The sequence below is a fragment of the Oncorhynchus nerka genome, linkage group LG2, assembly GCF_034236695.1.
Source record: "Oncorhynchus nerka isolate Pitt River linkage group LG2, Oner_Uvic_2.0, whole genome shotgun sequence".
Classification (NCBI taxonomy): domain Eukaryota; kingdom Metazoa; phylum Chordata; class Actinopteri; order Salmoniformes; family Salmonidae; genus Oncorhynchus; species Oncorhynchus nerka.
This window is the reverse complement of record NC_088397.1, coordinates 22,690,455-22,973,190: the sequence shown is the minus strand read 5'-3', so window position 1 is coordinate 22,973,190 and position 282,736 is coordinate 22,690,455. Positions and strand designations below refer to the sequence as shown.

The following is a 282,736-nucleotide window of genomic DNA, read 5'->3' as shown; positions in this document are numbered from 1 at the left end:
TTCTCACATGAATCATATACGTTGCACACGAACCGCCGCCCGTTTGGAATAAGGAATCATGAATGTATTTACGTGTGAAATGCCTTTGTTCGGTCACAACCAGGCCTTCTTAGGATGTGGGTTGGCCTTTCAGCAGCACGCTGGTAAGGCTCTGGTTGTCTGAAAGGGTCCGGATCCGTCTCTTCTACTGTTGTTCACTCTGGAAGATAGCCAGCCATGTCGACGGTTCCCATTGGTGACGAGCGTAGTAGGATAGTCTCACTTAGATGAGTTTATCTCGTTATCTGACTTAGGACAGCTAATCAACTGTGCCAGTGATTGTCTGAGGTGAGCTTCTCGCCTCTTCCTCCTTGTGTTGATAGTCAGGATTTAAACCACTTTAGACGTGGGCTGCAATTCCTCGTCTTTCCTGGTCTAATGTTCATTTCGTTGGCTTTTTATGCACTCTCATCGAAAGGGCATTGTTCTATCAGTCTGACACGCTCTCCGACCTCATTCGGGCGTGGTTACTTACTATGCACAGTTTATAGGAGATAGATTCTCTCATACCTCCTAAAATCACATTCATATCTTAGCAAAAATACTTTCAGAATTGTTCATATTACATGCACAACGTTAAGGATGGAGACTTCATACCTGTAGTGTAAATACTTTTCAAGTTACAGTATTTCTTTTATACCAGTTTTAATGACATCACAGAATAAAAAACAATATGACATTAGTTTTCTTTTGCTCCCCACTGACCCTACATTCTTATGTTAGAAATATTGATCCAATATATACTTTTGACCGTGTTAGAGTTTAAGAGGGAAAACTGTCTGTGAAACAAAGACATTCCTTTGGTTGATACTAAAGGGGGAGGAAGATCCCCCCCCCTTCTCCTGTAATTTACAACAGGGTGTGAACTGTCAACCCGGCCCAGTACCCTCCTCCCCTGGTGAGAGAAGGTCTGGTTATTGTCAATCATTGCCAAGCTGATCTGACCCATTGTGATCCTCACAGGACAGTAATGACAACACACACACACACACTGAATTATACACACACACACACACACACAGAGATATACACACACACTGAGATATACACACACAAACACACATTCTGAGACAGAAACAACGTTGGGCTCTACCTGTGATAACGCTGTGTGTCTATAGAGAGGGAGTCCAGTGGGAAGCCATAGACTGGATGGATAACGCTGAGTGTCTGGACCTCATAGAGAAGGTAAGAGACCACAGTTGTAGGATCTCTCAGATGTAGGATCTTAATTTGAGCCAGTGGATTATTAATATGTGAATTATTATGTGGGAAAATCAAGTTTGATGAAATTTCAAAGTGTAATTACAAACTTCAGAAGCCTTTTTAAATCTCAAATACACTACAAGTTTCACATGTCCTGTATTGCAAGAAAGTTATCCTGCTACAGGGAGATATATAGGGAGATATGTATTCCCTATTGAGTCCATTACTTGGGCCCATGGGGTTCTGGCCAAAAAGAGTGCACTATATAGGGAATAGGGTGCTATTTAGGATTCAGCCCAACACTGGGGCTGATGTAATGTTAATGGGAAGTAGATTTAATCTGATGTTTTGGTTGTGTCTCTCTGCCAGAAACTTGGGATGCTAGCGTTGGTCAACGAGGAGAGTCGCTTCCCCAAAGGGACAGACTTCACACTGCTGGAGAAACTACACAGCAGGCACTCTGTGAGTCATACAGTACACACACACACAGACCCACACAAACAACCCCGCCCCGCCCCACCCAACATAACGCACACACACACACACACACACCACAGGTGGCTGGTGACACCTTCATTGGGGAGGATTGGCTCATAGTCATGGCTGGAACAGAGTGTACTTAATGGTATAAAACTCATCAAACACCTAGTTTATGTGCCGCCCTCCCCTCACCAGCCTCCTGTGACACACATACACATGCAACGATGTGACATTCATTAATATGGTGGGATATAACTTGTCTCCTCCTCCCTCTGCAGACAAACCCTTACTATGTGAAGCCTCGACTGGCTGACCATCAGTTTGGCATCAGGCACTATGCTGGAGAGGTTCTGTATGATGTCACCGGGGTTCTGGAGAAGAACAGAGATACATTCAGAGACGACATCCTGAACATGCTGAAGGAGAGCAAACTGGACTTCATCTATGATCTGTTTGAGAGAGTGGGCAGCAGGAACAGTGAGGAGACTCTGAAGATGGGAACAGCCAGACGCAAGCCTACCGTCAGCTCACAGTTTAGGGTGAGAGAAGTTGTGTGTGTGTGTGTGTGTGTGTGTGTGTGTGTGTGTGTGTGTGTGTGTGTGTGTGTGTGTGTGTGTGTGTGTGTGTGTGTGTGTGTACTGATTCTCTGTGTCTCTCTCAGGACTCTCTCCATTCCCTCATGGGCACTCTGAGCGTGTCCAACCCTTTTTTTGTGCGCTGCATCAAACCCAACAACGAGAAGGTTAGTATCATCTATTACATATCTATGTCTTTCACACTACATATCTATATTAACCCCAAAAGTCCTACCTGTCACTTTACATAAACTACATGACCAAAGGTATGTGGACACCTGCTCGTCGAACTTCTCATTCAAAAAATCATGGGCGTTAATAGGAAGTTGGTCCCTTCTTTTCTGCTATAACAGCCTCCACTAGATGTTGGAACATTACTGCGGGAACTGGCTTCCATTCAGCCACATTCATCCCAAAGGTGTTTGATGGGGTTGAGGTCAGGGCTCTGTGTGGGCCAGTCAAGTTCTTCCACACAGATCTTGACAAACCATTTCTATATGGACCTTGCTTTGTGCACGGGGGCATTGTCATGCTGAAACAGGAAAGGGCCTTCCCCAAACAAAGTTGGAAGCACAGAATCGTCTACAATGTCATTGTATGCTGGAGCGTTAAGATTTCCACAGCCCCAGTCCATTATTCCTCCTCTACCTAACTTTACAGTTGGCACTATGCATTCAGGCAGGTAGCATTCTCCTGGCCAAACCCAGATTTGTCCGTTGGACTGCTAGATGGTGAAGCGTGATTCATCACTCCAGAGAACGCGTTTCCACTGCTCCTGAGTCCAATGGCAGAGAGCTTTACACCACTCCAGCCGATGCTTGGCATTGTGCATGGTGATCTTAGGCTTGTGTGCGGCTGCTTGGCCATCGAAGCCCATTTCATGAAGCTCCTGACGACCAGTTATTGTGCTGATGTTGCTTCCAGAGGCAGTTTGGAACTTAGTAGTTGGTGTTGCAACCAAGGACAGACGATTTTTACGCGCTTCAGCGGTCCCGTTCTGTGAGCTTGTGTGGCCTACCACTTTGCGACTGAGCCGTTGTTGCTCCTAGACATTTCCACATCACAATAACAGCATTTACAGTTGAACAGGGCAGCTCTAGCAGGGCAGAAATTTGAAATTTGTTGAAAAGGTGGCATCCTATGATGGTGCCACGTTGAAAGTCACTGAGCTCTTCAGTAAGGCCATTCTAGTGTCAAGGTTTGTCTATGGAGATTGCATGGCTGTGTGCTCGATTTTATACACCTGTTAGCAACAGGAGTGGCTTGAACTAGCTGAATCCACTTATTTGAAGGTGTGTCCACATACTTTTGTATACACTACCGGTCAAAAGTTTTAGAACACCTACTCATTCAAGGGTTTTTCTTTATTTTGACTATTTTCTACATTGTAGAATAATAGTGAAGACATCAAAACTACGAAATAGCACATATGGAATCATGTAGTAACCAAAGAAAATCTAAATATATTTTATATTTGAGATTCTTCAAATAGCCACCCTTAGCCTTGATGACAGCTTTTTACACTCTTCACATTCTGTCAACCAGATTCATGAGGTAGTCACCTGGAATGCATTTCAATCAACATTTGTGCCTTTTAAAAAGTTAATTTGTGGAATCTATTTCCTTCTTAATGCATTTGAGCCAATCAGTGTTGTGACAAGGTAAGGGGGTATTCAGAAGCCCTATTTGGTAAAATACCATATTATGGCAAGAACAGCTCAAATAAGCAAAGACAAACGACAGTCCATCATTACTTTATGACATGAAGGTCAGTCAATACGGAACATTTCTTCAAGTGCAGTCGCAAAAACCATCAAGCGCTATGATGAAACTGTCTCTCATGAGGACCACCACAGGAAAGGAAGACCTAGAGTTACGTCTGCTGCAGAGGATATGTTCATTAGAGTTACCAGCCTCAGAAATTGCAGCCCAAATAAATGCTTCACAGAGTTCAAGTAACAGATACATCTCAACATCAACTGTTCAGAGGAGACTGCGCGAATCAGGCCTTCATGGTCGAATTGCTGCAAAGAAACCACTACTAAAAGACACCAATAAGAAGAAGAGACTTGCTTGGGCCAAGAAACACGAGCAATGGACATTAGATCGGTGGAAATTTGTCCTTTGGTCTGGAGTCCAAATTGGACATCTTTGGTCTCAACCGCCGTGTCTTTGTGGGACGCGGTGTGGGTAAACGGATGATCTCTGCATGTGTATTTCCCACCGTGAAGCATGGAGGAGGAGGTGTTATGGTGTGTGAGTGCTTTGCTGGTGGCACTGTTTGTGATTTATTTAGAATTCAAGGCACACTTAACCAGCATGGCTACCACAGCATTCTGCAGCGATCCGCCATCCCATCTGGTTTGGGACAATCCCCCGACCTCAACCAAATTGAGATGGTTTGGGATGAGTCTGACCGCAGAGTGAAGGAAAAGCAGCCAACAAGTGCTCAGCATATGTAGGAACTCCTTCAAGACTGTTGTAAAAGCATTCCAGGTGAAGCTGGTTGAGAGAATGCCAAGAGTGTGCAAAGCTGTCATCAAGGCAAAGGGTGAATATTTGAAGAATCTCAAATATAAAATCTTTTGATTTGTTTAACACTTTTTTGGTTACTACAAGATTCCATATGTGTTATTTCATAGTTTTGATGTCTTCACTATTATTCTACAATGTAGAAAATAGTAAAAATTAAGAAAAACCCTTGAATAAGGTGGTGTTAGGTGTTCTAAAACTTTTAACCAGTAGTGTATATGGTATACCTTTGTAAGACACTCTTTACCAGACATCAAGCTCCTTGAACATAGGGTGACACAAATGTATATCAGAACAACTTAATGTAACCAAACACCTCTGACCTGTGACCCGTGTAGAACCCTAGCGTGTTTGACCCGGAAGTGGTTCTGAACCAGCTGAGGTATTCTGGAATGTTAGAAACAGTTAAGATCCGCCGGGCCGGCTTCCCTGTCCGCAGAACCTTCAAAGACTTCATCAGCCGGTCAGTATGTGTGTGTGCGTGCGTGCGTCTGTCTGTCTGTCTGTCTGTGTGCGTGCCTGTCTGTCTGTCTGTCTGTCTGTGTGCGTGCGTGCGTGCCTGTCTGTCTATGTGTCAGTGTGTCTGTCTGTGTCAGTGTGTCTGTCTGTCAGTGTCTGTCTGTCTGTCTGTCTGTCTGTCTGTCTGTCTGTCTGTCTGTCTGTCTGTCTGTCTGTCTGTCTGTCTGTGTCAGTTTGTGTCAGTGTCTGTCTGTCTGTCTGTCTGTCTGTCTGTCTGTCTGTCTGTCTGTCTGTGTCAGTGTGTCTGTCTGTCTGTGTCAGTGTGTCTGTCTGTCTCTGTCTGTCTGTCTGTCTGTCTGTCTGTCTGTCTGTCTGTCTGTCTGTCTGTCTGTCTGTCTGTCTGTCTGTCTGTCTGTGTCAGTTTGTGTCTGTCTGTTTGTGTCAGTGTCTGTCTGTCTGTATGTCTGTCTGTCTGTCTGTCTGTCTGTCTGTCTGTCTGTCTGTCTGTCTGTCTGTCTGTCTGTCTGTCTGTTTGTGTCAGTGTGTGTCTGTCTGTCTCTTCCCCCTGCACCTCTTTTTGTAATTCTCTCTCTCTGGGCTAGTGTATGTAAATAAACTTATTTTGTTTTAACTTTGTTACTCTTTCACTTCCTCTTTCTCCACCCCTGTCTTCCTCTCTCTCAGGTATCAGATCATTCTGCAAGAGAAGGGGGGTGGAGCGGGGGATGATAAGAAGAGGAGTACAGACCTGCTGACCAAATACGACCGTGCCAAGAAGGAGTGGCAGCTGGGAAAGACCAAGGTAAGACTGCAGCAGAACTTTAGTGGACTTAACACCAGTGGATGCCAACAGATGTTGAAGTGACATTTCACCCTGCCCACCTGACCCCTCAACCTCTCACCCCTGACATCACACCTCCGACCTCTAGGTGTTTATGAAGGAGTCTCTGGAACAGCATCTGGAGAAAGAGAGAGACGAGGTTCGCCGTAAAGCAGGCATGGTCATCAGAGCCCACATCCTCACCTACACCGCCAGGAAGCACTTTAAGCGTGTGAAGGGGAGCGTCATCACCCTCCAGGGGTACCTTCGTACCCACATACAACGGAAATGGTTTCTACGGCGATGCTTGGCGACGCGGGTACTCCAAAAACACAGACGAGGACAGGTGGCCCGCGCAAGCTGCCGTAAACTCAGAGAGGAGAGGAGGAAGAGAGAGGAGGAGGAGAGGAAGAAGAGAGAACAGGAGGAGGGAGGCGTAGAGGCCGCTCAGGGTTCTGAGGTCAGCTTTCTCTTCTCTACTCTTTTCTCTGCTCACCCCTCTTTTAGAAAATGGTCTGGTCCTGAGGCCAATGACTATCATAGGAATGGGCTCATCCATGTCATCAGAGATGACATGAGATGACACCTGACCTCACCTTTCTCTCCCTCTCCACTCCATTGTGTCTCTCTCCCTTTCCTCCCTCCTCCCTCCTCCCTCTCTCCCTTTCCTCCCTCCTCCCTCCTCCCTCTCTCCCTTTCCTCCCTCCGCCTCCTCCCTCTCTCCCTTTCCAGAAGAAGGAAGGAAAGACGGAAGAAGAGGCCCGTCAGATGGAGGAGATCTTGCGTATAGAGTTGGAGATCGAGCGCCTACAGAAACAGAGGGAGGATGGGGTCTCCCAGCTCTGTGAGTCCTCCAGGCAGGAGCTCCGGCTACGCCGGGACGCAGAGATCAAGAGGCTGAAGAAGGAGGCCTCTCGTAAGGCCACAGAACTAATCGACCTCCTGGACTTTGGAGGTCTGGATCCTAGTTTAGCCACCGCGGCTAGCGCTAGTACAGAGGTTGGTGTTCCATATTTCCTGAAGAGTGTTGAGGTTGTTCTAATTGCGTCCCTCTCCTGTGTTAAGTTGGATATGCTTAAAACATACCTGGCCTTATCAGCCCTGATCCTAACCCGTTGTCTCCCTGCCCTCCAGCGGCTCCAGGAGGAGCCAGGCATGGCCACAGCCGGAACCCAGGAGGAGGAGGTGGACGAGGGCTTCCATGCCGAGGAGGAGTGTACTGTCCCTCTCCTCCCAGACTTCCCTCCTCCACCTGAGGCTGACGCTGCCGTGGACCAGGATATGTTCGCTCACCTGCCGCCCCCTCCACCCGCCTTCGCTGAGGGCTCTACTGCTACACCACCTCCCCCTCTCCTCGATTCATCCTCACCCACTCCCGTCCCTCCCCCGCCTCCCCCCTTACCAGCTGGGGATGGCTCTGACACCCCTCTCCCACCTCCCCCCCCACCACTGCCTCCTGAAGAGGGGGAGGGAAAAGGAAAAGAGGGGGAGAAAAAAGAGGGTGATGGAGGGAGGACGAGTATCTTGAGCCTCGGAGAAGGGGAGGAGCCGATCTACAGCATGCCGGTCGACAGCGGCGAATCAGATTACGACGAGGAGGAGGGCTCTGTCACCGCGGGAGACGATGGTTCCGCATCCGGGCAGAATAGCAACAGAGGCAGCGCGTCCATGACAGAGGAAGAAGCTCTGAGGAAGTCCACGTGCACCAATGCCAGCATAGAGTCATACAGGGGCAGCTCTGACTCAGTTAGTACACACACACATATTCACACATACACACACACAAACACACACATTCACACATTATTGCTGTGTATATTTATGAGGCATATTGGACGTACGTGTAATTGCCAAAATAAAGGAAACACCAACATAAAGTGTCTTAATAGGGTGTTGGGGCACCACGAGACAGAACAGCTTCAACCCACCTTGGCATAGATTTGACAAGTGTCTGGAACTCTATTAGAGGAATGCGACACCATTCTTCCACAAGAAATTCCATAATTTGGTGTTTTGTTGATGGTGGTAGACAACTCTGTTTCAGGCGCCACATCAGATTCTCCCATAATCTCCCAATTTGGTTGAGATCTGGTGACTGAGACGGACATGGTATGTCGTGAAACATCAGCAATTTGAGCAGTCTTTGTCACTGAAGCTCCTGCCAAACGTGCTCCAACAGTCACCTCTCTGTCAAAGTCACTGAGATCTCTTCTACTAGCCATGGTCACCAAAATAATGGGTCTGCCAACCATTTTTATACATAACCATAAGCATGATGGGATGTTAATTCCACACCTGTGTGGAAGCACCTGCTTTCAGTACACTTTGAATCCCTTATTTACTAAGGTGTTTCCTTTATTTTGGCAGTATATATATATATATATATATATATACAGTTGAAGTCAGAAGTTTACATACACCTTAGCCAAATACATTTAAACTCAGTTTTTCACAATTCCTGACGTTTAATCTTGGTAAAAAAAAAATCCCTGTTTTAGGTCAGTTAGGATCACCACTTTATTTTAAGAATGTGAAATGTCAGAATAATAGTAGAGAGAATTATTCATTTCAGCTTTTATTTCTTTCATCACATTCCCAGTGGGTCAGAAGTTTACATACACTCAGTTAGTATTTTGTAGCATTGCCTTTAAATTGTTTAACTTGGGTCAAACGTTTTGGGTAGGCTTCCACAAGCTTCCCACAATAAGTCGAGTGAATTTTGGCTCATTCCTCCTGACAGAGCTGGTGTAGCTGAGTCAGGTTTGTAGGCCTCCTTGCTCGCACACGCTTTTTCAGTTCTGCCCACAAATGTTATATAGGATTGATGTCAGTGCTTTGTGATGGCCACTCCAAAATGTTGAAGTTGTTGTCCTTGAGCCATTTTGTCACAAGTTTGGAAGTATGCTTGGGGTCATTGTCCATTTGGAAGACCCATTTGCAACCAAGCTTTAATTTCCTGACTGATGTCTTGAGATGTTGCTTCAATATATCCACATAATTTCCTCCTTCATGATGCCATCTATTTTGTGAAGTGCACCAGTCCCTTTTGCAGCAAAGCACCCCAACAACATGATGTTGCCACCCCCGTGCTTCACGGTTGGGATGGTGTTCTTCAGCTTGCAAGCCTCCCCCTTTTTCCTCCAAACATAACGATGGTCATTATGGCCAAACAGTTATATTTTTGTTTCATCAGACCAGAGGACATTTCTACAAAAGTATGATCTTTGTCCCCATGTGCAGTTGCAAACCGTAGTCTGGCTTTTTTATGGCAGTTTTGGAGCAGTGGCTTCTTCCTTGCTGAGCGGCCTTTCAGGTTATGTCGATATAGGACTCATTTTACTGTGGATATAGATACTTTTGTACCTGTTTCCTCCAGCATCTTCACAAGGGCCTTTGCTGCTGTTCTGGGATTGATTTGCGCTTTTCACACCAAAGTACATTCATCTATAGGAGACAGAACGCGTCTCCTTCCTGAGCGGTATGACGGCTGCGTGGTCCCATGGTGTTTATACTTGCGTATTATTGTTTGTACAGATGAACACGGTACCTTCAGGCATTTGGAAATTGCTCCCAAAGATAAACCAGACTTGTGGAGGTCTACAATTTGTTTCTGAGGTCTTGTCTGATTTCTTTTGATTTTCCCATGATGTCAAGCAAAGAGGCACTGAGTTTGAAGGTAGGCCTTGAAATACATCCACAGGTACACCTCCAATTGACTCAAATGATGTAAATTAGCAGAAGCTTCTGAAGCCATGACATCATTTTCTGGACTTTCCAAGCTGTTTAAAGGCACAGTCAACTTAGTGTATGTAAACTTCTGAACACTGGAATTGTCATACAGTGAATTATAAGTAAAATAATAGACAGACACACACGGACGGACGGACGGACGGACGGACGGACAGATAGATAGATAGATAGATAGATAGATAGATAGATAGATAGATAGATAGATAGATAGATAGATAGATAGATAGATAGATATTGAGGTATATATCTGTGTTATCCAGTACATAGAGAGTGATGATGAGCATGATGGGCTGTTGGACACAGATGAGGAGGTACACAACGGCAGGGTCACTCTTCTCAACGGGAACGGACCTCCGTACTTCCATAGCTACCTCTACATGAAGGGTGAGTACAAACACACACACACCTACAGACACTCAAACACACACACGCATACACAACACTTACACACAGCCCATGTTTCTCTCCCATCCCATTAACTGGTTGTAGTGGCATAATGAACGTGTGTGTGTCTCCCTCTCAGCTGGTCTGATGATTCCATGGCGCAGGCGGTGGTGTGTGTTGAAGGATGAGACCTTCATGTGGTTCCGCTCCAAACAGGAGTCCCTCAAGTCTGGCTGGCTCCATAAGAAGGGAGGAGGACTGTCCACTCTGTCCCGCAGGTTGGGGTGTGTGTCTGTTTGTTTAGAGGGGTATTAGAGGAGAGTGTTTGTCTTATGTGTATGTGTGCGTGTGCACGCGCGCGTGTGTGTGTGTGTGTGTGTGTGTGTGTGTGTGTGTGTTAACCCCTACACCCTACCTCCCCCTGCAGGAACTGGAAGATGCGTTGGTTTGTTCTGAGGGAACACAAACTGATGTATTTTGACAACGACAGCGAGGAGAAACTGAAGGGAACCATCGACATCCGCGCCGCCAAGTAAGACTCTTAATACCCACAATGCAATGCTCTAGTCTTAAGCCCTACCCATAATGCAACTCATTGACAAAGCAAAACGTATTTCCTTTTCTCTCTGTTCCTCACAGAGAGATCGTGAACAACCATGAGAAGGAGAATGCGTTGAACATCGTGACAGATGAGAGGACGTACCAGGTATTTGCTGAGTCGCCAGAAGACGCCAGGTATGGAGACACCAAAGTGTTCTAATATCCAACCTCTTAGAACCATAGGATTCAGATCCACCTGTGGTGTTCCTCACAGAGACATGATGCCAATGACTAGAACGGTAATATCAATTTTCATCTGAAATTGTTCTCTCTCCTGTCTCTCTTTCTCCCCTCTCTCTTTCTACCCTCCTCTCTCTCTCCCCTCTCTCCCCCTCTCTCTTTCTACCCTCCTCTCTCTCCCCCTCTCTCTCCCGCTCTCTCTCTCCCCCTCTCTCTTTCTACCCTCCTCTCTCTCCCCCTCTCTCCCGCTCTCTCTTTCTACCCTCCTCTCTCTCTCTCCCCCTCTCTCTTTCTACCCTCCTCTCTCTCTCTCTCCCGCTCTGTCTTTCTACCCTCGTCTCTCTCCCCCTCTCTCTCCCCTCTCTCTTTCTACCCTCCTCTCTCTACCACTCTCTCTTTCTACCCTCCTCTCTCTCTCCCCTCTCTCTTTCTATCCTCCTCTCTCTCTCCCCCTCTCTCTCCCCCTCTCTCTTTCTACCCTCCTCTCTCTCTCCCTCTCTCCCGTTCTCTCTTTCTACCCTCCTCTCTCTCTCCCCTCTCTCCCGCTCTCTCTTTCTACCCTCCTCTCTCTCTCCCTCTCTCCCGCTCTCTCTTTCTACCCTCCTCTCTCTCTCCCCTCTCTCCCGCTACCCTCCACTCTCTCTCCCCTCTCTCTTTCTACCCTCTCTCTCTCTCTCCCCTCTCTCCCGCTCTCTCTTTCTACCCTCCTCTCTCTCTCCCCCTCTCTTTCCCTCCTCTCTCTCCCTCTCTCCCGCTCTCTCTTTCTACCCTCCTCTCTCTCTCCCTCTCTCTTTCTACCCTCCTCTCTCTCTCCCCCTCTCTCTTTCTACCCTCCTCTCTCTCTCCCCTCTCTCCCGCTCTCTCTTTCTACCCTCCACTCTCTCTCCCCCTCTCTCTTTCTACCCTCCTCTCTCTCTCCCCTCTCTCCCGCTCTCTCTTTCTACCCTCCTCTCTCTCTCCCCCTCTCTCTTTCTACCCTCCTCTCTCTCTCCCCTCTCTCCCGCTCTCTCTTTCTACCCTCCTCTCTCTCCCCTCTCTCCCGCTCTCTCTTTCTACCCTCCTCTCTCTCTCCCCTCTCTCCCGCTCTCTCTTTCTACCCTCCCTCTCTCTCCCCTCTCTCTTTCTACCCTCCTCTCTCTCTCCCCTCTCTCCCGCTCTCTCTTTCTACCCTCCTCTCTCTCTCCCCCTCTATCTTTCTACCCTCCTCTCTCTCTCCCCTCTCTCCCGCTCTCTCTTTCTACCCTCCACTCTCTCCCCCTCTCTCTTTCTACCCTCCTCTCTCTCTCCCCCTCTCTCCCGCTCTCTCTTTCTACCCTCCACTCTCTCTCCCCTCTCTCTTTCTACCCTCCTGTCTCTCTCCCCTCTCTCCCGCTCTCTCTTTCTACCCTCCTCTCTCTCTCTCCCTCTCTCTTTCTACCCTCCTCTCTCTCTCCCCTCTCTCCCGCTCTCTCTTTCTACCCTCCACTCTCTCTCCCCCTCTCTCTTTCTACCCTCCTCTCTCTCTCCCCTCTCTCCCGCTCTCTCTTTCTACCCTCCTCTCTCTCTCCCCTCTCTCTTTCTACCCTCCTCTCTCTCTCCCCTCTCTCCCGCTCTCTCTTTCTACACTCCACTCTCTCTCCCCCTCTCTCTTTCTACCCTCCTCTCTCTCTCCCCCTCTCTCCCGCTCTCTCTTTCTACCCTCCACTCTCTCTCCCCTCTCTCTTTCTACCCTCCTCTCTCTCTCCCTCTCTCCCGCTCTCTCTTTCTACCCTCCTCTCTCTCTCCCCTCTCTCCGCTCTCTCTTTCCACCCTCCTCTCTCTCCCCTCTCTATCCCCCCCCCTCTCTCTCTCTAGTGCGTGGTATAACGTCCTCAGTAAGGTCCATGTGTATACTCCCGAGCAGCTGATGGACATGTCTCATGAACAGGCCAACCCCAAGAACGCTGTGGTCAGAGTCTGCACAGCTTCTAACCATGTTATACACATGTTATAATTACCCACATGTTATACACACACTGTGCCATAATAACAGAGTGCGTCATGTCATGTTATAGGGAACTCTGGACGTGGGGCTGATTGACTCAGTCTGTGCCTCTGACAACCCAGACAGGTATGAACTAGTTACTGTGGTTGACATGGTTTGGGATAGTAAATTAGATGTGTGTTATGTATCGGTACCTAACCTTTGTGTGTGTGTGTGTGTGTGTGTGTGTGTGTGTGTGTGTGTGTGTGTGTGTGTGTGTGTGTGTGTGTGTGTGTGTGTGTGAGCGTGTGTGTGTGTGTGTGTGTGTGAGCGTGTGCGTGCGTGCGTGTGTGTGTGTGTGTGCGCGTGCGTGTGTCCAGGCCCAACTCCTTTGTGATCATCACAGCGAACCGTGTGATCCACTGTAACACTGACACTCCAGAGGAGATGCACCACTGGATCAGCCTGCTGCAGAAACCTAAAGGAGACGCCAAGATAGACGGACAGGAGTTCCTGGTTAGGGGTGGGTAACACACACACACACATAGAGACACACACAGAGACACACATAGAGACACACATAGAGACACACATAGAGACACACATGGAGACACACACAGAGACACACATAGAGACACACACAGAGACACACACATAGAGACACACACATAGAGACACACATAGAGACACACACAGAGACACACATAGAGACACACACATAGAGACACACACAGAGACACACATAGAGACACACATAGAGACACACACATAGAGACACACATAGAGAAACACATAGAGACACACATAGAGACACACATAGAGAGAAACACATAGAGACACACATAGAGACACACACATAGAGAAACACATAGAGACACACATAGAGACACACATAGAGACACACACATAGAGAAACACATAGAGACACACACAGAGACACACACAGAGACACACACAGAGACACACACAGAGACACACACAGAGACACACATAGAGACACACATAGAGACACACACAGAGACACACATAGAGACACACACATAGAGACACACACATAGAGAAACACATAGAGATACACACAGAGACACACACAGAGACACACACAGAGAAACACATAGAGACACACATAGAGAAACACATAGAGACACACACAGAGACACACACAGAGAAACACATAGAGACACACACAGAGACACACATAGAGAAACACATAGAGAAACACATAGAGACACACACAGAGACACACATAGAGAAACACACAGAGACACACATAGAGAAACACACACACAGAGACACACACAGAGACACACACAGAGACACACACAGAGACACACACAGAGACACACACAAAGACACAAACAGAGACACACACAGAGACACACACGTGTGTGTCTGACTGAGTTGGAACATAGGTCTGTGCAACGTGTTAGTCTTCAGGAAATGTTACTCATTACACACCCACAACTCAACCACACAGCTATTGTCTCTCCCTCCCTCTCTCCTCTCTCTCTCTCTCTCTCTCTCTCCTATCTCCCCCTTTCTCTATCTCTCTCTGTCTCTCTCCCTCTCTCTCCCCTCTCTCTCCCTCTATCTCTCTCTCCTATCTCCCTCTCTCCCTCTCTCTCTCTCCTATCTCCCCCTTTCTCTATCTCTCTCTGTCTCTCTCCCTCTCTCTCCCCTCTCTCTCCCTCTATCTCTCTCTCCTATCTCCCTCTCTCCCTCTCTCTCGCTCTCTCTCTCGCTCTCTCTCTCCCTCTCTATCGCTCTCTCTCTCTATCTTCTCTCTCTCTCTCTCCTCTCTCTCCTCTCCCTCTCTCTGTATCATTCTCCTTTCTCTCTCTCTCTCTCTCTCTCTCTCTCTCTCCCTCTCTCTGTATCATTCTCCTTTCTCTCTCTCTCCCTCTCTCTGTATCATTCTCCTTTCTCTCTCTCTCTCTCTCCTCTCTCTCTCCCTCCTACCCCAAGGTTGGCTCCAGAAGGAGATGAAGACAGGAACTAAGAGTAATGTTCTGAAGCTGAAGAAGCGCTGGTTCGTGTTAACCCATAACTCCCTGGATTACTACAAGAGCTCTGAGCGAAACTCCTCCAAGATGGGAACCCTCGTCCTCAACTCCCTCTGCTCTGTCTTTCAACCTGAGGAACGAGTGCACAGAGAGACAGGTGAGCGAGGGAAGGAGTGAAAGGAGAGGACGAGAAGGGAGGAGCGAGTCAGAGGGAAGAAATGGAGGATGTAGGGGATCTATATAGGGTCTATACTGATGCCCTTGTTGTCTTTTGTAGGGTACTGGAACATCGTAGTGCACGGTAGGAAGCACTCGTATCGCCTCTACACCAAGATGCTGAATGAAGCTCTGAGATGGATAGCAGCCATACAGGCAGTGATAGACAGCAAGACACCCATAGAAACACCGACACTACAGCTCATCAGAGATATCAAGGACAGCAGTCTGAACCCTGAGGCAGTGGAGCAGACCTACAGGAGGAATCCCATCCTCAGATACACTCAGCACCCTCTACACTCCCCCCTACTGCCACTACCCTACGGAGAAGTCAGTAAGTAGAGTGGACCGTCACAATACAGCCTGCATCATAAACCTGGTACTGTCACTTCCTGGTAATCCTCCTGATACTGTCACTGATGTGAACATGAATGGATTTGATGAGAACTTTTCTTTCCTTCTCTCCCCCTCCTCCCCCCTTTCCTCTCCACCATCTCCCCCTCCATCTCTTCCTCTCCTCCCCCTCCCTCCCCTCTCCCACCCCCCCCCCTCCCCACCCCTCCTCTCCCTTCCAGTCCAGAGACAGCAGGGCTATGCCAGTCTTCAGGATGAAGCTATCCGAGTGTTTAACTCTCTTCAGGAGATGGAGACTCTGGCAGACCCTGTTCCTATCATTCGGGGGGTACTGCAGACCTGTCAGGACCTGAGACCTCTCCGAGACGAGGTACACACACATGGGCACATACACTCTTAGAAAAAAAGGTGCTATCTAGAACCTAAAAAGAGTTCTTCAGGTGTCCCCATAATAGAACCCTTTGAAGAACCCTTTTTGGTTCCAGGTAGAACCCTTTCCACATGGAACCCAAAATGGTTCTACCTGGAACCAAAAAGGGTTATCTTATGGGGACAGCTGAAGAACGCTTTTGGGACCCTCTTTTCTAAGAGTGTATACGGGTGCACATACAGCCACACACACACACACACACACACACACACACACACACACACACACACACACACGCGCGGTTACACATACACTGTCTTTCCGCTCTCTCCAGGTATACTGTCAGGTGATCAAGCAGACCAATCACGTGCCTCAGCCCAATCAGCCCAATCAGCGGGCTCATTGGCACCTCCTCACCTGTATGAGCTGTACCTTCCTCCCAAGCCGGACCATCCTCAGATACCTGCGCTTCCACCTCAAAAGGTGTGTGTGTGTTGTGTGTGTGTGTGTGTTGTGTGTGGGTGGGTGTGTGTGTGTTGTGTGTGTGTTTTGTGTGTGGTCTGTGGGTGTGTGTGTGTTGTGTGTGTATGTGTTGTGCTTGGGTGGGTGTGTGTGTGTGTTGTGCGTGGGTGGGTGTGTGTGTTGTGGGTGTGTGTGTGTGTGTGTGTGTGTGTGTGTGTGTTGTGCGTGGGTGGGTGTGTGTGTGTGTTGTGCGTGGGTGGGTGTGTGTGTGTCCCCCAGGTGTTAGTTTTAACTGGGTTTATTTAGAACCTAACAGACGACTTGGAAAAGCTCAAACCAAGTTTATTCACCTAATGGGTCAAACAGCTGAACAGACAAAGACATGTTCTCACCAGCACAAGTATATATACCCCACTTTAGGTGAAGTCTCCTCCTCTTCTCTAAACATGACTTCTTTGTTGCTTGGCAGGAAGTTAGGTGATGTGGGTAATAAACTGTTCCTTCTCCCTAAAATGTGACCTGATCTGACCTCAGCCCACATTCCTCCCTAATCCACAGCTATCCACCCTTACAGTGACCGCAGCTGTGTGATTGCATTTTCCCTTACTTAGTAACATTCCAAGCCCTTGGCTCATATCCAACCTTTCACTGACCCCACCGTTCACTTCCGGTGTATCGAGTCTTTCAAATTACAACCCAACAACTGAAACTGTGGCCCTTCTCCTTTCCATAGGATACCTGATGTCTAACAATAACATGTTCTGACAGAAAACATTCTGCATTCTCCCTCAGTACCATGAACAAGGATATTTCAACTTTAGAAGTCAGAACCCATCACAGGTGTAGAGATTTTTATTAGTGTGTGTGTGTTATGTGTGTGTGTATCATGACTGTCTCTGTGTGTGTTCTCCCAGGGTGCGAGAGCATTTCCCCAACACAGAGATTGAGCGTTATTCTGCTTTTATCAATGAGTCTCTGAAGAAGACCAAGACCAGGGACTTTATTCCGTCTCAGGAGGAGATCGTGGCCCTACTGGTGAGGCAGGAGATGACAACTACAGTCTACTGCCATGGAGGAGGCTCCTGCAAGATCTCCATCAATTCACACACCACCGCTGGAGAGGTACACACACACACACACACACACACACACACACACACACACACATATACTGCCAGACATACACTGACTGTACAAAACATTAAGAACACCTGCTCTTTCCTTGACATTGACTGACCAGGTGAATCAAGGTGAAAGCTATGATCCCTTATTGATGTCACTTGTTAAATCCACTTCAGTCAGTGTAGATGAAGGGGAGGAGACATGTTAAGGAAGGATTTTTAAGCCTTAAGACAATTGAGACATGGATTGTGTATGAGTGCCATTCAGAGGGTGAATGGGCAAGACATGCCTTTGAACAGGGTATGGTAGTAGGTGCCAGGCACAGCGGTTTGTGTCAAGAACTGCAACGCTGCTGGGCTTTTTCACACTGTGTGTGTGTGTGTGTGTGTGTAGGTGGTGGAGAAGTTGATCCGCGGCCTGGCCATGGAGGACAGTAGGAATCTGTTCTCTCTGTTTGAGCACAACAAGGTGACGGACCGAGCTCTGGAGAGCAGGGTCATAGTGGCTGACGTCCTCGCCAAGTTTGAGAGGTACGTAACGTGTGTGTGTGTGTGTGCGTGCGTGCGTGTGTGTGTGTGTGTGAGTGTGTGTGTGTGAGCGTGTGTGTGTGTGTGTGAGCGTGTGTGTATGTGAGCGTGTGTGTGTGTGAGCGTGTGTGTGTGTGTGTGTGTGAGCGTGTGCGTGTGTGTGTGTGTGCGTGTGTGTGTGTGTGTGTGAGCGCGTGTGTGTGTGCGTGTGCGTGTGTGTGTGTGTGTGTGAGCGCGTGTGTGTGTGTGTATTGCTAACCCTATCTGTGTGTATTCCAGGCTGTCAGGGACTGAGGAGGTTGAGGAGGAAGGACAGTGGAGACTCTATTTTAAACTTTACTGTTTCCTCGACATGGAGAGCATGCCTAAGGAGGGGGTGGAATTTGCCTTCATGTTTGAGCAGGTGAGTACACACAGACACACACACAAACACACACACACACACATACACACACACTCCTTGTCCTACTCCGTCTCACTCAATTTCAATAAATGTCTCTCCCTCTCTCCCCCCTTTCGACACCCCCTCTTCCCTTCAGGCCCATGAGTCTCTGATCAGTGGTCACTTCCCGGCCCCAGAGGAAACTTTGCAGCAGCTAGCCGCTTTACGGCTACAGTATCTCCATGGAGACGGGGCCAGCCGCGCTGGGTGGAGCCTCGGTAGTGTTTACCCAATGGGGCGCCTCCGCACGCGCATCTTCCACTCCACCAAACAGGGAGGCGCGGCAGGAGGAGAGGGAGGAGGAGGGCAGGTGGGAAGTGTCAAGGGGGACGGGCAGGATAGAAGGAGAACCCCCAGCTTCCTGGATGGAAGTCTGAGGCGCAGCTTCAAGACGGGCTCGCTGAAGAAACAGAAGGTGGCGATGGGCACACACACAAACACACAATGCATTTGCATAAAACATACACACATGCATATGCTGATATCACCATTGCTATATTTTTAAACAATGCTACTTAATATAATGTTTACATACCCTACATTACTCATCTCATATGTATATACTGTACTCTATATCATTTAATGCATCTTGCCATCTTTATGTAATACATGTATCACTAGCCACTTTAAACTATGCCACTTTATATAATGTTTACATACCCTACATTACTCATCTCATATGTATATACTGTACTCGATACCATCTACTGCATCTTGTCTATGCCGTTCTGTACCATCACTCATTCATATATCTTTATGTACATATTATTTATCCCTTTACACTTGTGTGTATAAGGTAGTAGTTTTGGAATTGTTAGGTTAGATTACTCGTTGGTTATTACTGCATTGTCGGAACTAGAAGCACAAGCATTTCGCTACACTCGCATTAACATCTGCTAACCATGTGTATGTGACAAATACATTTGATTTGATTTGATTTGATTTTTCTTAGCTGTAGTTGTCAATATGTCCTAGAGATGGCGTCTCTCGTAAATCACACATTATCCTCTATTGACTGGGGCATCGCATATTCCAGACAGTGATATCTTACCCTGTCGCCTCTGATTGGGTTTAGGATTGATTGATTTGTTGGTTAATTCATTGATTGAATAATTCATTGATTGATTGATAAATATATTTGTAATCCTGTCCAGGAGGAAGAGGGGCAGCAGGTAGAGATGTGGGTGAAGGAGGAGACATCGGCCACCAGAGCCCATGTTCTGGATAAATGGACCAAGTTACAGGGACTCCCCCAGCACCAGGCTCTGCTCAAATACATGTCCATCGTCAAAGAGTGGCCCGGATATGGCTCTACACTGTTCGACGTGGAGGTGTGTGTGTGTTTGTGTGTGTTTTGTGTGTGGACCTTTGTGTTTTACTTCTATCTCATCCTCCCCTCCCTCTCCTCCTCTGTCCGCTTCTCCTCCCTCTCTCTCCCCTGCAGTGTAAGGAAGGAGGTTTTCCCCATGACCTGTGGCTGGGTGTGAGTGCTGACAACCTGTCTGTGTATAAGAGAGGGGAACCCAAACCTCTGCAGACGTTCCAGTATGAGCAGATCACCTTCTTTGGAGCTCCACAACCCTGCACCTACCAGATCACTGTCGACAGCAACGACTTGTTCTTCCACACTCCATTGGTAAACACACACACACACTTACACACATACACACACGCATGTATCAGACAGTCACAACAAAAACAACCGTACACAATGGAAGAATAAATCAGGAATATACTGCACACTGCACAAACACAAACACTGATGTAATCTAACTCTCTCTCCCTCTCTCCCTCCCTCCCTCTCGCTCTCTCTCTCTCTCCCTCTGTCTCCATCCCTCTCCCTCCCCCTCTCTCTCTTTCTCTCTCCTCTCTCTCTCTCTCTCAGGTGATGGAGATTGCTAAGATCATGAAAGCCTACATCAACATGATGGTGAAGAAACGCTGCAGCATCATGTCTGTCTCCAGCGTCGCCAGCGCCTTCGTCAGGTGATCAACCAGCAGCCAATCAGGGCCCTCTATTCAACAGCACAGGCCTATCAGAGTGAGGCAGGAAGTGGATACAATCCACGGATTGGTCGGACAGTTGTTTTTTTGGTGGAGTCAGCTGATCTTGGAGAGGGGAAACCACAAAACAGCGGACAGCGAGGGATCTAAAATGACATCCGATTTCACAAAGCGAAAAGGGGATGGACACTGCAGATAACTATTCTAGACATGGGAATTGGGTGGATTGGGTTAAATATCTGTTCGTTAACAATGAGCAATGAAAATGACCCATTTTGGGGAGGACAACTCCAGCACCACCAACCCCCAGTTACCCTGCATGTCACTGTCTTACAGACAGCAGGTCCAGCACATTCTAACTCAACCTTACTTCATCTAAATATCTCTTATTACTCCTTTTATATCAATCTCTAATCTCTCTCTCTCTCTCCTGTCATCCCTCTCTCTCTGTTCTCTCTGGACCAAACCCATACCAACGACAAGCACAATAGCCCAGTCAAACCATACCACCCGCAAAGCTCCGTCGCCCCCTTCTCCACCCCGATAACACACGCCCCGTCGCAGTCCCAACACACTGCCAGCTAGGAGAGATCAAATGAAGCCTGTTACTATTTCTATCTTCCTTCCTCTGTCTCTTACCCTCTCTCCCCCATTTGATGAAACTCTCTTTTTCTCTGTCTGTGTCCCATTTCGCCTCTCTTTACAGTTACGTGTTAATTTATTCTCTGTTGCTTGCTTGCTTCCTTTCCTCTCTCTTTCTCTCACTCACTCTCTCGTTCATCTGCTGTCGTCCGTGGTGACTGAGATAAAGGACTCACTGTGTTTTGTATTTTCATCTCGGGGTCAAATGGAAAATCAGGTTCCTTCTTCATCAGACTGCACAGTACTTACTTCCTGTGTCAAAGGAAGTGACATGACATATGGTCAAAGGAAGTGACCTCACACAAACCCCCTCAAGAGAACCAGGACTGGAGGCCCACCCAGGGCCTTCTCCCCGGGATCATCCTGACTCAGAGGCTCTTTCAATACAGGTACTGTAGGATTACAGTCGCTCGTGAAAGACTACGCACCTCTTGCACAGTCTTCACATTTTTGCTGCCTTAAAATGTCATCTGAAAAAGAGATTACATTAAAACATTCCCCGACTGATCTACACAACCTGCTCCACATTTTCAAAGTTAAAGAACATTTTCTAAATGACTAAGAAATACAAAATGAGGATCCATTGATTGTCTATGTCTTCACCCCCCCAGAGTTTGTGCTGGGAGGAAGCACCCTTTGGCAGACATTATAGCCGTGAGTCATTTTGAGGATTCTACCAACTTTGCACAACTCTTGGGGTAACATATATCCATTGTTTTTGTCAAAATTGCTCAAGCTCAGAAATTCTGTTTGGAAACAATGGATGTACGTTACCCTAGGAGTTGTGTAGAGTTGGTGGAATCTTCGGGGTGTTTCACAGCTATGGTGTCTGCCAAGGGGTGCTTCCTCCCAGTCCAATTTGTAAGTCGCTCTGGATAAGAGCGTCTGCTAAATGACTTAAATGTAAATGTAAAATAAACTCTGGGGGGGGGTGAAGACATAGACAATTGTATTTTTAATTAATTTGAAGTTCTAACTTTCTTTTACTTTGTAGATCTGTAAAAAAAATTTTTTATAATAATTATAAATAATAAAATATTTCATTTTAAGGCAGCGAAATGTGAAGGCTGTGCAATGTTTTTGTGGACTTTCACTAGTCACTGTATATACTGTCTATAATACACACGGACCACATCCTATAGCACAGAGCATACAGGTAGGATTGTACACTATCAGGGTTGGGGTTCAGTCGATTCAGAACGTAAACCAAATTCCAACTCCAGTTTTCAAATTTTCCTAATTGAAAAGCATTTGGAGTTTGAATTTCACCGTAGCTTTCTTTTTTTTTTTTTTTTTTTAAATAGACCATTTGGTTTTCTTACATCTCTTTAAGGAATACCTAGGATAGGATAAAGTAATCCTTCTCACCCCCCTTAAAAGATTTAGATGCACTATTGTAAAGTGGCTGTTCCACTGGATGTCATAAGGTGAATGCACCAATTTGTAAGTCGCTCTGGATAAGAGCGTCTGCTAAATGACTTAAATGTAAATGTAAATGGGTAGCTGTTTGGCTCAGTCTGGGGGGAGGCTCCGTGGGTGTGGAGAGGTCTGGAGGAGAGAATGATGCTAAAGAGTGACAAAAGTCGACTACAAGATCAACCAAGGGAGATTGAGAGAGCTGTCTCCTGTAATATGTCTACTCTGAACATCACATATATAACATATTCATGTCCAACCTACACATACACACATACACTAATCAAACACTTAGCGTTCTTGTATATCGCACCTCATAGGAACCCTACATAGATTTTGGTGGTCACTGTACTGTATGTATATAAATATCATTATAAATGCCATTTGATTCATTTATTGTATGTGTAAACTAAATGCGAAGGAACAGAGATATTTACTGCTGTATGTCTAATATGCCAACGCACCCTTATTCACTAGCAGTGCCATCTGACTAAATCACAGATATATAGAGGGGTTTCACTTCTTGATGTAGAATGGGTAGAGTTCAGTCGCGGCGGCCATATTGGTAGGGCGGTTTGGGATGGTTGCCTGCATGCGTTTCTCTGTGCTCTAGTGAAATGTAGCCTCCGTATCATCCGTCTGGCTCACGTTTCCATATCGGTGGGTACTTTTTTTTAAAACACGAAGAATCTAGTCTTGTCTTCTCTACCCATTCTGCTTCTACGCTATGTGACCGTTCTCCAGTTCATGTGTGAATAGAACCGGTTTTAAGTCATGTGACTCGTGTACTGTGCGTTCCCAGTGTCTCCCCTCCTGCAGTGCTGTGTTTGGAATGCTAACTTGAGCGTGTGTATCTGTGTCATAATGCAAGTGACTGACTAACTACCCCACCGGGGGGAAGAAGAGAACCATATGAAGAAAAGAAAGAAAGTGTGTTGTTGACAAATAACAGTATTATGTATCTGGGTAACCTTTATAAGAGAATGGTGTTGTGATTGTGATTTTAAATGGGGAAGAGTTTGGGAATGGAGGAAGGGAGGGAGAGGGTGGAGGATGGGGTATTTATTTGTTAGAATTATTGCAGAGGGAGGGAGGGGATATGGTTACAGTATGGAATTATGTTAAAGAAGAGAAGTTCACACATTGAGGAGGTCTGCATCTTGGAAATAGGAATAGTTGGAATATGAGAATTCTGGGAACATGGGAATTGTGTTTGTGTTTGTTTCTGACTGTGTGTCGTCACTGCTTGTGGGCCTAAGCCCACTGGAGAACCAGTCTATAGAATCAGAATTACTGGAAAGGACATTCCAACTCAGAACAACATTACATCCTGTGTTCCACTGGACCATTTGGAATGACTGAAAAACCCTGTTTTTGCGGGCCAGTGTAGCCTACATGAATACATGTTTTTGGCAGACAGGTTGGAATGTCAATTATCATCAAATCCAATCAAATTCGGGAACTGTGTCCTATCTAGGTATTCTCTTTCTATGGCCCTGCCTCTCACACTGCTAGTACACAGAGTAAGACGAAGTTGCCTCTTGACACTGATCTAAGGCAGTGGAAGCTGCTGAGGGGAAGAAAGCTCATAATAATGGCTGGAACTGAGCAAAAGGAATGGCATCAAACACATGGAAACCATGTCTTTGATGTATTTGATACCATTCCATTGATTTTGCTCCATTACCACATGCCCGTCCTCCCCAATTAAGGTGCCACCAACCTCCTGTGATCTAAGGTCAGTTTTGCATTTCACACCCAAATGGTAAGGGTAAGCTGATCCTAGATCTGTGTCTATGAGCAACCTCTATACCGGGGTCCTTTTCCAGCCGCAGGCGGCCAGAGCAGGCCCTGCCTGTAATCTGTCATGGTTTATATGAATTAGTATCATTATATATTGAAACATTGTGATTGTTTTGAGAGAAAATCGAGAAAGAGATAGAAAATAGTTGTTGTTCTTTTTTTATTTGTAACTGGCTTTACAAACTTATGCTTTAATAAATTATCGGAAATTGTCCAGTATTTTCTTCTATACACGCACGCACGCGCACACTGCTGACCTGATTGTTATATTTCCGCTTGGGTGACCACATAATGGTCCATATTTAAAATACACAAATGCGGGACAACGGAATGTTTTTGCGGGCCAGTGCAGCCTACATGAATACATGTTTCTGGCAGACAGTTCGAAATGTCAGTTATCATCAAATGAATAGGAAGTCTGACTGAAATACGCAACAAATCTAACTTTGTTGGTAAATGAGTGGTGTTTTAATTTGTTGGTAAAATACGGGACATCAGACAAACGGACAACATTGGGGACTGTCCAGCAATCTGGGACACGTGGTCGCCCTAATTCCACCTGTCATTGGTTGGGCGCGCTCAGGGAGGAAGGAGGACAGACCTTTTTGCCTCAACAGCACTTCAAGGGTTTCTTTTCTTCAAACGGGTTGGCTCAATTTCTCCCTGTTGTTACTGAAATAAGACAACTTTTTCAACTCAAGAGTAGCACCATACACGACGGGATATTTTACTGTCAGCGTTTGGATTTTAAAGTTTCAATAAATGATGGATTTAAGGAGTTTGGTAGGCCTACCTGCTGTTCTGCTACTCCTCGGTGTAAGTGCTGTGTTCGCGCAAACTGCCGCACCTAAGATAGGTGAGTCAGTGACACTTCTTTTGTTGTTTTTGTTAACCATTGATTTATTGTCGTTTATAGATTATTTTGATGTATATGACAACATATTATAGTTGATTATGTTTGCTCTAGTTAGTCTATGACATTAATCACCGAAAATACAGCTGGTAGTGGAGTACCCTCAAACCAGAATTTCACGTTGTAGCATATTTCACAGTGACTTTGCCTTTAGGTAAAACACAAAATGACAATGCTTGTTTTCAGTTCCTTTTATAATGATGTAATTTATACTTTCATCAACCTTAACATGTAGATTATTATATTCAGATAATGGCTCATTAATTTCAAGTGGCTTGGTACATATTGGTAACATATTTGGCCTATTCACTGTTAGGGAGTTGGCTCTTGCTTTCTGCTAAATGCTTGTGTAACTGAAACCTTTTAGCAGGAACGTTGGAGTGTTTTCAGTTCCTTCTCAGACACATTTCAGTAGCTATAATCGTGACTGGCTGGCCCTTTTAACTGTTAAGTGTTTGGGTGAAACCAGTCAAAGTGTCTAAAGAGACACCTGTTCCCTGTCTTGGAAGAATCCTTCAGCCTTTTAGCCCCATAGAAACCAGACTACCAGGCTTCCACTTCTTATCTGGAGCCATAGAACTAACAGAATGTACACAAACAATTATGTGGAGTCATACAGTCAAACAACAAATGGAAATATCTACAGTAGGCCGGGTCTTGCTGCAGATGAGAAGGCTTTATTACTGCCTCTAACTGCAGTTGTTTTGTGTGTTATGAACTACTGATCTAATGTATTTTTTCCCTCAATCAACATGTTTTCCCTCCCTCCCTCTCTCAGTGTGTGAGACTAAGAATGGAACAAGCTGTGAGGAATGTCTAAAGATTGTGACGGTGAGTCTGGGATTAGTCTGGCACATGAGTCAGGCACACTTTCGGTTTCCTGGTCCTGATTCCATCACTATACCTCCTGCTCATTGGTCTAACAGGGTCACATGTGTTCTGGTCCAGTTTACTTCGCTATACCTCTTGCTCATGGGAATAACAGGGTCACAAATGTTTTCTGTTGCACATGAATCAGCATATCAGCTCCACCCTCCACACCTGTCAGACAGGTTGGGGGACAAAGTGAATTACACACCTCTCTGCCCTCATTTTTCTCTCTGCATCCCTCCATCCTTGGCATTGTGAACTCTATCCCTGCCAATCCTGAAACCCCTACCCACCCCTACTCATTCATAGTCCACATATATTTGCGTTAAGTTTGACCTGTGTGTGTTTGTGTCACAGTGCCTGTGGTGTCAGAAAACTAAGATGTGTATCACGTACCCAGTCAAAACCATCCTCCCCCCGCACGCCCTCTGCCCCCTCAACGATGCACGCTGGGGACGCTGCTGGGGTAAGAAACACACACACACACACTTCTGCTGGAGTAGGAACTAATGTTGATTGTGTGTGTGTCAGTGAACTTCCAGTCATTGATCATCGCCATGGCAGTGGTGGGTGGAGTCATTATCATCGCCTTCCTGGTCTGCCTCTTCTGCTGCTGCAAGTGTGAACACATCGGGTATAGTGCTTATAACACACACACTCACACGTCGTTGATTTGTGTCGTCTGTTTCCAAAACACATCTCGGTTTGGGATGATATATATTTTTTATTTTTATCATTGACTTGCTTGAGTGTATTTATATCCAGGTTCAGCTAAATCTACTGGCACCCATGCACTTTTCTTAGATAAGTCACTATTTCTTATTTGTTTATTCAGATCCCCATTAGCTTTTGCCAAAGCAGAAGCGTTTCTTCCTGAGGTCCACAAAACATGACAAGTAACGAAACAGTGATAGACAAAAACAGTAACACAAATTTTAAATAGAAAGATATACAAACAATACAACAACAAAATAATAAACAATACAACTAAAACATGATGTATGTGTGTGTGTCCCCTTCTAAAATAAGTAACAAATAAAAACATCTGGTCTTCACACCTTATTAGATTTTCAACATTGCAGAACCGATTGTATTTTTGTAAACTTTAATTTAGAAAATGAAGGCAAATGGCATGGACTAAATGATTGGCACTCCGGAGCTCTAATACTTGGTTGCACAGCCTTTGTCCAAGGTAACTGCAGACAAACACGTCTGGTAGCCATCAATGATGTAACCCACTGTTCAGCAGCAAACTGCTCTAAATCTTCTATGTTTGAGGGTTACCCCCCCTCAACTGATGTTTTCAGATCTCTCCGTAGGTTTTGGATGTGATTCAAATCTGGACTCTTGGCTGGCCACTCCGGAACATTCCAGCATCTCTTCTTGAACCATTCCTGGGTGTTTTTTCATGTTTGGGATTGTTGTCCTGCTGGAAGATACACAACATTCAGTGTAGACCCAGTTTTTGGACACTGGGTTGAACAAAACACCTGATAATCTGCTGATTTCATGATGCCTTGCACACGTTCAAGGCCACCGGGACCAGACGCAGCAAAGCAACCCCACAGCATGATCAAATCTCCCACATGTCAGACAAGAGTCCAGAACTGAATCACATCCAAAACCAATGGCGAGATTAGTAGTTGGAGGGAACCCCCTCAAACATTTAAGTATTGGAACAATTTGCTGCTGAAAAGTGGGCCAAATGCCAGTAGAAAGTTACAGCAAACTCATTGATTGCTTCAAGAAGCGTTTGTCTGCAGTTATCTTGGCCAAAGGCTGTCCAACCATGTACTAGCTCCAGGGAGCCAATTTAGGAGCTGCCATTTGTCTTTATTTTCTTAATAAAAATTCTCAACTTAGGTTTACAAAAATTAAATTGTCTCTGCAATGTCGAAAATCCAATATCAATGTTTTTTAAATTTCTATTTATTTTAAATGAAATAGGGAACAATTTAGTGCAAGGGTGCCTATATATTTGGCCTCAACTGTGTAGCTTGTGTTTGCTTTGCCGTGGTCAACTAAAGTGTGTAATTCTTCACACACACACACATACACGCACTGACCTACCCCATGGAATGACCTCCAGGCACATGTATAAGTACTTATCCGCCCTAATGTGTGTGTGTGTGTGTGTGTGTCAGGTCTACGAGGTTCGATGCCAAGATGGAGAGACGGACCAATAAGATGAAGGGAAAACAGGAAGAGAGGTAAGATTTCATCATGGCACACGAACACCTGCGTATTGTCTATGTATGTGAAGAAATGTACAATTAAAGAAAGTGTTTTGTTATTCTAAGTGTCAGTATTTACATGTGTGTGTGTGTGTGTTCAGCTGGCCTACAACAAATTCCTCAGGGAGATATGGTAAACGTTACCCAGCCAGGCCCTGTGTGTGCTGTATTTGACCTTAGTGTGTCTCTGACAATGTGACTGCGATCAGAACAATGCCCCAAGTTTCTTTTGTTAGTTTCATATCAGTTACAGCCAGAGTGACACAAAAGCATTACTGGAACAAACCTTTACATACGTCACAGCTAAGCTAACCGCCCAAACCGGTTTGTGCTCTACTCATGACTTTTTACCTACCTGGCTGGTCTGAAAGGTTGTGCAGTGCTCTTAAAATACGAAGTGTGTGTCTAACCAGCTGGTTGTCTTTGTGTTAACAGAAAGGCAGAGATGAAGATGAGGCATGAGGAAATCAGAACGAAATATGGTACGACTTGAGATACACGCACACAAACACCACTCCTGTCATGTTTCCCCATTCCTGTCTGTGGAAAAGCACCATCACTACTCTGATGGAATTTAAAATGAAAGATGATCTCGAACTCCTGCTATCTCGTTCTCTCGCTCTCTTTCTTCCAGGTCTCAGTGGGTCCAACCCGTACTCCAAATTCTCCTGAGCTGATATTTGGACACTACTATCAACTGCCTTCCTTCTCTTTACTTCTGACCCCCCCCCCGGACTGTTAACCTTATTGCCTGTTCTATGCTCAGCCCCCCCCCAAAGCATTAATCATAAAAGTCTTAGAGGCGTTTTTAAAGGATTTGTATCATTTCAGACCGTAGTTTTGAAAGTAGCGCTCACAAGTCAAAACGAGTCACCAAAAATTGTGCTTAGTTTTCACTTATTTCGTATGTTATGTCCTGCAAAAAATATATATATTTCCTGCAATTCGTATGATGTAACGAATTCCAATTTGTACAATATGTTACGATTTTGTAAGTTCTTAAAATCCCGTTCAATATCTTTAACCGTTTTGAGGGGAATACATGAAACTGGCCTTAGATCAAAGTTTTGGGACAGCCTGATATACAACATTATCTTCCCATGTAACACAGGTCATTAAACATTGTGTTGAATGTAATGAACAAAGTCTTCTCCGAATACTTAGCTAGAACAAGTTCTGCGCTGCTTGGTGAGTGGTGCAGTGCAGAACATGTCTTGCAGTGCAGACTATGTGAGGGCAGTGCACAGGTGTAGTAGCCTTAAATGTACCTTATATACCTTCTGTGACTACTACTGTATTATAAACTCATAATGATGATGGTACTTGAGGGTTACTACTTGGTTGTAGGAGATCTTGCCTATGCTCTACTTGAATGAGAAGATGCACTCCAGGAAAGTTGACCTTATCTATGTTGACCTTTTTCTATGTATATTTATCTGATGGTGAACTATCAGAAATGTGTCCAGTGCACGCACACCTGTACTCCATCAAACAATAAACTTGTATAGATGTATTGTTTTTCTCATTTTAACCAGAATTGTACTTAATGAAGCACTATGCAGAAATCCTTCCGGCATTTCCTGCTTGCTAAAATATTAATAGTTCACCTTATTTCAGTTTGCGACAAAACAAGCAAGAGAGTCATTGTACCATCTAAACAGCTGTGAAATATATTTTCCATACGGTAAGCATAGATCTGCTTCTTAAACTTGCTTTCAAAGAGTCACAGATCTATAACTCACATTTCTATGTGAATTTGGTCAGGTCGCCCAAAAAGTTACATATTGCAGCTTTAAATAGGAGGCTATTCAGAAGAGTTGAATGCTCAGAATTGCAGATAGAAATGTACCCTACCATATAGAATGTACACACCTTGTAAAATGACAAATGTCAGATCTAAGTAATATTTTTCTACCGGTGACAGCTTTCTCATTAGACACCAGCTACTTCAGTTAGAATATTGTCAGGACAAATGAATCAACGTTTTATTAATGTCTAGTTGTGTAATAAACTACCCTTTGTCTGTTGATTGAACAAATCTATTTTTACTCAAATAAAACTTTCCACTATGTATGACTTGTCTCTGGATCTTATCAACTCCTAGCTCCTACAATAACCTCTACCTCATAGTGAGAAACCTACAACAACCATATCAGACCAGTGATCGTAACCTCAACAATAGTAGAGATGTGAATAAACAGGAATTCCTGCAGTTCTGACTCAAACCTTAATTCTTAATCTCAATATACTATTTTTTATCAAGGATACGTATACTCTTTATTCAAGCATTTTCTATGACCAGAGCCACAGAGAGAATATTTTTCTGGAATGTAAACCCAGGCCTCGATCCCTACCCAGTCCAATCCTTCCCTTTCTCCCTTAAGAGAGAAATTACATGTTGAGTTGGAGCGCCCCCGACTGGTCATCAAAAGCCATAACCCCCCACTCTCAGTTTGCTTCTGTAATGAATACACCCCATTTCTCTATCCATTGTGATGAAGATGGAAGATTTGGCTTGATATAATTTGTATTTTACAACATTATTCTGGTACTCCCTGTACATAGCCATGTTAAAAAATGGTCAGAGACTCCAGTCACCCAAGTCATGTTTTCTCTGATACCGCACGGCAAGCTGTACCAGAACGCCAAGTGTAGGACTAAAAGTAACAGCTTCTACCTCCAAGCCGCAAGACTGCTGAACAATTAATCAAATGGCCACCGGACTATTTACATTGACACTCCCTCCCTCCATTTGTTTTTACCCTGCTGCTACTCGCTGTTTATTATCTATGCATAGTCACTTCACCCCTACCAACATGTACAAATGACCTCGACTAACCTGTACCCCCGCACGTTGACTCGGTACCGCCCTGTATATAGCCCAGTTATTGTTCTTTTTTGTGTTACTTTTAATTTGTTTACTTTAGTTTATTAGGTAAATATTTTCTTAATTCTTATTGAACTGCACTGTTGGTTAAGGACTTGTAAGTATGGTAGTCTACACCTGTTGTTTACGAAGCATGTGACAAATACAATTTGATCTGAGTGTAATGTGTGTATTTATTTGAGCTTAACCAAGGGCCACACTCGGCCCTGCCTTTGGCGGGTTCTTAATGTCGCGTGGCCGAGTATTTGGCTGAATTACGCATCCCCGTCCCCGAGAGAATATGTCACGTGTTTTCACGAAAGCCAATCAGTGTCTGCGGAACGGGAGACCAAAGCGCGTTCCCGTGTTTGCGGAGGAGAAGAGCATATAGCTTAAAGAGGTGCAAACGAAAACACAGCCAAAATTGCATTTTAACCAGCAAATCCTTTAAAGAAAACCCATCAAAATGTCGGAGGAGAAACCAAAGGTAAGGCTAGTCGGCTATCAGCATGTGGTGGGTATATAAGGTGATTAGAACAGTCTAATGTCAAATAGCGCCTGAAATATGCAATAAAAAATGGCCCGGTTTGCACGTTTGTCTGAATCGGCGCACTGTTTGTTTCGTAGTTAAATGAATGGAGTGCTACCTCCGGATACGATATTTAAGTTTATCAGATATAAAAACTATTAGAGATGTTATACGAAATATTTCGACCAGATAATAGAATTGTTGTAACAACTAACACTTACATTTCGAAGTTGAATACACCGATACCGTTTGCGGGTTTTTCTTTGTGGAAGCCATACCACGCTAGCAGCTAGCTAGCTAAACGCCGCAAGGCAAGCGGCACAAAATGTGACACCATTTGGAAGCCGTATTCGAGTGATTTAGATGCATTCGTCGGCATCCACTTATTGAAATGGCTAAATAACCTAGTTATTGTACTGTTTATCTTTTAGGCCAGTAAACACGCATGGCGTTGGCCAGGCGCCGGTAAGACCAGGTAAAGCTAGCTAGATCATAAGTGGTCTGTACGAAATGGTTCCTAACCACTGATTGATAGTGTTTGGATATAATTTGTTTTCGATTTGAGGCACTAGGACAAGCTGAACGTGGATTTTGCTGTGGATAACGCCTGGGTCTATAGCTGGCTGCCTCAGTCACAGCCTACAGGTTCCGCGCATTCCCCAGACCCAGTACCACCCACAAGCAACCCTAATTCACTGGGCAAGAACACTACCTACCCCATGTCCAGATCTTACCAGAGACGTATGAGGAGGCCTAACAGTGGTTGTACAACTCTTCAATTGTTTGGGTCTCCAAAACCAAAGCATTGAAGACTGAAAAACTACATTGTTAATCCTTTCATTGCTGTTTGGTTGTGTTTCAGGAGGGCGTGAAGACTGAGAACGACCACATTAACTTAAAGGTAGCCGGTCAGGACGGCTCTGTGGTTCAGTTCAAAATCAAGAGGCACACTCCGCTCAGCAAACTGATGAAGGCCTACTGCGAACGTCAGGTCAGCACAGTCGCCAATCAGACACCTTGCCCTCCTACCTGCCGCCTCAATGGCGAAGACTGGAGCAGGGGCACACTGAACATTGCTCATAGAAATATTGTCAATAGAGCTGACCTGATTCCTAATACTATAGGAATATCTGTCCCATGTATTTCTAATGTGTCCTCTCTCTCCTGCAGGGGCTCTCGATAAGGCAGATCAGGTTCAGGTTTGACGGACAGCCAATCAACGAGACGGACACACCTTCACAGGTACACTGCACAGACAACTGGCAGCTCTCTCTAAACACCCTCTACTCACTCTATTCTCTTATCTCATTCTTAATCACTCTAAAGCACAGCTTCTCTGATGCCATTATCTTGTCTCAACTAAAGCACACCTGCTCTCAATTAACTTGATTACTTTCTCACAGAACTTCCCACTCACAGAATCTCCCCCCTCATGGAATCACTCTTTACTAGATCCCTCTCTCCTACCATCTCACACATGTTAATTCTCTCTCTTTAGCTGGAGATGGAGGATGAAGACACCATAGATGTTTTCCAACAGCAGACAGGCGGCCTCTGCTAATCCCCTCCCGTTACAGTTATTGACATATCCAAACCACGCCCACTGCTCCTCTTCAGCTTCTGTGTTCCATTGTTGTTTTTTAAATATGTCTGTCTCGGTTTTGTCCTGAGGGGAGTGGGATGAACTTGCCCCCTAAACACTGATTTAAGGTCAGTTATTAGTTTACCCCATATTGGATGAGGTTAAGTTTAGGACGCAATGAGCTGATCCTAGATCTGTGGTAAGGGGCAACTTCTACTTTGAGGCTTCCCCATCGTCTGTTTCCTTGTTCTTATTTTAAAAGATGTCTGGCGCAGTTTTGGGTGGGGGTGCTCCCCTCAAATGTCTGTCTTAGTCAACATTGATCTCTTCAACAGTCTTGGACAGCTTCTGGGTCTTTCCAATGCTAAGAATCATGGGTTTTGATCTAGAAACAACTCCCTACACCTAAGCCACTTGTGTAGTGTTTTGTATTTATCCAACACCTCAAATCTACAAAAGGCCTAGGGGTTAGGGGTGGCTTCTGGACCCTCCCAATCGATTGACATGGGGGGCGCCCAAGTTTTTTTTCGAGGGTGAAAACCAAGGGTACATCTCAAGTCTTGTGTTGCCTCCTTCATTTGGCACCGATGTGAACATTCAGGCTAAGGTGGATGCTGACCATGGAATAAGCTTTCACCTGTCCAGTTCTTTACCACTTTGTCAGTTTTACAAGAATGAAGGAGAGGAGACCCATTGTCACAAGGAAGCTACTTGTACTGTTGAGATGCAACCCCTAGTTTTTTATAGGGCAGTCAAAAGGGAATATTCCCTGATTCCATATGGGATTTTTTTTTTTTTTTCAGTGGTCAGTTCTTATAGCAACCCTGTCAGTGACTCTGCTTTTGGTTTTTGGGTGGGGGTTTAAGTGGGAAGGAGAAGTCATCCTTAAACACTGATACAGGGTCAGATAATTTGCATCCCCGGAATGGTTAATGTTTTGGGGGTTCCGGTTTTCTGATCCTAGATCTGTGGTTAGGGGCTACGTCTACTAGGGGCATAGGGGGGGGGGGGGCAGTTAAGTTCTTTACCCACATGTTTTGTCATATGGTATTAGTTAGTTTTGGTTTCTCTACTGATTTGTACATTGTTTGGCGTCTTTTACTACTGTAAACAATAAATATAGTTTGGTACTCAGGCTCCCTGTCCCGCTCCTCCTTTAAATGTGTGTCAGATGGAAAACGGGCTTATTCAGTAGACTACCAATTACACATGTGAATCATGAATTGTATCTTCAATGTATTGTCTATAGTCGTATGTTCTACCTATTGTGTATATGTTAGACCCTATCCAGCAGTATTTCACAGTACGGTCACAAATGTTTTCTTAGCTGCATAAAGCAACCGGCGGGGGTGCTACTGTTTATTGTAAATCTCCTCTGCCGAAATCCACTACACTCCCTTGAATAAGCTGCTGTGTTCTCGGAGGACTAGATGAACACATTTAAAAACGATATACATTCAAATTCATTTTTACCACTTTGAACTTGTATTTTGGGATTCCTCTGTAAACGTCATCATTGCGGAGGTGAATAAATGTATTTGCGTTTGTTTCTTCTCGATAACCTTTGACCTTTTTCAAAAGGAGAGGACCGAGGAGTTAGCAAAACCAATTAAATTACACCTGTGCCTGCGGTCAGCCATCTGTCAGGATGTTAGATCACTCTGTGATTGGCTGATGCAGTCAGATTAAGCACAGTCGATTGATAGCCTGATGGGATAGAGATACAAGAAGGGAGAAGGTTATATCATGATCCTGTAGCCTTTAATATAAATGGCTAGGAGAAACACACTAGACTAGTCTCTATAGGACACAGTCCTCCACCAAAGCACACAAACCTGCTCTTGAAGAAAAGGCAAAACAGCAGTAAAAGGTGTAGAACAGAGAGTGAACACCCTCTTCTCTCCCTGATCTGTATCAGAATAGCTATTTGAAGCCTGGGCATGGCTGAAATACACACGTACATGCACATTAGTCCACCCTCCTGGGTCTGCACCTGGGAGTTGTACCTAATTCCACTCTACAATTTTTATTACATTTTCTCAATGAAATATTAGCAAATCTGTTATGAAAGCATGTGTCTTGCTTAAATAAACTCACCAAAAGAACACAATGCACAGTCATCCACTCAGCTACTACAATAATAAAGGTCCTAATAACAGGGATCTTGGTTAATATGGTAATAGCTTAGCTGGTATCAAGCACTATTGGGTGGAGCAGAGATCACCGGTGGTATGCATGTTTTCAAATGTATTTATTTTCCTTTAAAAATTACTTATTCGACTCTTTATGGTGTTTATCTAATGCAAAGGTTTTTGTAGTACAGCTTATTTCTGTATCTAAACCCATACAACTCCACCTTGGGTATTCATCTTGCTCTCTCTTTCTCACACACTCTCAGAAGAGTATGTGAGAGACACAGCTGGCTTCCGTTCTACTCTGTGAAATGATTGACAGACTGGTTAGTGATTTGCATAGGCCTGGAAAATAAGAGAAGGGGCTGGACCAGACAGAACTAACTCATTAGGAGCCTGCCTATCTGCCTAGGGTGAAGTCAGATGATGTAGAGTAGTTTAGATCCAGGCTTCACTTTGTCATCTGGACTCTGTTGGAATATTATGTTTTCTACAGATCCTCTCTAAGGATCATCTCTAGACACACCTCACACACAAACGTACATGCTACCCCACACATACTCACACACACACACACACACGTGTTGGAGATGAGCATCAATTGGTGTTCGGATCAGTCACAGTGCTTGCGATTGGCTGGAGCAAGCTGTTATGTCATCTCTGATGCTGCTGTTGCCTCTGCTGCTGTTCCTCAGGTTAAGGGTCATCAACTCAGCTGCAGAGACATAGAGACCATGCAGAGGTACATTCTATTCTATTAAATGCGCTATGAAAATATCTGCGTGTGTGTGGGTGTTGTAACCTATCCAGGGACACATTTGATTGTGACACATAACACTGTACTTCCAGTCAGATAGCGGCTCTCTCAGGTTATACTGTAGAGTGGCATTAAACACACCACTATCTCTTTCTTTCTCTTGTTTGCATGCAGGAGGGATGCTAGTTCAAATAGTAACTCCTTACATTTTCCCTGACACCCAAAAGTACTGAATGCTTAGCAGTACAGGAAAATGGTCCAATTCACACACTTATCAAGAGAACACGTGGTCATCCCTACTGCCTCTGATCTGACAGACTCACTAAACACAAATGCATCTTTTGTAAATTATGTCTGTGTTGGAGTGTGCCCCTGTTTTTCCGTACATTTTAAAAACAAGAAAATGGTGGTGTCTGCTTCCCTTAATATAAGAAATGTGATACTTATGTATATTTTAGCAGTTACATTTAGAACCAAATACTTTTACTCAAGTATTATTTTACTGGGTGACTTACTTTTACTTGAGTCACTTTCTATGAATGTATCTACTTTTACTGAAGTACGACAACTGAGTAATTTTTCCACCACTGTGAGTTTGTGTATGTGTGTGTAAGACAAATAGCGGTCGTGTGTGTGAGAGTGTTTGGCGTGTTTAACTTGATTTTCCAAAACTTTGAGATGCAAATCACTCATGCACAGATAACTCTTCTACACATAGATAATTCTTCTACACGTATGTACAGATCATGCCAATAGCCTACCAGACATTACCCAGCCATCCAGTAAACTCTGACTACTCAAGAAACTACAACACACGATCTTGCTGCTCTCACCACCTAAAGCAGTTTCCCACTATTTAGGAAATGCTAACTCTCTCTCACTCCCCCTCCCTTTCTTCCTCACTCTCTTTTTTTCTTGCTTTCTCTGTTTCTTTCTCTCTCTCCGTAGACCTGCTCCCCCTAGACTTTCTGTCCCGTGTTCTCCCCAGGGCAGGGGTGAGGGGGTTAACGAGGGGGAGTGCATCTGATCCAGTCTGGGGGTGTGAGGGATGTCCGTCTGTCCCGTTCTCACCCTTCCCTGGACTTCCCGTTCACCCAGCACCTCGTCAACTGTCACCTCTTCCCCAGAAAGTTCTCCATCGTCACCACCCTGAAGGTCAGCCTCGTCACCCCTAAGGTAAGGGCCAGTGGTTGAAACACCTGCGGCAGCATTACAGCAGGAAGTGACATCATCGATGACGTGGGAAAGGTTCAGTTAATTTTGTTATATTGCCTCTTTCCACTGTTTGATGGTTACTGTTACGCACGCCTCTATGAAGAGGGAACGCGACACCCTGCTACAACTAAACTCTCCATGAAGTGAAAAAGGTATGGACTGTAGGTGCGAGTAAGGATGACAACAGACAGAATGTGGTACCGTTTACAAGGACTTTATTCCTTCACACGGTAATATAGGGAAAAGGGGCTGGACGGAACCAAAGCAAAGAAAGTAAATCTCAAAACCTCCCCCTCTCCTATCTTACCTGCCTACCCACTACTTACCTAATTTAGCACCACCTGGTGCCCTAACCAAAATACAGGGGGTGGTCCACCCAGGTCTTACCTAGTGTGCCTAGACAGCGAATATGCTACGGGTATATGTATGCCCGCGGGCCTCTTGCCTAAGCACTCCCAAGGTGCCTTCCCCTTCTCCCCCTGGGAACAAATGAAACAGAATATTAAACAATTTTCAAACAAACGACATCAAATAAGCTCTGAGCAACAAACTCACAAAATATACAAACTCTCAGCAAAATCAACCTCTAGCAAAATCTCTCAGAAAATCTCTCTACAAAAAAGATCTCCCTCCTGAACAGAACACTGGCATTTATATATCTTCAGATGGAATGGGTAATTGGAGACAGCTGTCTTGACGAGGGGGCGGAGTCAGCTCTCCAATTAGCCCTGGAGTCGACCAATCAGCTGCTTGAGGGCTTACCGGAAGCCATTTCCTGAAATAAACACATGCACAAACACAAACTACAACACATAAACTGGGGAACGTAACAGTTACCACATTTCATTTACTCCATTCCAGACATTATTGTGAGCCGTCCTCCACTTAGCAGCCTCCTGTGATGAGTTGCAATACTAGTAACTGGGGCGGCAGGGTAGCCTGGTGGTTAGAGCGTTGAACTAGTAACCGAAAGGTTGCAAGTTCATATCCCCGAGCTGTATACAAATCTGTTGTTCTATCCCTGAACAGGCAGTTAACCCACTGTTCCTAGGCCGTCATTGAAAATAAGAATTTGTTCTTAACTGACTTGCCTAGTTAAATAAAGGTAAAAAAATAACTCAGTTGCAATTATCTCTTCCTCTCCCTGCCCCCTCCCTTCCTCTAGGTAATACCAACCACACCATAGACAGTGTGGTCTACAAGTGGGACCGTGGTACGCAGCTATTTGAACCACACCAGTACAGTATATAACTTAGTCATGTTGCCTATCATTTTGTGAAAATTATTTATTGAGGTAATAGAAATGTATAGAAGTGTAAAAAAAAATACATTGTTTCATTTGTGTCTTACTGCTAATTCTACTGCTTATGTAAGAATATTGTTTCAGAATGATTTTATGAAATCTATATTTTATAGGGTCCCATACTAGGGGAGCAGTGAATGTAAACTGTAGAGTTCCACGGCTTTTGCCCAATCTGCATTTTCTGTAAAAGCTGTTCACCACTTGAACCAACTTCCAGAAACCTTAAAGAGATACTTCAGGATTTTGGCCATTTTTACATTTAGTTAATCTTTATTTAACTAGACCTTTATCTACTTCCCCAGAGTCAGATGAACTCGTGGAGACCATTGTTATGTCCCTGCGTGCAGTTTGAAGGAAGTTGCTAGTGTTTGCGCAATTGCTAACTAGCGTTAGCGCAATGCCTGGTAGTCTATGGTAACTGCTAGCAAACTAATTCTAACTTCCACCTACTGGATGCAGAGTGAAAGAGAGTGATCTGGCCAAGAGTTAACACACAGGAACTTTAAACACACTGAGGAAGATGAACATTGGGATGAAAAGTGGGAAGGGTAGTGGAATGGTAATAGTTATTTTGAAGGAAATGAAAGGCAATGAATATACTGTACATACGATAACACAAGAGCATAATAACAGTAATAAAGGTGTGTATAAATGGCATATAATCCCTGAACATGTTTATAGGTTACAAGCTATACATAATGCAACAACAACAACTAACTATTAAGAACAATATATACATGTCACACCACTCACTTTGGGAACACACACACCATCCCACAAGTCCAGAGATATGAGTGAGTCCAGTTGTTGATCGGCAGAGACAGATGTTGCTCTCTGCCGCTGCTTGAGGGAGACAGCAAGTATTGTGTGACCTGCAGCGTCAAGAGGATGGGTAGATGTCCTGCCCCCTAGTAACCTCCCTAGCAACCTATCAAGGCACAGGTCAGAGTTTTAGAGGCAGGTTTATGGTTCCCCCTAGACTCTCTGGCTCTGGTTGTGGTGGATGGGGAGGGGAGTTTGCTCAGGGTTGTGAGGTGCTAACAGCCACCGACAGGGAATTCTTAACACAGAGACAAAAATGCTATCCACGAGTTCATCTGACCCTGGGGAAGTAGACAAATGGCTTCATTGCCAAAATCCCAAAGTATACCTTTAAAATGTGTGGCTTGTGTCAGTGCTTTTACACAACAACTGAACAGGTGGTTAAAAGACCAGCAGGTTTGTAGCCACATATGAACCTTCTTTAAGATTACCAGCAGAAAATGCATCACATTTCAGTTCAGATTTATCTGTTGTATGTGTTTGAGACATCCACCGGATGAAAGACAAGCCATGTTATAAAAACTACAAGAGGCTTGATGCTCTTGCAAAATCGAAGAGGAGACTTGGTGGACATGTAGTTTATTCAGCCGAGGTGCCAACCTGTGATTTCAAAACGACACTACAACTACCACAATGCCCCACTCTACCCTTTGGACATTATGGCTGCGCACTGTTCATCAATGGTGTTTTTATTTACGTTTTTTCGTGTTTTCTCTTATTTAAAACAGAGGAATGTAGACAGAGTTTGGTTTCGAGTATAACTTTCCAAAAAAGCATCAGGATATTTCTGGAGTTAAAGCTCTATTTGCGTCAGGAACGCTGAAACACGTTTTGCTTGATAGCTAACGAGTCAGATAGCCAGGTAGGTCTGTCACCGGTCCGAATTTAGCTGTTGTAAACTCGGTTCACACTAAATTAACTCGTGTTGTAAAGGCAATGATTGTATAGCTTGTTTGTTAACCACTACAATAATTGCTTTTACTCAAGCACAATACGGGAACACACTATTTTTCTATTCATAGCTATGTTTACCCCTGTAAAGTCGTCTTATTTCAGAGTCAGTCCCACTACTATCAACAGAGAGCTAGGCAAGACCAAGATGAGATAGCAAGAGGAGTCATTGGTTAGCTAGCTACGCGATCGTGAACACAATTAGACATTCAATTCAGTCCCCAGAAGGTGCGTTTCACAGGAAAGAGAAACACAAGACGCATGCCCAGCCATGTTTGGGAGTCTTTTCGAGGAAGAGGGGGAGGGATATTCTCTGGCTCCCTCCGGAGGTAGAGTTGTAAAGGGGGAAGGGGAGCCACCTCCACCCCGGGGAAGAGTGAACCTCAGTGGGATTAAAAACCAGGGAGGGACGTGCTACCTCAACTCCCTGCTCCAGACCCTGTTCTTCACCCCGGAGTTCAGAGGTGAGAGGTCAAGTCAGGTCACTTGGTGTTCTGTCTTTGGTTCATACTGTATTTGAAATACTGTGTGTGTGTGTGTGTGTGTGTGTGTGTGTGTGTGTGTGTGTGTGTGTGTGTGTGTAGAGGAGCTGTTCAGTCTGGGTCCAAAGGAATTGGGCTGCCTGGAGGACAAAGACAAACCAGAGGCCAAGGTAAAGAACCAACCATGGGAGTGTGTGTGTTCCTCACTGTGTGCATGTCTTTATTTGTATTGGTGTGTTTGAGTAGTACATTAACTCTGTCCCTCAGGTCAGGGTTATTCCATTGGAGCTCCAGAGGCTGTTTGCTCGTCTACTCTTGGTGGACCAACAGAGTGCCTCTACTACTGATCTCACTGACAGCTTCGGATGGAACAACAGCGAGGTAGTGTGTGTGTGAACACGAGCATGTGAACGAGCGTGTGTATGAATGGCGGTGTGTGTGACGCAGGGACTAAACTAGAGAATGAGGCTTGCTTTATATAATGCTACATCGCTTTCTCCTACAGTTTTTGCTTACCACTCTCTCTCATCTCTCTCCCGTAGGAGAGCAGGCAACATGATGTGCAGGAGTTGAACAGGATTCTGTTCAGTGCCCTAGAGCACTCCCTAGTGGACACCAGCGGCAGTGCGTTCATCCAGCGCCTCTACCATGGCACCACTGTCAACAGCATTCTCTGCAAAGAGTGTGGCAACATCAGCCAGAGACAGGTTTTTATTTATTTAACCTTTATTGAACTAGGCAAGTCAGTTAAGGACAAATTATTATTCATAATGATGGCCTACCAAAAGGCAAAAAAAAGGTCTCCTGCGGGGACGGGGGATTATAAATATAGGACAAAACACACATCACGACAAGAGAGACAACACTACATAAAGAGAGCCCTAAGACAACAACAGCATGGCAGCAGCACATGACAACACGGCATGGTAGCAACACATGCCAACAACATGATAGCAACACAACATGGCAGCAGCACGACGTGGTAGCAACACAAAACAGGGTACAAACATTATTGGGCACAGACAACAACACAAAGGGCAAGAAGGTAGAGACAACAATACATCACACAAAGCAGCCACAACTATCAGTAAGAGTGTCCATGATTGAGTCATTGAATGAAGAGATTGAGATAACACGGGTACATGTGTTTATCTGTACCTGCGCGTATCTTTGTGTTGCTTACACCTCATTCTCTTGGCTCTCTCTTTCCCTCTCAGGAGGACTTCCTGGACTTGACGGTGTGTGTACGTGGTGTGTGTGGCCTGGAAGGGGCGCTCTGGGACATGTTTGTGGAAGAGGAGATGTTTGAAGGCAGTAACCTCTACCGCTGTGGCCAGTGTGACCAACTAGTCACTGCTGCTAAGGTTAGTAGGAGTATTGGCATGGATTTAAATTGTACTTGTTTATTCTAGAATTGGTACTGATTCCAGGACTCTCTCCCTTGCTCCCTCTTTCCCTCCCTCTCCTCTGTTCTCTCTCTCTCCCCCTCTCCCTCTGCAGTCTGCCAAGCTGAGGAAGCTCCCTCCCTTCCTGACAGTGTCTCTGTTGAGGTTTAACTTTGACTTTGCCAGGTGCGAGCGTTACAAGGAGACTGGTCGCTACACCTTCCCTCTCACCATCAACCTCAGGCCCTTCTGTGAACAGGTACTGGACAACCACACACATGGATCTGCATTGCTTCACTGCCACTTACTCTTGTTTTAACTAAGTCATGTAGAGTACATATAATGTCAAACCATTTAAGAACATGTTATGTCGCATTATAATGACTATGTTATGTCACCCTCTCTCCCAGACTGAAGACGAGGACTCGGAGTACTCCTATGAACTCTTCTCTGTCATCATCCATAAGGGAGGCTGTTATGGCGGCCATTACCACGTCTACATCAAAGACATGGACCACCTCGGCTTGTGGGAACCGCCGGTGAGAGAGCGCGGGAGGGAGGAGGAGAGAACAATTGCATATCAGACAATCGAGGCTTAGAGTATGTCACTAAATATGCTAATAGCGAATTGTGTGTTTGTGTGTGTCTTTTGTATTTTCGCGCATGCGTTTGTATCAGGAGGAGGATACCAAACCCAAGGTTCAGAAGAAGGAGGTGAGAGCGTATACTGAGCCGGAGAAAGACGACCCTCTATCTGTACTCTCCTCCATAATAGCCCAGGTAACGCAAAGCATGCTGGTTTAACCCGATGGAACGAGAGCACCACGGGCCACATCATCAGTAGGTCCAGTGACTGTATCTGATCTTAATGTGGTGTTGTTCCCCTCCTGGCCTGTAGGAGGAGAGCAGGAGCGTGCTGCTGGACCAGCTGGGTCAGAGACTGATGGACAAGATCGGTTCTTCCTGGAGCAAGAAGTACAGGAAACTCCACGGCCCCATAGGCAAGGTAGGACAGTAGGACATGACTGATGGGCGTCCCCAAGAGCTCCACAACGCCACATAAACACTTCGCTTTCCTTATCTCCTCTACATCGTTCTACATGTTATCCTTCCACTCATCCCCCTCTCCCTCTCGCCTCCTCTCTCCCTCTGCAGTTCCTCCAGAACCACAGTGATGTGTTTGTGTTGGTCAATAATGGCACTTGGGTGGCCCTGAAAGCCAACCCCCCTAGCCCGGTGACCCAGCCCTCCAGCCCAGCCCACCCAACCCCTGGCTCTAGCTCTACCCCAGACCCAGTCCACAACAACACAGCCAACCACCTACCAGAACTGGAGACAGAACCGAAGACGGCACCAGAACCACAGGTACACTAGTTAGACCTCTCATGGTTCTGCTTTAATGATGGTGTGTCTGCTATGTTGATGCTGCAATTGGTTATGTTTAAATCTTTTTTCTCTCTCTCGCTCTGAATCTCCATTTATCCATGCATCTTTCTTCCTCTCTCCATCTCTCCACAGGGCAGCCACTGGTTTGATCTGAATGACTCCACAGTGACGTCGATCCATGAGAGAGACGTAGAGAAAATGTACCAGGGAAAGGAGAGTGCCTACATGCTGTTCTATAGGAAGACACTGCTACGCAGGCCTTCTGGAGGTACGTGGGTGTTTGTGTGTGGGTGTGTGTTTGTGTTTGTGTGTGGGAGAGAGGCGTAAGAAGGAAAGGGAGGGAGAGAGTGAGTGAGTGAGCGCAAGGAAAGGAGAGCCACATCCAAACTTGATGTGAGTGGGAGAGGAAGAGAGATGGTGAAGGAGAGACATGAAAACGTACACAGTCTTTCAAATGAGATTTTCCCCCTGGCAGCCCTGAGGAATCCTGGGTATCAGGTTCCCCCTCACCTCTTAGAGATGGCTGAAGAGGAGAACAGAAGACTACAACAGAGACGGTACTCACGTGTACACACACACACACATAAACGAAGACTGTATTTTGCAATGTTTTGCGGCTATCTGTGTGTGTGTGTGTACTCTGCTATAGGGAGGAGTTTGAGGCCAGCAATAACAGTGTTGAGCTGCGTCTCCACCTAGCGCCACACTATAGGTTGGAAAACGGAGCTCTTAAGCCAATCAGCATAGAGCAGAAAGAGGCCACCAACCTCACCTTCGACCGCTGCAGGACCGTAGGAGACCTGCGAATGATCATCTACCAGGTGACGTCTTCCCTCCGACTCATTAACGCACTTCCTTAATGCCGCCATGGCACTGAGCAAAAAGATCAAACCTGTGTGTGTGTGTGTATTCAGAAGCAGGATCTCTGGGAGGGGGATATGGCTCTGACTGTGGCCAGAAGTCTGCCAGCCGGCCTTCACCTCTACAACACTCTCACAGGTGAGACATGCACACACACACTTAAACACACACACTTAAACACGCACACATTTGCAGCATGTCCATTCAGTGAGAGTTGATTCTGAACTTTAGTACGTGTGTGTTTCAGATGACGAGGTGTCTCTTTACAGTGCAGGCATCTTGTCCGGCACTGATCTGTTTGTGTGGAACGGCAGAGAGGTGAGGAGACACTCGAATCAACACAATCCACCGTTGTACATACTGCTACTGGACGTCCTAGAACCAAAACTGCTGTCGGGTCATATCATATCCCCTTTATTTCCTCAGGTTTGTGGGGCGACTGTCCAAACAGGAGCCGAGTGGGAACCAGTGTTGCTGACCGTGGTTCGCCCCTCTCTGGGAGAAGAAGAAGAGGAGGGGGAGGGAGGAGGAGTGGGAGAGGAAGGAGGCTCGGGGCTGACGAAGCAGTCGAGGGGTTTTGCTGGGAGGGTGACTCTAGGAGAGGTGAGGGAGGCATTAGGGGAGCCACAGGAGAGCCTCCTGTGTCAGGAGAAGAGGGGAGGGGAGGGAGGGGGGGCCAGCGGGTGGAGGGTATTCCCTCCTGGAGACATGCAGAGGACCCTGAAGGAGCTGGCCTTGAAGGATGGAGACGCACTGCTGGTGCTGGAGCCACAGACACAGGACAGCAGGTAGGCAGCGTGGTGTGTGTGCGCGGCATTGTGTCAGTCTGTGTAAGTGACTGACAGATATGAGGTGTGGTTGGTGTGTTTGCTATGGCTGTGTGTGTAATGTCTCTCTCTCCCAGTGTGTTCAGTGTGAGTGGTGATATGGTAACCGTGACAACACCATCAGACTGTCGCTGGCTTCTGGTGGAATACCGACCAGAGAGAAGAAGAAGAGGAGGGGGGGAGGAAGAGGAGGAGAGGATGAGGGCAAAGGTCCCTGCCTCTGGAAACATGGTGAGCTAGCAAGTGTGTGGGTGCGTGTGGCGGTGGTATGTGTGTTCAGTATGTTAATGTGTGTGTTCAGTATGTTAATGTGTGTGTTCAGTATGTTAATGTGTGTGTTTAGTATGTTAATGTGTGTGTGTTCTTTTCTAGCTCCTATGTGAGGTGAAACAGAGGGCCATAGCGGAGCTGCAGCTACAGGAGCATCTAGCAGGTCAAATACTGTTACTGTTACCACTCCTACTAGCAGCAGCTATAGGTCAGATACTGATACCACTCCTACTAGCAGCAGCTATAGGTCAGATACTGTTACCACTCCTACTAGCAGCAGCTATAGGTCAGATACTGATACCACTCCTACTAGCAGCAGCTATAGGTCAGATACTGTTACCACTCCTAATAGCAACAGCTATAGGTCAGATACTGTTACCACTCCTACTAGCAGCAGCTATAGGTCAGATACTGATACCACTCCTACTAGCAGCAGCTATAGGTCAGATACTGATACCACTCCTAATAGCAGCAGCTATAGGTCAGATACTGTTACCACTCCTACTAGCAGCAGCTATAGGTCAGATACTGATACCACTCCTAATAGCAGCAGCTATAGGTCAGATACTGTTACCACTCCTACTAGCAGCAGCTATAGGTCAGATACTGATACCACTCCTAATAGCAGCAGCTATAGGTCAGATACTGTTACCACTCCCTACCATTACCATTACTGGTTCACCAACTTCTTCTCTGATAGAGTTCAGTGTGTCAAATCGGAGGGCCTGTTGTCCGGGTCTCTGGCAGTCTCTATGGGGGTGCCACAGGGTTCAATTCTTGGGCCGACTCTCTTCTCTGTATACATCAATGATGTCGCTCTTGCTGCTGGTGAGTCTCTGATCCACCTCTACGTAGACGACACCATTCTGTATACTTCTTGCCCTTCTTTGGACACGTGTTAACAACCTTCCAGACGAGCTTCAATGCCATACAACTCTCCTTCAGTGGCCTCCAACTGCTCTTAAATACAAGTAAAACTAAATGCATGCTATTCAACCGATCGCTGCCAGCACCTGCCCGCCCGTCCAACATCACTACTCTGGACGGTTCTGATGTAGAATATGTGGACAACTACAAATACCTAGGTGTCTGGTTAGACTGTAAACTCTCCTTCCAGACTCATATCAAACATCTCCAATCCAAAGTTAAATCTAGAATTGGCTTCCTATTTCGCAACAAAGCCTCCTTCACTCATGCTGCCAAACATACCGTTGTAAAACTGACCATCCTACCGATCCTCAACTTCGGTGATGTCATCTATAAAATAGCCTCCAACACTACTCAACAAATTTGATGCAGTCTATCACAGTGCCATCCATTTTGTCACCAAAGCCCCATATACTACCCACCACTGCGACCTGTACTCTCTCGTTGCCTGGCCCTCGCTTCATACTCGTCGCCAAACCCACTGGTTCCAGGTCATCTACAAGACCCTGCTAGGTAAAGTTCCCCCTTATCTCAGCTCGCTGGTCACCATAGCAGCACCCACCTGTAGCACGTGCTCCAGTAGGTATATCTCTCTGGTCACCCCCAAAACCAATTCCTCCTATTCCTCCTCTCCTTCGAGTTCTCTGCTGCCAATGACTGGAACGAACTACAAAAATCTCTGAAACTGGAAACACTTATCTCCCTCACTAGCTTTAAGCACCAGCTGTCAGTGCAGTTTACAGATTCCTGCACCTGTACTTAGCCCAAACAACTACCTCTCCCCCTACTGTATTTATTTATTTAGCTCCTTTGCACCCCATTATTTCTATTTCTACTTTGCACATTCTTACACTGCAAATCAACCATTCCAGTGTTTAACTTGCTATATTGTATTTACTTCGCCACCATGGCCTTTTTTGCCTTTACCTCCCTTATCTCACCTCATTTGCTCACATTGTATATAGACTTATTTTTCGACTGTATTATTGACTGTATGTTTGTTTTACACCATGTGTAACTCTGTGTTGTTGTATGTGTCGAACTGCTTTGCTTTATCTTGGCCAGGTCGCAATTGTAAATGAGAACTTGTTCTCAACTTGCCTACCTGTTTAAATAAAGGTGAAATAAAAAATACTGTTACTATTACCACTCCTAATAGCAGCAGCTATAGTTAAGGTACTGTTACTGTTACCACTCCTAATATCAGCAGCTTTCGTTAAGGTACTGTTACTGTTACCACTCCTAACATCATCAGCTATAGGTCAGATACTGTTACCACTCCTAATATCATCAGCTATAGGTCAGATACTGTTACCACTCCTAATATCATCAGCTATAGTTAAGGTACTGTTACCACTCCTAACATCATCAGCTATAGGTCAGATACTGTTACCACTCCTAATATCATCAGCTATAGGTCAGATACTGTTACCACTCCTAATATCATCAGCTATAGTTAAGGTACTGTTACCACTCGTAATATCATCAGCTATAGGTCAGGTACTGTTACTGTTACCACTCCTAATATCATCAGCTATAGTTAAGGTACTGTTACCACTCCTAGCATCATCAGCTATAGGTCAGGTACTGTTACCACTCCTAGCATCATCAGCTATAGGTCAGGTACTGTTACCACTCCTAGTATCATCAGCTATAGGTCAGGTACTGTTACCACTCCTAATATCATCAGCTATAGTTAAGTTACTGTTACCACTCCTAATATCATCAGCTATAGGTCAGGTACTGTTACTGTTACCACTCCTAATATCATCAGCTATAGTTCTGTTACTGTTACCACTCCTAATATCATCAACTATAAGTCAGGTACTGTTACCACTCCTAATATCATCAGCTATAGGTCAGGTACTGTTACTGTTACCACTCCTAATATCATCAGCTATAGTTAAGGTACTGTTACTGTTACCACTCCTAATATCATCAGCTATAGGTCAGATACTGTTACCACTCCTAATATCATCAGCTATAGGTCAGGTACTGTTACTGTTACCACTCCTAATATCATCAGCTATAGTTAAGGTACTGTTACCACTCGTAATATCATCAGCTATAGGTCAGGTACTGTTACTGTTACCACTCCTAATATCATCAGCTATAGTTAAGGTACTGTTACCACTCCTAGCATCATCAGCTATAGGTCAGGTACTGTTACCACTCCTAGCATCATCAGCTATAGGTCAGGTACTGTTACCACTCCTAGTATCATCAGCTATAGGTCAGGTACTGTTACCACTCCTAATATCATCAGCTATAGTTAAGTTACTGTTACCACTCCTAATATCATCAGCTATAGGTCAGGTACTGTTACTGTTACCACTCCTAATATCATCAGCTATAGTTCTGTTACTGTTACCACTCCTAATATCATCAACTATAAGTCAGGTACTGTTACCACTCCTAATATCATCAGCTATAGGTCAGGTACTGTTACTGTTACCACTCCTAATATCATCAGCTATAGTTAAGGTACTGTTACTGTTACCACTCCTAATATCATCAGCTATAGGTCAGATACTGTTACCACTCCTAATATCATCAGCTATAGGTCAGGTACTGTTACTGTTACCACTCCTAATATCATCAGCTATAGTTAAGGTACTGTTACCACTCCTAATATCATCAGTTATAGGTCAGGTACTGTTACCACTCCTAGTATCATCAGCTATAGGTCAGGTACTGTTACCACTCCTAATATCATCAGCTATAGTTAAGTTACTGTTACCACTCCTAATATCATCAGCTATAGGTCAGGTACTGTTACCACTCCTAATATCATCAGTTATAGGTCAGGTACTGTTACCACTCCTAGTATCATCAGCTATAGGTCAGGTACTGTTACCACTCCTAATATCATCAGCTATAGTTAAGTTACTGTTACCACTCCTAATATCATCAGCTATAGTTAAGGTACTGTTACCACTCCTAGCATCATCAGCTATAGGTCAGGTACTGTTACCACTCCTAGTATCATCAGCTATAGGTCAGGTACTGTTACCACTCCTAATATCATCAGCTATAGTTAAGTTACTGTTACCACTCCTAATATCATCAGCTATAGGTCAGGTACTGTTACTCTTACCACTCCTAATATCATCAGCTATAGTTCTGTTACTGTTACCACTCCTAATATCATCAACTATAAGTCAGGTACTGTTACCACTCCTAATATCATCAGCTATAGGTCAGGTACTGTTACTGTTACCACTCCTAATATCATCAGCTATAGTTAAGGTACTGTTACTGTTACCACTCCTAATATCATCAGCTATAGGTCAGATACTGTTACCACTCCTAATATCATCAGCTATAGGTCAGGTACTGTTACTGTTACCACTCCTAATATCATCAGCTATAGTTAAGGTACTGTTACTGTTACCACTCCTAATATCATCAGCTATAGGTCAGATACTGTTACCACTCCTAATATCATCAGCTATAGGTCAGGTACTGTTACTGTTACCACTCCTAATATCATCAGCTATAGTTAAGGTACTGTTACTGTTACCACTCCTAATATCATCAGCTATAGGTCAGATACTGTTACCACTCCTAATATCATCAGCTATAGGTCAGGTACTGTTACTGTTACCACTCCTAATATCATCAGCTATAGGTCAGGTACTGTTACTGTTACCACTCCTAATATCATCAGCTATAGGTCAGATACTGTTACCACTCCTAATATCATCAGCTATAGGTCAGATACTGTTACTGTTACCACTCATAATATCATCAGCTATAGTTAAGGTACTGTTACTGTTACCACTCCTAATATCATCAGCTATAGTTAAGGTACTGTTACTGTTACCACTCCTAATATCATCAGCTATAGGTCAGGTACTGTTACCACTCCTAATATCATCAGCTATAGGTCAGGTACTGTTACTGTTACCACTCCTAATATCATCAGCTATAAGTCAGGTACTGTTACCACTCCTAATATCATCAGCTATAGGTCAGGTACTGTTACTGTTACCACTCCTAATATCATCAGCTATAGTTAAGGTACTGTTACCACTCCTAATATCATCAGCTATAGGTCAGATACTGTTACCACTCCTAATATCATCAGCTATAGGTCAGGTACTGTTACTGTTACCACTCCTAATATCATCAGCTATAGTTAAGGTACTGTTACCACTCCTAATATCATCAGTTATAGGTCAGGTACTGTTACCACTCCTAATATCATCAGCTATAGGTCAGGTACTGTTACTGTTACCACTCCTAATATCATCAGCTATAAGTCAGGTACTGTTACCACTCCTAATATCATCAGCTATAGGTCAGGTACTGTTACTGTTACCACTCCTAATATCATCAGCTATAGTTAGTTAAGGTACTGTTACCACTCCTAATATCATAATATCATCAGCTATAGGTCAGATACTGTTACCACTCCTAATATCATCAGCTATAGGTCAGGTACTGTTACTGTTACCACTCCTAATATCATCAGCTATAGGTCAGATACTGTTACCACTCCTAATATCATCAGCTATAGTTAAGGTACTGTTACCACTCCTAATATCATCAGCTATAGTTAAGGTACTGTTACTATTACCACTCCTAATATCATCAGCTATGGGTCAGGTACTGTTACTGTTACCACTCCTAACATCATCAGCTATAGGTCAGGTACTGTTACCACTCCTAATATCATCAGCTATAGGTCAGGTACTGTTACTGTTACTACTCCTAATATCATCAGCTATAGGTCAGGTACTGTTACTGTTACCACTCCTAATATCATCAGCTATAGTTAAGGTACTGTTACCACTCCTAACATCATCAGATATAGGTCAGGTACTGTTACTGTTACCACTCCTAATATCATCAGCTATAGTTCTGTTACTGTTACCACTCCTAATATCATCAACTATAAGTCAGGTACTGTTACCACTCCTAATATGATCAGCTATAGGTCAGGTACTGTTACTGTTACCACTCCTAATATCATCAGCTATAGTTAAGGTACTGTTACCACTCCTAATATCATCAGCTATAGGTCAGATACTGTTACCACTCCTAATATCATCAGCTATAGGTCAGGTACTGTTACTGTTACCACTCCTAATATCATCAGCTATAGTTAAGGTACTGTTACCACTCCTAATATCATCAGTTATAGGTCAGGTACTGTTACCACTCCTAATATCATCAGCTATAGGTCAGGTACTGTTACTGTTACCACTCCTAATATAATCAGCTATAGGTCAGATACTGTTACCACTCCTAATATCATCAGCTATAGTTAAGGTACTGTTACCACTCCTAATATCATCAGCTATAGGTCAGGTACTGTTACTGTTACCACTCCTAATATCATCAGCTATAGTTAAGGTACTGTTACCACTCCTAATATCATCAGCTATAGGTCAGATACTGTTACCACTCCTAATATCATCAGCTATAGGTCAGGTACTGTTACTGTTACCACTCCTAATATCATCAGCTATAGTTAAGGTACTGTTACCACTCCTAATATCATCAGTTATAGGTCAGGTACTGTTACCACTCCTAATATCATCAGCTATAGGTCAGGTACTGTTACTGTTACCACTCCTAATATCATCAGCTATAGGTCAGGTACTGTTACTGTTACCACTCCTAATATAATCAGCTATAGGTCAGATTCTGTTACCACTCCTAATATCATCAGCTATAGTTAAGGTACTGTTACCACTCCTAATATCATCAGCTATAGGTCAGGTACTGTTACTGTTACCACTCCTAATATCATCAGCTATAGTCAGGTACTGTTACCACTCCTAATATCATCAGCTATAGGTCAGGTACTGTTACCACTCCTAATATCATCAGCTATAGGTCAGGTACTGTTACTGTTACCACTCCTAATATCATCAGCTATAGTTAAGGTTACTGTTACCACTCCTAATATCATCAGCTATAGTTAAGGTACTGTTACCACTCCTAATATCATCAGCTATAGGTCAGGTACTGTTACTGTTACCACTCCTAATATCATCAGCTATAGGTCAGGTACTGTTACTGTTACCACTCCTAATATCATCAGCTATAAGTCAGGTACTGTTACCACTCCTAATATCATCAGCTATAGGTCAGGTACTGTTACTGTTACCACTCCTAATATCATCAGCTATAGTTAAGGTACTGTTACCACTCCTAATATCATCAGCTATAGGTCAGATACTGTTACCACTCCTAATATCATCAGCTATAGGTCAGGTACTGTTACTGTTACCACTCCTAATATCATCAGCTATAAGTCAGGTACTGTTACCACTCCTAATATCATCAGCTATAGGTCAGGTACTGTTACTGTTACCACTCCTAATATCATCAGCTATAGTTAAGGTACTGTTACCACTCCTAATATCATCAGCTATAGGTCAGATACTGTTACCACTCCTAATATCATCAGCTATAAGTCAGATACTGTTACCACTCCTAATATCATCAGCTATAGTTAAGGTACTGTTACCACTCCTAATATCATCAGCTATAGGTCAGGTACTGTTACCACTCCTAATATCATCAGCTATAGGTCAGGTACTGTTACCACTCCTAATATCATCAGCTATAGTTAAGGTACTGTTACCACTCCTAATATCATCAGCTATAGTTAAGGTACTGTTACCACTCCTAATATCATCAGCTATAGGTCAGGTACTGTTACTGTTACCACTCCTAATATCATCAGCTATAGGTCAGGTACTGTTACTGTTACCACTCCTAATATCATCAGCTATAGGTCAGGTACTGTTACTGTTACCACTCCTAATATCATCAGCTATAGGTCAGATACTGTTACCACTCCTAATATCATCAGCTATAGGTCAGATACTGTTACTGTTACCACTCATAATATCATCAGCTATAGTTAAGGTACTGTTACTGTTACCACTCCTAATATCATCAGCTATAGTTAAGGTACTGTTACTGTTACCACTCCTAATATCATCAGCTATAGGTCAGATACTGTTACCACTCCTAATATCATCAGCTATAGGTCAGGTACTGTTACTGTTACCACTCCTAATATCATCAGCTATAGTTAAGGTACTGTTACCACTCCTAATATCATCAGTTATAGGTCAGGTACTGTTACCACTCCTAATATCATCAGCTATAGGTCAGGTACTGTTACTGTTACCACTCCTAATATCATCAGCTATAGGTCAGGTACTGTTACTGTTACCACTCCTAATATCATCAGCTATAAGTCAGGTACTGTTACCACTCCTAATATCATCAGCTATAGGTCAGGTACTGTTACTGTTACCACTCCTAATATCATCAGCTATAGTTAAGGTACTGTTACCACTCCTAATATCATCAGCTATAGTCAGATACTGTTACCACTCCTAATATCATCAGCTATAGGTCAGGTACTGTTACTGTTACCACTCCTAATATCATCAGCTATAGTTAAGGTACTGTTACCACTCCTAATATCATCAGTTATAGGTCAGGTACTGTTACCACTCCTAATATCATCAGCTATAGGTCAGGTACTGTTACTGTTACCACTCCTAATATCATCAGCTATAAGTCAGGTACTGTTACCACTCCTAATATCATCAGCTATAGGTCAGGTACTGTTACTGTTACCACTCCTAATATCATCAGCTATAGTTAAGGTACTGTTACCACTCCTAATATCATCAGCTATAGGTCAGGTACTGTTACTGTTACCACTCCTAATATCATCAGCTATAGTTAAGGTACTGTTACCACTCCTAATATCATCAGCTATAGGTCAGATACTGTTACCACTCCTAATATCATCAGCTATAGGTCAGGTACTGTTACTGTTACCACTCCTAATATCATCAGCTATAGTTAAGGTACTGTTACCACTCCTAATATCATCAGTTATAGGTCAGGTACTGTTACCACTCCTAATATCATCAGCTATAGGTCAGGTACTGTTACTGTTACCACTCCTAATATCATCAGCTATAGGTCAGGTACTGTTACCACTCCTAATATCATCAGCTATAGGTCAGGTACTGTTACTGTTACCACTCCTAATATCATCAGCTATAGTTAAGGTACTGTTACCACTCCTAATATCATCAGCTATAGGTCAGGTACTGTTACTGTTACCACTCCTAATATCATCAGCTATAGTTAAGGTACTGTTACCACTCCTAACATCATCAGCTATAGGTCAGGTACTGTTACTGTTACCACTCCTAATATCATCAGCTATAGTTCTGTTACTGTTACCACTCCTAATATCATCAACTATAAGTCAGGTACTGTTACCACTCCTAATATCATCAGCTATAGGTCAGGTACTGTTACTGTTACCACTCCTAATATCATCAGCTATAGTTAAGGTACTGTTACCACTCCTAATATCATCAGCTATAGGTCAGATACTGTTACCACTCCTAATATCATCAGCTATAGGTCAGGTACTGTTACTGTTACCACTCCTAATATCATCAGCTATAGTTAAGGTACTGTTACCACTCCTAATATCATCAGTTATAGGTCAGGTACTGTTACCACTCCTAATATCATCAGCTATAGGTCAGGTACTGTTACTGTTACCACTCCTAATATAATCAGCTATAGGTCAGATACTGTTACCACTCCTAATATCATCAGCTAGTTAGGTCTAATATCATCAGCTAGGTTACTGTTACTGTTACCACTCCTAATATCATCAGCTATAGTTAGGTCAGGTACTGTTACCACTCCTAATATCATCAGCTATAGTTCAGGTACTGTTACCACTCCTAATATCATCAGCTATAGGTCAGATACTGTTTACCACTCCTAATACTGCTATAGGTCAGATACTGTTACCACTCCTAATATCATCAGCTATAGTTAAGGTACTGTTACCACTCCTAATATCATCAGCTATAGGTCAGGTACTGTTACTGTTACCACTCCTAATATCATCAGCTATAGGTCAGGTACTGTTACCACTCCTAATATCATCAGCTATAGGTCAGGTACTGTTACCACTCCTAATATCATCAGCTATAGTTAAGTTACTGTTACCACTCCTAATATCATCAGCTATAGGTCAGGTACTGTTACTGTTACCACTCCTAATATCATCAGCTATAGTTCTGTTACTGTTACCACTCCTAATATCATCAACTATAAGTCAGGTACTGTTACCACTCCTAATATCATCAGCTATAGGTCAGGTACTGTTACTGTTACCACTCCTAATATCATCAGCTATAGTTAAGGTACTGTTACTGTTACCACTCCTAATATCATCAGCTATAGGTCAGATACTGTTACCACTCCTAATATCATCAGCTATAGGTCAGGTACTGTTACTGTTACCACTCCTAATATCATCAGCTATAGTTAAGGTACTGTTACCACTCCTAATATCATCAGCTATAGTTAAGGTACTGTTACCACTCGTAATATCATCAGCTATAGGTCAGGTACTGTTACTGTTACCACTCCTAATATCATCAGCTATAGTTAAGGTACTGTTACCACTCCTAATATCATCAGCTATAGGTCAGGTACTGTTACCACTCCTAATATCATCAGCTATAGGTCGGTACTGTTACTGTTACCACTCCTAATATCATCAGCTATAGTTAAGGTACTGTTACCACTCCTAATATCATCAGCTATAGGTCAGGTACTGTTACTGTTACCACTCCTAATATCATCAGCTATAGTTCTGTTACTGTTACCACTCCTAATATCATCAACTATAAGTCAGGTACTGTTACCACTCCTAATATCATCAGCTATAGGTCAGGTACTGTTACTGTTACCACTCCTAATATCATCAGCTATAGTTAAGGTACTGTTACTGTTACCACTCCTAATATCATCAGCTATAGGTCAGATACTGTTACCACTCCTAATATCATCAGCTATAGGTCAGGTACTGTTACTGTTACCACTCCTAATATCATCAGCTATAGTTAAGGTACTGTTACCACTCCTAATATCATCAGTTATAGGTCAGGTACTGTTACCACTCTAATATCATCAGCTATAGGTCAGGTACTGTTACTCCTAATATCATCAGCTATAGTTAAGTTACTGTTACCACTCCTAATATCATCAGCTATAGGTCAGGTACTGTTACCACTCCTAATATCATCAGCTATAGGTCAGGTACTGTTACTGTTACCACTCCTAATATCATCAGCTATAGTTAAGGTACTGTTACCACTCCTAATATCATCAGCTATAGGTCAGGTACTGTTACCACTCCTAATATCATCAGCTATAGGTCAGGTACTGTTACTGTTACCACTCCTAATATCATCAGCTATAGTTAAGGTACTGTTACCACTCCTAATATCATCAGCTATAGGTCAGGTACTGTTACTGTTACCACTCCTAATATCATCAGCTATAGTTCTGTTACTGTTACCACTCCTAATATCATCAACTATAAGTCAGGTACTGTTACCACTCCTAATATCATCAGCTATAGGTCAGGTACTGTTACTGTTACCACTCCTAATATCATCAGCTATAGTTAAGGTACTGTTACTGTTACCACTCCTAATATCATCAGCTATAGGTCAGATACTGTTACCACTCCTAATATCATCAGCTATAGGTCAGGTACTGTTACTGTTACCACTCCTAATATCATCAGCTATAGTTAAGGTACTGTTACTGTTACCACTCTAATATCATCAGCTATAGGTCAGATACTGTTACCACTCCTAATATCATCAGCTATAGGTCAGGTACTGTTACTGTTACCACTCCTAATATCATCAGCTATAGTTAAGGTACTGTTACTGTTACCACTCCTAATATCATCAGCTATAGGTCAGGTACCACTCCTAATATCATCAGCTCAGGTACTGTTACTGTTACCACTCCTAATATCATCAGCTATAGGTCAGGTACTGTTACTGTTACCACTCCTAATATCATCAGCTATAGGTCAGATACTGTTACCACTCCTAATATCATCAGCTATAGGTTACTGTTACTGTTACCACTCCTAATATCATCAGCTATAGTTCAGGTACTGTTACTGTTACCACTCCTAATATCATCAGCTATAGTTAAGTACTGTTACCACTCCTAATATCATCAGCTATAGGTCAGATACTGTTACCACTCCTAATATCATCAGCTATAGGTCAGGTACTGTTACTGTTACCACTCCTAATATCATCAGCTATATAGGTCAGTTATAGGTCAGGTACTGTTACCACTCCTAATATCATCAGCTATAGGTCAGGTACTGTTACTGTTACCACTCCTAATATCATCAGCTATAGGTCAGGTACTGTTACTGTTACCACTCCTAATATCATCAGCTATAAGTCAGGTACTGTTACCACTCCTAATATCATCAGCTATAGGTCAGGTACTGTTACTGTTACCACTCCTAATATCATCAGCTATAGTTAAGGTACTGTTACCACTCCTAATATCATCAGCTATAGGTCAGATACTGTTACCACTCCTAATATCATCAGCTATAGGTCAGGTACTGTTACTGTTACCACTCCTAATATCATCAGCTATAGTTAAGGTACTGTTACCACTCCTAATATCATCAGTTATAGGTCAGGTACAGGTACTGTTGTTACCACTCCTAATATCATCAGCTATAGGTCAGGTACTGTTACTGTTACCACTCCTAATATCATCAGCTATAGTTAAGGTACTGTTACCACTCCTAATATCATCAGCTATAGGTCAGGTACTGTTACTGTTACCACTCCTAATATCATCAGCTATAGTTAAGGTACTGTTACCACTCCTAATATCATCAGCTATAGGTCAGATACTGTTACCACTCCTAATATCATCAGCTATAGGTCAGGTACTGTTACTGTTACCACTCCTAATATCATCAGCTATAGGTCAGATACTGTTACCACTCCTAATATCATCAGCTATAGTTAAGGTACTGTTACCACTCCTAATATCATCAGCTATAGTTAAGGTACTGTTACTATTACCACTCCTAATATCATCAGCTATGGGTCAGGTACTGTTACTGTTACCACTCCTAACATCATCAGCTATAGGTCAGGTACTGTTACCACTCCTAATATCATCAGCTATAGGTCAGGTACTGTTACTGTTACCACTCCTAATATCATCAGCTATAGGTCAGGTACTGTTACTGTTACTACTCCTAATATCATCAGCTATAGGTCAGGTACTGTTACCACTCCTAATATCATCAGCTATAGGTCAGGTACTGTTACTGTTACCACTCCTAATATCATCAGCTATAGGTCAGGTACTGTTACTGTTACCACTCCTAATATCATCAGCTATAGGTCAGGTACTGTTACTGTTACCACTCCTAATATCATCAGCTATAGTTCAGGTACTGTTACCACTCCTAATATCATCAGCTATAGGTCAGGTACTGTTACTGTTACCACTCCTAATATCATCAGCTATAGGTCAGGTACTGTTTTACTGTTACCACTCCTAATATCATCAGCTATAAGTCAGTTACTGTTACCACTCCTAATATCATCAGCTATAGTTAAGGTACTGTTACCACTCCTAATATCATCAGCTATAGGTCAGATACTGTTACCACTCCTAATATCATCAGCTATAGGTCAGGTACTGTTACTGTTACCACTCCTAATATCATCAGCTATAGTTAAGGTACTGTTACTGTTACCACTCCTAATATCATCAGCTATAGGTCAGGTACTGTTACCACTCCTAATATCATCAGCTATAGGTCAGGTACTGTTACTGTTACCACTCCTAATATCATCAGCTATAGTCAGGTACTGTTACTATTACCACTCCTAATATCATCAGCTATATACTGTTACCACTCCTAATATCATCAGCTATAGGTCAGGTACTGTTACTGTTACCACTCCTAATATCATCAGCTATAGTTAAGGTACTGTTACCACTCCTAATATCATCAGCTATAGTTAAGGTACTGTTACCACTCCTAATATCATCAGCTATAGGTCAGGTACTGTTACCACTCCTAATATCATCAGCTATAGGTCAGGTACTGTTACTGTTACCACTCTAATATCATCAGCTATAGGTCAGGTACTGTTACTGTTACCACTCTAATATCATCAGCTATATCAGGTCAGCTATATCAGCTATAGGTCAGGTACTGTTACTGTTACCACTCCTAATATCATCAGCTATAGTTAAGGTTACTGTTACCACTCCTAATATCATCAGCTAGTTAGGTCAGATACTGTTACCACTCCTAATATCATCAGCTATAGGTCAGGTACTGTTACTGTTACCACTCCTAATATCATCAGCTATAGTCAGGTACTGTTACCACTCCTAATATCATCAGCTATAGTTCAGGTACTGTTACTGTTACCACTCCTAATATCATCAGCTATAGTTAAGGTACTGTTACCACTCTAATATCATCAGCTATAGGTCAGATACTGTTACCACTCCTAATATCATCAGCTATAGGTCAGATACTGTTACCACTCCTAATATCATCAGCTATAGTTAAGGTACTGTTACCACTCCTAATATCATCAGCTATAGGTCAGGTACTGTTACTGTTACCACTCCTAATATCATCAGCTATAGTTAAGGTACTGTTACCACTCCTAATATCATCAGCTATAGTTAAGGTACTGTTACCACTCCTAATATCATCAGCTATAGGTCAGGTACTGTTACTGTTACCACTCCTAATATCATCAGCTATAGGTCAGGTACTGTTACTGTTACCACTCCTAATATCATCAGCTATAGGTCAGGTACCACTCCTAATATCATCAGCTATAGGTTACTGTTACCACTCCTAATATCATCAGCTATAGGTCAGGTACTGTTACTGTTACCACTCCTAATATCATCAGCTATAGTCAGGTACTGTTACTGTTACCACTCCCTAATATCATCAGCTATAGTTAAGGTACTGTTACTGTTACCACTCCTAATATCATCAGCTATAGTCAGGTACTGTTACCACTCCTAATATCATCAGCTATAGGTCAGGTACTGTTACTGTTACCACTCCTAATATCATCAGCTATAGTTAAGGTACTGTTACCACTCCTAATATCATCAGCTATAGGTCAGGTACTGTTACCACTCCTAATATCATCAGCTATAGGTCAGGTACTGTTACTGTTACCACTCCTAATATCATCAGCTATAGTCAGGTACTGTTACTGTTACCACTCCTAATATCATCAGCTATAGGTCAGGTACTGTTACCACTCCTAATATCATCAGCTATAGGTCAGGTACTGTTACTGTTACCACTCCTAATATCATCAGCTATAGGTCAGGTACTGTTACCACTCCTTACTGTTACCACTCCTAATATCATCAGCTATAGTTCAGGTACTGTTACCACTCCTAATATCATCAGCTATAGGTCAGGTACTGTTACCACTCCTAATATCATCAGCTATAGGTCAGGTACTGTTACTGTTACCACTCCTAATATCATCAGCTATAGTTAAGGTACTGTTACCACTCCTAATATCATCAGTTATAGGTCAGGTACTGTTACCACTCCTAATATCATCAGCTATAGGTCAGGTACTGTTACTGTTACCACTCCTAATATCATCAGCTATAGGTCAGGTACTGTTACTGTTACCACTCCTAATATCATCAGCTATAGGTCAGGTACTGTTACTGTTACCACTCCTAATATCATCAGCTATAGGTCAGGTACTGTTACTGTTACCACTCCTAATATCATCAGCTATAGGTCAGGTACTGTTACCACTCCTAATATCATCAGCTATAGGTCAGGTACTGTTACTGTTACCACTCCTAATATCATCAGCTATAGTTAAGGTACTGTTACCACTCCTAATATCATCAGCTATAGGTCAGGTACTGTTACCACTCCTAATATCATCAGCTATAGGTCAGGTACTGTTACTGTTACCACTCCTAATATCATCAGCTATAGTCAGGTACTGTTACTGTTACCACTCCTAATATCATCAGCTATAGGTAAGGTACTGTTACCACTCCTAATATCATCAGCTATAGGTCAGGTACTGTTACTGTTACCACTCCTAATATCATCAGCTATAGTTAAGGTACTGTTACTATTACCACTCCTAATATCATCAGCTATAGGTCAGGTACTGTTACTGTTACCACTCCTAATATCATCAGCTATAGTTAAGGTACTGTTACCACTCCTAATATCATCAGCTATAGGTCAGGTACTGTTACTGTTACCACTCCTAATATCATCAGCTATAGTTAAGGTACTGTTACCACTCCTAATATCATCAGCTATAGGTCAGGTACTGTTACTGTTACCACTCCTAATATCATCAGCTATAGTTAAGGTACTGTTACCACTCCTAATATCATCAGCTATAGTTCTCCTAATATCATCAGCTATAGGTCAGGTACTGTTACTGTTACCACTCCTAATATCATCAGCTATAGTTAAGGTACTACCACTCTAATATCATCAGCTTAGTTAAGGTACTGTTACCACTCCTAATATCATCAGCTATAGTTAAGGTACTGTTACTATTACCACTCCTAATATCATCAGCTAGTTAAGGTTACCACTCCTAATATCATCAGGTACTGTTACTGTTACCACTCCTAATATCATCAGCTATAGTTCAGGTACTGTTACCACTCCTAATATCATCAGCTATAGTTCAGGTACTGTTACTATTACTCCTAATATCATCTAATCATCACTGTTACCACTCCTAATATCATAGCTAAGGTACTGTTACTGTTACCACTCCTAATATCATCAGCTATAGTTAAGGTACTGTTACCACTCCTAATATCATCAGCTATAGTTAAGGTACTGTTACCACTCCTAATATCATCAGCTATAGTTAAGGTACTGTTACCACTCCTAATATCATCAGCTATAGGTCAGGTACTGTTACTGTTACCACTCCTAATATCATCAGCTATAGTTAAGGTACTGTTACTAATTACAGTTATAGGTCACTCCTAATATCATCAGCTATAGGTCAGGTACTGTTAGTGTTACCACTCCTAATATCATCAGCTATAGGTCAGATACTGTTACCACTCCTAATATCATCAGCTATAGTTAAGGTACTGTTACCACTCCTAATATCATCAGCTATAGGTCAGGTACTGTTACTGTTACCACTCCTAATATCATCAGCTATAGGTCAGGTACTGTTACCACTCCCTAATATCATAGCTATAGTTAAGGTTACTGTTACTGTTACCACTCCTAATATCATCAGCTATAGGTCAGGTACTGTTACTGTTACCACTCCTAATATCATCAGCTATAGTTAAGGTACTGTTACCACTCCTAATATCATCAGCTATAGGTCAGGTACTGTTACTGTTACCACTCTAATATCATCAGCTATAGGTCAGATACTGTTAATACATGCTTAGTTAAGGTACTGTTACCACTCCTAATATCATCAGCTATAGGTCAGGTACTGTTACTGTTACCACTCCTAATATCATCAGCTATAGTTAAGGTACTGTTACCACTCCTAATATCATCAGCTATAGGTCAGGTACTGTTACCACTCCTAATATCATCAGCTATAGTTAAGGTACTGTTACCACTCCTAATATCATCAGCTATAGTTAAGGTACTGTTACCACTCCTAATATCATCAGCTATAGGTCAGGTACTGTTACCACTCCTAATATCATCAGCTATAGTTAAGGTACTGTTACTATTACCACTCCTAATATCATCAGCTATAGGTCAGGTACTGTTACTGTTACCACTCCTAATATCATCAGCTATAGTTAAGGTACTGTTACTGTTACTCCTAATATCATCAGCTATAGTTAAGGTACTGTTACTGTTACCACTCCTAATATCATCAGCTATAGTTAAGGTACTGTTACCACTCTAATATCATGCTATAGGTCAGGTACTGTTACTGTTACCACTCCTAATATCATCAGCTATAGTTAAGGTACTGTTACTGTTACCACTCCTAATATCATCAGCTATAGTTAAGGTACTGTTACTATTACCACTCCTAATATCATCAGCTATAGTTAAGGTACTGTTACCACTCCTAATATCATCAGCTATAGTTAAGGTACTGTTACCACTCCTAATATCATCAGCTATAGTTACCACTCCTAATATCATACTAGTTACTGTTACTATTACCACTCCAAATATCATCAGCTATAGTTAAGGTACTGTTACCACTCCTAATATCATCAGCTATAGTTAAGGTACTGTTACCACTCCTAATATCATCAGCTATAGTTAAGGTACTGTTACCACTCCTAATATCATCAGCTATAGTTAAGTTACTGTTACCACTCCTAATATCATCAGCTATAGGTCAGGTACTGTTACTGTTACCACTCCTAATATCATCAGCTATAGGTCAGGTACTGTTACTGTTACCACTCCTAATATCATCAGCTATAGTTAAGGTACTGTTACTATTACCACTCCTAATATCATCAGCTATAGTTAGGTCAGCTATAGTTCCAGGTACTGTTACTTACCACTCTAATATCATCAGCTATAGTTAAGGTACTGTTACTGTTACCACTCCTAATATCATCAGCTATAGTTAAGGTACTGTTACTGTTACCACTCCTAATATCATCAGCTATAGTTAAGGTACTGTTACTGTTACCACTCCTAATATCATCAGCTATAGTTAAGGTACTGTTACTGTTACCACTCCTAATATCATCAGCTATAGGTCAGGTACTGTTACTGTTACCACTCCTAATATCATCAGTTATAGGTCAGGTACTGTTACCACTCCTAATATCATCAGCTATAGTTAAGGTACTGTTACCACTCCTAATATCATCAGCTATAGTTAAGGTACTGTTACTGTTACCACTCCTAATATCATCAGCTATAGTTAAGGTACTGTTACTGTTACCACTCCTAATATCATCAGCTATAGGTCAGGTACTGTTACTGTTACCACTCCTCATCATATCATATCATCAGCTATAGTTAAGGTACTGTTACTGTTACCACTCCTAACATCATCAGCTATAGTTAAGGTACTGTTACTGTTACCACTCCTAATATCATCAGCTATAGTTAAGGTACTGTTACTGTTACCACTCCTAATATCATCAGCTATAGTTAAGGTACTGTTACTGTTACCACTCCTAATATCATCAGCTATAGTTAAGGTACTGTTACTGTTACCACTCCTAATATCATCAGCTATAGTTAAGGTACTGTTACTGTTACCTGTTACTGCTAATATCACTCCTAATATCATCAGCTATAGTTAAGGTACTGTTACTGTTACCACTCCTAATATCATCAGCTATAGTTAAGGTACTGTTACTGTTACCACTCCTAATATCATCAGCTATAGGTCAGATACTGTTACCACTCCTAATATCATCAGCTATAGTTAAGGTACTGTTACTGTTACCACTCCTAATATCACCAGCTATAGTTAAGGTACTGTTACTGTTACCACTCCTAATATCATCAGCTATAGTTAAGGTACTGTTACTGTTACCACTCCTAATATCATCAGCTATAGGTCAGGTACTGTTACCACTCCTAATATCATCAGCTATAGTTAAGGTACTGTTACTGTTACCACTCCTAATATCATCAGCTATAGTTAAGGTACTGTTACTGTTACCACTCCTAATATCATCAGCTATAGTTAAGGTACTGTTACTGTTACCACTCCTAATATCACCAGCTATAGTTAAGGTACTGTTACTGTTACCACTCCTAATATCACCAGCTATAGTTAAGGTACTGTTACTGTTACCACTCCTAATATCATCAGCTATAGTTAAGGTACTGTTACTGTTACCACTCCTAATACAGCCAGTATTATTACGGTAGATATGTGTTTGTTGTCTCTTCACTGGTGTGTGTATCTCTGTCCAGGTGTGGCATGCTGTCTGAGGCAGGTGGACCGTACAGGGAAACTCCTGCCCCCAGGTACTGTAACACCCAATGACGCTCACACATAAACACATCTAACTCTTACTTCGTCCTAATTGTATGTATGTATTGATGCAGGGCTGGACATCCAGGGCTGCCTGCTGGCCCGGGTAGGTTTTGGAAGCCCTCCAGGCCAGTCAAACCTCCAGGTCAATGGCCCCCCCCAAAATAATATTGTAATAATTCTATTTTCAATCTAGGTTATATGTATAATTGTTGAAAGAAACGACAAAATTCCCAAAGCTGTTAGTTCTTTATGTAGATTATCACACGCTCACTGACTAGTTCATCTGTCGGGCAGCAAGAGTGAGCAGCTCGCCACTGGTTGTTGTGTGGAGCTGCACACAGAAGAAGGACAGTAGTAGGGTATGAAGGAAATATGTTTCAACTTAGCATTTACTGGTAGATATTATAAGGCAACAATGGGAATGAAACACAGGTATTTAAGATGTTTGGCCAAAGTCTTGGTTAAATCTTTGCAATGCACAGTTTTGTCATCATGCTCTGTTTGAATGAAAGTTTCTCAAGGCTTTCCATAACCTTCCCAGTTAAATGTTGACTACACAGGAGGCCTACCTGGCACAATTATTTCGGGAAGATTTGTATAAATAGGGTGGGCATTTGTTTTGCAAACTCTGCCATCACATGTATATTGTAGGCTCCATGGTACAGTAGCTCTACACCGCTAGACAAACACAATGGTCTCTTGCAAGGTGAGCAATTTAATTTAAAAAAAACATTTGGGATTTTTCCCAGATCTTAAAAGTGGTCTACCGATGTGGTTTAAGCATTGTTGAGGACTTAAAATATTCAATTTTGGTTGTTTTTCTATAAATAAATAAGAGTGATTTTGATAGTGAAAACCTGAGAACTCGGAAACTGGGAAAAATGTGGCTAAAGATAAAACAGATTTTATTGGCCCTACAACGGTAGCCTGCTGACTGTTCAAAATCGCAACAATAACAACACCCTTTTTGAGATTGCGAGATGTTTTATTTTTCCATCCAATCAATTTAAATGTGATATTGTCAAGTAAATTGTAATTATTTGTGTATGGAGGGTAGGTTATTATGGGCTAGCTTGCTCAGCCCGCAAACTAAAGATAAAATCACCTGATATAGATTTTTTTTTGGGGGGCAGTAGCTTTCAGTTGGAAATGGCCCGGTGTGCCACTGGCAATTTACCTGAATGTATTTACCTGAACGTCAAGCTGTGTGTGTGTGTTGCCTCCCACAGTGTGTGAGGAGCTGAATGTTCGTGACGCTGGGGTTAGGCTGATGACCTCCCTGTCCCTCTGTCCTGGAACGGCCCCCAAAGACACACAACTGTTCCTGTACTTCAGTGTGGGGACAGCACCCTCCTCTGGCTTGGAGGGGGAAATCATTGTAGAGCGCTCCAGCACAGTTAAACAGGTGGGGAATGACTGCTGGTCTGCTGGTCGGTCTATCTGGCTGCCTGCCTGTGTCTGTCTCTCTGTCAGACAGTGTATCTGCTTCTCTGCTAATGAGTGCTAATCATATCTATACATTCTATTGTAGTGTCTCATGAAAATGTTGGAGTCAGCAAGACTTGAAGGTAAAACTATTGGATTATAAGAGTGTGTCCCTTCTCCCTTGTGTGTGCTTTTGTGTTAATGGTGTCGTGTTAATGGTGTCGGGGTAGTGTTTTAGGGGTAATGGTGTAGGGGTAGTGGTGTAGGGGTAATGGTGTAGGGGTAATGGTGTAGGGGTAGCGGTGTAGGGGTAGCGGTGTAGGGGTAGCGGTGTAGGGGTAGCGGTGTAGGGGTAGCGGTGTAGGGGTAGCGGTGTATGGGTAATGGTGTATGGGTAATGGTGTATGGGTAGCGGTGTAGGGGTAATGGTGTAGGGGTAATGGTGTATGGGTAGCGGTGTAGGGGTAGCGGTGTAGGGGTAATGGTGTATGGGTAATGGTGTATGGGTAGCGGTGTATGGGTAATGGTGTAGGGGTAGTGGTGTAATGGTATGTGTGTTGTGTGTACAGGGGACGGGTGGCATCTAAGGAGGCTGGACTGGTGTGAGGAGGTGGGAGAGGCTTTGATGGATGAGGTGAGTAACCAGAATTATAAAACTGGTTGTTTGGATGCTGATTGGTTGATACAGGGAGTTATTCACGGCAATCCCCCAGGTAATGCCTGTTAACAGTTTAATTTGAATTAGCAATGCTCCTTCAGCGTCCCAAAGCCCAGCCAGGCAATTAATAAGCTTGATCTCCCTGGGGAAAAAATGTGTCTCAACAGTTGAGGTTTGCCTAAAACATATATATTTTTTATGAAAACAGGTTGTTCATCTTTTCTATATGCCGGCAATTGTTTTGTTAAAGCAATAAGGGCCCTCGAACCCAGGATTATCAGTGAATAACACCCTCCTAAGGGCTCTTTCCTCTGACCTCTGCTTCGCGTCAGGCTTAAGAACAGGCCATAGTCGGGTGTTATTCTCACGATTATCCCTGGGTCCTAATAAATGATTGCTTCAGCGAAATCAGGAAGCGGGATACATTTTCCGCACTCTTTTTCACTAACTGCCACAATCTCTCTCGTTTCTTTCCCAGGAGGCGTCTCTCTCAGAGCTGAAGATGAGTCATGGAGACGCTCTGGTGATTACTGAGGGACGACTTCCTCCCAAGGTACACTCAACTTCCTGTTCTCTTTCAACCCCATTTACTCTCTACAGACATGTATTCCCTCTCTCACGTCCCCCTTCTCTCTCTCAGGGTTTTCTGAAGCTGTCAGTCTGGCTGTATGTGGAGCCGAGCTCTGTTGTCTCCATGGAAACAGAGGTCAACGGCATGGCCGCGGGGTCCACGGAGGGTCAGAGGTTGGAGGATATGACTACAGGTGAGACACACACACACACACACACAGTATGAAACTAAGTCCACTGGTTAAAATGTGTGTGTGTTTAGTGGGCGGGGCCATGGTGGAGCTGAGGACTGTGGGACAGGTGGAGATCTCAGAGGAGGCTACACTGGAAGAGCTGAAGACTCAGGTAGTGTGTGTGTTGATACTTCTCCTTCCAGTCTGTGTCTGTCCATGCTGTGTGTGTTAATACTCTGTGTGTTAGGTGCTGACCCTGCCGGAGCTGCAGTATGTTTGTGTGCCCACTCCTGCGTTTCTGCGTGTGTGGCAGCTGGAGGGACAGAGACTGACACGTATCCTCAGAGGACAACAACACACACTCAGGTACACACACACTCCTCCCTCTCACTTCTATCCATCTCCTCTCGTCCCTTTCTTTTTCTCAACAAGTATCTGTTCACAGGAAGTTGAAGTTGTGCAGTGGGGTGGAGTTTTGTGTGCAGCAGCTACTGAGAGAAGAGGATCTTGGGTAAGCCTGGGGTTATTCTACTCTGATTGATCAGTTAAGCAGATACCGGAAGCATGATTTCTGGATCTGTTGTTATCCCTCCCTCCCTCCCTCGCTCTTTTCTTCCTCTCCCTCCATCTTATTGCCCCATTCCTCCCTCCCCCAGTCCCAAGGAGGTGTTGCTGCGTGTCCAGATGGGGGTGCCAGGGGAGCGGGGTTACTACCCTCCAGAGGACCTGGTCTGGGATGCTTCTCGAGACCCTTCCCCCAGATCGCTACGCTCTGCCTTGGCCTCAACATACGGCCTCTCTCCTGACTCCCTGCTACTGGCCAAGCACCAGCCACACACACACACCTGGGAGACTTTCTCCAACTGGGTAAGAGATGTGGAGGGAGGAAGGGAGGGAGCCTCATGTTTTGTTGTCACTCTCCTGTGGTTTATTTTATGACTCTTCCTGGTGATTGTTATTGATGCGTGCACACAGAGCCAGCAGGTGTCCAAACGGAAGAAGAAGAAAAAGGCGGAGTCTCTGCTTGGAGCGCCTTTCCACCTTAAAGACGGTGACATCATCGGTGTCAAGGTAACAAATGCACCTCTGTGGTTCATCGTATTGGTTGCTTTCCAGCCTGCTCTGCTTTAATTGGACAGAACTTGCTTATTGAATGTGACATGGTTTTCTGATTTAGATAATACGTCGACAGTAACATGGTGTTTTTCTGATTGGACAGAACCTGTTGATTGACAATAACCGGGACTTTAGCACCCAACAGGATGAGCAGAGGTTGAGGGAAGAGAAGGAGCAACGCAGGAAAGGGTGGGGCTTCTTAAAATATCCAATGAGACTCAGGTCACAGTGTTGGCACTGCTTTTCGTGTATGACATTAGCTTTAGAAGAAAGTGTATTTATAGTTAAAGTTAATGTAAATACAAAAGTAAATGTCTACAGTTTACTTTGATACTATTTCCTCTTTACTCCTGTAGAGGGCAGGGTGTGGGGGCTGAAGTTGAGACCAACCGAGGAGTGGGACCAGAGAAGAAGATGGGGCCAATCAAGACCAGGAAGACAGAGGTGGCCCTGTCAATCAACGTGGGGGTGTTCCGATAGCCTCGCCTTACACACACAAACACATGCGCACATACAGACTTTCTCACCGTGGCATCGCTCAACATAATGAAAAATCTTCGGGACGTGTTTGTGTGCCAAACATTTTTTATAATGTGTTCACACAGCATGACCCCCCCATACATCTGCTATCTACTGCTAGTGTAGGTCTGGTGGTGGGATGACTTACTGGTTCGCTATACAGACCTCTGTCGACTCAGTGTCACAAGCTGCAGTCTCTGACTCTCCTTCCATCTCTCTGTCACTACACCTGGATCCCTTCTCCCCTTTCCATGAGATCCAATAGGAACCAGTATATCTACATGAGATCCAATAGGAACCAGTATTTCCACTCATAGTACTGGGTGTATTACATATATATTGGTATGTATTTACAGTATCTGCTGACTAGTTTGCAATGGTACACACCACAGAGGTATAGATATGTACCAGTAGATTATAGATAATATATACACCTATATTTCTAATAAGAGTTAGTGGATTTATATCCATGCCTTAACATGGACGAGCCACAATTCAGCTCAGTCCAGAATAGTCCTCCCTACCTCATTTCTCTACCTCTCTGTTGCGCCCTCTCTCTCTCTCTCTCTCTCTACCTTTCTTTCCCTCCTAACTTCATCTTCGCTTCGTGGTCTCACCCTCTCGCCATATTCTTTTCTCTGTATCCCATCATGCCTCTGTACCAGAGTTGATCACGTTAATCATACGATAATTATGTTTGTTTTATGTGCATGCGGTGGGTGTGTGTGGTCGGACTTCAGGGAGTTAAAATAATGAATGGATCATTTGACTAATACGTCATACATAACTTTTAGAATTTACGGTTGGACAATGAATACGAGCGACTTTGTTTTGGATTATGAGATTATTTGGTTTCCTAACTAATCTGATGTTTTTATTTTTTCATTTGCTGTAATAACTTAAGTTAGTTTTGAGTACAGTTTGACTTCTACTTGTGGTGAGGGTCATTGCCAAGAGGCAAGGTTTGACAGATGTGTTTTGGATTAAATACAGAATAAAACCGATCAAGATGCATGTTTGCAAATCTTGTTTTATTTCTTTTGAAGTCATGATGCATGTTTACAGACCTTTATCATTTGCATATTCTCTGTAGCAGCCACGAATCATACAATCACACATGTGAATTTACAACTTGTTGCCAGTACCAAGAAGCAAATTCTCCATAAAACCATCATATTTGGCCAAAACAATGCTTATCAAACATGCTGAACAATTAATCAAATGGCCATCTGGACTATTTACATTGACTGACCCTCTTTCTTGAGCTACATTGTTGGTTAAGAGCTTGTAAGTAAGCATTTCACAGTAAGGTCTACAACTGTTGTATTCGGCGCTTGTGATAAATACGATTTGATTTGACATAAATGATGTGGGTGTGTGTGAAACGGACCTGTCCTGGGTTAGGTGGTGACAGGGCCGTGGGAGACATTGCTTTCAGCATCATGTTGTGCATTCTGCATCAACATCAGCTCCACCATGTCTAACACACACATACATGAAAATGAACATTATGCACACACACAAGTAGCTGCATTTGGCATTTGTGTGTGTGTGTTTACCTTTGATGCTCCCAGACCGTGGTGCATGGTTTGGCTGAGGAGGGGGCATCTGTTGTATGAGGGGCTGTTGCTGTGGTAACTGCTGTATGAAGGTAGTAGGCTGCTGGGGCAACTACAGACCAAGAGAGAAATGGCATCAGCTGTCTGTGTAAGAGAGAAATGGCATCAGCTGTCTGTGTAAGAGAGAAATAGCATCAGCTGTCTGTCTAAGAGAGAAATGGCATCAGCTGTCTGTCTAAGAGAGAAATAGCATCAGCTGTCTGTCTAAGAGAGAAATAGCATCAGCTGTCTAAGAGAGAAATAGCATCAGCTGTCTAAGAGAGAAATTGCATCAGCTGTCTGTGTAAGAGAGAAATTGCATCAGCTGTCTGTGTAAGAGAGAAATAGCATCAGCTGTCTGTGTAAGAGAGAAATAGCATCAGCTGTCTGTGTAAGAGAGAAATAGCATCAGCTGTCTGTGTAAGAGAGAAATAGCATCAGCTGTCTGTGTAAGAGAGAAATAGCATCAGCTGTCTGTGTAAGAGAGAAATAGCATCAGCTGTCTGTCTAAGAGAGAAATAGTATCAGCTGTCTGTCTAAGAGAGAAATAGTATCAGCTGTCTGAGAGAAATAGCATCAGCTGTCTAAGAGAGAAATCGCATCAGCTGTCTAAGAGAGAAATAGCATCAGCTGTCTGTGTAAGAGAGAAATAGCATCAGCTGTCTGTCTAAGAGAGAAATTAGCATCAGCTGTCTAAGAGAGAAATCACATCAGCTGTCTAAGAGAGAAATCGCATCGGCTGTCTACGAGAGAAATCGCATCAGCTGTCTAAGAGAGAAATAGCATCAGCTGTCTAAGAGAGAAATAGCATCAGCTGTCTGTGTAAGAGAGAAATAGCATCAGCTGTCTGTCTAAGAGAGAAATTAGCATCAGCTGTCTAAGAGAGAAATCACATCAGCTGTCTAAGAGAGAAATCGCATCAGCTGTCTACGAGAGAAATAGCATCAGCTGTCTACGAGAGAAATAGCATCAGCTGTCTAAGAGAGAAATAGCATCAGCTGTCTAAGAGAGAAATCGCATCAGCTGTCTAAGAGAGAAATCGCATCAGCTGTCTGAGAGAGAAATAGCATCAGCTGTCTGAGAGAAATAGCATCAGCTGTCTAAGAGAAAAATCGCATCAGCTGTCTAAGAGAGAAATCGCATCAGCTGTCTAAGAGAGAAATAGCATCAGCTGTCTAAGAGAGAAATCGCATCAGCTGTCTAAGAGAGAAATAGCATCAGCTGTCTAAGAGAGAAATAGCATCAGCTGTCTAAGAGAGAAATCGCATCAGCTGTCTAAGAGAGAAATAGCATCAGCTGTCTGTGTAAGAGAGAAATAGCATCAGCTGTCTGTGTAAGAGAGAAATAGCATCAGCTGTCTGTGTAAGAGAGAATCAGAATTAGGAGTAACATCAGAAAACACAGTCACACAGAAAGGAACAATCAGGGTTTTCTTGTACTTCAACGCTTCATTACAATATTTATTTTACTGGTGGACAGGGCAGACTCTGCTCTGCTGTCCCTCTCGTTCTCCAGTCGCTGTGGACATGAAGACAAGCAGGAGGGGAGTAGTCAGCAGTCAACAAGAGGCCATGTGCAGCCAGAACTCACAACATCAGAAAATATTGCCTCTTTTACTACTTTTTGTTTCACTCACAAGTTAAAAACATGGCATTTTTGTCGATCAAAGTAAATGATCAGATGATTATTTGATATCCAAAACTTTAAAAACTCAATCAAATAATCAATGACCTTCTCCAGCAGCCTGAGTTTGAGTCAGGTCATCTGGTCAAGCATGAGATTAGTCATTCGGAGAGTACTGTATTCTCCACACTGTGAAGTTGTCCACACACACACACACACAATAAGTGACTGAGGGTCACCGCTGTACACACCCCCACTCCCCCGTCCCCAATTTACCTGTAGCTCTTTAGTCGTACGTCACACACCTTTCGATCAGCTTTCAGTCTCTACGCCAAACTGAGACCACTTACCTGGTTACTAAGGGACACAACTGTTTATGTCAACCAAGCCACGCCTACTGCTTGGTTACCTTTCCTGGTTTTGGTCTTGATCCTAGGTGATTGTTTACCATCTGAGCCTACACAAGCAGTCTATTTCTCTTGAACAACAACCCAGTCAGGTCATTAAAGAAATGTAAAAGCAAGGGTCAGTGAAATTGTTTGGGATAAGAATAGAAAGTCATATATGCAATCAACATACAGACTGGTAGAAATTGGTATAAACTTGGGTGGTTATTTAATCATACCAGATTGGCACCCAAATAGGGTCTGGAATGAGAAGCTCTGGGCTGAAAATGTATAAATTGAGTCTTTATTTTGGAGAGATTGGAGGCCTTCTCCTGTCCAAAAAGTTGGACCTGGACCCAGCGACAAACTTAATCATTTGGAGGCCCCACCCCTCCTCGTTTAAAAAAAAGATTTATAGTAAAGACATCATTTAACTGTAAAAATATATGACCTTTTAACCCCCTCGAGTCTATGGGCCCGGGGCTAGGTTTCTACTGAGCTAACATATGGAATTGTTTTAAGATGGTCATACCAGGGATCTTTTAGCTATTTACTTTAGATTATTAGGACCCATGTAGGTATCAAAAATATATTTGAAAAAAATGATTTGATGGAACATTGAATTTGGCCTTACTGCTGTTTTTGTATTATTTATTTATGCCTCAAGCAGAGATTTTTATTTCTCTTTAATGGTAAGTCCGCCGGTGCCCGGACCTGAAAACAATCAGACCCATACCCGAATGGACCCGAGGACAACCCGAGCAAGACACGACCCATACCTGAATGGACCCGAGGACAACCCAAGCTAGACACGACCCATACCCGAATGGACCCGAGGACAACCCGAGCAAGACACGACCCATACCCGAATGGACCCGAGGACAACCCGAGCAAGACACGACCCATACCTGAATGGACCCGAGGACGACCCTAGCTAGACACGACCCATACCCGAATGGACCCGAGGACAACCCTAGCTAGACACGACCCATACCCGAATGGACCCGAGGACAACCCGAGCAAGACACGACCCATACCCGAATGGACCCGAGGACAACCCGAGCAAGACACGACCCATACCCGAATGGACCCGAGGACAACCCGAGCAAGACACGACCCATACCCGAATGGACCCGAGGACAACCCGAGCAAGACACGACCCATACCTGAATGGACCTGAGGACAACCCGAGCTAGACACGACCCATACCTGAATGGACCCGAGGACAACCCGAGCTAGACACGACCCACACCCTAACATACCAGAGTGACAAAAAAAATGATCAGCCAAGTTGCTCTTCTTCTTTCAGTCAATACATTCACCTTAATAGCTTAAAATAAATATGCTATAGGTCAGGGGTATTCAACTCTTACCTTATGAGGTCTGGAGCCTACTGATTTTCCGTTCTACCTGATAGTTAAATACACCCGTCTGGTGTCCCAGGTCTAAATCAGGCCCTGATTGGAGGGGAACAAAAAAAAAGTAGTGGAACGGGTTTTGAAGTCCAGCGTTGAGTTTGAAGGCTATAGCTTATATAGAGCCATGATCGTGTCCATTCGGGCCCACTCTGGTCTATCGGCTGTAGTTACATAGACCCAAGACCAGATGACAATCAAAGGCTGTGTTCACACAGGCAGCCCAATTCTGATCAAAATTTACTGGGTGAGAGGGGCTGGTTTCGGTGCCAATGCACCACACAACCAATAAACAAAGCATACTGACTTTGTGTACTTCAATGTCATGGTTTGCATTTTCAACACCACAATAAATAGACTAGTCCCCAAGTCCAGAACAGAGGCTGGGAAATGCACAATATTAAATAGAGCCATGACTACATGGAACTCTGCCACAACAGGTAACAAGTTTAAAAAAACAGATAAAAGAACACCTTACTGCACAAAGGGGACTGAGAAGAGACACAGACATGTTATATATGCACTTTGTATTAGTCCTAGATATTGTGTGTATGTACTGATATGTAAACTATGTGTGACATTTTAAATGTATTTCGGTCCTTGACTAATAATGTTCTGTACTATGTCATGTTTATGTGGACCCCAGGAAGAGTAGCTGATGCTTTTGCAGTGGCTAATGGGGATCCTAATAAATACCAAGTGTCAATCTGGACAAACAGAAAATACATTCCTCCCTACCTTGTAGGCTTACTCAATATAGAATGTAGGACTTGACTTTTTGGTGTTTTGTAACAGATGTCTCTTTCCATTCATCAATTTGGCTGCTGCACAGTTTGGATTGGTTGATTTTATTTGTCAGTAAAAAAAATCTGATATTGTGGTCCCTATTTAAAAAAAACATTAATACATAGACACAGAGAGAGTCATGAAAAAATGCTCATCCAGATAGGTATGAGGGGGGAGTTTAAGTTCAATTCTTACAAGCTTGTTTGGCTGGTAGCTTATTCATTAGATGTTTGGGGCTGCTGGTGAACCGTGATGCACAGGCATATTCAGTGACACTGGACTTGCACATTAGCTAGGTTTCCATCCAATTAGAAACAGATTTTTATGCGAATATTCAAAAATCTGAATAAAACAATATGCCTAGGGCCTCCCAAGTGGCGCAGCAGTCTAGGGAGATGTCACTACAGTCCTGGTTCGAGCTGGCTGTGGCTGGGAGACTCATGAGGCAGCACACAATTGGCCCAGGGTCTTCCAGATTGGGGGGGGGGGTTTGGCTCTCCCTGGGATTTCCTTATTCCATCACGCTCTAGTGAGTCCTCGTGGAGAGCTTGCAAGCTGACTTCATTCACCAGTTGGCCAGTGTTTCATCTGACATATTTGTGTGGCTGGCTTGCGGGTCAAATTAAATTAGCAGTGCGGGTTTGGTGCTTGACAACATTAAAATTGTAACAAATATTTATAGCCTCTAGAAAAGAGAGAAGCTTAGGCACAACCCGAGAGAGAGGTAGAGAAATGCCAGTGGCATGCTACGACACCAACATGCATTTATTTATGTCAGATGGCTGCTGCGTCTGCTATACAGATATACATACCAAATATTTAGATTTAAAAAATAAAATAAAGATAAGTATTATATTGTTAGATTACAGGAGTAACTCTCGTAGGCCTGAAACAGTCTTCCCTCCCCTCAAGTTCACCTGTAGGAGTCAGTTGGAGATATGGGGCGCAGTGCCGTCATATCATAGGCCTGCAGTGGTTAAAGCTTAATAATAGCCACACCATACCAAACCTTCACAAAGATTTCTAAACTTTATTAGCGTAATATCAAAAGTAAGTTCAACCATTATTTATAGGGAAAGTATGAGCAGAAGAGCAAATGTAAACGAGGGGAGAAACGCACTACCCTCCCATGTGCTCAATAAAAAAATAACACCCCCCAAAGCAAAAAAAATTATAGTTTGACAACCCTCCCTATTTGGCCCACCCCTCCCCCAGTACATTTCGATGTGTCTATTTTGACCAATCAGATCAGCTCAGAAAAAGACCTCACTTGAAAAGAATAGAGGGAAAAAACATCAGAATTGTGCTGCGTGAATGCAACTAAACCGGAACCAACCCGCATAAGTTTGAAATTTGGACCCGGACCTGGTCTCGGGTATTCGTGTCCGGGTGGACCCATGAAGAGCTCTAATATGTAGTTAGTGGACAAAATCCATAGTCAAGATACCTCAGTTGATAGTTGAACTTGTGAAAGGCAACGCTATGCTGTTACTGGTTAACTCATTTCCCCCGGGCATTTAGTGCGCCGTTTGCATAGGTGGAGTAGTTGGTTTAAAAAGCTTCATGATCCAATCAAAAACAGGCACACATTTTTAAAATAGAGGTGTATGGGTGGACTATTTCTGTGACTCTCTACATGTATTGGCTAATTCCCTTTTCAATCAAAGTTTAGCTTCACCATTCAGTCCTCTGATTGGTTTGTAAACTTGTCAGTCAGGGACCTGTAGAATGTGGGAGGGAGTTTTTTCAGTGCATGTAAACAGAAAGAGAGCATGAATGCTATTGGCTGGGAAATTCGCTCCGAGTGTGTTGATTGGCCATATTAGCGGAGGAAACTTGATAAGGGCGGTGCTAAAACGACATGGCGGCCATATTGAATTTCATATTGACAGTTGTTCCGAAGATTTTCCATCCGCGGTACAAGAAAGTAAAAGGTTTTAGTGGAATAATCGGCGATTTCAGGACATTTGTCCGTAACCTTTAATGGTTGTGTTTCAACCAAGACATGGACGAAGATGAACGACAGAGGAAAATAGAAGCTGGAAGAGCAAAGGTTTGTAACGATTTATGGGTAATGCATCAAAGTAGCTATCTAGCTAACAAGCTAACCTAGCTAAACGTATCAGTATCAGCAACATTGTCGTACAATAAAGTAATAGGTTGCAGTTGCTTGATAGAGGGCTTTGAGTAAGTTAAAGTTTTAGTTACAAATTGAATCGCTAACAAAGCTATAACTAACTACATTACATGTAACTAAGGTTAGCCGAGTCTAAACTAGCTACAGTATAGTTAATAGCTAAACACTTTACTATTCATGAATTATAATGCCCCACTTTGTGGCTTGCTAAACAAATGTTGGTATTGTTCTATTGTTGACTCACCAACCCAGCTGACGTTATACTGCCCATTTTAACTACCCTATTGTCTCATCTACTATTTTAATAACTTACTTTGATAAATGACTTCACTAAATGCACCCAGATTACTACTGTTTATTAACTTAGTTAGTATTTGGCTTGTTGCTGTAGAAACGGATTCCTATTCAGTTTGCTACCCGGCCCAAATAAATTCCCCTTCTGTTTACTGACTAGTGTGGGCCGTTTACTGGGAGAGTATCATCCCTGTTTATCAAGTCGATGCAGGTGATGATGGCAGGAGAATTTGGATAGTCTGTAACGTTATGTGGTTGCGTTTAAGATACACATTCTCTGCGCATATGATCCAATATTTGCAATGCATGGAGAGGTGTGAAACACTACCACTGAGGTTTAAAATCTCAGGACCAGGCAGGCCAAAGTAATATAACGACCCTATAATCCGCGCAGATTTTGGCGGAAATGGCTTGACCTGTCACCTGAGCATCAATTCTTGCAATTCAATCCTACCGTTCCCCACAACGGTGTCTATATCGCTTCAGGTATGGCCTCTGCTTGGGGAGGCATTCTCCCAGCAGTTGTTGTTAATTTAGATAAGCATGTGCTATAGATTATGAGGCGGTCCGGATGCATGACCTACCTGTTTTTGGCACACCTCAAACCTGGGCGATTCTCACAGCTGAGTTGGTATGACTTCCTTCACAATAACTTAATTGATAAACCATTGTTATACCTTATGACAGAAATCCACCAACACGCAGCGCAGTCAGTTGGTAAGTGGTGTGAGATACAGGCTATTGGGTTGTGGTGATTCTGTCTATTGATCTAGAACAGGGGTGGCCAACCTTCATCCAGGAGAGATACTGAGTATTATTCAGGCTTTTGCACCAGCCCTGCTACAACACATCTGATTCAGCCAATCAAGGTCCTGGTGAGCAGCTGATTAGCAGCAAAAAGCCTGTGGTAGCTCTGCATGCGGAGGGTTGGCCACCCCCTGGTCTGTCTATGGGCTCTATTAATCTGTTTTGGGATGTTGACTAGTCACTGTCTTTCATCGCTGTCTTGCGTCTCTATCTCTTTTTCAATTGGATTCTGTTTTGTGGATGGGACACATTTATAAAACTTTGCAGATAGAAATGCACCACTCAGAGACTTCTGTTCATTTATTTCCACATGATTGGACTTGTCTCCCTAGACACTGATCCCACCAGCAGTCTTCAGTTGTCCCCCTAGACACTGATCCACCAGCAGTCTTCAGTTGTCCCCCTAGACACTGATCCACCAGCAGTCTTCAGTTGTCCCCCTAGACACTGATCCCACCAGCAGTCTTCAGTTGTCCCCCTAGACACTGATCCACCAGCAGTCTTCAGTTGTCCCCCTAATGGTTGAATTAGTGGAGGGCTCTCTGGTATCATAGCAGATGTGTCATTGAGAACACACACCATCAGATGGTGCCATGACACTGGTCCTCGAGGACTCCCAACAGTACACATTTTTATTGTAACCCTGGACAAGCACACCTGATTCAACTTGTCAATTAATCATCAAGCCCTCAATGAGGTGTGTTTGAGGGCTACAATGAAACTGTACTGTTTTTCAGGGTACTTGAGAAACAGGGTTGGGAAACATTGGTCTAAAATAGTATAGAAAAAAGGGTGCAGTTTCAGACATAATCGAACACATTGGATCCCAGTAGGCCTTCTTGCAGTTAGCATCCCAACCCTGACATGGCACTTCTGAAGGAGCTAGTATGCCCTCAAATATAGCAACAGTATTAGAAAAGTTGAAAACTAATCAACAAATGGGCATGACATAGGCTGCAGTAGGCTTTTTCATGCTTGTCTGAATTGTGAAATCGTCAGTTGGCCACTTATGGCAGCTGTTGCTATGGTGACATGCCACGTCTGCGTCAGTTTTCTATTGCTTTGAGGCAAACCAAGCTCCCGTCTTCAGTTTGAACACAAATAGCCTACATACGTACACACACAGCTGCCTGTCTGATGGTATTAGTGTGTAGAGCAGCATGTTCGACTACAGCCAAGTCTAACCTCACTTTAACACAGATACAGACACAGGAGGCTGTGGATGGTGAGTGGGTGTGTACAGTATCTGCTGAAAGCTGGGCAGACTTCAATCGAGTAGAACCGCCCACATGTAGAGATCAGGCATTGAAACACACACACACGTGGGTCAGTAGCACTGCTCAATGCAACATGAGTCCTGGGGCTGGACATGGCATGGGTCGGCTTGTTACGGGTTTGCTTGGGTTAGAACAAAGCACGTGCTACCACACTGGCACACACTTTGGGCTCGGGACAAAGCTCCTCCTGTGTTCTCTGCATTACACTGCCATCCCAACCCTCGGTGGGAGGTTGAAGTGTCATATTGAGACTAGTGTGCTTGTCTGCCGTGTGTGTGTTTTGTCTCAACTGTGTGTGATTGATAGATTGGTCTGATGGTTTGAAAGGGAGGGAGTGTGAGGGAGAGAAAGGCTGTGGGTGGGTGGGAGGGAGAGAGGGGGAGGGAGCGAGAGTCAGAGGTGGAGCGTTATACGAGGGTCTCTGAACCACTGTAATCTGATTTAAGCTGCTTATAGAAGAGGGGAGAGAGGGAGAGCGAGAGACCGGGATGCTGAAAGAGATGCAAAGTGAGATTGGATGCACAATTACTCTGCCTAAATCAGTGCACTTGGACTTCAAAATGTAATGTTTTTCTGATTGCTCTGTTGGGAACCTTGTTGTCCAGTGATAGTGGTTTTGGGAGATCTATGGAGCGATGCTGGGAGGTTGACTGTTAGGACTAAGTGGAGACTGTGGCTGGTTGACTGCTTTGGACTGGCAATGTGCTGGGGCTTTCATTCTCTCTGCTGGTTCAATCAGGGATGTTACCTGTGTGCTGGGAAGATGATCTGAATCAAACTCTTGTTCTTGCTCATTGGGCGGATGAAAACCTTCACCCCTTAAACCTTCACCCCTTAAACCTATAGCCTTTTCTGACTTAAGTCACTGGGATGATTTATTGAAACTTTGACCTTTTTATTCACTGATCAGAATGATGGATTTGAACTTTGATGGACTTTTGGTGGACTCTAACCCCTGACTTCTAAGTTAACCCCTGACATGCTGATAGTGTGGTGGTGTTCAGCCCTCCTGACCTACTTGTCCCTCTACCTCTCCCTGTCCTTCCTGCGTAGCTTGCTAGCTTCCGACAGAAAAGGGCGAAAGGGGACGGTGAAGTCGCGCAGAAAAAGACGCAGAAGAGGAAGGGCCCGTCTCCAACGCAGAATGACGGCCCAGTGCAAGGTCGCCCCCTAGGGATGGACCTCCAGACAGACGGCAGCGCCACACAGCAGGACGACATGTGTAACAATGAGGTGAGTCTCTGGCTGAATGAATGAAAGGAATGTAAATATCCACACTGTTGCATAGGCTGACTCTATAGTTTAATGCAGCATTTCAATCATCAGGTCTTTGTCAGATTTGATTGTATGCCAATTCCAACTCTATGAGCATGTATCTCTCCATGGGTCAGAAAATGTCATTAGTTTCTCTGTGGAGTGAAAACGATTCAGAAGACCGATTGGCTACGGTGTCTGACCCATATGTCTCAACGTATGGATGTCAACTCAGCAGCCTCCTATGCTTTAGCAACCCCCCCACACACAGGGTAAAAATGGGTCACTAAACACAAAGATGCTTCTGGCAGCTGGTTGTCATAGCAACATGAATGTGATTACTGTCAACTATGTACAGGCTTTAAAGGGGAAGTCCATCTAATTTCATGGAAATAATAAAGCAAGCCATCTATGAGTTTGTTCAATGAGGTGTGTTTGTGCAATGCTAGAACAAAAGCCTGCACCATCTGCATCACCATACAGCTCTCAGTGACTAATATTAGATGGTCACGGCTGCTTTAAATGAATAGTTCACCCAAATGATCAAACCTGTCTAATCTTATAGATAGCCAAGCAGGTAGTCTATGAATATGTGCAATATGACTAGGTTTACTTACCCCCCCCCCCAAATGTAACCCTTAAGGAACCACAACGTTTTGGTGAGACCGATCCGAGCCAACTTCCAGAGTTCCAGGGGCACTTGGAGCAACACCATCCCCAGGAGGGGAGCAGTGTCCTGGGCGAGCAGGCGGTCGATGGGCATCCTGAGGAGATGGAGGTTGTGGGAGACGAGGTCCTAGTGGTTCACACTGGAAAAGATCAACTCAAGGTACTTAACCGTACATACATACAGTTTATTTAATCAATAAGGCCTGAGGAGGTGTGGTATATGGCCAATATACCACGGCTAAGGATACAGTGCCTGGATACAGCTCTTAGCTGTGGTATATTGGCCATATACCACTAACCCCCAAGACGCCTTATTATAAACTGGTTACTAACATAATTAGACCAGTAAAACATTATTTTTTTAAAAATTGTCATAGACGTGGTATACGGTCTGGTATACCACGTCTTTCAGACAATCAACATTCAGTCTTTGTCTATAAATGAGGAAATATGGAAAGCTTTTCCTATTGTAGAGGATGGATGGGAGAGAAACGGCTTGAATTCTATTTCCATTATTGCTGGAGAAATTACATAATCGTGTTATAAATACGTACCAGGAGAAATGGGTTAGACGTGTGTTCATATGCATGCCCTGCAACAAAAGTTACATACACACACACACACCACTCGTGTGTTGTACCTCGTTTCCCTCCTCCAGGAAGCAGTAGTTATATTCTTAACTTTATGGTTAGATGCACTTGTTTGACACACACCACCCACAAACACACACATACACACCACACACACACCACTCCTAACTGGGTTGGGTATTTTCTCGTTTGGATTAATTTGTTCTCATGCTTTTTACCCATAAGAACCCGGTGCTGCTTCTGAATAATTAGAGATAGAGTGCCTTCAGAAAGTATTCAAACCCCTTGAGTTATTCCACATTTTGTTACAGCTTCAATTAAAAATGGATTAAATAGATTATTTTTCTCACCCATTGTTACGAATCCCTTTTGGCCCGACAGTCTAGGGGGGATGGTAATGAGACCCGTAACATAACTCATGCAAATTATTATTGTGACAAAGTAAAAGTGTGCACGAAATAACCACGACAACAGAAATCTACCGTCAAACTCTAGGTTTATTTATAAACACACGGTAATGGGGGGAGCAGGAAAAGGGGCTGAGCTGGACCCAAGGAAAGAAACAATAAGTATTCAAAAACACCCCTAAGCTAGACTAGCCTACTCTAACAACAGCTAACTAACTAACCAAAAATACAGTGGGTGGTCCGCCCAGTTCTAACTAGTGTATTTAACAAAGTTCACCTACGGGTAGTGTATGCCCATGGGCGACTTGTCTTGGTTTCCCCTTTTCCCACCAGCAACAAACAAACACCATAACCAAAAATAATACTCACAGGTGATGACAAAGTGCTATGAGGTGCTTAAACAAAAGAGAGGTTAAGACACAAAGCGAGAGTGAAACACCGAGACCTACAGACATGGCATTTACAGAGAGATTGAGCTAGAGATTGAGCTAGAGATTGCTCTAGAACAAACAAATGATGGGGTTTTTAAACCATGGGGAAGGAACTGTGATAGGGTAGGAAATAGGAGGAGGTGTGTCTTCTGATTGATGATTGATTGTTGACTGATTGGGGAGTGATGGTTTTCACCTGTGAGGGGAGAAGGAGAGAAAAGAAACACACACAGGATACACACACACACAGGATAACTGTATCCGTAACACCCATCTAAACACAATACCCCATAATGACAAAGTGAAAACATGTTTTTAGAAATGTTAGCAAATTTGTTGAAAATTAAATAGAGTAATATCTCATTTACATAAGTATTCACACTCCTGAGTGGTTGTTTACCATTGCTAAAAAAAACATTTTAAAGTCTTGCCATAGATTCTCAAGCAGATTTAAGTCAAAACTGTCACTCGGGAACATTCACTGTTTTATTGGTAAGCTACTCCAGTGTAAATTTGGCCTTGTGTTTTAGGTTATTATCCTGTTGAAAGGTGAATTTGAATCCCAGGGTGTCTGGTAGAAAGCAGACTGAACCAGGTTTTCCTCTAGGATTTTGCCTGTGCTTAGCTCCATTCCATGTATTTTTTTTTTATCCTGGAAAAACTCTCCAGTCCTTAATGATTGCATACCCATAACATGATGCAGCCACCACTATGTTTGCAAATATGGAGTGGTACTCAGTAATCTGTTGTTGGATTTGCCCCAAACATAAAACTTTGTATTTAGGACAATAATTGAATTGCTTTGCTACATTTTTTGCAGTATTACTTTAGTGCCTTGTTGCAAACAGGATGCATGTTTTGGAATATTTTTGGGTTCCTTTTCACTCTATCAATTAGGTTAGAATTGTGAAGTAACTAAATCTACAATCCTACATTTCCCCCTATCACAGCCATTAAACTATGTACCAATTGGTCATTGTGGTTGAATCTGTGCTTGTAATTCACTACTCATCTGAGGGACCTTAGAGTTAATTATGTGTGGGGCACAGAGATGAGGTAGTCATTTAACAAATAATGTTCAACACATTGCACACAGTGAGTCAATTCAACTTATTATGCGAGTTGTTAAGCAAATCTTTACTCCTGAACTAATTTAGGCTTGTAATAACAAAATGGTTGAATACTTATTGACTCAAGACATTTCAGCTTTTCATTTGGAAAAACATAATTCCACTTTGACTTTATGGGGTATTGTGTGTAGGCCAGTGATGACAAATCTTAATATAATCCATTTTAAATGCAGGCTGTAACACAACAACAATGTCTAGTGAATACTTTCTGAAGGTACATATTTCTCTGTGCTCTCTCCCTTCCTCCCTCCCCAATTTCCCTCTCTCTCTGCTCAGTCTCCTCGCTCTGCTCTGTCTGCTCTGTCTCCCTCACTCTGCTCTGTCTCCCTCACTCTGCTCTGTCTCCCTCACTCTGCTCTGTCTCCCTCACTCTGCTCTGTCTCCCTCACTCTGCTCTGTCTCCCTCACTCTGCTCTGTCTCCCTCACTCTGCTCTGTCTGCGCAGTCTCCCTCACTCTGCGCAGTCTCCCTCACTCTGCGCAGTCTCCCTCACTCTGCTCTGTCTGCTCAGTCTCCCTCACTCTGCTCTGTCTGCTCAGTCTCCCTTTCACTCACTCTCCATCTCTGCCTGTTCCTCTCTCTGTGTTATACTTTGCATTCCCCTTGCAATCAACTATTTGCCATTTAGCAGCCACCTTTAATCCAAAGTGATCAGAATAAAATGTAATAAAGTAAGGTGTTAAGAATAAAATGTGAGTTTATGTCTGTGTGTGTGTGTGTGTCTGACTCTATAGTCTCTCTCTCTCTGCAGCAGTTACAGGCCGCAGTAGAGAAGCGTAATGAGATCATTAGCAGACTGAGCTGTAACCTGCAGGAGGCGCTGGAGAGCAGAGACCAGGTACAGCGGGAGGCCTTCTCCCTCACTGGACAGATACAGGCCCTGAAGATGCAGCTACAGCAGGTACACGCTCACACACACACACGCTCACTCACACACACTTCAAAAAGTCTAATAACATTCGTTTTTTTTTTACTGCTAGTAATGAAGTAGTGAATGTAAGCTCTTCGATGTCCCTGTTTTCTTTTCCAGACCTCTCAGTTCTTTCGCTCCAGGACACAAGGGGGCTCTGAGCTCTCCCTAGCCCAGCGGAAAGCCTCCCAGCCTGACCACAGCTCCTACGACCTCTCCTCACTGCCCAACCACCTGGAGGTCCCAGTAACAGAACCAGGGGAGCAAATACGCACACTCCGAATGGGACATGAACAGACTGGAGCTGGGTGTGAGAGCCCAGCACAATGTATTGATCCTGAGATGGATGTACTGATACACACATTGAGGAGAGAGCTGCTAGAGGAGAGGGAGTTAAACCAGCTCATGCTTTCCCAACTAGAAGAGGAGAGGACAGGGAGGGAGGAGGAGAGGAGAGAGATCCACCAGTACAAGGAGGAGAAGGAGGTGTTGAATAGGGAATTGCAGGAGCTAAGGAGGAGACTGGAGGAGGCGAGGGAGAGAAGGAACGAGAGGGAGGATGAGCGAGAGATCAGGGAAAGACAGGAAGAGGAGAAGAGACCTGGAGAGGAGGTGCAGAGAGTCAGACAGATGTTGGGGGAGAGAGGGAGAACGAGGGAGGAGTTGGGATTCAAGGCTTCTAAAGACAAACTGAACCAGGCAAAGGCCAGTGTGGAGGAGGAGGATGGGGAGGGGGAGGAGAGAGAGGAGTGCCTTCTGGACGTGTCCCTCCCCACTGATGGCACCCCGCTGTTGGAGCGCTACCTGTCCTCGGCCCTCCCCTCACACTCGTGCTGGGCCAATGAAAGTCTGGAGGAGTGCAGCCTTCTGGAAGAGCACAGCATTCTGGACAACTCTGGCAACTACAGGTTAGAGGGACATTACTGTGTGTGTTTTGCCCTTATGGTGGATTTTCCCCCCGTACGAATCACCTCTCCTAATCTCTCTCCTTTCAGTCCTCTCATCCCTCTCTGCCTCCATCCCATCACAGGTTTGAGCTGGACAGTGATATCGTCAGTGGTGGTGACCAATCCCAGCTGTCCTTTTCGCAGGAAGAACAAACTCACTTTCCCGTCCCACCATCCACTGCACGGTCCCCCGACCCTGAGAACGAAACCTTGCCCTCTTTCGCCTCCCAGTGGCAGAACAACCCCCTCTCTGTCTCACGAGACGCCAGCGAGACCTCTGAGAGACTCAGTGAGACGTCAGAGAATCAGGAGATCTCAGACCTGGGCAAGGAGCTGCTCATCCAGCAGTGTGGAGACCTCAGGGAGGAGGTGGCTCTGAGGGAGAGGGAGAAGGAGGTGGTGATGGAGGAGTTGAGGAGGAGCGCTGAGGATCTGGAGGAGGCCAGGGCCAGGTGAGTGTGTTATAGTGTGTGCCTGTCTACCATACCTTTATGTGTTAGAGAACTTACAGCTCATGTTCATCGTGTGTGTAGGTGGGCCCAGGTCTCTGAGGAGCTGCAGGAGGCGCACTGGGAGCTTGAGGAGGAGCGGGAGAAGAGGAGGCGAGCTGAGGAGGAGGTCAGCCTGAAAACACACGAGGAGGACAATCTGAAGAACAGACTCTGCACCTTACTGGAGGAGAGAGAGAAAGAGATGGGGAGTCTCATCTCCTCTCCTTTCCTAGAGAAGGGAGGTACCTTCCTCCCCAGCCAGGAGCAAGTGATGGAACAGCTAAAAGAGGAAAAATCTCTCCTCCTCTCTCGTCTAAAACAGCAGGAAGAGCTGCTCTCCTCTGTCCGGTTGGAGAAAGGAAGCAACAAGGAGAAAGAGGGGGAGCTGAGGGAGGTGGAGGAAGAGAAGAGTGTTCTCCTCTCCAGGTTGAGGCAGCAGGAGCAGCTGGTTTCCTCTCTGCAGGAGGTGAAACAGGCGGGAGACTCTGTCTCCTCTGAAGTCCATGCTCTGTTTGGACGACAGCTACAGTCACTACAGGTAGCTAGGAGCTTTCTTCTTCCTCCCTCATTACTTCTCCCTCTTTTCACTTTTTCCTCTCTTCCTCCCTCTCCTCCCCTCTTCCCTCCCTCTCTTTCTTTTGTTTCTACTTTTTCTCAATTCACTATCTTCCACTAGCTAATCCTGGTGTTTTTTTTTTTTTCTCTCTCTCTCTCTCTCTCTCTCTCTCTCTCTCTCTCTCTCTGTCTCTGTCTCTGTCTCTGTCTCTCTCTCTCTCTAATTGGTTTGATTGGTTCTAATTGAGTCCAAGCTAATAACCTCTCCTCTCCAGACCCATCGTGACCAGCTTCTAGCCCTGCTGGAAGAAACTAAATCCAGGCACAAAACCACCACTGCCCTCCTAGGTCAGAAAACCCTGGAGCTCGACACCGCTCAGAAAGAGATGCACAGAGTCCAGAAGGAGGCGGAGACAGCGAGGCAGGAGGTGGAGGAGAGGGAGAGGAGGATAGAGCAGACGGAGAGGGAGAAAACAGAGGTAGAGTCTGAGTTGCTGTGTCTGAGACAGAACCTGTGTAACCTGGAGGAGGTGCAGGCCCAGGGAGTGAGGGAGAGGGAGGAGGGCAGAAGGAGAGAGGAGGAGATGGACAGAACCATGCGGAGAATGGAGAAGGTGATGGCAGAGGAGCTGGAGGAGTTCCAGAGACAGCTCCGAGACCAGGAGAAAGAGGTGAGGAGGAGGGTGGTTGTGATGAGGAGGAGGAGGATGATGATTAGACTATGTATTTGGACCTGTTCAGGAAGTACTGAACAGACATGATATCTCTTTTTCAGGTGGAGGAGGAGCGGGAGAAGTGGGAGGAGGAGAGGCAGGAGAAGGACGAGGAGGTGCAGGGGGTGAGACGCCTGCTGGAGGAGCAGCGGAGGGAGAGGGAGCAGGAGGTGAAAGCGCTCCTGGAGCAGCAGATGCGGTCTGTGGAGGAGGCCACAGAGAGACTGAGAAGATCTCACAGTGAGGATGTGCAGGAGCTGCAGGAGAAACACCAGGAGGAGGTGTCTGAGCTGAGCAGCCGTCTGGAGAGAGAGCTGTGTGAGCAGAGACACCGTCTGGAGGATGAGCAGAAGAGACAGATCAGCCTTATCAAACAGGTACACACACACACACACACACACACACACTACAACAACTTATTCACATACCTGTGTTCTGCTAGTCATCCACCCTCTATCTCTTGTTTTCTGTCTCCAGGTGAACGAGAGAGAACACCAGAGGATGCTGTCGGAGATGATGTCACAGCAGAGGGAGGAGCTTAGCCATTTAAAGGCAGAGCTATCAGGGGACCAGAGGGAGAGCATGGAGGCAGCCCACCAAGCAGAACTACTACAGATACAGGTACACACACAACCACCCCTACCAGGTTTTCTGTTAGCCAGATTTGATTAAACTGGCGCCGGCCAGTTGTCCCAAAAAATAAATAATAATCATTGCAAAATGATTTTTTTTAATGTAAATACATTTGACCGGTCATGCTTATTGGTCTACAGGTTAATTTGCATAATTTAGTAGAATTGCGTTAGCGCGTGTGTATTTTCATTGGTCGTTATGTTTATCACACGCACAGCATACAGATGCAGAGCCTATATGAGCGGGGAATCTGTCAGTGGCGAGAGCTGCTGCTTCAAGTCCTCAAACAGCTCATTCCTTCCTGCTGGAGTGAAACATGCTTTTTTAATAACAATATAATAACAATTCTAAATGAAATTTTGTGTTTAAAAAAATGTTTCGATGGCCACAATTTAAAAAGAGCTACTATTTTTATTTCTCAACTGATAAATTGAAGCTCGCTTCCCATTCGCCATTCAAGTACAATGGTAGGCAGGCTTCAATCCATCACACTCCACTTTACAATGAGCTGGAGGCAGTATGCATTTGGAAAAGATATAGTTAGTAGTTTAAAACCTGAACGTTTTACTTCATATTATGACTTGGCATGGCTTCAAAATATAATCCCACCATAGAAACATGGAGGCAATTATTTTACGAAGACTTCCATTGAAACCAGTAGCCTATATATTTTTGTTGTACACGTTCTATTGGTTTTCAAATCCACTTTATTTGTCCAGTAGCCAAAGGCACAATCCTAGTCATATTAGCAACCCATGATAGTTGTTGCATCTTTAGATCTCCCACTTTTCTACATTTCGAAGAGATATATTTTAATCTCTGTTACATGAAACTGTTTGCATTTGCGGTGTGCTTTTGACAACGGTGTTCTCCTGCTAATTGCATTGTGGAACGAACATGCGTAGCCTACTGCTTTGGTGTGTTTCTGCACTAATCATCTGAATAAATAATAGTTTATTCAAATGTTACGGTAAATGTCCAGATCTGTTGCATTGACCTCATTGCTTTAAAAAAAAAAAAATGTCACTTAGGCCTACTGGTTGTATGAATTTAGGATCGATCATCCCACAACTGTCCCAGAGTCTGTTTAGTATCGTCTATTTCTTTCTCCCCCAGAACGACTAGGTGAACAATAGATTATTTTAACTTTTATGGGGAAGATTGACATACGCTAGTGATTTTGCTGTTCGTTACACGTCTTGTTGGCTGAGGAAAAGTAATTGTGGCAGGTAATCTATCATCTCCAAAGTGCTCATCGGTTTTTGGTAAGGATGCGTGTCGTTGCATCCTCAAGTTGCGTGTTCTGTTAAAGCTGCAATATGTCACTTTTTGGGAGACCTGACCAAATTCTCATAGAAATGTGTGAGAGATCTGTCATTGTCATTGAAAGCAAGTCTAAGAAGTGGTAGGACTGTTTTTATGTGCGGTATTTCTATGCTTCCCATTATATTTCACCGTGGTTTAGATGGTACAATGATTCTCTACACTTTACTTGCTTTGCTACATGAACTGAATTTTAGCAACCAGGAAATGGCGGAGTGATTTCTGCATAGTGCAGATAATAACCATAATCTAAATGTGTTTTCTGTCATTCTGAGCACCGTGGGTGCAGGTTACACACCCAATGCATATGGGTCCGTTAAATTAAAATGCTTCCTTCAAATGTCCGGCTTCACATTTTCCTAATGGAAACCCTACCCTCTACCTACCTCTCTCTTTTATCTATCGCTCTATAGAGCCAACAGGCTCTGGAGCTGGAGGCGCTGCGTCTGAGCCTGACCAACCACCAAACGACCCAGCTAGAGCTCTCCCAGACCAACCTGCAGCGGGAGCGGGAGGCCTCTCTAAGCGAGCTCCAGGCTTCCCTCAGGGAGAAGTGGGCCCAGGAGAGGGCCGTGCTGCAGGCCAGACAGCAGTTTGAGGTGGAGAGGCTGAGAGCTGAGAGTGAGGAGAGGATCCAGCGAGAGCAGCAGGAGTATCACAGGAACATGGGTGAGGATGATGGTAGTAGAATAGGGCCTTCTCACTCAGATGCTCCAATGCATAGCTCTGTTTAACAAATGGCCCTTCATCTGACCTGATTGAGTTGGTGTGTGTGTGTGTAGATGCTCTGAGGCAGGAGTGTGAGAGTCGTCTCTCCCAGGAGAGAGTGTCCATGGAGGAGCGGCAGGCTGCAGAAATAGTGGCCTTGAGATCCCGGTGGCAGCAGGAGTCCGAGAAGGCCCAGTCAGAGCTCCAGACACAGCTGTCAGAGGCTCGGGTATCACTCTCCACCCAGGCAGCCTTCACCCAGACTGGGGCAGATCTGTCCGAGGCCCGGGCTAGCCTGGAGGAGCTCCAGAGGCTGGAGGGGGAGCTGAACCAGGCCTGGACCGAGAGGGACGCTGCTGCCCGTGAGTCAATTAATAAGTGTTATTGATGTTGTCCGTATGTTGTAAGCATGTTGTAAACACGTGGTAGGGATGTTATGAATGTGTTACTGCTACTCTCCAGGTGCAGTGGAGGATCTGGTGTCCAGACATCAAGTGGTGCTGCAGGAGAGAGAGGAACAAACACGGCAGCTACAGCAGGAGGTGAACACACACTTCTGTTTCTGAGATTTGCTTTATGCTTTGGATAGTGCCTTTCCTAAACTCTCTCTCCTTCCTCTAGGTGTGTCGTCTGCATGGAGATCAGGTGACTCTGAGACATACTTGTGACCAGGAGGTCTCTCAGCTCTGGGCTCAGCTAGACAACATGAGGACCAGCCGCCAGGAACTGGGAGGTGAGTACACACACACACACACACTCTGGACCTATGCTAGAACATAATTCGTCAAGTAGTACAAATTGGTTTGATTGGTCAACCAACATAATTTCAGATACCTTGTCTTTTTCCATCTCTGTTTTTCCCTCGCCTCTCTCTCCAGAGTTGAAGGAGCAGCTGCTAGCTCGTTCGTCGCGGGTGGATGACATCGAGCGTCTGAAGGCGGAGTTTAACGTGCAGAGGCGGGAGATCAATGAGCAGAATGAGGTTGAGCTGGAAAACCTGAGGAGGTACGCGCGCACACACACACACACCTATGCAGCTGAATGTGCTCTCCTACACACACCTATACAGGTAGGTAAATGCACAAGGTATACAAGTGAACACACCAATGTAAACCCATGCAAGTGAACACACACTTACACTCCATTAATGTATATCCGGTCAGGTACTTTGAGCAGCGTCTGCGAGTAGCAGAGGAGAGCTACCGGGAGGAGATAGCCCTGCTGCAGCTGAGACTGGTGGAGGGAGCCCTGGAGGACTCTGTACTCAAGACCCAGGATGCTAGGTATGCTAATGCTAGAGGCCTCGCTCGGCTAATCTGCCCACCAGCCGCCAATTACACACAATCTATAAGCCTGGGCCAGTGGTGGGCCATGTTACTGACCACTGTCGTGTGTGTAGTTTCCTGTCTGAAGGGAGAGAGGAGGAGGAGAGGAACGATGTTCTGGCTGAGATCACACTGAAACTGGAGAAACACCAGGAGGCGTTTGACCAGCTGCGTGTCCAGTTGGAGGAGAGACACACTCAGGAACTGTCTAACCTACGGTCCTCTATGGCCCTGTCCTACAGAGAGGAGCTGCTACAGGTACACACACCAGGGTTTTACCATTAACCTGTAAGGTCAATTCATTGATTGAATACAGGCATTTTGGGGCCGTATGCATTTTGAAAACATACGGTTTGAAACTACATATTATGAGGCATGCCTTACCTTGCTTCAAATTAGCATAGCCAAAATCCAACCAAATGTGCAGGCAATTATTTTATAAAGACTTCCATATGCCATTTAAACCAGTAGCCTATTTCTCTTATGTTCTATTGGTTTTCAGATCAACTTTATTTGTCCAGTAGCCAAAGGCACAATCCTAGTCATATTACCAACCCATGCTAGTTGTTGCATCTTTAGATCTCCCCCTTTTCTACATTTCTAACCAATATTTTCATCTCTTGAAATCGCTGGCATGTGAGGTGCCCTTTTGACAAGTGTTTTCCGCTAACTGCATTATGGAATGAACATTCACACGTAGCCTACTGCCTCGTGCTCATTGCTGCTCTTAGAATGTAAAGAAATAATAGTGGACCTGTGGACAGTGATTCTAACATCTTCAAAGTGTCCATCGGAATTCGTTAAGGACACAAGCCATTGCATCCTCGAGTCTAAATGGGATTTCTGGAATTCAGAGCACTGTGGGTGGGACGACCTAATCAGGTTACACACCCAATACATATCGGTCCGGCAAATGCAATAAATGTCAATTAAAATGCTGCCGGTCAAATGTCCGGCGCTACATTTTCCTAACAGAAACCACACACACACATACACACATACACACACACACACAGGAGCAGTCTCACCTATGATCCAGCATGATCAGGCCTGGTCTTTCCTTCACTATTTTGTTTTCTCTCTAGGTGCGTTCAGACCTGACTGATCGTTACTATGGCGACCTGCAGGAGCTGAAGACTCGCCACGCCCTCGAGATGGAACAACTCCGCGCTAGACTGTCAGACAGCCATGTCAGAGGTATACGCACTCTCTTTCTCACACACACATTGGAATATTCTTCAACATGTAAAAATATTTTCTCTTTCCCTCAATTTATCATTTTCCTCTTCCACACAGAGCTGACGAGGGTGCGTCTGGAGGCTGCCAGACAGGTGGAGGTAAGAATGAGGATAGTGAATGAATTCGATTCTGTAAATCGAAGTGAGTCGAAGTTCTGTTATGTTTCCAGTGGGAGTAGGTTTAATAATGTGATGTGAACAGGTGGAGGTGGAGCATAGAATGTGGTGTCACTCTGAGGAGCTGCAGACCAGAACGACCATGATTCAGAACTTGGAGACACGACTGGCTGCCCTGGCAGACACACACAATATGGAGCTACGCTCACACACTATGAAGGTACACTCACACGTACACTGAAAATACACACACACGGAGAAACACAAACTCACAGCAAGTACATACATACATAATTGTGTGAGTATGTGTGACAACGTAATGAGTGTTGCCACATGTTGACCCGGAATGACCGTATGTTGACCCGGATGTTTTTAGCTGAAGCAGAGCTTTGCTGAGGAGCTGGTTGTGAAACTAGCAGAGGAACATAAGGAGGAGAGGGAGCGAGTGATGGAGGAGATGACCCTGAGGAGAGCGGAGGAGGTGCAGAGGCTCAGACAGGAGCTCCAGGAGGAGGGGGAGGCACGGGTCTCTGCCCTGAGAGAAGCGCTGGAGAGAGGGATGGCGGAGGAAAGGAGCGCTCTGGAGAAAGGGATTGAGGAGGCGAGAGCAGCGCTCAGGAGTCTACAAGCCTCACTGGACAACGACCTGAGTAAGTACATGAAAAGGTTTCATGTAGTTCCACCTCCCTTATTTCACTGTCACTTCTGCATGGTCTTTGCCCTTCGTCTCACATGTCTCTCCCCCAGACCCCCAGGCGGTGGCAGTGAGACAGAGACTAGAGGCCCAGTACGAAGCTGAGCTGGCCAGGGCCAAGTCCACCATGTCTGCCGAGGTCAAGGAGCTGACTGCTCTGCTTCAGGAGCAGGGAGACCAGAGGCTATGCCAAGCCCAGGACAGGTGAGACATGGCTGGGGTAAAACACCCAGAGAGACTAGGGGGGTCTGGAGGTTAATACAGTGCGTTTCATGTAATACCAGAGATTCTCACTAGCTAGTGAACGTTTGCCCCATAGTAAACGAATGCATTCACAGAGAGAGTTAACACTCTATCTGTCCTTTCATCTTGAAATGAATCTGGCTGACCTGTTCTGCATGTGTGTAGGTTCCAGGAGGAGAGGGAGGAGTTGGAGCAGCGTCTGGCCCAGCAGGGTGAGGTTTCTCTGGGGGAGCTGAGGGAGGAACACATGGCCGCCATGGAACTCCTGAAAACCACGCTACTGACCAACCACACGAAGGACATGGACATGCTACGAACCAATCACAAAGCAGAACTGGACTCCTTGTTGGCCAATCACAAGGCTGATCTCAAAGCAATGGCAACGGAGATCGCAACAAAACACGAGGAGCTTGTTGTCTTGGAAACCAGCCTAGAATCAAAACGCAAGTCCGAGCTCGATCACCTGGAGGCAGTCCTACAGGAAACCAATCAGGCTCAGCTAGAGGCACAGGAGGCGGAGTTAGAACATAGGCATCAGGAAGAGAGGGAGGAGCTGGAGAAGAGGATGCTGGGTAATATGGACACACTGGAGACCACGTACCTGAGGGAGATCCAGGTGAGAACATACACACACACACACTGTTTTAAAGCTTGTATATCTATATTCTACATTTCACATCTATTTTATCTTAATGTTCTCATATCTCAGACTCTGCGTGATCAGAAGTCTGCGCTTGAGGCGAAGCATAAGCAGGAAGTGGAGCGTGAAAGGTCAAGGCTTAACCAGGAAGTGGAGCGTGATGGGTTGGAGCAGCAGTCTGTCAGGGAGGAGCTGAGGAAGGAGCTGGCTCAGCTTCACATGGAGAAGTTTAGCGCCATGGCAACGGAGCTCAGCCACACCCACCAGGTGAGATAACAAAGTGGTCATTTGAAGTCAAGAAAAGATGCAAATTCGCCACATTTAAAAAAAAAAAAATAATAATCATAATAATTTGTCTTGTATATTCATGAGACAATTCTGATGTTCTCTCATTCTTGCTCGATCTCTCGCTCTCTCAGAATGAGTTGACAATCCAGAAAGAAGCCTTAGAAGCTGAACACCACACGGCTCTGGAGGCCCTCAGGAAAAAGGTACTCATCCCTCCATCTCTTGGCTGGTCTATCCATTAATCTGAGCATCCGTCCATCCATTCAGTTGTGTTTGATCTGGTTGTGTCTGTCTCCAGGTCTTGGAGTTGGCGCAACAGCACTGCACTGCCTTAGAGGAGCTCACGTGCACCTACACCTCAGAGACACAGCAACTCAACACACAGCACCAGCAGCAGCTTCAGGTCTGACACACTTGCACACCATCCCAAAACATCCCATTCCCCTTCTGTAGTCTTCTAAAAGTGAAGGGATTACCCTCTCACTGTGCTTCCACACACTATTAGATGAGGGGTCAATGTGTGTGTGTGTGTGTGTGTGTAGGAGCTAAAGAGTGCGTCTGTGAGAGAGCTACAGGCGTGTCGCCGGGAGCTGGAGGAGGAGTCGTCACGACAACGTCTGCACTTCCTGGAAGAGGTTGAGCTTCTGAAGGCCCAAGCAGAGGAGAGACTTGAGCAGAAGATCAGCCAACTCAAGGTGAGAGGAGGAGAGATATGGAGGGAAGACAGGTGGAGGGAGGGTAATTAACTTGCTGTCTGATAGGCTAGAGGAAATATTCATCGTATTGCTTGAAGCCACCAAATCCTTTCATAACTATACAAATACCTAGGGCAGAGGGCGACTAAGAGGAAGAGCGAGGGTGGGGGAAAACGGCGTGAGGTCTTCATCAGCCTTAAACATTGTAATGAACTATACAGGAACGTATGTAACAGTGGTGGGTGTCTTTTAGGATACATTTGGGTTGAACGCATTCAGTTGTGCATCTGACTAGTTATCCCCTGTCTTGAAGTCACAGTCGTCTGCCATCGTGCTCTTTGTGTCGATCACTGAGAGAAACTGAATTCGGACAGATTACATTATATAATGGGGCTGGATTTTGGAGGTCTGTCTCTCTCTTTCTGTCTGTGTGTGCGCGTGTGTGTGTACACCCCAGCAAGACTAGGGTTAGCCCATGCCTGGCCAGTGTCCCATGAGATTTACACAACCATCATAATCCTTTCTTCATATAGGACAGTGTGTTTTTCGCATCAGTATTTCTGTGGGTGTGTGTTGCTGCCACGTGAACAGTGGCTAAATGGGATGGATTTGAGCCTTTGATCCTCTGATGCAGAAGGTTTTATTTTGTACTCTTAACAAAAAAAATGCATTTGAGCTGAGCGTTAGCTAGCAGTCTGTTAGTCAGTCAGTCTGAATCAGCTTGTGAGTTTTTGGTTGTAGGGAGAGCTGTTACCCAATAACCTTGGCGTGAGTTTTAGAACAAGTTCTAGAACAGAAGTGCTGGCAGTTTGGACAGCATTACCAGCATCTCTTTCCTCTGAAGGCGGAGTTTGAGGAGCAGAAGGAGGCGGAGCTAGCAGAACAGAGGCAGAGCTTCAGTTCTGAGCACGAGCAGAAGGAACAAAGCTACGCCGACAAGATGAGCCAGCTCACTGCACAACTGCTACAGCTGGACACTGTGGTGTCACAGGTAACCCACACCACACACACTGGAGTAATTGAGCGCGTCCAATATGACTGGAGCGCCGAGCGAGATTCCCAACGGCTGGAGAGTCAGCCTTCTTGCCCGCTCCAACTTCACTCCAGTAGCACTTACTTCAGGAGCTCAGGGCGTGCCCGGCCCAGCATGCACTTGTAGTCTACTTGAGTGCTGCTATAGCCCCTTGCTTTAGCTACTGTCTGTTTGCTGAATATTTTCACAAAGAAACTGATAAAACACACAGGTGCAAAATCGAGGTGACTTCCAAAGTTGAGGAGCAATAGAGATGATGTAACGTTAGTGTCCACAACTAAAAAGTCATTTTAGAACCTGAGAAAGCATGATGGTATACTTACTACGTGCACATGCTAAAATAATAAAGTAGGTGGGTAGATATCGAAATGTCATTGTAGCAACAAAGAAATCTGACCTTTTAAACGTCCCATTAATCATACAATCGACCGTGATTGATTTTGGCCCAATATGTCTGGCCATATTCCCACGTTTAAGGAGCTTTGTTTTGATTGGGTTATTTTGCCTAAAAACCTTCAGGCCTACCTATATAAAAGTAAAAACAAGCCTGCATCCCCAGAGGATGTTCTCTGCTGCTGACCTGCTCTCCAGACACCATCGTATGAGCCTGAAGCCACAGACTGGCCAAACTCTGATTTCTAAAAATGAAGGCACTAATAAGTCATTTATATTTAATTTGTATTTTATTCTATGTAAGTCACAGCCTATTTGCACAGTTTCTAGACCATAATGATTTAATACACTTTGTCCCTGCCAGCCTATTGTGCCGCACTAGCAATCTATTTCTTTGTAGGCTATAGCCTTGAAATAATAGAAATAATATAGCCTAAATAATTCATTTCCGTTCCTTCTTAGACTCCCTGTTTGTCTCCTGACCTAATTTAGAGAGTTTATATGTTTAACATGACACGTAGCCTGTTTGAAATTGAGTGCTTCTTATATTCACCTTTTCATGTTTATTAAAATACTTTTCATTCAAATAATATGGTTTGGTTTCAATACTTCAAAACCAAATGATAGGTCCATGTAGTCACAAAAATGGATGGGTGTTGGTTAAATAGGGATTTTAAGGAAGGGAGCAAGAGCTGTTTTTTTCCCTGTGAGCGGTAGGAAAGGACATGGTGCACCAGAGTGTTTTTAGCGGTAGGAAAGGACATGGTGCACCAGAGTGTTTTTAGCGGTAGGAAAGGACATGGTGCACCAGAGTGTTTTTAGCGGTAGGAAAGGACATGGTGCACCAGAGTGTTTTTAGCGGTAGGAAAGGACATGGTGCACCAGAGTGTTTTTAGCGGTAGGAAAGGACATGGTGCACCAGAGTGTTTTTAGCGGTAGGAAAGGACATGGTGCACCAGAGTGTTTTTAGCGGTAGGAAAGGACATGGTGCACCAGAGTGTTTTTAGCGGTAGGAAAGGACATGGTGCACCTGAGTGTTTTTAGCGGTAGGAAAGGACATGGTGCACCAGAGTGTTTTTAGCGGTAGGAAAGGACATGGTGCACCAGAGTGTTTTTAGCGGTAGGAAAGGACATGGTGCACCAGAGTGTTTTTAGCGGTAGGAAAGGACATGGTGCACCAGAGTGTTTTTAGCGGTAGGAAAGGACATGGTGCACCAGAGTGTTTTTAGCGGTAGGAAAGGACATGGTGCACCAGAGTGTTTTTAGCGGTAGGAAAGGACATGGTGCACCAGAGTGTTTTTAGCGGTAGGAAAGGACATGGTGCACCTGAGTGTTTTTAGCGGTAGGAAAGGACATGGTGCACCAGAGTGTTTTTAGCGGTAGGAAAGGACATGGTGCACCAGAGTGTTTTTAGTGGTAGGAAAGGACATGGTGCACCAGTGTGAGCGACTTGCGGGATTTCCAACCACTCAACCTCCACTCACATACTCTGACACACACACCACACACTGTTAGTAGGAAATTAATTCTGTGGGCAAGACCAGACAAGCCCAACTATCCACAGACCGAGGGAGGGGGGCACAAAGGGAGAAAGAGGGGAGAGAAAACAGGAAAATGAGAGAGTATGGGGCAGGAGATAGTGATATATATGTAAGAGTAGAGGAGAAAGAGAGGGAAGAGGATGATTGTGGTGGGAGACTTGCAGGAGGAGAATAAAAAGAGTAGGATGTTGTTTTTCATCACTCTTAATGTCTAGAAACACACTCACAGCCCAGTGGCTCTCCTAAAGGGATTATCTTCTTCATTAATCTCAATACTAATCCCCTGTGTTTTCTGTCCGGCGCACACACACTCTGCTGGCTGGATGTAAATCTCTAATCTTTCATCATGCATAATGGCATTTCAGTTACATGCACATTTGTCCATTTGTTTATTCAAAAATGATTTTCATTCATCCATCCATTCCACCCAGTATGTTCATCATGGCAGAGTTCCCATGCTAACTATGACTGACAGTTCTGCCTCCTATCCAACCTTATTCACAGAGACCATCCGTTCTATGCTAATGCTATTTTAGACCCCCCCTACCCCCAGGGGTGTGGGTGTGTTTGTTTCCATAGTGTTTGTTTCCATGGATCAGGTAGTGTGGGGTTTTTGTGCTACAATACCCCCCCTCCTTAATCTTAAGGGATATAGGTGGGGGGGAACTGTTGCTAAGGCAACCACTGTTGGTTGTTAGACAGACAGAGGGAGGGAAGGAGGGAGAAAGAGAGGGAAGAAATTGTAAGAGAACGAGCGAGACTGCGGAAGACGTGGCGAGAGGAGCCAAGTGAAAGCTTTGGGAAGGAGAGGTAAAGGGATTCAGAGGGACAGGGAAGAAATGGGAGGTAAAGGGAGGGAGGGAGTTCAGATTTCGACTCACTCCCACTCAAAGTTGGTGTTGAGGCAGAGAGCTGCTGCCTGCCCGGCTCGCAGGATTACACCATCTTTTGTGTTTGTGTAGCTCTACGTTTTTGTGTGAGTGCTTCCTGGAGGCTAAACAGGCAAATCTCAAACTAATGGTGACTGAAAATGGAGACTGTCCATTTCACTTTCTCTGATTGGGCATTACAAGACACATGGTTTTGCTTTTGGTCCTGTTATGTAAAGGGAGTGTGTTGTTGAATGCAACTGTCGTATCTATGACTGGGAGGACAATTCTTTGATCACATCTAGTCATGACTGGTTTCCTGTCTCTGGTTTCTCTGCTCTCTGGCTCTCAGCTGCGAGCGGAGGTGTGTAGTCTACAGGGGGAGTTGGAGGGGAAGAGGTCAGAGATGGAGACCCTGGATACACTCCTCCAACGGCGAGAACGAGAGAGTCAGGAGGGAGGCAACCTCCTCAACATGCTTACTGAGGACCTACACACTGCCAAGGAGGAGAGGTGAGGCTGTCTGGATGAATGTAGGCCTGACAATGATCAGCTAGTGTGTAGGCTTCATTTTTATTAGATTTTTATCCTCAAAGTAGAATTTTTTTTTTTTAATGGAGCGATTTTGTTGGTTTCGTCTCACTTTGACCTGTGACCCCTAGGCAGTCTCTCCAGTCAGCTAATGAGAGGCTGAGGAAGGTTCTGGTTGAGGTGGTTTTGAGCACAATGGCAATGGAGGAGCTAATTGGACGCCGGGTCAACGCCTGTGTCGGGGTCAAAGGTCATGATCAGGGTGAGAGTCCAGGAGAGGGAACAACCAATCAGGAGACAGGTGGGTGGAATCTAACAACTGGACCTGTGTCCTTGATACATTTATGACAGGAAGTGAACAAGTACACACTTGGGAAGAAAGGACTGATAACTGTGTGTAATACCTGACCGGTCTCCTCTCTCTCCACTAGGTGTCTCTGTAGCAGACATGTCAACCGGCGATCTGGATCTCTCTCAGCGTGTGTGTGAGAGCCTCCTACTGGCAGAGTCCCAAACAAACTCTGGAGGGGAGGAAGCAGCCCTGGGAGAGGAGGCAGCCCTGGGAGCCTGCAGCCAACTACGCCACTCTGTGGACACACTCCTGGAGCTCCTCACACGCGCTAGCACACAGGTAACACACACACACACTAGCTTGTTGGCATGCAGTGAACGCTTGAGAGGTTAGTGGGGGGTCAACACAACATTCTATGCATTGAATTTGCGTGAAGCTCAGCCACTGATCTTTGCGTTCACCTGTCTCTCTGTCGGTCTCTCGCTCTCCTTTTTGGTCTCTAGTTGGAGGAGTCTTGTTCTGTCCATCTGTCTCTAGAGGAGAGATTTTCCCAGGGCCGTTCAGACTCCTCTCAGATGCTGCTCCAACACCAGCTCGTATTGGATCAGCTGGACCAGGAAGCGGGGCTCAAGAGCAAGCTCCAGCTGGAGCTCCACAAGGCCGAAGGTCTGTAGAGATACTGTGTGTCTCTCCGATGTGTTTTTAGAGTCTTTGTTTGTAAAAAGTGTGATATTCATGTATCTGTGTGTGTATCCTGTTTTTGTGTGTGTAGGTCTGTTGGAGGGCTATGTGGCTGAGAAGGCAACTCTGGAAGAATCTCTACAACAAAAGGAGGCTCAGGAAGAACGGCTTGTTGAGGAGTTGGAGGGCCTCCGGGCGCAGCTGCACCAGAAGGAAGGCCTCACCTCGGAGCTAGAGAACCTCAGGGTGCAGCTGCAGGAGCTCAGCGAGGAGCACAGTCTCCTCCAGCGCCAGAAGGTCCATCTCGCCGCCGGACTGGGAGAGAGAGAAAAGGGTGAGGGGAGGGGATAGATGAGAGAAATTGTGGTTTAAGCTTAACTGGGATTGATTATGTTGCGTATGTTTTGTGTACACGTTAAGTCCTATTCTTAGTTGTCTGCTCTCCCTGTAGGGTCCTGTCAGAGTATAGAGGGGGACACAGGTTTGTCGCTCAGAGTCCTGTGTGTGTCTGTGTGTTTTAAAAACTGCCCCGTCTCAGACCGAGGCCAGTTGGGGACTAGTGTGTGAGTTGATTAATGCAGTATGGTTTTTAGTGTGGTTGTGTTTGTTTGCTATGACTTGTGGTCAAGTTTTTTTTTCCTGACCAATTCTATACTTCCCCTTATCTATAGGAAGTGCATGTTTGGAACGATTGTGTGTGTGTGTCATTGTGGATTTTGTGAACATTTGTGTGTGCATGTCTGTTCCTAACCGTGTGTGTGTGTGTGAAGGCCTCCTGGTTGAGGCAGATCGTCTGGGCCAGGAGAGGCTGTGTGTGCAGCGGCAGGCGGAGAAAGACCGCAGCTCACTGTCTCTGCGCCTCAGGGCTCTGGAGACCGAGCTAGAGGAACAGGAGAACCAGGGCCTGACGGCGGAGCAGCAGCACAGGGCTCAATCAGAAGACCTCCTGCAGCGCGTCCAGGCCCTCGAGAAACAGCTCAAACACGACAGGCAGTTTATAGACGTAAGTGTCACGCTGTGGGGAAATGTATGGATTGTGTAACACACTTGCACACACTCAAGTTTATCTCTGTGTCTCTCCAGGAGCAGGCAGTGGAGCGGGAACATGAGAGAGATGAGTTCCAACAGGAGATCAGAAGTCTGGAGGCTCAGCTCAGACAGCCAGCCAGACACTCTGCTGGGACCAGCAAGGGCCAACGGGTAAGATACACACACACACACACGCGCGCATCCTTACCTTAGTGTATTGGCATGTGTTAAGTCTTTAATACTGTAGTGTTTAGTCAAGACAATATCTGATGTTGAGTCATTATAGATATTGAATGGACCTGAATGGACCTGTTGCTGACTGTTTGTGTTTTGTGTTTTATTTCATGGAATGCTCTAGATTGAGGACTTGGTTCTGCAGGTGTGGAATCTCACCAGTGACTCCTATAGCTACACCTCGACTCTTCTGCATGCCCCCACCGTGTGTGTGTGTGTGTGTGTGTGTTGTGATAACACCTGCGTGATTAACTTACATAATCATTGAAGATGCATCTGCCGTTAGTGCCGCTCCGTCGCTCTCCTTTTCATCTCTCCACCCCCCTTTCCTCCATCTCGCTCGATTATCCTCCTCTCCCTTCCCTTCCATCCCTCTGTGCTGTGTGTTGCTGCTCTGTCGCATGGCTTCAGTTGTTGTTGTGGCTGCAGACCCGGATTGGCTTTAGTAAACCCGTCGTACAGTTTAACATGGGAAACCCCATAGTGACCCGGCAACTGGAGCCCTCAGAACCAACATTCCTCCCCTGTGTTTCTTTCTCAGGTGGAGAGCCTTCAAGCTCTCATCAGGGACAAGACAGAAGACCACACCTGCCTGCTGGCAGCCAATCAACAGGTCCAGCTCGAGGTTGCTGAGCGCAATGAAGAGATTGACAAGCTGGCTGGGCGAATTAGGGAGCTGGAACAGGCGTTGCTGAGCAGCTCCGAGAGCAGCAGAGCTGTCAGTCAACTGGAGCAGGAGCTGCACAGAGCTCAGCAGAGAGAAGAGGAGCTCACACAGGTAACACTCTCACACTCTCACTCATATATACACACACACACACACTAAATGACTCTCTCTCCCTCCAGGATAAGGAGTCATTGCAGCAGCAGCAGTTGTCAAATCGTCTCCAGATTTCAGCGCTGCAGTCTAAACTGGACGAGACCCGTCACCGTTACCGTGACAACAACACTAGCACCCCCGACCCCATCCAGATTCTCAGAGACACGTTGGACACCGCACAGCAAGACCTGCAGGACAAGGAGCAACAGGTGTGTTTCCAACCTCAACACCTGCTTTAGTGAAAGGCCTAACAGAGCTTAACTGCTTCCTGCTGCTAGAGTGTATCGAGATCTTTGGCCAGAGAAGATTTGTTTGCTTGGTTGGATTAATTTGTTAACTTGTGTGTGTGTGTGTGTGTTCTAGGTGTGTGTGTTGGTTGGTCAAATGGAGGAGACTCAGAGAGACCTGACCATAAAAGAGGCGGAGTTAAAACACCTCACTCTCCAGCTGGAGCTCCTGACCAATCAGAACATGGATACCATCACCCAGCTTCACGACCAAGTCGCTTCTCTCAAAGTGGGTCTGCTACAGTTTTCAGTCATGCTAGTACCTGTTAGTCCTCTCTAATGCCAAGAATGATTGTCCTACTGTGTTCTAAATCTCCCCCCGTGTCTTTCTCTGTTTAGGAGACAGTTTCAGCCCTTACCTTTCGCCTGGAGGAGAGAGAGATAGGAGAGGAGGAGAGTCTCCCATCTGCTCTGTTGGAGGAAAAGAATGAGGAGATAGACCACCTGACCCAGGAGATACACAAGCTAGAACTGGAGCTGGAGACAGCCAGGGACATCACGGTACACAGACACCCACCCATACACACACACACCTCCATAATCCAGCCCCGTTATATAATGACATAATCTCTCAGAATTCAAACTACTGTGACCTCTATGTAGTACACACACAATGGAACTCATTATTTTTGCCTGAACTGGAAGCCATTCTCCCGGTCTCTCTACAGGCCATCCAGACAGAACTTGAAGACGTCCGCTCCCAGGTGGAGCATCTCCGCTGTGACATCATCAGGGTGCGTCAGGACAAGCAGGAAGAGGAGGAGCGGCTTCACGAGGTCATCAGCACGCTACAGGCCGAGCTAAACACCCTTTGCCCCGCCTACCACGAGGTCAGCGACCTATCACAAGAGGGTGACAGTGTTAACCCTTCGCCTGCTCCCAGCCCGGAACCTGCCAAGTACCCCCAACCAGAGAGAGGAGGAGCGAGAGGAGGTGAGGGCGACAGTCTTAAGCAGGAGATGCGTCTCCTCCATTCCTCCTCTTCCCGTTCTCTCCGTTCCCGTGTGGAGGCCCTGCAGGGGCAGCTGGAGGTGACAGTGGGAGAGAAGGAGGCGATGGAGAGACTGCTGCTCTCTCAGGAGGAAGAGTACAGAGGACAGGGGGAGGAGATGGGGAAGAGGCTCAGGGAAGAGAGGGAGAGAGGGGAAGAGGTAAAGAGAGAACTCCATCTAAAAGAGGCTGAGCTTGAAGAGGTGAGAGCCAGGATAGAAGGGCTGGAGGAGGAGAGGGATGCAGCTGTGGAGGAGAGTGGTCGCTGGCAGGCTCTTGCCCAGGAGACGAACTCCCTGCGAGGGGAGAAAACTCGGCTAGACTCCCTGGTCCTGGAGCTAAAATCAAGGGTTGAAGAGCGGGAGAAAGAGACTGAAGCCCTGCTACAGACCGTGGTGGCTGTCGAGACGGCGAAGGCAGAACTTTCGTCAGAACGCGAGGCCCTGCGGAAGAGGGAGTGCCGACTCCAAGAGGAAATAGAACGCCTCCAGCAGGAAGTGACCTCTCAGAGGGCCTGCCTCCAGGAAGTCAGCCGTCAGCTAGAGGAGAGGCGAGCCAACCAGGAGGAGGCTCAGAAGGAAGTGCTGGTAAGTGGCGGCAGTGGCGGGCCAATCAGATTGACTCAACATGTGGCATCAATTTAAACACATTTCTTTCTAGCCATGTAGGAGCGGTGATATCTTCAGTAGTATTAGTTATTTGCAGATTTAGTTGGTAGATTGACACAGAAAAGATAAGTTGTCTGCTTTGAAAGCCTGCCTTTGATGTTTTCATTCAAACTTGAGTAATCCAGTCCATTTAGCCTCTCTAAGCCTAACTTGCAACACTAAGTAACTTTCACTATTTAGGTATTTTGCGGTGTGAGCTCCCTCTACCACAGCTGGCTATGGTTAGAGGGAGAGGGTGAACGAGAGATTGAGTCTTTGGAGAAAAAGCATCTGCTAAATGGTATATTTATAGCGGGGGAGAGACTAAGAAATGGCGTAAGAGAGAGAGTGAAACTACGAGATGTTGATGTGTTGGCACCCAACAGAAGAGTGTTACTCACAGAGGAAGTGACCTCATCAGAAAGAGGAAGTCAGGAGTGGTCAGAAAACAGTTCCGTGTTGTGAAGTTCTTGCACACTGGCATTTATTTACTTTCTTTCTTTCTGAACATGGAGTATAGTTTTCTTGCCATGTGTTCTGGAATGGGAGTTTCCAAGCACTATTTTAAACACTCTTGGTGAACAATTTGCTATAGATTTGTGTTTGGGGAAAATAATGATGGTGTTGAGTAGAGTTACTCGCTCAGTGTTATGCACTGTATTTTCAGTGTGGGTAGGAAGGGTAAGGGATTTGTGTTGGTGTGAGTTTTGCACATGTTTCTTGTGTAGTCTTTTCAAGGTTTTTAATGCGGTTCTTGAATGAATCAAAGCCCTAGATAACAGATTGCAAGAAAGATTTTGTGCAAAGTAGACGGGTTACATATTTGATGGTGCTGTTGATATCAATCATTCTGATGATGCTGATGATGAAGGCTGTTCTCTTACAGACATGTGCTGAGGAGACTCTGGCGAAGGCTGACGCTGCCCTGAGACAGAGGGAGGAGGAGCTACAGAGACTAGGGGCGGAGCATCAAGCCCTGGGGGCAGAGTTAGCAGCTGTGAAGGAGGGTCTTTGCTCCAGCACAGAGAGAGCTGAGAAACTACTGGAGGAGGGACAGGTACGGACAGTCATGTGCATTTAAACGCAACGTTTTTTTGAAAGGACTGTAAATAACACTGTATTCTCTGATTATTTCACTCACCTGTCAATCAGACCAAAGACCGGGCCCTGGCTGACCTGGAAACCAATAACCAGCATCTGAAGGCGGAGCTCCGGGGCCTACAGGAAGACCTGGCTGTGCAGGAAGAGGAGCTGGCCTATCAGCAAGGAGAACTGCTGCAGCTCAGACAGACCTGCAACCCGCACAGCAGACAAACACACTCATTGAAGGGTGAGTACACATTCAAGCTGCTACACAGACAACGGTGTTTCTCTGAGTGCAGAGCTGTTGGATGACCGTGATCATCTTCCTCCTCGCAGACGTCACGCCCAGAGGATTCCAGGACGGTGTGTCTCGCAACGGGTCCCTGAGTTCTCCCGAGGTTCTCCGTCGACTGGACTGTTCTGAGGAGAGAACCAGAGAGGACAGGTTCCACCCCTCTGTTCTCCACGGTTCTAGACTGTCTGACCTCAGTGCTTTAAACAGCACAGGCCTGGAGCTCCAGGCTAAAGCCTCCCCCAGGGGACGGCAAGACCAGCCCTGTCCAGGGACAATCAGCCCAGAGCTGGGCACACACAGCACCCACTCCCCTGGGTCCATCTCTGCCTCGGACAACCTCTCCATGTTGGACTCAATGGACGCTGACAAGGTGGGTGGAAAAAGGGTTGAGAAAGTGTCCACATACACCACACAAACACGCACACACATTAAACCTCTCTCACCTGTCAGGTGCATGAGCTGGAAGCCCTGGACCTGACGGCCCCTCCCTCATCTCTTGGCTCCGCCTCTTCTCTGTCTGCAACGGAGTGGGCCAGTGATGGATATGGCAGCAGTAAGTCTGTTTGTCTGTCATTTTGTTGGTCTTGTCTGTCTGTGTTCATTTGTCTAACCTCTCTCCCTTCCTTCGCTCTCTGTCTCTCTGTGTCTGTCGTGTAGATGTCAGTTCAGAGCTCGGTGTAAGACTCAAGGTAGAGTTGGAGCAGACAGAGAGGCTGGATGCTCAGTTCTTGGAGTACCTGCATTGTCGAGGCATGAACCCCGCAACCAACACACGCACAGACAACACACGCACAGACAGCGCCGCCGGGAGTATGAGCTACAGCGACGAACTGTTGTCTCCTGAACTACAGGTATGAACACAAAAACACACACACACCTTAAATGTTACAAATGAACCCTATACCAAACTATGTGTGTGTTTCCAGGGTCTGTTGAAGAGAGTGTACCAGGAGAGCTGCAGGGTTCTCGCCCTCTCCCAGCGTAACGCCCCCTCTAACCACCTCTCATTGGACCAGACGATCTGTCAGTTAGACTCTAAAGCTCCTCCAATGTGTTGGGAGCAGGAGAAGAGGGCGTTACAGGAAACTGTCATCGCTCTGAGAGAACTGCTCTGTCGGATGGCACAGAGACAGGTGAGTGAGTGTGTGTGAGATGTGTGCTTAACTTCTGCATGTGTGCATACTGACCCTCCTGTGTGTTTTAACAGGAGAACTCGGTGGATGCTGGTTGGAGCAGAGGGCTTCAGGCTGCAGTAAGGGGTGTGTTTGACTGTGAGAGGGCAGGGCTTCGCTCTGAGCTGCAGGCTTTTCTCTCCTCCCACCCTGAGATAGACTCCACCCACCTCCTCAGTCAGCTGGAAACACTACTACAGAGACAGGTGTGTGTTTGCGTGAGCGTGTTTGGAGCGGTCTCCACTAAGGAAGTCCTGTATACTGTAATAAAAAAAAATACAATGCAGGTTTTTTTGTATTATATCTGCTTAGCTTAATTGAGGGTTTAAAAAATGTATCTTGCTTTCCCTCATCTCTCCAGGAGGAGCAGCACCGTGTTGTGGTGGAGCGTCTGCTCTCTGCAGACGAACACGCTCTGCAGCTGCAGCACTCTCAGTGGGAGGAGTCATCTAAAGGAGAGGTGTTATCCAGGCTGAGGGCGGAACTAGAGGAGAACAGAGAACGACTTAACTCCTCCCACAGCACCCAGCAGGAACTACAAAACGAGATCCGCAATCTCCGGTATACATACACACATACATTATTGAACACACACACACACACACACGTAAATAAATACTGATGTGTGTGTCCTCTCCCAGGCTGTGTATAGAGGACTGTGAGGAGGCTGTAAGGAGGGAGGAGACCAGAGTCCAGGAGCTACAGCAGGAGCTGTACCAGGAGAGAACTCACACACACCTCCGGGAGAAGGAAGAGGAGCAGCAGAGATCAGAGGTCGTGACCCTGAGGGGTCAGCTGGACCAGGAGAGGACAACCTCTTGTAACCTCCGACAGGAACTCCAGATAGAACTCTCCCGCGGCCACCTCCTCCAATCACAGCTTGACACACGTCTAGCCGATGCCCATAAGGAGCTGGAGGAGGAGTGCGCCCGTTCCGCCCGGCAACTCAACACTTTCCAATCACAGGAAAAGAGTCGGCTGGAACACTTCCTGAAAGAAGCTGAGTCCCGCCTAGCCGACGCCCACATGAAGAAACTGGAGGAGGAACGCGAGCGCTCCGCCCGGTGTCTCGATGACATCACACGCAGACAAGAAGAGGACACGTCCCGAGACAGAAAGTTCATCTCAGAGCTCCGCTCTCAGCTGGAGCAGGAGAGGAGGCAGGGGGAGGAGCTAGCCACCGTGACAGACGGGCTGAGGGCGGAACTTCTGCAGAACCGGAGGAGAGTAGAGGAGGAAGAGAGGAAGAGGAGAGCGGAGGCACAGAGAGATCAGGATGCTGCAGCCCGCCTCAGAGTTACTATGGAGACACTCAAGGAGCAGCAGCAGGAGGCTAGTCGAGCATTGGAGACAGAGAGAGAGCGTTCTGGTCGCTTAGGGGCGGAGCTCAACGTGCTGAGGGAGAGGCTTCGATCGGTCAATGACAAGGAGAGGGAGCGGGAGGAACAGAGGGAGAGGGAGAGGAGGAAGGAGAGACAGGAGCAGACTGAGAGAGAGAAGCGACATGAGAGGACCAGCAACAAACTGGTGAGATTTACACATAACATTTTAGCATTGCCTGTCTGACTTGTAATACAACTGTGTCTCAGCCACTTGTATGCCATCTTTGTCTTGTTTACTGTCCTGTTTTCTCTTCCCTCTCTCTCTCTCTGCAGTGTGAATTGGAGTTATTATGGCAGCAGGACCAGCAGAGGATGAGAGATCTCCAGCAGACTCTGGCTGAGCTAGAGCGGGAGGAGAGAGAGATGGCCATAGAGAGACTGTCCAACCGACACCAATACAACTCTAGCTCACTCCAACCCAAGAATAACACATCGACTGGGCCAGACCAGACCAGCACAACCCAATACAACCACCAGGTACCAGAAATGGCTGATCATAGCTTGGCCCATGCATAGCAACATGAAGCACTGGGAGACGAGCTAGACGGCAGTGTTTTAAATGTATTTATGGTGTTTGGGGGGGATTTGCGACAACAGCAGATTAGTTTGATAAGGACCATGATAACCAATTTCTCTCTCCCTGCAGTCTTCCTCGGCGCTGGGGGAGAGGTTGTCGAGGGAGAACTCTGACCTGTCGGCCCGCGTGAAGGAGCTGAGTCAGGAGACAGTTAACCTGAAACACACCCTGTCCTGTCTGGAACGACAGCTACGACAGGCACAGACTGAGAACCGGCCCAGCACTGACCTCAGCAACAGCAAGGTGAGCCACACGAGCAAACTAACAGACTGACTCACGCACACACACACACACACTTGACCTCTGGGTTGAAAGTCCCCATGGATCATCTGGTGTGAAGTCCCTTGTCTTGACGTCACTTTAACCCTGTTTGTGTCTCTGTCCCTCTAGTTCCAGCGACTGTATGAGCGCTATCTACGGGCTGAGAGCTTTAGGAAGTCTCTGGTCTACCAGAAGCGCTACCTCCTGCTGCTGCTGGAGGGCTTTCAGGACTGTGAACAGGCAACTCTCTGTCTTATCGCTCGGATGGGGGCGCACCCCTCACCCCCCCACGCCCACACACACTCTCCCCTCTCGCGCTTCAGAGCTGCAGTACGAGCTGTCATCGCCATCTCACGGTGGGTTGGGTTGGACGTGTGTGTGTGTGGGTGGGTGTTATATAGAGCTATGGGTCATTGTGTTATGCATGTTAACCCTTCCCTGTCCTTCTCCTCCAGACTGAAGTTCCTGACCAGGAAGTGGCAGAGAGTCGTCAGGAGAGGAGTTACAACTACTGTCACTGTCAACGGATACAGCACAGGTGCGTGTGAGAGACATCCAGAGCGATGAAGATAGGATTACCAACGTCACCCAGGCAAGGTACATCGACAGTTCAGTGTGTAACCTTTCTATTTCTCTCTCAGCTTCCAGGACTGAGGTTTTGAGGCAGCAGCAGCCACTGGCCAATCACAACTCCTCTCCACCTACTAGAGACAGCAGCCCCACCCGTAAGGGTGTGGTCTCACCAATGAAATCACCCTTCAGGCTCCACAACCGGTACTGCTCCTTACATAGTAAACATCCATCAATGTGAGAGGGAAACTCTAACCACATACCTCGATTTAATTTCCTTTTCTCTCTTCCTCTTCTCCCCCCTCTTTCTCTCCCCTCTCTTATTCTGTCCACTCTTATCCCCCCTAGAGTGTATTCCAACCCGGTCCTGTCCTCTGAGCCTGCTTCGTCCAGTGTTCTGTCCCAGGATGCCGAGCGATCTCTGACAGACTACATCCACCACCTGGAGAACGTACAGCAACGCCTAGGGGCTGCACGTCCAGGTACAAACGCACACTGGTTGCACTTACTGTTTGAGCACACACTCACTGAATGAGATGGGGAAGATCAGAGGTGACAGAGAGAAAGAGGGGCTTTAGCTTGGCGACGGCATCGTACCACGGCAAGTCCACTACCCACAATCGCCTGGGTTAGGGGACGGCATTGTTACCATGGACATTCTTCCTCTCTGACAAACTGATCAATCAATCTCACCACCTCCAATCCCATCTCCTGACCCAGTTAACAGGGCTTATTTAGCCCCACCTCCAAGTTCCCCTGATATGATTGGCTATTGGCAGCGGTGGCTGCAAAAGAACAGGACATGGCTGTACCTCAGCTGTCTGTCCCCCATCTACCGGTACGGCCCAGGTGAGGACCTAACTACAAGTACCAGAATACACTGCTTCGTTACTGTCTCCCCACATCATCCTCACCGTATTGAACGAACTAGAAGTACCAGGATGTACATCTCAGGGTAGGGCACAATCTGGTGTAAGCAGGCACACGTGGGTAGTCACTACATAGCCATTCTAAAATGGACAATGGTCCATTGAATAGTTTTCTTCTGTACTGAGGGTGTTTTTCCACAGACACCTGGGTGTTCATATGTTTGTGTGTTTGAGAGAGCGAGAGATTGTGTTGCCCTTATCTGGTTCTGACACATTTTCTCTCTCCTCCAGGCTCTCCATCTCTTCTCTCCTACCACAAAATGTCTGACCGCTGAAGGAAGGAATGAAGCAGTGTATGAATGCCTCCTTTCAATCCAACATCCTTATGATCCATCTCTGTGTTTAAATATACAATGGAATGTATTTGTCTATCTGATTTAGAAAGTTAGAATTTAAGACATTAAATTATTTTTTTACGGAAAAAAAAATTCTATACATTTCTGTCGACCTCTGAGTAACTCCCTAAGAGGTCTTCTCACCCGAATGCATGTGTTTTTGAAAGTATTAGATCGCTATTTTTCTACCTGAGTTTTATACACCTTTGTATCTCTGATTCTGTGTATATGTTCTTGGTTATTAATATTTCACGTGGATAAATGTGCGAAGTTTCACACTGGAATTCCGATCTATAGATCAAAGCTGGTGGACATGTATTGTCAATGTTTTTTTATCGATCACCATTTCTACAAAATAAATATTTGAATTGTGTGATTACTTGCCTTGCGCATCTTTTAAAGGCAGGGCTGAAAATAGGCAGGGTCAGACATGCATCAATACTTACAGTATCGTTAAATTGTGTGTTGATCAAAAACTGATGGTGGCACAAACACCCCTCCATTTTACTTGGTTAATCATTCCGTAGCGCTGGTGATTAGTTCTGGGGCGCTTTGGACGCACATATATTTACCATCTCAAAATGTGTCCGGCAAGAAAGAAACATAGTAACTACTAAGTAGGCCAGTTCTTTTAGAACGGTCATTCCAGTCCAGTGTCATTTGACAACAGTTTTACAGAAGGGGGAAACCGGTCTTTGGTAGTTATGTCTTCAGTTACACTGCAGATCATGACAGTTCACATAGGGGTCAAATCACTGATATGCCATGTACTGGTGCTCTGGTAATTATAAATTAAACCATTTCTATACTATATTAGAATGTGTTATATCAGCAACCATTTCAGCTGGTTCATCTGGGGCTTTAAATCACTGAGATGCCCATTAAATGATGTAATCATTTGGGGCATACAAGGTAGGAGGTACCAGCTGACCACCAGTTCCACACTACTAACTAATGACCACGTTTACATGAGCACAGTTTTCCCAATAGTAGCGCATATCCCGCTTAAGGTCTTACTCGTATAAACTGTCTACATGCACCTTTGATATCCTGCTCACGGTTAACCCTGTATACATGAATAAGCAGAATCTTCCTCATTTTAAATTCATATGGGTTTAAATAGAATAGTAACTGAAATCTGGACACTGACTGCATATAACCTCTCACATATGCATAATTCTGCAGGAGTTTATATATTATGGTGTCTTGCAGTAAAATGGCAGAACAAATGTTACATTTGCCTCGGGAACAGAAGAGAACTATACTGAACTAAAATATAAATGCCACATGTAAAGTGTTGGTCCCATGTTTCATGAATAAAAGATCCTAGAAATGTTCCATACACAGTGTATTTTTCCTGAATTCAGTGCACAAATTTGTGTGCATCCCTGTTAGTGAGCATTTCTCCTTTGCCAAGATAGTCCATCCACATGACAGGGGTGACACTAGTGCACCTTGTGCTTAGGAAAATAAAAGGCCACTCTAAAATTAGCAGTTTTGAAACAAACTACCACAGATGTCTCAAGTTTTGATGGAGCGTGCAGTTGGCATGCTTACTGCAGGAATGTCCACCAGCTCTGTTGCCAAAGAACTGAAAATTAACATAAGCCTCCAATTTGGCAGTGGGTCCAACCGACCTCACAACCGCAGACCACGTGTAACCATACCAGCCCAGGACCCCCACATCAGGCTTCTTCACCTACGGGATTGTCTGAGATCAGCCACCCGGACAGCTGATGAAACTGGGTTTGCACAACCAAACCATTTCTTCACAAACTGTTAGAGGCGTCTAAGGGAAGCTCATCTACATTACATTACATTTAAGTCATTTAGCAGATGCTCTTATCCAGAGCGACATACAAATTGGTGCATTCACCTTATGACATCCAGTGGAACAGTAGTGCATCTAAATCTTTTAAGGGGGGGGGAGGGATTACTTTATCCTATCCTAGGTATTCCTTAAAGAGGTGGGGTTTCAGGTGTCTCCGGAAGGTGGTGATTGACTCCGCTGTCCTGGCGTCGTGAGGGAGTTTGTTCCACCATTGGGGGGCCAGAGCAGCGAACAGTTTTGACTGGGCTGAGCGGGAACTGTACTTCCTCAGTGGTAGGGAGGCGAGCAGGCCAGAGGTGGATGAACGCAGTGCCCTTGTTTGGGTGTAGGGCCTGATCAGAGCCTGGAGGTACTGTTCCCCTCACAGCTCCGTAGGCAAGCACCATGGTCTTGTAGCGGATGCGAGCTTCAACTGGAAGCCAGTGGAGAGAGCGGAGGAGCGGGGTGACGTGAGAGAACTTGGGAAGGTTGAACACCAGACGGGCTGCGGCGTTCTGGATGAGTTGTAGGAGTTTAATGGCACAGGCAGGGAGCCCAGCCAACAGCGAGTTGCAGTAATACAGACGGGAGATGACGAGTGCCTGGATTAGGACCTGCGCCGCATCTGTGTGCTCGTCCTCCTCACCAGGGTCTTGAACTGACTTGCAGTTCAGCGTTGTACCTGATTTCAGTGGGCAAATACTCAACTTCAAAGGCCACTAGCACATTGGAGAAGTGTGCTATTCACACATGAATCCCGGTTTCAACTGTACCGGGCAGATGACAGACAGCGTGTATGGTGTTGTGTGGGCGAGCAGTTTGCAGATGTCAACATTGTGAACAGAGTGCCCCATGGTGGCGGTGGGGTTATGGTATGGGCAGACATAAGCTACAGACAATAAACACAATTGCATTTTATGTTGTCAATTTGAATGACCCATTGTCGTGCCATTCATCTGCCGCAATCCTAACCTTTCAGCATTATAATGCACTGGCCCATGCCGCAAGGATCTGTACACAATTCCTGAAAAATGTCCCAGTTCTTCCATGGCCTGCATACTTACTAGACATGTCACCCATTAAGCATGTTTGGAATGCTCTGGATCGACGTGTACAACAGCGTGTTCTAGTTCCCGCCAATATCCAGCAACTTGCAATGCCATTGAAGAGGAGTGGGACAAGATTCCACATGCCATAATCAACAGCCTGATCAACTCTATGTGAAGAAGAGTTGCATGAGGCAAATGGTGGTTGCACCTGATACTGACTGGTTTTTTGATCCACTCCCCTACCGTTTTTAAAGGTATCTGTGACCAACAGATGAATATCTGTATTCCCAGTCATGTGAAATCCATAGATGAGGGCCTAATGAATGTATTTCAATTGACTGGTTTCCTTATATGAACAGTAACTCGGTAAAATCTTTTGAAAGTGTTGCATGTTGCGTTTATATTTTTGTTCAGTGTATGTCTTTCTTTCACCATATCTTGAGAAAATGCCAATGTGTTATCTTCGACACTGTTTTGCAGAAAGTGTTTAAACCACATCAAATATGGTTCCAAAACGTACTGAAGTCTTCTCAGAAACGTGTTTCATCAGCTTTTAATTTTCTTAAACCCGGTTAAATTGATGCCATTTGGAGACTTTGCACAGGACCAACCATTCCCCCCCCCTTGTTTTGTCATTGTGTTCTCCTCGTGTTCCTAAACGAAACCCGCCCACTTCGGCAACAAGCTGAAAATCTTGTTCTGTCCTCTTGAAACGACCGGAGATGCCTCAGAGGCAGAGCAACCATATTTCGATCCCCGGCCGCGGCATACAAAGCGCCACACGACATGCAGGCCGATCTAGGCAACAATCGTTAATTAGTTGAAGTCCAACCAATAGGCTTCTTAAATTGTACATACAATTTATATACTACTTTCTATCCAAAGTTAGCATCATCTGTATCAGTTAATTATATCCAGAACTTGAATTCGAGATGAGGAACCATATTATAAATGGTGTTAATCCATCTGTTTTTCGGGCCTGTCTCAAACATTCCTGGGGAGAATTTAGCTTGAGTATCCAGTGTCACTTCCGACACTGCTTCGAGTGCTTTAGGTACTATTGCCCTTGAGTAGAATATGTCTCCCATCCATGTCTGACTTGTCTGCAGGTTTCACAGGGTTGACTCTGCCTGAGGAGTCGCTGTGTCACCAAAATCAAACACACAGGTATTTGTGGGTCTCCGGGTCCCTTCTTTAGTCGGGAAAGCAGCGTTTGGTTACAACAGTACTTTAATGGTGTTAACTAGATGAATGCATTCATCCTATCGATGTAAGACATTAGTCTGGCGATCACTACTGTATTTAGTCTTCTCGGGCAACAAGTTATGACAGAAGAGACGCTGCATGTATAACTATAGTTGACAAACAAATGGCCACACCAAATGCTGGAACTTATAATATGCCTACCAAATGTTGGAAATTATAATATGCCCTACCAAATGTCGGAAATTATAATATGCCCTACCAAATGTCGGAAATTATAAACATAAATGTGTAAATTATGGGTGAAACTAGGCAGTAGGCTTTACAGTTCAGTACAGAGTATCAGCAAAATAAATTGTTATAGTGGCTCGAACTGCACAGGTAGCCTAGTTTTTGAAGTGATTTGTTTGACAATCCAACGGAAACATAATCACACAACACCCATGATATGCAAAACAGAGCCCTGACAGGCCTTTTCACGGGCTAAGATGTTTTACATGCCACAGTACCAGTCTAATTCCGCGTTCAAATACTAGTCGGAACTAGAAAACTGTTCGCTAACTGGTTGTATTTTTACAAGTGCCGATGTCAACAGCTTAGCAAGTCATACATTTCAGAGTTTCCTAGTGGCAACTAGTACGGGAAAGTGGAATAAGATTAGCATATCCAAGTAGACCGTACGAGGAAGTCTGACGTTTTCCCCCTACGGTTTACGGTCTTCACGTTTGTGTACATTCACTTCAGTCATTTCAACACGAAGCTAAATGCTAGGCTAACTGTGCTAGATAAAAGGCGAATGCTGGTTTGGCGCAGGTAGAACATTTGTGCCCACCGAGCTTGTATTTTAAACCGCAGATAGTCCTGGCCCGACCGTACGAGGAAGTTTCCATTCTCTCGTATCTGTCTGTGATGTACGGATGGGTAGTTGACGGACTATCGTCGCTCTTCGAGCCTATAACCGGGCAAAAACATTCCGGTTGGCCTGGTTTGAACGTTGGCGGGGAGATAGACCAGCAACGGCAGGATAGCAACGCCAGGCCAACCAAAAGGAACTACCAGAGGTCGGTGACTGGCACATGTACTGTCTTTGGTGCTAGTGTGCTCTGTATAGCTGTTTATGTAAAGCGTTAGTAAGCTGGCTGGCACACGCTAGCCAGTCAACTAGCTAACAGCTAGTTTAACATTTAAACACTTGTCACCCAAGCTCGCTAACCTAGCTAGCTAATTATTAGCAACAATTGTCATTCATTCCAGTTGGTGTTAGCTGCTTCAAAAATAAATAAGGCGAGCTAACTCTTTCCTCGCGCCACTTACCAGACATTAGCTAACTATTTCCTAACGTACCAAATAATAAGATACTGTAGTTAACAAATGTAACTACTACCTGGCTAGTTACGTGTTTACATTCTGTTACAGCGTTCATGTTTCAGAAAATGTTAGCCAGAGTGAACCAGTGGCGATCAAGAGACGGAGAAAAGGTATGGTAACCTATTACCAATTACTTTTAGCCATTGTTCTTATAATTCATGTGTGTTGTACTCTCTCCTATTGTCATAGACATCATTAGTTTTGTGAAGAAGACTGTAGCAGGGGTGGCTGGGCTGCTGAGACTGAGGAACCCACTGTCTCCTGCCAGTGAGAGAAACGGAAGGTACACAGCAAGCCAGGTATGAATGTGTACCACTGGTGCGTTCTAGTACTGTACACAACACACTCATAAACCACTGCTCTGACTGAAAGACACATACCAGTACATAAACTTTAAAATGTTTGTGCAATAGCTGCACAATATTCACATCTATGTCCTAAATCACTCCTATTATGTAGGGCCCCGTGGGCCTGATGGGAATAGATGAACTCCACACCTCATGGATGAGCAGCTCTGATTGGAAAATGGGTGAGTAACGAGGGCTCTGATTGTTTGATTGATAAGGAAGGAGGACAGCTGTGTTGTACATTACAACATCATGGTATATAATATGTGTAACAGCAGAGGGGACAGGTCAAGTGGTTGCTTCAACTTGTTTATCCCTCTTTCCTTGTCTCCAGAGAAACCAACGGTAGGAGGACAGAGGGAGAGAGGGGGGCTGGGCCTCCTCCAGGGAGCCTCTCCCCCTCTGAGGAAAAACACGTAGGTATCTTCTGTCTACTGCATACTTTCAGTTCTGGGGCTTTAACACAAAGGTTCTACATATGTGGGATGTTCCTCCTGTAAACGTTGTTCTCTGTCTTGTTTTCAGTGGCTTAGTGCTGGGTCCAGGGAACCCAGACAGAGGGAGAGATGGAGACAAGCCCCAGAGATGCTCCCTCCAGCTCCTTCCCAGTCGGCCTACCCAGGGGGTGGGGGTTGGGACAAGACCCCCCAGCTCAGACCTGCCCACCCCAAACCGCTCTCACAGACAGTGCTTGGCAGTGGAGGAGGTGAGTTTGAAATGAAAATCAACCCTGTGATTGATCCTGGTTTTTATTAAATGCCACGCCAGGTATGTCAGTAGTTGTCAGGTTTGTTCTGTTTCCAGGCTCTGAAGGAGAGTGATAAGGAACACTACAGACGGCTACTGGAGATGGTGTCCGATAAATACAGCAAGAGCCAACCGCTGCCCTTCACCCGCACCAAACTCCAGGGGTGAGTGGTGATGGAGAGTGTGAGATTATAGTTTTCATTCCAGTGGTTCCGTTAGCTAGTTTTTACAAACCTCTGTTTTCTTTGCTTCCTCACAGGGAAACATTTACACAAGATGGACATAGAATGGCCATTTTGGGAAGAACCTATGAGTCTGTGACCCCAAAGACAGGACCCTTCAGAGGTAGACTACTATCACAGCCTCTCTCACCCCTCTTCTCATGTATTGGAAGCTGTTGTCCTAGGCTAATGTTTTCTCCTTCTATCTGCAGCCAACCCCAGTGTGTATATGTGGAGAGATACATCCTCAGCCAAACAAACCAGAGACATGAGAGGAGAGTTGTGTCTCAGTAAGCCTCTCAGCGCAGCTGTGGATACACAACTTGCCAGCAATGCAACGGTAGGACACACACTTATGAACTGTAGTAAGGGTGCTAGGAAGCGTCATACGGCTTCTATGAAGCATCATAAGGTTGTTAAAAAGTCTCTCTCCCTCCAGCAGAAGCAGCCAGAGCTGGATCTCTCTGCAGAGGTGGCAGCAAGACTCAACCTGGTTGACAGAGAGACGCCAACACACACTGACACACTCAACAGCACTGAGGAGCTGCCCAGGTTCAGCAAGGTGAGTGTTATTTTTCCCTGTAATGGTATGTCTGTATTGTGTTGACATATGAGTGTAGGTATTCTATGGGTCTGTTTTCATTCTGTTTATTTCAAACTGTGTGTGTGTAGGAGATGGCTGTGGAGGTGAGTCGTGCCCTGTCTCAGAGGGATCCTAACCTGGTCCTGAGCTCAGCCTTCAAGCTATGCATCACACAGAGAGACCTGGCTTCCCTACAGGAAGGGAGCTGGCTCAATGATGAGGTGTGTATGGTTGTTGGCTGTTAAGTTTGAGGTTGTTGGTGTGAGGGTGTGTGTGCCTGCATGTGAGAGAAAGAGAAGGATAGATGTGTGTGTGTCTAACAAAATAACTCTCCCTCTGTGTCTCAGGTGATTAACTTCTACCTGTCCCTAGTGATGACTCGTAGCAGTAGTGCAGGGCAAGGGCTGAAGGTCTACTCCTTCAGTACATTCTTCTTCCCCAAACTACATGGAGGGGGGCACGCCGCCGTGAAGCGATGGACCAAAGCTGTGGACCTCTTCCAGTATGACATCATCCTGGTTCCGCTGCACCTGGGAGTCCACTGGTCACTAGCTGTAAGTCTCCCCAGATTGACGGGGCTTCATTCACTTTAGAATAGTGGTCACCAACCGGTCGATCACGGCTGACCGGTCGATCACAGCCAACCTGTCAATCACCAAACATTTCTGCACTTGATTCGGCAGCCCTAGTGCTGAGAAGGCTGTGTTCACATTTTGAACCATTTAATGTGTTTGAAGGTAGATCTCCGCCTACCCGGCAGGCCCATAGAGCAAATCAAGTGCACCCCTATAGGCAATGTTGCCTCCGAGCTGCACGCTGAAATATCAGCCTGCGCAGAGAAGCACGAGATTGAACTTCACTCAACTTTCTAGAGTTTATACTATCAACGTTTCCCTTTACTGTGGGAATTGTGATTTAATCAATGCAATACTAGCCACTTTCAATCCAACATACTGAAATAAAACTAACTATGCAAGTGATTTTGTTGTAGGCAGAACGTGTCGTAGTAGGATTCTATTGCATTGACACGCACGACTCCGCCCATACGCTACACAGACTGGTGCGGAATAACCAATCAGCAATGCAGCAGGCCTATTTGCAAATAGACCATTGCCATATATGGATCTGTGCCATTCACTTTGAACTGGACTGTGTTTACAGCATGAGAGGTCGTGAGTAGATCCGCTTGTTTTGAAGCAAACGTTTGAAATGTCTGAAGAACATTGGCAGAGCAATTCAAGCATAGCCAATATGCAGTGATGGTGTGTTGGGCCTATAGCGTACTTTAGCACAACCCTCATTGCTACATAATTGTTTTTAGTTGGTTAATGTTGCATAGGCTAACATTTTTTTAAGTTATGTTAAAAATAAAACAAATCTGAGCGGTAGATCTTGTCTTGCATTTTGACTCAAAGTGATCGTGATTCAAAAAAGGTTGTTGACCACTGCTTTAGAAAGTCCACTGGTCCTTCTCTGTGGTCATTTGTAGATACCTGTGGACTTTGTTTATTTCTTTCTCTAGGTGATAAACTTTAACTCCAGGACTGTGAGGTCCTATGACTCTATGGGACAGAGACATGACGACATCTGCAGCCTCTTACTGTGAGTCCTCAGTCCCCTTCCAGTAATCATTTGGTTTGACAAAAGTACCTGTAATCTGATGACCATCTTTTTTGTCATTTCATTCTGTAATCCTGTAATGTATTTGGTTCGTCCAACCCTGTCCAGGCTGTACCTGAGAGAGGAGCACAAGGCCAGGAAGGACCAAGATCTGGACGCGTGCAAGTGGACAGTGGGCAGCTTGAGGGCCAGCGTAAATTACCCAGACAGAAATGCATATCTAATCATCTTTGTCGTTCTTATTTTGTCTTGAATGTATACAGAGTGTGTCTAGGGCTGTCAGAAATAGCATCCGTTCTCTAGTGATTTGCTTTTCACCAGGATCCCTTGTGTGTGTGTGTGTGTGTGTGTGTGTAGGAGATCCCTCAGCAGAAGAATGGCAGTGACTGTGGCGTGTTTGCCTGTAAATATGCTGACTACATCGCCCAGGGGTGGCCTCTCACCTTCCGACAGGTACATAGGTCGTCGTAGGCTATCATACTCACTCGGTGTACACTCGTACAATCTCTTTTCCACTCACACACTGTCTCTCACTCTCCTCAGTGTCACATGCCGCTGTTCAGGAAACTGATGATCTGGGAGATTCTCAACCAGAGGCTTCTGGAGGACTACACAACTACATAAAAAGAAATTACAGCTGCAAAACAACCATTACAACAGAAATGATAACAAACAACGACAACAGGCATGACTACTACACAGCCTCCAAACTACAACAGGAAGGACAACTACAGCGAACAGCGAAGCACAAAAGCAATAAATAAAAATAAAGGACCAAAGCTATGGACCACAGTATGACCTCTTACCCTCTATCAGTGGGTAGAAGTGCAGTCCTTGTAGGTAAGATAGGGTGGGTGTTCTCCGAAGCATAGAGGTTACAAAGGAATGGTTTGGAATTGATTGTAATTTCAGATGCATCCTGAAGTGCCTTGGACTCCAGAGAGTGTCTCTGTCACTTCTAGAAAACACTAAATGGGGAATCAGTTAGACACTTGAAAATCCCTGCTGTCGTTGATGCGAATTTAAATTTAAAACAAGCTTTCTGTGTGAAACCAGAGTGTTTGTTAATGTTGTGTGTGTATATTTATATATAATGTCTATATTAGGTACTTTATTTTTATGACTAGTAGAAAGTGGAGTGACAACTGAGGCATATGAGTGTTATTGAATGTCTTAATTTATGGTTGAATCATCATTGAAGGCAGACAGAAGAGTGCTGCATGTGTGTGTACTATATTTATGTAAATAGATAATTTTTTTGACTGAAAAGTTTGTGTGCGTAGCTGCTTTAATTTTGTCTGGACTGGAAGAGAGACCGGTGTGTGAGGTGCGCCATCTCAAGCAGAGCAGGACACCATCTTAATCCCTCAACACCACTAACAGATATGGACAAATAATTTAAATCCTAAATGTGTAACAATAGTTTATTTATTTGATGCGGAAGGCTTTTCTTTTATGGCATGTATATAATTTAATCCAGCAGTAACAGCATCTGTGTAGACGTTTTTGTCATGAATTTTATAACAGTTCTATTGGATTGTATGTGTTTTTGTTTAAAGGCATGTAGAGAAGAATTTCTAATGAGTCTGTACTGCTTTAGCTTGGGTCTGCCTCTGAAATGGCTCCCTATGACTCAAAGTGGTGCACTATATAGGGTTCCATTTCCAATAGGCCCTTGGCCTATAAAGCTGTATGTGCTTTAGCTTACACTCCTGTAGTGTTCAGTGTGATGGTAACCCTGTAGCTAACATGTCTGGGACGGCAAAGGAAGCTGAGTTGGCTAAAGCGCGTACAGATCTGGAACCAGGCTAGTACTGCTTATGCACTGGTCATTACACTGCGTATTACATTGCGCGTATTTCTGCTGCAATTATTCATGTGTGCATAGAGCCGTGCTGACAACCTCAGTCATATTTTTGTATGTAATAAAGGTCAGAAGGAAATAAATGGATCAGCTTGTGTTGACTAATCACTGTCAAATGTAAATTATGAGTGTGAATGGCATGTAATGTTTTGGTGTGTGTGTATATATCCTTTGTTTATGGAGGATGTATACAAGAGCTATGTTTTGTTATACTCCAAGCCTAAAGGCGGCAGTATTGTGACTGGGCGTCTAGTCAACCATCTTTTCTTTGTAGGAAGGAGAAGCCCAGCGCATGCGTGACTGCACAAAAACGGACCATCGAAACACATTGACTTCTACGCTATATTACTTTCAAGAGTTATCCTACCTAAAGTAGTTTGTAATGTATTTGCCTTAATCTATGTTTGATATACCTTGTAAAAGGCCGTATTTGTGTGATCGCTAGTGCAAATTCGTTATTCTTCTGTGGTACTGTAGATTGTTGGCAATATTTCGCATGTAGCTGGCGGGAAGTGAAAATGTTATCATATATCTCCCTTTACGATATTTCCATCAATTAGCCACTGGAAGGTGTTTTTTTAACCAGGGCGTTCTTCACTTAATGTTTTTGAAAATCACGGTCGATTAATGTGAGGAAAGTACTTACACCGGGGATTTTTCTGGATGGTAGCGTCTCACTGGAAGGATCCGCTGTGAGTGCGTTGTTTCTCAAACCATACATACATTTTATCTGCTCCCCCACAGGAGAATTGTATGTTTAACAATTGCAATGTGAGTTTTATTAATAGGTTACCAGTCTTCGATTAACAACCATCAGCTCCTTTTTTGACCCCTTTGAAGCGCTCTGACATTTCCACCACAATGTCTCAGTCAGAGACGTGTTGCATTTGTGGGGTGAGGTTTGTGAGGGGGCCCAAGGGTTACAACAGGAGGAAAGTCACCACGCTGACCAGCCCCAAGACCTTCCAGCAAGTCTTTGACATCACTCCTGATGACTCATCCTTCCTCTGCTGGGTCTGTCTTGGTGTGCTCAGAAGGAAAACCAAGCAGGATGGGAAGCTTTGGACTTGGTCAGATTTTCCAACAAAAGTTGGCAGACCTCGAAAGCCCCGTGACGAAATACCAAGCTCATCCACAACTTCACCCAATCAAACTCCAATTATAACCAACCCATCCTCTTTATCCATAGAAGAGTGCATTGCTTCTAAAAAAAACAAACGGAGGACAGTTCGTCAGTGGGACGGGGAAAAATGGACCACCTTGACTTCTTGTTCCCCAGAATCCCATTCAACAACCATCAGACGACCTCCAACGCACATAGCCCCAACCACACACTCTTCAACACCATCAAAACAAGTAAATTCCTCAGCATTATCAAGTCAAACTTCAAATCAGATCAGTTCTCTGTTCTCCTTTGGAGAGCGGACAACAAAAAGACGTCCGAAGGCTCCCCAACCTACAACACGCTCCACACTCCAGTCTCCGGTCCCCGTTGACGAAGGTATAAGGCCCAAGAAGAAGCTCCCTTTCTCCAAGACTAAGCAGAGCTATGGGTTTGGACCTCATGCCAAGGCCCTGTATTACATGAACAGCCACCAGCACCTGAAGGCCTTCAGGTCCTTGATGAAGACCAAAGCTAGAGAAGCCATGACCCTTTTCCTCGCCGAGGTCATCGCCCAGGAGGTAATTGTTGTCTTAACATAATTAATTTAAATAATGTATTTGTTTATAGGCTACCTGCAGTTTATGGCTCATCAGGTGTGAGTGTGTCGTTGTTGACGATAGATGTGTTTGGCAAAGAAATGTATGTGTCCATCTGTCTGATTTACCAGAGTAAGGTATTGATGAAGGACCAACGTGGGCCGTTGCGTCAGCCGCTGACTGAGGCGAGTGTGAGTGGGTTTTCCTGGGACACGATTCTAGCTTGGGGGGAAGAAAAGGCCCCTATGACCCTGGCCTGTCTTAGAGCAATGTTCCCCAAACCCAACACCATCAGGACACGGGTTATGATGGGAGCAAGGAAAACGAAACGGTGAGATGATCAAAGTATTTATGATCGAAGTATTCCAGATGATCAAAGTATTTGTATTGTATGGGGGTCACAACAATTAACTGGCTTTTATTAAAATATTTACATTTAAAATTCTGTTTTGTACTTGAACTCAACCCTGGAAAATGGAGGGAAAAACAGATTCCACAGGACTGAATTATGTGACTGCTGTTCATTATTGACTTGCTCTCTGTGTGCATGAAAGGTTATAACATGTTCTCCGTTGATATCTTTTGAAGCCCGAGGACAGAAGAGGAGGCAGGTGATGTCGTCAGCCAGAGGGCGGGGCTTATCCTGGCCATCGTCCTCTACACCTCCATGCAGAAGTGCAACTTCATCCAGGCCTCTCTGGGGGTCGAGTTCTGGAAACAGGGCTGTCCTCTCAGCGTGTTCAAAGCCCTCAGTGCCCTGGGGGTGTGTCCCAGTGCTGCCTCCACCAGGAGACACGCAGAGAGGCTGATAACCGGCTTTGATCCACCTCAGCAGGACCGGACAGAGGGGGTGGAGGAGGAGCCTGGGGTAAGTTTTACTCCCTCAGGAGAAAAAGTGTTCTGTTTGTTTACTTATGTATGTATTAAATGAGCTTTGAAAATAATTTCCCCTTGATTTGTTCTGGTGTGGTTCTAATTAATTTGTGGTCCCTGCAGGACTCCTTTTGTAGATCTGAGGATGAGAGTCAGACTCTGAGTTGTTCTGAAGAGTATCCCAGTTTCTCCCCAACCCACTCTCTGAACTGGTTCTCGGACCAATCCCACTCCAGAGACGGGTAAGAACTATTTCCTGGAGGGAGGGGCTTCTAGTAGTGTAGTTGCTAAAAATTAGCAGCCCGTAGCTACACTTTTGGTAACCACAAAGTCTGTCCATAAAACTACCTCGCACAGAGAGGTGGGATTAACTGGAGCTAATTATGTGATTCTCATCTATTTATCTATGTGCCCTCAGGTCCTCGTCCGATCGGAGTTCCAGACCTGACTCCAGATCTCGCTCCAGGTGAGAGTTTTTTTTTATGTGTTTGTGTTAGGGATCATCATCATATCTCCTTGTGCTCCCTGACCTTTGCCCTCTTGTGTCCACTGCAGGAGCGATGACTACCAAGGCCCTACTCAGAGGCCTGACTCCCGGGAGTACCAGAATCTGATCAAAGAACATGGTTACCACAAAGTCCAGAAGTAAGTTATAGAGAGGTGATCCTCTACGGAGCTGTAGCAATCAAACTGAATTTTGGTTGAGGACCTGTGTATATAGGTTCTCTTCAACCATTTGCTCTTATCTCAAGGCACAAAACGTATCTTCCTGTCCCTCTCATGCCTTCACAGACCTACATTGAGTCGATGGACGAAGAACAGTGAGGACAACAGGGAGGCAAAGGAAAAACCTGTTCAAAATCTCAAGAGAAGGAAGATGACGAAAAGGAAACCTGCTAAATCGCCTCCAGTAGTAAACGCAACTGGCGCGCACCGGTCAGACACGGATACTTCTCAAGTAAGTAAGGTAAACATGGAAGTCGTTGAAACGTCTCAAGTAGACAACACACACGTGGAACTCGTTGAAACGTCTCAAGTAGACAACACACACATGGAACCCGTTCAACTCAGCGATACAAACAAGAAACCTGCTCATATAAGTGAGACAAATGTACAACTTGCTCAAATGTCTGTAATGAGCGAGACAAACATGGAACAAATTAAAATGCCCAAAAGAGGCAGGCCAAGGAAGGAACTTGCTCAAATGTCTGTAATGAGCGAGACAGTCATGGAACAAATGAAGATTCCTAAAAGAGGCAGGCCAAGAAAGGAACTTGCTCAAATGTCTGTAATGAGCGAGACAAACATGGAACAAATTATAATGCCCAAAAGAGGCAGGCCAAGGAAGGAACTTGCTCAAGTAAGTAAAACAAACATAGAACACACTCAAACTCCACAAATAACCGACACACACTTGGAACCTGTTCACAAGCTCAGAAGTCCAAGGAAGAAACCTGTCCAAACACCCCAGGTAACTGACACACAAAACAAACCCATTCAAGTAACCAATACAGACATTAAACTTGCTGAGACAAACAAAGAATCAGTTGTACAGGCCAAGAATGGGAGGCCAAAGAAGGGATTCGTTCAAATTCCACTATTAACCGACACTTGCATGGAACCCATTCCGGTAAGCGAGGTAAACGCGGACACCACTTTAATGCCCAGTAACATGAGATCAAGGAAGAGACCCAGACGAGTTCCCCAAGTATCCGGCACAAACCAGGACTTAACTCAAATGCCCAAAATAACCAAAATGAACAAGGAATCCTGCAAAATGCTTCAGAAAATGGACACACGCATGGCACCTGCTGCAACATCTAAAAGAGGGCGGACAAGGAAGGGACCAATTGAAATGTCTCAAGAAACCAACTTAGACACAGAAGCCGGTCTAATGCCTCAAGCTGGTGAAATGAATCAGCAACGTGTCGAAGGACGGGAAATAAATAAAGAACCCGCTGAACCCCAAAAACTCACTGGAAAGGCTAAAGTAAATCAGAGAACTAAAGCACCTGCAAAGACACCTGAAGAACTAGATCAAATGGAATTAATTTCAAAGCGAAAAAGAGGCAGGCCAAGGAAAGAACTTGCTCAAGTGATCAACACAAGCAAGGAAACCCCTTCAATGCATAAAATAAGCAAAACAGGCAAAGAACCTGCTCTTACCCGGGAAATAAAAATTATTGTCAATAGGATGGAAAGCTGTAGTGCTGCTGAAATGCCCCAAATACGTGAGATGAACAATGAACCTGTTCAAGTAAGTGCGGAAACCTTTGAACCTGTTCAAAGACTGAGTGGGAAGTCAATGGAGGGACTCGTTCAAATGCCCCAATTAAGCTGCACGGACATGGAACCTGGTAAGTTAGGCAGGACCATCATAGAAACCACTTCAACGGCAGAGAGGACTGACAAAGAACCTGTTCGAAGGCCTCAAGCAAACGAAACAAAAGCAGAACTTGCTCAAACGTCTCAGATAATGGAAACGATAAAGGAACACATTCAAATAACCAACACAGACAAGGAAACCGCTTCCGTGCCCAAAAGAAGCTGCACAGACATGGAACTTGCTAAAAGGTACAAAATGAGTGACTTTCAGACCCGGGTAATAAGAATAGTTGACACTAGGATGAGGGCAAACGAATCTGTTTCAATGCTTCAAGTACACGACCCAAACCAGGACCCTGAACCTGCTGCAACACCTGAAATAAGCGACACAAACAAACAAGCCCCGCGAGTGATCAGAATAGTTGTTAACAGGAGGATACCGGCAGACATATGTAGTCACACCCGGAAAAGCCTGGAGTGTCTGGCTGAGGTAGCAGCCAAATGTGCTCCATTAGATGTTAAATCTGCCGAAGATGGATAGGTAGGTAGACGCATGTTACTTATCATTATAACAAACTTCACAACATGACGTCTCAGGAAAGAAAATACAAATTGTGGAAGGGTATAAGCCTAACCTGAGGGGTGGGGAATAGTCGTCTTCTTCTGTATTGGTTTTACTGTAATTGTACATACCAGGCCTTTGTTTTAGCAATTGTCTTCTCCAGCTTGTTCATTTAATATGTACATAATCCCAGAAACCTTCGTGTTTTTGTCAGTGTCCACTGTGGATTTAGTGTTAATCTTATCCCATTTTGTATTTAGTTGTTCGGATTGTACTTCTGTGGTTGTTGACAATGTAATAAAAATGTATGTGTTTTGTACAAAGGGAATTACTGCAGTCTCAGTATCCATGCTCATTTCAGGGTATTTGTTTTCATTACAAATGTAATTTGACTAAAAGCAGAGACTGTAAACCAAAACAGATTTGCCCACCAATCTTTAAGATAGAAAATACATTGTTATAAAACAACCACAGCGTTTATCTTGACTCAAGGCTTTTCCTTTCATACAGTTTTTGATGTATACATTCTTGCAATAATATCCTGTGGTAATACTTTTTTGTGTATATTACTGTTGTCTCGTGTAAAAATGAAGCTCACAGAATAAACAGTACAATTGTATACATGGATACCAATGCTTCATAATAAAACATTACATTTACATTACATTTAAGTCATTTAGCAGACGCTCTTATCCAGAGCGACTTACAAATTGACATATTTGAAACTAGAAAAACAACCAGTGAGATTCAAGCCTCCGGCATAAACAACATTAGAACCAGTGGCCTGGTCCATATCCCTGGAGCTAGTCCACGGCGCCATCAAGGGTAGGGGCAACCTTGGTTTTTATCACATATTTAAAGCTGTTCAATCAGTTAGTCATTTCGAATTTTGTTAGGTTAGAAAGTGATAAGTGAAGTGTATATTGGGTAAGGTTGGAAAACAACAGTTGACCTTTTGGTTGCACACATCCAGATGATGCTGTGTACCATTTTGGGCAATGACGCTGTAGGTGTGATCTAGGTGTAAAAGCCTTTCCTAATATTTGACTCAGACCCTCGATCACACCTACAGCAGCATCAATCAATCCAATGTATTTATAAAGCCCTTTTTACATCGGCCAATGTCACAAAACCCAGACTAAAACACCAAACAGCAAGCACCGTGGCTAGCAAAAACTCACTAGAAAGGCAGGAACCTAGGAAGAAACCTAGAGGAACCAGGCTCTGAGGGGTGGCCAGTCCTCCTCTGGCTGTGCTGGGTAGAGATTATAACAGTATGTGGCCAAGATGTTCAAACGTTCATATATGACCAGTAGGGTCAAATAATAATAATTACAGTGGTTGTAGAGGGTACAACTGGCCAGCACCTCGGGAGTAAATGTCAGTTGGCTTTTCATAGCCGATAATTCAGAGTTTGAGACAGCAGGTGAGGTAGAGAGAGAGAGTGTCAAAAACAGCAGGTCCGGAACAAGGTAGCACATCCGGTGAACAGGTCAGGGTTCCATAGCCACAGGCAGAACAGTTGAAACTGGAGCAGCAGCATGACCAGGTGGACTGGGGACAGCAAGGAGTCATCAGGCCAGGTAGTCCTAGGGCTCAGATCCTCAGAGAGAATTAGAGGGACCATACTTAAATTCACACAGGACACCGGATAAGACAGTAGAAATACTCCAGATATAACAGACTGACCTTAGCCCCCCGACATATAAACTATTGCAGCATAAATACTGGAGGCTGAGACAGGAGGGGTTGGGAGACGACACTGTGGCCCCGTCCAACGATACCCCCGGACAGGGCCAACCAGGCAGGATATAACCCCACCCACTTTGCCAAGGCACAGCCCCCACACCACTGAAGGGATATCAACAAACCACCAACTTACTATTCTGAGACAAGGCCGAGTACAGCTCACGAAGATCTCCCCCACAGCACGAACCTGAGGGTGGCGCCAACCCAGACAGATCACGTCAGATCTCACACGTCGTATGGACAGCATGGAAGAGCACCAGTAAACCAGTGACTCAGCCCCCATAATAGGGTTAGAGGCAGAGAATTCCAGTGGAGAGAGGGGAACCGGCCAGGCAGAGAGACTCACATGGGTAGGCAGACTATTTCATAAAAATGTAGCTCTATAGGAGTAAGCCCTGCCTCCAGCTGTTGGTTTAGACATTCTAGGGACATTAAGGAGGCCTGCGTCTTGTGACCGTAGCGTACGTGTAGGTATGTACGGCAGGACCAAATCGGAAAGATAGGTCAAGGAGCAAGCCCACGTAATACTTTGTAGGTTAGTAGTAAAACCTTGAAATCTCTTGTTCAGATATCGGTAAGTGGACTGGAGGTAGTGCATGAAAGGGATAACGAATCCAGTTGTTTGTGTCATCCGTTTCGGGAAAGTACCTGCGTAATTGCGCACCCAACTCACTCAGGTGCTTCACTATATGACATTTAACATTGTCCGTAAGCTTGAGTTAATTTACACACAAAAAAGTCATACAATGATGGAAAGACCTGTGTGTTGTTAATGCAGACAGAGAAGAGCTCCAACTTCTTAATCAAAGCCTGAATTTTGTCCCGCACATTGAATATAGTTGCGAAAAGTCGCTGTAATTAAGATCATTCAAGGGAGGGAAAACATCACCCAGAACCCAGATAGGAGTCTGTGAGAAACTCGTCATCACGCAAGCGGCCAGACAAGTGAAAACTTTAAACTAGTCTCTCAATTAAATTTTTTTTATTTTTTAAACTGTCAATACTTCTCTCTCTGTCAATGTAAAAGCGTTACATGGTTGCTGCACATATCATTGCATATAGTGCAGAAAATACACAAGAGTTCAGGGGCCTTGCTTTAACAAAGTTAACCATTTACACTATAGTGTCCAAAACGTCTTTCAAGCTGTCAGGCAGCAAGAGCCTCTCCGTGGATGCTGCAGTGTGCCCAAAGTGGCGTCTGGAGCAACTGCTTGCACGTGCGCTTACCACTCCACTATGTCTCCCTGTCGTGGCTTTCATCAGTACAGATACCAACATGAGCAGCAGCTACGTTTAGCTACATACGGACTGTTAGTGGAATTCCCGTGAGAGTAACGGTTAATGTGATTGGATGTTAATTATTTGACTAGGCTACCTGTATTTGACATTGTGTTATTTCGCTGAAGACTAGATGGTTTTATTTTATTTTTGGCAGTGAAACAAGGCTACTCAGGCGGGAGAAAAAAACTCACCCAAATGTATAGCCCCGTTAGAAAATATTAAATGGACTGTTTGAAAATGTGAATCACATTTTTATTTGGCGTACCCTCGACAGCATTGGGGGTACGCGTACCCCAGTTGGGAATACCTCATCTATGTTAAATTGAGTTCCTCAGCTAGGTGGTTAGGTGGAGGGAGTCTGGAAGGGCATCTAGGAATCTTTGGGTTGTCCGAGAATTTCTAGCACGGCTTTTGATGATCCTTGGTTGGAGTCTGAGCAGATTATTTGTTGCGATTGCAAACGTAATAAAATGGTGGTCCGATAGTCCAGGATTATGAGGAAAAACATTTAAGATCCACAATATTTATTCCACGGGACAAAACTATGTCCAGAGTATGACTGTGGCAGTGAGTAGGTCCGGAGACATGTTGGACAAAACCCACTGAGTTGATGATGGCTCTGAAAGCCCTTTGGAGTGGGTCTGTGGACTTTTCCATGTGAATATTAAAGTCACCAAAAACTATAATATTATCTGCCATGACTACAAGGTCCGATAGGAATTCAGGGAACTCAGTGAGGAATGCGGTATACGGCCCAGGACGCCTGTAAACAGTAGCTATAAAAAGTGATCGAGTAGTCTGCATAGATTTCATGACTAGAAGCTCAAAAGCTGAAAACGCAGTCATTTTTTGGGGTATTGTAAATGTCAGCAACACCTCCACCTTTGCGGGATGCACAGGGGAAATGGTCACTAGTGTAAGCAAGAGAGGCCTCATTTAACACAGTAAATGAATCAGGCTTAAATCATGTTTCAGTCAGGCCAATCACATCAAGATTATGATTAGTTCATTAACTATAACTACATTGGAAGTGAGGGATCTAACATTAAGTAGTCCTATTTTGAGATGTGATATCACAATCTCTTTCTATAATGACAGGAATGGAGGTCTTTATTCCAGTGAGATTGCTAAAGCGAACACCTCCATGTTTAGTTTTGCCCAACCTAAATCGAGGCACAGACAGTCTCAATAGGGATAGCTGAACGGACCACACTGACCGTGCTTGTGGCTGACTCCACTAAACTGGCAGGCTGGCTAACAGCCTGCTGCCTGGCCTGCACTCTATCTCATTGTGGAGCAAGAGGAGTTAGAGCCCTCTCTATGTTCATAGATAAGATGAGAGCACCCCTCCAGGTAGGATGGAGTTTGTCACTCCTCAACAGGCCAGGCTTGATCCTGGCTTGGGCCAATTATCTACAAATGATATATTTTGGGAGGGGCAGAAAACAGTTTTCAACCAGCGATTGAGTGTGTGATCTGTCGGTATGATCGAGGCATAAGCTCCACCCCACTGATAATTGTGCTAGAAAACAGATAGGCCGGTATTCAAGGCGTTACACAGAAAAGCAGTAAGGTTTACCAATTCCTATAGCCTTACACATTCTTCACAGAATGTTCACCAGTTTGCAACACACTAAAGTACAGGAGACATGAAGAAAGTATTGATGGACAAAAAAATTGAAAAGATGCAGTTTTATTGCTTGGAATACTGCAGACTTAAAATCATGGTACACCCATACACACAGCACTGAACTAGGGTAGAGCTTCTAGCTCTTGGCTCTTCTCCCGAACATACAGCAGGAAGAAGTTACCCCCTAACCACTGATAAAGGGTGAGATATTTTTTAATCAACCTAAAGGTTAAGGTTAGAATTGGGGGTAAGGTAATCAGATCCTAGAGCTGCATTTACCTTGGGCCCTCTCCCCTAGAACCTATCGTGCACTAAATATCACTGTACTTCAACACATCTACCCATTAAAAAGGAGCCTGGTGATACAAAATACAGATCCGATGGATTAAACAGGGTTCTCCCTAAAGAATGTAAGAGGGGGCGCTGCGCCACCTTGTGGTCTGGCAGCGCCACTATATAAAAAAAACAACCTCACCAAAATTTGCTAAAGATGGCAGAAAATGGGAATTACAGGTGTTTGCTGTACTCAGCAGCACCACCGTCTTTAAAAATCCTGGGGAGAACCCTGGATTAACGAATCGACAGCTTCTCTCAACACAACTGCAAGATTGACAGAAAGAACAGAACAGAAATCCACCAACTGAACATATTTAACTAAAATAAACAAAAAAATGACTGTTTATCAAGTTCACAATTACATCCTTTACCATTTCCCTAACTTCCCCAAATATGCACCCCCCGGCCCTAACCCCCACATCCACCGCCCCCGGCCCTAACCCCTACATCCACCCCCGGCCCTAAACTCCACATCCACCCCCCGGCCCTAACTCCACATCCACCCCCCGGCCCTAACTCCACATCCACCCCGGCCCTAACTCCACATCCACCCCCGGCCCTAACTCCACATCCATCCCCCTGGCCCTAAACCCCACATCCACCCCCTGGCCCTAAACCCCACATCCACCCCCTGGCCCTAACCCCACAAAAAGTATAATCTTGCTCCTCTTCTCCCTCTGCTCAGTAGTGGCCTGTGGAGACAGGAGGGAGACATTTAGACATTGAGGCCCAACCACTGAGTCACTAGAATATTAGCCGTCAAGTTAACCATGTTAAGCGGTGCTAAGTCTGGTTGACTTACGTGGGGAGTAAGACCGCGAGCGGGAGCGAGACCGGTAGGTCCCTCGGCTGTAGTACGGGGACGGAGACCTGCGTCTGGAGAGACAACACACAATAAGCATCCACCAACCAACTGCCCCAGTCCTGCTTAGCAACCACTAACTATAAGATCCAGGCCAGGTGTCTCACCTGTAGGACCTGTAGCACTCTCGGTCGTCATAGCGATCGTAGCCACGGTCGTAGCCTCTGTCGTAACCACGGTCACCGCCGCGGTCATAATCCTTCGAGCTACGGCGAGATGAGCTTGAGCTGGGGCCGCCACTTCCTCCTCCTCCTCCTCCACCACCACCACCGCCTCCGCTGCTGCTGCTGCCGCCGCCGCCACCACTGGAAAACACACACGGTTAGAGGATTCACTGAATGTAGAACGTGTGTGCATCACGTGGGCCATCCCAGATGCGTGAGTCTAAGAGAGCCGGTCACTCACTATGTGGGCCGTCCCATGTATATCCCAGGAGTGGGAGTGTGTGGTCGTTTAGTGATGGAGAAATCGACCCTGATCCTCCGTCCATCCAACTCCATTCCGTTAGCTCTCTCCTTAGCCTGAAACAGAGAGCGAGGGTGGAGGAGTGGGACAAAGATGTTTAGAGAAAAGTATTCCCCTTCAACACCATGCTCACTCAAAGGTTCTGATTCTTCTCTGTTCTTCCCCTGCAATAACCCCTCCCTCCCTGCCAACCTACCTCATTGGCGTCCTCTCGGACTTCGAAGTAGACGAAGGCGAAGCCGCGGGAGCGTCGTGACTGCTGGTCGTAGACGATGCTGACGTCAGCCAGGGGGCCGTACTTAGAGAACACGTCTCTCAGGTCTCTCTCTGTGGTGTACAGGCTCAGACCAAACACACCCAGGCAGCAGTTCGGGTCCGGGTTGGCCTATAGAGGAGGATTGTGAGAAGGATAGAGATTGTGTGTGGGGTTTGCCGAAGAGAGTCTCGTCTCCAGAGGTGTGTATATACGTACCCGGTTGCCAATGTGCCTGCGGCGGTTGGACATGGGGGAGTGGCTGTGGCTCCGACGACGGCGGTATTCCCCGCTTCGGGAACGGCTACGGGAACGGCGGCGGTGGGAACGGGAGCGAGAGCGGGAATAATGCCTGCGGGAGCTCCTATGGGAACGAGACCTGAGGAAAATAAAATAAAGGACACGTTAAGAACATTTAAAGCAGGGTTTCCAACTGGTGGCTGATTCTTTTTGATTTTCCCATGAAATACATGCAGTTACACCTCCAGTTGACTCAAATGATGCCAATTAGCCTATCAGAAGCTTCTAAAGCCATGCCATCATTTTCTGGAATTTTCCAAGCTGTTTAAAGGCACAGTCAACTTAGTATGTGAACTTCTGACCCACTGGAATTGTGATACAGTGAATTATAAGTTAAATAATCTGTCTAAACAATTGTTGGAAAAATTACTTGTGTCCTGCACAAAGTAGATGTCCTAACCGACTTGCCAAAACTATAGTTTGTTAACATGAAATTTGTGGAGTGGTTGAAAAATGAGTTTTAATGACTCAAACCTAAGTGTATGTAAACTTTGACTTCAACTGTATACGTGATCTTATAAAAATGTATCATCTGTTTGGACTGCTTGCGGTCAATTTACAGTCTACAAATTATTTGTAATTATGTTCCGGCCCCCTGACCATCCGCTAAAGAAAGAAATCAGCCCACAGCAGAATCTAGTTGATGGTCCCTGATTTAAAGAGTTTAGATACAAAAACAACATGAATAAAGCCATAACACAAAACAAGCTCTTTATGTGGACCTGAACAAAAATACATGCTACGCTACCCAGCAGCTCCCAAAAGAGTCACCACAAAACCTCCTTGGAGCTGGGGTTCTTACCTGGACTTGGAGCGGGATCGGGAGTGGGACTTAGACCTGGAGTGTCTGGAGCCATCTTTGGAGCGGGCTGGGGAATGGGCCGGGGAACGGCTGGCAGACTTCCCAGAACCCCTTGGGCTCACACTCCTGGAAGCGGACCGCGAATCCTGATCGGGCCAGATACACATAAATACAGGTCAGAATCAAAAACAGAAACAGTCAGGATAGAGAGAGAGGAGGTACAGAAGGAACCTCGCTCAAACCTGCTACAGGCCCCTCTTATATTTCAGCTCCAGTAGTTTGAGAAAAAAAATCATAGCATTTCATTAACAACAGGTATTTGTTGTAACTAGATCTGCCTGTTACAGGCGACCAAAAGAAATCATATAGCCTTAAAGTAGGTGTTAATCTAGTTAATCTTAACACAGTTCTATGAGCGGATTGTTCTCTTACACTCTAGGCAGCGTAGCAGAGTTTAACCTTGCGTGTTGAGGACTAGGTAATGTGTCTGAGATGGAGGAACAGTTGGCATGCATGCTTAAGAAGTGTTTCTCACGCCATCCCTCAGGGAGACCCCAACTGTCGCACATTTCTGTTTTAGTACACCTGATTCAATTTGAGAAAGAGCTTGAGATTTAGTTGAATCAGGTGTACCAATGGTGGAATAGAACAAACAGGTGTAATGACTGGGGGTCCTTGAGGGATGGCTTGGGAAACACTGCTTTAGAAAACAGAAGGAGAGGGAGAGAAATAGGATTGTAGTAATAACATAGCAGGCTATAGGGAATTAACCATACCCCCGAACACTTCTCATAACTTCTTTAACTTCATAACTTCAAAACAACCATCTCTTTTCTTCTTTCTTCCGTTTCACACCATTTCTGACTTCATTTTTCTCTCCTCTTCCCCCACTTCCTTCCTCCCATTTGATTTCTGCCATTACATCACTCTACCAGTGGACAGAGTGGCCGCTCGCTTCTGCCAGCTTCATTTTACATTAGCATGCATCAACACCATCAGCTTCATCAAATATGCCCTTTAACAACTTCAAACTTCATATCTGAAACTTCTTCCGCCATTTTGCTTCTTCCCAACTCAACCTTAACGAAAAACAGACAAGGATGATAAAAAGGGTTGATTTTTTTTATAAGAGCTACAGAGGTCAAAATGTGCAAAAACCAGACTCGTAAACACTCAAATCAGACTAAATAAGTTGTCTCACCTGAAAAGTATTAAATCAAAGCAATGTTAAGGAAATATGTATATTGATTTTTCTGAAATGCACAACATCAGAATATGATGAATGAAGACTAGAAATGTTATAAAATCATGGTGTTCTTTAATCCTAGTCCGAGGGTCACACAAGGTATGCAGGCTTTTGTTCCAGCCCAGTACTAGCACATCTGGTTCGTCAAGCCCTTGGACCAAGATTGAAGAACTGCTATGGTACATCTGAGCAAGGGTTTAAAGTAAATTAGCTACTCTTTTCAATGCCCCACTCAGTATAACATTTGTTCATGTGCGACTTTAAAGAAAAATGGCTTTTGCAGAAGGACCATTACAGTGCAACTAAATATAGGACTAACAACTTTAGAAAAGAGACAGTACTCTCACATGGGTGGTGCCATGTTGAAGAGCTTGATACATTATAACTGGCAAATGAATTGCTACAGAGTTTACGCCGGATAATGTGATATAACCAAAGATTGTTGGTGTCCATTACTGGGCCTATTGAAGAGGCCCTATACAAACCGCCGCCATAGATTTTTCAACTAACCTGTTCTCTGTGATTCTTTTCCCCTGAATCGAGAACAAAGAAGTATCTTTAGAAAGCCTGTTTTGAATTGCCGGCAGCTCTACAAAAAACAGAGAGAACTCAAAAGATAATAAATCCATGTTCTATACTGTGCAAGATGGTTCCTCGCCAGCTTAGCTGGCGCACATCTAGGATTTCCCAGCATCTTTGCAGAAACTAGTCGTTTCTATACAACGCGGCCATGTGTAGAAGTAGATGACAGCGCATTATATAGCACGACCAAAACAAAGAACCACACACATGCTAAAAGCATATCTCATTCCATACAAAACATGGATTTATCATTTTTCTGAATGTGTGTTTTTTGTATAACCACCTGCAACTGATATTTCTAAGATACTTTCTTCGTTCTCAATTCGGTAGAAAAAGTATTGCCAAGAACAGGTCAGTTGAAAAATCTACGGTGGCGGTTTGTATGCACAGGGGCGGCAGGTAACCTAGTGGTTAAAACGCTGGACTTGTAACCCGAAAGGTTGCAAGATCGAATCCCCGAGCTGACAAGGTAAAAAATCTGTCTTTCTGTCCCTGAACAAGGCAGTTAACCCTACTGTTCCTATGCCGTCATTGTAAATAAGAATTAAGAATCAGTTAAGAATAAGAATCTTAACTGACTTGCCTAGTTAAATAAAGGACAAAATAAATAAATCACGCTCCAATAGGGCAGATGTCCGTGTGTTGTTGAGATTCTGGATAGCCATTGGTCAGATTGCTAGCAACAATAAAAAGATGCTGCCATGTGGGGAATCGTAGGTTGTTATTGCTACCATGTCTTGTTTTGACTCATGTCACATCTATGCTAATATGGCTAAAATTCCCTAGCTTAACCAACAACTGTAATGATGCATGAGAGACAAGTGCTCATTGTGCAAATATATTTATGTTTTCAATAAACAGTGGAGATGAAATATAGTTTAGATGTCAACAATCTATAGGCTGGTTTATACTTTGTCTATCAACAATCTATAGGCTGGTTTATACTTTGTCTATCAACAATCTATAGGCTGGTTTATACTTTGTCTATCAACAATCTATAGGCTGGTTTATACTTTGTCTATCAACATGTCTTTAGACAATTTGAATGAGAGTGTCGCTAGTCAAAACACTTAATTTATACTCTGTGGACATAGCAGCGGGAAGATGTGTATATATATATATATATTTTAAATATATACAATTTGCCCTCGCTACAGCGGTCCGCTAATACAGTACTAGTAAAGGCCAGTGTACTACTTTTGTGGAAAAAAATCTCTATATATAAAAAGACAAAATGTTTCCATGGTGATTTAATGGGAAATACTTAGAAATAACTATGAAAACTGCCACAGATTGTAACCGGGGAAGGTAGATATTAAAATTAAGTCTTAGCTTTGTAAATTAATAAATATATAGAACCAATTTAGTTTTGTATTCCGCAGATTTCCTTTCAGAAAACCCCATGTTATCACACAGGAACCTGCAGCGACTAGCTAGCTTGTCCGTTGACGTTTGAAGGCTGCGCAGTGAGAGAGTTCTATTGAGCAGTGACCACTTTTTGACCATGGCCATAATAACATTCTATTCACTCTAATCATTCAAATTCCTCAGAGTAAATAGTCTACCTTGTGAATGATATGGTAGAAACAGAGTTTGGACTATTGATGCAATTCTTTATTGAATGCATATCTATTTTATAAACATTGAATAAAATAATTATGGATGTACACCCTAAATAATGAATAAAAATGTGCTTTATTTAAGACATTGACAGCTATGATATGGTCATTATTTGAACTGGCTAGCCAGCTAGCTAGCTAACAAGCTAGAAACTAACAAAAGCATTGTTTAGAAAGTTACTTTTAGTTGCTTGGTTTGCTAGATTGAAATATACTGCATTACATTTTTAAAGAGATGGGTTTATGATTGAGTGTAGTCTGGCCCAGGAGTGTGAAGGTGAACGGAAAGGCTCTGGAGCAACGAACCGCCCTTGCTGTCTCTGCCTGGCCGGTTCCCCTCTTTCCACTGGGATTCTCTGCCTCTAACCCTATTACAGGGGCTGAGTCACTGGCTTACTGGTGCTCTTCCATGCCGTCCCTAGAAGGGGTGCGTCACTGACGTGATCTTCCTGTCTGGGTTGCCCCCCCTTGGGTTGTGCCGTGGCGGAGATCTTTGTGGGCTATACTCAGCCTTGTCTCAGGATGGTAAGTTGGTGGTTGAAGATATCCCTCTAGTGGTGTGGGGGCTGTGCTTTGGTAAAGTGGGTGGGGTTATATCCTTCCTGTTTGGCCCTGTCCGGGGGTGTCATCGGATGGGGCCACTGTATCTCCTGACCCCTCCTGTCTCAGCCTCCAGTATTTATGCTGCAGTAGTTTATGTGTCAGGGGGCTAGGGTCAGTTTGTTATATCTGGAGTACTTCTCCTGTCCTATCCGGTGTCAATTTAAGTATGCTCTCTCTAATTCTCTTTCTTTCTCTCTCTCTCAGCGGTCTACCTGACATGATGACTCCTTGCTGTCTCCAGTCCACCTGGCCGTGAATATTATTATTTGACCATGCTGGTCATTTATGGACATTTGAACATCTTGGCCATGTTCTGTTATAAGCTCCACCCGGCACAGCCAGATGAGGACTGGCCACCCCACATAGCCTGGTTCCTCTCTAGGTTTCTTCCTAGGTTTTGGCCTTTCTAGGGAGTTTTTCCGAGCCACCGTGCTTCTACACCTGCATTGCTTGCTGTTTGGGGTTTTAGGCTGGGTTTCTGTACAGCACTTTTGAGATATCAGCTGATGTACGAAGGGCTATATAAATACATTTGATTTGTTTATTGGTGTTAAAATACAGCAGTTAGGCTATTTTGGACCACTAGGCAGCTATTGTCTTGCAGCCGGTCATTATTGTGATTGCTGTCAAGCAGCCTGTTATTTTGAATTTATACTTTTTCATAATGACAAGTTTGATGTCAGACAACAACTGTCTCCATACATGTCGATAGACATTGTTGGTTGTTTTTGCGACAAAAATGACGCGTGCGCAGCTATGTCGAGAGACCAACTGTAAACCAGCCTTAAGCCAACCCCTTCTATTTCGCTCCATAGCTGCGCACGCGTCAGTTTTGTCGCAAAAACAACCAACCCGTCTATTGGCGTCTATGGGAGACGCCCAGTTAAATCGACCGGCATTGACTTTTTTCCCCCCTTATGGTAAACGGCCTGGGTGAACCATCATTTATCCACCATTTTTTTATGTCACATTATCTGGCGTACAATCTGTAATTAGCTAAGTGACTGCAGCAGTAAGTGAGGACGAAGTTAAACATTCTAGCCGTAAACCACTTCGCTAGTTAGCTACTAATCTATAGTTAGTTATATATTCCATTCACCTGCAATGATGAGTAAATGTACATTGGTAACTGTTTCTCGACAGCAGTCTCAGTAGACTCGTTAATTCAAAATGTAAAGTTACTTGATGTGAATTAGCTAACGTTACAACAGCTGCAAACCACTTGGCCTGATTGGGCTAACATATGCTAGCTTTGAATTACAAAATGCACTGAAAATACATTAAATGTTAACATAAATGAGTAACTGGACATTAAATTAGAAAATATAAACGGTACAAAATCCATACAGTCGATGCAAATCAATGCTATTAACTACATCATGGTTGTGCTAACTAACGTTAACCGCCTAGCTAGGCAAAATGGCGTCGTTGATTCTGCTCATTTTAGGGCAAGAATAGATCTTCGGTAGTTCGTGGTTGATAATACGCACCCGCTCGCCAAAATCCTTTCCGTTGTCGCTCATTTCTCGTCGATAGAAACTTAAATGATAGATAATTAACTGGTTTATTTAGTTAGCTAATAATGTTATCAAGTGAAGCGAAACACTGCTACTCGCCTCCGTTTCGTTAGAACCGTATTCAATGAGTCGAAAGCGGATGTGACGCTTGTACAACCACAATGAGTAGACGGGAAAGTCTAAACCAGATAGGAAGAGTGGCCCAATTTGGCGGAAAAACGGTCTCCCTCCAACAGGTGGAGTTTTTTCCTTGTTTCGCCCACCAAACAAGGAGTTTTTGTATGGAGGGCAATGAATGGCTCATTTAAGTTGCTACGAGTGTTACGGATATAAGCAGGCCACGTGACAGCCCAGCAACTTTGAGAAAAAACACTTTATATCGGATATGGCTATGCATATTCATGTTATAAGGCTAGTAGCATAGAGTGTCCCGACATTGAATACCCGAGATTTACATCAACAACCCTCATCAAATACTCAAAAACGGATTACAATAATGAGATGTCTCCTCTCCACCAATCCAAAGAAAGGCGGGAGCTAGACAGCCCACGTTGCCGCTTTGTGGACAACGACATTGTTAGGGTAGAGAGACGTAATATCAGTATATTCATAATCTTTGGTAGGGACGTCCCAAGGATCCCAGATAGCGCTAAATGTGTTGATCCAGAGATAAACTACACAAAAATATGTACAATGTTTTTATACAAAATATTTAGTTTTTCCAGCTGGATTAACAGTATTGACCCTTCATTAAACGAGAAGTGCAATGTTCAGGATGTAATAATGTAAAGTGAACTGATAATCACATTCTTCGGGTTTTCTGAATGTTCAAGTCGTTGCATTTACCAGGGAGTCAAACTAAGAAAATACGTTTGAATACATTTAAAACTGATACCAAGGTACCACAACTGACCATGGTCTTAACCAGTAGAGAACAACCTCTGCTTGAGACTTTTTTAATAGAAATCAAATGTAGACATACAGTATCTATGTACAACTCTTGGTTCTGAAATCTAACATTGTTTTATGAAATAATATTCACCAACATAATTTTACAAAAGAAACACAACAAATAAAGAGAAACCATTTCTTCAGCAAAACGTCTGGTAAAAAAATATGGAAACAGGAGTCTTTGTGTACTGTGCACTGGTGTGTGTGTAAGTATCCATAGGATGTCCGAATCTGGTAGGTCAGAATGTCCACTGCGTCCCATGTTTCAGTAGCCTCCATATCCACTTCCCTTATTGGGGGCATTTGAGAGACTTCTTTGTTTTTGTCTGGGGTTTGAGGAAAATCTTTGTTTGTGGCTGCTATTTGAGCAAATTCTTTGTTTGTGTCTGTATTCTGGCAGCTTTGTTTATCATCCTCTTCTTGGGCTTGCAACTAGTGTGATTTCTTTGCCTGTTGTGTTTTGTGCTTCTGAGGTGGTTCATTGTTTGTTATTTTTTGGGATATTTGAGCAAGTTTCTTTATTGTCTTTCCTTTTGGAGGCTTTGGTTCTTCAGCAGATGTTTTCCAATGGGCCAGCAAAGTCCCGAGGAGACATGGGGGAACAGTGAGTCATGGGCAGACGTTTTTCCTGGTCATGTCATGTGGTCAAGGAAAGACTCTGGGCACTACTCATGAGCAGGAACAACTCTGGGCCCTGCACATGAGGAGGAGAGCAAGACATATTTTTTAGTTTATGAGCAGATGTCCAAAGACATCTGGAGGACTACAGGATTATTAAACACTGACGTCTGTCCTCTGTAGTAGACTCTGTCTTTGCACGTTGTGGTTCGTCAGATGCAGAACGTCATACAATACCATGCAAAAGTATGGACACCTACTCATTCAAGTTTTTATTTATTTGTACTATTTTCTACATTGTATAATAACAGTAAAGACATCAAAACTATGAAATAACACATGGAATCATGTAGTAACCTTGCTTCCACAGCATTCTGCAGCGATACGCCATCCCATCTGGTTTGCGCTTAGTGGGACTCTCATTTGTTTTTCAACAGGACAATGACCCAAAACAAACCTCCAGGTTGTGTAAGTGCTATTTGACCAAGGAGGAGAGTGATGGTGCTGCATCAGATGACCTGGCCTCCACAATCACCCAACCTCAACCCAATTCAGATGGCTTGGGATGAGTTGGACCGCAGAGTGAAGGAAAATCAGCCAACAAGTGCTCAGAATATTTGGGAACTCCTTCAAGATGGTTGGAAAAGCATTCCTCATAAAGCTGGTTGAGAGAATGCCAAGAGTGTGCAAAGCTGTCATCAAGGCAAAGGGTGGCTACTTTGAATAATATAAAATTGAAAATATATTTTGATTTGTTGAACAGTTTTTTGGTTACAACATGATTCTATTTGTGTTATTTCATAGTTTAAAAAAATATCTATTCTACAATGTAGAAAATAGTTAAAATAAAGAAAAACCCTTGAATGGGTAGGTGTGTCCAAACTTTTGATTGGTACTGTCTTAGGGATGTTTCTGCTGAATGGACACATGAGGGATTAGGGAAGGGATATCTTCCACTACCTCTTTTATCAACTGAGGTGCATGAGGACAATGGAACTAAATAAAGAAGCATATTCATTGTTAAAAGCAGAACCAACGCATGAGACTTTTATACATTTCTGATCTCATATACAGTTGAAGTCGGAAGTTTACATACACTTAAATTGGAGTCATTAAAACTTGTTTTTCAACCACTCCACAAATGTCTTGTTAACAAACTATAGTTTTGGCTAGTCGGTTCGGACATTCACTTTGTGTATGACACAAGTCATTTTTCCAACAATTGTTTACAGACAGATTATTTCACTTATAATTCACTGTATCACAATTCCAGTGGGTCAGAAGTTTACATACACTAAGTTGACTGTGCCTTTATACAGCTTGGAAAAAATTCCAGAAAATGATGTCATGGCTTTAGAAGCTTCTGATAGGCTAATTGACATAATTTGAGTCAGTTGGAGGTGTAACTGTGGATGTATTTCAAGGAATACCTTCAAACGCAGTGCCTCTTTGCTTGACATCATGGGAAAATCAAAAGAAATCAGCCAAGACCTCAGAAAAAAATTTGTAGACCTCCACAAGTCTGGTTCATCCTTGGGAGCAATTTACAAACGCCTGAAGGTACCATGTTCATCTGTACAAACAATAGTACTTAAGTATAAATACCATGGGACCACGCAGCCATCATACCGCTCAGGAAGGAGACGCGTTCTGTCTTCTAGAGATGAACGTACGTTGGTGTGAAAAGTGAAAATCAATCCCAGAACAACAGCAAAGGACCTTGTGAAGATAATGGAGGAAGCGGGTACAAAAGTATCTATATTCACAGTAAAACAAGTCCTAAATCGACATAACCTGAAAGGCCGCTCAGCAAGGAAGAAGCCACTGCTCCAAAACCGCCATAAAAAAGCCAGACTAAGGTTTGCAACTGCACATGGGGACAAAGATCGTACTTTTTGGAGAAAAGTCCTCTGGTCTGATGAAACAAAAATAGAACTGTTTGGCCATAATGACCATTGCTATGTTTGGATAAAAAAGGGGGAGGCTTGCAAGCAAAAGAACAACATCCCAACCGTGAACACAGGGATGGCAGCATCATGTTGTGGGGGTGCTTTGCTGCAGGAGGGACTGGTGCACTTCACAAAATAGATGGCATCACGAGGGAGGACAATTATGTGGATATATTGAAGCAACATCTTAAGACATCAGTCAGGAAGTTAAAGCTTGGTCGCAAATGGGTCTTCCAAATGGACAGTGACCCCAAGCCTACTTCCAAAGTTGTGGAAAAATGGCTTAAGGACAACAAAGTCAAGGTATTGGAGTGGCCATCACAAAGCCCTGACCTCAATCCTATAGAAAATGTGGGCAGAACTGAAAAAGCGTGTACGAGCAAGGAGGCCTACAAACCTGACTCAGTTACACCAGCTCTGTCAGGAGGAATGGGCCAAAATTCACCCAACTTATTGTGGGAAGCTTGTGGAAGGCTACCTGACATGTTTGACCCAAGTTAAACAATTTAAAGGCAATGTTACCAAAGACTAATTGACTATATGAACTTCTGACCCACTGGGAATGTGATGAAAGAAATAAAAGCTGAAATAAATCTTTCTCTCTAGTATTATTCTGACATTTCACATTCTTAAAATAAAGTCGTGATCCTAACTGACCTAAGAAAGGGATTTTTTTCAATGATTAAATGGCAGGAATTCTGAAACTTGAGTTTAAATGTATTTAAATGTATTTGGGTGTATGTAAACTTCCGACTTCAACTGTAGCAAATTTGTTGCATTATACAGGCAAGCTTTAACGTTGTTTAAAAGACACTAACGGCTTCAGTTGGTCAGAGGAGGTCCCAGGGGTGGGGTCTGTGTCTGGCTGAGGGGGTTGTGGACTGGAGGTCTCAGGGGTTGGAGTCTGGTCTGTGTTTGATGGTTCAGTGGTGGAGGAAATTTCTCATCTCCTTCCTCTGTCTGATTCCATTCTGTTCTCTGCACTCTGGAACACACACATCATCACATCAACTACACTGAAAACATTTAGTGTGTGTGTGTGTGTGTGTGTGTGTGTGTGTGTGTGTGTACACGTACCCTGTTGCCGATGTGCCTGTGGCTGTTGAACATGGGGGAATGGCTGTAGCTCTGACACAAACGGTATTCCGGGCTGTGGGAGCGGCTCTGGAAACACTGGTGGTGGGAACGGGAGCGAGAATAGTGCCTGCGGGAGCTTCTGTGGGAACGAGTTCTGGGGCCTCATTTATCAAAGGTGCGTAAGCACAAGAAACACTAAGCCTTGTGTGTGCCAGTTTTCCTGCTAAGGTTGGTAATTCTTCAAATTTGAACTTGATGGAAAGGGTGCGTATCTCCACGCACAGCTCAGACCATGCGTACGCACAACTTCTAGTGTTTGAAGAATGGTATTGCCAACAAATATTGTTATTTGGGGGAAATGGAATCATTCATAATAATGTGAATAAAAACATAATGATAAATATCTGTGCAATAGGTGCACAATGTCATAGCCTATTTCATCTCAGAGCCTATATCAAGCCAGGAGATAAAAACACAATCATCTATCGATAGAAAAAAGATTAAACAGCAGTTTTTCTTTTGCATACACTTGTGGGCTGTAGCATTTACTTGAATAGACAATAAATCTTGCAGAATTTGCAGCCAGTGTCTGGCACTCACATGCATGTTGAGTATGAAAAAGTAATTGCAAAAGATTGACAGAAGTGTGATCAAATTTGCCATTGCTCTTTCTTTTAGGAACTATCATGGCCCAGTTCCAACATTTCCAAATCATACAGCATATGAGGGTATTTTTGTTACCAGAAAAGGTGAATGGAGTTTTCCAGGTGGGGTTGTAATGCTAGTCCATGACCGCACAAATATAGTATGGCTCTGATTTATCAATGAAAACATGTGTATATGTTGCGATCAACAGTTTGATAAATCACAATCATTTGTAATTTCGCACAGTTGATAAATGAGACCCCTGGAGATGGAGAACAAAAATTTGAATGTGTTGCGTTCGCTCTGGTGGGTTAATAGAAAGTCCTCCCAGACAGGAGTCTCTCTGCTGCAGTTCTGGCAACATGGAACTAGTCACCCCCAGGCTGTACTGGGTTTTAAATGTGCTTTTAGGACAGCCCTGTCTCCAAAACTCCCATCCCAGGAAGGACTGGACAAAGTTACAGATGCATTAGTCTTGAGGATAATAGCTAGGAGCAGCCCTATCCTCTGGTTGATGATATCCTCTGATGAAGTCCTCTTTTGGATAGAACATGACAGAAGGTCAAATACAAAGAAATGATGAATACCTGTTCATAACTTTGATGTGCTCCCACTGTGATTTATTAACCCTTTACACTCGTACCTGTATACGGCTTGAAAATGTAACGCAGTGGCTGTACAGTAACATGCTATAAATGACATCAGAGCTCAGGCTCGGTGTTTCACAGCGCTGTATTGGTTTTGACTGAAAGCCGTTCTGAACTTCAGCACCGCACAAGACATAAAGTTGCCACCAACCCTCCCGCTAATTGGGCAACGTTTGCACATTTCGTTGTTATTGTGGTTATCACTGTAAAGTCCATGGAGAATAAGAGCACCTCCTCCCAGCTGCCCACTGCTCTGAGACTAGGAAACACTGTCACCACCGATAAATCCACTATAATTGAGAATTTCAATAAGCAATTCTCTACGTCTGGCAATGCTTTCCTGGCTACCCCAACCCCGGTCAACTGCCCGGCACCCTCCACAGCAACCCGCCAAAGCCCCCACCATTTCTCCTTCACCCAAATCCAGATAGCTGATGTTCTGAAAGAGCTAAAAAATCTGGACCCCTACAAATCAGCCGGGCTAGACAATCTGGACCCCCTTTTTCTAAAATTATCTGCCGAAATTGTTGCAACCCCTATTACTAGCCTGTTCAACCTCTCTTTCGTATCGTCTGAGATTCCTAAAGATTGGAAAGCTGCTGCGGTCATCCCCCTCTTCAAAGGGGGTGACACTCTAGACCCCAACTGCTACAGACCTATATCTAAACTCTCCTTCCAGACTCACATTAAGATGCTCCAATTCAAAATTAAATCTAGAATCGGCTTCCTATTTCGCAACAAAGCATCCTTCACTCATGCTGCCAAAACTGACCATCCTACCGATCCTTGACTTCGGCGATGTAATTTACAATATAGCCTCCAACACTACTCAGCAAATTGGATGCAGTCTATCACAGTGCCATCCGTTTTGTCACCAAAGCCCCATATACTACCCACCACTGCGACCTGTATGCTCTCGTTGGCTGTCCATTGCTTCATATTTGTCGCCAAACCCAATGGCTCCAGGTCATCTATAAGTCTTTGCTAGGTAAAGCCCCGCCTTATCTCAGCTCACTGGTCACCATAGCAGCACCCACCCATAGCACACGCTCCAGCAGGTATAGTTCACGGGTCACCCCCAAAGCCAATTCCTCCTTCGGCCGGCTTTCCTTCCAGTTCTCTGCTGCCAATGACTGGAACGAACTGCAAAAATCTCTGAAGCTGGAAACTCATATCTCCCTCACGAGCTGTCAGCACAGCTCACAGATCACTGCACCTGTACATAGCTCAGCTGTAAATAGCCCATCCAACTACCTCATCTCCATACTGTTATTTATGTTGCTCTTTTGCACACCAGTATGTCTACTTGCACACTCATCTTCTGCACATCTATCACTCTAGTGTTAAATTGTTATATTTTAATTATTTCGCCACTATGGCTTATTTATTGCCTTACCTACCTGATTTGCCCACACTATATATAGACTTTTTATATTTTAATATCGACTGTATGTTTGTTTATTCCATGTGTAACTCTGTGTTGTTGTTTGTGTTACAATGCTTTGCTTTATCTTTACCAGGTCGCAGTTGTAAATGAGAACTTGTTCTCAACTAGCCTACCTGGTTAAATAAAGGTGTTCTCAACTAGCCTACCTGGTTAAATAAAGGTGTTCTCAACTAGCCTACCTGGTTAAATAAAGGTGTTCTCAACTAGCCTACCTGGTTAAATAAAGGTGTTTCAAACCTGGTTAAATAAAGGTGTTCTCAACTAGCCTACCTGGTTAAATAAAGGTGTTCTCAACTAGCCTACCTGGTTAAATAAAGGTGTTCTCAACTAGCCTACCTGGTTAAATAAAGGTGTTCTCAACTAGCCTACCTGGTTAAATAAAGGTGTTCTCAACTAGCCTACCTGGTTAAATAAAGGTGTTCTCAACTAGCCTACCTGGTTAAATAAAGGTGTTCTCAACTAGCCTACCTGGTTAAATAAAGGTTCAATAAAAAAATGGTTTAGTTGTAAAAAATCTTTAACGAAAGGTGGTGCGCCTCGCAACACCTACCTCACTCTCAGGGAGAACTGCAAGCCCACGGTAGTGAAACACACCGTCTCCAGATCTTGCGTGGTAGTCGCGGTCCCTGGACCCGAAGGCTAAAACCGTGAGGGTTCCGGTGGACAGACAAGTAACACAAACAACGAAGACAAACCCTCAACGCCGCAATACTGGTAGACCAGAGTATCGCCCAGGTTGGTACACGGTCACAAGTAATAAAAACAAGGATGAACTTCAAACAATATGACACAAACCAAACCGAATGGGGTGACAGCAGAGCACCCTGATGGAGAGGCTAGTTAGCTGCTTCAAACCATTGGAAAGATACCATTATTGGAGCGATCCTGTATAGTGCTGCATAACACACTATAGGGACACCTATAGGCCTGCATTTGGCAGCAGAGCATGAGTTGTAGTAGCCTATTATCGTCTAGACATGATGTTGAAATATATCCACGCCCACAATAAAAATATTCAGGCTTCCATCATAAATCAATTCAATTAAAAATATATAAATAAATTAGAATTACAGGGAGCAGATTGTGTGAATCGACCACTGGAACAAGGCACATGTTTGGAATATAATGACGAAACCAACGTTTCTAGTAATACCCGTCCGAATAGGGCAAAAGCATGCCAAATAATAGGCTCGAGGCTCCCGAGTGGCGCAGCGGTCTAAGGCACTGCATCTCAGTGTTACAGACATCGGATCCAGGCTGTATCACAACCGGCCGTGATTGGGAGTCCCATAGAGCTGCACAATTGGCCCAGCGTCATCCGGGTTTGGCCGTCATTTTAAATAATAATTTGTTCTTAAAACCGACTTGCCTAGTTAAATCAAAGTTCAAATAAAAATATATACAAAATACTTTATATAAAATATAATCCCATGGGATCCGTCAAGTCTGAACACATCACGTTCTATATTCAAACAAAATAGGCCTTTTATAGGTTAAGTTGATCAGCAAATGGGCAGCATCATGCTCATGTCAGTCCTCTAGAACGCAAATGTCGTCTTCCTAGTAGTGTGAGGTTCTGTGTTATACACTATAGCCCTTACCATATCATATGTGATGGAATATTATTTGCTGTTGGCTTGTGTGGGTATATGTGTTATGCAACATAGCTGACTTGAGACATTGTTAACAGTTTCAGGGCCATGGGCCTTTCTCGTGATGGAAAAATACAGAATAACATGAAGACAGGACCTGTGCAATGAGTTGTGAGGGCACATTCAGAACGTAGTGTTGCGGGAACAAAGTGTATTTTGTTAGATAACAGGAGCCAGGTGTGAGATAACTGTATTGAGTGTGTGAGCGCATAGATATTCTACACAACTACAACGACTGACCGATAGCGCTTAGGGGGCTGGGACCAGCCTGTGCGCCAACAATCAACGATAGGCTGAGTGAGTTTAAACCACGCCCAGTCTCTACTCTGACAGACCGGCTCAGAAGCAGGAACTACTTCTGTCAAGAGTATATTATATTATCTTTGTCAGGAACAAGTCAGTTCTCTGTTTTGCCCTGCGAGGTGTGACAGAGAGCCCGTATATACGAAAATTGCATTTACCACTTATTGCTTAGCTAATAAAAAATACATAGCATACAATCGGTGACTCAATGTCATATTTATCCTGATACCAGATTCGAATTGACGCAACCCTAACAGTAGGACTGTAATGATGAAGTGGTATGTACGTATCTGACGGTAGGCTGTCATTGTAATAAGAATTTGTTCTTAACTAAATAAAGGTTCAATAAAATGCTACCTGTTTCACTGTTTTGAGAGTAGAGCAAGAGTCGACTCCAAACACAAGAGTCGGAGTTGAGTCCGGAGTCCGATAGTGCGCTAGATCTGCATTATCGGCTGCCTCAGCTATTGAAATGAGAACTGAGCGATTTTCAGCCCAGTCTTGAAATCAATCATTTGATTTTCGCCAACTCGGGTAAAAGATAAGACTACACTACTACTAGAGCTAGCAACTTTTTTTGTGACTTTAGTAAAAGATTAAGATAACTAAACCCCTTTCATCTGTTGTTGAGTCACAGATAGAACAATGAGACAGACATTTCACCGGATATATAAATGTGAAGCCCAGAGGCCAACAGCAGGAGAAGATGGAGCAAGACGGATTTTGGTCGACATTCTGCTAATTATGTCATTGGTCTCCATACAGTTTTCTGTTTCCAAAACTATAATCTCTAACAGAGTGGAGTTTTTGTCAACTTTGCCCTTTGCCTACTTTTTTTTATGGCATTGTTTAGAGCGAGTGTAAAGGCAAATTGAGTTATTGCACACGAGCACTTCAGAGTAGGTGTTCTCTAACGGAAATATGCAAATAAATGTGACAACATGAGCACACTAGCTTGTGCTTGGCTCTGCCCTCCATCTTGCCTGTTCTGCCCACTATGATTCATTTGCTACCATTGGAAACGACAGGCTCTGGTCTATTTTGGGTTAGTTATGAAATGATTTGTTTTAGTCGTAAACATGGCTAGGATACTTACGAGCTCTTACTATTGCAATGACGTGACAGTCAGATAACATTTCAGTTCTCTAAATGTACTGTCTTTGCCTCTTATTTAAATTACCTATCAAAATCAAATCAAACGTATTTACAAAGCCCTTCTTACATCAGCTGATATCTCAACGTGCTGTACAAAACCCCAAACAGCAAGCAATGCAGGTGTAGAAGCACAGTGTCCAATTAAAACTCCCTAGAAAGGCCAGAACCTAGGAAGAAACCTAGAGAGGAACCAGGCTATGAGGGGTGGCCAGTCCTCTTCTAGCTGTGCCAGGTGGAGATAACAGAACATGGCCAAGACGTTCAAATGTTCATAGACGACCAGCAGGGTCAAATAATAATAATCACAGTGGTTGTCAAGAGTGCCACAGGACAGAACCTCAGGAGTACATGTCAGTTGGTTTATCATAGCTGATCAGAGTATCTCTACCGCTCCTGCTGTCTCTAGAGTTGAAAACAGCAGGTCAGACAAGTAGCACGTCCGGTGAACAGGTCAGGGTTCTATCAAGAACATAATGCAACCAACAGCTAAAGGTACCAGAACATAATTATTACAACAAATCTGCAGTTTCTTCTTCATAAAAGCCATTGTTGAAGGCAAACTGTTCTTCATGGATGTCAATTGACGTAATCCTGCCACAAATGGCTTTGCTGCCACCTACTGTTTTCAGGAGAACTACAACCTGTAACCAGAGAAGAATAATCTTTGCTGTTATCATAAAATAACTAGTGACACACACATGCACAGTCTGTCATTGGAAGGAATCAGACTTTAATTATGATCCATTTGAAAAAAGGTTTTACAAAAAGTAACATTCAAATTTTACACTTTCTTTAAAAAAAAACAATTAAAATAAGCTTTTGATACAACAAAATTATTTATCTAAAGAAAATGGCTTCTATTAACAATGTGAATAGAAGATAATATACAGGTAAGTGGACGCTAAGACATGCACATACTGACAGGAAAGATTACAATAACATTTAGAAATAATAATGGCATGATTGTTTCCTTTACAATGAGAAGCAACTAGCCTGAGAGCAGTGGAAACATAATAGAATTAGAATGAGTAGAACAGAATATTGCGATTCAGATTCTACCCCTCACCCAAATGTGTGCATTGGATTGGTAGAAAAATATCTGGAGGAAGTTTCCACCATAATCCACTCCATTTAAATCCATGCAGGTGAGTGAACGAGTACACACTTCAGGAGAAGGGTAGAAAATTGGACTGCACTAAATGTCTTGCAGTCGGTGCTCCGGCGGCCATATTTGATGTACCATTTGAAATGTTCAATGTACTGGTCAGTGAACCTCAACTGTTCCAGAAATGCAAAAATGGCAAGTTCAAAATGTTTTCACCATTTTGGGTGGGCAATTGAGAAATCAAGTCGATTTTCAGACCTGTGTCCTTTAACTCATTTTAATTTAATTAATCTGACAAGTCCCAAACTAAGCTAGTCATAGAAACAGAATATAAAATGTAACTATACAACAAAAAGTAAAAAAAAGAAGAAAAAAAATAGTTAACTGAAGACACATTTGACTTGAGTAAGCACTGCAAGTGTGCTCATGTTGGCTAGAGTGATGACCCAAACATTCTGCTCAAACATTAAGGGGGGATAAATCCTAAACTGACCCTAGAGCAGCATGTATGGCCAACTTTTATCACCAAATCAATCCAACCGCTAATAACGCTTCACCTGAAACCACAGGGCATGTCACATGACACAAGCTTTAATAGCATGAGGTCACATCACTTTCATGGGGTACAGGGCTGGGAAAAAAATCTACATGGAAATAAAAGTGTCCACACAGACATACCTTTATTGGTTAGCAAAGTTTCAATCAATCCAAACATTAATTGATCAGAACATTGTTAACAAATCAAAGGTATGTGTTGGAGAATCAGTGTGCAAGCCCAACTCTACCACTACATTATAAAGGTCTGACATTATGCAGATATTGGTTGTTATAAACGCTGTCATAGTGTTCTATAATAAAAATGTAAAAAAAAAAAAAAAAAAGTGTTATATCATGGCTATGACAGTGTTCACAAGGTCTTAAAAGGGTGTTATGCTTGTCGCTTCAGGTGTAGAGTTAATGAAGCCACCTGTAGTCTCTCTCAATACACAGACACCCACACTCTCTAGAGAAAGCGACCGATGATTCAATATAATCAATTATTCAATCAATCGCTCTAGAGAGAGGGCTACTACACTTTTCCTATTCCCTGCATCCTAACACAATTACATGATCTGCAAAAGCTTAAAAAACACATGCATCTCCAGCATTTTATACAACAGTATGATACAAAATAAGGCATTTCGTAGTGAGTATTCATGTTTGCGAGAGTGTGTGTGTCTGTGTGTGTACATAGTGACAACATTGAATGTAATTTGTTTGCCTGCCTATAAAAAGACTGAAAATAACAAACATAAAGTCATGATAACTCTTACTTAAAATATATATATATTTGTCATATATATTTACGTATATATATTCATATATAAAAAAAACAATAAAAAACAAAAAACAAAGGGGGGGAGAAAAAAGCCCACACGGTCCCTGTTTATTGGCCAGTCTATAAGCCACGTCCTCATTCCATGACCTCACCGGGCGCCACGGTGACCAGCTGCAGAGGGATCTCCTGATTGCCTAGGAGGTCGTGGCCGCCAGCAGCTGATTGAAGGATGAGGGTGGTTCCGTCTGCGGTGATGATGGTGTCGCTGGGGGGCGGAGACAATGAGGAGGAAGCCACACCTTTTTTATTCTGGTGAGTCTTTATATGTTTGGCCAGATGGTCGCTACGCATGAACCTCTTTGAACACTGTGCGCACACAAACTTCTTCTCTCCTGGACAGAGAAATGAAAGGGAGAAAAAGAGGTAGAGAGTGATGAAAGAATAAGTGTGGTGAGCGTTAAGCTTGTGTTATGTAGTGAAGATGGTGTTCGTGTGTATTCCTACCCGTGTGTGTCCGTCTGTGTCTCTGTAGCTCGTCACTCCTGGTAAACCGCTTGCCACAGAACATCCAGTTGCAGACGAAGGGCCGTTCTCCGCTGTGCCATCTGAGGTGAGCCCTGAGGTGAGAAGTCTTACCGTACACCTTCCCACAGCCCACGATGTGACAGATATGCTGCTTCTTCTTACCAAGACTCGACCCTCTGGGAGGAAGGGGTGACAAGAGAGAGGGTTGGGGTCAACACACAAAGTCAACTTCATGCAGTCACTGGAGTTTCAATTGTCGTGGTTGAAAGTGACCCTACTGAGTATAGACCCCGGTTCAACCACATTAACCCACTGAGCTAAAGCCTAGGATCCAATGTTTTTATATACATTTGTGTTAATATATTGTTTACGTGTGTCTTTCCAACCCACCTCCCTCCAGCCTCTTTACAGTTGGGACAGGTGCAGGCGACTCTCCTCAACCTCTTGCCCTCCCCGGTGGACATGTCCATGTCTTCGTCATCCATCTGGACACGCAGGTTGTTGATGTCACTGGGGTTGAGGGTGGAGTCACCACTCAGCTGCCACTCTTCAGAGTCTGGCTCCTCCTTTATCTGGATGCCTGTGGGGAGAGATAGTTGTGTGTGTGTGTGTATGTGTGTGTGTGTGTGTGTGAGAGAGACAAAGTAAGAAATAGAAAGATGGGGTTTGTGTGTATGTATGTGTGTGTATACGTATGCATGTTCCTACCTGCAGGACTGCCGGCCTCCTCTCCCTGTGTGTATTGAATCCCTGGCTGTCCTATAGAGTTGACTGTAACAGTCTGGAGGTTAGGCAGGGTGATGGATCCTCCCTGACCCATAGAGAGGCCCTGGACTGGGGCCAGAGTCAGCTGCTGGCCCCCCTGGGCCTGGGGGAGCTGGAGGCCCTGCAGAGACTGGACCCCTTGGACCTGAGAGGGAGTGCGTTAGAAAGAGTTACACACATGCATGATCCCACACACCTACGTACAGTAGTGAAACAGATAAACACACACCCGCACAACCTACCTGGAAGGTCTGCCACTGTATCTGTCCCGAAGCAGTGACTGTCTGGGCCTGGATGAGGAAGGTTCCAGGGTTGACGAGCTGGACACTCTGGAGTGTCTGCCCAGACTGGGATAGATCCTGTCCCTGGGCCCCCTGGTTGTCCCCCGACAGCTGTAGGATGGGCTGGGAGAAGGACGAGGCATTAGAGGTGGACACCTGGATGAAACAGACTTAATTCAGTCATGGTATTTTTTTTCAGCCATGCTCTTAGAACAGTGTCCTGAGGAGGACCTACAGCAACGTACATAGTAATATGATATGACCTGCTGAAAACAAGTTAAACAAGACTAGTAACTTTTTTCCTGTATGATGGCTCACTGTAATATGACTGTTATATGTGGTGTAGGGCGCTGGGAATAAAGCCTAGGGAATTCTATGTCATATGACTGACCTGTATTTGCTGCAGGTGGTTGTGTGAGTTGTAGTTCTCTGGGGATGCGTCTGAAACCCCGGCGGACACGGCAGTAGCTTGGGTCAGAACCCCCGTCCCGTCGATGGTCTCAGGCAGCTGGGATGATGAGGTTGTTGGCACGTAGAGGTCTGGGTTACCGTTAGCTTCACTAACTAGGGTCGCTAGCTGTTTGGCTCCACCTTCCTGCCCCTCCAGCGCCTGGCTGCCCATGATCAACTGACCGTCGGTCGTCGTTGCTATGGGAACCGTCTGAGCACCGGCAAGCCCTAGTGATTCGAGGTCTATGCTGTTGATAGGGAGGAAAGTTATGTTACCCCCCGACAGCCCCATGGGAACCGCGCCGCTATAGGTCGTGCCCCCGGCCAATGACACGCCCTGAATCTGCTGCATATGCCCAGCCTGCGTTAGGAGGTCAGAGGTTGTCGTTGTGGCGACGCTGATTCCGATATTGCCGTGGCTACCGTCCTGGATGAGCTGGATTTGGCCCGAGCCATCGTCCAATCCCTGCGCAGAGAAGCCTGCCAGAGTTCCATCTGAGTTGTGGATCTGAGGGATGACATGGAAGAGAGAGTTCGACATTTGTGTGTAGAGAATATTGTGTGTAAGGGCTAACATGATAATCGACCTGGTAATGGACATCTGCTAACAGAGGTGTGCATGTGTGAGTGTACCTGCAGATATGTGCATGTATATATGTGGACACCTGCTCGTCAAACATCTCATTCTAAAATCATGGGCATTAATATGGAGTGGGTCCCCCCCTTTGCTGCTACAACAGCCTCCACTCTTCTGGGAAGGTTTTATACTAGATGTTGGAACTTTGTTGCAGTTTTAGCGTTCCAATTCATCCCGAAAGTGTTCGATGGGGTTGAGGTCAGGGCTCTGTGCAGGCGAGTCAAGTTCTTCCACACCAATCTCAACAAATTATTTCTGCATGGACCTCACTTTGTGCACGGGGGCATTGTCATGCTGAAACAGGAAAGGGCCTTCCACAAACTGTTGCCACAAAGATGGAAGCACAGAATCGTCTAGAATGTCATCATATGCTGCAGCGCTGATTTCCCTTCACTGAAAGAGGCCTAGCCCGAACCATGAAAAACAAAAAACAAACTTTACAGTTGGCACTATGCCTTTGGGCAGGTAGCGCTTTCCTGGCATCAGTCAAACCCAGATTCGTCCGTCGGACTGCCAAATTGTGAAGCGTGATTCACGACTACAGAGAACGTGTTTCTACTGCTCCAAGGTCCAATGGCGACGAGCTTTACACCACTCCAGCTGACGCTTGGCATTGCGCATGGTGATCTTAGGCTTGTATGCAGCTGCTTGGCCAAGGAAACCCATTTCATGAAGCTCCCGACGAACAGATCTTGTGCTGACGTTGCTTCCAAAGTTAGTTTGTAACTCGGTAGTGAGTGTTGCAACCGAGGACAGACGATTTCTACAGCTGACTGGGGCAACTATAGCAGGGCAGAAATTTGAAGAACTGACTTGTTGGAAAGATGGCATCCTATGATGGTGCCACGTTGAAAGTCACTGAGCTCTTCACTACAGGCCATTCTACTCACAATGTTTGTCTATGGAAATTGCATGGCCGTGTGCTCGATTTTATACACCTGTCAGCAACGGGTGTGGCTGAAATAGCCAAATTCACTCATTTGAAGGGATGTCCACATACACTACATGGCCAAAAGTACCTGCGTGTGAACAGTACACTACCTGGTATTGTATGCTGGACACTCCGTTGGCTGAGCCGTCGTTGCCAGACGCTGTGACGTAGATGGGCTGACTGTCCATGTTCCCGATAGGGAGAACATACTGGCCGTTAGAGGTCATCATGCCAGAGTTAGGAATGTGGACGACTCCCTGCTGCGCATCCTTCCCTGTAGAGACCGGGGTTAACAACTCCCAACGGTCTGAACCCGTTAGCTGGATGGCGGTCATGTCTGTGGTCTGACAGAGAGAAGACACACACATTCATCAATTATTATTCAGATCCACCGTTGCGGAATGGAAAAAGCTGATCTAGTTACAGATATGTAGAAGGCACTGGTCATAAAGTCTTACGCTGTTGCATTGTAGTTCACAAAGAATATGAAGCAAAATATTAATTTGGAAATGACATTTCTGTACTATCTGAGACGAGAGCTAGAGGTACATAGACAGATATCAGGGTGTAGGCTCCACACTGTGAATAGGGCAAAATGACATGCAGTATAGTTTGTTATCACAATACAGTGTCAGTAGACAAGACAATTATTGTGGATCTTGTTAATATAGATATCAAATCCTATATTATAGGTTTCTGCAACAGTGGACTAGTAATAATACAGTAGTATCAAGAAATCTCCCTTAATAAGGCAAAAATGTCACAACATGAGAAATCAACCATGAACCTAAATATTTCTGAATCAGCTATACAGACTTTGGCTTAGCTAGGTGGTTTGATAAGAAAGGATCCAAACTTCCTCAAGCATGTGACGCACCTACCCTATTCTGCGCCTATTGACGAAGGTACAGTATATTCTGACAGGAGAGTTTTGTTTAAGAGCCCTAAACATTAACATGCATCGCTTGCGGTACGTTTTTGGAAACAGAAAAGGTACAGTATCTTTCATATCAGGAATACTTTTTTATTTATGGTTGTAAACAAAAAGTTTAAATTACTACACACATTTTTATAGGATTAGTGTTCCCACACGGCCATTTCTCCATGTTACATCGCTTGTTTACAAAGACAGAAGAGATTGGCGGCCACCTGCGCTAATTAGCGAGCTCCGAACACGCGTGTGCACAACTGGGGATGAAGTGTAGTTCATCAACTGGAGGCACACAGCTTGTCGATCTGTGCAAAAGGTTACAGTTAGTATATTTTTTATTATTTGAAAGATATCTTTCATATCAGCGGGAAATTAAGGCGGATATCAGCGTATGTTTTGAAAACCACTTTGAAAGCAATGATTGGCGTTTCTAAATGTTAAAACACAGCTTCGGAATTGTGGAGCCAAATGTGGGCGAAAGTAATAGCTGAACAGCCTACATCGGGAGAAGGGTTTTTCGAGAGCTAGTCACCACAACTAGACAAATCATCGAAGACTCCCTTCTATCATCCAACGAATACAGCTAGTATGGCTAGACAAAATACGTAATCGCTACAGCATGGGCGTGGGGGAGATCTTTTGTAGTCGGGTGCAGATTCCCACATTCTCTGTTCGGTTTCCCCACTCACCCCTCCTTTCCCCACTGTACCCCTCTAGCCCCAGGTAGACGAGCTAAATATCGGCGACCTGACCAAGTGACGGGCTGTGTCCTACCCACTATGGGCGGGTTCTAGAGGGGTAAAGTGGGTGGCCGTTATAGCGGGGAACACAGCGGCGGAAGTATACTAGCTTTACACCCCCTGCAACATTTAAAACGTGTGAACTTCTAGCTAGCTAAAAACACCACACAGTACTAGCTCGGAGGAGTCGAAATACGAGATAGAAAATGTTGGGGTACCTGGTTTTCCGAGGCTCCGCCGTGCTGTAGGAATTCGCTTTGACTGCCTTCCACGTCCGCGGTAGCCATTTCCTCTTGTTTCAAATGTTGCTCTGGCGCTAGCATGGAGAGAAAGGAAAATTGAGCAAAACACTAAATTTCTCACAGGTTTCTGCTCCCAAAAGGCTGCAAAGAGACAACAAACTTCAGTCGATGAAGAATAAACGGCAAACCTTAACTTTGCGACAAGGTTTCAATGCGGATTTCGACACAGATTGAATGTTTACTTTTGTTAACTAGCTAACTACCTAGCATAGGTCTCCTGCAAAAGATTAAAAGACGTAGTTAGCCTTCCTTGCTATCGGTTGTAACGTACAAACTCACCGGTTGGTTGATGGGTTAAATGTTATGTACCAGTCATATCGTGAATGGTAATAATCGAAAGATTATCTGATCAACTAAACTCCGAACATGATTATCTTTTATCAAAGGCGGGCTTGTGTTGATCGGTGAATTCGGGTCGATTTTTTTCTATTTTGATTGACAGTGAGGGAAACACAAAAAGGGGGGCGCTAGCAACGTAACAGGAAGTCCCGCCGTTCTTCTCAAAATTGATTGGTTAACTCTGTGGTTTGGTGAGACTTCTATGGCCAAGCGATATGTCCGTAATTTTATGGGATATCTTTTTCCTGTTTGTTTTTAGACAAGAACCTCATATCTGGGAATCTATGGTTGAAATTGAAGAGCAGGAAGTGTTGGGAAAATGGCAAATGTAATTGCAGCAATATTTATTTTCGTATTAATGTATCCGCATATTCACCTTGTTACACTACTTGGTTAGCTGGCTAACATTGCAACTAAGCTCTGTTATATTTAAGTGCAGTGATCGTGAACATTTTGGCTACATTGTTCTGTGAGGCTGCCTGCCAGATGTTGCTCATTGCCTCTGCTTTTTGTAAGGAACTGCTTCAGTTATGCTGAAAATGTTCGTGTATGTGCTGGGAAATAGTCATTGCAACATGGAATATTTTTTGCATGAACCACGACGCAGACTAGTATGCACAGAACCTGTCACTGCATTTAATTTATTTTGCAGTATCAGCATGTTCCCCCAGCCTGTTACAAGCATCCCATCCACTTCAAAATACATACTCTGGTTCAACACGCTCATGAACACCCATCAATTAAAACACATTTGAACACAAACGGAAGCTGTTGTCTTGTTTTATTGTGTAATTGTTGACCCATATTGTGGTTGCAGTACATGCGTTTCCATGAAAATGCTTGTCAGGCCCGGGCCCAGTTGCACAAAACGTATCATTTCCCCTTGCCTAAGGGAATTGGAGTGTCACATAGAGTTCCTCAAACGTTTTCCTTAGGTAAGGGCATACTTAAATTGGTTTTATGGTAGTTTGAAGGCGTGTACTGTATGGCAGAAATTGTCTGGGTACCATGGAGACAACCTAATTCACTAGTCTGAGATTGCGTTTTTTGGGAAGGAGATTAAACTAAAACTTCTACATTCAATACATGATAAAGAAATTGATTCAGAAGATCATTTATTTTAGTAACTTTTTACTCAACTTCTATTAATTTCTAGCACGTCAAGCTAATTTATAGAGTAGGTAGCTTGTTTGCCAGCTAGCTGTGTAGCCATGGATTGTGCACCTTCCATTGTTTAACTAAGTAGCAAGCTAGCTAGTTGATGTTTTCCTTTTGTAAGCAGAGCAAATTAAAGCAATACCCATCCACAAATATGAACGTGGCCAGGGGTGTCAGAAGACTGATTTATATCTTCCTCTTATTCACAATGTGGCTGCAATGTCTTGTGTGAGGTGGGCAAATGTATAGATTTAATATAAGTGTATGGGTAGGTGCGATAATCAGGGTCCCAAGCTAAAAGTCACGTTGGTGGTTTCTGGTCAGGCACGGTCAGAGATGCCTACTTTACTTAAAATAATAATAATGGTCCCTCCATGTTCCGATCAGTCCTGACTAGGGCCCAGAGTTTTTCCTGATAAAATAACCTGACCAGAAAACACGTTAGGACCTGGTCAGGACCTCAATGGTTACAGTGTGCACTCGATTTTCATCCTACCATACATAGAATTAGAATGATTAATTCTTATCTTCTCATTCATAATACCAGGGAGAGGGGAGAAAAATCGACAGACACTGCGGCCCTCGAGGACAAATTGAGACTGGACACAATAACCCTATGTTATTTTACTGGTCGCATTGGTCCCATCACTTCTTCGCAGCCTTGGGTGCATTGGGTGTGTTGAATTTGAAAAATATAATGTCTCCGTCCTCCACGATGTAGTTCCTGCCCAGCTGCCTGTACTTCCCAGCAGCCTACGGGACAAATCAAACCAGAAAAACTTCATTTACATTATACAAAGTAATTTAGCAAGATAAGTTCATGTCACGTGCACAAGTACAGTGAAATGCCTTTCTTGCAAACTAAACCCAACAATGCAGTGATCAATATCAATGTAGCACTAACAAATAAAGGTAGAACAAATACAAATAAGAACACAAGAAAGTAAGAAGCTATATACAGTGTCAGTTCCAATACCATACTTACAATGTGCAGGGAAACTGGAGCGATAGAGGTAGATAAGCATATGGGTAAGGTGACTAGGCATCAGGATGTATGATAGAGTAGCAGCAGCGTAAATTAATATTATATTTGAGTGTGTATAGAGTCAGTATAAAAATGTGTGTGAATGTTGTATGTTGGAGTGTCAGTGTGCGTGAGTATGTAGAGTCCTGAGAGTGTGCATAGGAATAAATACATAGTGTGGACCATTAAGTCCTTAGTGACTTGGACCCTGAGGAACTTGAAGCTCTTGACCCGCTCCACTGCAGCCCTGTCGATGGGGGCATACTTGCGCTCAAGTCAGAATAACATTTGTTGTTGAAGAAGAGGCACCACTCTCCCCCTATCAATTTTCCTGAATCTAGTGTCCTGTCCTCTCTGCGAATGGAGAATTCATTGAGTTGGATAGCCATGGGGGGTATCTTGTCCAAAAAGCAATGTTTCAGAAAAGTAGAGAATATTGCAGTTACAAGAGACTCGTTGGTAGCAAATCCGCAATCAAAATGTCATTAATTTTATTATCAAGTGACTGTACATTGGCCAACAGAATAGAGGGAAGAGGTGGCCGCTTTTCCTTTCGCCTTAATCCCACCAGGATTCCCCCTCTGTAAAGCCGACATTTCCCCTTGGATACCCGGACAATTGAGGCGGAATTACATTTAGAGCCCACAAAGTTGAAGCCGGAATTGGGCTAAGTAACTGCTGATATGATGTTCAAAAGTTATTGTCGGTTATAAGAAATGACAACGGATACATTTTGTGAAAATAAAGGAAAAATAAACAGCAATAGTCACAAAATAACAAAGTTGGGTCAGAGCTCGCAAAACGGAGGCCATCCAGTACAGCGCCATCTTTATCAGATGGTCTTATCCAGATAAGATTAGACAACAAAAAAACTTTTGACAAGTACTTATGGCATGCCATCACACACACCTTGACAGCATTCTCAGTGCCCTCTTCTTTGAAGTCCTGGAACTTCATGACCTCTGCCATGATGAAACCTTTCTCAAAGTCAGTGTGGATCTTCCCTGCCGCCTGGGGCGCCTTGCTGCCTTTCTGTAGGACAGAGAGGAGTAATACATAACGCTGTGATAGTCACACCCACACCTCAGTGTGGGAGAGAGATAACCAAACGGTGTGCCTCTTACCCTGACAGTCCACGCTCTAACCTCGTCTGGTCCCGCTGTGAAGAAATATTCCAACTGCAGAGCTGCATAGCCCGTTTTAATGATCTTAGTCAGTACACTGCAATACACACACACACACAGTTAATAAGTTAACCGCTTGCAATATCATAAAATGTGTTCATTGTATGTTTGATCTGTCCGTGTGTGTACCTCTGAGTCTTCGCCTCCTCACAGTATTTGTCCTTCTCCTCGTCGGTCATGTCCTGTAGTTTGGCCTCAAGACCTCCACTCACTGGTATGACCATAGCCCCTGGGTCATGGGCATCGACCCACTCCTTAATCTTAATCAGCCTGGGAGAGAATGCATATTTAAGAGAAAACAATCCTATGTATATACATAGAGAAAAGATCCTCTACATTAGAAAAAGAAAGTAGATTTTTGATTGAAGTTGCTCTTTAATAAACCAAACAGTCAGGGTTTTTTGCACATACAAAACTGTCAGTGTTTCTTTTGCACAAAATGCCACAATCACAAAATAAACCCCTACTGCAAGTAAAGTTCAGACCCTCAATAAGTAGCATTTCAGCTCCTCAGATAATGGTTGCCAGGCATCACAACCCAAATAACGTAAGATTTAGAAAGCAGGAATAAGGAATTAAGAAACAGAACCCACTGACCACTTGTTCTTTTTCCTGATGTAGTCCTTCTCTGAGAGGTTGACCAGGTAGATCATGGGCTTGGACGTGAGGAACAGGTATTTGTTCAGCACATCTATCTGCATAAACACACACTGGGTTAGATGTGTGTGTGCTGGTATACAAGGCCCCTGCAACTAATGGTACTCTGCTCTCTGTCTTTTGTGAGCACACACACATAGTCCTTACCTCCTTCTCATTCCAGTCATTGTAGAAGCGGACATGTTTCTTCTCCTCTGAAATCCAGTTCTTTACCTTCAACATGATGTCCTGAGTGAGGTATGAGGGAAGAAGGGAACAAGAGAAGGGAATGAAAGGAGAGAACATGAGTAAACAAATGCTGAATTCTGATTTTATCTGTGGCCCCTTCTCCCTAGGCACGCCTGTGGGTCTCAAAAGATCTATGAGAGGGCATGGAAAAGTGTTTCAAGTGCTTGAATCAAGCCCACTCACACAGCTTTAGACCTCAGTCTCAGACCCAATAGGGCACTCATCAACCACCCCACACACACACACACTCTACTCACGTATTCAGGTTTGAGTTTCTTGTCTCCTCCTCTGACAGCGGTCTTCTCCAACTTATCTATGATTGGTCCAAGAGACTCCTCATCCTTCAGCCGTAGCTCCTCATGGATTATCTCAATGTCCCTCACTGGGTCCACATTACCCTCCACATGGATGATGTCCTCATCCTCAAACGCACCTACACACACAGAAACACTCAATTATGTCCAGGTTACACCATGGTGCTAGACTTCACAAAGCTGATAAAATAGGAATTGAGTATATTGTTGTTGTTGTGCATGCACATCTGAACTGTGCTAGCATCGAGTAGGTGTGAGTGCCCTATTGATTAGAATGGAAGCTTCCCATGCTTGCGGTTTTAATGCGAAACGTATACCAGGATTACAGTGTGTGATTGAGTGCATGTGTGGGAGTGCGTTTCTGCGAGTGTGTGTTAAACTCACGTGTCATGTGGAAGATGCCGTCGCAGGCACTAATGTGAGACAGGAAGGCGTTGCCCAGTCCTTGTCCAGCGTGAGCACCTTTCACCAGCCCAGCTATGTCCACCACATTCAGAAACGCTGGGACTTTACTGTCCAATGAGAAAGAGAAGTTACACACAAACTTGATGTACAAACTTGATGTACAGAGTGTTTACTCATACACACATTTCCAAGGCTTGTGGAAGGTGCAGAAGTAGTTGTAACGTTCTACATGAATGGGCACTCTGCTCACACACACAACCCTACCTGAGGGGCTTGTGGAAGGTGCAGAGGTAGTTGTAACATTCTACCTGAGGGGCTTGTGGAAGGTGCAGAGGTAGTCATAGCGTTCGTCAGGGATGGGTACTCTGCTCTCGTTGGGGTCGATGGTGCAGAAGGGGAAATTCTCTGCTGCGGCCTGGCTCTTGGTCAGCACATTGAAGAATGTTGACTTCCTGTAGACAAAAATTACGAGTCAAAGTCTGTCACTATTCTACAGCCCAAGACATCTGCATGGTAGGGTCTACTGAACAACAAAAGCAGATACATTTGTCTGAATTGCACTGTAGTGACATGCAGCCACCACAGTTGCTGGAAAGCCAGAACAGTACAGGTTGGGTTGGCCCTAGGGTTGCAAAGGGTCGGAAACTTTCCTGTAAATTTCCGTAATTTTTCCAGAAATTGTCCATGGGAAGTTAAGCCTGGGAATTTGGGGAATTTGAACTACATCATCATTTAACTACATGACCTGGAGCCAAACCCAATGACTCCAGATTATCTATAAGTCTTTGCTAGGTAAAGCCCCGCCTTATCTCAGCTCACTGGCCACCATAGCAGCACCCACCCGTAGCACACGCTCCAGCAGGTATATTTCACTGGTCACCCCCAAAACCAATTCCTCTTTGGCCGCCTTTCCTTCCAGTTCTCTGCTGCCAATGACTGGAACGAACTGCAAAAATCACTGAAGCTGGAGACTCACATCTCCCTCACTAGCTTTAAGCACCAGCTGTCAGAGCAACTCACAGATCACTGCACCTGTACATAGCCCATCTGTAAATAGCCCATCCAACTACGTCATCCCCATACTGTTATTTATTTTACCTCTACTTGCACATTCAACTTCTGCATATCTATCTCTGCAGTGTTTAATTGCTAAATTGTAATTATTTCGCCACTATGGCCTATTTATTGCCTTACCTCCTTACTTAATTTGCACACACTGTATATAGACTTTTCTATTGTGTTATTGACTGTACGTTTGTTAATTCCATGTGTAACTCTGTGTTGTTGTTTGTGTTGCACGGCTTTGCTTTATCTTGGCCAGGTCGCAGTTGCAAATGAGAACTTGTTCTCAACTACCCTACCTGGTTAAATAAAGGTGAAATAAAATAAAACATGTAAAAGCAAGCAACAGGCCAATACAAGGATTGAAAAATTGGTGGCCATCAGGGCAATTTTGAGGATTTTTGAGCCTGACAACGAGCCAACCTCAACAAGGTTGGAAAGTGACAGTGAAGATGAGGCCTCAGAGTCTGATGTTCAATAAGTGGACATTGAGGAGGTCCAGGGAGAAGGCATGGAAGCCTGAGAGGAAGACAACCAAAGCGTTAGTTTCTAGACTATCATTTTACAGATGTATGTTGAAAATGTTTTTGGGAAATGCGATGGATCATTGGGGATAATTCAATATTCCCTTTTGTTTTTCAGTGAAATCATCCCATGTGAAGAGTCAACTCATTTAATTAAAGTTCAATTCATAACTAAATAGTTTATTTTATTTATATTGGAAGGATTTCATCATTTGCAATGATGTCTACTTATGATAAGCTAAAATGTGTATGTTTCTGTCTCCATATGATATGGTAAATATATCCAATGCAGAAAAACATCTACATTTAAATGGTATTAATATTAATTTGCATACATTTCCGTTAATTCCCCTACTCCCGACTGCATGGCCAAACACGACTCCAACACCATCATTAAGTTTGCTGACGACACAACAGTGGTAGGCCAGATCACCGAAAACAGCCTATAGGGAGGTGGTCAGAGAACTGGCAGTGTGGTGCCAGGACAACAAACTCTCCCTAAATGTGAGCAAGACAAAGGAGCTGATCGTGGACTACAGGACAAGGTGGGTGGGTTGAGAGTTAAGTTCCTTGGTGGCCACATCACCAACAAACTATCATGGTCCAAACACACCAAGACAGTCGTGAAGAAGGCACCACATAACCTTTTCCCCTTCAGGAGACTGAAAAGATTTGGCATGGGTCCCCAGATCCTCACAAGGTTCCACAACAGACCGGTTGCATCACCGCCTGGTATGGCAACTGCTCGGCATCTGACAGTAAGGTGCTACATAGGGTAGTGTGAACAGCCCAGTACATCACTGGGGCCAAGCTGCCTGCCATCCAGGACCAATATAATAGGCGGTGTCAGAGGAAGGACAGAAAATTGGGACTCCAGTCACCCAAGTTATAGACTTTTCTCTGCTGCCGCACTGCAAGCGGTACCGGAACGCCAAGTCACGGACCAAAAGGCTCCTCAACAGCTACTCGCTGTTTGTTTGTTACCTATGCATAGTCACTTTACCACAACCTACATGTACAGATTACCTCAACTAGCCTGTACCCCCTGCCCTCTGTATATAGCCGGTGCCCCCTGTATATAGCCTCGTTATTGTAATTGTTATTGTGTTACTTTTATTATAACTTTTTTTTTTGCCTACTTGGTAAATATTTTCTTCTTGAACAACACTGTTGGTTAAGGGCTTGTAAGTAAGTATTTCACGGTAAAGTCTACACTTGTTGTATTCGGCACATGTAGCAAATAAAGTTTGATTTGATTTTCCCACAGAAAGTCTCCATCTCTGAATATTCCCCAAAATGTGCAATCATAGTTGGCCCTATAGTGTTAATTGTGCTAATGATTCTCCAACGCCCTACCTTTACAGCTATGGGAAACTACTAAATTGTAGTCATGTCCATACCCAACATTCGGCAATCCCACAATCCCAATCTTCAAAGAAGTCCCGAAGCGTCCAATCAGCGGTGGTTGTTTTGGTCCTTCTCCCTTCTTTGGAGGCATCTGCAACAGCAACAAAACATTTAGAAACAGAAATTAAACACTTCATGCTCTTGAACCAAACAACTCAATTATGGGACATGCTTAATATCAACATGACATTTTTACATGGCTGACAACTCTATCAGACTCAGCTCTCACAGCCCAGGGGTCAATTTCAGAAACCGTGTGCATATTGTTCCCTTTTACTCTGACAACGACATGTCACTAGTTTTTGTACTGATTACAATGGTTTACTACACTACCAAGGCTGGGTTCGCATAACTTGCAAGGCTGGGTTTGCAATGCCACACAGTTGCCTTGAATTAGACCACATCGTGTGTAGTTGCATCTGGAATACTGCTGGTAAAGAATACAGACAGCAATATATACCCTGCGATGACTTGTCACATAGTTACCTAGCTGACAGTTATTTATCTCGGATAACTTCCCGGTTTCATATAGCTGACTCAACGCCTACTAGCTACTCATGTTGACACAAACGACAACCTAATTTGAAAAGACAGACTTGCCAGTTGGCACAGCTAACCAACTGCATAGCTAGAAGACAGCTAACTAGCAAACAGGCTAAAACACATGTGGAGAAGCTAGCTAGCTAGTAAGGAACGGTCCCATTCATTCTGCTTGTCAGCATGCTAGCTAGCCAACTAGCTAGCTATGTCAAGTAACGTGATTGTTTATTAAAATAAAACGAAACATATCGCAAGGACGAATATATAACCAAACAAGCATGTCTTTAACGAGCTATATGTTCACATCACCTTGATTCGGTTTATTTTTGTTCGGCTATCTACGAAAATAGATTTGGTTGGAATATGTTCACACTGCTCCACATCTAGCGAAACTAGAAAAGGGTCGTCACTAGTTCCCACAGCCACGAAGTCATAACCCCTCTTAATTGTTCAATTCATTTCCTTAAAATGTGATTTTCAACCTAACCTTATCAGTGTGGTTAACCTTATGCCTAAACTTAAATTAAGACCAAAAATACATTTTTTGTTTTCATTCTTTTTTTTACAATATGGCCAATTTTTATTTTGTGGCTGTGCTATATAATGAAACCCTAGAAAAGAGACAGCATATCGGAAGTGTTTTGTGTTTCAGCATTCTCATTGGACGAAACCTTATAACACGTAAAGCGAAAACACGTAAAGCGCTGCACGTTTGCAGTGTGACGTTATTGATTCAATATCGATCAGCCCGCGCGGTGGCAGTAATGCAATGTAATATTGGATGCCAACCGCCGCTAAACCCCAACGAAGAAGAAGATCACCCCGAGCGGTTTCCACCATTGACACCCTAACGAGGCCAGATATACCTAATCTATTTCACTTGCTTTGGCAACGTAAACATGTTTCCCATGCCAATAAAGCCCTTTGAATTGAATTTATCCTTTTGAGGAGATGGGGAAATGGGAGTGAATGGCGCTAGCTCAGAAACGCAACATTAGCTAAGCAACCGCTTGACGTAGCATGACAACGTGAACGCGATTGGTCAACAGTCTGCTGGGTGGGGGCGTTAAACGTTCCTCCATTAATTGGCCAATGGCATTCCTACCTCTTCCTTTCTCTAATATTAAATTAAATTCTAAAGGCTTTATTGGCATAGGAAACAAATGTTTACATTGCCAAAGCAAGTGAAATAGACAAACAAAAGTGAAAAAAACAAAACATGAACAGTAAACAGTCACACAATTTTAAAAGGAATAGAGACATTTAAAATGTCATATTATGGCTATGTACACTGTCGTAACGATGTGCAAATAGTTACATTTACAAAAGGGCAAATAAATAAACATATATCTGACAAGGCTTTCTGAAGGTTTCGGCGCCTAAAAACGGTTCATTCATTTGAGCGTCATTATCTGTTCACAATGAACATTAGGGACATCTGCTGGTCAACGATAAATAGCACCGTGTGATTATCATATTGACATTTTCTATCTCCACTGTTCATCAGAACTCCGTTGCGCAGCGGTAAATTATTGGCTTTAGTAGCCTAAAATCAATTGGAATACCAGGTTCGCATTTTACATCATTGCTTCCCTTTTTGTCTTCAAGTTTACTATACTGAACAAAAATATAAACGCAACATGCAACAATTTCAAATATTTTACTGAGTTACAGGTCATATGAGGAAATCAGTCAAATGAAATAAATGAATTGTGCCCTAATCTATGGATTTCATGACTGGGATACCAAAATGCATCTGTTGGTCACAGATATTTTTTTATTTTGGAAAAGTTTTATTAACACATTTCCTTTACAAACAGCTCATACATTTTTTACATTATTTCATACACATAAAAACGGCAACAAAGCATAAAACACAGCATTTGAAAGTTACATTTCAATTTGTTAAAAAGTACATGTTGTTAAAATCAATGAAAACAACCATGAATAAAAAGTAATTTCCTTGTAAACATCAAATCTGTAAATGCCATTTAAAATGTGTACTAATGATCTAACAAAGGTAAAACATTTTTTAAGACATGAAAAACATGTTAAAAGGTCACTTTGTTAAAAAGCTGTCTTCGGTCCCTTGTACAGGAGCGGGGTGAGTCCTTATCAAACTCGCTTCATCCTGCTCCTCTGAAAAATAACCTTCCCGTCCTTCGGGGCCCAGAGGAGATCCATCCCCTAGGCGCATCGCCCTAGGCGCCGCAGCGCTGTCAGGCCGTGGCCGCCGGGACCTAGGGTGTTGTGGGGGACCCTTCGCCTGGGGTCGAGGCCCCCTTCCTTCCGTACCACCCCAGGGCTTCCGTGGCTACCATGGCCACTGCCTGGGGGTGGTCTCTACGCTTTTCCCTACCAGCAGGTTACGGGAGGACCACAGTGCTTCCTGTTGGTCACAGATACCTTTAAAAAAGGCTGAGGTGGGGATCAGAAAAACAGTCAGTATCTGGTGTGACCTCATGTGGTCAGATGACACGGATGCTACACTACAGGACGGTTTTGCTAGCACAGACTGGAATATGTTCCCGGGATTCATCCAATGTCATTAAGGAATACACCACCTCAGTCATCGGCTTCATCAATAAGTGCATCGATGAAGATGTCCCCACAGTGACTGTACGTACATATCCCAACCAGAAGCCATGGATTATTGGCAACATCTGCATCGAGCTAAAGGCTAGTACTGCCGCTTTCAAGGAGCGGGAGACTAATCTGGATGCTTATAAGAAATGCTGCTATGCCCTCAGACAAACCATCAAACAAGCAAAGCGTCAATACAGGATTAAGATTGAATCCTACTACTCCAGCTCTGACGCTCGTCGGACGTGGCAGGGCTTGAAAACTATTACGGACTACAAAGGGAAACCCAGACACGAGCTGCCCAGTGACGATAACCTACCAGGCAAGCTAAATGCCTTTTGTGCTTGCTTCGAGGCAAGCAACACTGAAGCATGCACGAGAGCACCAGCTGTTATGGATGACTGTGTGATAATGCTGTTGAGAACAAAACCTTTAAACAGGTCAACATTCACAAAGCTGCTGGGCCAGATGGATTACCAGGACGTGTACTGCGAGCATGCGCTGACCAACTAGCAAGTGTCTTCACTGACATTTTCAACCTATCACTGACTGAGTCTGTAATACCTACCTGTTTCAAGCAGACCACCATAACTTGCCTAAATGATTACCGCCCCGTGGCACTCACGTCGGTAGCCATGAAGGGCTTTGAAAGTCTGTTCACTGCTCACATCAACAGCATCCTCCCGGACACCTTAGACCCACTCCAATTTGCATACCATCCCAACAGATCCACAGATGATGCAATCGCACTCCACACTGCCCTTTCTTACCTGGACAAAAGGAACACCTATGTGAGAATTCTGTTCATTGACTACAGCTCAGTGTTCAACACCATAGTGCCCACGAAGCTCATCACTAAGCTAAGGACTCTGGGACTAAACACCTCCCTCTGCAACTGGATCCTGGACTTCCTGATGGGCCGCCCCCAGGTAGTAGGGGAAGGCAACAACATGTCTGCCACGCTGATCCTCAACACTGGGGCCCCTCAGGGTGTGTACTTAGTCCCCTCCTGTATTCCCTGTTCACCCACAACTGCGTGGCCAAACACGACTCCAACACCATCATTAAGTTTGCTGACGACACAACAGTGGTAGGCCTGATCAACGACAACAGCCTATAGGGAGGAGGTCAGAGAACTGTCAGTGTGGTGCCAGGACAACAAACTCTCCCTAAATGTGAGCAAGACAAAGGAGCTGATCATGGACTACAGGAAAAGGTGGGCCGCATAGGCCCCCATTAACATCGGCGGGGCTCTAGTGGAGCGGGTTGATTGTTCATTTCCTTGGTGGCCACATCACCAACGAACTATCATGGTCCAAACATACCAAGACAGTCGTGAAGAGGGCACCACAAAACCTTTTCCCCCTCAGGAGGCTGAAAAGATTTGTCATGGGTTCCCAGATCCTCAAAAAGTTCTACAGCTGCACCATCGAGAGCAGCCTGACCGGTTGCATCACTGCCTGGTATGGCAACTGCTCGGCATCTGACCGTAAGGTGCTACAGAGGGTAGTGCGAACGGCCCAGTACATTATTGGGGCCAAGCTTCCTGCCATCCAGGACCTATACAATAGGCGGTGTCAGAGGAAAGCCCATAAAATTGTCAGAGACTCCAGTCACCCGAGTTATAGACTGTTTTCTCTGCTACCGCACGGCAAGCAGTACCGGAGCGCCAAGTCTAGTACCAAAAGGCTCCTCAACAGCTTCTACCCACAAGCCATAAGACTGCTGAACAGTTCATAAAATTGCCACCGGACAATTTACATTGACCCCCCCCCCCCCCCACACACACACATTTTGTACACTGCTGCTACTCGCTGTTTGTTTGTTACCTATGCATTGCCACTTCGCCCCCACCTACATGTACAGATTACCTCAACTAGCCTGTATCCCGCACACTGACTCGGTACCAGTGCCCCCTATACAGTGGGGCAAAAAAGTATTTAGTCAGCCACCAATTGTACAAGTTCTCCCACTTAAAAAGATGAGAGAGGCCTGTAATTTTCATCAAGTGTAACTTTGATGAAAATTACAGGCCTCTCTCATCTTTTTAAGTGGGAGAACTTGCACAATTGGTGGCTGACTAAATACTTTTTTGCCCTACTGTATATAGCCTTGTTATTGTAATTCTTATTGTGTTACTTTTTATTTTGTCTACTTGGTAAATTTTTTCTTCCTCTTGAACTACACTGTTGCTTAAGGGCTTGTAAGTAAGCATTTCACGGTAAAGTCTACACTTGTTGTATTCGGCGCATGTGACAAATAAAGTTTGATTTGATTTGATTTTGATTTGATGCAGTGCAATACATTTCCTTTACATAGATTTGATCAGGCTGTTGATTGTGGCCTGTGGAATGTTGTCCCACTCCTCTTCAATTTCTGTGCAAAGTTGCTGGATATTGGCAGGAACTTGAACACACTGTTGTACACGTAGATCCAGAGCATCCCAAACGTGCACAATGGGTGACATGTTTGCTGAGTATGCAGGCCATGGAAGAAATGGGACATGGGGCCTGGCATCATCATGCTGAAGCATGAGGTGATGGTGATGAATGGCACGACAATGGGCCTCAGAATCCCATCAAGACATCTCCCAAAATGCAATTGTGTTTGTTGTCTATAGTTTATGCCTGCTCATACCATAACCCCACCGCCACCATGTGACACTCTATTCACAATGTTGAACGTTGGAACGTTGACGTCAGCAAACCGCTTGCCCACATAACACCATACACATGGTCTACGGTTGTGAGGCCTGTTGGAGGTTCTGACAAATTCTCTAAAATGACATTGGAGGCGGCTTATGGTAGAGAAATTAACAGTAAATTATCTTTCAACAGCTCTGGTGGACATTCCTTTAGTCAGCATGCCAATTGCAGGCTCTCTCAAAACTTGAGACATCTGTGGCATTGTGTTGTGTGACAAAACTTTATAGTGGCCTTTTATTGTCCCCAGCACAAGGTGCACATGTGTAATGATCGTGCTGTTTAATCAGCTTCTTGATGTGCTACACATGTCAGGTGGATGGATTATCTTGGCAAAGGATAAATGTTCACTAACAGGGATGTAAACAAATTTGTGAACAAAAGGAGATAAAAACTTTTTTTTCCCCATATGGAACATTTCTGGGATCTTTTATTTCAGCTCATGAAGCATGAGACCAACACTTTACATGTTGCGTTTATATTTTTGTTCAGTATAATTAAAATGAGTAAAACAGACATTCCCATTCGAAAGAGTGTTGGTTTGGGTGAACAGCAAGTATTCTCTTTTCACAACGCCTGTTATCCTTGTATGTGCATTCTGAGATGAAGACCCCACAAAAATGACCCAATGATTTTCTTCGAACTTGGAGACACAATTATATTGAGCCTGAGAAATCTCCCCCCTCACCCCCAAAGCTGTGCACCTTTTATAGCCATGGTTAAGGGCCTATGCCTCTTCTAGTAATTGTAATTCAATGGTCTATTCAATATCTGTACATACTTTTCAGGGTGCTTTTCAGCCATGTGTCAACATCAAAAGCACCCAACCTCAGCGCTCTTGCTATCGTAGTGAAACTGTTGGCCTGATTGCATGGCCGCCTTCCAGACGTTCTTTGGGACCATAACATTCGAGCCTCTTTAAAACATGAAAAATACAGTCAGATGCTGTAAAATAGTTGAAAGTACTGTAAATACATCCACTGTATTTAAAACATTCATACTAGTTAATACAATGCCTTGTCTGCGGTGGCGGCTCTGGCGCGGGACGTGGACCCCACATCACCACAATTTTTGTCCGCCTCATCAACGCCCCTGTGGCCTCTTATGAGCAGCGACCCTCGCCGCCGACCTCCGACTGGGGACCCTAGCCATGGGTCCCGAATGGACAGGAGAATCCGGCAGCGCCGGATGGACGGGAGACTCCTGCAGCGCCGGACAGGCGGGAGACTCCGGCGGCTCAGGACAGACGGGAGACTCCGGCGGCTCAGGACAGACGGGAGACTCTGGCGGCTCAAGAGAGGAGGAAGGCTCTGGCAGTGCTGGACAGGCGGGAGCACCTGTAGGGAGAAAACGGAGAGACAGCCTGGTGCGGGGGGCTGCCACCGGAGGGCTGGTGCGTGGAGGTGGCACTGGGTAGACCGGACCGCCTCTCTGCCTTCGCTGCCTCCAGCTCTGCTTTGGGGCGACGATATTCCCCTGGCTGTGCCCAGGGTCCTTTGCCGTCCAGAATCTCCTCCCAAGTCCAAGAGTCCTGTGTTCTTTGCTGCTGCTGCTGCCCTTTACCACGCTGCTTGGTCCTTTGTTGGTGGGTGTTTCTGTAACTGCATTATTCCTCCTCTTCTGAGGAGGAGAAGCGAGAAGGATCGGAGGACCAATGCGCAGCGTGGTAAGTGTCCATAACGTTTATTTACTGACATAAACTGAACACTACAAAACAATAAACATGAAATGACCGAAACCGAAACAGTACCTTGTGGCAACAAACACTCACACGGAAACAAACAGCCACAACTCAAAAGTGAAACCCAGGCTACCTAAGTATGATTCTCAATCAGAGACAACTAACGACACCTGCCTCTGATTGAGAACCATACTAGGCTGAACTCAAAACCCCAACATAGAAAAACACACATAGACTGCCCACCCCAACTCACGCCCTGACCATACTAAATAAAGACAAAATAAAGGAAATAAAGGTCAGAACGTGACAGACATAGACATATCTGATATTGGCAGAAAGCTTAAATTATTATTAATCTAACTGCACTCTCCAATTAACAGTAGTTATTACAGTGAAATAATACCATGATATTGTTTGAGGAGAGTGCACAGTTATGAACTTGAAAATGTATTAACAAACCAATTAGGCACATTTTGAACAGAAATGCAATGGTTCATTCGATCAGTCTAAAACTTTGCTGTATATAATCGGATCCATTGTATTTTCTTCAATCTTAAACTAATAAGGGGTAGGCCTGTGCTTTGACGTTTTCATTAATAAAAGGTAGGCCTATGGCATACCCTCTCATATCCACTCAATTCGAGTCTTTGTTTTAATTTAGCCTACCTCTGTGTCAGTGGGCTGTTATTTAAAGGAAGCATGGTGGGTGGAGGAATTGACCTACAAATCTACGGATATAGCAGCAGTCGGTTAAAAAGGTAAACCTACCTCTTATTTCTTAAATAGGAAGAAATAAGCTTCGACACAAAACCCTCTGTGTTATTAGTCAAGTTTAATTAAAATGAAGACTGTTAAGGACCTCCCCTTTTTTTCAATTTTCGCCTAAAATGATTGCCTGTAGCTCAGGACCTGAAGCAAGGATATGCATATTCTTGATACCATTTGAAAGGAAACGCTTAGAAGTTTGTGGAAATGTGAAAAAAAATGCACGATAATATAACACATTAGATCTGGTAAAAGATAATACAATGAAAAAAAAAAACGTTAAAAATATTAGCATCTTAGCTTTTACTTCAGGACTTTGACTGTGGGAAATCACCTTTCCAGTCAGTCTATTGTGTATATTGAAGTGGGATGGTGCCCCCAATGCAATTCTGAATTCAAATACATCCACAGTGTGATTTCAACAGATTTTTGAGTTGTTTTTGTCAAAATGACCTAATAAATTTATTTTGTTTCATTTATATAACATTTAAACCTTGTTTTGTGGGTATCACTGAGTCGGCTGATACCCAATTTCATGGGTACACAATTCGTAGCTCAGGCTGTACAGTGCGATATGAATGCCCAATACACAATAGACTGACTGGGAAGGTGATTTCCCACAGTCAGAGTCCTGTAATAAGAGCTAGGACGCTAATATGTGTCAAATCTACATAGTTGTGTTCTGTTGTGGGTGTCACTGAGTTGGCTGATACCCCATTTCATAGGTGCACATTACATACCTTAGGCTGTACAGTGCATATATGTATGCCCCCAAAGTCATTCTGAATTCAAATACATTGAATACAGCAATTTCACCTCATTCAAATTAATCAATTAAATGTGTTTTGAGAATTTATATAACATCTCAACCTTCCTTAGCATTATGTTGTCCAATTGTGGCATGTTTTCAAAATGTTGATCAGTTTGCATCTGTTTCAATGAGGGACTGATATTTTGAAAACGAACCGCGGACGACACTATTGTTGCTCACGCTAATGTTGCTCACGACACACACGTGGAGAGAGGAATAGCTAACCAGACAGCGGATAGACGTGCAGCAGCAAGGATCTTGTGAGATAAGCTTTTTTTATTTTTCTTTGAATATAAATCTAACCAAAAGCTTAAATTACTACCATCAAAAACTATTTTGTATAGATTAACATAGTAGACTTCGGTGGTTTGCAGCCTCTGGTTTTACACGAACCCCTTCTGTTGTCATTCAAAACACGTCAGAGAAAATGGCGGAACTTGAAAAAGACGCAGGACTACCCCAACCAATGCAGGAGAACCGAGATGAAGAGGATCCGGGCAATTCCATGGTAACAGAATGACGCGGAGACTACTATTTTTCACTTTAAAAGTATGACAAACAATAACCATTGATTGCAAAGTTAAACAAACCATACAGCTCTATGCACAAGGCCTACTTTTAATAATACCCAGAAAATTGTACAAAAACACATTTACTCGAACAGTGCAGATGTAAATGTTAGTAACTGAATGATGGTAAAATCTCCCTGCGTTTTTTTGTGACAGCATTTTCCAAAAACGTAAATATCTTCTCCAAAGTAAGATTCAAAGATGTCTGCAGAAAGACTGCGTGTTTTTCAACTACCGTAAATGAAGTGGATTAACACCCAGGAACATAATGATATCATAGCTACTGAATAGACACAAAGGTAGACAAATGTAATATCCTCCTTTGCATGTTTGGGTATTATTTTCCAGACTGGCTGTTCTCCTAATGAGCTCGCAAACAAAAGGACGTTTGGATGGTCTGGACCAGGTCAATCAATTGTATTTTATAAAGTGCTTTAAAAAAATCTGTACCAATCAAAGACATCTATGTTTCATAAGTCTGGACATCAAAGTATAGCACAGAAGAGTATAATACACTACATTTTAAAATGTACTCTAATCTAGTGTACACTACTGTAATTAATTATTGTAGAGTACCATACTGTACTGTCCTATACTCTACTTTTCTTTACTGTACTGTGCTGTCCAAACTTGTGAAACAGAAGTCTATGATTGGTTCAGATTTGGACTGACCAAATGTAACTACTTTTCAAATGTCCATGGACGTCCGGTGTTGGTTGGGGCTCAGTGGGTGAGAGGGCTGGTTACAGTCATTTGAAAGAAAGGTGGCTCATGGGTAGGTGTCATTAAGAGCCGGGAGCAGTGACATTAACTGGAGAGAGAAGAGAGAGAGGGAGGGGTTGCCCAGATTCTCTCACTCTTGCCTTGACCACCAGGTGACAGAGAGAGAAAGTAAACAGTTATGAGCTGAACATAAGAGTATGCCAGCGGAAGTGAGGACAGTTTGTGACTACTATGAATTCCCATTGTAACTAATTCAGTTGCAGTCATTCTGTTACTGATTTTGTTTGGTAATTCTTTTACTGATTTGGCAACATAATGATGCACTTTAACACTTCATATTTTAAAGATGTGGGTGTTTGGTAACAGAATGCCAAGACACTAAGCAAGATTTCTTAAACTTACAGAAGTGAAATAGTTTCTGCAAGTCTAAATGTTAATATTAGTTGGCAGGGGTCTTTACTTCAACGTTATTGTTTGGATGTACAGTACCAGTCAAAGGTTTGAACACATCTACTCATTCAAGGGTTTTTCTTTATTTTTACCATTTTCTACACTGTAGAATAATAGCAAAGACCTCAAACTATGAAATAACTCATATGGAATCATGTAGTAACCAAAAAAAGTGTTAAATCAAAATATATTGTATATTTTAGATTCTTCAAAGTAGCCACCCTTTGCCTTGATGACAGCTTAGCACAACCTTGGCATTCTCTCAACCAGATTAATGCGGTAGTCACCTGGAATGCATTTCAATTAACAGGTGTGCCTTGTTCAAAGTTAATTTGTGGAATTTCTTTCCTTCTTAATGCGTTTGAGCCAATCAGTTGTGTTGTGACAAGGTAGGGTTGGTATACAGAAGATAGCCCTGTTTGTTAAATGACCATGTCCATATTATGGCAAGAACACCTCAAATAAGCAAAGATTAACGACAGTCCATCATTACTTTAAGACATGGTCAGTCAATCCGGAAAATGTTAAGAACTTTGAAAGTTTATTTTAGTGCAGTTGCAAAAACCATCAAGCGCTATGATGAAACTGGCTCTCATGAGGACCGCCACAGGAAAGGAAGACCCAGAGTTACCTCTGCTGCAGAGGATAAGTTCATTAGAGTTACCAGCCTCAGAAATTGCAGCCCAAATAAATGCTTCAGAGTTCAAGTAACAGACATCTCAACTGTTCAGAGGAGACTGCGTGAAATCAGGCTTTCATGGTCGAATTGCTGCAAAGAAACCACTACTAAAGGACACCAATAAGAAGATACTTGCTTGGGCCAAGAAACATGAGCAATGGGCATTAGACCGGTGGAAATCTGTCCTTTGGTCTGAGTCTAAATTTGAGATTTTTGTTTCCAACTGCCGTGTCTTCGTGAGACGCAGAGTAGGTGAACGGATGATCTCCGCATGTGTGGTTCCAACCGTGAAGCATTGAGGAGGTGGTGTGATGGTCCTTTGCTAACTTTGCTAACGACACTGTCCGTGATTTCGAATTCAAGGCACTCTTAACCAGCATGGCTACAACAGCATTCTGCAGTGAAACGCCATCCCATCTGGTTTGCACTTAGTGGGACTATCATTTGTTTTTCAACAGGACAAAAGACCCCAGGCTGTGTAAGGGCTATTTGACGAAGGAGAGTGATGGAGGGCTGCATCAGATGACCCAACCTCAACCCAATTGAGATGGTTTGGGAAGAGTTGGACCGCAGAGTGAAGGAAAAGCAGCCAACAAGCGCTCAGCATATGTGGGAACTCCTTCAAGACTGTTGAAAAAGCATTCCAGGTGAAGCTGGTTGAGAGAATACTAAGAGTGTGCAAAGCTGTCAAGGCAAATGGTGGCTACTTTGAAGAATCTAGAATATATTTTGATTTGTTTAACATTATTTTGTTTCAACATGATTCCATATGTGTTATTTCAAGGTTTTGATGTCTTCACTATTATTCTACAATGTAGAAAATAGTAAAAATCAATAAAAACCCTTGAATGAGTAGGTGTGTCCAGACTTTTGACTGGTGCTGTATTTCTAATACCTTTTAAGACTTGTTCGGCTAGATGTTTTCTTTGTGTGCAGTATGTCATCACGCACTGATTTGTATCTGCAACAAGTCCATTTGGTGGAAACATACCATTGATGAGGAAATGCGCATAGTTTCTTTATGCGGATTCTAGAATATTCACATTACAATCTGTCGCCATTGTCATGGAAACCTAGCTAATGTCACATTTCCTAGAAATAGCATTAATTGTCCAATTTAATTGGTGTCGGTGCATATTTACCTCCCCAACTTTTTGGGGATCAGAAATCAAAGCCTCTGCTTATTCCAAATGTTAGGATGGCAAAAATGGTTGAATAAAAAACTGTTTGAAAAAAAAAAACAGCTTTCATTGGCACCAAATTTGATGTGCTCCCATGAACTTCACATGCTAGTGATCATGTTTTTTTTTTACATAGAAATGTCCACTACTAATACTACTGTCAATGAACCTTCTCTAGCCTAGATCATTAGCCTATGCTATCAATATGCTATGTCATGGGGATCTCTAGACCTAATGACAAATCATCATTATCATGTTGATACTGCTAGGTATTTCAAATGATTAGACCGAGCTACTACTGTAAAGATGTGAAGACCCTAAGTTATTTGTTTAGCTATTTATTGTATATGCTATCTATTCTAATTTGGACTTTAACCATAATGAAAAGTAGGCTATATTATAACAAAATGAATGTTGTTTTAGAGAACAGAGACGATAGACCTACTAGTAATTATGCCATTTTAAATGTATTTCCAGGTAGAGGAGATGGACACCTCAGAAGACATGCAAGATGACAACCTGATCAAGCGGGACCACTTCCACAGTTCTAATAATGAACAGCAAGATGGACATTTGGTAGTTAGGAGGAATGTAATATTAGAACGAACTAAATTCAACCAAAGACAACAAGAAGCAGGAGAGACAGCTGATGATTTTATCACTGCACTTCATGGTTTGTCAGAACATTGCGGTTATGGAGCTCTGCTCAGTGAGATGATAAGAGACAGACTAGTCGCAGGCTTACATGACAGAAGATTGTCCAAGCAATTACAATTTGACCCAGAACTAACACTGGATAAAGCTGTCACACGCATTCGTCAAACTGAACTTGTGAAAAAGCCACAGGACCTGCCGGAGTATACCTTCAAAGCTACCAGCAATGCAGCAAATGTAGAGAGTGTGCTTTCACATAGCAAACAGCAAAGCCCAGCCAATGTCCAGTGCCAATCAGAGAAGAATCAAAACTCAGAAAGACCACAACAACCTCAAACAGCGCAGGAGAATGCAGAAGATCCCCTAGATTTTAATGACACTGATGGCTTCAGTCCTGGAGGAGAAAAGCCTCACTACTGCGCCTACTGTGGTAGGAGCTTTCAAAAAGTAAGGGATCTTATAAGACACCAGCGAACACATACTGGAGAGAAGCCTCACAACTGCTCTGATTGCAACAGAAGTTTTGCTCGATTAGATAATCTCAAGTCACACCAAAAAATACATGTGAAAGACAAACATCATTTTCACTCCACTAAATGTGTGGAAAGCTTTGTCCTATTGGAGAAGCTTGAAAAACACCTGCTAGAGAATATCTTCAAAGCTACCAGCAGTGCAGCAAATGTAGACAGTGTGCCTGAACTTGGTAAAAATCAGCACCCAGAAAGACTACTGCCCCAAACAACTCTGGAGAACAGAGAGAAGCCTCATCATGATACTTCCGATGACCCTATTGTGAGTTCTAATGGAGGTGAGAGGCGTCATCCCTGCTCCGACTGTGGGAAGAACTTTACACGAGTTTATCATCTTAAAAGACACCAACGAACACATACGGGAGAGAAGCCTCATCGCTGCTCTGATTGTGGCAAAAGTTATTCTCAGTCGTATGATCTGAAAATACACCACCAGCGAAAGCATATGAAAGGGAAATACTTCCACTGCAATCATTGTGAAGAACGTTTCTCCAAACCAGAGGATCTGAACACACACATGCATGTACATGCTGGAGAAAAGCCATACCTTTGTCCAGACTGTGGGAAGAGATTCCAGTTGTTAAATGCATTTGAAATGCACCAACAAAAACATACTTTGGGGCTTCTTGAGTGCTCTTATTGTGGTAAAAGTTTTTCTAAGGTGGATAAACTTAAACTACACCAGCGAACGCATACGGGAGAGAAACATTTTCGCTGCCCTGACTGTGGGAAAAGTTTTACCCGCTCGGATCTTCTGAAAAGTCACCAGAGGACACATAAGAAAGAGGGTGATTGTCTGTACTGTGATAAAAGCTTTTTTGAACCTGGAGAACTAAAAATACACATGGAAGTACATAGTCAAGAAAGGCCTCACCTTTGCCCCAACTGTGGGAAGAGATTCAAACTGTTATGGTCGTTGAAAAAGCACCAGCGAAAACACACAGAGAAGATCTCACCAAGGGAAAAGCGTCACCACTGTTCCGACTGCAACAAGAGTTTTACTCGCGGATATCATCTTAAAAGACATCGGGAAACACACACAGGAGAAAAGCCTTTCCACTGCTCTAATTGTGACAAAAGCTTTGCAGGAAAGGAGAGGCTTAAACAACATCAACTAACACACAAGGAAAAGAAACGTCACCGCTGTTCAAGGTGTGATAAAAGATTTCCTGACATGGCAAAACTACGATCACACCTTCCAGTACATTCCGTAGAACTGGCACTCCACTGTTCTGACTGTGGAAAGTATTTCTTAAACAAGGCAAAGTTTGAAAGACACCAAAAAATACACACTGGAAGTGGAAAAATACCATTCCTCTGCACTGACTGCGGGGAGGGTTTTACAAATTTGCGTCAGTTGGAAGACCACCAGCGAACACACACTGGGGAGAAACCGTACTGCTGCATTGATTGCGGAAAGAGTTTTGCACATGAAAAAACATTTAAGTGTCACAAGCAAGCACACAAGTTCAAACTTTCTGGAGAAAGAGCAGCCTATCCTTGCTCGGAATGTGGAAATACTTTTTCTCGTTCATGTGATGTGATGAGTCATGTGAGAAGGGTGCATAATAAAGAGAGACCTTTCCAGTGCTCCTGCTGTGGAAAAAGATTTTTCCAAAAGAACTCACTCACAATACACATGAGAATGCACACCGGAGAGAAACCGTACCACTGCTCAGAATGTGGACAAAGCTTCTCCCAAATGAACGACAGAAAACGCCACCAGAAGAGGCAACACTCTGGAGAGGAGACTTGATCTCTATACTAGTGTGGAAGGCACAGTCAGAAACACTCAATAAGAAAGGACTACAACAGAAACACACACATACAATATTGTATCAGTCTTTATTCCAGGTTTATTTTTGTCATATCCTTGAAATGATCTTGTATCAACAGTAAAGTTTATTTCACAAATGACTGTGCTGTTTTTTTGTTTGGTTATCTCGTCACTCTCCTAGTTTCTACCCTGCATAAATGGTATTTGTTAATCCTCCCCTGCACCTAAAGAATCCCATAAGGCCATCCATAATAGTTAAGGCTATCTCAAAGAACAAAAAGTGTAGTTAATATATGGACTTGTCTAATATAACTGGACAATGAATATTAGGGATGCGATCATCACAGTATAGAAATCATTTACATGCCAAGATTATGGAATAATTTTGGAAATCCACACAAAAAAAACTGTCTATCAGCATTCAGACTCATACACACCTGACTCAAGTTATTAGATATCCAAGTTATTGAGATTGCAACATCATGGCATGTAATCCTCATTTCTTACTTCTGAAAGTGCGATCATAAGATTTGTGTTAGCTACTGACACAGTTGTGCTTTTTAAAGTGTCTTGAATCAGAAAAGCCTTTTCCACATCTCTTGCAGGAGTATGGCCTGACTCCTGTGTGCACTTGCATGTGGGTTTTGACATGATTGGCTTGTCTGAATCGTGTCCCACAGACATCACAGCTGAAAGGCTTCTCTCCCGTGTGGACTCGCTCATGTCTTTTGAGATTACCGATAAATCCAAAAGTCTTCCCACAATCACTGCACTTATGTGGTTTCTCACCTGTATGGATCAGCTCATGTATCTTAAGAGATTGTTTTGTAATAAATCTCTTTCCACAACAACCACAAGCATTGGGCTTCTCTCCGGTGTGTAATTTCTGGTGATAGTCAAAAGTAACTTTATGGAGAAAAGTCTTTCCGCATGTGGAACAAGTGTATATGTTTTCTCCTGTGTGAATTCTTCCATGTGTTTTCAGAGAACCGATGGAGCTGAAGCCCTTCAAACACATCTCACAGCTGAGGGGTTTTGGTTGGTCGGTTTGTTTTTGTTGGTTGGCCTTGTTCTTTCTGGTGTTTGAGTGCCCCTCTCCATCAGCCACGTGTGATAGCTTGTGAATTCTCAGTTGATAATTGTAAAGGTAAGTCTTCCACAAACGTCACACAAATGGTTTTAATGCCCCATGAACTAGCATGTAAGCTTTTAAGTTGGTGGACTGAATGTATGTCTTTCCACACGCCTCACATGTGTGCGGCCTCTTCTTCGTGTGGATTCGATGGTGTCTCGTAAGGTTCTCCTTATATGCGTTTTCAGGTTTTGAGATATACTGAAATTATTTCCACACGTAGTACAGCTGTATGGTTTCTCACCTGTGTGAACTCGCTGGTGTACGTCAAGCATGTACTTTGATGCGAAACCTCATCCACAAGTGAGGCAGGTGAACGGTTTCACCTCTGCATGAACAAACTCATGTGATTTCAGATTTGTCTTACTACGGAACTTCTTTCCGCAAACTTTGCAACTGAAAGGTTTCTCTTTTGAGTGAGTTTGCATGTGTTGAGTCAGCATACAGTTCAGGCGGAAGGTTTTAGCACAACTGTCACACTTAAAGGGCCCTTTCGGTTTATTGTGAACTGCTATATGGCGTTTCAACAGACTGTTCGCGTGGAAGGTCTTCTCACATATGTCACACATGAAGGGTTTCCTCAGCTTGGAAATGCTCTGCGCTATTCCGTGGCTGTTTTCTGTGGAAATGCTCTGCTGTATTCCGTGGCTGTATTCTGTGGAAATGCTCTGCTGTATTCCGTGGAAATGCTCTGCTGTATTCCGTGGCTGTTTTCTGTGGAAATGCTCTGCTGTATTCCGTGGCTGTATTCTGTGGAAATGCTCTGCTGTATTCCGTGGCTGTATTCTGTGGACATGCTCTGCTGTATTCCATGGCTGTATTCTGTGGAAATGCTCTGCTGTATTCCGTGGCTGTATTCTGTGGAAATGCTCTGCTGTATTCCGTGGCTGTATTCTATGGATCCTGTCCCAGTACGGCTGCTTGTTTCCTTTTCATGACCGCCTCTCCCGTTCACCCTTGGATTCAGTGTCTCTAAATGAAGGCTTTGTATTCAGTCCACGTGAGTCTTCCACAGAGTGAAGAGGAGAATAAGTCTCTGTTTACTGTAAGCCTCTGCAGCACCTACAGATGAGAGGAATATACAGGCATTATGCTACAGTAAGTGACTGGTTTGACAGCCATATTTCACACAACACAAAACTGTACCAGCAACAACTGTATGGCTGTGTCCCAAATGGCACCCCTATATAGTGAATAGGGTGAAGGGCTCAACTTACAGGGCCGCCCACTGGTCTCGGGAGGTTTTGGAAACCATCCGAGCCAGTCAATCATCCATGTCAGTGGCCTGCTTGGGCCATTGAAAAATATATATATAATGTAATTTTCAATCTAGGCTAATTGATGAAAAAAAATCCCTGAAGCGGTTAGCTCGTTATGTAGATTATTTAGCACACTGTGCCACACACTGCCTACATTGAGCGGAATATCACCGGGCAGCGAGAGCGTGCATCCTTCAAACAACTGATTGTGGAGCAGCTCACAGAAGAGCGGTAGGCACAGGAAAGCAGTACAAAATACATTTCAAGTTATGATATCTAGCCTACCTGTCACGCCCTGACCTGAGTATTCTTTGTTTTCTTTATTGTTTTGGTTAGGTCAGGGTGTGACATGGGTGATGTATGTGTTTTTTGTACTGTCTAAGGGTTTTGTAGGTTTATGGGGTTGTTTATCATCTAGGTGTCTATATACAGTGGGGCAAAAAAGTATTTAGTCAGCCACCAATTGTGCAAGTTCTCCCACTTAAAAAGATGAGAGAGGCCTGTAATTTTCATCATAGGTACACTTCAACTATGACAGACAAAATGAGAAAACAAAATCCAGAAAATCACATTGTAGGATTTTTAATGAATTGATTTGCAAATTATGGTGGAAAATAAGTATTTGGTCAATAACAAAAGTTTATCTCAATAATTTGTTATATACCCTTTGTTGGCAATGACAGAGGTCAAACAGGCAGTGACCAGGTAGGAGCTGAAACGGTGTTTGTCTTCACATTCTTAACAGGCATCATTGAGAGATCTTAAATAACAAGCAGATAAAACTTCACAACATTTCCCTTTAAAAACAGGTGGAAGACAAACTATCAGTACAAGTAAACCATAGACAGTGATGAGTTGCTGGGCCCTCACTCACCAACTGGCTTAATTTGAAAGATCTTTCCATTGTGCAGAATGTGGGTTGGTCTTTTCGGTTCATCTCTTCTCTTCTCGCCCCTCACCCTTCTCAACCATCGTCTTCAGTTTCTCATTTTCATTTTGTAAAGCCGCAGAGACCTCTAGGAATAATCTGCAGATTTTATGAACAGCCTCCTTTGTCAACAGGTGCATAATTGTGCCAAGCTGTTTCTAGAGAGAGATTTAAGTATATTAGAATGAGGCTAACAAAGTTACTCCCAGCTTTTAATTGTTTATTTTTATTACTTAACTGGCCCAGATACTAGACTTTAAATATGCCTGTATTGCAGGGCTGATTAACTACGACAAACATGTGTGAAACACAGACCGGTGTATGCGCAAAGCGAGAACATAACATGTAATACATTTTTGATTTTGGGAGGGGGTAGCAGCTAACAACTGGATTTAATACTTTATTGTGCACTGTTCGTCACTACAGACCCTGATTCGATCCTGGGCTGTATCACAACCGACAGTGGGGCGGCGCACAATTGGCCCAGCGTTGTCCGGGTTAGGGTTTGGCCGCGGTAGGCGTCATTGTAAATAAGAATTTGTTCTTAACTGACTGGCGTAGTTAAATAAAAGGTTAATTTAAAAATGTGTTATTTCATAGTTTTGATTTATTCACTATTATTCTACAATGTAGAAAATAGTCAAAATAAAGAAAAACCCTGGAATGAGTAGGTGTGTCCAAACTTTTGACTGGTACTGTATGTTCATTACAACAAGGAGAGAATTCCTTCTAAAACGTAATGTTATGGCTAGGTTGATGGCTGAGCCATTGGTCTGACCAGGTAATGACAAGGGGTGTATTCATTAGACGCAGACCATAGCAACAAATGATTTGCAATGGAAATGGCTTACTACCAACAGTCTTACGATGAAAACAGTTTCTATTGATCCAATTTGGGTAGGTACCTTCCCGTTTGGTTATATTTGCTTCGGTGTGGCTCCTAGAGTAAACGGTTTAATGAGTGAAACAGCTCCTAGGTTCATTGTAGTAAGATACATTTATTAATCTTGACTATTGCAATTTCTTTGTACTGACCTAATGGGGGAGTAAATTGACATCAGATTGAACTTAAATTGGTTAGCAAAAGTGAAAACATTATGGGATCATGCATTAAACTTCTCCAGCTTTACATTATAGTCATCAACACTGTTGCTTTGCCATGTAAGAGAGGTGAGCTACATGTTTTCATTTCAACAGCATGTTTTGGAAGATAAATACGTTTTTTCCCCCATTACAGACACTGTAATACATACTTAAAAAAACAATACATAATATTGTATGAACTGAAGAGAATCATTTCTCAATAAACATTGAACATATAAAAACAAGTATTTTTTTAATAGAGTTCTTATGTTGCACTCCCCACTAAATAAATAGTTCAGTTCAATGAATGTATATTTGTCCTTGAAACATTACATTGAAATACAGTATCATAATGGCGGACGGTGACTTTAGAACAGCACCCACTATAGTATATTATTGGGCGGGACCAACCTGAATTTGTCCAATAAAACTCGTAATGTTTCACTATATTGGATCACTCCAATATATTGGCATTGCTCCGCGGCGGAGGGATACATCCGAGGTGAGGATTTACAGATTTACTCCGGTGAACACCTGTATCACGGCTGGGGTCCGCCCCTATATATAGACCTCATGGCCGTGACACGTTCTCTTTAATTTTCTCGGCGGACGTCCGTATGTTTGAGGTACAAACTTTCAGAAATTGCTTGCTAACGGTAATATCTTGCGTGGAAGTATACTCACTGGCTGTTTGCAGCCTGGAGCAACCCCTCCACTTAAGTGCTCCCCTCGCTGCGAGCGGTTGATCTGTATCTTCCGCCCGTGGTATGTCGTGCTTGTGTTTCGTTAACGTTACGCTACGACTCACTGTGCATTAATATATTGGTGGTTCTTGCTGCCACAAACTGTAATTTACCTTACACAACTTGCCGACTGGCCTGTTCTATGCGTGTTGTGAATTGCTTTAACACGCTGCTCCCCGGGTTCTGTTAATTATCTTGCAGGGATTTTTCTTGTTCATTCCCCTGCAGAGTGTGAGTATCATGGAAAACTACATTGAGACATTAACTTTGGGGTTCCTTGATGGGGGTTTCTCCTTATGGTGCCGTTTTTACTCCTTGGATATTAAACCGGTAGGTAATATTGCAGTTACCTGGTCACTGTTTTTTTTTGTCTGCCTGTTTTTCCCACAAGGGTCTTCCCCTGTGTTAGCAGAGGTACTGGGTAATTTTTTCCTCACCGGGTTCTTATTCCTCCAAGCGGGTCATGACATAGCTCTCCCAGGGCTTCGGATCCCTGCTGTGGCATTGTTGGTTTCGCTGAGCTTTTGGCTACCCTTTGTGACGGGTGTGATCGTGGTTTCCTGGGGATCTGCATACCTTGTGTATGTACTGTACTGCCTGGGTTTGAGCCATGCGGAAAGGGCGGTGGAGCACCCTACTGGATGCCTGTTTTGTATGGTGTTCTCAGAACGCCTGCACCTGGCGCGATTGGAGGCCATGCGCGAGTGGGTCGGCCAGGCTTGGGACCAGGCTCCCTCAGGAGTGGTGCGGCAGCGAGCTGTTAGTCCCTCTACTGGGCCCAGTATCCCCCCCAGGAAGCGTGGCCAGAGCCACTGCAGGCAGAGCTGGGACCACATTGAAAGGAGGGCGCATGCCCTGGGTCAGGAGGTTGATAGCTTCGATGGCGACAACAGCTGTTCTCTGTTGGCCAGTGATAGGCTGTTCCTGGGGGACGAAACTGGCACTTTTCACTGGACAACAGCTGTTCCCTGTTGGCCAGTGATAGGCTGTTCCTGAGGGACGAAACTGGCACTGTTCACCACCGTGAGCGGTGCTACCAGGCTGACAGGCCATCAGAAGCCTCCAGCGGGGCTTCATCGCCCCAGTGGCTATGAGGCGCCTACTCACTTGGATAGCCGCTGCACTGGACATCAACTGGTGGACAGTGATTTCTCTCTATCTGTCCCCATCTCTGCTGAGTTCTGCGAGGCCTTGCAGGAGAGCTGGGCCTCTGCCAGGGCGGAACCCGCGACTGAAGGTGGGACCCCCCCGCCGGGTCTGATGCGGACTTGAAAGCCACAAATGGGTCCCTCTGCTCTCTTGGCCGCCTTACCAACGCGGCCATGCTGCTGCAACCCTTCCTGCAGACTCTGTTATCCTGGCTGCAGGAGGGCACATAGGAGCTCCTCCGGGAAGTGATGGGAGGTGTCTCGCCTGCTTTGCCTGCTCCAGAGGGATGTGGCTGGCTGAAAGGGACGGGCCATGGTGCAGGTGGTTACCTCCCGGCGCCATCTCTGGCTGGCACAATCGGTGCCATCAAAATGGCTGGCGGACATTTGCCACTCACCCCGTCACCCCAGGGCTGATGTTTGGCCGAGGGGTTGATGACATTCTAAAGCAGACCGATAAGGTTCGTAGGGACCGGGAGACCCTGAGACGGTTCATGCCGTCTCCTCAGGCCCCGGGTCCAAGGCAGATGGACCATCGCCACCCACCTGCACCAGAACGACAGTGGGGTCCTTCACCTGCCCCAACGCATCCTGCTAAGGGACGATAGCGGCGAGGGGCACCGCATACGCGGTGAAGGAACAGCCTGTTTTCCCACACGGGTCTTCCCTGTTTTTTTCAGAGGTACTGGGTAATTTATCCTTCACCGGGTTCCTATTCCTTCAAGGGGGTCACGACATAAGTTCTCCCAGGGCGTTGGACCACTGCTCCGTGGCCTCGTTGGCTTGGTTGAGCTTATGGCTTCCCTTTGTGACAGGTATGGCGGTGACGGTTGACACCATCACAGGGACATGCCTGGGAGACCCAGGTGCTCGGGACACCAGAGGAGAGGCGGGCCCCGGCAGGACCCCTGACACACCCTTCCCTGGCCTCTGCGCTTCTCCAGGTCTCAAAGGGCAAAGTGGGAGGAGGGTGTGGAGTCCCCCTGGGTGTTATCCACAATGCTAGAGGGGTACCAACTCAAATTCCACTTATTTTGTGGTTCCAAAAAGAGACAAAGGGTTTTAGACTGATTCTGGACCTCCATAACCTCAATGGGTACTTGAAGGTACTGAGGTTCCACATGCTGGACCCAGCCTCGTGTTGCAGGCCGTGTCCAGGGACCAGTGGTTTGTGGCGCTGGACTTGAGAGATGCGTACTTCCATGTTCCTGTTCACCCAGATCATTGGCAGTACCTCACAAAGTGCATGGACGCTGTCCTGGCACCTCTCACGTCCCGAGGATTGTTGATCCTCAATTACCTGGACGATTGGCTGATTTATGCCCCGACCAGGACCCAGGTCCTGTCAGACAGAGACATGCTCCTGACCCACGTCGGCAGGCTGAGCATTACTGTAAATGACAAGAAGAGTCATCTGACGCCTACCCAGAGGATGGCCTTCATTGGCATGGAACTGGACTCAGGCCTCATGAGCGCACGCCTGCCCACCAGAAGGGCTCAGGTGATCCATCTAGCCTTGACCACTTTTGGCAGTGGTATCCGCCCTGACAACGCCTGTTGGGAGTGCTGACGGCGGCCTCGTTGCCGATTTCCCCCTGGGTCTGCTCCATCTCCGACCTCTTCAACGGTGGTTCAACTCCCACCGGCTGCACCCGAAGCGCCACCATCACCTGCTGGTGACCGCTCAGGTGGGGTGGAGATGCTGAGGATGTGCTGCCGGGAGCTGGTCAGCACAGACGCCTCCCAGATCAGCTGGGGGGTGTGAACAAAAGCATGTCAGCCTAGCTGCTGTTGGCTACCCCCTTGGCGCGGAAGGCACATCAATCACTAGAGCTCTGAGCTGTACTGCTGGCCATGCGGCCTTTCCTTCCACATCTGAAAGGAAGACATGTCCTGGTGAGAACGGACAACACCACAGTGGTGGCTTACATCAACCATCAGGGTGGACTGAGGTCCCACCGCTGCACGTACCTGACATACTGAGTGTGGCAGCGGATATGCTCTCGGGGGAGGGTCTGCCACCTTGGGACTGAAACCTACATCCCCAGGTGGTGCAGCACCTGTGGGACAAGTTCGGAAGTGTGCAGGTGGACCCGTTTTCCTCCCTGGACAATGGACACGGCCCCCTGTGGTACTCCATGTCGGTGCCACCAGGGCCTCTGTGCTTGGATGCTCTGGCTCACAATTGGCCAGGGCTGGAGCTTTACGCATTCCCCCCTTTTCCCCTGATCCTGGCTGTGTTGGACAGGACCAGGATGGCAGAGCATCGTCTGCTTCTGGTGGCCCCATACCGGCCCAGACGTCCATGGTTTAGCCTTCTTCTGTCCCTGTTGTTGGGACATCTTGGCAACTTCCCCTGAGACCGGACATGCTGTCTCAGGCCGGGGGAACTCTGTGGCATCCGAGGTGGCACCGCCTCAGTCTGTGGGCTTGGCCACTGAAAGGCACCAATGATCCATGTTAGGACTACAGGAGGGTGTAATGAACACCATGCAGAGTGCAAGGGCGCCGGCTACAACTGCAGCATATGAATTGCGCTGGCGGTTGTTCTGCTCTTGGTGGACAGGTATTGTGGTTGTGCCCGAGTCATGTCCTCCAATACCAGCAGTCTTGCTTGGATGAGGGCCTGGCAGCCTCAACACTGAGCGGGTATTTGGCTGCTATATCTGCCTGCCATGTGGGGTGGATGGACAGGCCAGTGGGTCCAGCTCTTTGTCTGCTATGGTGAGAGGGGCCTGGCTATCAAAGCAGAGGCTCTCTCACTGGATCGTGGACATGATTACGACAGCATACTGCCTGGCCAGCATGCCAATGCTGGATTCTTGGTCTTTAAACTGTCAGTGTCAGTCTCGGTCCCGCGCTGGGACTTCGCCACTGGCTGGCCAGGTCCCTCTAGCACGGACTAATCTGGTACCTGTTTTCCAATATAGTGAAACATAACGAAGGTCACCTATGTAACCACAGTTATGCGAGCTGTATGGATCACTCCAATCCTCTAAATGTTGTAAAGAACTTGTCACTGCCATGGGGTCTATATATAGGGGCAGACCCCAGCCGTGACACAGGTGTACAAGGGAGTAAATTCTCACCTCGGATCAATATGGGAGTGATCCATATAGCTCACATAACCGTGGTTACATAGGTAATCTTCGTTTTAGTCGCAAACCGTTCTCTGTTTGGAGAAATTGTAACCCCGGTTATAAGAATGATAGTAAATATTTATCTTAGTACACAATCGTCGCACGTCCTTTTTTGTTCAGCCTTAAAATAAACAAATAACCGTCTTCTGTGTGGATTCAACGGATAAACACGATACCATTTGTCCTCTGTAAAGTTGTTTATGCTTTAGCGTTTTGTAGGACAATGAATGCTCTCTGACGTGACCACGATAACAACACGTATGTCGTGAACAACATTATTAGCGTGAGCAACAATAGTGGAATCGGCGGTTCGCCGATTGAAACTCCATTGAAACTGATAAAAATAGTGAAAAAATGCCACAATTTGACTAGATAATGCTTAACAAGGTTGGAATGTTGTCATATAAATTAATTGAAAGACTATTATTGATTCATTTTAATCAATTGAATTCGCACTGTGTATGTATTTGAATTCAGAATTGTGTACAGCCTAGCTAATGGATTGTATACCCATGAAATGGTATCAGCCTACTCTCAGTGACGCCTACAGAAAATAACTATGTAAAGTTTACACAAATGTTAGCGTCGTGCAGGACTTTGACTGTGTGAAATCCCCTTCCCTGTCAGTCGATTGTGTGTATTGGACATTCATATTGTACTGCCTAGCTAGCTATGGATTGTGCACCCATGGCATGGTGTATCAACCTACTCAGTGACACCTACAGAGGACAACTATGTGGAGTTTACACATGATCATGATTGGCACTTGTGGTTTCTAGCTAACATTACACAAGTCAAAGCAGTAGAGCATGTAGTGAAGCAAAACTTTTGTGGTCAAAACCATTTATCTTGGTTCGACAGGGGAGTGGGTTTGCAAAATGCTCCCATAATATATATCTTTTGTTATACAGACTAGCTCAAAAAATTAGTGAACATTTACAAATTATCCAATGGATTATGATATGTTTTTGCACCTCCACTTTGTTTACCAAAAAATGAAGCCTGCACACTACATTTTTATTTGCTTCATGGCTCAGGCGGACAAATGGACACAAGGCTGTTTGGCTAATCTCAGTCATGAAGAATAAAAATGTTGCACCTGTTTCTAATCCAATGAGCTGCTCTAGCATCTAGAATTAAATAAGAACTTGCAGTATTTCAATATTCTCGATTTGCCGTAATTTGATGTGGGATTATTAGGAGTACAGCGACATCTTCAATGCCTGGATTGAGGAACGTTTTCAAACCATTTCACTCTAAGTTCACCGAGGTGCACTTTTCTTCTATCACAGCCATTAAACTCTAACTGTTTCAAAGTCACCATTGGCCTCATCCCTGAGCGGTTTCCTTCCTCTCCTGCAACTGAGTTAGGAAGGATGCCTGTATCTTTGTAGTGACTGGGTGTATTGAGACACCATCCATAGCATAATTCATAACTTCACCATGCTCGAAGGGATATGCAATGTCTGCTTTTTTATCTTTACCCGTACACCAATAGGTGCCCTTCTTTGCGAGGAATTGGAAAACCTTCCTGGTCTTTGTGGTTGAATCTGTGTTTGAAATTAACTACTTGACTGAAGGGCCTTACAGACAATTGTATGTGTGGGGTACAGACATTATGTAGTCATTCAAAAATCATGTTAAACACTATTATTGCACACAGAGTGAGTCCATGCAACTTATTACGCACATTTTTACTCTTGAACTTTTTTAGGTTTGCCATAACACAGGTTTAATAATTATTGACTCAAGACATTTCAGCTTTTCATTTTTAATTAAATTGTAAACATTTCGAAAAGTATAATTCCACTTTGACATTATGGGGTATTAGGTGTAGACCAGTGACAACAAAATCTCAATGTAATCCATTTTAAATTCAGTCTGTAACACAACAAAATGTGGACAAAGTCAAGGGGAGTGAATACTTTCTGAAGGCTCCCAGTAGTTTATTGGGTAAACCACCAACGTCTCAGCATCCCTGTGCCTTCTTCAGGGTGATGTCATGAATGCATGAACCAGGTTATGTAGACAAACTGTGTAATTAGTGCAACCAATGACAATAGTGAGGGGCGTGTCATAGTAATTACAGTGATGAGGATGAAAAAGTGAAACTGTTAAAGCAAAAAGTTTACAGCATGTTGAATATATTACGGTATTGTTTTCATTATCATGTTGCAACATGATTAGATATTTTACATAGTATTAACATCAACATTCATTATTTCATTTCATATACTTATTTCATTGTTTCCATTTGATCTTTGTTACATGTAATTATTTGGTTCAAACGTAACATCTTGGGTGCACGCTGATAATCTATGGAAAGAATATGTTCATTTGACAGACTTGTTTATAAAAAAGGACTTGTTCATAAGAAGGGCCTGAGAACAAAGTCAATATTCAGACCACTAGGGGTCAGTGTTTCTTTCCAATTCGGAAACTGGAGCTCATCTTTCTATGAGTTTCCATGTCGAAAATGTCTGTGTTTCCGAGTTGTCTTGAACACATTATATAAACTCGGCAAAAAAAGAAACGTCCCTTTTTCAGGACCCTGTCTTTCTAAAGAGAATTCGTAAAAACGTTCATCTCTAGAAGACAGAACGCGTCTCCTTCCTGAGCGGTGTGACGGCTGCGGGCTCCCATGGTGTTTATACTTGCGTAGTATTGTTTGTACAGATTAATGTGGTATCTTCAGGTGTTTGGAAATTGCTCCCAAGCATGAACCAGACTTGTGGAGGTCTACAATTGTTTTCTAAAGTCTTAGCTGATTTCTTGTGATTTTCCAATGATGTCAAGCAAAGAGGCATTGGGTTTGAAGGTAGGCCTTGAAATACATCCACAGGTACACCTCCAATTGACTCAAAGGATGTCAATTAACCTATCAGAAGCTTCTAAAGCCATGACATAAAAGGCACAGTCAACTTAGTGTATGTGAACTTCTGATGTACTGGAATTGTGATACAGTAAATTATAAGTGAAATAATCTGTCTGAAACATTTGTTGGAAAAATTACTTGTGTCATGCACAAAGTAGATATCCTAACCGACTTGCCAAAACTATAGTTTGTTAACAATAAATTTGTGGAGTGGTTGAAAAATAAGTTTTAATGACTCCAACATATGTGCATGTTAACTTCCGACTTCAACTGTACATTATTGAGGCGTTTGGGTATCAAGGCAATCCATAACAAAGATGATCTATTATATTGACAAGGAAATTGAGTTGACTGTTCTAACAATGATTGAAGGCAGGCGAGATCAGGTGGGACCATTCCAAAGAGACAGGGGGGTTACCATTGAGACCAGGGTCTCTTTCTCAAGGGAGCCCTGTAAACATGAACACACAATTCAGGTCAACATAAAGCAAAATAACAACATCAATACAATAAATACAACAAGATTAATCCAAACAAACACAATGAGCACATTACCTCACTCAAAATTGATCTAAACTGTCCAATGGTGACAAGCAAATCCAGCTTCAAGGTGGCCTGGAGGCTATTCCACGAGCTGGGGGCATAAAACCTAAAAGTATTTACCCCAGCTCAGTGGAGACCCGCGGGACCTCCAGAACCAGCCAGTCCAGAGAACAGGTCTGAGCATTTCTGGAACTAAAATTAATATGTGAGCTGAGGTGGTGGGGGAGTCTCTGAAGAACAGCTTCATGTACAAAAAGTAACCATTGCTGGCCCCTTTTGGTAGTCAGAGACTTCCAGCCAACAGAACTATACAAAATGCAGTGATGTGTATGAAAATTGTCCCCAGTGATAAAGCACAGTACTGAGTCAAAAGAGTTTAAAACGGAGGCTGCCGCATATCACCTTAATCAAGTACTGGTGATGTGTTGCTTAAACAATATTGTACATTGCAAATAGTCTGGGTAGCCATTCATTGTTCAGCAGTCTTATGGCTGGGGGGGTAGAAGCTGTCAAGGAGCCTTTTGGGTGGCTGGAGTCTGACAATTATTCGGGCCTTCCTCTGACACCACCTAGTATAGAGGTCCTGGATGGCATGAAACATGGCCCCAGTGATGTACTGGTCAGATGCCAGATGCCGAGCAGTTGTCATACCAGGAGGTGATGCAACCAGTCCTCTCCATGGTGCAGCCGTAGAACTTTTGGAAGATCTGGGGACCAATGCCAAGTCTTTTCAGTCTCCTGAGGTGGAATAGGCGTTGATGCTCCCTCTTCACGACTGTCTTGGTGTGTTTGGACCATGATATTTTGTTGGTGATGTGGACACCAAGGAACATGAAGCTCTTGACCCGCTCCACTACAGCCCTGTCGATGTGAATGGGGGTGTGTTCGGCCCTTCTGTAGTACACAATCAGCTTCTTTGTCTTGCTCACTTTGAGGCAGAGGTTGTTGCCTGGCACCACACTGCCAGGTCTCTGGCCTCCTCCCTATAGGCTGTCTCCTCATTGTTGGTGATCAGGCCTACCACCGGTGTCATCGGCAAACTTAATGATGGTATTGGAGTCGTGCTTAGCCACGCAGTCGTGGGTGAACAAGGGAGTACAGGAGGAGACTAAGCATGTACCCTTGAGGAGCCCCCGTGTTGAGGATCAGCGTGGCAGATGTGTTGTTGCCTACCCTTACCCCCTGGGGGTGGCCTGTCAGATGTCCAGGATCCAGTTGCAGAGGGAGGTGTTTAGTCCCAGGGTCCTTAGCTTAGTGATGAGCTTTGAGGGCACTATGGTGTTGACTACAGCTCAGCGTTCAATGAACAGCATTCTCACATAGGTGTTCCCAGGGCGACCCATCATTCAGAGCAGGTCCTGTTTAAAAAAAATATATATATATATGTGGGGGAGGGGTTTGTCAGTTTTGCATGTTGTTTTGACATTAATATGTGTCACATATCAGTTTGCAATGTAAGAAAAAATATATATCAGAGTTAGTAAAGCTGCATACAAACATTGTCTCATTTTTTTGTTTTCTTGAGTAAGGCAGCTCCAAAATGCAGGTGTTTCAGCCGAGCTTGGTGCTTTCTGTGATGGTGGGGCAAACCAGCTGAAAATACGGAGCATTGCACCGTGATTGGTTCAGTGTTTTGTCACTCATGGGGGGACACTATGTCACCACCAAGTCTAAGGATAGACTTTGAAAATTCAAGCCCCTTGGGTGCTGCCATAAAGTTATATTGGAAGTGCCCATCCAAGAAGGCTTAAGGTCATTGACCTCAGATAAAATGGTGCAGCGGTCTAAAGCACTGCATCTCAGTGCTAGAGGCGTCACTACAGACCCTCGTTCGATTCCAAGCTGTATCACAACCTGCCGTGATTGGGAGTCCCATAGGGCGGCGCACAATTGGACAAGCGTTGTCCGGGTTTGGCCAGTGTAGCCGTCATTGTAAATTTGTTCTTAATTGACTTGCCCAGTTAAATAAAGGTTAAATAAAATGTCAAATCACATATCTACAATAGCTTTGATTGGACTGACAACATCATCTTGAAAGTGTGATGGCAACATCATACTTTCAAAACCTAGCAGTCATCATCATGAATCAAGTGGACATTCTACTGGCAAACCCTTTTTAATCCTTGTCATATGTAGCGAAATAATTAAGAGATTATAATGTATAAACAAATAAATCAAATGTATTATATATTTAACTAGGCAAGTCCGTTAAGAACAAATTCTTATTTACAATGACGGCATACCCGGGCCAAACCCGGAAGACACTGGGCCAATTGTGAGCCGCCCTATGGGATTCCCAATCACGGCCGGTTGTGATACAGCCTAGAATTGAACCAAGTCAGCCATATCAGCTATGTTTTTTTTTAAAGCTTGCAAATGAGGCTGAATGAACTGTTTCGCTGACAGACAAGGCTCAGCTGATAGCCAGGTGTAGCAGTGGTAAGGTGTAATTAATGTATTGTTTAGTGTTTTGTAGTGGTTTAGCTGGCATGCATCTCACGTTTTTATTTGTTTTTAAGATTTACATGCTAAAATTGCCACTGCCCAAATCAATGAAGCCACACTGCGGTTTTCCTGCTGTTTAATTGTTTTTTCAACCCAAATAAATGTCTGTGTTATTCAATCATAACTCAAGGTATAGTACTGTCTGTATCAGTCCATCGTTTTTATTTTTATACTTGAGTATTTCTAGACAAACAATATAAACCCCCATAGACATCGTTGTATCCACAGCTTTGTCCGTGTGTGAGTGGGTGTGTGTGTTCCAGCCCTGGGTTTATTAGTCAGGGGCAGGCAATAGAAAGTGAAACATATGTAGCTACAATCCTTAATTCAAACAATAACGTGCTCACTCCACTGTTATTTTACTTATACTGTTATGTTATAGTTAAGTAATTTACATTTCGTTTTTTCAGAGGATGCATAACAATCAATGGAAGACCCTGAGCAGAAAAAGTCAGCCCGACGACATGGACGAGTGCAGAGATGCACAGCCATCTACAGATGGCCAAAAAGGGACATCTTGTACACCATTGAAACATTGAAGCAAAACTACAACCAGGAGGAACCACAACACACCTCACAAAGACGGGTTAATCACCTGGTATTTGACCTCATCATAGAGGACGTGCAAACCTTTTCACGAGTAGAGATGCCTTCATTCCGTGAGCTAGTAGAAGGAATCAGTGGTGGGAGAAAGGTCATGTGTAGAGAGACTTTTGATTCAACAAATTGAAAAGGAATTTGAGTCCACGAAAGAAGCTCTCTCCACCAAACTCCAGAGTGTAACGTCAGTCTGCACCACAGCAGACATCTGGTCTGCCCATAACAGAAGCTTCTTCGGCATGACATGCCACTGGCTCGAGGAGGACAGCTTGGAGAGGGAGTCGGCTGCTTTGGCTTGTGTGAGACTGAGAGGACGTCATACCTATGATGTGATTGCTGCCACGTTAAGTGAAATACATGCAGACTCTAAAATTCGGATGATGGGGTGAGGTTTGATGATGTGGGTGCGATTCTTGAGGAGGATGAACAAGAACTTAATTTTTTTTATCCCTTCACATCAACTTTGTGTGGCACACACCCTCAACCTCCTCGCCACCAATGAGGTGGACAAAACTTCCATCACGGAAGTTGTACAGAAGTGCAAAGTCAAAATGTTCCAGCATTTGGAACAAAGCACACAGGTCCACATTCGCTTCAGAGGCAATAGAGGACATTGCAGGCATGAAAGTAATTGTACCATATGTGACAAGATGGAGCTCAGAGTACCGTGCCATCTCCAAACTCGTAGCCCTAACAGATGACCAGCTGGGGAAAATCTGTGAAGACCTGGGTGTGAGCAGCAAACTACATCCGTGTGAGATTGCTTTTCTCAAGGAGAATAGTACAGTCCTACAGCCACTCAAATGAACTACTAAGGAAGAATGTTTCACTTCTCTCATCAGTGGCGATGCTTCATTCAGGGCAGGTTTTGATGCTGAATGAACTGTTTCGCTGCCAGACAAGGCTCTGCAGATAGACAGGTGTAGCGGTCGGTCGGTCGTAAGGATTCACTCCATGGTGCTGAAAAGAATGCTCTGCTGTTGGGACAGATTTATGTAGGCCTTAACAGTGTGGGCACTGTTTGTCACTGTTATAATGCAATGAATGTATTGCTTAGTGTTGTGTAGTGGCTTTGCTGGCATGCATAAAAAATATTTGCCCCACCAAGATTTACAAGCTTAAATCAACACTGTCTCTCATTTCCTTCTCTAAACCATACAAATCCCGGCGTTGTCAGGTCAGTTTGCTTCGCAAGATTTCCCGGAAGTCTCGCGATTTTTCGCCGCTAGTTTTAGAAAATGAATAGTCTGCATTCAGACGTAAAGTGAAACGTCTGCAAGCATTTTACGACACTTCGTTCTCAGTCAGTAGTTTAGCTTGCTGCGTTTTTCTTGTTCATTTTAAACTGCATCACGTTCTGGTGTGGAGAGAGGAATACCAGCAGTGAATAGACGTGCAGCTGCACAACAGCGGTCGTGTGAGATTGTTTTATTTTTATTTTCACTTAGAATCAAACCTAACCTAAAGCTTCCATTTGCAACCTGCAAAATCAGTCAAAAATATTGTGTATAGAATAGAACAGCAGACTTGGCTGTAAGACTTGGTTGGTTTGCAGCCTCTGGTTTTACCCGCAACACTTCTGTTGGGATACAAAACACACCATTGAAAATGGCGGAATTTGAGGACGCAGGACTACTCCAAAAAATGCAGGAGACCCGAGATGAAGAGGAGCCGGGCAATTCAAAGGTAACATAATGACGCTGAGACACCGATTTGTCACTTCAAAAGTATGCCAAACAAAAACCATCGATTGCAAAGTTAAACAAACCAAACTCTTTGCACAATAACTACTTTTAACAATTTCCACTGACGATTTTACAAAAACACATGTACTCGAACAGTACAGATAAAGTTTGTTAACAGAATGACAGTATAATCTACATCAGTTTGAGTACGTTTTCTAAAAACTACTCTGAATTAAGATTCAAATATGTCGGCAGAAAGAATGCGGCGTCAGCTATGATATGAAGACTCAAGTTAAAACAAAAATATATATATTTCGCTTATTGAGCCACAGTAAATGAATTGGATTAACACCCAGTAACAGAATGATGGTAATATAATTACGGATCCCTGATCTGTACTATACAGAAATCCATAATTATGAATGTTATTCTCTTCATGGTGATGTATTCTGAGTACACAAAGGTAGAAAAATGTAATATCCTCCTTTGCATGTTTGTGTATTCTACACACTGGCTATTATTCTGAGTTCCGTCCCCAAACAAGACACAAGTTTGGTTTGTCTGGACCAGACCAAATCTGTACCGATCATAAACATCTATGTTAAACAAGTTTGGACATTAAAGTACAGCATGGTAGAGTATAGTTCAGGAGAGTACACAGTAAATTATACTGCACTTTACTGTACTAAATTATACTGTACAGTACTCTATTGTACCGGACTATACTCAAATCTACTTTTATTTTACTGTACTGTCCAAACTTGTGAAACAGACATCTGATAAATTCAGATTTGGACTGCCCAAATTTCAACTACTTTTCAACATCCAGGGTTGGTTGGCGCTCGGAGGGTGAGGTTGCTGATTACAGTAAATGGAAAGAGAGGGGGCTCATGGGTTGGTGTCAGTCAGCGCAGGGGTAGTTAACATTAACTGGAGGGAGAGGGAGGGGTTGTCCAAATTTCACAATCCTGCTTTGACCACCACCTGACAAAGAGAAAGTAGGTCTACCTTTACTTCTGTGAACTAAGAAAATATATTAAAGATATGTGGGTTTTTGGTAACAGAATTACTTCCATTTACAGAAGGCAAATCATTTCTGTAAAACTACATTTAAATGTTGATATTAGTTGGCAGGTGTCTTTACACATGATTGTGTTTCTAATATATTTTAAGACTATTTCTGCTAGATGTTTTCTAAGACCCCATTTCCATCTGTTTGACCAGTGTTAGGTTCTGTAGAAACTCAAACGGACGACTAGAAAAAGCTCAAACCAAGTTTATTCAACCCACTTGGGTGCTGTAGCTGCACACACAACATACAAGTCACACAAGCATATACTTATACCTTCTGACTAGGCAAGTCATCGCCTTGCATGTCTAAGATAAACAATCCTTCTCTGTTAGCCAGAAACACAGTAGGTTCCTCTTACTGGTATTGTCATGGCTTGCCTCAGTCTATGATCCTCATGGGCGTGACAGTGTGTGTATGTGAGATAGGACTGTAATCAAATGGTATTTGTGGTGGGCCCCTATGGCCCCCCTCCCAGCAGTGTCTTCTCTCTTCAACTGTTGACCTTATCTCGAGTTGAGTTCGAGTTGAGTCCCTCATGGTCCTAGTTCTAAAGCATCTGGCCTGCCTTATCAGGAAATTAAACTAGACTGTTGCTCTTTGCCTCCTTGCTCAAGAAAATGAATATTCAGCAACAACCTGTTTGAACAGAATATGAACTTTCTGCACTTCCCCTTGTCACCTCTTGTAACTTTCTATACACAGCGTTCCTATTCACCCTTCATTGACTCCCAACATATACATTTCTAATACATGCAAAGTAATAACTTCTAGTATGGTAACATAAGTATATTTCAAGCTCGAATCCAACAGTCTCCTTTTTGAATAGTATATCCATACTGTTTAACATTTTATATAAACATTGACATTACTCATAAATTAACAGAAAATAAAACATTCTTATTCCCAAATGTAAAAAAATAAATAAAAATATTTTATTTTTACAGAGACAGTGCACATTAATCAACGTTTCAGTAAAAGTGCCGGTTTTAGCCAGCCGGCTAATTTTCAACCGCAGTCCCTGGTCGAGTTCTACCGATTAATCAGAATGGCCTATTAATTAGGGCCGATTTCAAGTTTTCATAACATTCGGAAATCGGTATTTCTGGGCCTCGATTTCCGATTTAAAAAAAAATATATATATATTTTATTTAACTAGGCAAGTAAGTTAAGAAAACATTCTTATTTTCAATGACGGCCTAGGAACGGTGGGTTAACTGCCTTCTTCAGGGGCAGAACGACAGATTTTCACCTTGTCAGCTCCGGGGATACAATCTTGCAACCTTACAGTTAACTAAGTCCAACGCTCTATGGAAGCTATACTGTTACACTGGCAATACTAAAGTGCCTATAAGAACATCCAATAGTCAAAGGTATATGAAATACAAACGGTATAGAAAGAAATAGTCCTATAATTCCTATAATAACTACAACCTAAAAACGTCTTACCTGGGAATATTGTAGACTCATGTTAAAAGGAACCAGCAGCTTTCATATGTTCTGAGCAAGGATCTTAAACGATAGTTTACTTACATGGCACATATTGCACTTTTACTTTCTTCTCCAACACTTTGTTTTTGCAATATTTAAACCAAATTGAACATGTTTCATTATTTATTTGAGGCTAAATTGATTTTATTGATGTATTATATTAAGTTAAAATAAGTGTTAATTCAGTATTGTTGTAATTGTCATTATTACAAATAAATTTTTAAAAATCGTCCGATTAATCGGTAGCTGCTTTTTTTGTCCTCCAATAATCTGTATCGGCGTTGAAAAATCATAATCGGTCGACCTCTATGCAGTACGCTGCAACTTTTTAAAGGATGAACCACTGTACCACCATGTGAAGAGAGACAAACACAGGCGCATACACACACACACAATAACATGCGCGCTATACACGCACGTGCACATGGATTTTGTGTTTTAGAGTAGTGGCCTGAGGGGGCACACTTAATGTGTTGTGAAATCTGTTGTGAATGTAATGTTTTAAAAATGGTGTAACACTTATTTTCGCTGGACCCCATAATAAATACAAATGATCCTGGTGTGCGTGACGTTCAACTTATCCTCATAGTAGTCTCAATATTGTGCTGCAGTTAGCTGTATTTCCTCTACTGGGAGCTCTCCCCTGTACCACTACACAAAGTGGAGTGGTATCGCTCCCCAGACACTTTATTACCTACTAACTTAATCTGAGCCATGCAGATCTCTGCCATTGTCACATTCAATTATTCTTTCCAAATAACATTAATGCCTTGGTTTTTGGGACTCCATAGAATGCACGGATATCGGTCCTGAGAGAATCTCCCACTATCACCCTGTAGGACTGACCCGTGACTCCGTCATCATATCTTTTACACTGATTTAATTTCTGTCTGTCACTAGTTCAGCTCCTAAACAAATGTATAAGTATGCCTTCATCTGCTCATAGACCTCTTCCCCCTGACGCTTGACCGAGAGAATAGTTTGGTTCCCATATTCAGTCCTCGTGGTCTGCTGTTGTCTAAAACCTTCCCTGACCACTTCACTCCTTTAGTTGCAATACTGTAGGGGTTATACTGGTGAATATAACCTCTTCTTAGGTATAACCACTTTCCAAAATAAAATGTTATTGGTCACATGCAATAACATCTGCTAACCATGTGTGAGTCTAGCAAAATGCTTGTGCTTCTAGTTCCTACAGTGGAGCAATATCAACAAGTAATCTAACAATTCCACAACAACTACCTAATACACACAAATGTAAGTGAAGGGATGGAATATGTACATATACATTTATGGATGAGCATTGACTGAGCGGCATGGGCAAGATTCAATAGATGGTATAAAATACAGTATATACATATGAGATGAGTAATAAAGATATGTCAACATCATTATTAAAGTGTCATTAATAAAGTGACTAGTGATCCATTTGTTAGAGTGGCCAATGATTTCAAATCTGTATGTAGGCAGCAACCTCTGTGTTAGTGATGGCTGTTTAACAGTCTGATGGCCTTGAGATAGAAGCTGTTTTTCAGTCTCTCGGTCACAGCTTTGATGCACCTGTACTGACCTCGCCTTCTGGATGGTAGCGGGGTGAAAAGCCAATAGCTCGGTTGGTTGTTGTCCGTGAATATCTTTTTGGCCTTCCTGTGACATCGGTTGCTGTAGGTGTCCTGGAGGGCAGGCAATGTGCCCCCGGTGATGCTTTGTGCAGACCGCACCACCCACTGGAGAACCCTGTGGTTGTGGGCGGTGCAGTTGCCGTACCGGGCCGTGATACAGCCTAACTGGATGCTCTCATTTGTGCATCTGTAAATGTTTTAGGGGCCAAGTCAAATTTCTTCAGCCTCCTGAGGTTGAAGAGGTGCTGCTGCGCCGCCTTCACCACACTGTCTGTGTGGGTGGACCATTTCAGTTTGTCCGTAATGTGTATGCAGAGGAACTTAACTTTCCACCTTCTACCCTGCTGTCCCATCTGTGGATGGTGGGTGCTCCCTCTGCTGTTTCCTGTAGTCCAAGGTCGCCTCCTTTGTTTTGTTGATGTTGAGTGAGAGGTTGTTTTCCTGACCCCGTATTCCCGAGTGCCCTCACCACCTCCCTATAGGCTGTCTTGTCGTTGTTGGTGATCAAGCCTACTACTGTTGTGTCATCTGCAAACTTGATGATTGAGTTGGAGGCGTGCATGGCCACGCGGTCATGGGTGAACAGGGAGTACAGGAGGGGGCTGAGCACGCACCCGTGTGGGGCCCCAGTGTTGAGGATCAGCGAAGTGGAGGTGATATGATCCTTGACTAGCCTCTCAAAGCACTTCGTGATGACAGAAGTGAGTGCTACGGGGCGATAGTAATTTAGTTCAGTTACCTTTGCCTTCTTGGGTACAGGAACAATGGTGGCCATTGTGAAGCATGTGGGGACAGCAGACTGGGATAGGGAGATAGGGAGTTATCCTCAAAGCGGGCAACATGCCGCGCCGCCATCGTCACGAAATTTCATCAGCCGGTGATTATCAAGCAAATAAATGTCGCTTTCACGGTAATTGACCGTTAAATTAATGTAAACACATTTAGCATCTCCTGGCTTCCACATGCAGACCGTTGGAACATCTACTTTTTTAAAAGTCTAATAAACCATGTAATGTAGCCTACACCTTCACAATAAATCCAGTATTTATTGTCTAAAGAAGCATGACATGAAGAAAATGTAGTGTGCTTCAGAAGAACAGAATAGCATACTCTGAGTTGTCCTTATGTTAATTCCTGATGTAGCTATGCCAAATGGCTGTGGGCTACACTAGTGGGCTACACTAGTTCATTTAGTAGACAATATTTGCTTAGGCATTGGCATTATTTTCTAGTTTGAAGAATGCTATTGAACAAAGCTGAAAACAACCTAAATATTTTCTCCAAATGATTTGAGGGAGTGCGCACATGTGGCTTTTCTGTGTTGAGCAGTTAACAAAGAAATAGGTTCTCCTATATGGTTAATTCAGAGTTATTAATGTAACTTTAGTTGTTCTACAAACGTTGGGCTGTATGTTTTGATGTTTAATACATTATAAGGCTGCATGATGCGACTCTAATGATGATTTGAAAAAAGTTGAAAGGCTTGAGCTCTGCTTTGTGTTTTTGCGCAGGCTGTTCACACTTTATAACCTATTCTGTGCGACAAATAAGTATTACAAACATAGTCTGGGACAGTTGTTGGATGCAATAGATCCCAAATTAATATAACCACTAGCATCAAACTTGTTTACGCAATGTGGCTGATGCAACAGATCAGAACGTTTAGCTTAAAATGTTGCTAAACTATTAGGCTAATTATTCACATTATAAGCGCAACAATGTGCACACGGCAGTAGTCTATAAGCACAAATGTTCCATTAGCGGGAAAACACCATTATGAAAAGTGACCGCAAATGCGATTATGCATGTACTGCTTTAATTATAAAGGTGCATTTTTATGGCGCAAATGTTCTTCCCCAAACTTAAAACTCATGCGCTGCTTATGTATACCAGTTAGGCTCTAAACCCATTGTAAAGCGGATTAATGTGCTTAATTTTAAGAAGTTATTTGGCCACTTTAGTTGTGATACAAACCATATCAAAACATATAGCCCTATGGGCTACATGAGGTATGACTATGATTTGAAAAAGTCACAAAAAAAGGCTTTGTTTCTTATGCTAGGCATCATTCACAAGTGATTATATATCATTCACAAGTAATAGGCTAATATTGTCACCCATCGGACTATACTTGATTTAATCTTGTCTTTAATGTGGGTGAAATGAGTTTAGATTTAGAATGGACCATAATCTTACACCCGTCTGGAAACGGGCAGTGGGAAACAATACATGTCATCTGTGCACTTGAATGGAGGAAGCTTTTCCTGTGGTTCATTTTCATGCCAGCCACAAATCAAATCTAAATGTATTTGTCACATGCGCCGAATAGAACAGGTGTCGACCATAGCGTGAAATGCTTACTTACAAGCCCTTAACCAACGATGCAGTTAAGAAAATACATAAAAAATACAAGTTTAAAAAAGTAAGAGATAAGAAAAACAAATAATTAAAGAGCAGCATTATGTACAAAACAAGTTACGAACAACGTGAAAAAACTAACAAAATAGCATGATTGGTTGAGTGCCGGTAAAATGGCAGCCCTACCCACCGGTGCCATCATCAATGCATCAAGGCTATACTCCTGTTGTAAAGATAAACAATGTGCTTAATATTAGGAAAGTTGAGAAATAGATATAGTAGGCCTAGTCTATATAAAGCTGATGGCCTCTACTAAAAAGAGGATCCCATCACTCTGTTTTCTCGCGCAATTGCATAGCCTATGAAGTGTTTGATTCGATTTTTGATTACATTTGCATTGATATCAGAGTGATTAGAGGGACAATAGAGTGCTGAGTACCAGGCAGTTAGCAAGTTTGGTCGACTATTAATGACCAGCAGCAGCATCCGAGCATGGAGAAGCCTAATTACCATGACTAAACGTTCCTGTGGAATTTGTCTGCCTTCATGACTCGTGACCACCGGTGTGGCTGTAATACCTCAACAGCCCTGGGTAGCACTACTAGTCTGAAAGTTATTAACTGACCCTCAGCTGATCGAGAACCCTGGCACATTATGTCCATTTAAGGCAAGAGCGAGAATGTAGTTTAATTCCTTAGACTCAGTGCTATTACTTTCCTTCCATACTCCTTTCTGTTCCAAGATTACATCTTGTTCTGAACAGACTATGTCCAATGTACTAGTCCTGCTATCAAGTTGTTCCACCCAGATTACTGTGCCATTTGTGACCTCTCTGGTCTCTGTGGCGTTAGTCCTGACTACCCCAATGTACTCTCGTGTCTTCGTATTTGACCACCCATTCTATGCGTTTTGTCAATCTATCCCTCTTACATGTGGCATTGACCATTATAGCGACTGACACAGACTAGGGTGGTGAAAGTAGGTCCAACACCCCACCCAACTGCTTGTTTACAGTGGAATCTACTCTTACTAAGGCTGCCGCCTTGGCGATTCTCTGGCTATTTTATCTGTATGACTCGTATGTGCTTCACATTTCACTACTGCTAATTTACTGGGTAATTGACACGCTTCAAATAATTGTTCTATTTGCCCATTTTTGATCGGTGTTCCCCACCCCCCTCTCTTGTCACACACGGCATACCCTGTCACCCCCCCCCCCCCTCTTGTCACACACGGCATACCCTGTCACCCTCTTCCCTTGTAACTAGAGCCTTCTGTGTAATTTGATCTGGGTTACATACATGCGTTTCTCCCTCCCCAGGCAACGGCGTTAACGACGCAGGATTCAAAGCAGCGATTATATGGCATTGTAGATTTTCCCCATCTTGCTTCTACCTGAGACGCTTGCGTCCCAACTAGAGCTCTGGAAATGCAAATGCGCTACGCTAAATGCTAATAGTATTAGTTAAAACTCAAACGTTCATTAAAATACACATGCAGGGTATCGAATTAAAGCTACACTCGTTGTGAATCCAGGCAACAAGTCAGATTTTTAAAATGCTTTTCGGCGAAAGCATGAGAAGCTATTATCTGATAGCATGCACCAATACACTACAACACAAAAGCCACGCAGGGGACGTAAACAAAATAATTAGCATTTCGGCGTTACACAAACCGCACAATAAAATAGAAAACAGTCCTTACCTTTCACCATCTTCTTTGTTGGCACTCCTAGATGTCCCATAAACACTATTGGGTCTTTATTTCGATTAAATCGGTCCATATAAAGCCAAGATATCGTTATATGTAGACTGTGTGATAAACGAAAAAAACAGCGTTTTCAAAACGTAACGTCATTTTTTAAAATTCAAAAAGTCGACGATAAACTTTCACAAAACACTTCGAAATACGTTTGTAATGCAACTTTAGGTATTAGTAAACGTTAATAAGCGATAAAATTCATCAGGAGGTGATGTAAAGATCATTAGCTGTCCGTCTGGAAAAATGTCCGGCTAGAAACTCAACGAAAATATCCGGTCCTAGACCTGAGGAAATACGGTGCCCTGCATGTGTTTGACCAAGAAAAACTCAAGGGAAATGACAAGACTCTAGACACCGTGTGGAAGCTGTAGGTACTGCAACCTCAGTCAATTAATTGTGGTTCACCTTTATCAATGGGTTCAAGTAGCGCATGGATATATTTTCCCATTTTCAGTGATCAGTTTTTCCTGTGCTTTTCGATGTAAATGCCGTTCTGGTAAAGCCACAGCAGTGATTTAACCAGTTTTATAAACGTCTGAGTGTTTTCTATCCACACAGACTAAGCAAATGCATATACTATATTCCTGGCATGAGTAGCAGGGCGCTGAAATGTTGCGCGATTTTTAACAGAATGTTCAAAAAAGTAGAGGGTAGAAGGAAGAGGTTAACGTTAACTCCCATTTTGGCCATCTTGCACTAGTAATGTGCTGTTAACTGTGGTTGCTACAGCATGTGGAACATACAGATCTACTTGTTGACACATTGTGATCGATGCAGTGTTATGCAAAACCAAAACCTGTACTGCCCCCAGACATGGCGGCATTCTTCTCGCTACAGAGTAACGGTTTACTCCAGTACATGGTCTCTGTTCTTTCCCTCTTGATTTTGCGTAACCACCGCACTACAATTCCCTTCCCACTCATGTACCAAAACGTTAAAAGGTAATTTTAGGTTTGGTAACCCCAATGCTGGCGCTTGACACAGTTGCTGCTTTAACTCAAACTGTGAGAGAGAAATGACATTTACCTGATTTGTTTGATATTAATAGTTAGATATTTCTGTCCTGTCAATGCTACACCTGTTGTATTCGATCAGAGTGAAGGCCATGAGGCCGATATGTAAAGCTTATTAAAGAGCAATGATGCTATCAAGAGCAGTGTGCGGGTTTCTTCTTTTTCTCATTTTATTCTACTGTTACCATGCACCTGCAAAAAGGAGAGCTCAGATGTGCGAGTGCCTTTTGAATTTAGAAAATGACGGAATAAAATGTCTAATAAAATTGAAAAGCCCTAGGGTTTTCCTGAGTGTGCGATGAGTATTTGGTCATGCCAGAGAACTCATTGTCTCTACTGGATTGTGTGTAATGTGCTTTGTGCCTTTTGAAATTGAAACCCCCAGATATGTTAACTCCTGTTTTGCCAATTGGGCTTTCTGATGTGATGCTTTGTGACCCTGCTCTGCCAAATAGTTCACTATTGTTGTAAGGTCTCGCATATGAGTTTCTTTGTCTTTTGACACCAACAACAAATCATTTATGTACTGTACCAGATGGAACCCTCAAATGTAATGTCCATTTTTATAGTTTACTCTGCTACTTGAGTCATCCCTCTCCGCTCTCACTCTCCACGCCACTTTCCACACAGACTTAGTCCCACCCACTGTCACTCAAGGAGTACATTTGTCGTTGCTAGACCACGAGCCACTTTCCTTCAGTCTGCATGGCCAATGCAGCACATGCAACAATGTTGATGACAACAATGTTTCAAATCAAATTTTATTCGTCACATACACCAAATACAACAGTGAAATGCTTACTTACGAGCCCCTAACAGACAGTGCAGTTTCAAAAAATAAGAATAAGAGAAGTAATTTAAAGAGGAGCAGTAAAAAAATAACAATATATACAGGGGTTCCGGTACAGAGTTAATGTGCGGGGGCACCGGTTAGTTGAGGTAGTATGTACATGTAGGTAGAGTTAAAGTGACTATGCATAGATGACAACAGAGAGTGGTGTGGAGAGGGGAGGGGGGGCAATGTGCATAGTCTGGGTAGCCACCATTTGACTAGATGTTCAGGAGTCTTATGGCTTGGGGGTAGAAGCTGTTTAGAAGCCTCTTGGACCTAGACTTGGTGCTCCGGTACCGCTTACCGTGTGGTAGCAGAGAGAACAGTCTATGACTAGGGTAGCTGGAGTCTTTGACCATTTTTAGGGCCTTCCTCTGACACCGCCTTGTATAGAGGTCCTGGATGGCAGGAAGCTTGGCCCCGGTGATGTACTGGGCCGTTCGCATTGCCTTCTGTAGTGCCTTGCGGTCGGAGGCCGAGCAGTTGCCATATCAGGCGGTGATGCAACCAGTCAGGATGCTCTCGATGGTGCAGCTGTAGAATCTTTTGAGGATCTGAGAACCCATGCCAAATCTTTTCAGTCTCCTGAGGGGGAATAGGTTTTGTCGAGCCCACTTCACGACTGTCGTGTGTTTGGACCATGATAGTTTGTTGGTGATGTGGACACCAAGGAACTTAAAGCTCTCAACCTGCTCCACTGCAGCCCTGTCACTGAGAATGGGGGTGTGCTCGGTTCTCTTTTTCCTGTTGTCCACAATTATCTCCTTTGTCTTGATCACGTTGAGCGAGAGGTTGTTGTCCTGGCACCACATGGCCAGGTCTCTGACCACCTCCCTATAGGCTGTCTCGTTGTTGTCGATGACCACTGTTGTGTCATCGGCTAATTTAATGTTGGAGTCGAGCCTGGCAGTGCAGTCATGAGTGAACAGGGACTACAGGAGGAGGCAGCGTGGCAATGTTGTTACCTAGCCTTATCACCTGGGGGTGGCCCGTCAGGAGGTCCAGGATCCAGTTGCAGAGGGAGGTGTTTACTCCCAGGGTCCATAGCTTATTGATGAGGTTTGAGGGCACTATGGTGTTGAACGCTGAGCTGTAGTCAATGAACAGCATTTTCACATAGGTGTTCCTTTTGTCCTTGTGGAAAGGGCAGTGTGGAGTGCAATAGAGACTGCATCATCTCTGGATCTGTTGGAGTGTTAGGAAAATTGGAGTGGGTCTAGGGTTTCTGGAATAATGGTGTTGATGTGAGCCATGACCAGCCTTTCAAAGCACTTCATGGCTACAGACGTGAGTGCTATGGGTTGGTAGTCAGTTAGGCAGGGTGTTCATGGGCACAGCCATTATGGTGGTCTGCTTGAAACATGTTGTTATTAGACTCGGACAGGGAGAGGTTGAAAATGTCAGTGAAGACACTTGCTACTTGGGCAGTGCGTGCTCACAGTACACGTCCTGGTAATCCGTCTGGCCCTGCGGCCTTGTGAATGTTGACCTGTCTAAAGGTCTTACTCACGCGAAGAGCGTGATCAGTCTTCCGGCACAGCTGGTGCTCTCATGCATGTTTGTGTTATTTGGTTAACTGCCTGTTCAGGGGCAGAACGACAGATTTGTACCTTGTCAGCTCGGGGGTTTGAACTTGCAACCTTCCGGTTACTAGTACAACACTCTAACCACTAGGCTACCCTGCCGCCCCAGGGTAGCCTAGCGGGATTTCTTATAAGCTTCCGGGTCACTGGTGCTTCCTGCTTTAACTTTTGCTTGTAAGCATGAATCAGGAGGATAGAATTATTGTCAGATTTGCCAATTGGAGGGCGAGGGAAAGCTTTGTATGCAACTCTGTGTGTGGAGTATAGGTGGTCCAGAGTTATTTTTCCTCTGGTTGCATATTTCACATATTGACAGAAATTTGGTCAAACTGATTTAATTTTCCCTGCATTAAAGTCCCCGGCTACTAGGAGCGCCGCCTCTGGGTGAGCGTTTTCTTGTTTGCTTATGGCGGAATCAAGCTCATTCAATGCTATCTTGGTGCCAGCCTCTGACTGTGGTGGTATGTAAACAGCTACAAAGAATATAGACAAACTCTCTCGGTAGGTAATATGGTCTGCAGCTTATCATGAGAAACTACCTCAGGTGAGCAATAGCTTGAGACTTCCTTAGATATCGTGCACCAGCTGTTGTTTACAAAAATACGTTGACCGCCGCCCCTTGTCTTTACCAGACGCCGCTGTTCTATCCTGCCGGTACATCATATAACCAGCCAGCTGTATGTTGATGTTGTTGTTCAGCCACGACGCCGTGAAGCACAAGATGCTCGTTTTTAATGTCCCTTGGTAGTTTAATCTTCCCAATATCTCGTCCATTTTATTGTCCAAAGATTGCATGTTTGCGAGCAGAATTGAGGGTAGTGATGGTTTATTCGATCGCCGCCGCCTCAGAAGGCAGCCCGACTTCGGGCCTCTTTCTCAGCCTCTTCACGCAGATCACTGGGGTCGTGGTCTGTTCCCAAGGGAGCCGCATATCCTCCGTCTCGGGCTCGTCCGAGTCTTGAAAGAAGAAAAAGGATTCTGCTAGTCCGTGGTGAGTAATCAGAGTTCTGATGTCTAGAAGTTTCTTCCGGTCATAAGAGACGGTAGCGGCAAAATTATGTACAAAAATAGTTCATTAAGTTACAAACAACGCAGATAAACAAACAAAAAAACAATAGGTTGGGGACACGTAAAACATCTGCCCTCTGTTCCGGCACCATTTGACACAATTTGATCTTAATATAAATCCACAATTGTTCTATAATTACAATATTAGTTTGTGTTTCTTACATCTGCAAACAGCTAGTTAGTATTTTCTTAGCAAGTTAAGCTAAATCGTGTTAGCCAATAATGCTAATCTCTAGTTGGCTGGCAAACTAGCTAATAAAAGTACTGAGTCAGAGCAAACGTAGCTAGCTAATACAGCCTGATACCAGTGCTAGTGGAGGCCTAAATCAGCATGTTGTTTGTGTAACCGTATCTTATAAATCAAAGGGGAATAGGGGATGCATGAATATGTTAGCTATATGAATAAAGATTTAATGTAGCCAAAGATAATAGGCTCCCCTAGGAAACACGGAACATCACTTTTGTTCCTACACTGTCACAGTAACTTGTCCATGACATTTTCATTCGTTGTCATGTCAAACAACACTCTATTCAAAATGCCCACTATTATTTATATTCTAACTATAGAATTATAATAAACATTCTATTTCCATGACTCCAAAAGTTCACCCAAGTGTTTTAATCTAATCGCAACTGCAACATTTGGTTAAAAATGAGGCCTAGTATTTTTGCCCATATCGTGGCAGTGTGGAAATGATCTCAAATGAGTGCAGGAAATGGAGAAATTGATGGAAATGCAGGATATTTTAGGGTGAAGTTGAATTGAATGGTATAAGCCAATCAGAATGGAGAAAGACCCCTTAAAATAATTTAGAATATATGTGTTGCCATCCTAGGATCAGTCACTAATCATAAAGTAAATGTGGAACTTTTATTCATCAAAAACATAAAATACCATCATACCGTCCAAAATGTGAAAAATACCATGATATGATATTTTGTCCATATCGCCTAGCACTACGCTGTACCTGTCTGAGGGAATAGATGCCAATAGGTCTGCCAAATCCGCTACTACTGCTGTGATTTTCACTGCATGTTTGTTTATGCCGTGAACATTCACTTTAAAACGCCATTTTAGTCCTTCCTTTACTGGAAATGAAGGGCTGTTGCATCGGACTGGTCCTCGTACCGCAATTGTTTTTATCTAACTAGGCAAGTCAGTTAAGAACAAATTCTTATTTACTATGACGGCTATGCCTCCCTCTAGTAATATTGCCACTGATTTCTCAGCCTCCGGTTTAATAGGATATTGCTTTATCGTTTGCAGTGGATGTACCTCCACCACAACAGGGTTGCAGCCTTCAATCAGACTGCAATCTAATGAGTCTTTTGCCTATAGGGTATGAAACAACTATTGCTCGGCTTTCACCGTCTGTACTGCCCATGTTAATTTGTTACCTTTTGAGAATCCACTCCCCTGGCTTTTCGCAGAGATGATCCAACCCCAACATTGGTTCCACAACCGTCGCTATGTAAAATTAGCATGGTATTGTTACTGGTCCTATGATATAGGACAGGGATAATGGTTGTATGGCTTTCGATTCCGCCCGTTACTCCGCTGAATGTGTTACTTTTTTCCTGTCGCAAATGTAGCTAATTTCTCATCATAAGCCATTAGTGATATTTGAGCGCTGTATCTACTCGGAAGCTGTGTTTGACGTAGCCTCCTACATCTCCTTCCACATAGAAACCATTATCTTGCTGAACCACAATCGACTGCACAGAGGCTAGATATACAGTACCAGTGAATGGTTTGGACCCACCTACTCATCCCAGGTTTTTTCTTACATTTTTACTATTTTCTACATTCTAGAATAATAGTGGTGTGAACTTTTGACTGGTACTTTATACAACAAAATATTCCCAACTGCTGTCAAGAATCCCTCAGTTTTGTCATTCGTTTGCTGGATCACCCATTCTACCCTGTTTCCTCCAGAAACGGATAGATTTGTGTCCCTCTTTTACTGGGTCTGGTGGTGCTTTCATAAAAATACGCATTTCGCTCACACTCAGTGGCTGGTGGTGATGCTGAATTTGGGGCTGCGCGGCAGCTGGGATAGGCTTATCCTCCACTGGGACTATTTGTCTCGTATAATACATAACCGGTGTCTCATGCGTTCGTACTGGATGCACATCTCTATGATTACCTGGATCATGCTGATCCACTATCCAGATTCCTTTTGACTCTTTTCTAACGCATTAGTCAATTCCCGCTTCTGTTCATCTCATCTGTGCCCTCGCCCTTCGGATACGCCTAGTTCTTTTTGTTTTTGTTAGTCATTTTATTGCTCCATTTTACCTGGCAGATGTTTATTTTTTTAAACCTTTTTTCCATTTTGATCCTTTGCTGATAAAGTGCCGTGGTTAGGATGCCGGTGTATTGTGGTCTGGGCCGTTCTTTGATTTCAGTGTTCCACAATACGATGGCATCCATACACTCTTGGCTGGATTTAAACTGTCCATCGACAGGATGTGTACCAATTTTAACCACTTATTTGATTCTTGGTGCTGTTCGTATGCCTTTTTTTCAGCGCTTAGAATGCTTTGGTAACATTCTACCTTTCCACCCCTCCCGGACGCCATATCAGGTATTATTGGCTCCGCACCACCCCCAACGGTTAGGTTTCTGTACCCACGGTTATAAAACTCACCTTCTATTAATGACTTTCCCAAGGTACTGATACCCACTCCCCCGGAGAGTAGTAACAGTGTAGGCGCTTAATTATTTTGTCACTCGTCCTAACAGTTTTGGTGCTTGACGACACTGTTGTATGCACAGACTATTGTGGATGACTCACCATGGAGGGGGCCGCCCTCCAGAACTTACAGGCAACCTTTCACCATCCACATTCCCACTCACTGACCATGTTTCATCTTTAAGCACAGATATCTACTATTCTCCACCGAGTGCCTTTCTCCTTCTACATGGACTACTCCTCTACAACTTACTGTACTAGTATACAAGAATGACAATTCATCCACACACACCACGGTTTATGGCCACCACGGTTGGGGCTTTCACCCCCCTGGGACCTTCGTCCCACTTACAGATCTCTCAGGGAACCAACCCCACCTGGGACCTATCCTACACGGAATCTACACTTCACCGTGGGGCCACCCATGGATCTTGCAGGCACCCAACTCCACTCTGGACCTATCCTTGCAGAACCTACCCTACACCATATATCTACTGTTCGTAACACAAGGGGACTACTGAAGAAACTCAGGTTTCCTAGGTCCATATCCTATCATTTGTGTTCAGCCTATGACTCTTCTCCCAGAGATGTCAGAATGAGTGGTAACACTCATAGGAACTGTAGGAACTGTGCCTACCTTGTTTTTGGTGCCGGCTCCAGCTCAACTGATTCGGACTCTCCAGATCGACTGTAAATCGTGGTGAATCACTAACAACACCAACTGTTAGGTTCTGAACAAACAGAGTAGAAACTCAAACGGACGACTAGAAAAGCTCAAACCAAGTTTATTCAACCCCCTTGGGTGCTTTAGCTGCACACACAACATACAAGTCACACAAGCATATACTTATACCTTCCGACTAGGCAAGTCATCTCCTTGCATGTCTAAGATAAACAATCCTTCTCTGTTAGCCAGAAACACAGTAGGTTCCTCTTACTGGTATTGTCATGGCTTGCCTCAGTCTATGATCCTCATGGGCATGACAGTGTGTGTATGTGAGATAGGACTGTAATCAAATGGTATTTGTGGTGGGCCCCTATGGCCCCCCTACCAGCAGTGTCTTCTCTCTTCAACTGTTGACCTTATCTCAAGTTGAGTTCCACATCCCTCATGGTCCTAGTTCCAAAGCATCTGGCTGTTGCTGTTTGCCTCCTTGCTCAAGAAAATGAATATTCAGCAACAACATGTTTGAACAGAATATGAACTTTCTGCACTTCCCCTTGTCACCTCTTGTAACTTTCTATACACAGCGTTCCTATTCACCATTCATTGACTCCCAACATATACATTTCTTATACATGTAAAGTAATAAATACATTCTAGTATGGTAATAAGGATATTTCAAGCTCGAATCCAACACCAAAAATGAAACCCTTTCCTTATTCCTAATTTTTTTAGGATGGAAAATGGTTGAACATTTGATATGCCTTTAATTTCTCAAAAATATAGGCTCTTAACTTTCATTTGACACTTCACATGCTAGTGCTCATGGGGCTTTTTACATGGAAATGCCCACTACTAATACTGTCAAATAACCTTTTCTAGCCTAGATCACAAGCCAATGCAATCAATATGCTATATCATGGTGATCTCTAAGCCTAATGACAAACAACAAATCATCATTATCATGTTGATACTGTTAGGTATTTCAAACGATTACACCTAGCTACTACTGTAAAATAGCATAAGTTATTTGTTTAGCTATTTATTGTATATGCTATCTATTCTAATTTGGACTTAACTGTATCAAAGTAGGCTATTTTATGTATTACAAAATGTTGTTTGAGAGAACAGAGACGATAGGCCTACTAGTAATTATGCTATTTTAAATGTATTTCCAGGCAGAGGAGATGGACACCTCAGAAGACCTGCAAGATGACAACCTGATCAAGCGGGACCACTTCCACAGTTCTAATAATGAACAGCAAGATGGACATTTGGTAGTTAGGAGGAATGTAATATTAGAACGAACAAAATTCAACCAAAGACAACAAGAAGCAGGAGAGACAGCTGATGATTTTATCTCTGCACTTCATTGTTTGTCAGAACATTGTGGTTATGGAGCTCTGCTCAGTGAGATAATAAGAGACAGACTAGTCATGGGATTATGTGACAGAACACTGTCCGAGCAATTACAAATGGACCCAGAAATAACACTGGATAAAGCTGTCACACGCATTCGTCAAAATGAACTTGTGAAAAAGCAACAGGACCTGCCAGAGAATAACTTCAAAGCTGCCAGCAGTGCAGCAAATGTAGAGAGTGAGCTTTCACATAGCACACCGCAATGCCCAGCCAACACCCAATGCCAATCTGAGAAAAATAATAAAAACTCAGACAGACCACAACAACCCCAAACAACACAGGAGAATGGAGAGGAGCCCCAACATACAGGTGGCACTGATGATTGGATTGAGGGTTTCAGTCCTGGAGGAGAGAAGCCTCACTACTGCTTTGACTGCGGTAAGAGCTTTAGAAAAGTGAGGGATCTTATAAGACACCAGCGAACACATACTGGAGAGAAGCCTCACCACTGCCCTGATTGTGAACAAAGTTTTGCTCGGTTAGATCGTCTTAAGTCACACCAACTAACACATACAGGAATGAAGGCTCACCAATGCCCTGATTGTGACAAAAGTTATTCTCAATCGTATCATTTGAAAAGACATCACCTGCGAAAGCATATGAAAGAGAAATACTTCCACTGCAATCATTGTGAGGAACTTTTCTCCAGACCGAAAGATCTAAAAACACACATGCATGTACATGCTGGAGAAATGGCATACCTTCAGCAAGAAACTCATACAGTTAAGAAGCCTTACCACTGCTCCGAAATGAATCAGTGCTCCGACTGTGGGAAGAGCTTTCGACAAGTGGGGGATCTTAAAAGACACCAACGAACACATACTGGAGAGAAGCCTTACCACTGCCCTGATTGCGACAGAGGTTTCGGTCGATTAGATCGCCTTAAGTCACACCAGCTAACACATACAGGAGTGAAGGCTCACCAATGCCCTGATTGTGACAAAAGTTATTCTCAATCGTATCATTTGAAAAGACACCACCAGCGAAAGCATATGAAAGGGAAATACTTCCGCTGCAATCATTGTGAGGAACTTTTCTCCACACCAGAAGATCTAAAAACACACATGCATGTACATACTGGAGAAAATACATACCTTCCACAAGACACTCATACAGGAAAGAAACCTTACCACTGTTCAAGGTGTGATAAAAGATTTCCTGACATGGCAAAACTAAGATCACACCTTCCAGTACACACTGGAGACCTGGCACTCCACTGTTCTGACTGTGGAAAGTGTTTCTTAAACAAGTCAAAGTTTGAAAAACATCAAAGAACACACACTGAAAGTGAACTATACCTTTGCACTGACTGTGGGGAGGGTTTTTCAAATATGCAACGGTTGGAAAGGCACCAGCGAATGCACACCGGAGAGAAACCATACCACTGCACCGATTGTGGGAAGAGTTTTGCACTTGAAAAAACATTTAAGTGTCACAAGCAAGCACACAAGTTCAAACTCTCTGGAGAAAGAGCAGCCTATCCTTGCTCAGAATGTGGAAATACTTTTTCTCGTTCATGTGACGTGATGACTCATGTGAGAAGGGTGCATAATAAAGAGAGACCTTTCCAGTGCTCCTGCTGTGGAAAAAGATTTTTCCAAAAGAACTCACTCACAATACACATGAGAATTCACACTGGAGAGAAACCGTACCACTGCTCAGAATGTGGACAAAGCTTCTCCCAAATTAACGACAGAAAACGGCACCAGAAGAGGCAACACACTGGAGAGAAGACTACCTCTATTCTGCAGTCTGAAAGGCAAAGTCACAGAGACACTCAATAAGAAAGGACTAACAACAGACACACAAATGCAATCTAGTAAAAGTATCACTGTCTTAATGCATAATTTTTTACATTTTTACTAATAGTAAACTTTATTTTATAAACCACATTTTTTAAAATATCTTATCACTCTTTTAGTTTCCACCCTGCATAAATGAATTCATCAATTCTCGCCTGCACCTAAATCATTCCGTAAGGCCAAACAACCAAATGTGTAATTATTTGCCCAGTTACACTACCCAAAATACTATTTCAAAGATTACAGCAACTGTAGTAAACATGGGCTATTAGAACCAAGGTGTAAATATCAGTGATGTGATCATCAGAGTATAAATCATGTATGGAATAATTTGGGAAATCCAATTAAAAATAAAAATTTCTCAGTATTCAAACTGGTGAACAGTTATTAATGTCCATGTTATTTAGGTTGGCATGTACTCTCCTCACCTCTGAAAGAGTGGTCAGAAGATAACCGTAGCTACTGACAGTGTATTTAAAAAAAAAAAAAATATTTGAAGCGTCTTGAATTCTAAAAGCCCTTTTCCACATTTCTTGCATGAGTATGGTCTGACTCCTGTGTGCACTTGCATGTTGGCTGCGACATGAATGACTTGGCTGAATCTTCTCCCGCAGACGTCACAGCTGAAAGGCTTCTCTCATGGACTTGCCTTTTGAGAACTGATTAGTAGAACGTCTCACAATCACTGCACTTGTGTGGTTTTCTCACCTGTATTGATTAGCACATTTATTTTAAGAGTTTTTTTTGTAATAAATCTCTTTCCACAACAGCTTTAAGCTTTGGTCTTCGTTCCAGTGTGAAATTTCTGGTTATATTCAAAAGTAGCTTTATGGAGAAGTTTTTACGCATGTGAAACAAATGTATACGTTTTCTCCTGTGAAGTTTTCCATCTATTTACAGAGAACTGATGGAGCTGAAGCCCTTCAAACATATCTCACTGCTGAGAGGGGTTTGGTTGGTCAGTTTTGGTTGTCTTGCTCCTTGAGTGTTTTAACCATTACCCGTGTGTGATAGCTTGTGTATTCTCAGTTGGTTATTGTAATAAATTCTTTACACATACAGTGGAGTCTAATAATAACTATATAAAATAAATAACTCAAAAGCTGCGCTATATTTCAGGGTGAAAGGTTGCAAGATCGAATCCCCGAGCCGACAAGGTTCAAATCTGTCGCTCTGCTACCTGAACAAGGCAGTTAACCCACTGTTCCGTCATTGAAAATAATAATTTGTTCTTTAACTGACTTGCCTAGTTAAATAAAGGTCAAATAAATACAAATATTTAATGCAAAACAAATGGGTGAAATTATTTTATACTAATACAATTGCTCAGAGATTTTGTTTAACAAGTAATATTTTTTCTCAAAGGTAGATGTCAATTTTTTACATCCCTAAACATACTTATAAATAAAGTATTCAAGTTTTGTATTTGGCCCCATATTCCTAGCACGCAATGACTACATCAAAGCTTGTGACTACAAACTTGTAGGATAGATTTGCAGTTCGTTTTATTTTTATTTAACTAGGCAAGTCTGTTAACAAATTATTATTTACAATGATGGCCTACCAAAATAAAATAAAAATAAATATAGGACAAAACACACATCACGACGAGGCAACACTACATAAAGAGACCTAAAGACAACAACATAGCAAGGCAACAGCAATGTTTTAATTGTTTCAGATGATTTTGTGTCCAGTAGAATTGAATTGTCATTACATTATTTACTATCATAGATGACAAAGGTAAAACCGGCCATGTTGGGGACACGATCTTGCTTCCGGACTAGCTAAACACCACCTTCGACCGCTTTGAGGATAACACAGTGCCACCGATGCAGCCCGCTACCAAGGACTATGGGCTCTCCTTCTCCGTGGCAAACATGAGTAAGACATTTAAGTGTGTTAAACCTCGCAAGGCTGCAGGCCCAGACGGCATCCCTAGCCGCGTCCTCGGCGCATGCGCAAACCAGCTGGCCACGCACGCTTCCAACTCAACTTGATGATTTTCAGACAACACAACAATAGTAGGCCTGATTACCAACATTGACGAGACTACAGGGAGGAGGTGAGGGCCCTGGTGGAGTGGTGCCTCTCACTCAACGTCAACAAAACAAAGGAGCTGATCGTGGACTTCAGGAAACAACAGATGGAGCACGCCCTATCCACATTGATGGGACCGCAGTGGAGAAGGTGGAAAGCTTGAAGTTCCTCAGTGTACACATCACTGACGATCTGAAATTATCAACACAGACAGTGTGGTGAAGAAGGCGCAGCAGCACCTCTTCAACCTCAGGAGGCTGAAGAAAGTTGGCTTGGCCCCTAAAACCCTCAAACATTTACAGATGCACAATCGAGAGCATCCTGTCGGGCTGTATCACCGCTTGGTACGGCAATTGCACCGACCTCAACCACAGGGCTCTCCAGAGGGTGGTGTGGTCTGCCCAATGCATCACCGGGGGCAAACTACGTACCCTCCAGGACACCTACAGCACCCGATGTCACAGGAAGGCCAAAAAGATCATCAACAACATCAACCACCCGAGCCATGGCCTGTTCACTCCGCTATCATCCAGAAAGGGAGGTCAGTAAAGGTGCATCAACGCTGAGACTAAAAAACACACCTATCTCAAGGCCGCCAGACTGTTAAATAACCATCACTAGTCAGCTTCGACCTGGTTACGCAACCCTGCACCTTAGAGGCTGCTGCCCCATATACATAGACTTGGAATCAATGGCCACTTTAATAATGGAACACTAGTCACTTTAATGTTTAAAATACTGCTTTACTCATATATGTACACTACCATTCAAAAGCTTGGGGTCACTTAGAAATGTCCTTATTTTTTAAAGAAAAGCACATTTTTGTCCATTTAAAATAACATAAAATTGATCAGAAATACAGTGTAGACACAGTTAATGTTGTAAATGACTATTGTAGCTGGAAATGGCTGATTTTTTTTATTTTTTTTTAATTAATGGAATATCTACATAGGCATAGAGGCCCATTATCAGCAACCATCACTCCTGTGTTCCAATGGCATGTTGTGTTAGCTAAGGATCATATCACCGGTGCAACTGGGTCCTGGACTTCCTGATGGGCCGCCCCCAGGTGGTGAAGGTAGGAAACAAGTTGATCATTTTAAAGGGCTAATTGATCATTATAAAACCCTTTTGCAATTATGTTAGCACAGCTGAAAACTGTTGTGCTGATTTTAAAGATCTCGTACAACACTGTGTACTACTCCCTTCATAGAACAAGCGCAAACTGTCTCTAACCAGAATAGAAAGAGGAGTGGGAGGCCCTGGTGCACAACTGAGCAAGAGGACAAGTACATTAGTGTCTAGTTTGAGAAACGGACGCCTCACAAGTCAACGGGCAGCTTCATTAAATAGTACCCGCAAAACACCAGTCTCAACGTCAACAGTGAAGAGGCGGCTCCAGGATGCTGGCCTTCTAGGCAGAGTTGTAAATAAAAAGCTGTATCTCAGACTGGCCAATAAAAATAAAATATTTAAGATGGGCAAAAGAACACAGAAACTAGACAGGAATTCTGCCTAGAAGGCCAGCATCCCGGAGTCGCCTCTTCACTGTCGCAACCTCATGATGGGTACAGGGAATTCTTCGAGTATCATGTAGTAGCCTAAACCTATCGACCTTACATTGAGCTGGGTGAATGGAATATGAATGACTGTCATCCAATATGCTGTAATAGAAATGAGGCCGTGCTCCTCATTTTATCATCCTCATCTTAAACGGCACTGACCGCCACTGGCACAGACTTCAGTTCAAAGTCTAGTTTTGATTTACATTTGATTGAGTTGTCAACGAATGTGAATTCAATGTGAAATCAACAAAACATTTCACCATGTCATTGATTTAGGTTAAAAGTTGGGTGAAAAATGACAATGCCCTTACGTTGATTTACTTTTTTCAAATGTAGCTTCACTCACCGTGGAAATCTGTCATCACATTTTTGGGGTTGAAATGTGGAAACAAAGTTGATTCAACCAGTTTGTGCCCAGTGGGATAGTAAAGCAGGTAGCAGGTACCTTGATAAGAAACCCTGTCCACAAGTGAGGCAGTTTCAGGGTTGATGGCTGACCCATTCTATTTTTATGGGTGGCTGACCCAGGTAAAAACCAGGGAGTAGCCTGGTGTAGGTTCCTTGGGAAAGTCAGACCCACACAGGCGTTAAACAGGTGTCCAATGGCGCTTTTCATAACAGGTGTGTTAACCCCGGTGTCCTGGCTAAATTCCTAATCTGGCCCTCATACCATCATGGCCACCTATCATCCCCAGCTTCTAATCCCCCCTTTCTCTCCCCTGTAACTATTCCCTGTTTTTTTTTATTTAACTTTTATTTAGACAGGTGGGTTCACCATTGAGACCAGGATCTCATTCTCAAGGGATCCATGTGAACCTGAACACACAACTCAGTACAACATAAAGCAAAATATCAACATCAACTCAATAAGATGAATCAAAACAAACACAATGTGCACATTACCTCACTCAAAATTGATCTAAACTCTCCAATGGTGACAAGCGAGTCTAGCTTCAAGGTGGCCTGGAGGCTATTCTACGAGCTGGGAGCATAAAACCTAAAAGTATTTACTCCAGCTCAGTGGAGACCCGCGGGACCTCCAGAACCAGCCAGTCCAGACACCTGGTCTGAGCATTTCTGGACCTACAATTAATATGTGAGCTGAGGTGGTGGGGGAGTCTCTGAAGAACAGCTTCATGTACAAAAATGTAACCAATGCTGGGCTCTTTTGGTAGTCAGAGACTTCCAGCCAATAGAACTATACAAAATGCAGTGATGTGTATGAAAATCGTCCTCCAGTGATAAAACCCAGTGTTGAGTCATAGACTAAAGGTTTTAAAACAGAGGCTGCCACATGCATGTAGAATATATCACCATCATAAAGTACTGGGAGAAGTGTTGCTTGAACAATCTTCCTTCTTTCCAAAGAGAGGTAGGATGTATTACTATAAAATAAACCAATATTAATTATCTGCTTTTTTTCAATGTGTATTTGAAAGGGAGCTTATCGTCAATCAAAATCCCATGTACTTATAATGGGGAACTTGCTCAATGTGGACTCCCTTTAAATGAACCAGATTTGACCTTTCAGACACGTCACATGATTTGTATCTGATTTCAACCACCTACAAAGGTGGCTTGAAATAGCCGATTCGAATTGGATATGCGAACAAGGCTTGAGTGGTTTGCGGAATGCTAGCTGCATCCACATACATTAATTTGTAAAAGCCTAACGAATTATCAAATAAGCCTTACGTAATGCAACACTCTCTTAGTCCTCCATACAAAAAAAGGTTTATTTCGCGGACATATTTTGGAAGGAGTAAATCCTCTCGCTTTGCCTCTTCCTCTCTGTCCATGCTCCGCATTCAGACGTAAATTGAAAAGTATGTATGATACTTCGATGTGCATGTGATTTGCATCCGGTCATGTAAAATTGTAATTATAGTGGCAATGACTGCAGAAAATAGTCCGCTAGATTCGTTATCGGTCAGTAGTTTAGCTAGTTAACCAGTTAAATTTGTTTTATAAATCTCAAAACACTGCGTCTGGTTTCGAATAGCGATTCATACAGTGTTATAGATGTGCAGTAGCAACAAGGATCGTGTGAGATGAACTTTAAAGAGCATTATTTAATTTTGAATCAAATCTAAGTGAAAGACAAGCAGACAAAACGGATTTGTATACAATAGCACAGCAGACTTCGTTGGTTTTCAGCTTCTGGTTTCACCCGCACCCATTTCGTTTGGTATACAAAACACAGAGAAAATGGCGGAATTTGAGGACTAAGCACTGCCAAAACAATGCAGGAGAATCGAGATGAAGAGGAGCCCCAAGATACTGATGACTAAGCCAGTCAAGATGCAAGACAACGCAAGTTTTGAGGAAAAGCTCATTGAAGAGGTAAGAAGGTACAAAAATAAGACTACTACTAGGAACGTCGAATGTTCAGGCTGCTGCACACTGGTAGAAGTGGGGAGCCGACTCAAATAATCGATTATTCGGCTCCAATGTCTGCGTGTAAAACATCAATTCCGCTAGGTATCACTCCTAAGATTCACTATTTTTGCAACCAGGAAACGATTTTACTTATTCTACTATGAGAACAAACTCTCGCATCTTTCACAGCAAATACATAAAGAGCGGGGCATAGGTCGGAATGTTGGCCTGTCAACTGTGTGTCAGCAATCAACAGATGTAGGCTATAGGCTATCGCAATACTGTATTTCACTATTTCTTCGCTTGCAATGTCTCGCGCAAGTTCGCGCAAGCTATTCTACACGCTACATACCGAAGACACAAACACACACTAGAGCGGATCCGGGCAGGCAGTTACAGTCAGAACCGTGCATATAGGCTATATCTTGGTAATATGTATCTAGCAATGCCTCGTAAATTCACCAAAAGTATATTAAAGTATACATTAGGCTATCAATGAGTACGGCTAAGCTATTCTTCATAGTGCGAGTTAATTGAAGTTGAACATTGCCAAATGCATCAGTTTAATTTGGTCTAAATGTGCAATAAAAAGTATTGTATAAAGCTTATGTAATGAAACCCTGGCTGGTGGTTGATGTCCTAGGTCAACCCTGGAGAAATATAAGTCTTTGCTATGTAAAGCTCAGCCTTATCTCAGCTCACTGGTCACCATAGCAACACCCACCCGTAGCACGTGTTCCAGCAGGTATATCTCACTGTTCACCCCCAAAGCCAATTCTTCCTTTGGCCGCCTTTCCTTCCAGTTCTCTGCTGCCAATGACTGGAAAGAACTGCAAAAATTGCTGAAATTGGAGACTTATATTTCCCTCACAAACTTTTAAGCATCAGCTATCTGAGCAGCTTATTGATCGCTGCAGCTGTACACAGCCCATCTGTAAAGGGCCCATCCAATCTACCTACCTCATCCCTATATTGTTTTTATTAACTTTTTTGCTCATTTGCACACCGGTATTTCTACTTGCACATCTATCACCCCAGTGTTAATTTGCTAAATTGTAATTACTTTGCTACTATGGCCTATTTACTGCCTTACCTCCTTATGCCATTTGCACACGCGGTATATTGACTTTCTATTGTGTTATTGACTGTACGTTTGTTTATTCCATGTGTAACTGTTGTTGTTTGTGTCGCACTGCTTTGCTTTATCTTCGCACGGTCGCAGTTGTAAATGAGAACTTGTTCTCAACTGGCCAACCTGGTTAAATAAAGGTGAAATAAAATAAAAGGTGAAGAAGCCGGATGTGGAGGTCCTGGGCTGGCGTAGTTCCACATGGTCTGCGGTTGTTAGATATTACTGCACTGTCGGAACTAGAAGCACAAGCATTTTGCGACACTCGCAATAACATCTGCTAACCATGTGTATGTGACCATTAACATCTGCTAACCATGTGTATGTGACCATTAACATCTGCTAACCATGTGTATGTGACCATTAACATCTGCTAACCATGTGTATGTGACCAATAACATCTGCTAACCATGTGTATGTGACCAATAACATATGCTAACCATGTGTATGTGACCAATAACATCTGCTAACCATGTGTATGTGACCATTAACATCTGCTAACCATGTGTATGTGACCATTAACATCTGCTAACCATGTGTATGTGACCATTAACATCTGCTAACCATGTGTATGTGACCATTAACATCTGCTAACCATGTGTATGTGACCATTAACATCTGCTAACCATGTGTATGTGACCAATAACATCTGCTAACCATGTGTATGTGACCAATAACATCTGCTAACCATGTGTATGTGACCAATAACATCTGCTAACCATGTGTATGTGACCAATAACATCTGCTAACCAAGTGTATGTGACCAATAACATCTGCTAACCATGTGTATGTGACCAATAACATCTGCTAACCATGTGTATGTGACCAATAACATCTGCTAACCATGTGTATGTGACCAATAAAATGTGATTGGATTTGATGCCGGTTGGACGGACTGCTACATTTTCTAAAATAACGTTGGAGGTGGCTTATGGTTGAGAAATGAACATTGAATTCTCTAAACAGCTCTGGTGGACATTCCTGCAGTCATTTTCTCTCTCTGTGGATCTAACCTTAAGTTCTGGAAACTGGTTAAAGACCTGAAGAATAAACCCTCCTCCTCACATCTGCCCATGTCCCTTAATGTTGATGATGTGGTTGTTACTGACAAACACATGGCTGAGCTCTTTAATCACCACTTCATTAAGTCATGATTCCTGTTTGACTCAGTTTCTCCCTGCAGGCAGTCACTGAGTCTGAGGTGCTAAAAGAGCTCCTTAAACTTGACCACAGAAAAACATCTGGGTCAGACGCTTTAAGGTTGCTGCCCCTATCATCGCCAAGCCTATCTCTGACCTTTTTAACCTGTCTCTCCTTTCTAGGGAGGTTCCCATTGCTTGGAATACAGCCACGGGTTGTCCTTTATTTAAAGGGGGAGATCAAGCTGATCCTAACTGTTAAAGGCCTATTTATATTTTGCCCTATTTATCAAAAGTGTTGGAAAAACTTGTCAATAATCAACTGACTGGTTTTCTTGATGTCTATAGTATTCTCTTTGGTCTGCAGTCTGGTTTACGCTCAGGTTATGAATGTGTCACTGCAACCTTAAAGGTCCTCAATGATGTCACCATTGCCCTTGATTCTTAGCAATGTTGTGCTGCTATTTTTATTGACTTTGCCAAAGCTTTTGACACGGTAAACCATTCCATTCTTGTGGGCCGGCTAAGGAGTATTGGTGTCTCTGAGTGGTCTTTGGCCCTTTTTGTTAACTACTTATCTCAGAGTACAGTGTATAAAGTCAGAACATCTGTCTCAACCACTGCTAGTCACCAAGGGAGTACCCCAAAGCTCGATCCTAGGCCCCATGATATTCTCAATTTACATCAACAACATCGCTCAGGCAGTAGGAAACTCTCCCATCAATTTATATGCAGATGATAGTCTTATACTCAGCTGGCCCCTCCCCAGATTTTGTGTTAAATGCTCTACAACAAAGCTTTTTTAGTGTCCAACAAGCTTTCTCTACCCGTAACCTTGTTCTGAACACCTCCAAAACAAAGGTAATGTGGTTTGGTAAGAAGAATGCCCCTCTCCCCACAGGTGTGGTTACTACCTCTGAGGGTTTAGAGCTTGAGATAGTCACTGGAATGAGCTGCAACAAACACTCAAACTGGACAGTTTTATCTCTTCATTCAAAGACTCAAACATGGACACTCTTACTGACAGTTGTGGCTGCTTTGCGTGATATATTGCGCTCTCTACCTTCTTGCCCTTTGCTGTTGTCTGTGCCGAATAATGTTTGTACCATGTTGTTGCTACCATGCTGTGTTGTCATGTGTAGCTGCCTTGCTATGGTTTCTTATGTGTCTCTTTATGTAATGTTGTGTTGTCTCTTTTTTTCATGATGTGTTTTGTCTTAATATATATTTTAAAAATATTTTTATTTTTAATCCCAGCCCCTGTCCCTGCAGGAGGCCTTTTGTTAAGTCATCATTGTAAATAATAATTTGTTCTAAGCTGACTTAAATAAAAAAAAATGTAAATCATGACAATTGCACGCTCCCTCAATTTGAGGACATCTGTGGAATTGTGTTGTGCTACATTTACATTTACATTTAAGTCATTTAGCAGACGCTCTTATCCAGAGCGACTTACAAATTGGTGCATTCACCTTATGACATCCAGTGGAACAGTAGTGCATCTAAATCTTTTAAGGGGGGGGTGAGAGGGATTACTTTATCCTATCCTAGGTATTCCTTAAAGAGGTGGGGTTTCAGGTGTCTCCGGAAGGTGGTGATTGACTCCGCTGTCCTGGCGTCGTGAGGGAGTTTGTTCCACCATTGGGGGGCCAGAGCAGCGAACAGTTTTGACTGGGCTGAGCGGGAACTGTACTTCCTCAGTGGTAGGGAGGCGAGCAGGCCAGAGGTGGATGAACGCAGTGCCCTTGTTTGGGTGTAGGGCCTGATCAGAGCCTGGAGGTACTGAGGTGCCGTTCCCCTCACAGCTCCGTAGGCAAGCACCATGGTCTTGTAGCGGATGCGAGCTTCAACTGGAAGCCAGTGGAGAGAGCGGAGGAGCGGGGTGACGTGAGAGAACTTGGGAAGGTTGAACACCAGACGGGCTGCGGCGTTCTGGATGAGTTGTAGGGGTTTAATGGCACAGGCAGGGAGCCCAGCCAACAGCGAGTTGCAGTAATCCAGACGGGAGATGACGAGTGCCTGGATTAGGACCTGCGCCGCTTCCTGTGTGAGGCAGGGTCGTACTCTGCGGATGTTGTAGAGCATGAACCTACAGGAACGGGCCACCGCCTTGATGTTAGTTGAGAACGACAGGGTGTTGTCCAGGATCACGCCAAGGTTCTTAGCGCTCTGGGAGGAGGACACAATGGAGTTGTCAACCGTGATGGCGAGATCATGGAACGGGCAGTCCTTCCCGGGAGGAAGAGCAGCTCCGTCTTGCCGAGGTTCAGCTTGAGGTGGTGATCCGTCATCCACACTGATATGTCTGCCAGACATGCAGAGATGCGATTCGCCACCTGATCATCAGAAGGGGGAAAGGAGAAGATTAATTGTGTGTCGTCTGCATAGCAATGATAGGAGAGACCATGTGAGGTTATGACAGAGCCAAGTGACTTGGTGTATAGTGAGAATAGGAGAGGGCCTAGAACAGAGCCCTGGGGGACACCAGTGGTGAGAGCACGTGGTGTGGAGACGGATTCTCGCCACGCCACCTGGTAGGAGCGACCTGTCAGGTAGGATGCAATCCAAGCGTGGGCCGCGCCGGAGATGCCCAACTCGGAGAGGGTGGAGAGGAGGATCTGATGGTTCACAGTATCGAAGGCAGCCGATAGGTCTAGAAGGATGAGAGCAGAGGAGAGAGAGTTAGCTTTAGCAGTGCGGAGCGCCTCCGTGATACAGAGAAGAGCAGTCTCAGTTGAATGACTAGTCTTGAAACCTGACTGATTTGGATCAAGAAGGTCATTCTGAGAGAGATAGCGGGAGAGCTGGCCAAGGACGGCACGTTCAAGAGTTTTGGAGAGAAAAGAAAGAAGGGATACTGGTCTGTAGTTGTTGACATCGGAGGGATCGAGTGTAGGTTTTTTCAGAAGGGGTGCAACTACAAAACTCCACATTTTAGTGGCCTTTTATTGTCCCCAGCACAAGGTAGACCTGTGTAATAATCATGCTGTTTAATCAGCTTCTTGATATGCCACACCTGTCAGGTGGAGAGATTATCTTGGCAAAGGATAAAATTCTCACTAACAGGGATGTAAACAAATTTGATTTCAGCTCATGAAACATGGGACCAACACTACATGTTGCATTTATATTTGTGTTCAGTGTAATTATTAAATTAGATGTGCTAGATTAGGGTTGGAGTGAAAACCTAAAGGATGGTAGCTCTCTACAAACAGGGTTGGAGAGCCCCGTCCTAGGCAACAGATCGCAAAGCAGCATCCCCGCTCAACTTTCTGGAAATGGCAAGTTCACCATAAACACAGTCAAGTGTGAATACGGTTCAGCAGCTCAAATCAGCAGAATGTATGGCATTGTTATTAGGAAGGACGACATCTACCATGGATGGATCACTAAAAATATATTTATGATCACACTTCATCAATAAAAATTGTATAGGGAGACCTATAGATTTGGCGGCCAAGCACGAGTTATCAGTGAGACATGACATTGAAATATTTTCACGCCTACGATGAAAACCTCCAGGCTTCCGTCATAAGTCAATTAAATTTGAAAAAAAAAAAAAGAATTAGAAGGGGCAGTTTGGAAAAACGAATCCTTTGTGAATCATCCTCTGGAATAATACACATGCTTGGATAATAATTACAAAACCAACATCTCTAATAATAACCGTCCAAATAGGGCTATAACACGGCGCATCGGTTTGAGTGTGTCAAGAACTGCAACACTGCTGGGTTTTTCACGTTCAACAGTTTCCTGTGTTTATTAAGAATTACTCCCCATCCAAAGGGACATCCAGCCAATGACAGGCCAGTGGTCGAAAACGGGTAATTGATGAGAGGACAAAGGAGGCTGACACTGATCATGCAGAGCAACCGACAGGCTACAGTTAGTCAACTGGCAATCCAGTACAACATTGCCCAAAGACCCATCAAAGAATGCACAACTCGTTGTACGTTGACACGAATGGGGTATGGTAGCCGACAACCTTAGTTCCACTTCTTTCAGTAAAAAACATTGGGACCCTTTGTTTGAATGCGGAACCTATGTTTGAATGCCACAGGATATCTGAACATCATTGCCAATCAGGTTCATGGCAGCATTGTATCCATCTGCGACTAGATTTTTTTAAATTGCGGAATAATGCCACAAGGCTAGGATTGTCCAGGAATGGTTCCACCAACATGAGTGAATTCAACTTACTGCAGTGGCCTGCCCAGTCATCAGATCTCAATCCAATTGAGCATCTGTGGGATGAGATGGAACGAGCTATTCAGAGTAGAGATCCACTACCAGCCAACTTGACACAACTGTCGGGAAAGCATTGGAGTCAACACAGGCCAGCATCTCTGTAGAAAGCTTTCGACAACTTGTAGAGTCCATGCCCCAATGAATTGAGGCTGTTCTGAGGGCAAACGGGTGTGCAACTCAATATTAGGAAGGTGCTCCTAATGTTTTGTACCCTCGGTGTGTCTGTATACGATGGTGTAAAGACATAATGGAAAGTATATGAATAGATAAAGTGTTTACAGCAGTAGTTATAGAAGATGAGCCTTGGCTAGAATACGCATGCTATTGATTACAGTTGAACAAGCTAATCAGTACCAGTTTAGAGGGGCCGCTTGGTAAATGTTGTGTGCCGTTTTATAACGTATTCATTTATCAAAATATTAGCAACCAAGAGGGTGCACAATGTCAAAACTCTTGGTTGCATCGAAGCTAGCAAAATATAAGTAATCTGAACACAAGTGTGACACGTATGTGGAGGGAGTCATTTTTATGTTTGGTCTTTCAAAATATCACAACTTATTTCTGCATGTATTGATGATGATTTTGGACGTTTATAACTGGTGTTCTGACACTGGGCTATAAATCTAAAACCGATGACAACCGGAAGCGGCAACCGTATCAATTTCAACTTATGTTTTAGGAATATAAATGCCAATTTTAACATTATATTCAATATGATTCTACTTAATGATGTAAAAACTACTGAATGAGCCCTACAACTTGCTTTGATTTATAGATTTCTATGATTTTTTTGTTGTGAAAATACATTTGTCAACTTATACTGTCAATGAACTTTCTCTAACCTAGATCACTAGTCTATGGTGATCTCTAGGCCTAATGACAAACAAATTATCATTATCATGTTGATACTGTTAGGTATTTCAAACGATTACACCTAGCTACTACTGTAAAATAGCATAAGTTATTTGTTTATCTATTTATTGTATATGCTATCTATTCTAATTTGGACTTAACTGTATCAAAGTAGGCTATTTTATGTATTACAAAATGTTGTTTGAGAGAACAGAGACGATAGGCCTACTAGTAATTATGCTATTTTAAATGTATTTCCAGGTAGAGGAGATGGACACCTCAGAAGACCTGCAAGATGACAACCTGATCGAGCGGGACCTCTTCCACAGTTCTAATAATGAACAGCAAGATGGATATTTTGTAGTTAGGAGGAATGTAATATTAGAACGAACAAAATTCAACCAAAGACAACAAGAAGCAGGAGAGACAGCTGATGATTTTATCTCTGCACTTCATTGTTTGTCAGAACATTGTGGTTATGGAGCTCTGCTCAGTGAGATGATAAGAGACAGACTAGTCATGGGCTTATGTGACAGAAGACTGTCTGAGCAATTACAAATGGACCCAGAACTAACACTTGATAAAGCTGTCACACGCATTCGTCAAACTGAACTTGTGAAAAAGCCAGAGGACCTGCCGGAGTATACCTTCAAAGTTGCCAGCAATGCAGCAAATGTAGAGAGTGTGCTTTCACATAGCAAACAGCAATTCCCAGCTAATACCCAGTGCCAATCAGAGAAGAATCAAAACTCAGAAAGACCACAACAAACCCAAACAACACAGGAGAAAGAAGAGGAGCCCGTAGATACTGATGACTCTGATGATTGGATCGATGGTTTCAGTCCTGGAGGAGAGAAGCCACACTACTGCTTTGACTGCGGTAAGAGCTTTAGAAAAGTGAGGGATCTTATAAGACACCAGAGATCACATACTGGAGAGAAGCCTCACCACTGCCCTGTTTGCGACAGAAGTTTTGCTCAATTAGATAAGCTTAAATTACACAAAAAAATGCATATGAAAGAGGAACATGTCACACAGACGGAAGAAACTAAACTGAAGGTAGACCGTGTGCACACACAGCAAAGAACCGCCAGCAGAGGCAGGCAGAAGACTAAAATGCGTGCAGAAACACCAAGAAAAATAGTCCAGTCACAGCCAGGAAAAGAATTGTCTTGCAAAAGTTCAATTAGAAAGAATCAACACTCAGAAAAACTGCGACAATCCCAAACAATGCAGGAGAATGAAGAGGATCCTGAAGATACTTCTGATGACTGGACCGAGAGTTTCAGTACTGTAGAGAAGCCATACATCTGCTCCGACTGTGGTAAGAGCTTCAAACAAGCGAATCGTCTTATAAGACATCAGCGAACACATACAGGAGAGAAGCCTTACAACTGCCCTGACTGTGACAAAAGTTTTGCTCGATTAGATAATCTTAAATTACACCAAAAAACACATATGAAGGAGGAATGTAATTTCCGCTGCTCTGACTGTGTGAAAAGCTTTGTCCGACTGAAGCAGCTTGAAAAACATCAGCTAACACACAAGAAAAGTTTTGAAAGACACAGGATACATTTAAGCAAAAGAAAACAATTTCTCTGCACAATTTGCGGGAAGGAGTGTCGCAACATGAAAATACACATGCGAATACACACTGGAGAGACACCGTATCACTGCACTGAGTGTGGGAAGAGTTTTCCATATACAAAATCATACCAAAGACACATACTAACACATAATACCTCTGGAGAAAGAGCAACCTATCCTTGTTTGGAATGTGGAAAGTGTTTTACTCGCAGAGATGGCATGTTGAGACACGTGAGGAGGATTCATACTGGAGAGAGAAATCATCAGTGCAAAGACTGTGGAAAGCGATTCTTTCGAAAAGAGACCCTGAAGAGACACATGCTAGTTCACACTGGAGAGAAACCATACCAATGCTCTGTCTGTGGGCAACGCTTCTCCCAAGATGGAGACAGAAAACGCCATGAGAAGAGGCACTACTCTGGTGTCTCAAATTTCCTCGATTTATAATGCAGAAGTGGTGGAGGTACAGTAGCCTAGTGGTTAAGAGCATTGGGCCAGTAACCGAAAGGTTGCTGGTTCAAATCCCCAAACTTACTAGGTGAAGAATCTGTCGGTGCCCTTGAATAAGGCACTTAGTCCTAATGGTTCCTGTAAGTCACCTTGAATAAGATGTCATGTAAATTGTGTTTGGCATTGCAGGAAGTGGGAACCTACCTAATCACTGTGACTTGATAATCTAATAATCTGTTAACTACAATGTTGGTGGCCTGGAATTGGCACCACAGACTGTTGAAGACACTCACAGACGGACTGTGTATTACTGTCTTCATAGCAGTATTTATTTTTTTCAAAATCAAGGGTTGTAACCAGTTCAGGGAACCGGACTTAAAACATGGAAAATAACTACATTATTTGAGTAACACTAACTGAAAACGAAAGTGATCTATACTGTTCCGGAACAGAACCATTATTTTAAAAGTATGGGAACCAGTTAATAACATTATTTAAAGTTTTCCAGTCCCACAAAAATCGCAAACAAAGCCCATATGCAAAGCCATCTGTCACTCAAACTTATTCCAGCGCCTGCCTGCCAGTTGGAATTCTTTGCCAGTGAGTGTGTGTGTGTTTTGGAGACCTGCCCCTCCCATCTGAAGCATAGGTTACTGTAGACTACTGATGACGTAACAAGTGTAATTTTTAAAAAAAATAGGCAGAGCTGTTTAATAAAATTATGGATTGATTTATACAATTGGTCAGAACAGTGGAGAAAAAAAGTAATGTTCAGAACGAAATGATTGGAAAATAATTTCAGTTCCGACCCATGTTTTTAAATATATATATATGTATATGTGTATATATATGTGTGTGTGTGTGTTCAAATATCAATTAGAACAATATCTTCAAGGACACAACGTTAAGTCTGATATAATATAAGCAATTTTGGTGCCACGATTACCATTTTCCCATTCACTATAATGACGGATCCTGTTTCCTGGAAACAGCCTGCAGTAATGCCGTCGGCCTTGAACTTCGTGAGCAGGGTGCAATTGCGGCCTGCAATTCGGGGCGTTCGAACCCCTCTTTATACTTCTATTTGTACATTTTTAAGTTACGAGAGGCAGGGGCGCTCCAGTACATTAGATGGCATTAATGCACAAAGGCGTTGGATGCCAGCCGCCGATAAACCCCACAGAAGAAGGGAGGGGACGACCGGTAGCCAGGGGACGACCGGTGGACAGTGTCCTTCGCCTCCACCTGTTCTGTTAACGATGGTCCCAATCACATTTCTGTTGAGTTCTGTTAACGACGGCGAGGGCAGGCGGGAGCGAAGGACACTGTCTACCGGTGTCGCTAGCTAGTAAGCAGGACTCGGGTATACAGCAGGCCGCTAGCTGAGATGCGGGGCGACCGGGGCACTGTACTTCACCCCAGCCTGTTGGGCACCGTTTTCCTGCAATTCTGTTAACGGCAGTGAAGGCAGGCGGGACACAAGGACACTTTTGGACTTTCTATACTCTGCATTCAGACAAAGTGAAAACGTCTGTAAGCACTTTACGACATTTAAACATGCATGTGATTCGCATATCCAATGTTTATTTGACCTTGGTCACCACCATACAGTTGCGCACACACACACCATATAAGTATTTTTGTGCATAGGATGGACTGGTTCTGAAAGGTAAGAACAAATAATGTGGTAAGCTATGCAATAGGAATATCTACACAGGAAACAATGGCATAGCATCTATACAGGGATATTCACATAACAGCATACATACATGAACATCTCGCAGAGAGCGAGATAACTAATTACTTTACAGGCGAGATTGATGGCGAGCTCTGATCTGTGACTGGTGCCACAGAGTAATCCATTTTACTGCGCATGCGGGAGCGCTGAAGACAGTCTGAAAGTTCTAGAATCTCTGGCCGTGACTTAACACTAGCGTGACCTTTGAAAACGCAGCGCTAAAGTGCGCATACAGACTAGAAATGAACCAACTCTAAACAATAACATCTAATGCAAAACACATGAAATACAAGCACTTATAAACGACATGGAGTATCTGAAATGTACATAAACTGCAGCAGTACTATACAGCTACAAATGTAACAATGGAGGTTGGTGGCACCTTAATTGGGGAGGACAGGCTTTTTGTAACGGCTGGAGTGTAATCAGTGGAATGGTATAAAATAAATCAAACACACGAGCTGTGTTCGAATACCCATACTAACATACTTAATGAATATATACTATATACTATTAGTTCATTTTAGTATACTGTAAACGAACGGTATTGTTTCAGTTGAGCGTACTAGAACTTCGCCTGTCTACCGGACGTTGATGCAGTTGCTATGCAACCTCTTGCTAGCTTGTTAGCATAACAAATGACTAGCTAACATTTTAAGAATCAGAGTAGATAGCTAGAATGAACAATGTCCATCGACACGCACAACGACTATAGTACTTAGCGAAGAATAATGTCAATAATCAAGTCAAACGTTAGTAGTTAGTTAGTTAATATACTGCCTGGCAAGTTCGATGTATTAGTAGCCAACTAACGTTAGGTAGCTAGCTAACATACCGGTACATACTGCTGTAATCCTATGCGGTTCGTAAGGATAGCGTAGCTAACAAATTGTCAGGCAACATAATGTGTAATGTTACTTATTTGAAAAGTCATTACTTTATTACATTGCTCAACATTTTCTTAAAATTGTTCAGAATTAGATAAAGCAATGAATTTGTATTTTGGTGTATTTAGTACGACATCCGGGAACTTTTGGCATACTAACTATGACCAATAAGCATACTATATACTCAATTCACGTCACAAAGAGTATGGTTAGTGCAGTTAGTATGAGTATTCGAACACAGCTACGGTTTCCATGTGTTTGGTGCCATTCCATTTTCTCCTTTGCAGATATTATTAAGAGCCGTCCTCCCCTCAGCAGCCTCCACCGAATTAGGCCTCAGGTAATTGCTTTCAGTCAATCACCATAACATAGCATTAACCCTCTCTAGACAAACCCCACAACTCACTTATTGGATGCACAAACAATCTTCCTCAAACACACTGATAACCCTACCGGCATCCAAACTTGCGTCTTCGTCTGCCGAATTCAGATGACCATCCTACCCATGCTGGATTATGGAGACGTAATTTATAGATCGGCAGGTAAGGGTGCTCTCGAGCGGCTAGATGTTCTTTACCATTCGGCCATCAGATTTGCCACCAATAGGACACATCACTGCACTCTATACTCTTCTGTAAACTGCTCATCTCTGTATACCTGTTGCAAGACCTGCTGGTTGATGCTTATTTATAAAACCCTCTTAGGCCTCACTCCCCCCAATCTGAGATATCTACTGCAGCTCCTCCACATCCAACACCTGTTCTGCCAGTCCACATTCTGTTGAAGGTCCCCAAAGCACACACATCCCTGGGTCGCTCCTCCTTTCAGTTCTCTGCAACTACTAGCGACTGCAACGAGCTGCAACAAATACTCAAACTGGACACTGGACACTTTCATCTCAATCTCTTCATTCAAAGACAATCATGGACACTTACTGATAATTGTGGCTGCTTTGAGTGATGTATTGTTGTCTCTACCTTGCCCTTTGTTGGGCACAGACAACAGCACAATGTTTGCACCCTGTTTTGTGCTGCTACCATGTTGTGTTCCTACCATCACGTGTTGCTGCATTGCTATGTTGTCATCTTAGGTCTCTATGTAGTGTTGTGTTGTCTCTTCTAGGGTTGCACATTTTGGGGAGTATTCAGAGGTGGAAACTTTCTGTGGGAATTAAGGGGAATATATGCAAATTAATATCATTTAAATGTAGATGTTTTTCTGCATTGGATATATTTACCATATCATATGGAGACAGAAACATACACCTTTTAGCTTATCATAAGTAGACATCATTGCAAATGATTAAATCCTTCCAATAGAAATAAAAACAACTATTTAGTTATGAATTGAACTTAATTTAACTAATTAAATGAGTTGAATCTTCACATGTGATGATTTCACTGAACAACAAAAGGGAATATTGAATGATCCCCAATGATCCATCGCATCTCCCAAAAATGTTTTCAACATATGTCTGTAAAATGATAGTCTAGAAACTAAAGCTTTGGTTGTCTTACTCTCAGGCTTCCATGTCTTCTCCCTGGACCTCCTCAATGTCCACCTCTTGAACATCAGACTCTGAGGCCTCATCTTCACTGTCACTTTCCAACCTTTTTGAGGATGTCAGGGTCAAAAAGCCTCAAATTTGCCCGGATGGCTACCAATTTTTCAACCCTTGTATTGGTCAGCCTGTTGGGTGCTTTGATGTGTGTGTTGTGTCTCATTAGTGTGCAAGATCTTGAGAATCAGCTCTACATGTGATGGAGGAATGCACTGTACCTGCAGAGGGTTGCAATTCCATTGAATTGGGGATAGTTTAAACAAAATATACCACAATACCTAGAATTACCTTATGTATATCCCACAAAAAAAGGTTCACTGTTGTAAGCTATTTTTTTATATGAATTTATGCAAAATTCCCCAAATTCCCGAACTTAACTTCCCATTGGAAAATTACCGGAAAGTTTCCGACCCTTTGCGACTCTACTCTCTTCTCATGATTAATAAACTATAGTTTTGTCCTATATTTTAATTTATTTATATTTTTAATCCCAACCCCCATCCTCACAGGAGGCCTTTTGCCTTTTTGGGAGGCCATCATTGTAAATAAGAATTTGTTCTTAACTGACTTGCCTAGTTAAATGAAATAAAAATAGCCACTCCATAGACCAATATTTCACTGGATGTATAAATGCCGACATAATGCTCATTTTCTAATCGATTAAACATTTGATCTTAATACAATTTTATGTTCCCCAAACTAAAATGTTACGTTTTGTTGACTTTACCCTTTGCCAAAGTTTTTTTTAAAAATAGCTTTGTTTAGGAGTGCAAAGGCAAATTGAGTTATTGCACACGCACACTTCAGAGTAGATGTTCCCTAACAGAAACATGCACATGAATGCTAGAACGCGCAAATAGGATTGTGCTTGGTTTTGCCCATCTCCATGCCTGTTCTGCCCAATATGACTAATTTGTTCTGTTTGAAACGACGGACTGTCATCTATCTTGGTTTAGTTATAAACATCTTTGGCCACTCTGTCCTGGAGTGGGAGGGGTCAGAGTCCAAATGTGCATTCGGGCACTTTGATTGGGGGCAACCAGGAAGCCAAGAGAAATCACACTAACCGGACTGTGGGGAAAGTCACAGGCATGGGCTTTTTAAAAATGTTCTTTCACTTCCATCAAATCTAACAAAAAGCTTTTAATTGCTACCAGCAAAAGCTGACAAACTGTTGTGTATAGAAGAGCACTGCAGACTTCTTTGGTTTTCAGCCTCTGGTTTTACCCGCACTCCTGTTGGGATACAAAACACACAGAGAAAATGGCAAAATTTGAGGGGGAAGGACTGCCCCCCAAAATGCAGGAGAACCAAGGTGAAGAGGAGCTCAAAGAAGATATTGATGAATCCTAAGCCAAGCAGGATGCAAGATGTTGCAAGTTTAGAGGAAAAGCTAAATGAAGGTTCACAAATGTGTACAACACCTCATTGAAAGACTACAAAGACTTCACCATGACCAACAATTATTGAAAGGAGATGGATGAAATAGAAGATTGAGAGATACGTTAGACTGAGAAAGAAAATGAAGGGGAAGAGTGGGGATGCATTAGAAATACAAATACTCACCACACTGTCCTGGCTGTCTGGCTAACTGTCCAAAGGTAAAGACAACTTCTACTGTAAATAAACCTTCTCTAGCCTAGATCACTACCCAGTGGGCAAAACCCGGTTGAAAATACTTATGACTATTTTTATGATATTTATATATTTTTTATTTATTTTATTTCACCTTTATTTAACCAGGTAGGCTAGTTGAGAACAAGTTCTCATTTACAACTGCAACCTGGCCAAGATAAAGCATAGCAGTGTGAACAGACAACACAGAGTTACACATGGAGTAAACAATAAACAAATCATTAACACAGTAGGAAAGACAGCAGAAGAGCAGAAAAGTAAATAAATAAAAACAGTATGGGGATGAGGTAGGTAAATTGTGTGGGCTATTTACCGATGGACTATGTACAGCTGCAGTTATCGGTTAGCTGCTCAGATAGCAGATGTTTAAAGTTGGTGAGGGACATAAAAGTCTCCAACTTCAGCGATTTTTGCAATTCGTTCCAGTCACAGGCAGCAGAGAACTGGAAGGAAAGGCAGCCAAATGAGGTGTTGGTTTTAGGGATGATCAGTGAGATACACCTGCTGGAGCGTGTGCTACGGGTGGGTGTTGCCATCGTGACCAGTGAGCTGAGATAAGGAGGAGCTTTACCTAGCATGGACTTGTAGATGACATGGAGCCAGTGGGGGTGGCGACGAATATGTAGCGAGGGCCAGCCGACTAGAGCATATAGGTCGCAGTGGTGGGTTGTATAAGGGGCTTTAGTAACAAAACGGATGGCACTGTGATAAACTGCATCCAGTTTGCTGAGTAGAGTATTGGAAGCTATTTTGTAGATGACATCGCCGAAGTCGAGAATCGGTAGGATAGCCAGTTTTACTAGGGTAAGTTTGGCGGCATGAGTGAAGTAGGCTTTTGTAACGGTTTTCTTTAGGTGAAGTAGAGGCGGACCAAAATGCAGCGTGGTTGTTATTCATTGTACTTTAATAAAGAAACTGTACACGAATAAACTAACAAAACAACAAACGTGCGAAAACCTAAAACAGTCCTATCTGGTGCAAAACACAGAGACAGGAACACTCACCCACCAACACACAGTGAAACCCAGGCTACCTAAATATGGTTCCCAATCAGAGACAATGACTAACACCTGCCTCTGATTGAGAACCATATCAGGCCAGACATAGAAATAGACAAACAAGACATCCAACATAGAATGCCCACTCAGATCACACCCTGACCAACCAAAACATAGAAACATACAAAGCAAACTATGGTCAGGGTGTGACAGCTTTGTTGCAGAATAGAAAGCCGACTCTAGATTTGATTTTAGATTGGAGATGTTTGATATGAGTCTTGAAGGAGGTTTACAGTCTAGCCAGACACCTAGGTACTTATAGATGTCCACATATTCTAGGTCGGAACCATCCAGGGTGGTGATACTAGTCGGGCGTGCGGGTGCAGGCAGCGAACGGTTGAAAAGCATGCATTTGGTTTTACTAGCGTTTAAGAGCAGTTGGAGGCCACGGAAGGAGTGTTGTATGGCATTGAAGCTCGTTTGGAGGTTAGATAGCACAGTGTCCAAGGAAGGGCCAGAAGTATACAGAATGGTGTCGTTTGCTTAGAGGTGGATCAGGGAATCGCCCGCAGCAAGAGCAACATCATTGATATATACAGAGAAAAGAGTCGTCCCGAGAATTGAACCCTGTGGCACCCCCATAGACTGCCAGAGGACCGGACAACATGCCCTCCGATTTGACACACTGAACTCCGTCTGCAAAGTAGTTGGTGAACCAGGCGAGGCAGTCATTAGAAAAAATGAGGCTATTGAGTCTGCCGATAAGAATACGGTGATTGACAGAGTCGAAAGCCTTGACCAGGTCGATGAAGACGGCTGCACAGTACTGTCTTTTATCGATGGCGGTTATGATATCGTTTAGTACCTTGAGCTTGGCTGAGGAGCACCCGTGACCGGCTCGGAAACCAGATTGCACAGCGGAGAAGGTACGGTGGGATTCGAGATGGTCAGTGATCTGTTTGTTGACTTGGCTTTCGAAGACCTTAGATAGGCAGGGCAGGATATAGGTCTGTAACAGTTTGGGTCCAGGGTGTCTCTCCCTTTGAAGAGGGGGATGACTGCAGCAGCTTTCCAATCCTTGGGGATCTCAGGCGATATGAAAGAGAGGTTGAACAGGCTGGTAATAGGGGTTGCAACAATGGCGGCGGATAGTTTCAGAAATAGAGGGTCCAGATTGTCAAGCCCAGCTGATTTGTACGGGTCCAGGTTTTGCAGCTCTTTCAGAACATCTGCTATCTGGATTTGGGTAAAGGAGAAGCTAGGGAGGCTTGGGCGAGTAGGAGTGGGGGGGAGGAGCTGTTGGCCGAGGTTGGAGTAGCAGGAGGAAGGCATGGCCAGCCATTGAGAAATGCTTGTTGAAGTTTTTGATTATCATGGATTTATCGGTGGTGACCCTGTTACCTAGCCTCAGTGCAGTGGGCAGCTGGGAGGAGGTGCTCTTGTTCTCCATGGACTTTAGTGTCCCAGAACTTTTTGGAGTTAGAGCTACAGGATGCAAATTTCTGCTTGAAAAAGCTGGCCTTTGCGTTCCTGACTGAGTGTATTGGTTCCTGACTTCCCTGAACAGTTGCATATCGCGGGGACTATTCGATGCTATTGCAGTCCGCCACAGGATTATTTGTGCTGGTCGAGGGCAGTCAGATCTGGAGTGAACCAAGGGCTATATCTGTTCTTAGTTCTGCATTTTTTGAACGGAGCATGCTTATCTAAGATGGTGAGGAAGTTACTTTTAAAGAAGGACCAGGCATCCTCAACTGACGGGATGAGGTCAATATCCTTCCAGGTAACCCGGGCCAGGTCGATTAGAAAGGCCTGCTCGCAGAAGTGTTTTAGGGAGCGTTTGACAGTGATGAGGGGTGGTCGTTTGACTGCGGACCCGTAGTGGATACAGGCAGTGATCGCTGAGATCCTGATTGAAGACAGCGGAGGTGTATTTGGAGGGCCAGTTGGTCAGGATAACGTCTATGAGGGTGCCCTTGTTTACAGATTTAGGGTTGTACCTGGTGGGTTCCTTGATGATTTGTGTGAGATTGAGGGCATCTAGCTTAGATTGTAGGACGGCCGGGGTGTTAAGCATGTCCCAGTAATGGTCACCTAACAGTACAAGCTCTGAAGATAGATGCATGGCAATCAATTCACTTATGGTGTCCAGGGCACAGCTGGGGGCAGAAGGTGGTCTATAACATGCGGCAACGGTGAGAGACTTGTTTCTGGAAAGGTGAATTTTAGAAGTAGAAGCTCGAATTGTTTGGGCACAGACCTGGATATTAAGACAGAACTTCTAATGTTAACATGCATGAAACCAAGGCTTTTACGGTTACAGAAGTCAACAAATGAGAACGCCTGGGGAATGGGAGTGGAGCTATGTGCTGCAGGGCCTGCATTAACCTCTCTCTACATCACCAGAGGAACAGAGGAGGAGTAGGATAAGGGTACGGCTAAAGGCTATAAGAACTGGTCGCCTAGTGCGTTCGGAACAGAGAGTAAAAGGAGCAGGTTTCTGGGTGAGGAAGAATAGATTCAAGGCATAATGTACTGTACAGACAAGGGTATGGTAGGATGTGAATACAGTGGAGGTGAACCTAGGCATTGTGTGACGATGAGACAGGTTTTTTATCATTTAGACCATGTGAGGTCACCGCATGTGTGGGAGGTGAAACAAAATGGCTAGCTGAGGCATATTGAGCAGGGCTGGAGGAGTGAAATAAGACTATCACTAACCAAAACAGCAGTGGACAAGACATATTGACTTTAGGGAGAGGCATGCGTAGCCGAGTGATCATAGGGACCCGTGGGTAGCTAGGCGAGCTGGAGACACAGCGATTCAGACGGGCCGGGGTTAGCAGGCTAGCAGAAGGGCCTTAGGGGGACGTCGCGATGGAAGAAGTCTGTTGCAGCCCCCTTGGACGGTTACGTCGGCAGACCAGTCGTGTTGGATCGGCAGGGCTCACTGTAGGCAGTAAAAGGGTCCAGGCCAATTGGCAAAATAGGTATTGTAGCCCAAGAAATTGGCTGATGGTCCTCCTCAGCTAACAGTCCGATATGCTCTAGACAGCTAGCGGGCCGCGGCTAGCAGGCTAGGTGATGGGCCTTCAGGGGAAGTCGTGACGGTGGAGCCTATTGAAACCCCTCGGGCGGATTACGTCGGTGGACCAGTAATGATGGAATCGGAGTCGGCAGTAAAAAGGGTCCAGGCCAATTGGCAAAATATGTATTGTAGCCCAATGAGTGGCTGATGGACCTCTTCAGCTAGCTGGGAGATGGGCCTAGCGCAAGGCTAGTTCCAGGCTCACTGGTGCTTGCTTTGGGACAGAGACGGTTGCCACTCGGATAGCAGCTAGCGAGCTGCGATGATCCAGGTGAAAAGGTTCAGAGCTTGCGGTAGGAAACCGGAGATGTGGAGAAAAAGCAGTCCGGTATGCGCTGGGTTGAATTGTGCTGTGCAGACTGACAGGAGTTGAACGGGCTACGGTTAGCTAATGACCGCTAGCAGTGGCTAACTGACTACTAGCTAGTTAGCTGGCTAGCTTCTGTTGGGGGTTCCGTTTCTAAAGTATAGAAAATAGCAGATCCATACCACATTAGGTGAGGCGGGTTGCAGGAGAGTATGTTGAAATTGAGGTTAAAAATATAAAAAATATATACTGAATATATACGAAGGAAAAAAATAACAAGACAAAGACATCTGAACTGCTACGCCATCTTGGATGAACTGCAGTTCAGTCACAGTGGGTACAACATCTCCAATGCACTTCTTTATAAACTCACTCACCGAGGCAGATTATAGGGCGATGTTGTTCTTTGATGCTGACCGGAACATAGTCCAGGCCGTGTGATCAAAACAATCTTGAAACGTGGATTCCGATTGGTCAGACCAGCTTTGAATGGTTCTAGTCACTGGTACATCCTGTTTGAGTTTCTGCCTATTAGATGGTAGGAGCAAGATGGCATTGTGGTTGGATTTGCTGAAGAGAGGGTGGAGGAGGGCTTTGTATGCATCGTGGAAGTTAGAGTAGCAGTGCTAGAGTATATTACCCCTGCACGTAGTGCAATCAATATGCTGATATAATTTAGGTAGCCTTGTTCTCAAATTTGCTTTGTTTAAATCCCCAGCTACAATAAATGCAGCCTCAGTTTACATAGAGTCCAGTGAAGTTCCTTGAGCGCCGTCTTGGTGTCTGCTTGAGGGGGAATGTACACAGCTGTGACTATAACTGACGAGAATTCTCTTGGGATGTAAAATGGCCAGCATTTGATTGTAAGGAATTCTAGGTTGGGTGACCCGAACGACTTGAGTCCCTGTATGTTGTTATGATTACACCACGAGTCGTTAATCATGAAACATACACCCCCACCCTTCCTCTTCCCAGAGGGGTGTTTATCTCTGTCGGCGCGATGCATGGAGAAGCCTGGTGGCTGAACCGATTCCGACAACATATCCCGGGAGAGACATGTTTCTGTGAAACAGAGAATGTTACAATCTCTGATGTCTCTCTGGAATGCGACCCTTGCTCAAATTTCTTATACCTTGTTGTCAAGAGACTGGACATTGACGAGTAGTATACCCGGGAGCGGTGGGCGAGATGTGCATGTCTATGGAGCCTGAACAAGAGGCCGCTCCGTCTGCCTCTTTTCAGCGGCGCCATTGTTTTAGGTCGGCTTCTGGGGTTAGATCCATTGTCCTGGGTGGTGGTTCGAACAGAGGATCCGCTCCATCAATCAGGCCTTTAAGGTAGAGTGGCCCGATGGAAGCCACTCCTCAGTAGAAGGCACTTGACATCCCGCTTGGAGTTTGCCAAAAGGCACCTGAAGTCTCTCAGACCATGAGAAACAAGATGCTCTGGTCTGATGAAATCAAGATTGAACTCTTTTGCCCCAATGCCAAGAGTCACATCTGGAGCAAATCTGCCACCACCCCTTCGGTGAAGCATGGTGGTGGCAGCATCATGCTGTGGGGATGTTTTTCAATGGCAGGGAATGGGAGACTAGTCAGGATCTAGGCAAAGATGAACAGAGCAAAGTACATTTTACATTACATTTAAGTCATTTAGCAGACGCTCTTATCCAGAGAGATCCTTGATGACAACCTGCTCCAGAACAATCAGGACCTCAGAGTGTGGTGAAGAGTCACCTTCCAACAGAACAATGACCCTATGTACATAGCCAAGACAACGCAGAAGTTTCTTCAGGACAAGTCTCTGAATGTCCTTTATTGGCCCATCCAGAGACTGGACTTGTACCTGATCGAACATCTCTGGAGAGACCGGAAAATAGCTGTGCAGAAAATCTCCCCATCCAACCTAACTTGGATTCTCCTAATATTGGGAAAATTCCCCAAACACAAGATTTCCAAGCTTGTAGCGTAATACCCAAGAAGATTCTATGCTGTAATCGCTGCCAAAGGTGCTTCAACAACGTACTGAGTAAATGGTCTGAATACTTATGTAAATGTGATATTTCACATTCTATTTGTAATGAATTTGGAACAATTCTGTTTTTGCTTTGCCATTATGGGCTATTGTGTGTAGATTGATGAGGGGAAAAAACTATTTATTAAATTTTTGAATTAGGCTGTAAGGTAACAAAATGTGGAAAAAGTGAAGGGTCAGAATACTTTCCGAAGGCACTATATATGTGATGTATAAGTAAATAGCGTTGACTCATAAAGTATGTATGTCGTGAATGTGATCACTTTCAACATGTCTGTTTCTTTTCTCCCGCAGAATGTGAGAGATGTGACCAACCGTCCACTCACTGAGTTCATGGCTCCCTGTATTGACTCCCTCCCACCGCTGGCTTTCACCAATCGGAGGCCTATACCAACCATGTTATATCCCCCCTCTCCATTGGCCATACGCGCTCAGGATGCACAGCGGTTCATTGTATTTTCATACTTTGTCCCTGCTGAGTGCCCAGTTGCCACAGAGGCCACAGCAGATGTATCTACTGGTAAAAGAGAGGACTTATTGACAGATACACATCTTTCCTCAATGCTGCATCGATACCTGCCACACTTCTTGAATGATGACTCCATTCCACCACAGCAGACAGTAGAGGGAACCACTGAGCTCTCAGTTGCTCCAGTGGCAATATCTAATATAAAGGAAGAGGACAGATTCTATCCTTTCTCCCTCCCACCACTTGCTCAGCGGTTCGTTGGCAATTCATTCAGAAGTCTTCCTTCAGTGCTGCCTCCATGCCTGCCACCAATCTTTGACGATGACTTCATGCCTCCAGAGCAGACAGTAGAGGATGCCTATGAGGTCTCAGGTGCTACAGAGAACACTTCAGGCACAGCTACTGGTGATGGAGTGGACAGATCAACAGCTAAATGCCCTGTCCCAATGCTGCCTCCAAGTCTGCCACCTGTCTTTGACAATGACTACAAACTGCCAGAGGAGGCAGTAGAGGGAACCAACAAGTGTCCAGTCGCCAGTGAATCTGCCGCTTCCGTGTCCGCTGTCCTCCAAGAGGAGTTTTCAGCTGATAAGAGTCTTCCTGCACCCGCAGCACTGCCTCTAAGGCTGCCCTGCACCCACAGCATTGACCACAAACAGCTATGGGAGAAAGTTGAGGACAACACAGAGTTCTCAGTAGACAAAGAAGCAACTGTTGCCATTTACACTTGGGAAGATAAAAGTCCTTCAGTTCTGCCATGCATCCACAACAACAACGACCACCAACTACCAGAGGAGACAGTTGAGGACAACACAGAGTGCTCAGTTGACACCGAGGCAAGTGCAGTTGCATCCACTGTCAAGAGAGAGGAACTGACAGGTGATAAAAGCCCTGTCCGAGCAATCCATGACAAGGACCACAAGGAGCCAGAGCAGAAAGTGAAGGGCCCTAGTGAAGAGGTGGATCTCTGCCCTCACACTCACCAGCTGGACCCAGATGTTAACTTAACTCTGGCAACCCGCAATGATGAACCCAGGACCTGGACCCTGGAAGAGGCAAAGGTAGGTGTCCTATTTTACACTACTACTTTATAGGGATGGGGGTCAGTTCCATTTCAATTCAAAGCATTGAAGAGAATTGAAATTTTAGAGTTCTTCTTGAATTGACCCCAACCTTGCTGCTCTTTGCTCATAGTATGAAACATCACCCCTCACTAGAGTTAACATTTGTATTACTTTTAGTATGGACCCAGGAAGAACATCTATGGGTATTTAAAAATATAATGGGAATACAAAAAAAACAAGGGACCTTAATTACTGTCCTCCAAATTGTGTGCCCCATGAGGTCATCATTGTATGTCGATCACTCAAATGTGTATTGAATGTGACACATTGGAACAATATTACATCTAGAGTCAATGTCTTCCTGTTAGGATTATTGGATAGGCCTTGAAATTGAGAGTGAAGAGAGGAGCGTCACTGAGGAGGTGAGCCCGAGGGAGGGATTGAAGCGTGGGGCGGACTGTGCCCATTCCAAGAGCTCCAATGGGATGGCTTCATCAGAGAGAGCAGAGACCATCCTTGGAAGAGTGGGCTTTCTGGTCATGAACCACATGCAGAAAATCCCATTTTTGAAGATGAAGGAAAAAGAGAAAAATAAGAATCTACATAAGAAGTTGAAAGATGACGAGAAAGAGAGAAAGGAGAAGAAAAACAAGGAGGAGGAGAACAAAAAGAGGGAGAAGAAAGAGATGAATGAGAGAGAGAAAGAGCAGAAGAAAGTCATGAAGGCTGAGAAAAAGAGGGAGAAGTTAGAACAGAAAAAGAGAGAGAAGGAAAGAAAAGAGAAGGAAAAGGCAGAGAAAAAGAGGTTAGAGGGGCTGATGAAGATACATAATGACATGATGAAAGACAGGATTAAGAAAGAGAAGAAGTGTTCTGAGGAGCTGAAAAAGAGAGAGAAAGCTCAAGCTGAGTTCTTGGAGATGGAGAGAAAGATTCAAGAAAAGGAGGAGAAGAAGAGAGAAAAGAGGAGGAAAGAGGAGAGGAAGAGACTAGAGAAGAAGAAAAAGAGGGAGCCAGCTGGAGGTGGAACTGAGAGGGTGATAGAAGAGCAGGGAAAGGATGAAAGCTTGAAGATGGATGAGTAGACTGGGTATTAGAGAGAGAGAGAGCAGGGTGGGATACTGTATTTTTGCATGCAATGAAAAATGCAATAAAAAAATCTATAAAAAAGGTTTACTCTCTGTTTGATTTTTGTCAAGGCATACTGTATAACACAGTATAAACACACAATGTTTACATTTCACAAATCTGGGGAGTGTTGCAACTGTTAAAATGTTGAATTCCAAATCTACCTGATGGAGCGGAGCTATTCTGAGATGAGGAGGACGGAAAGGGAGGGGGAATAGATGGAGGGTAGAGCAGAGTTTGTTAGAGAGGGGGAATAGATGGAGGGTAGAGCGGAGTTTGTTAGAGAGGGAAATTGATAGAGGGGAATATGATGAAGGGAAGATGATAGAGAGGAATATGATAGAGAGGAATACGATAGAGAGGAATACGATAGAGAGGAATATGATAGAGTGGAATATGATAGAGAGGAATATGATAGAGAGGAATATGATAGAGAGGAATATGATAGAGGGGAATACGATAGAGAGGAATATGATAGAGTGGAATACGATAGAGAGGAATATGATAGAGAGGAATATGATAGAGAAGAATTTGATAGAGTGGAATACGATAGAGAGGAATATGATAGAGAGGAATATGATAGAGAGGATTATGATAGAGTGGAATACGATAGAGAGGAATACGATAGAGAGGAATAGGATAGAGAGGAATATGATAGAGGGGAATATGATAGAGTGGAATACGATAGAGAGGAATACGATAGAGAGGAATATGATAGAGAGGAATATGATAGAGAGGAATATGATAGAGAGGAATATGCTAGAGAGGAATATGATAGAGGCACATGATAGTGGGGAATATTAAGGCAGTATGAAATAGAGGAATATGATAGATGGATACAATAGAGAGGTATTTGACAGAGGAATATGATATAGAGGAATGTAATAAGAGGGGAATATGATAGAGGAATATGATATAGAGCAGGGGTCCCCAAACTTTTTCCTGTGAGGGCCACATAACTTTTCCCTTCTCTGATGGGGGGCCGGTGTCAGTTTGTAACAGAAAAAGTGTGACGATCGTAGGGGAGCTTAAAAAATTTATTGTTTTCCAGAAAGCCACACATAACTAAATAACCCTTTCCAGGTTCTTTACAGAAAAAAAGTCAGGAAACAAATAATAACACTATTAATGAAATAAATAATAACTAAATAACCCTCTCTGAGTTCTTCACAGAAAAAACAGGAAATAAATAATAACTAAATAACTCTCTCTGGGTTCTTCATAGAAAAAAAAGCCATGGAACATTAACTTTCTGTCGTGCCATGCACAATCTTAACAGATAAAAGTTCAGCTCAGTTGTCAGAGCAGAATCTCTCTGACACATATGAGCAGTCTCTTAAAGTTCTTGTGTTCCTTCCTTATAATCCTTTTGTAGGTTCCAGTAGGCTTGTAGACACCGCTGTTTGCAGCTCTCTCTCATCAACTTCCCTGTGAAAACCACAAAAGAAGCAGGTTGAGAAACTGAACTAAGTGATACAGCACCTACACAGCACAATACATTTCACTACCAGTATGGTTGTAAAGATGGATTTTATCCCAGTAGATTTTATTATGATTATATTTGTTTATGCTCAGAATGACTCATTCAAGTCAGAAAAGTGAGCTTACCTATGTATGTTCATCAGTGTGAACTGTGGGCCTGCATCTGGCTGGTGAGAAGTTGAATATCAGGTTCCATTCTAGTTACAGCCAGTCTCAAGCACTGATGCAAATGTTCATCTGTCAATCTTGATCTCATCAGGGTTTTCAGCAGTTTCATGCAAGAAAAGGTTTTCTCGCAGATATACGTGCTGCCAAAAACTGTGGACATTTTCATTGCGTGTTTTTTGATGTTTGGATATGTGTCGTTTGGGAGGGCGGCATAGAAGTCAATGAGACTGTTGGGCTTGAATGCGTCTTTCAGAACATCACAGTTCTGTAACTCAGCCAACTCAAACTGATATGAAGGCTGGGCTTCATCAATGTCGGCAACAAAGGGGTTCTGAAAAAGACGGATTTATTTTGCTGGGAACGGGACCGCTGGGTTCTCTGTCGACAGGTTTTGGGTAGCAGGAAGATGGACGAAGTTGCGCTTTTTCACTTGTTCCAAAAGCAGCGCTAATTTCACCTCAAATGCTTTTATGTGTGAATACATGTCGCAAATGAGTTTCCCCTCGCCTTGTAGCTGCAAGTTAAGGCTGTTAAGTATTTCTGTCACATCTGTTAAAAATGCGAGGTGCCATTTCCATTCTGGGTCGATCAGCTCTGGGACCGTTTTGTCTTTTAAATGAAGAAATGCGTTAATTTCGGGTAGCAGCTCGTAAAAACGCCTCAAAACTCTGCCCCGGCTCAGCCATCGGACCTCTGTGTAGTACAGCACATCTCCATGCGTAGACTCCAGTTCAGACAGGAATTCTTGGAACTGCCTGTGTTTAAGTCCCTTTGCTCTGATGAAGTTTATGCACGACACCACAACCTTCATTACAGAATCCCACTTCAACACTTTGCAGCACAGTGCTTGCTGGTGAATTAGGCAGTGGACTCGTAGCGGGGCGGTGAGACCCCTTTTTTCCAACTCCCGGTTCATGCGTCCTATTAGACCGCGGGTTTCGCCCACCATGCTAGGAGCCCCGTCAGTCGTGATGCTAGCTAGCTTTGACCAGTCCAGGTCCAACTTCTCCATGGTTTGGCACACTTTGTCAAAAATATCCTCTCCCGTTGTAGTCCCTTTGAGACTTTGGAGGGCTGCCAGCTCCTCGCATATCTCAAAGTTTGCGCTAACTCCACGAATAAAAAGCTGTGTCTTGCACGTCCGTGCTCTCATCCAGTGCTAATGAAAAAAAGTCCAATTCTTTCGTCTTCTGCTGCAGCTGGGCATATACATTACTCCCGATTTCTTCAACGCGTCTGGTGATTGTACTCGCCGACAGACTTACGGCATTAAATGCATCTTTCTTCTCGGGACACACCTCCTCCGCGACAGCATCCATACATTTCTTAACAAACGCTTCTTGCTATCAGTTTAGCAACCCGAAAGCTGGCCCGAACGGATGCCTGGTTCAGCTGAGCTTGGCGTACAAATGTATTCTGCTGAGATAGTAGTCCACTTTTTAGCTTTGAGAGTTTGTCTGCTCGTATTTGGCCTTGCAAGCTATCGTACTTGTCTTTGTGACGGGATTCATAGTGTCGGCGAAGATTGTATTCTTTGAATACCGCCACCGTCTCTTGACAGATGAGACAAACAGCCTTTTCTTTGCATTGAACAAAAAAAAAATTGTTTGTCCACTGCAGGTTAAATACCCTGCATTCTGAATCAATTTTTCTCTTACCTAACCTTTTCGCCATTATTCCGTTCTCTCTTTGACAGGGCCGGGCCTAGGATTTTTTTTCTGGAGGCCAAATAGGAAAAAAATTCGATAGCGTCTCTGGTATTGTTCAGAGGGCCGGGCCAAATGTGCTGACGGGCCGTATCCGGCCCGCGGGCCGTAGTTTGGTGACCACTGATATAGAGGAATGTAATAAGAGGGGAATATGATAGAGGTGAATATGATATAGAGTCATACGATAGAGGGAAAATGAAATAGAGGAATATGAGAGAGGAATACAATAGAGACATACGATAGAGGGAATATGATAGAGTGGAATATGACAGAGGAAATATGATAGAGGGGAATATGATGGAAGGGAATATGATAGAGGGAATATGATTGAAGGGAATATGATAGAGGGGAATATATTAGAGGGAATATTAATTAAGTGACGATTTTAGTTTGTATATCTTGGTGGGGCAAAAAAAAGAAAATGTTGGATGCATGCCAACAAAACCACTACACAATACAACACTAAACAATACATTAATTGCACTATAACGGTGAAAGATGGTGCCCACATACTGTTAGAGCCTACATAAAGCTGTCCCAACAGCAGAGTCCCAACATCAGTACCACTGCTGGACCTGGCTATCAGCAAAGCCTTGTCTGGTAGTGGAATAGTTCATTCATTCGGTGAGGCACATGGTCTGCTAACAGCTTACTTTCTTAGCTACAGTATATATCTCTCTCTGCCATATTACATCATTTATGTAGCAGCATACAATACATTTTTGGACTCACCTTGTTGTGCTGTGCTCACTTGAACAGGGAGGTGGTGCGGCTGTCCATCGTGGGAAAATTTTGTCATCATACTTTGTTATCAAAGTCTGGCATCCTCTGGATTCATGGTGCCTTCAAGAAAACTGGGAACTCAACAACAACTAAAAAGCTTGAATCATGATGACGACAGTGATCTTCAGCTCGTAGCTCTAGAATGAGGCCTGAGTTCCGAATGTACAATTCTGAGCTGGATGAAAGTTCGTAGCTCATTTTTCCCGAGTTCCCAGATGTCTTGAACTTACTAAAGTCAGATTTTGCAGTTCCGAGTTAACAGTTGTTTTGAGCGTGGCACAAATAATGCTACATTGACAGCATGGCCAATGTTGAATGTTTATGATTTTAAACTAGGAAAAGAGACCCTTAATCTTAGACTTGGGACTACACAGCCACTCCAGTGAATAGCAGGCTAATGATTGCATTGCAATGCTTGCAGTTAGCCACAGTTAGCCACTGATTCCTCCCAAACCACTGATTGTTGAGTCCAATGGCCAATGAGCACCGATACGTTTTATCTAAAATTAACAAATCAAAATATATTATACATTTGAGATTCTTCAAAGTTGCCACCCGTTGCCTTGATGTCAGCTTTGTACACTTTTGGCGATCTCTCAACCAGCTTCACCTGGAATGCTTTTCCAACAGTCTTGAAGGAGTTCCCACATATGCTGAGCACTTGTTAGCTGCTTTTCCTTCACTCTGCGGTCAAACTAATCCCAAACCATCTCAATTGGGTTGAGGTCGGGTGATTGTGGAGGCCAGGTCATCTGATGCAGCACTCATCACTCTCCTTCTTGTTCAAATAGCCCTTACACAGCCTGGAGGTGTGTTGGGTCATTGTCCTGTTGAAAACAAATGAGAGTTCCACTAAGTGCAAACCAGATGGGATGGCGGATCGCTGCAGAATGCTGTGGTAGCCATGCCGGTTAAGTGTGCTTGAATTCTAAATAAATCCCAGACAGTGTCACCAGCAAAGCACCTCCATACCATCACACCTCCTTCTCCATGCTTCACGCTGGGAACTACATATGCGGAGATCATCCATTCACCTACTCTGCATCTCACAAAGACACAGCGGTTGGAACCAAAATCTCAAATCTGGATTGATCAGACAAATGGACAGATTTCCACTGGTCTAATGTCTATTGCTTGTGTTTCTAGGCCCAAGCAAGTCTCTTCTTATTATTGGTGTCCTTTAGTAGTGGTTTCTTTGCAGAAATCGACCATGAAGGACTGATTCATGCAGTCTCCTCTGAACAGTTGATGTTGAGATGTGTCTGTTACTTGAACTCTGTGAAGCATTTCTTTGGAATGCAATTTATGAGGCTGGTAACTCTAATGAACGTATCCTCTGCAACAGAGGTAAATCTGGGTCTTCCTTTCCTGTGGCGGTCCTCATGAGAGCCAGCTTCATCATAGCACTTGATGGTTCTTCAAATCAAATCAAAGTTTATTTGTCACGTGTGCCGAATACAACAGGTGTAGAGCTTGTGAAATGCTTACTTACAGGCTCTAACCAATAGTGCAAGAAAGGTATTAGGTGAACAATAGGTAAGTAAAGAAATAAAACAACAGTAAAAAGACAGTGAAAAATAACAGTAGCGAGGCTATAAAAGTAGTGAGGCTACATACCTGTTAGTCAGGCTGATTGAGGTAGTATGTACATGTAGATATGATTAAAGTGACTGTGCATATATGATGAACAGAGAGTAGCAGTAGCGTAAAATAGGGGTTGACTGGTGGAGGGTGGCGGGACATAATGCAGATAACCCGTTTAGCCAATGTGCGGGAACACTGGTTGGTCGGGCCAATTGAGGAAGTATGTACATGAATGTATATTTAGAATGTATATTTAAAGTGACTGTGCTGCTCGGACACTGAAGTTGCTCAGCCCAGTCAAAACCCTTTTAGCCCCCAATGTGGAACGGGTCAACACTGGAGACACCTGAAACCCCACCTCTTTAAGGAATACCTAGGATAGGATGAATGTATGAAAATTTAGAATGCACTACTGTTTGGAGGTCAAGGTGAACAATTTGTAAGTATGCAGCGTCTGCTAAATGACTTAAATGTAAATGTAATTTTTATTTTATTTTACCTTTATTTAACCAGGTAGGCAAGTTGAGAACAAGTTCTCATTTACAATTGCGACCTGGCCAAGATAAAGCAAAGCAGTTCGACAGATACAACGACACAGAGTTACACATGGAGTAAAACAAACATACAGTCAATAATACAGTATAAACAAGTCTATATACAATGTGAGCAAATGAGGTGAGAAGGGAGGTAAAGATAAAAAAGGCCATGGTGGCAAAGTAAATACAATATAGCAAGTAAAACACTGGAATGGTAGTTTTGCAATGGAAGAATGTGCAAAGTAGAAATAAAAATAATGGGGTGCAAAGGAGCAAAATAAATAAATAAATTAAATACAGTTGGGAAAGAGGTAGTTGTTTGGGCTAAATTATAGGTGGGCTATGTACAGGTGCAGTAATCTGTGAGCTGCTCTGACAGTTGGTGCTTAAAGATAGTGAGGGAGATAAGTGTTTCCAGTTTCAGAGATTTTTGTAGTTCGTTCCAGTCATTGGCAGCAGAGAACTGGAAGGAGAGGCGGCCAAAGAAAGAATTGGTTTTGGGGGTGACTAGAGAGATATACCTGCTGGAGCGTGTGCTACAGGTGGGAGATGCTATGGTGACCAGCGAGCTGAGATAAGGGGGGACTTTACCTAGCAGGGTCTTGTAGATGACATGGAGCCAGTGGGTTTGGCGACGAGTATGAAGCGAGGGCCAGCCAACGAGAGCGTACAGGTCGCAATGGTGGGTAGTATATGGGGCTTTGGTGACAAAACGGATTGCACTGTGATAGACTGCATCCAATTTGTTGAGTAGGGTATTGGAGGCTATTTTGTAAATGACATCGCCAAAGTCGAGGATTGGTAGGATGGTCAATTTTACAAGGGTATGTTTGGCAGCATGAGTGAAGGATGCTTTGTTGCGAAATAGGAAGCCAATTCTAGATTTAACTTTGGATTGGAAATGTTTGATATGGGTCTGGAAGGAGAGTTTACAGTCTAACCAGACACCTAACTATTTGTAGTTGTCCACGTATTCTAAGTCAGAGCCGTCCAGAGTAGTGATGTTGGACAGGCGGGTAGGTGCAGGTAGTGATCGGTTGAAGAGCATGCTTTTAGTTTTACTTGTATTTAAGAGCAATTGGAGGCCACGGAAGGAGAGTTGTATGGCATTGAAGCTTGCCTGGAGGGTTGTTAACACAGTGTCCAAAGAAGGGCCGGAAGTATACAGAATGGTGTCGTCTGCGTAGAGGTGGATCAGAGACTCACCAGCAGCAAGAGCGACCTCATTGATGTATACAGAGAAGAGAGTCGGTCCAAGAATTGAACCCTGTGGCACCCCCATAGAGACTGCCAGAGGTCCGGACAGCAGACCCTCCGATTTGACACACTGAACTCTATCAGAGAAGTAGTTGGTGAACCAGGCGAGGCAATCATTTGAGAAACCAAGGCTGTCGAGTCTGCCGATGAGGATGTGGTGGTTGACAGAGTCGAAAGCCTTGGCCAGATCAATGAATACGGCTGCACAGTAATGTTTCTTATCGATGGCGGTTAAGATATCGTTTAGGACCTTGAGCGTGGCTGAGGTGCACCCATGACCAGTTCTGAAACCAGATTGCATAGCAGAGAAGGTATGGTGAGATTCGAAATGGTCGGTAATCTGTTTGTTGACTTGGCTTTCGAAGACCTTAGAAAGGCATGGTAGGATAGATATAGGTCTGTAGCAGTTTGGGTCAAGAGTGTCCCCCCCTTTGAAGAGGGGGATGACCGCAGCTGCTTTCCAATCTTTGGGAATCTCAGACGACACGAAAGAGAGGTTGAACAGGCTAGTAATAGGGGTGGCAACAATTTCGGCAGATCATTTTAGAAAGAAAGGTTCCAGATTGTCTAGCCCGGCTGATTTGTAGGGGTCCAGATTTTTCAGCTCTTTCAGAACTTCAGCTGAATGGATTTGGGAGAAGGAGAAATGGGAAGGCTTGGGCGAGTTGCTGTTGGGGGTGCAGTGCTGCACCCCCAACAGCAACTCGCCCAAGTGTCCCAGGAGTAGCCAGGTGGAAAGCATGGCCAGCCGTAGAAAAATGCTTATTGAAATTCTCAATTATGGTGGATTTATCAGTGGTGACAGTGTTTCCTATCTTCAGTGCAGTGGGCAGCTGGGAGGAGGTGTTCTTATTCTCCATGGACTTTACAGTGTCCCAGAACTTTTTTGAGTTAGTGTTGCAGGAAGCAAATTTCTGCTTGAAAAAGCTAGCCTTGGCTTTTCTAACTGCCTGTGTATAACGGTTTCTAGCTTCCCTGAACAGCTGCATATCACGGGGGCTGTTCGATGCTAATGCAGAACGCCATAGGATGTTTTTGTGTTGGTTAAGGGCAGTCAGGTCTGGGGAGAACCAAGGGCTATATCTGTTCCTGGTTCTAAATTTCTTGAATGGGGCATGTTTATTTAAGATTGTTAGGAAGGCATTTAAAAAAAATATCCAGGCATCCTCTAGTGACGGGATGAGATCAATATCCTTCCAGGATACCCCGGCCAGGTCGATTAGAAAGGCCTGCTCGCTGAAGTGTTTCAAGGAGCAGTGATGAGTGGAGGTCGTTTGACCGCTGACCCATTACGGATGCAGGCAATGAGGCAGTGATCGCTGAGATCTTGGTTGAAGACAGCAGAGGTGTATTTAGAGGGGAAGTTGGTTAGGATGATATCTATGAGGGTGCCCGTGTTTAAGGCTTTGGGGAGGTACCTGGTAGGTTCATTGATAATTTGTGTGAGATTGAGGGCATCAAGTTTAGATTGTAGGATGGCTGGGGTGTTAAGCATGTTCCAGTTTAGGTCACCTAGCAGCACGAGCTCTGAAGATAGATGGGGGGCAATCAGTTCACATATGGTGTCCAGAGCACAGCTGGGGGCAGAGGGTGGTCTATAGCAGGCGGCAACGGTGGATTTTTAAAAGTTCAAATTGTTTGGGTACAGACCTGGATAGTAGGACAGAACTCTGCAGGCTATCTTTGCAGTAGATTGCAACACCGCCCCCTTTGGCAGTTCTATCTTGTCTGAAAATGTTGTAGTTTGGAATTAAAATTTCTGAATTTTTGGTGGTCTTCCTAAGCCAGGATTCAGACACAGCTAGAACATCCGGGTTGGCAGAGTGTGCTAAAGCAGTGAATAGAACAAACTTAGGGAGGAGGCTTCTAATGTTAACATGCATGAAACCAAGGCTATTACGTTTTATAAATTTAAAAAAAAAATTTTTATTTCACCTTTATTTAACCAGGTAGGCTAGTTGAGAACAAGTTCTCATTTGCAACTGCGACCTGGCCAAGATAAAGCATAGCAGTGTGAACAGACAACACAGAGTTACACATGGAGTAAACAATTAACAAGTCAATAACACAGTAGAAAAAAGGGGCAGTCTATATACAATGTGTGCAAAAGGCATGAGGAGGTAGGCGAATAATTACAATTTTGCAGATTAACACTGGAGTGATAAATGATCAGATGGTCATGTACAGGTAGAGATATTGGTGTGCAAAAGAGCAGAAAAGTAAATAAATAAAAACAGTATAAAAACAGTATGGGAATGAGGTAGGTGAAAATGGGTGGGCTATTTACCAATAGACTATGTACAGCTGCAGCGATCGGTTAGCTTCTCAGATAGCTGATGTTTGAAGTTGGTGAGGGAGATAAAAGTGTCCAACTTCAGCGATTTTTGCAGTTCGTTCCAGTCACAGGCAGCAGAGTACTGGAATGAAAGGCGGCCAAATGAGGTGTTGGCTTTAGGGATGATCAGTGAGATACACCTGCGGGAGCGCGTGCTACGGATGGGTGTTGCCATCGTGACCAGTGAACTGAGATAAGGCGGAGCTTTACCTAGCATGGACTTGTAGATGACCTGGAGCCAGTGGGTCTGGCGACGAATATGTAGCGAGGGCCAGCCAACTAGAGCATACAAGTCGCAGTGGTGGGTGGTATAAGGTGCTTTAGTGACAAAACGGATGGCACTGTGATAGACTGCATCCAGTTTGCTGAGTAGAGTGTTGGAAGCCATTTTGTAGATGACATCGCCGAAGTCGAGGATCGGTAGGATAGTCAGTTTTACTAGGGTAAGCTTGGCGGCGTGAGTGAAGGAGGCTTTGTTGCGGAATAGAAAGCCGACTCTTGATTTGATTTTCGATTGGAGATGTTTGATATGAGTCTGGAAGGAGAGTTTGCAGTCTAGCCAGACACCTAGGTACTTATAGAGGTCCACATATTCAAGGTCGGAACCATCCAGGGTGGTGATGCTGGTCGGGCATGCGGGTGCAGGCAGCGATCGGTTGAAAAGCATGCATTTGGTTTTACTAGCGTTTAAGAGCAGTTGGAGGCCACGGAAGGAGTGCTGTATGGCATTGAAGCTCGTTTGGAGGTTAGATAGCACAGTGTCCAATGACGGGCCGAAAGTATATAGAATGGTGTCGTCTGCGTAGAGGTGGATCAGGGAATCGCCCGCAGCAAGAGCAACATCATTGATATATACAGAGAAAAGAGTCGGCCCGAGAATTGAACCCTGTGGCACCCCCATAGAGACTGCCAGAGGACCGGACAGCATGCCCTCCGATTTGACACACTGAACTCTGTCTGCAAAGTAATTGGTGAACCAGGCAAGGCAGTCATCCGAAAAACCGAGGCTACCGAGTCTGCCGATAAGAATATGGTGATTGACAGAGTCGAAAGCCTTGGCAAGGTCGATGAAGACGGCTGCACAGTACTGTCTTTTATCGATGGCGGTTATGATATCGTTTAGTACCTTGAGTGTGGCTGAGGTGCACCCGTGACCGGCTCGGAAACCATATTGCACAGCGGAGAAGGTACGGTGGGATTCGAGATGGTCAGTGACCTGTTTGTTGACATGGCTTTCGAAGACCTTAGATATGCAGGGCAGGATGGATATAGGTCTATAACAGTTTGGGTCCAGGGTGTCTCCCCCTTTGAAGAGGGGGATGACTGCGGCAGCTTTCCAATCCTTGTGGATCTCAGACGATATGAAAGAGAGGTTGAACAGGCAGGTAATAGGGGTTGCGACAATGGCAGCGGATAGTTTCAGAAATAGAGGGTCCAGATTGTCAAGCCCAGCTGATTTGTACGGGTCCAGGTTTTGCAGCTCTTTCAGAACATCTGCTATCTGGATTTGGGTAAAGGAGAACCTGGAGAGGCTTGGGCGAGGAGCTGGGGGGCGGAGCTGTTGGCCGAGGTTGGAGTAGCCAGGCGGAAGGCATGGCCAGCCGTTGAGAAATGCTTATTGAAGTTTTCGATAATCATGGATTTATCGGTGGAGATCGTGTTACCTAGCCTCAGTGCAGTGGGCAGCTGGGAGGAGGTGCTCTTGTTCTCCATGGACTTCACAGTGTCCCAGAACTTTTTGGAGTTGGAGCTACAGGATGCAAACTTCTGCCTGAAGAAGCTGGCCTTAGCTTTCCTGACTGACTGCGTGTATTGGTTCCTGACTTCCCTGAACAGTTGCATATCACGGGGACTATTCGATGCTATTGCTGTCCGCCACAGGATGTTTTTGTGCTGGTCGAGGGCAGTCAGGTCTGGAGTGAACCAAGGGCTGTATCTGTTCTTGGTTCTGCATTTTTTGAACGGAGCATGCTTATCTAAAATGGTGAGGAAGTTACTTTTAAAGAATGACCAGGCATCCTCAACTGACGGGATGAGGTCAATGTCCTTCCAGGATACCCGGGCCAGGTCGATTAGAAAGGCCTGCTCACAGAAGTGTTTTAGGGAGCGTTTGACAGTGATGAGGGGTGGTCGTTTGACTGCGGCTCCGTGGCGGATACAGGCAATGAGGCAGTGATCGCTGAGATCCTGGTTGAAGACAGCGGAGGTGTATTTGGAGGGCCAGTTGGTCAGGATGACGTCTATGAGGGTGCCCTTGTTTACAGAGTTAGGGTTGTATCTGGTGGGTTCCTTGATGATTTGAGTGAGATTGAGGGCATCTAGCTTAGATTGTAGGACTGCCGGGGTGTTAAGCATATCCCAGTTTAGGTCACCTAACAGAACAAACTCTGAAGCTAGATGGGGGGCGATCAATTCACAAATGGTGTCCAGGGCACCGCTGGGAGCTGAGGGTGGTCGGTAGCAGACGGCAACAGTGAGAGACTTATTTCTGGAGAGAGTAATTTTCAAAATTAGTAGTTCGAACTGTTTGGGTATGGACCTGGAAAGTATGACATTACTTTGCAGGCTATCTCTGCAGTAGACTGCAACTCCTCCCCCTTTGGCAGTTCTATCTTGACGGAAGATGTTATACTTGGGTATGGAAATCTCTGAATTTTTGGTGGCCTTCCTGAGCCAGGATTCAGACACGGCAAGGACATCAGGGTTAGCAGAGTGTGCTAAAGCAGTGAGTAAAACAAACTTAGGGAGGAGGCTTCTGATGTTGACATGCATGAAACCAAGGCTTTTTCGATCACAGAAGTCAACAAATGAGGGTGCCTGGGGACATGCAGGGCCTGGGTTTACCTCCACATCACCCGCGGAACAGAGAAGGAGTAGTATGAGGGTGCGGCTAAAGGCTATCAAAACTGGTCGCCTAGAGCGTTGGGGGCAGGGAATAAGAGGAGCAGGTTTCTGGGCATGGTAGAATATATTCAGGGCATAATGCGCAGACAGGGGTATGGTGGGGTGCGGGTACAGCGGAGGTAGGCCCAGGCACTGGGTGATGATGAGAGAGATTGTATCTCTGGACATGCTGGTTGTAATGGGTGAGGTCACCGCATGTGTGGGAGGTGGGACAAAGGAGGTAACAGGGGTATGAAGAGTGGAACTAGGGGCTCCATTGTGAACTAAAACAATGATAACTAACCTGAACAACAGTATACAAGGCATATTGACATTTGAGAGAGACATACAGCGAGGCATACAGTAATCACAGGTGTTGAATTGGGAAAGCTAGCTAAAACAGTAGGCGGGGCTAATCAGCTAGCACAACAAACAGCAGGTAAAATGGCGTTGACTAGGCAACGGGGCCGACAGATAAAACAAACTAGCAGAATGGAGTACCGTGATTAATGGACAGTCCAGCGTGCGTCAGCTATGTAGCCAAGAGATCAGTGTCCTGGGGGCAGCGGTGGATGGGCAGGGAAGCTGGACTGGCAGGTGTTATCCAGGTTAAAAAAAACTAACAATGACTAAAGAGCTTGTAGCTAGTTAGCTGGTTAGCGTCTGGAGGTTCTTGAGTGTGTTCTAAGAAATTAAAAATAATAGCGATTCCGTATCACATTGGGTGAGGCAGGTTTCCGGAAGGTATAAACAAATTAAAAATCAAAAAGAGATAGAAAGTAAATGGGTCCAGAGAGTGTTTGGGACGCGGTGATTCAGACGGTTAGCAGGCCTGTGCTAACAAGCTAACAGTTCGTAGGCCCGGGCTAGACAAGGTAGCAGTTAGCGGACCGGAGCTAGACAAGCTAGCAGTTAGCAGGCCGAGTTAGCAAGCAGGGAGATAGCGAGGGCTAGAGAGTTAGCCTTTGGGGGACGTCGCGATGGGGTGAGTCTGTTTATTCCTCTTCATGCGGTGACATCGACAGACCGGTCGTGGGCCCGGGTATTGTAGCCCAGGAGTATGCTACAGGTGCTCTGGCTGGGCTAGCTTCAGGCTAAGTGGGTGGAAACGCTAGCCAGGGGTAATCATCCGGGGTTGCAGTTTAGCTAGATAGCTAGTTGTGAAGATCCAGCTGAAAAATTTTCTGTTTGCGGTGGGAATCCGGGGATGAAAAATAAATAGGTCCGTTGTGCTCTGGTTAGGGTTGCGTTGTTCGAACTGGCGAGAGCTTTCCGGGCTAAAGGTTAGCTGAAGACCGCTAGCCTAGCTGGTGGATTAGCTGGCTAGCATCAGTTGAGGGGTTCCGGTTCCGAAGTAAATATAAATACTTTAGGAAATATAGCTACATTGGGTGAGGCGGGTTGCAGCAGAGTATTTGGAAGCTTAGGTTTAGCAAAATGTTTTTAAAGAGGTATGCGAAGAAAAAACGAAAAAGATGCAATATATACAGGGACGGGACGACAGGACGACTTACTGCTACGCCATCTTGGATTAGTCTTCAAAAGAGAGCGCTTGGGGAATAGGAGTGGAGCTAGGCACTGCAGGGCCTGGATTCACCTCTACATCGCCAGAGGAACATAGGAGGAGTAGAATAAGGGTGCGGCTAAAAGCAATAAGAATTGGTCGTCTAGAACGTCTGGAACAGAGAGTAAAAGGAGGTTTCTGGGGGCGATAAAATAGCATCAAGGTATAATGTACAGACAAAGGTATGGTAGGATGTGAATACAGTGGAGGTAAACCTAGGTATTGAGTGATGAAGAGATAGATATTGTCTCTAGAAACATCATTGAAACCAGGAGATGTCATTGCATGTGTGGGTGGTGGAACTAATAGGTTGGATAAGGTATAGTGAGCAGGACTAGAGGCTCTACAGTGAAATAAGCCAATAAACACTAACCAGAACAGCAATGGACAAGACATATTGACATTAAGGAGAGGCATGCTTAGTCGAGTGATCAAAAGGGTCCAGTGAGTGGAGAGGTTGGTTGGGGGTCACGGCGATTTAGACAGCTAGCCAGGCCATCGGTAGCAAGCTAGCATAGGATGGAGGTCTGTTGTTAGCCACCTCTTGCGTTCCGTCAGTAGATTAGTGGGGTTCCGTGTGGTAGAGGGGATTAATCCAAATCACACAACAACAACAAAAATAAAAACAATAGATATAGTTATAGAGGCCCAAGAAGAAAACATAATAATAATAAAAATAAATAAATTGTCCGATTGTCTATTCAGATAGCAGCATATTTTATTTTATTTTTTTTATTTTTATTTCACCTTTATTTAACCAGGTAAGCAAGTTGAGAACAAGTTCTCATTTACAATTGCGACCTGGCCAAGATAAAGCAAAGCAGTTCGACACATACAACGACACAGAGTTACACATGGAGTAAAACAAACATACAGTCAATAATACAGTAAAAAAAAAACAAGTCTATATACAGATAGCAGCATATGATAAACACAGAGTAGCAGCAGCGTACAAGAGGGGTTGGGGGGGAACTTTCAAAGTTCTTGACATTTTCCTGATTGTCTGATCTTCATGTCTTAAAGTAATGATGGACTGTCATTTCTCTTTGCTGTTTTGAACTGTTCTTGCCATAATATGGACTTTTTTTCCCAAAATGTAGCGATCTTCTGTATACAACCTCTAACTTGTCACAACACTATTTATTGTCTCAAACGCATTAAGAAGGAATGAAATTCCTCAAATGAACTTTTAACAAGGCACACCTGTTTATTAAAATGCATTCCAGATGACTACCTCATGAAGCTGGTTAAGAGAATACCAAGAGTGTGCAAAGCCGTTATCAAGGCAAAGGGTGGCTACTTTGAAGAATCTCTAATATAAAACATACTTTCATTTGTTTAACACTTTTTTCTTACTACATGATTCCATGTGTTATTTCATAGTTTCGATGTCTTCACTATTATTCTACAATGTAGAAAAAAAGAGAAAGAATGAGTAAGTGTGTCCAAACGTTTGACTGGTAAACATTGACATTAGTGGTAGGCTCAGATCAAACAAATATGAATGGTCAACCATTTGATATGAGGTAGAGCATTTTATTTGAATAAAAAATGTGGTTACATGGATTCAATGCAAATATCAGTTATTGACTGTGCTGCATAGGCTAAAAAAGTGAATTGTTCCAGCATTTGACTACACATGAGAGCTTCTGTGGGTAGTCATGGCAATGAGGCCTTCATTGTGACATCACAAGATTCTGATTCTGGGAGGTTAGCTGTTGTACAGACAAACAGAACAGTGTAAAGGTACTGATTTAACTAACTACTGAAAGATTATTAATGTCCTATTTCATTAGAGAGAGAGAGAACACGCTGCTTACTGGAGAGGTAGGTTGTAATATAACTTACTGTATAACTATGTTTCTGTAGAATAACTACTTTTCAAATTACTTGTGTACTTACATGACCTTTTATTTAGGCCTAACATGCAATCATGGTGACAAGTGAAACTGTTGACGAGAGACAGTTGGTTTGAATCCAATTTTTGTGAGAAAATGGTTCATCCTGACACCTGAGATGACATGTTAGTTGTTGTAGTGAGCCAGGCTAATGGCAAATGCATTATATTGATGAAAGAAAATCCTCTCTCTGTGTTAATAACAACCAATATTGTAATCAATTATCTGAATAAATATGTACCAAAAGGGAAGGTTATGTAAAAAAACAAGTCGACCTCCCTAATTTGTAGTTGCTAAATTGCTAATGAAAATCAGCTTTTCTTAAATGAATGGTCATCCATTTCAAATGGTTGAATTGATAGACCTCTTTACATGAAGGTGCACACAGGGGCACTCAAAGAGAAGACTGGAGTGTTTACCTCCTTGTTTTATACAATATATGAAACTGTACAATAAGTTAGGTCCTGCATGGATACAGAGTCATTTTCTACCCCAAACCTTTTTTGAATGATATGATATAAGTGATTAGTGTGGTGGTGGTGGTGGTGGGGGGGGATAAGGCTCAGTAGTAACGTACAGAGAGAGACTGAAGTTTTATTTTTAAAGTCTGTGTTGTGCTTTATCATCTCCAATGGCAACGCCTTGCATCACAATGATGATGTCATAAAGGATATTGTGCACATAATGACAGAAACAGTAAAAATTTGATTCATTTGAACTTGGTCGCGTTTCTGTTACGCCCCTGAAAACAGGGGAGAAATAATCACGAGAGTGATACGGTGTTGTATTCTCAAGTCAACATTTAGTTCAATCAGAAAAGACCGCGAATTTCCCCAGGAATATGGGTGGAGACCAGAGCAATCGATCTCCGGCTCATAGATTAAGAGCATTTCGTAGATCACAGATTAACACTTTTAGGCACCACAAAATAAAGTAATCAATATAACGTTTACACATTACTCTCACAATTCGTACCCTTTGACAGATTTGAACTTTAACACAATTATATGAATGTTATCAATCTCTATCAACTAATACTGAATGCATCTTTTTAACCTTAGATCTTTTAAGATCCTCACATACTATGAACTTACTAATACTTTTCAATGTATAACAGGCTATGAATATGTCCTTTAACCTGTCACACTCTCCCCGACAAAATAAATGTTGTCCCAACATTACCAACATTGTCTTCTTCAACAGTCCGTATGCACTGGACCTAGAAAATCCTCTTCTGTAAGGTAGTACTTGAGCAGAAGTCACGGGTCACAGTTCAAATATAACTAACAAGTTATATTCACAGTTCATATCTGTTGACCAGCTGTATAACATAAGCAGTATTTTCTCATACTATTGATCAACAGTCCATCAATTTTAATGATCTATATGCATAGTCTGTAAATTGTCTCTTTTGACAGTCTGTGAAATCAGACAGTAGTCCATGGTCAAACATGTCAACTCTGTAGTCTCATGTTTGCTGAAGCCCATACATGTAAGGTGGCTGAAAGTAACATTGCTGTAGTGATGGCAGCCATGGAACCAGTCCTGGTGCAGAGTAGACAGGGAACAACTGTGGCAGTGGCTGTATACTGTAGCAGGAAGGGATACCAAGCTGATCATAGGTGATACGTCTTGGAGGGTGTCTCTCTCTTTGTGGCAGCTGGTAGGCTGGTTCCTCAGATTCAGCAGCATCAGTATATGAAGGAAAGGCACTTGGTGGACGATCATCAGGCAAATTTTCAGCAGGCAAGTTAATCTCCTCAGCAGGCAGGTCTTTAACTGTTGTTGTCTCCTCCAGCCGCTTTTCAACAAGAGGCTGTGCTGGTAGCGTATCAGGGACTGGCACTGCAACTGTCCGTTTCACTGTTGGGGGCCTGTGTTCCCACTCTCTCGCTGGTTCAGCATTCCTCTCCTCAGGTACTGTAGGAGATGTGGGAACCTGTAGCGGCTCATGATGAAGGTCATATTCATCCCCACTGTCTTCATCAGAATCTAGAGTCTGTGATGCAGGCTGGTGTCTCCTCATTTTCTGACTTTTGTCCACTTTGGTCATTTCTGGTTGTGTCTCAAAAGGTAAGTGGTCACAGGACATGAGCAGATTTCTGTGCAGGACCCTGGAGCGTCCCCTACCCTTTTCTGGTCTCAATTCATAAATCGGCAGGTCTGAACCCATTTGTCTCACCACTGTGTGAATTGTATCTTCCCAATAGTTACGGAGTTTTCCTGGTCCTCCTCTTGATGTCAGGTTTTTAATCAGAACTCGCTCGCCAGGCTGTAGCACTGAACTCCTAACTTTAGTGTCATAGTACTTCTTACTTCTTTCAGCGGCTTTCTGAGCATTTTCATTTGCAATGGCGTATGCTTCTTCCATCCCTCGTTTCCAGTTCTCCACGTATTCTCGCTGGTTACTGGAACCTGCCTCTGTGCACAATCCAAAGAGCATATCAACTGGAAGCCTGGGTGATCTCCCAAACAGAAGATAAAATGGTGAATAGCCAGTCACTTCGCAACGGGTGCAGTTATAGGCATAAACCAGTTTGTTCAGAGACTCCTTCCAGTTTGACTTTTGTGTCTCGGTTAGTGTCTTTAACATTTGCAACAATGTTCTGTTCATGCGTTCCGCTTGACCGTTTCCCATCGGGTGATAGGGTGTTGTCCTGGACCCCGCCATGCCACTGAGTTTCTTTAACTGATGGAACAACTGATTTTCAAATTCTCCCCTTGGTCATGGTGGATGCGGGACGGAACCCAAACTTCAGGGCAAAGTCATTGAAGATGAGATTTGCAGCAGTTTTACCTGACTTTGATGTGGTGGCGTAGGCTTGAGTGAAACGTGTAAAATGATCAACAATCACGAGGATGTACTCATATCCCCCTTTGCATCTGTCGAGATGAAGGAAGTCTATACATACCAGTTCAAATGGCTGTGTTGTCACAATGTTTGTCAGAGGAGCTCTTGTTGCATGGGCTGGATTTTTCTGCTTGACACAGCTACAAGATTTAGTCACATAGTGCTCGATGTCAGATTGCATATATGGCCAGAAGAAGCGGTCACGTACTAGTGATACAGTGCGGTCAGTACCTTGGTGTCCCATGTTATTGTGCAACTCTTCCACCACTTTACCTTTGTACTGCTCTGGTAGAACTAACTGCTTGCGGGCTGTAGTGATTCTGTACAGAATGCCATCACTGTCTATTGTCAATTTGTCCCATTCTCTGAATAGGCATTTTGTCTTTGGACTGAATTTCTTTTGCTCTTTAACTGGCGGTTTGGAATCAGACAGTTTGAAATTGAGCACAGGACGGATGACTGGATCAGATTCTTTGCTTCTCTAATCCCATCTTTTGGGATCGAGCTGGTTGTTGCAGTGGTTGTCTCACCTTCAGCTGATACTGACATAGATGCAGCTGAAAATGACCAAGGTACAACAGCCTCTTTCTGTACCTCAACTGCTTGTATCGTGGCGGCGATGGTGTCTGGTGGAAGCTCCTCAGAACATTCTCTCATCAGTGACTCTACATCCAGTGGCATCCTTGACAAAGCATCTGCATCACCGTTCTCTCTGCCTGGCCTGTACTTTATTGTAAAGTGGAAATCAGCCAAGTCTGCAACCCACCTGGAAGTGGTTGCGTTCAGTTTTGCAGTAGACAGAATGTAGCAGAGCGGGTTGTTATCGCTGTATACAGTGAAAGTGGGAGCAAAGTACAAATAGTCATGGAACTTATCAGTGATTGCCCATTTTAGAGCTAGAAATTCTAGCTTGCTCGAGTGGTAGTGATAGTTCTTCTCAGCTGCTGTTAAAGTTCGAGAGCCATAAGCAATGACCCTAAGCTTCCCCTCTTGCTTTTGATAAAGAACTGCTCCCAAGCCTTGGTGTGTGACGCATCAGTGTGTACAACAAATGGCTGAGTGAAATCAGGGAAACCTAAAACTGGTGGGTGAAGCAAACACTCAATCAGCTGTTCAAGTGCCTGTTGATGCTGGTCAGTCCACAGGATTGGCTTGTTTGAGGGCACCACATGACTTACTTTCTTTGTTTTTGTTTTCCGTGGGTGGTCAGGTAATTTCTCTGAATCTGCTTTCAGGAGGTCATACAGGCAGCTGGCACTCCTAGAAAAGTCTTTGATGTACTGTCTGTAGTACGTGAGTAAACCAAGCATTTTTCTGAGCTGGCCCACAGTCTCTGGTCTGATTTCTTTCAATGCTCTTACTGCTTCAAAATCGGCTGGGTCAACTCGGCTGCCCTCTGCAGACACTATTCTGCCCAAATAACGGACCTGGGGTTTAAAGAGATCACACTTACTTGGTTTGAGTTTAATGCCATACTCTCTGAGACGCTGCAAAACTTTTCGCACATCATTCACATGGTTGTCGAATGTTTTACTGAAAACTAGCGTGTCGTCCAGATAAGGAATGCAGATGTTATCCCGGAGCCCTTCCAAACACTCCTCCATACACCGCTGAAAAGCTGCAGGAGCGTTCATGAGGCCGAATGGCATACGTATCCACTCATAGAGTCCCCATGGTGTCACAAATGCTGTCAGTGGTCTGCTTTCTTCAGAGATGAACCCCTGGTGATACGCTTTCCCCTGATCTAAGAGGGAGAACCAGGAATTACCACCTAAACTGTCCATGATGTCTTGGACCCGAGGGATGGGCTGGCGGTCGGGATGTGTCTTTCTGTTCAGGTCTCTGTAATCTATACACAACCGGAGGGTCCCGTCCTTCTTACGAACGCACACGACAGGTGAAGAATATGAAGAGTTTGACTTCCTAACCCAGCCCTGGACTATGAGGTCATAAATGTAACCCTTCATCTCCTGATACAGTGGCCTGGGCACTGACATGTATGTGCGCTTTACTGGTTCAGAGTCCTTTAGAGAAATAGTCATTTTCAATCGTTCAATGCAGCCAATGTCATTGTCTGATCTGGAGAAGGAGTGACACTCTTCTCTAAGCATTTGCCTAACAACCTCTCTCTGTTCTTCGGTTAGGTGAGTTAAATCTACTGGTGGATCCCACTGTTCAGTAGCAGTACATGGGGTTCGAACGCTGGTGTGATTCACTGTGGCTGAGGTGACAGTTTTTTCAAAGACTTGGGCAGGTAACACAGTCATAATGGTTTGTACTGTACCGATTATTGTGCGTCCTAGCAGGGCAATGTCGTGGTCAGTGGGGTTAGAGACATCAAGCAGGATAACTGGAAAAACACCTTTCCTGACTCTGACTAGTGTGTCAAAGAACTCAAGGTCATCTGGCCACTGCGGGTTCAGGTCTGGCTGGAAAAGCATTGTCATGTCATCTTTGAAAGGCTGGGAAGCTACACGGCACTCAATCTGAATGCTACTGTGTTTTGGTACAGCAACCTTCTCTTTCTGGGTTTTCACTGCGTATTCATCTGTCTGTTCTGCGCTAACAGCCTGTATAAAAGCCCTCACCTTGTTTCTTTTGAGGCTTGGGAAAGCTGTTTTTACTTTACTGTATCGTTTAGTCTTTTCGGTCATTGTCAGGATGTGCTCGATAACATTGAAACCTATGATGGGATGAGATAGGTGACAGCCTTTCATTACCAGCACTGGGATGATCAGTTCCTTTGTTTGGTCAGTTTCAGAGGCTAGACGAAAAGTTGTTTCAATCCATCCCAGGTACGGCATTTCAGTCCCATTTGCTGCAGTCAACCTTAGATCATCAGGTGAGTCCAGGATTTCTGAAACATCTCTCAGCCTTGCGTTTGGGAGAGATTCCTCTTTCCATCGTTCATCAATGACCGATACCTGAGAGCCTGTGTCCCATAAAGCTTGGAGGTGGTGGCGATTCAGGTGACACTCAATAAGGCACTGTCTGCCGACTAGCGAGGTGACCTTACGGGGTGGCAACCTTGAGCTAGGGATGGTAAGGAGTGGGCATTTTTCTCTGTGCAGGAAAACCTTTCACTGGTAGAGTCAATTTTCAGGTGAGTGCATTTTTTCTTATGTTTAGTCCAATGTTGGTTTTGACATACTTTGGAACAGTACAGTGTCTCTTTACATGATGAACATTGTTTCAGGTTCTCAAATGACTCTTCTCTGGCACAATTTGCACATTTCTGGGACTTTTTGGTAGCTACGGTTAACACTCGTCCCTCAGCGGTAACCCGTTTCCGTTTAAAGGGGCCTCCTTGATGGTCTGGCTCCCGGATTTTACATCCAGCTTGAAAATGTTCTCCACTCCCACATCGGAAGCAGTGTGTGCAGCGTGCATCTGTTCTGGCCTGCTGGCAGACAAAACACCTCCTTGGAGCTTGAGCAGAGTGGTTGGTATACCGGTTAGGTGCATATTGATGCTGTGCAGGGTCAAGTGCTTGGGACCGACTGTAGTTGCTGTAATACTGCTGCTGGGAAACAGGTGGCTGGGGGTCCCTATCTGGCCTCCTAACTGGGGGTGGGGCATAGGCACAAGGCGGTGACTGAAACATAGGCTGCTGTAATGTCTCCTTAATCTGAGCAATCTCTGCACTGAGACCTTTTAGAGAGGCTACACCTGTCTTAAGTTCAGCTAACTCTGTTAACAGTTCTGCGGGTATCGTAGCTTTGGCTTCCTTCACAGGACACTTTGCAGATGGCATATCCTCTAACTGGACTACACTTACAGTTGTAGCAGGCTGTGGGGCATTAAACCGCTTTAGCACAAGCAATGTTAAGCTTCTCTAGCAAAACCTCATCTGATGTTTCGCTCTCTAGCAGGAGAGGCTGCATGTCTATCCTGATACTGTCACTCTGGAGACCCGTAAGGACTGTGTGAAAACACATGCTCTGGACTAGAGCAGGGTCATACTTAAGCCCTGATTCTGACTCCTGGGATGCAAACAGTACTTTTTGCCTCAAATCTAAAACGCGCATCAGGAAGCTTTGAGGGGTCTCCTTGCTATGCTGTGCTTCTGAAGCTAGCTGTTTGTAAAGCTCTGTTGCACTCTTCTCTTGGAAGTGGGAACGCAGGATACATCTAAGTGTGGGAAGAGTTAGCTGGGGTTTACCTTCCAAGTAGCTGCGTAGCTGTGAGCCTGGAGAAATAGCCCTGACTACTGCGTCTACTATTTCTACCTCAGGATATCCTCTGTTAAGTCCATTTTCAATCTGATGGGCAAGGCTGGAAAAAATCAGTTTTTTCTTTCTGGCCCGGTTCACCTATCTGACCAGAAATTTTAAACTCTTTGCGCCAGTATGAGCTGGGCTGTGCATTGGGTGAGAGCGGCACGCTCCCCTGAAGATTGGCATGGTGTTGGGGCTGACGCAGAGAATCACTGGCTTTGGCTGCAGTAATCTGCTCAGTTCCCACCCCTTGTTGTGGGGTTACAGTTCTTAGTTCCTCTATTCTGTGATGTGTTCCAGCTGGTTCAATATCATGGTCAACTTGCCCTGTTTTGTTATCTCTGCCACTGATCATCTCTGTCATTTCGTCTCTAAGTAGCAACAATTCCGACATGCCGCCATCTTCTAACTCTGTGACTTCCTCTCTTCCAAGGAACATCATAATGCGAGTCATTAATGATATGCGGGATTTGTCTTTAACATCTCTTCTCTGTTCGCCTGATATTTCAAGGAAATCACATATCTCTAGTAATTTGTCTTTAGTCAGGGTGTGTAATTCTCCTACTACCTCTTCCTGTAGTTCTTCCAAGGCGCTTGTCATGTTGACAGAACAGGAGGAACTTTTACTGTGCAGGAGTTGACTCTGAATTAGATGGTCCTTACTGTCTCTGATGGTCGATCAATGGCCTCAGTTGACACGTACTTAACCACTAACTTCCAACTTCCCTCAAACAGCAACACTTTCCTCACTTCAGCCTGCCTGAGTTGTTATGTGGAGATTCAGCTGGCTCGGAATTCAGCGACCAGGGTGTGGAAACTGGACATCTGAGCAGCTATCTCAGCGGAGCCTCCAAAAATGTTACGCCCCTGAAAACAGGGGAGAAATAATCACGAGAGTGATACGGTGTTGTATTCTCAAGTCAACATTTAGTTCAATCAGAAAAGACCGCGAATTTCCCCAGGAATATGGGTGGAGACCAGAGCAATCGATCTCCGGCTCATAGATTAAGAGCATTTCGTAGATCACAGATTAACACTTTTAGGCACCACAAAATAAAGTAATCAATATAACGTTTACACATTACTCTCACAATTCGTACCCTTTGACAGATTTGAACTTTAACACAATTATATGAATGTTATCAATCTCTATCAACTAATACTGAATGCATCTTTTTAACCTTAGATGTTTTAAGATCCTCACATACTATGAACTTACTAATACTTTTCAATGTATAACAGGCTATGAATATGTCCTTTAAACAGAGAGAGACTGAAGTTTTATTTTTAAAGTCTGTGTTGTGCTTTGTCATCTCCAATGGCAACGCCTTGCATCACAATGATGATGTCATAAAGGATATTGTGCACATAATGACAGGAACAGTAAAAATTTGATTCATTTGAACTTGGTCGCGTTTCCAGTAGCCAACTTTTTACTAGTAATTCAGATAGACTTATTGCGTAATCATCTCTGGATCAGGATTGTCACTTGCTTCATTGTAAGTAAATGGAAAGAAAATGTGTGCACATTGTGAAGAGATGCATTATTCTTTGGTGAGCAACACGCCACTTACTACAACGTTATGTATTTTCCAGAGTTATTGTTAGCTAGGAGGAAGACATGGAGGGTTCAACGCTGACACAGAGGAGGGCTGAGTGTCAGTTGAAGGAAAGGGAGATCCAGACAGACTACATGATGGAGCTGGGAGCCAGGTTGGCTCTGGTGAGACAGATCCAGAGGGAGCAGGAGAAGGAGATGAAGAGGATTTGGTTTGAGACGAGGAAAATGCCAAGCCTGATTGAGGAGGTAACAAGACCAACTTTGACAAAGTTGACTAGAGTTCTATTGAACAATATTGATTAAAGCAAATACATGTCAATATACGAGCAAAATGTGCGATATGCCATGAATTGTAAGCTAACAATATTTTGTCTGACATCTTTTCTTGTGTTGTATCGTGTCTGTCTCTCTGTTTGAGTCTTGTTATGGACATAGTCCTCAGTTCTTATGGTTGTCTTGTCTTAAATAAATAAAAATAACTAGACCAAGCGATCTCTCGTAGACCTTCATATCAGGATTATATGGTTGTCCCATCTAGTTACCTTAAGTTGAATGCACTAACAGTAAGTCGTTCTGGAAAAAAGCATCTGCTAGATGTCTAAAATGTCAAATGTTATGCTGGGTGTGGGGCATGTATTTTTACAATTAGTTGACCCATTGGCTAGAAGACCCAGGGTTGGTACAGACTGGTGCAGATCATCTGAGGGAACACTATATATATACAGTGCCTTTGGAAAGAATTCGGACACCTTTACTTTTTCTACCTTTTATTTTACGTAATAGCCTTATTTTAAAATGGATTAAATATATGCAAATTCTCAGCAATCTACAAACAATACCCCATATTGACAAAGCAAATGCAGGTTTATAGAAATGTTGAAATACCTTTTTACATAAGTATTCAGACCCTTTGCTATGAGACTGGAAATTGAGCTCATGTTCATCCTGTTTCCACTGATCATCCTTGAGATGTTTCTGCAACATGACTGGAATCCACCAGTTGTAAACTCAACTGATTGGACATGATTTGGAAAGGCACACAACTGTCTATATGAGGTCCCACAGTTGTCAGTTCATGTCAGAGCAAACAACAAACCATGAGGTTGAAGGAATTGTCCGTAGAGATCCGAAACAGGATTGTGTTGAGGCACAGATCTGGGGAAGGGTACAAAAACCTCTCCTCAACATTGAAGGTCCCCAAGAACGCACTGTTCTCCATCATTCTTAAATGGAAGATGTTTGGAACCACCAAGACTCTTATAGAGCTGGCCGCCCAACCAAACTGAGCAATCGGGGGAGAAGGGCCTTGGTCAGGGAGGTGACCAAGAACCAGATGGTGACTCTGACAGAGCTCTAGAGTTCCTCTGTGGAGATGGGAGAACCTTCCAGAAGGACAACCATCTCTGCAGCACTCCATCAATCAGGCCTTTAAGGTAGAGTGGCCAGATGGAAGCCACTCCTCAGTAGAAGGCACATGACAGCCCGCTTGGAGTTTGACAAAAGGCACCTGAAGTCTCTCAGACCATGAGAAACAAGATGCTCTGGTCTGATGAAATCAAGATGGAACTCTTTTGCCCCAATGCCAAGGGTCACATCTGGAGTAAATCTGCCACCACCCCTTCGGTGAAGCATGGTGGTGGCAGCATCATACTGTGGGGATGTTTTTCAATGGCAGGGAATGGAAGACTAGTCAGGATCTTGGCAAAGGTGAACAGAGCAAAGTACAGAGAGATCCTTGATGACAACTTGCTCCAGAACAATCAGGACCTCAGAGTGTGGTGAAGGGTCACCTTCCAACAGAACAATGACCCTATGTACATAGCCAAGACAACGCAGAAGCGTCTTCGGGACAAGTCTCTGAATGTCCTTTATTGGCCCATCCAGAGACTGGACTTGTACCTGATCGAACATCTCTGGAGAGACCGGAAAATAGCTGTGCAGAAAATCTCCCCATCCAACCTAACTTGGATTCTCCTAAGATTGGGAGAATTCCCCAAACACAAGATTTCCAAGCTTGTAGCGTAATACCCAAGAAGATTCTATGCTGTAATCGCTGCCAAAGGTGCTTCAACAACGTACTGAGTAAAGGGTCTGAATACTTAAGTAAATGTGATATTTCACATTTAATTTGTAATGAATTTTGAACAATTCTGTTTTTGCTTTGCCATTATGGGCTATTGTGTGTAGATTGATGAGGGAAAAAAACTATTTATTACATTTTTGAATTAGGCTGTAAGGTAACAAAATGTGGAAAAAGTGAAGGGGTCTGAATACTTTCCGAAGGCACTGTATATGTGATAAGTAAATAGCGTTGACTCATAAAGTATGTATGTCGTGAATGTGATCACTTTCAACATGTCTGTTTCTTTTTCCCGCAGAATGTGAGAGATGTGACCAACCGTCCACTCACTGAGTTCATGGCTCCCTGTATTGACTCCCTCCCACCGCTGGCTTTCACCAATCGGAGGCCTATACCAACCATGTTACATCCCCCCTCTCCATTGGCCATACGCGCTCAGGATGCACAGCGGTTCATTGTATTTTCATACTTTGTCCCTGCTGAGTGCCCAGTTGCCACAGAGGCCACAGCAGATGTATCTACTGGTAAAAGAGAGGACTTATTGACAGATACACATCTTTCCTCAATGCTGCATCGATACCTGCCACACTTCTTGAATGATGACTCCATTCCACCACAGCAGACAGTAGAGGGAACCACTGAGCTCTCAGTTGCTCCAGTGGCAATATCTAATATAAAGGAAGAGGACAGATTATATCCTTTCTCCCTCCCACCACTGGCTCAGCGGTTCGTTGGCAATTCATTCATTGTCCCAGAAACCTCTCAGCCTGCTGTTTCAGCCACAGAGTGCCGAGTTGCCAAAGAGGCCACTGCAGACATAGCCACTGTCAAGAGAGAGAACCATTGGGCAGCCAGAAGTCTTCCTTCAGTGCTGCCTCCATGCCTGCCACCAATCTTTGACGATGAATTCATGCCTCCAGAGCAGACAGTAGAGGATGCCTATGAGGTCTCAGGTGCTACAGAGAACACTTCAGGCACAGCTACTGTTGATGGAGTGGACAGATCAACAGCTAAATGCCCTGTCCCAATGCTGCCTCCAAGTCTGCCACCTGTCTTTGGCATTGACTACAAACTGCCAGAGGAGGCAGTAGAGGGAACCAACAAGTCTCTAGTCGCCAGTGAATCTGCCGCTTCCGTGTCCGCTGTCCTCCAAGAGGAGTTTTCAGCTGATAAGAGTCTTCCTGCACCCGCAGCACTGCCTCTAAGGCTGCCCTGCACCCACAGCATTGACCACAAACAGCTATGGGAGAAAGTTGAGGACAACACAGAGTTCTCAGTAGACAAAGAAGCAACTGTTGCCATTTACACTTGGGAAGATAAAAGTCCTTCAGTTCTGCCATGCATCCACAACAACAACGACCACCAACTGCCAGAGGAGACAGTTGAGGACAACACAGAGTGCTCAGTTGACACCGAGGCAAGTGCAGTTGCATCCACTGTCAAGAGAGAGGAACTGAGAGGTGATAAAAGCCCTGTCCGAGCAATTCCTCCAATCCTGGGATGCATCCATGACAAGGACCACAAGGAGCCAGAGCAGAAAGTGAAGGGCCCTAGTGAAGAGGTGGATCTCTGCCCTCACACTCACCAGCTGGACCCAGATGTTAACTTAACTCTGGCAACCCGCAATGATGAACCCAGGACCTGGACCCTGGAAGAGGCAAAGGTAGGTGTCCTATTTTACACTACTACTTTATAGGGATGGGGGTCAGTTCCATTTCAATTCAAAGCATTGAAGAGAATTGGAATTTTAGAGTTCTTCTTGAATTGACTGGAATTGACCCCAACCTTGCTGCTCTTTGCTCATAGTATGAAACATCACCCCTCACTAGAGTTAACATTTGTATTACTTTTAGTATGGACCCAGGAAGAACATCTATGGGTATTGTAAAATATAATGGGAATACAAAAAAAAAACAAGGGACCTTAATTACTGTCCTCCAAATTGTGTGCCCCATGAGGTCATCATTGTATGTCGATCACTCAAATGTGTATTGAATGTGACACATTGGAACAATATTACATCTAGAGTCAATGTCTTCCTGTCAGGATTATTGGATAGGCCTTGAAATTGAGAGTGAAGAGATGAGCGTCAAGGAGGAGGTGAGACAGAGGGAGGGATTGAAGCGTGAGGCGGACTGTGCCCATTCCAAGAGCTCCAATGGGATGGTTTCATCAGAGAGAGCAGAGACCATCCTTGGAAGAGTGGGCTTTCTGGTCATGAACCACATGCAGAAAATCCCATTTTTGAAGATGAAGGAAAAAGAGAAAAATAAGAAACTGCATAAGAAGTTGAAAGATGACGAGAAAGAGAGAAAGGAGAAGAAAAACAAGGAGGAGAACAAAAAGAGGGAGAAGAAAGAGATGAATGAGAGAGAGAAAGAGCAGAAGAAAGTCATGAAGGCTGAGAAAAAGAGGGAGAAGTTAGAACAGAAAAAGAGAGAGAAGGAAAGAAAAGAGAAGGAAAAGGCAGAGAAAAAGAGGTTAGAGGGGCTGATGAAGATACATAATGACATGATGAAAGACAGGATTAAGAAAGAGAAGAAGTGTTCTGAGGAGCTGAAAAAGAGAGAGAAAGCTCAAGCTGAGTTCTTGGAGATGGAGAGAAAGATTCAAGAAAAGGAGGAGAAGAAGAGAGAAAAGAGGAGGAAAGAGGAGAGGAAGAGACTAGAGAAGAAGAAAAAGAGGGAGTCAGCTGGAGGGGGAACTGAGAGGGTGATAGAAGAGCAGGGAAAGGATGAAAGCTTGAAGATGGATGAGTAGACTGGGTATTAGAGAGAGAGCAGGGCGGGATACTGTATTTTTGCATGCAATGAAAAATGCAATAAAAAAATCTATAAAAAAGGTTTACTCTCTGTTTGATTTTTGTCAAGGCATACTGTATAACACAGTATAAACACACAATGTTTACATTTCACAAATCTGGGGAGTGTTGCACTGTTAAAATGTTGAATTCCAAATCTACCCGATGGAGCGGAGCTGTGCTGAGGAGGACGGAAAGGGAGGGGGAATAGATGGAGGGTAGAGCGGAGTTTGTTAGAGAGGAAATTATAGAGATGAATATGATAGAGAGGAATATGATAGAGAGGAATATGATAGAGGGGAATATAATAGAGAGGAATATGATAGAGAGGAATATGATAGAGAGGAATATGATAGAGAGGAATATGATAGAGAGGAATATGATAGAGTGGAATACGATAGAGAGGAATATGATAGAGAGGAATATGATAGAGGGGAATATGATAGAGAGGAATATGATAGAGAGAAATATGATAGAGATGAATATGATAGAGAGGAAGATGATAGAGGGAATATGCTAGAGAGGAATATGATAGAGATGAATATGATAGAGAGGAAGATGATATTTTATTTCATTCAACATTTATTTAACTCGGCAAGTCAGTTAAGAACGAATTTTGATTTACAATGACGGCCTACCAAAAGGTAAAAGGCCTTCTGCCGGGATGGGGGCTTGGATTAAAAATATAAATATAGGACAAAACACACATCACAACATGAGTGACAACACAACACTACATAATGATAGACCCAACACGACAACATAGCACGGCAGCAACACATGACAACACAACATGGTTGCAACAGAACCTGACAACAACATGGAGGCAACACAACATGTTAGCAGAACAAAACAGGGCACAAACATTGTAAGGCACAGAAAACAGCAAAAAACACAAGAAGGTAGGGACAACAATACATCACTCAAAGCAGCCATAGAGGGAATATGATAGAGGCACATGATAGAGGGGAATATGACTAAGGGAGTATGAAATAGAGGAATATGATAGATGGATTCAATCGAGAGGTATTTGACAGAGGAATATGATATAGAGGAATGTAATAAGAGGGGAATATGATAGAGGGAATATGAAATAGAGGATTTTGATATAGAGGAATGTAATAAGAGGGGAATATGATATAGAGTCATACGATAGAGGGGAATATGACTAAGGGAGTATGAAATAGAGGAATATGATAGATGGATACAATAGAGACGTATATGACAGAGGAATATGATATAGAGGATTGTAATAAGATAGAGGGAATATGATAGAGGGGAAAATTAGTCATACGATAGAGTCATACGATAGAGGGAATATGATAGAGTGGAATATGACAGAGGAAATATGATAGAGGGAATATGATAGAGAGGAATATGATAGAGGGGAATATGATAGAGTGAATATGATAGAGGGGAATATGATAGAGGGAAAACGATAGAGGAGAATATTATAGAGGGAATATGATAAGAGGGGAATATAATCAAATGGAATATGATAGAGAGAAATATTATAAAGGGGAATGTGATAGAGGGGAATATGATAGAGAGGAAACT

General features: G+C 44.0%; 12 protein-coding genes and 4 long non-coding RNA genes across 26 annotated transcripts in view; 12 read left to right on the top strand and 4 right to left on the bottom strand.

Moving 5' to 3' along the window:
* The window catches only part of LOC115126418 (unconventional myosin-X-like), a 29,826-nt gene extending 7,856 nt beyond the window's left edge, over positions 1-21,970 (top strand). Inside the window, exons 12-38 of the mRNA XM_065024734.1 lie at positions 1,158-1,224; positions 1,612-1,704; positions 2,001-2,261; positions 2,384-2,464; positions 5,168-5,292; positions 5,973-6,090; positions 6,218-6,568; positions 6,841-7,107; positions 7,243-7,854; positions 10,119-10,242; positions 10,382-10,520; positions 10,670-10,774; positions 10,882-10,977; positions 12,856-12,949; positions 13,056-13,111; positions 13,345-13,487; positions 14,930-15,124; positions 15,245-15,517; positions 15,759-15,907; positions 16,242-16,390; positions 17,284-17,491; positions 17,885-18,021; positions 18,298-18,421; positions 18,558-18,875; positions 19,615-19,791; positions 19,905-20,096; positions 20,346-21,970. Coding sequence (XP_064880806.1) covers positions 1,158-1,224; positions 1,612-1,704; positions 2,001-2,261; positions 2,384-2,464; positions 5,168-5,292; positions 5,973-6,090; positions 6,218-6,568; positions 6,841-7,107; positions 7,243-7,854; positions 10,119-10,242; positions 10,382-10,520; positions 10,670-10,774; positions 10,882-10,977; positions 12,856-12,949; positions 13,056-13,111; positions 13,345-13,487; positions 14,930-15,124; positions 15,245-15,517; positions 15,759-15,907; positions 16,242-16,390; positions 17,284-17,491; positions 17,885-18,021; positions 18,298-18,421; positions 18,558-18,875; positions 19,615-19,791; positions 19,905-20,096; positions 20,346-20,450 — 4,759 coding nt within the window. The 3' untranslated portion in view covers positions 20,451-21,970. The remainder of the gene's footprint in view (positions 1-1,157; positions 1,225-1,611; positions 1,705-2,000; positions 2,262-2,383; positions 2,465-5,167; positions 5,293-5,972; positions 6,091-6,217; positions 6,569-6,840; positions 7,108-7,242; positions 7,855-10,118; positions 10,243-10,381; positions 10,521-10,669; positions 10,775-10,881; positions 10,978-12,855; positions 12,950-13,055; positions 13,112-13,344; positions 13,488-14,929; positions 15,125-15,244; positions 15,518-15,758; positions 15,908-16,241; positions 16,391-17,283; positions 17,492-17,884; positions 18,022-18,297; positions 18,422-18,557; positions 18,876-19,614; positions 19,792-19,904; positions 20,097-20,345) is intronic.
* A 2,743-nt stretch (positions 21,971-24,713) lies between these two features.
* LOC115126415 (pituitary tumor-transforming gene 1 protein-interacting protein-like) lies at positions 24,714-30,413 on the top strand. The gene is made up of 7 exons (XM_029656025.2): positions 24,714-25,181; positions 26,017-26,069; positions 26,466-26,574; positions 26,640-26,742; positions 28,253-28,318; positions 28,778-28,824; positions 28,977-30,413. The coding sequence occupies exons 1-7, from the start codon at positions 25,088-25,090 to the stop codon at positions 29,012-29,014; spliced, it is 510 nt and encodes a 169-aa protein (XP_029511885.1). The 5' UTR covers positions 24,714-25,087; the 3' UTR covers positions 29,015-30,413.
* Positions 30,414-31,550: 1,137 nt separating this feature from the next.
* On the top strand, positions 31,551-34,454 carry LOC115126416 (small ubiquitin-related modifier 3). The gene is made up of 4 exons (XM_029656026.2): positions 31,551-31,695; positions 32,600-32,728; positions 32,908-32,979; positions 33,236-34,454. Exons 1-4 carry the CDS (start codon positions 31,675-31,677, stop codon positions 33,296-33,298), a joined length of 285 nt encoding a protein of 94 aa, XP_029511886.1. The 5' UTR covers positions 31,551-31,674; the 3' UTR covers positions 33,299-34,454.
* A 5,633-nt stretch (positions 34,455-40,087) lies between these two features.
* LOC115126417 (ubiquitin carboxyl-terminal hydrolase 40) lies at positions 40,088-70,994 on the top strand. Its single transcript, XM_065024724.1, has 31 exons — positions 40,088-40,963; positions 41,084-41,151; positions 41,249-41,362; positions 41,524-41,688; positions 42,199-42,345; positions 42,482-42,625; positions 42,777-42,905; positions 43,045-43,146; positions 43,265-43,372; positions 43,522-43,731; positions 43,885-44,020; positions 44,228-44,309; positions 44,402-44,573; positions 44,667-44,751; positions 44,861-44,931; positions 45,040-45,401; positions 45,518-45,671; positions 45,813-45,873; positions 65,458-65,511; positions 66,751-66,926; positions 67,053-67,089; positions 67,516-67,580; positions 68,083-68,157; positions 68,245-68,368; positions 68,437-68,519; positions 68,595-68,713; positions 68,793-68,858; positions 69,004-69,214; positions 69,323-69,418; positions 69,567-69,652; positions 69,820-70,994. The coding sequence occupies exons 1-31, from the start codon at positions 40,771-40,773 to the stop codon at positions 69,941-69,943; spliced, it is 3,819 nt and encodes a 1,272-aa protein (XP_064880796.1). The 5' UTR covers positions 40,088-40,770; the 3' UTR covers positions 69,944-70,994.
* A 6,673-nt stretch (positions 70,995-77,667) lies between these two features.
* On the top strand, positions 77,668-112,630 carry LOC115144504 (pericentrin-like). Of its 5 annotated transcripts, XM_065024707.1 has the most exons (59): positions 77,668-77,843; positions 78,909-78,938; positions 81,359-81,538; positions 82,203-82,388; positions 85,538-85,687; positions 85,817-86,604; positions 86,727-87,095; positions 87,177-87,672; positions 87,965-88,360; positions 88,465-88,779; positions 88,880-89,023; positions 90,772-91,027; positions 91,141-91,428; positions 91,529-91,608; positions 91,688-91,799; positions 91,945-92,071; positions 92,230-92,349; positions 92,466-92,649; positions 93,477-93,588; positions 93,688-93,728; positions 93,832-93,966; positions 94,123-94,396; positions 94,494-94,644; positions 94,849-95,299; positions 95,393-95,590; positions 95,743-95,814; positions 95,910-96,014; positions 96,154-96,306; positions 97,151-97,297; positions 100,495-100,655; positions 100,805-100,974; positions 101,105-101,304; positions 101,469-101,631; positions 101,738-101,980; positions 102,098-102,127; positions 102,417-102,649; positions 102,730-102,846; positions 103,034-103,114; positions 103,451-103,687; positions 103,756-103,938; positions 104,093-104,245; positions 104,356-104,517; positions 104,685-105,593; positions 106,540-106,710; positions 106,806-106,983; positions 107,073-107,401; positions 107,482-107,584; positions 107,689-107,882; positions 107,958-108,164; positions 108,239-108,409; positions 108,565-108,764; positions 108,845-109,730; positions 109,859-110,062; positions 110,232-110,405; positions 110,553-110,779; positions 110,879-110,961; positions 111,065-111,197; positions 111,342-111,475; positions 112,154-112,630. In XM_065024707.1, exons 1-59 carry the CDS (start codon positions 77,796-77,798, stop codon positions 112,195-112,197), a joined length of 12,588 nt encoding a protein of 4,195 aa, XP_064880779.1. In that variant the 5' UTR covers positions 77,668-77,795; the 3' UTR covers positions 112,198-112,630. The 5 variants fall into 5 exon arrangements, with proteins under 5 accessions (XP_064880779.1, XP_064880783.1, XP_064880785.1 ...); XM_065024711.1 differs by lacking the exon at positions 78,909-78,938; XM_065024713.1 differs by lacking the exon at positions 102,098-102,127 and having other exon boundaries at positions 103,034-103,054.
* A 4,181-nt stretch (positions 112,631-116,811) lies between these two features.
* Positions 116,812-123,156, top strand: LOC115132539 (sentrin-specific protease 2-like). Of its 3 annotated transcripts, none has more exons than XM_029665295.2 (16): positions 116,819-117,380; positions 117,736-117,797; positions 117,877-117,986; positions 118,147-118,216; positions 118,369-118,450; positions 118,560-118,740; positions 118,839-118,945; positions 119,041-119,126; positions 119,215-119,342; positions 119,445-119,564; positions 119,675-119,806; positions 119,933-120,139; positions 121,108-121,187; positions 121,314-121,398; positions 121,563-121,658; positions 121,749-123,156. In XM_029665295.2, the coding sequence occupies exons 1-16, from the start codon at positions 117,229-117,231 to the stop codon at positions 121,827-121,829; spliced, it is 1,779 nt and encodes a 592-aa protein (XP_029521155.2). In that variant the 5' UTR covers positions 116,819-117,228; the 3' UTR covers positions 121,830-123,156. The 3 variants fall into 3 exon arrangements, 2 of the variants coding, with proteins under 2 accessions (XP_029521155.2, XP_029521148.2); XM_029665288.2 differs by having other exon boundaries at positions 119,442-119,564; XR_010465123.1 differs by lacking the exons at positions 121,563-121,658; positions 121,749-123,156 and adding an exon at positions 120,577-120,757 and having other exon boundaries at positions 116,812-117,380; positions 119,442-119,564.
* A 205-nt stretch (positions 123,157-123,361) lies between these two features.
* On the top strand, positions 123,362-129,149 carry LOC115132522 (uncharacterized). The gene is made up of 7 exons (XM_029665260.2): positions 123,362-124,752; positions 124,902-125,101; positions 125,359-125,638; positions 125,767-125,885; positions 126,062-126,109; positions 126,199-126,288; positions 126,436-129,149. Exons 1-7 carry the CDS (start codon positions 123,931-123,933, stop codon positions 128,507-128,509), a joined length of 3,633 nt encoding a protein of 1,210 aa, XP_029521120.2. The 5' UTR covers positions 123,362-123,930; the 3' UTR covers positions 128,510-129,149.
* Positions 129,150-134,134: 4,985 nt separating this feature from the next.
* LOC115132515 (transformer-2 protein homolog beta-like) lies at positions 134,135-141,930 on the bottom strand. The gene is made up of 8 exons (XM_029665248.2): positions 141,749-141,930; positions 136,209-136,354; positions 135,326-135,485; positions 135,050-135,238; positions 134,794-134,909; positions 134,496-134,693; positions 134,329-134,402; positions 134,135-134,218 (listed from the first exon to the last, which is right to left on the bottom strand). Exons 1-8 carry the CDS (start codon positions 141,779-141,781, stop codon positions 134,208-134,210), a joined length of 927 nt encoding a protein of 308 aa, XP_029521108.1. The 5' UTR covers positions 141,782-141,930; the 3' UTR covers positions 134,135-134,207.
* Positions 141,931-142,695: 765 nt separating this feature from the next.
* Positions 142,696-150,355, bottom strand: LOC115145030 (uncharacterized). 2 transcript variants are annotated; one of them, XR_003865902.2, is made up of 4 exons: positions 149,660-150,355; positions 146,371-146,509; positions 146,112-146,278; positions 142,696-143,420 (listed from the first exon to the last, which is right to left on the bottom strand). It is a non-coding gene; the product is annotated as an uncharacterized LOC115145030 (long non-coding RNA). The 2 variants fall into 2 exon arrangements; XR_003865900.2 differs by lacking the exon at positions 149,660-150,355 and having other exon boundaries at positions 146,371-149,265.
* Positions 150,356-152,927: 2,572 nt separating this feature from the next.
* LOC115132501 (transcription factor Sp3-like) lies at positions 152,928-160,643 on the bottom strand. 3 transcript variants are annotated; one of them, XM_029665222.2, is made up of 9 exons: positions 160,484-160,643; positions 160,121-160,218; positions 158,342-158,575; positions 156,605-157,171; positions 156,175-156,369; positions 155,876-156,077; positions 155,558-155,747; positions 155,147-155,343; positions 152,928-155,034 (listed from the first exon to the last, which is right to left on the bottom strand). In XM_029665222.2, exons 2-9 carry the CDS (start codon positions 160,187-160,189, stop codon positions 154,778-154,780), a joined length of 1,911 nt encoding a protein of 636 aa, XP_029521082.1. In that variant the 5' UTR covers positions 160,190-160,218; positions 160,484-160,643; the 3' UTR covers positions 152,928-154,777. The 3 variants fall into 3 exon arrangements, with proteins under 3 accessions (XP_029521082.1, XP_064880756.1, XP_064880759.1); XM_065024684.1 differs by lacking the exon at positions 160,484-160,643 and having other exon boundaries at positions 160,121-160,225; XM_065024687.1 differs by lacking the exon at positions 160,484-160,643 and having other exon boundaries at positions 156,175-156,336; positions 160,121-160,225.
* Positions 160,644-161,307: 664 nt separating this feature from the next.
* On the bottom strand, positions 161,308-169,566 carry LOC115132509 (obg-like ATPase 1). The gene is made up of 11 exons (XM_029665237.2): positions 169,356-169,566; positions 168,500-168,597; positions 165,822-165,965; positions 165,493-165,620; positions 165,052-165,227; positions 164,714-164,794; positions 164,507-164,604; positions 164,039-164,179; positions 163,850-163,946; positions 163,635-163,757; positions 161,308-162,454 (listed from the first exon to the last, which is right to left on the bottom strand). The coding sequence occupies exons 2-11, from the start codon at positions 168,595-168,597 to the stop codon at positions 162,347-162,349; spliced, it is 1,194 nt and encodes a 397-aa protein (XP_029521097.1). The 5' UTR covers positions 169,356-169,566; the 3' UTR covers positions 161,308-162,346.
* Positions 169,567-177,782: 8,216 nt separating this feature from the next.
* On the top strand, positions 177,783-184,288 carry LOC115132489 (uncharacterized). Of its 2 annotated transcripts, XR_010465120.1 has the most exons (3): positions 177,783-177,848; positions 177,963-178,096; positions 181,668-184,288. It is a non-coding gene; the product is annotated as an uncharacterized LOC115132489 (long non-coding RNA). The 2 variants fall into 2 exon arrangements; XR_010465118.1 differs by having other exon boundaries at positions 177,789-178,096.
* Positions 184,289-201,394: 17,106 nt separating this feature from the next.
* Positions 201,395-221,942, top strand: LOC115132481 (uncharacterized). The gene is made up of 2 exons (XR_010465117.1): positions 201,395-201,793; positions 219,128-221,942. It is a non-coding gene; the product is annotated as an uncharacterized LOC115132481 (long non-coding RNA).
* Positions 221,943-226,390: 4,448 nt separating this feature from the next.
* On the top strand, positions 226,391-240,533 carry LOC115132473 (uncharacterized). The gene is made up of 2 exons (XR_010465115.1): positions 226,391-227,121; positions 234,787-240,533. It is a non-coding gene; the product is annotated as an uncharacterized LOC115132473 (long non-coding RNA).
* A 1,261-nt stretch (positions 240,534-241,794) lies between these two features.
* Positions 241,795-251,483, top strand: LOC135572563 (protein split ends-like). Its single transcript, XM_065020774.1, has 3 exons — positions 241,795-242,349; positions 249,105-250,340; positions 250,712-251,483. Exons 2-3 carry the CDS (start codon positions 249,144-249,146, stop codon positions 251,426-251,428), a joined length of 1,914 nt encoding a protein of 637 aa, XP_064876846.1. The 5' UTR covers positions 241,795-242,349; positions 249,105-249,143; the 3' UTR covers positions 251,429-251,483.
* Positions 251,484-279,225: 27,742 nt separating this feature from the next.
* LOC135572886 (chromatin assembly factor 1 subunit A-like) lies at positions 279,226-281,139 on the top strand. The gene is made up of 2 exons (XM_065021534.1): positions 279,226-280,042; positions 280,426-281,139. The coding sequence occupies exons 1-2, from the start codon at positions 279,290-279,292 to the stop codon at positions 281,137-281,139; spliced, it is 1,467 nt and encodes a 488-aa protein (XP_064877606.1). The 5' UTR covers positions 279,226-279,289.
* The last annotated feature ends 1,597 nt before the right edge of the window (positions 281,140-282,736 follow it).

Excerpts from the sequence above, each read along its gene's own strand:
- LOC115132522 (XM_029665260.2), top strand. The coding sequence starts at position 123,931 with ATGTCTCAGTCAGAGACGTGTTGCATTTGTGGGGTGAGGTTTGTGAGG. Across the intron at positions 125,102-125,358 it reads GGAGCAAGGAAAACGAAACG|CCCGAGGACAGAAGAGGAGG; the intron begins GTGAGATGATCA and ends TATCTTTTGAAG. Across the intron at positions 125,639-125,766 it reads GGGTGGAGGAGGAGCCTGGG|GACTCCTTTTGTAGATCTGA; the intron begins GTAAGTTTTACT and ends TGGTCCCTGCAG.
- LOC135572563 (XM_065020774.1), top strand. The coding sequence starts at position 249,144 with ATGGCTCCCTGTATTGACTCCCTCCCACCGCTGGCTTTCACCAATCGG. Across the intron at positions 250,341-250,711 it reads GGACCCTGGAAGAGGCAAAG|GATTATTGGATAGGCCTTGA; the intron begins GTAGGTGTCCTA and ends TCTTCCTGTTAG.
- LOC135572886 (XM_065021534.1), top strand. The coding sequence starts at position 279,290 with ATGCCTCCAGAGCAGACAGTAGAGGATGCCTATGAGGTCTCAGGTGCT. Across the intron at positions 280,043-280,425 it reads GGACCCTGGAAGAGGCAAAG|GATTATTGGATAGGCCTTGA; the intron begins GTAGGTGTCCTA and ends TCTTCCTGTCAG.
- LOC115132515 (XM_029665248.2), bottom strand. The coding sequence starts at position 141,781 with ATGAGCGACAACGGAAAGGATTTTGGCGAGCGG. Across the intron at positions 136,355-141,748 it reads GAAAGGATTTTGGCGAGCGG|GATTCGCGGTCCGCTTCCAG; the intron begins GTGCGTATTATC and ends TGGCCCGATCAG. Across the intron at positions 134,694-134,793 it reads TACATGGGACGGCCCACATA|TGGTGGCGGCGGCGGCAGCA; the intron begins GTGAGTGACCGG and ends TGTGTTTTCCAG.
- LOC115126415 (XM_029656025.2), top strand. The coding sequence starts at position 25,088 with ATGATGGATTTAAGGAGTTTGGTAGGCCTACCTGCTGTTCTGCTACTC. Across the intron at positions 26,070-26,465 it reads AATGTCTAAAGATTGTGACG|TGCCTGTGGTGTCAGAAAAC; the intron begins GTGAGTCTGGGA and ends TTTGTGTCACAG. Across the intron at positions 26,743-28,252 it reads TGCAAGTGTGAACACATCGG|GTCTACGAGGTTCGATGCCA; the intron begins GTATAGTGCTTA and ends TGTGTGTGTCAG.
- LOC115132501 (XM_065024684.1), bottom strand. The coding sequence starts at position 160,225 with ATGCTAGCGCCAGAGCAACATTTGAAACAAGAGGAAATGGCTACCGCG. Across the intron at positions 156,078-156,174 it reads TACAGTGGCAGACCTTCCAG|GTCCAAGGGGTCCAGTCTCT; the intron begins GTAGGTTGTGCG and ends ACTCCCTCTCAG. Across the intron at positions 155,748-155,875 it reads GGAGGCCGGCAGTCCTGCAG|GCATCCAGATAAAGGAGGAG; the intron begins GTAGGAACATGC and ends CTCTCCCCACAG.
- LOC115132539 (XM_029665288.2), top strand. The coding sequence starts at position 117,229 with ATGTACGGATGGGTAGTTGACGGACTATCGTCGCTCTTCGAGCCTATA. Across the intron at positions 118,217-118,368 it reads CAGCTCTGATTGGAAAATGG|AGAAACCAACGGTAGGAGGA; the intron begins GTGAGTAACGAG and ends CCTTGTCTCCAG. Across the intron at positions 119,127-119,214 it reads AAAGACAGGACCCTTCAGAG|CCAACCCCAGTGTGTATATG; the intron begins GTAGACTACTAT and ends TTCTATCTGCAG.
- LOC115126417 (XM_065024724.1), top strand. The coding sequence starts at position 40,771 with ATGTTTGGGAGTCTTTTCGAGGAAGAGGGGGAGGGATATTCTCTGGCT. Across the intron at positions 65,512-66,750 it reads AGGGAAACTCCTGCCCCCAG|TGTGTGAGGAGCTGAATGTT; the intron begins GTACTGTAACAC and ends TGCCTCCCACAG. Across the intron at positions 69,653-69,819 it reads AAGGAGCAACGCAGGAAAGG|AGGGCAGGGTGTGGGGGCTG; the intron begins GTGGGGCTTCTT and ends TTACTCCTGTAG.
- LOC115126416 (XM_029656026.2), top strand. The coding sequence starts at position 31,675 with ATGTCGGAGGAGAAACCAAAG. Across the intron at positions 31,696-32,599 it reads TGTCGGAGGAGAAACCAAAG|GAGGGCGTGAAGACTGAGAA; the intron begins GTAAGGCTAGTC and ends GTTGTGTTTCAG. Across the intron at positions 32,980-33,235 it reads AGACGGACACACCTTCACAG|CTGGAGATGGAGGATGAAGA; the intron begins GTACACTGCACA and ends CTCTCTCTTTAG.
- LOC115144504 (XM_065024707.1), top strand. The coding sequence starts at position 77,796 with ATGGACGAAGATGAACGACAGAGGAAAATAGAAGCTGGAAGAGCAAAG. Across the intron at positions 82,389-85,537 it reads CTGGAAAAGATCAACTCAAG|CAGTTACAGGCCGCAGTAGA; the intron begins GTACTTAACCGT and ends CTCTCTCTGCAG. Across the intron at positions 108,410-108,564 it reads AAACACTACTACAGAGACAG|GAGGAGCAGCACCGTGTTGT; the intron begins GTGTGTGTTTGC and ends TCATCTCTCCAG.
- LOC115132509 (XM_029665237.2), bottom strand. The coding sequence starts at position 168,597 with ATGCCTCCAAAGAAGGGAGAAGGACCAAAACAACCACCGCTGATTGGA. Across the intron at positions 165,966-168,499 it reads GTGGGATTGCCGAATGTTGG|GAAGTCAACATTCTTCAATG; the intron begins GTATGGACATGA and ends TTTTGTCTACAG. Across the intron at positions 164,795-165,051 it reads AGAAACTCAAACCTGAATAC|GACATCATGTTGAAGGTAAA; the intron begins GTGAGTAGAGTG and ends TACCTCACTCAG.